The 244,336-nt window shown below is 39.1% G+C and overlaps 5 protein-coding genes and 1 long non-coding RNA gene across 14 annotated transcripts; 4 read left to right on the top strand and 2 right to left on the bottom strand.

Moving 5' to 3' along the window:
• Positions 1 to 1,793: 1,793 nt before the first annotated feature.
• Positions 1,794 to 19,095, bottom strand: tnfaip1 (TNF alpha induced protein 1). Of its 3 annotated transcripts, none has more exons than NM_001016809.2 (7): positions 18,589 to 18,625; positions 11,360 to 11,705; positions 8,019 to 8,188; positions 5,369 to 5,458; positions 4,238 to 4,290; positions 3,937 to 4,132; positions 1,794 to 3,176 (listed from the first exon to the last, which is right to left on the bottom strand). In NM_001016809.2, exons 2-7 carry the CDS (start codon positions 11,571 to 11,573, stop codon positions 2,940 to 2,942), a joined length of 960 nt encoding a protein of 319 aa, NP_001016809.1. In that variant the 5' UTR covers positions 11,574 to 11,705; positions 18,589 to 18,625; the 3' UTR covers positions 1,794 to 2,939. The 3 variants fall into 3 exon arrangements, with proteins under 3 accessions (NP_001016809.1, XP_031751843.1, XP_012812454.1); XM_031895983.1 differs by lacking the exon at positions 18,589 to 18,625 and adding an exon at positions 19,006 to 19,095 and having other exon boundaries at positions 1,816 to 3,176; XM_012957000.3 differs by having other exon boundaries at positions 1,816 to 3,176; positions 18,499 to 18,634.
• On the top strand, positions 18,764 to 27,157 carry ift20 (intraflagellar transport 20). 2 transcript variants are annotated; one of them, NM_001007901.1, is given in 6 exon segments: positions 18,995 to 19,273; positions 22,802 to 22,930; positions 24,244 to 24,329; positions 25,077 to 25,180; positions 25,849 to 26,741; positions 26,776 to 27,157. In NM_001007901.1, coding segments are annotated over 4 exon segments (399 nt in total). In that variant the 5' UTR covers positions 18,995 to 19,273; positions 22,802 to 22,803; the 3' UTR covers positions 25,931 to 26,741; positions 26,776 to 27,157.
• A 2,910-nt stretch (positions 27,158 to 30,067) lies between these two features.
• On the bottom strand, positions 30,068 to 142,787 carry nlk (nemo-like kinase). Its single transcript, NM_001123413.1, is given in 11 exon segments — positions 30,068 to 31,869; positions 33,966 to 34,059; positions 35,388 to 35,586; positions 36,679 to 36,765; positions 44,251 to 44,352; positions 53,635 to 53,844; positions 57,908 to 57,993; positions 64,335 to 64,441; positions 74,881 to 74,936; positions 80,088 to 80,217; positions 142,165 to 142,787. Coding segments are annotated over 11 exon segments (1,605 nt in total). The 5' UTR covers positions 142,644 to 142,787; the 3' UTR covers positions 30,068 to 31,814.
• On the top strand, positions 53,793 to 65,144 carry LOC105946523. Its single transcript, XR_001169958.3, has 2 exons — positions 53,793 to 53,876; positions 64,886 to 65,144. It is a non-coding gene; the product is annotated as an uncharacterized LOC105946523 (long non-coding RNA).
• A 78,414-nt stretch (positions 142,788 to 221,201) lies between the features above and the next one.
• Positions 221,202 to 230,623, top strand: prkrip1 (PRKR interacting protein 1). 3 transcript variants are annotated; one of them, XM_018091279.2, is made up of 7 exons: positions 221,202 to 221,309; positions 223,942 to 224,124; positions 224,997 to 225,075; positions 225,533 to 225,633; positions 227,300 to 227,385; positions 228,730 to 228,797; positions 229,927 to 230,615. In XM_018091279.2, exons 2-7 carry the CDS (start codon positions 224,002 to 224,004, stop codon positions 229,989 to 229,991), a joined length of 522 nt encoding a protein of 173 aa, XP_017946768.1. In that variant the 5' UTR covers positions 221,202 to 221,309; positions 223,942 to 224,001; the 3' UTR covers positions 229,992 to 230,615.
• A 3,075-nt stretch (positions 230,624 to 233,698) lies between these two features.
• lyrm9 (LYR motif containing 9) lies at positions 233,699 to 242,422 on the top strand. 4 transcript variants are annotated; one of them, XM_012956560.3, is made up of 4 exons: positions 233,699 to 233,806; positions 238,565 to 238,703; positions 239,816 to 239,908; positions 240,890 to 242,422. In XM_012956560.3, the coding sequence occupies exons 2-4, from the start codon at positions 238,578 to 238,580 to the stop codon at positions 240,905 to 240,907; spliced, it is 237 nt and encodes a 78-aa protein (XP_012812014.1). In that variant the 5' UTR covers positions 233,699 to 233,806; positions 238,565 to 238,577; the 3' UTR covers positions 240,908 to 242,422. The 4 variants fall into 4 exon arrangements, with proteins under 4 accessions (XP_012812014.1, XP_012812015.1, XP_031751607.1 ...); XM_012956561.3 differs by having other exon boundaries at positions 233,725 to 233,984; XM_031895747.1 differs by lacking the exon at positions 233,699 to 233,806 and adding an exon at positions 235,684 to 237,538.
• The last annotated feature ends 1,914 nt before the right edge of the window (positions 242,423 to 244,336 follow it).

The raw sequence follows: 244,336 nt of genomic DNA, 5'->3' as shown, positions 1-244,336 counted from the left end.
GCTGCACGATAAGTCCAGTTGCTTCAAATTTATTTATACTAGATATCTGGCTCATATCAGAACCTGTGTTTAATTCATCGGCAGGAAGATCCTGTTAGAAAAACAAGCAGATGATGCATTTTCAGGACAAATTCGGCCCGATGTGTGCAGTGACAGCTGCATGCCATTCCTGTGCCTCCTTATAGACATGGGGCAGCACTTGCACTTACTCCATTGAAATGAATGGCCTGACATTAGCCTTAGTCTGTCTGAGGAATATGTTCTGTAGGATGATAAAGGTGCTCTGTTCTGTGATGAACAGCGGCTGTACCCCCTTATTCACATGCCACTGGGACCCGTATTAAAGAGTATGGGGGGCTAACAAAGGCCATTTATAAGTCAGATCTGTATACTCTGGAAGCCCACATGTACACATGTCACAGTACAACCATCATAGGGAAGCTATTTCATTAAAGGGCAACCCTTGCAGCCTCACTGTATAACCAATAACAGACAAGGGACTAAAAGCCATAAATAGCATCTTTGCACAAGCCAGCTGTGAAAGTCACTTACACCCACAAGCAACACAAGATACGTATTGAGTTAGAATTGTCCCAAGACTTATATAACCCCAGCTCCTAAATAAAAAATAAGCAGTTAAAAAAAAAAAAAAAAAGATTAAGACTAGGGAGTTATTGGATTTCCTAACAAGTTCTTATTTGTACATACATCACATAGTCACAATAACTGCAGTTAGCAGGTTGGCAATAAAGCACTCAATAGTATATCATACAGAGTTTGGCTTCCCATTATAAACATGTGAGATCTTTTAGGCGAAAATAGTCATTTCTATAGTTCACATCCTGTTATATGCATTTATACTGTATATTAAAATGCTAAGATAAGTTAAAGTGCTTCATTCTATTGCATGGAAGTATATTTTTATATGTAACTCTTAGTATAGAGGGATAGGTTTTCATCTGGAGAAGTAAACACTTATCACTAAGCATCTACCTGCCTGGAAAAGGACTCCATGGTACCCATATTGATGCCATCTCGGGTTTACTCTCTGGGCTTTGGATGGAACTGCTGTATATAGGACCTATTGTGCTATATAATGTATACATGGAGAGCATTCCACTTTCAAAACAAGAAGCTTTACAGATAATTTTTAGAGCAGCAGAACAGGAGAGCTCAGATGACAACATATACACTATGGAGACTAGGCTGTGGCTGCTGTGGGATCTGAAATTATACATTTTTTTTTTTTTAGATTAAAGGGTTTATATAAACAGTAGTCAACTTACAGCTATTTGCCCTAAAATGGATAGGTCACAGCTGCACGGGGGATTCCTTTGCAGCAGGTTTTTATCACACATAACATTACTCTCTCAGCAGTTACCGCAGCAACATTGTCATAGTCTATCACTGTCTATGGGGAAAGCCTCAGCTCTGCTAAAGAATAACTTGACTCCCTCTCATAGGTATAAATGCAATTTTAGGCCCTTATAGATCACTGCATATTGAAGGGAGTGCAATATTATTTGTCATCATATATAACACACACTCTAACAGTGGAGATCACCCAACCAAATATTCTATCCCAGCACAACAGTGAACACAATACTAGAGGATAAACTCAATAAATATAACAAAACGTCTGTAATAAATCTCTAAATTTTCAAATTATCAATAACAGGATCCATGGGCATAAAGTACACCCCTAAGTGCTAGACAGGATTGTCTGAAACCAACGTCTCCTGAGTGGTCCTACCTATGAGCAACATGCAGTACAATGGCACTTATAGGATTTGTTTTTTTTTTTTTTTAAGAAGGTAAGAAGAGTGCAGAGTAAACCCAGTCTATATAGGGAGCATTTGGCTGTTACTGGTATATAAAGATTTTAACAAAACTAAAAATCAGTATCATTTAATAACATAGTTGCAATGTCTGCTTTGTCACATAAGTTAAAAGTAAAACCTAGAAAGCCCTCTCAGTAGGTTAGAGTAAAGGTTGTGGGAACATCTAATGCTCCCAAAAAACCCCTGGGTTAAAATAATAAAATAAAAAACAAAAACACATACAAAAACATTCTGTAGGTTAAATACAAATTTTGGGGCCAAAAAACAATGCCTATTATCTGCACAGAAAATTCCACGTCAGCATATCTGAACTTATAACAGTTATAATATAAAGCAAGAATAACTGTTGTACTAGTCTGCGATGAATATTTTGTACTGCAATATGGAAGCTCCCCTTTAACCTATAAATTCCAATGTGCAGAAAGGGGTTTCTGTGTGGAGTTCCCTATGCCCCTTCACTTTATGTTACTTTAAGGGAAAATAAAAGCTAAAAACTACTATTTAGAATCCAACTATAAAAATGATTGGTTAAAGGCGGGCTTAGAAGCATAAACATACTGATGCCAAACATTTGTCAATATGTTCAGCAAATGAGCACCCCGGTTTTAAGTCACTTCTTAAAAGCATGATAGAGGCAGAGTGTTTTAGGGGCAGTACTTTTTTGTGAAATGTGCCGTTCTTCTCCCTGAAATGTTATGTCACTTACACATTTCTGTGCATTCCATTCTTGCCTCCAGTGTGTTTCCCCTTCATGACCCTAAACATCCAGCTGAGTTGCACTATCCCAGGCCTAGAAGCAAAACACTGGACACATGTAATGTTACCCTCACATCAGGAAACTGCAGAAATTTACAAAATGATTAAATATATATGCATTTATATATTTTCATTTGATTTGACTGAGAGAGTCTCTTTGTATAGAGAGCAGCACATGGAAATGCTCTACACTTTATTCTGTCGAGTGGTTGAGGTTCAAGAAATCCAAATTTAAGACAATTAAATATGTCAGCTCCCACAAAAAGGGTCAGGCTAAAATAAAAATAGTCTCCAGGCAAAGAACATCTTCACCACATTTCTTAAAAGCTCATCACCGCAGGGTCAGTCTCTGTAAGCTGATTGGTGACCAAGCTGTCGATCATCATAGGTGCTGTATCGCTTTACATGAATACGACGCACTCTGTCACGAAGCTCAAAACCTTCATCATCTTCACTGTGGGACGCTTGGCTGCGGGTGCGGCTAGTGGCTTCTAGCAAGGAGTTGTCAGGGACTCGAGGGGTCTCATACAGCAGAACATTTAGAGTCTCTTCATAGATGCGTGCCTCGGGGAACTCAACCTAAGGGTAAATAGATTTTATCGATAGAGATTCTTGTCCTTCCTGATCATATTTATTAGGTCAAGTTTCATATCCCTGAACTGGACAAAATCATAATCAATTGATTTGTTCAACTGTGAGACCTTTAGCCCAAACCTAGTAAATAAATAATGAACCCGGACACACGTGGCATTTATTAGCACCATTTGGTTATTTTGCATTATACAATATTATAGCATTAGCCATTTCAGATATGACCACCTGTTAGTGTACTGTAGAAAGTACTATTGCGCATATATGTTCCTTGCAATCCAATGCCATCATAATTAACAAGGTTTTGTCTTTGTAGTTTGTTCTTACAGTTAGCTTTAATTTCATTAATTTGTTCTGGGAGCCATGAGACATTGCAAGAATTATAGCCCCGTTTGTATGTATCTAAATGCATACAGGGCAGATGGTTTGTAGAAGTGTTGTTTATGCCTAATACTGTGGTAGACATTACAAATAACCTGCATTGGCAAGTAAAGGTTGGGCAATACAGATCATTTTAGATTATGATAAAGCAGTTGTGGCAGTATTCCACTATCTACAAATGATGCCTTTACTATGCTACTAATTCTGAAATCATGCTGCAACAAGGTGGATAGAATTCTTTCACTAGCATACATTTAAATGTAGAATTCCAAAAATGTATCTTAAAATGATAAGATAATCCACATATTTAAAAATCCAGCATGTACCCTAATAGAACTAAACACCAAATTAATGTAAAATCATATACCTTTGTTTGCTTCTTTTCTGTGGCATAAACAATTGAAGTGCAGCAGACTTCTGCTAACTTTCGACCCTGACCATAGAATGACCAGCAGCAAATTTCATCACCAATCACATCCTTAATAAATAAGACACGACCATTGAAGCGGAGGGAAAGCTTGTCAAATAGTTCAATGTTTTTCAGGAGATTGTCATCTGAATTGCTGGAAGTAAATATATTAATACCTTTACTAAAATATGAATTCATGGAATTAAATGTACACAAAAAAACCCAAATACCCAAACCAATGCAATTAAAAGTATCATACCTGGTGTAAGAGTATTTGTTGTTGCTTCTGTTGTACAGCAGCTTTACCACTGGCTGTTGGGAATTAAACAAAAAGAGAGAACAGTGAAACAATGCTAGCAATCATGAAGGGAAAAAAAACATTGTGCCTTGCAATGTCTGTGCTCAGAATAGCTCAAATTTAAGTGATTCCGTCATGATTTTTATAGTGTACTTTAAGCTTCTCCCATTGATTGCAATCACTTACCCGATACCCTAGGCCAGTGTGCCTGTTAGCAAAAAACTGCACCAGCCCAGGGTATGCTTTAGCAAGCACCACAGAGAATTGCTCCATGGCACTTGCTGAAAAGTACCCTTGGCTGGTGCAGTATTTTGCTAACAGGCACACTGGGCCAAGGTATCGAGTAAAAGATTAAAATCACTAGGGGATACCTAACATTTGGAGATAAAGGAGTTATCCTAAACGTGGCCAACATGCCCACCTTGGGTGGGCGATATACTGCTAATGTGATCGCTTGGCCATAAGGCTTCATTTTTAAGTAAAAAATTAAGCCTGTCCGTTCAACATCTGCCCAATTATTGGCCAGATATCAGTCAGTGAAGGCCTATCGGAGGGCCCCATACACTGCAGATAAGCTGCCGAGTCGGTCTTAAAGACTCGAATCATCAGCTGAAATCTGCCTGTGTATGGCCACCTTAAGACAGTATGCAGTTGTTCTTCATTTTTTTAAGGATTTAATTGCCAGTTCTTTGCCTAAACTGAATCTGATTGCTAAAATCTAGCCTTCTGTCAGTATTTATAATAAGACACTATGGAAGATGAGGTAAACCTAAGCACACAAAAGTTAAAGAATATAGTAATATTAATGTAATAACCCTTTGACTCGCTAAACCCTGTACCTTATGTTTCCAAGAACTGATCAGCCCATCCCTACTTGTGCATATATGCCTCTATATTCACTATACTTGCCTGCAGTACCTACGTTACTTTGCATCATCTGCTGATCTTTTCTCGTATAACCAAATTTTTTTAACATTGCCCTAATCTGTATACCAAAAAATTAAACAAGGTACATTTAATCAATAAGAAAAAACTAATTTTGAATTAACATTTATATACAGACAAACTGATGTTTAATTGTACATTACAAACCTTGGCAGAGGATTCAATAAGCTTCTCTTCTTCTTTGGGAGATGTAATAATAGGAATATTGCAGACTGCCTCATATGTATCATTCTTATCCTAGTAAACAAAAAAAAAATTAAATATCAGTAAGAGACTTAATATAAGAACTTCAAACATTTCACAGCAATGTGAAGAGATGCAAAAAAAAGTTTAAACAAGGATGGGAAACATCAATAGAGCTTACAAAGAAATATCACACAGGCGAAGTGGCACCCATTTGGGATGGAGCCAATTAACCCACCAGTAGATTTATGAACTGAAGGAAGAACCCAGAGAAGAGAAAACATGTGCAAACATGAAAAGAACATAAAAATTCCACAAGGCAGATTTATGAAAAAAAAAAAATCACACTAGAAAATTTGAAAGAATCTCAGCAGTTTCATCTGCTTTTCAATCTATCAAAACTTTTCTGACAGGAACTTACACATTTATCAAAACTGATCAAAAGCTGCAAATTCATGAGAATGTGTTTGGCTGCTAAGTGGTCTAACATATTTATTATCTTTGGAATGTTAGTGCTCGGTCAGAGCAGGTCAGCAGCTGGGCTGTGTACTAATACCTATCCAAATCCTTATTCTCCAATGCAAAGCGCGTGTGGAGAGAAAGGATTCACACAATATTTTTTCCCTCTGGAACAAATCATTCTCGCTCAGAAAGATTAGATTTAACAGGTTAACTGTTACATAGCTGTACGCATTATAAAATACACTTGCAAAAATACTATTGTAACAGTAACTGTTAAATCAGCCCCATGTCTTTAGTTATGTTATGTAACTTGCTGTCTCTTCTTTGATCCTTACATCACAACACAAAGAAGAGAAAAAGAAGAGTTGAGTCCTAAAGTTTACACACACACACACCTACAGTATGCTAAAGACTTTCACACTCAATTTTATACAACTTTACTCTTATCATGTTACCTATGTGGACCTCCACAAATGTGGCTCCTCCTTAGAAACAATTTCCAAAAAGTAGAAGCTCTCACAAGCATCTGCAAAAATGGTTTGGCCCTAAGGCCAAATGATCTAATTAAAACTAGGGGCATATAGGGCGTAGGAGCAAGGACCACATCAATGAGCTTGATCCAACTGGAAAATCAAACCTGTCTGAGCGAAATACTTGTCGGGTAGGCCGGTGGGGGGTGCCCATACACAGGCAGATAAGCTACTGAATCGGTCTGAAGGACCCGAATCGGCACTTGAAATCTGCCTGTGTATGGCCATATCCAACTACCTATAGTGGGATATAGGTTTGACAGACGGGGAGATTAGTTGCCGCATGACAAATCTCCCTTGTCACGAGCAACTACTCTCCCCGAAATGCCATCCCACCGGCGAGAATGTAAATTGATGATTTTCCTCTCAAGGCAACTTCCGCGACTTCTGCAAATTGCTGCGCCACGTTTGCCATCCCACCGGCGATTTACATTCTCGCTGGTGGGATGGCATTTCTGGGAGATTTCTGTCGCCCGTGACAAGGAAGATTTGTCGCGCGGCGAATAATCTCCCCGTCTGTCACAGCCCTAAGGGTGAAGACACACAGAGCTTTTAGTAGCAGCAGCTACTTGTGGTGGCAACTAAAATAGACAATGCTGATCACTTACTGATAACTGTCTTTACGTGTGTTTTAGCAGTGGCAATTCTCAGTATTGTCTATGGCAGAGTATTTTCTAGCTGGTAGCAATGAAAAAGTAGCTGCTACTAGTAGGTCCGTGTGTCTTCGCCATGCGACAAATCTCCCTTGTTGCGGGCGACTAATCTCCCAGAAATGCCATCCCCCGGCGAGAATGTAAATCGCCGGTGGGATGGCATACGTGGCGTGGCAATTTGCAGAAGTCGCAGAAGTTGCCTTGAGAGGAAAATCATCAATTTACATTCTCGCCAGTGGGATGGCATTTTGGGGAGAGTAGTTGCTCACAACAAGGGAGATTTGTCGTGCGGCGACTAATCTCCCGGTCTGTCACAGCCCTTAGAGTCGCCATCACAAAGCCCAAACCTATATCCCACTAAAAAGTTTGAGGATTGAACTTAAAAAAGTCAGAGCAAGGAGGTCCACAAATTTGACTTTTACCAGTTCCAAAAATTCCAACAATATTTGTGAGAAGCTTGTGGAAGGCTACCATGAGCAATTGATTTATAAAGCAAATAAAGGGCAATACCATTAAATTCTAGCAAAGTGCATGTGCATTTAAACCAACTGGTAATCAGATATATTAAATACCCTATTTACTTATTATTATTTACTTAAGACAGGCACTGTATGAAACATGATAAAAGTGAAGTTGTACAGAAAAAAATTGAGTTTGAATATCTTTAGCATAAGTGTTTGTAAACTTTAGGACTCAAATGTATGTCCCCACCCCACCTAATACTGGGTAAGTTTACCCCACTGCAATAACCCATAGCAACCAGAGATTTACTTTCAGTATACTACCTGCAGTAGACTGATAAAGGCTCATTTCTGACTGGATGCTATGGATTACTGCACTAAAAACAAATATGACCAGAGCTGTCAAATGGTCCCTGTAGTATATAGCATTTGTTTAAATGCATAAATTCCACATGTCCACACTAGATTTAGCTGTATATGAAGACTAAAACTAGACTTTTCTATTCACCTGTAGTGCTGCTTGGCACTTATCTACCAAGCCTTGAATGAGGTAATATTTGGCTTCAGCCATTAACTCCTTGACTTCATGTCTGCTTTTAGGAAGAGTAATGGTATCATCTCGAAGATAGTTTAAAATGCTTCCAAAATGCTTTCCACAACGGTCAATAAGAATCCAACCTGTAGAAAAAAAGAATCTCTATATGAAAATCAATGTCAAGCAAGCAATGTGGAAAATAAAGTGTAGGTGTACTTCTCCTTAAATTTATGTCACTTCCACTGCCAACAACACATATAGCACAGTTGTAAGGGGGCAGGCATTTGGCATATTATGTGTATTCTGCACAATGCAGATGGTCAGCTGTTATCTTTTTTTGTGCCTAAGATTTCCCTTTATATTCAATAGATATATAGAGACGCCACCAGCCCCAATCTGCATACTAGGCAATTTTATCTCCCCTAGATCCTCAGATAAATAATTGCCCCAAACAACGCCCTCTACCCACTCGCACAGGGAGTGAACATATGGCTTTAACTAAAATATTGAGATGGAAACATCCCACCACCAAACAGTACTCATGCCACTCTGCCACATACAAAGCTCTTTCCAGAACAGACTTTACCTTAGCCTCAAAAGACTCCTACATTTAGTAATAAAAGCATCTTATTTGCCCAGGGTATTTTTGGACCATTCCCCCCTACTATCCAACAAACTATTACGCTACTCCTTACTGGGAGTCTAAAAGAGATTCTGTCTCTCTAGCAATGTACTGGGAAGCTTCTAAAGTGGTTGCATGGGGATCCCTAATAAAAGCAATTACCATGATAAGAAACAACAAGTCCGAGAGGCTGAAGCAGACCTCCATAAAGCAGAGTCCAATTTTACAATTGCCCCTTTAGATCTTAACCATGAAAAGTACTGTAAATCCCAACGTAATCTTGAACTAGCCTGCACTTCCCCCACAAGGAAAAAATTACTATACACCTCTCAATGTCTATTTCACCAGGGGAAAACACTAGCTTATCTAGCCAACAATATTAAACCTATTACCCTATTAACCTAATCCCTAGAATAATGTCTGATACTGGTACAATTACTACCTCTCCTGATTAAATCACTAAGACTTTTAGGGACTTTTATGCCAACCTATATAAGTCAAGTAAATTGCACACAAAAGTCAATAGTAATACATCACGTCACAAGAAGGAGCTGAGGTAATATATCTACTTCAATAAACTTGTGTAGACACACTAAACTACAAATACAACATGACAAAGGTGGCTCACGCATTATAGTATCTTTAAACTCCACCAAGGCATTTGATAACATGATTCCTTCAGCCCAATAGATTGAGGGGACTGCAAAAGCTGAAACATACTGGTGCTCAGTGGAGCAGAAGGGCTACAATACTGGCTACAATAGCAGGACTCAAGATGAACATTGATAAGTATGCTAATTAATGTCCATATGCTATGTAATCTGATCCAACACACTGGGAAAAGTCTACTTGCCTGATATTTAAAAAAAAAAAAAAAAAAAAAAAGAATCATTGGTGGGATTTGTATATAGAAACTGCACTGGAAATAGTACAGATTTGCACTTTAAATATCTGGGGATAAATACAAATATATCTGATTTTCTAGGTAACAACCTAAACCCTTTACTAACCAAATTCAACTCCACAGTTGCCTCATGGTGGGGACTGACATTGACTATGTGTGTGGAAAATGTATCTCTCAACCAAGACTGTCATGGTAATCTCTTATGGGCCACTTCAGTGTGAAAGTCTTGGTCTCCCTCATCTATGGTTTTATTATCTAGCTGCACAATTAGCATATGTACATGATTGGTTTGTCCCTAATCTAGAAGATCCCAATATGCAACTACATGCATGCCTCCTGGGCTCCATAGAGTCACTCTTTCTCTGCCCCATGCTCAAATTGTGGGACTCCAATCCACTACGTCCAGTACTGCAAACGCCATAAACAGCCTGGCAAATGACACTACGTAAATACGAAGTCTATGTCACCACACACTCTGCTATGTGGGAATTCACACTTCCTTACCTCCACTATCTCTTAGATTTTATCTATTGGCCCAAAATTCAGATAAATAAAATGGCAACCTATTGAAACAAAGAACCTTCCCTACTCGACCACAGCTACAACATAAAATTCCCCACACTCAAATAGACCACTTTAGATACATCCAGTTAAAACATGTGTTTAAGGCCCAATTTAACACTTACTACATTAACTACTATAACTTTGGAACTGAAAATATACTTAGACAGCTGACCCCTTGAAGTTAGTCTCACAACTATACGGGGCCCTCCAGGGTGAAACACCTTTCCCATTTGAGCAGGCATACCACAAACGGTTATCGATTATGTTATCGATCACAGGGGATATTTGGGGAAGAAGCCATAAAATATGCTTTCAACTTCTTCATCTCAACACAGGACAGGGTACTAAACTTTTTACTACCCCCCTTGCCAAACAGCATAGAGTGTTCCCAAACAAATCTCCTGCCTGTCCCCGCTTGTTCACTAGTTGAAAAATGTTGGCGTAAAGTGGTTCAAAGTCTTACTGACTCTACAGACCTACCTCAAGTCATCTCTCTTGCGCTTATTGGGAGTGGTTGATGACCTAATTTCTCAAGCAGATACTAGAATACTCTACTGTACCCTACAACCTAATCCCCCAGCCATTTCCTACCGCCTAAACTTCGTTAATCGTATTTTACCACTAATAAAACCTATATCTGAGGCATGGGGCTCACCAGAAAAATCTGAAAAAGTGTAGGAGAGCTGGCTTGATGTCTACGTGTTAACAACAGATCTGTAATTGTTCCTTTGTAACTCTGTTTTTTTACCCTTATACTGTGTTGTGACACTTTCAACTGATGTGTGTTGAACACTGCTGATTTATAATGAACAACTACCGATATGCCAACTGTTAAATAAAAACCTTAAAAAAAATTAAAAACTGTATTAAATTGGCACCAAAATGAAATACACATATTAGTTAAGCTGTGTTGTTACACTAATGCTACTAGTGCTTTACAGTGACAAGATTGAATTTCAGAACCACTTTTGACAATGTTTTGCTGCAAACCTGGAGACAAATGATGTCCTCCATGCAAGAGCAGACTGCTGGTACTTAAAATGATCTAAATATGCCACGCAAATGCCACAGGCACAGAAGGGGAAGGTTTGACCTTTTCTGTATCTACTATCAGAATGTTTAACCTTCTAACTGTAAGTGGTGTAGTAGCAAGTGTGTGTTAAATATATATTTCAAACTGTACTGAATTATCATACTGCATTAGAGAAAATACAAAGACTTTACCTTCCTTGTCTGTCAGAACCTCCATGCGCCCACTGAACATAGCTTTGAGCATAGTATCGTGTCTTGTGAGCACCTGCACTGTAGTATAATACAAGCAGCCTCCGACATTCAGCCGGATATACTTATTTCCTAAGCATCCTCCTTTGAAGCTGTAGGTTTTTGGTTTGGCTCCAGAGGCCGGGCACACAGCTGTTAAGCAAGTATCTCCTGACATCTCTCTCTGCAAATAGACGACGACTCTGCACACAGTGGGCTTCACGTGTGCCGCCGTGGTTGGATGGTGCGCAACGAGGATGCTTGTAGTTAGCAGGGATCAGCAGCCTGCTAACTTATTCTAACCTGAAATCTGCACAGAAAGTAAACAAAAACAAACACAGATAATGTAAATGTGTAACATTGAAGCAAAAAGCAGTGAGTTATAAAATCTACTATTTTAAGAAATTCTTAGACTGAACTATACATTACTCTGTTCTTTAAGGGCACATACACAAAAGCTTCTGTAGTGCTATTTGGGGCTGCTTGGCAAGTCATTATTCAAAAAACCATGAATTAACATTTTATCTGGCAAATATCACCAGAACAAGCTTTAGCAGGAGGGCAGAAATATAACAGGGATTGTACATCAGGGTGTGACAGCCACTTCTCTCCAGAAGCCAATGCTACAGTGGGGAGCATTAAGTAGCCCATCACTTACAAACATCACTCAAAGACATGAGAATTATGGTATGTAGTCTATTCATCATGGCATTGTATAGCAGCATATCTATAACGTCTAAGGGCTTAACCTTATTGTGTGCTTAGAACTCTGTTTACCCTAGACCTCAAAATAACAGTACAATACTCATCCCCAGGAGGCATAGGACAATGTAACCTATATGCACTAGGGTGCAAGTTTACAGAAGTCTACAAAACTGTTCTCTACTATGGATGACAATATTGTAGCACCCCTCACATCTGTTTAAAATGAAAGCTGAACTGCATAAGACAATAAAAAAAATCAGACTGATAATTCTATATGCACATATATATAACCCCCCCCAACAAACACCAGTGCACATATATAGATATACTTACACAGACCTATCTATACACTCACATATAATACACAGAACAACACTTCTAAGCAACAACTATTCAAAGCAGGTAGTTCACAGCCCATGGAGCCACAAAAAGCACAAAAACTGTCAGTAAACTGACCAAGAGTGAGAGAGTAGATAAATACAGCTTTAGATATACAACACTGCTTTTTAGTGGCAACCCTTGTTCTTTATCATTGTGTTGGTAACACTAGAACTGAAACCAGCTCCATTTCATACTTCTTTAACTGCTCTGTGACCCATGAACAGCTAAGCCATACAATTAACGTGCAAAGCAGCTATTAATGGCCATAATGGATGGCACTGGGATTAAGTCTATGAACACAAGAGAATCTAGATAAACCAGACAAAAAGGTGGCCACACACTGGCTGATTTCAGCTGCAGATATTGGTCCCTGTATGGGCAACACCGACGGGCCTCTCCGACCATCATCTTGCTTGAAATTTTCCAGATCTCGGTTGGGCAGGTTTGAATTTTCTGTCAGATTGGGGACTGCATCAGCTTGTTGATGTGGTACCTGAACCGATGGAGTCTATGCCCGCCTATACCCTAGGGCCAAACGATCAAATTAGTCAAATATTGCCCACTTGTAGGTGGGCATATTGGCAGAAGATCCACTCACTTGGTGACCTTGCCAAATGAGCCGTTCTTACAGTGGCCACCTTAAGTTCACAGACCATACAATCTCAGTGACATTTTTTTTTTCTTTTTTTACAAAGTTTGGCTTGTCCCCAAAACAAAAAAAAAAGTGTTTTGTGTTATAATCTGTGGCTGAAATAAATGGGTGACACACCCTTACATGCCCTTCGTGCATCGCCCCTTTTTTTCAAATAGGTTAGTATCTTGATGCCAATGCCAGATCTTGTTGCACTTCCACTGCAATGCATTATTGTCCTACATAGGATTTGTAACACTCCTGTTGAGTGAAAGACTTCCTTATATGACATCATGTGAATGTAATCCAGCCAACAAGCAACAGCTATTTCAGATAATCAGGCCATTTCACGGAATAATTCAGCAAGTGAGCGTCAGATAGGAAGAACATTCCTGTTACAGTCGTTTTTAATGAAACCACATTTCCTACAAAACCCATGGGAGGCCCCTCATGCTCTAAAATTAAAAGCCGGAAATCACAGTTCACATATAGCAGTCATCTTGCTTCCGACTATTTTATATGCAGAACTCACATGATTTAAAGGAAGCAAAAGCAAGAAGAAATTCTGAAGTCAAACTCCAGACTACAACACTGCGCACTTATTTTTTCATCTTGGGTCCACATATGCTGCTGGACTTCATCATAATTTTTGTCTTAATTTTATGTTAATGAATGCTGGGAGGTACAGTCCAGCAACATCTGGGGACCTGAGGTTAAGAATAAAGTATATATGGCACAGATCTCTGCTGTTAAAGGACATGTTAAGTCTATAATAATAATTTTCTAATATTTTGGAATCCCCCAGTGAAATAGATTGCTAAGTTTTCTCCCCAGGTTGGCGCTCCTGTTAGGAGAGAACTGCACCAGCCTGTGGAAAAAACTATCAGCGCTGCAACAGCATTATATTTACCTTCCGACCAGAGTCTCAGGCGTCACTCCTGTTCACTCAATTGCAGTAGAGTAAACAAAAAAAACAAAAACATTTTGGCATCCCCAGTGAAATAGACTTTACATGTCCTTTAATTAGAGAAGTGTTTTGCCACTTCTGAAGTTGTAATTTGCCCAAACAACAAGTACATTGCAGGCACTATATATTCCTATAAGGAACTCAAAGCTGCCCCTTTCCTGTAATTTGGAACTTTCTGGATAAAGGGTTTCTGAATAATGGATACCATAATGAAATGAATATTTAAACTGCACAGAGAACTACAAAATGTTAATTGTACATAGGGATGCACCAAACCCACTTTTTGGGGCTTGGCCGAACCCCTGCACGCACTTTGAAGGATTTGGGCGATTCCCGAACTGAATCCTAATTAACATATGGTAATTAGGATCAGATGGGGTTAAAAATCGCAGCGCAAATTTTTTTAACCTATTTAACCCTTTCCAAATGCTAATTAGCATGTGCTAATTGGTATTCGGTTCGACCGGGACTGCGGATTTTGCCAAAACTGAATCCTTCAAAAAAAGCCTGGATTCGGCCGAATTCCGAACCGAATCCGGGATTCAGTGCATCCCTAATTGTACATGACACTTGTTATATAATATTTATCAATATTGTTGAAATGAATAGCAAATATTTCTGTAATAAAATATGAAGGAAAAGTTAACAAAAGTCATGTGGAGTAATTACTTTTTCAAGTGACTCTATACACATTACAAGGTCCATCTATGCCTTAAGGATGATAATTAAAAAAATGAAAGAATATAAATATGTTTAAACATCAACATGAATTTGTGCTTGCTTAGTTAACATCATGATTTCATTATTATTTAAGAGAAAAAAAAACAAATCAGTCAAAAACTAAATGAATGAAAATTAATGTTTTGTTTAAATTTTACAGTATTGTGAATTGACATGTTCTGGATAATGGGTTCTGGACAGTGGATCATGTGTGTATTTTAGAATTTGCACTGAGCTGTCCTGTGGCAGGAAACACAGCAATGTTACCAATATCAGATTAAACCATTGTACAGATATCTGATTTATGTGCAGCTGGAACATCTACTCAGATATGCTGTATATTTGGGCACTTATATGCACTACAAATCACATACACTAACTCATAATGAAGTCAGATATAATTTCTGACATCCCCAAAGATACAGAATCCTGAAACCTAAATACGTAACCCATTATTCTTTATTTACATGGCAGCACCAACTGCATCTCTGTAATGGGCTGGAAAGTACACCCAAACTATCACATAAAAGAATCCCTTACTATTACAAAAATAATAATATATTTAACTAGGAAAGGGGTTAAACTTGCATTATAATTATCAGCATTGAGTAAAAGGAAAGACTGGGTTAATAAAGTCTTGCAATGGAAGTGTCTCTGTATACTTTAGGGACCTATATTCAGTCTGTTACTTGCAGTTCTGGCTGCCAGGTGCCTATTAAAGGTATCTATTCATACTCACCCCTTTACCCTTACCCAGAATCCTTCAGCTTCCCCAAGCTGACCTGTAGCCCTCAGTTGCCTGACATTCTGCTGCCCTTAGTGCCAGATTATCCTACTTGGCATCATATCCAAGACAACCTTACTTTGCCATACAACCCCTTCAGCACCCACTCTCTTTACTGCCAATGCCACCCTACTAGTCTTGTTTCTATTACTATAACTATTCCCCTAGGTACTGCTATTGCCACTGCATACCCCCATTACTATGTTTGCCAATGCCCCTTACTTGCATTGCCAGCTACTGTAATTCCCTTCCTGGCCAGGCCTCCCCATACTGTTACTGTAATTCCCTTCCTGGCCAGGCCTCCCCATACTGTTACTGTAATTCCCTTCCTGGCCAGGCCTCCCCATACTGTTACAGTAATTCCCTTCCTGGCCAGGCCTCCCCATACTGTTACTGTAATTCCCTTCCTGGCCAGGCCTCCCCATACTGCTACTGTAATTCCCTTCCTGACCAGGCCTCCCCATACTGTTACTGTAATTCCCTTCCTGGCCAGGCCTCCCCATACTGTTACTGTAATTCCCTTCCTGGCCAGGCCTCCCCATACTGCTACTGTAATTCCCTTCCTGGCCAGGCCTCCCCATACTGCTACTGTAATTCCCTTCCTGGCCAGGCCTCCCCATACTGCTACTGTAATTCCCCTTCCTGGCCAGGCCTCCCCATACTGTTACTTGTAATTCCCTTCCTGGCCAGGCCTCCCCATACTGTTACTGTAATTCCCTTCCTGCCAGGCCTCCCCATACTGCTACTGTAATTCCCTTCCTGACCAGGCCTCCCCATACTGCTACTGTAATTCCCTTCCTGGCCAGGCCTCCCCATACTTGTTACTGTAATTCCCTTCCTGGCCAGGCCTCCCATACTGTTACTGTAATTCCCTTCCTGGCCAGGCCTCCCCATACTGCTACTGTAATTCCCTTCCTGGCCAGGCCTCCCCATACTGTTACTGTAATTCCCTTCCTGGCCTCCCCATACTGTTACTGTAATTCCCTTCCTGGCCAGGCCTCCCCATACTGCTACTGTAATTCCCTTCCTGGCCAGGCCTCCCCATACTGCTACTGTAATTCCCTTCCTGGCCAGGCCTCCCCATACTGTTACTGTAATTCCCTTCCTGGCCAGGCCTCCCCATACTGTTACTGTAATTCCCTTCCTGGCCTCCCCACATTCCCTTCCTGCCTCCCCTACTGCTACTGTAATTCCCTTCCTGGCCAGGCCTCCCCATACTGTTACTGTAATTCCCTTCCTGGCCAGGCCTCCCCCTACTGTAATTCCCTTCCTGGCCAGGCCTCCCCATACTGCTACTGTAATTCCCTTCCTGGCCAGGCCTCCCCATACTGTTACTGTAATTCCCTTCCTGGCCTCCCCTGTCCTGGCCAGGCCTCCCCATACTGCTACTGTAATTCCCTTCCTGGCCAGGCCTCCCCATACTGTTACTGTAATTCCCTTCCTGGCCTCCCATACTGTTACTGTAATTCCCTTCCTGGCCAGGCCTCCCCATACTGTTACTGTAATTCCCTTCCTGGCCAGGCCTCCCCATACTGTTACTGTAATTCCCTTCCTGGCCAGGCCTCCCCATACTGTTACTGTAATTCCCTTCCTGGCCAGGCCTCCCCATACTGTTACTGTAATTCCCTTCCTGGCCAGGCCTCCCCATACTGCTACTGTAATTCCCTTCCTGGCCAGGCCTCCCCATACTGTTACTGTAATTCCCTTCCTGGCCAGGCCTCCCCATACTGTTACTGTAATTCCCTTCCTGGCCAGGCCTCCCCATACTGTTACTGTAATTCCCTTCCTGGCCAGGCTCCCCATACTGTTACTGTAATTCCCTTCCTGGCCAGGCCTCCCCATACTGTTACTGTAATTCCCTTCCTGGCCAGGCCTCCCCATACTGTTACTGTAATTCCCTTCCTGCCAGGCCTCCCCATACTGCTACTGTAATTCCCTTCCTGGCCAGGCCTCCCCATACTGTTACTGTAATTCCCTTCCTGGCCAGGCCTCCCCATACTGTTACTGTAATTCCCTTCCTGGCCAGGCCTCCCCATACTGTTACTGTAATTCCCTTCCTGGCCAGGCCTCCCCATACTGTTACTGTAATTCCCTTCCTGGCCAGGCTCCCCATACTGCTACTGTAATTCCCTTCCTGGCCAGGCCTCCCCATACTGCTACTGTAATTCCCTTCCTGGCCAGGCCTCCCCATTACTGTCTTACTGTAATTCCCTTCCTGGCCAGGCCTCCCCATACTGTTACTGTAATTCCCTTCCTGGCCAGGCCTCCCCATACTGTTACTGTAATTCCCTTCCTGGCCAGGCCTCCCCATACTGTTACTGTAATTCCCTTCCTGGCCAGGCCTCCCCATACTGTTACTGTAATTCCCTTCCTGGCCAGGCCTCCCCATTACTGTTACTGTAATTCCCTTCCTGGCCAGGCCTCCCCATACTGTTACTGTAATTCCCTTCCTGGCCAGGCCTCCCCATACTGCTACTGTAATTCCCTTCCTGGCCAGGGCCTCCCCATACTGCTACTGTAATTCCCTTCCTGGACCAGGCCTCCCCATACTGTTACCTGTAATTCCCTTCCTGGCCAGGCCTCCCCATACTGTTACTGTAATTCCCTTCCTGGCCAGGCCTCCCCATACTGTTACTGTAATTCCCTTCCTGGCCAGGCCTCCCCATACTGTTACTGTAATTCCCTTCCTGGCCAGGCCTCCCCATACTGCTACTGTAATTCCCTTCCTGGCCTCCCCATACTGTTACTGTAATTCCCTTCCTGGCCAGGCCTCCCCATACTGCTACACGCTAATGTGTCGGTCGGTACATGGCCCTGCATGTGAGCCATCCCTCTGTATCATGCTATGGGCGTGTGGCTGATAATAAGCCCCTGTGTGACAGCGCCCCCAGTGGGGCAGTTCCTACAAGCCGTACCTCCGTGCCGCATCCTCTGTCCCACACACACCTGCAGCTACACGGGTTACTACTAACAACACTACATACAGGGCGCTCCGCTTCACTCACTTCCCCACATCTTCCTCCATCTTTTCCACTAGCTGAGGTCACTTCCGCAACTTGTTGCCACAGAAACCGCCCGCACAATCATCTTGGGTCAAGTTAGGCACCGCCCAGCGCCAGGGCATGCTGGGAAATGTAGTAGCAAGCTATACTGACCTACGCCGCAGCTTTACGCATTTTAGGCAATAACAAACTAAACTCCCGGAAACCCATGGCGCTGTCCCTCGGCATTAGTTCCCTGGTCATCGCTTAAACCTCGCTAAAAAGAAGGAATTAATACTAGCGGACATATTTAGTTCTGGATTTACCGGTTAGAAAGTCGTGGGCTTTAACATGACCTTTTTTTATAACTGCAGACTTTTTACTCTCTAAAAATGTGTGTACGCCAGAACAACTATATCTTATGTGAACGCAGTCAGGCACCTGTGGTAATACACCTCCAGTATTAAATATGTTCTCAATTTGCATCATATCGCTTCCAACAGAGATTTAGTCACTTTCCGTGAGGACGATTCGAAGCTCAACTACACAATCAAGTTTCTGGAATAATGTTTTGCCAGTATGCAACATGGCGCCCACATACTCAGCTTCCGCTTTGTCACTATGGAATCTAGATTGTGTCCTAGGAAGTGACGTCTGTAAACAGCAGCGAGTTGTATCCGTGGCAGCTGAAGCCGAAGGGTACCGGGAGGTAAGAGCAGCTGGTGTGGGGCAGTAAATGTGACCGTTCCGGGGACTTTGGGGCTAATGGAATAAAAGGCGATAATTCTGATACTGAGCAAGTTACTCATAGCATCCAGTCTGCAGGTGGCATGTCGTTGTTACAAGCAAACATCTGGTTGCTATGGGTGACAAGCCCTTGGCAAAAATTCCCAAATTCATTGCGCTCCACAGAATTTTCAGCGTTAACAGGGCAGCTTTTGCTGATTGGCAGCTCCACCTTGTGGGACTGGGGTAGGAGACAGTCAGTCAGCAACAGATACAGCGGCATAGTAGCCTGGAACATTCCTACACTAGTATGTGTCTAATAAATAACACAATTATCTTCATTATCAGCTTTATGAGATGTACCTAGTGATTGTATTAGGCTGAGGCTGCTTACAGGGCTAGTGTAGGGCAGGCAGGACAGAGAGGGGCAGTTCTGGGGCACTATGGGGCAAACTGGCCTTTGTGCTCAGAAACCTGCAGCCACTGTGCATAAGGAAATCTCATCCTGTCTGTGCACTTAGTGCATCCATGGCAGGGGAATAAGGTAAGAGTAAGAGGCTTGATGCTATAGGGACACCCATATTTGTGTGAGCATGATGGGATCTCTCTGTTATCCTATTCAGGATAGCCACATAGTGTTCAGGGTCTGAAAGAGATCCATCATCTTTGTCCCTCATCACAAAACCGAAGGCAGCGTTTGTTAATGTTTGTATTTTTTTTTCATGATTCATATTTTCATGTTCTTTTGGTTTTTGTTTTGCATTTTAGTTCTTTCAACAAATGACTAGACACTTGGGGGCACATTTACTTACCCACGAACGGGCCGAATGCGTCCAATTGCGGTTTTTTCGTAATGATCGGTATTTGGCGATTTTTCGGAAAATTATCGCGACTTTTTCGTTGCCATTCCGAATGTTGCGCAAAATCTGGCGATTTTTTCAGAGCGTTAAAACTTAAGCGAAAAGTTGTGCCTTTTTCGTAGCCATTCCGAAAGTTGCGCAAAATGTTGTGATTTTTTCGTAGCGTTCGGATTCATTCAAGCTTCAGTATGGTGACTTTTCTTGGGCCAGGTTGGAGCTGCAGGGTGCCATTGAGTCCTATGGGAGGCTTCCAAAATCTTGCTAAGTCTGAAAGTTTCGCCCGCCGCTTACGAGCGTTCAATACGAAAAAGTCGCGACAAGATACGAGCGAATCTTAATGGCTACAAAAATTCGCGTTTTTCGCGCAAATCGTATTGGTAACGAAAAAGTCGCGACAATTTCCGAAAAGTCGTAAAGGCGCTGAAAAAGTCGCAAAATGTTCATTTTCCAATCTGAATTTTTCCAATTCGAATTCGTGTCTTAGTAAATCAGCCCCTTGGTTTTAGTGGAAATGAGTTTTTTCATGGTTTTTAGAAACCTCTAAAACCATGAATTTTAGAGTAATATAGTAAATTGCAAATGTGCCCCAGCATTTTGTGCCAGTGTGTGGTATTCCCTGTTACATCACACAATCATTACTAAGATGGGGGTTTTTCCATGCTCTGTACTGCTAAAGACATAGTAAAGCAGCCCTCTCAAATTTCTGAACAGACAATAAAAACATGTTTATTTGTACCACTTTTGTAATCAGCCCCTTTGACCTAGAAACATCAGATTTTGGGGCTAACTTTCTGTATAGATGCTTTATAGGCTCAGGTTAAAAGGCTGAAGTTCATTGATAGCAGCATCTCATGTGTAAAAGATGTATTACACTGATAGGTTCTTGAATTTGAAATAAATAAATAGATCTTCTTGATGAGTAAAGCCAAATAGATCTCTCATTTGATGCAGAATAATGGCTTGGGCAGCAGATGCCACTGTTTTTACTGAAATCTATAGATAAGGTGCTTTAATGTATGTGTTACTCCCACTCCTATCAATAAATATCCAGTTAATGAGAATGCCATAGTCCATAACATACTTACAGGTAATTTTCAGGTGGACTACCACTTTAAAGTAAAACGTAACCCCAAATGGCTTCTGTTAATTTCTCTTTTGGCAAAGAGCTACTCTGCAGCTTCCCATAGCCAACAGTTGTTTGTCACATAAATTGAACCCTTCCTCCCTCAATAAGTTACTTTCTAGGTGCTGTCACGACATGAGGATTTTTAAGAGATCTTAAGATGCCCATTTAGTCGCTTGATATATTTTAAGAATACTGTGGTGGGGGTATCTTTTAACATTTGACCAATAAGTCTGCTACCACAACTGTTGTTACTTCTCAGATGTAGAAGGCAACCGCAGGATCGTCATGTGAAAGAACCACAATAATAGCAGGAGTCAGAAGGATAGGTGGTTCTTAAGGGATTTGCCTGGCTGGTGTGAGAGAAGCTGGGGGAAATGAGCAGAATGGGCTGCTCTGATTTCTTGGTGTGGTTGATGACTGCGGGCACCATTCCCTTTATTTATTTATTGGTTTGTGGCAAATCCCTCTGGTGACATCACAGATGACTGGGTTGGGCGTGGTTATATAACTGAAAGCATCATGGCAGGTCCGAATCTGGGCCAGGAGAGAATAGGGTTGGGCACTGGTCTAATATTTGTCCACCTGCACATCACTACTTAGCTCCTTATAGCACATTGCTGAGTTGGCTTCTGTGATCCATCAGTTATCATTGTTGCCTCCATGCATGTATGTATGTATGTATGTCTGTCGGATATCATTAGTTACCCAGTAAGGATCAACTCTAGTTTCATGATATTCTCCAGAAGCCAATACTAAAATGAACTGGGTTTGGACTGTTTTACAGTTCATTTGTAGAGGCTTTGTGGAATCTTACTGCATTACATTCTGTACCCAGAATTAGCTGATCTGTTGTTTTATTAGAAGTATTTAACTAATCCCAAGTATGCTGAACTTTACATAGCCATAGCAACAGTCTTTCCCCTATGTGTTTGCACATTGTTGAATGGGATTTGCTTTCACGCATATGTAAGAGGTTGGGTATCACGCTGAGCATTGGCATTTTAGTTTATCCCACAGTTGTGCAAGATTTATTTTACGGAAAAAAACCCTGCCATTCTTGCCCACTTATTTATCTTTTACAATGTCAGGACAATAATGGGAAGTTAGACTGTGCTACAAAAAATTTATAAAGCCGTAAATGTTGTCAGTAACTTTTTCTCATGATTAAGCAAGGCTACCCTTTTGGCTAAAATGTGTTTAGTTATTCTCAGTTATTTCTGAGTAAAGCCAAGCAGTTACTTGTTTCCTGTGGCTTTGGGTCCTACGGGAGAAAAGCGCTTTACAAATGTTTGTTGTTGTTGTGGCATCCTGGCTACCAAAATGCCCTCTGAAGTCAGAAGAAGGGATTCTCTGCATTCATATACACTGGAGATTACAGAAAAGTACAGCTGATATAAACCCTACTTCAAAACAAAATCTGAATTGTGACCATATTGAGATTTCAGCAAGGCAGCTTCATTGATTTAAGAAAAGTCTTACATTATAAAACATTTAACCAAATATCCTTCCTGCTTTGTACTCACAGCGATGGCCAGGGACTCCTTATCCGATGCGGGGCTTCACTTTGATGAGCTGAACAAATTGCGCATCTTGGATCCAGATGTCGCCCAGCAAACAAACGAATTAAAGGAGGAATGCAGAGATTTTGTAGACAGTAAGTCAGTATAACTTAGTGGGAAATAGCAAATTGCTGCACTGTCTACAGAGAATATAAAACACAGTAATTGTCCATGTTATTATTTGGGACTACTAAATATAAAATATGCCAAATCTATAATTTAGAATGTGATGGGATTTATTTACCCTTACATGCCAGTATGTAGGCTTCCCATACTGTGTCTAGAAGTAAAGTTCAGCTTTGTCCCCATAGGCTACTATCACACGGGGCTGATTCTCAGCCTGAGGATATGCTGAAATGTATACTCATATGTTTTGGTGCACCTAGGCCAATGCAGTGACTGATGCTAGTGCAGCAGTCGCCTTATTTTCTTTCATATGTAGAGTTGCTAGTACAGGTATGGGATCCGTTATCCGCAAGCCTATTATCCATAAAGTTCCGAATTACAGAAAGGCCATCTCCAGTAGACTCTATTATAAGCAAATAATTCTAATTATTGAAAATGATTTCATTTTTATCTGTAATAATAAAACTGCACCTTGTACTTTATCCCAACGAAGATATAATCGATCCTCATTGGAGGCAGAACAAACTATTGGGATTATTTAATGTTTAAATGATTTTTAGCAGACTTAAGGTATGGCGATTCATATTATGGAAATATCCCTTATCCAGAAAAACCCAGGTCCCCGAGCATTATGGATAACAGGTTCCATACTTTGTGAGGCTACAGAAGCCACGTGTATATAGCTTTAACTTTCCAGCTGCTGCATAATTATTGCATGGGCACCAAAAGCTGCTATTTTAAGTACAAATGGAGATGCTGCTCATCCTGGCGTTCCAGATATAAATTAGTCTAGGGCAGTGATTCCCGATCACCCTCTTTGATATTGCTCCCAGTGGCCTCAAAGTAGGCGCCCATTTTTACATTTCTGGCTTGGAGGCAAGTTTTGGAAACACAAAGACACAGGTTTACTTCAAGTAGAGCTATCTGGAGGCAAGGAGTTCACATGGGGCTACCACTTAGCCAATCACAGCTCTTATTTGGCATTCCTAAAGAATTTTTTGTTCATACTTGTGTGGCTCCCCAACACTTGTAAAATTGAGTGTGGCTCACGAGTAGTGTAAAAAAAAAAAAAAAAGTTGGGGATCCCAGGTCTAGAGAATATTTTTACAGCCCTCCAGCTGTTGTCACATGCCTTTTATAGCAAGTCGCTGCTGGAAGCCTGCATATCTGTGATTCATATATAAGTATGAGAGAATTGCAGTGTCAGATCCCAATGTTAATCACTTATATCAATATGTGTTTCTTACTAACAAATGGCGCCTTTTTTTTTTTTTTTCTTTAGAAATAGGCCATTTTCAGAAAGTAGTGGGTGGACTAATTGAACTTGTTGATGAGCTAGCAAAAGAAACCGAAAACGAAAAAATGAAGGTGAGGATATAAATTCTTAATTAATTTAAATGAAGACTATTCACCCTTTGTCTGAAATACCCCCAAGGGTTGGTTAGAGTGATTGATGGACATGCCAACACCACTGTTTTCTATTTTTCCGACTAAAGCAGATATTAATAAGCATGTTTATTGGCATGGTTGTCCTCTGCCTACTGGATGTAACCTCACCAGACACAGAAATAAACATGTAAGAAGCAGAAAGAATCCCATGCAATATTAAAAGCACTCTCTTGCAAACTGTGCCAAACACGTACAGTATTGTCACAGAAAAACCGTAGGCAGGCCGCTATACACTGGTGTTTTCTAGATATTGATGCATGGTTATTCAATCGCTGCTAAACACATCAGCTCATTAATTCCATTATATTCTGTCTGTTTGTACTTATGTGGTCAGAATTTATTTTTAATTGCAGTCGTGTTTTCTTTTCTGCATTGGGGCATTTTTTGCACTTGACACTTGATAATACAATAGAGAGTTTTGTGGTAAACAAAAGCAAGCTTAGTTTTAGTAGCACAATATATGCGTTACGATGCATTCTTAGATGCAATGCTATGCAGCTTTTCATTTGATTTAACTGCTAGTAATACACTTTGGTCACAGAGCACAGCAATCAATCTGCTGTAGAAATACTTTGTCTTGAATAGTGCTTGGTAGTCCCACAGCACAATGATCAGCTGAGTGTATGGCCAAACATTTAAATAATAATGTATTTATTTCATTAATAGGCAATAGGTGCCCGGAACTTATTAAAATCTATAGCAAAGCAAAGAGAAGCCCAGCAGCAGCAACTGTATGCCTTAATAGCAGAGAAGAAAATGCAACTAGAAAGGTATGTATTTACCAATGGGCAAATCCTGTGCCTGTATGTATTCAGTTTAGTCATAAGTTGCATTTATTTGCTTATTTGTGCATAAGGTGGGTGGTGCAGCCTGAGGAACAGTTTGTGCAAATATTAACTCTACCAACTTTGTTATTTGCTCCACCAATTGTCATCAGCAGCAAGACTTCTCTGGATTAGCCTTTTAATTGAAGAAGGATGATGGCGGTGGTCTGTCAGTATATATAAAGCTGGAGGAAGATATTTTCTCCATGAATAATTTATAGACAAACGTTTAGCTTGAATGGAACATAATGAATACAAGGCACAGCCTGGGATAGGTTGAGGATAACTGCAATGTGTCATGTTTTGGAGTAGAGAAAGGGGCACCCTATAAGATATAAAATGCCCCCACAACAAAGGGTGCTTCGGTTACACATTCTTTATATTAGCAGGGTTAAAACTGCTAACATGAAATTAAAAAAAAAAAAAAAAAACGCACATATAATATACACACACACACACACACATATGGTAACTGCAAATGTGCCTATAAGAGCAATATTAAATGAAGTTATATGGGTGTGCAGATGTCCCCTATAAGTAGGACATAATGGGAAATGGCTCTTCTATATCTGGGAGCTTCCTGGATAATGATTTCTATTGTTCCTTTCTTTCAGGTACCGAATAGAATACGAGGCACTGTGTAAAGTGGAAGCTGAACAAAATGAATTTATTGATCAATTTAACCTCCAGAAATAGCACCACTTGCAGGCTGTGATTGCTCTGGCTGACTGCGCGGGTCGCTTTATTTTCCCAGCAAGAATTTCTTCTCAGTACACACATTTCATTGCAATTCCAGTTGGACATTGCAGCACTGTTCAATAAAACATTCCTCAATACTACTTGCTCCTTTTGTCTAAAGCATTCTCGGACACCTGACCAAGCTCTGCTGTTTCAGACATTTCATCGTAAAAGAACAAAACCAGCATTTCTCTCCAGCAAGTAACCGGTCAAGAAGCTTTAAGAGATACAAGCCTATTTTTAAATCATTGTTAAACATTAAAATGTATTATTATACTTTCTATCTGCCCAAGTGCTTTTTAAACCATAGTTTAAGTACAGTTATTAGATGCTGGACACAATGTATTTAATGCAACACATCAGCACATTTAAGAATGTGTATTTCCTGCAATGAACAGTCATGCATCAGTAATAGCCGCTTAGCAGGGATTATGCTGGCATATTTTGGCTCAGCTTACCCCACCTAAGGTTATCTAAACCCTGTTTTCACCGATATCTCACCCACTTGAATCATCACTGTGAAGTTATAGGCAGGGCTTTGCATGTCTGTAAAGATTACGGTTATATATATTTTTGACATTGCCTTTGCAGAAAACGCTGTAAGAAGAGCAACTTTGCTCCATGTATGCTTATGTGCATATGGGGACAACTCACATCTTAAAAATAGCCTCACAGTTTGAGAGAAACAGATTTAAACGCTTTGCAGAGATGGGCGGTTATTATAATTGGAAATGTGAAGAGAATGACAGCAAAATTTGCCTATATATATATATATATATATATATATATATATACACACACACACACACACACACACACACACGTACATCATTGGTACTTTAGCAACAACATTTCTATAGTGTGTTCTTGTTCATCAGGGGAAAATACCCCACAGTTCATCTTAAATCAGAAGTATTGAAAAAGCCGAGCAACGGCGACGGGTAACGTTTTTATTGGTACGTTTCTACATACATGTTGGTCGTGACTGAAACTGGAGTTGGATTTGTTTAGTTTTTAATGTATCTCATTTTATATCATTTATTTGCACATGTTAAATTGCTTGGAGTGCTGTTGATCAGTGGATGGATAAGTATTGTGCTCTCAGTGCATAGAAACAAATGTTTTATATGGATGCTTTTTTGTGTACATTTAATTTGCCTCGATTTATAAAAAAAGAAAAATGTATCACAATGCTTCAACTGTGCTTCTGTTCTTTAGGCAATTGTTAATGCCAGTGTACAAGTGAGCAGAAGGGACAGGGTGCAGATAGCAGCAACAGCAAAAGGTGCCTCACAGCTTGTTACACAATTCCAATATTGGAAACTAGTTACCTTTTGATGCTCGGCTTATGTACTTATTGACAGTAGACATCTTTGGTGAGACCACATTCAACATAAAATGTATCTACTCCCTGCCACTGTTTCTCCATAGCCGCTTAGATTTGGAGAGAACTTTAGGGAATCTGATATAGTTCTTTTTCTCTAAATTATAGTTTGTTCACTCTAATTTTCTGCAAAATTGTGCTGTTAGCAAAAAATAAAAAAAAGCTCCCCCCTCATGGGGCAAGTACTAAAGCACAACTACATTGGTTTGATCTCTGGGTGCTTAGGAATACAGAGTAAACATGTATAAATCAAATACAATAATTCAGTTACCCGGAGAGCACAATGAGCCTTATAGCTTCATCACAGCGACTTTATTGTGGAGACCTCATGCATTTCAAGCACCTGAAGAAGGCTGTTGAGGTAAAACATGTAGTGCATGAAGTCTCCACAATAAAGTCACAAGTCACTGTAATGAAGCTATAAGGCTTATTGTGCTCTCCGGGTAAATTAATTATCATATTTGTAACTATATGCAGCCACCACGGGAGTCTGCAACCTGTTGAGCGGCACTAACTAAGAACAGATACTGCTAAGGACAACTAATTATTTGCGAATGTATAGATCAACCCACATCCCTTCCCCAATGATTATATTTGCCCCAACAAAAAAATGTTTCCCTAAAGATTGTCCCTGCTCATTGTCTTGTCTTGTCTTGTCTTCTCCACAGGGAAACATTCAGAGAGTATCTGCATGTTTCCTCTAACTCCCAAAAGCCCAAGCACCAAGCCCAACTTCAACTTCAAGAAATACATGTGTAAATCAATTTCTTTTTTTGCCTTTGGTTCTCATCATGTATGAACACCATTCAGGTTCCTTTAAGATCACTGTGTGTTCAGCACTTTTATGCAAAATATAATGTGTGCATTGCCCACGCCATGAATCTGCAGAGACATTACCCCTAGCTTCACTGCAGAGATGTCTCGCAAGACAAGGCTGCCAGAGAGGCACTGTACAGTCCATTCTATGGGTGTATCTGTATTAGAGAAGCAGCCTGAGATACAAGGACATTTTTCACCAGATCTCCTCCTTTTCTCGTGCTACTCTCACCACGAACTCAGCTCTTGGAATGTGTTATTACAAGACTCCATTTAAAAGCCCAACAAAACTGCTTGATATTTAAGCACTTACCTGGAATAGGAATTACCAGTTAGTAATTTGTAAATCACAAAACCAAAAATGTAACCTTACTAAAAGCAACTGAGGAACAAGGAGTTCTCTGAACAGTGCAGTCTCAAGCAGTTGCTGAATGACTGAGTAATCTCTGAGGTCCATACCTGGTACCTATGGGAACCCAAACCTTGGCACTAAGTAATTTCAATAAATGGGGTAAGGCCCCTTGCATTTACAACTGTGTGTGGCTTTATTTGATTAGTGCAACTGGTGTAGAATCCCTGGCTAGTGAGAGAGGTGCAGCAACTAAGTGGCAAGTGTTGAGGATACAGGTGGCAAGGATAAAGTAGGACTGATAAATGTCCCAGTCAGCAAAATTTGTCACCTGGGCCCATAAGCCTCGTCTTATGCTCTGATATTTATCTAAAATCACGTAGTTACAGGCATAAATATCTGTGAGTTGCTCATATCTAAATTAAAGGCATAAGAAAGCAAGGCTTAACCCAGCTCTCTCTTCGGAGATGCAAATGGCTAATTACATAGTAAGCTAGGTTGAAAAAAGACACATGTCCAAGTTCAACCTTTTATGCCTATATAAAACCTGCCTAACTGCTAGCTGATCCAGAGGAAGGCAAAAAAAAACCCTTCTGAAACCTCTTGAATTTGCCTCCAAGATGGCAATCGGACCAGTTCCTGGATCAACTTGTACTAAGGGCTATTGTCCATAACCCTATATTCCCTCACTTTCTAAAAAGCCATCATATATAATGTATCTGCCAGTGCAACTGATTTCATCTGGCCAAACACAGCTCTCACTGGAAAAAACCCTTTCCGAATATTTAGACAAAACTTCCTTTATTCTAATCAGAATGGATACTCTTGTATCTGCTAAAAGGACCTACTGGCAAATAAAGCATTTAGAGTGATTATTATATATGATCCCCTTATATATTTATACATAATTATATACGGGGCAAAGTGATCCCTTTATCAAGCATGCTTGAAGAAGGGGTCACTTTGCCCCAAAAAGTCTGCATCTCCGCAATAAAGATTTCTAAAGGGCTTGTCCCATTTGCAGCTCTAAATGCCAGTGCTTTTTTTACTATTTGTAATTTTGGGAGGGTGCCCATCCCTCCAGCATTGTGCACCGAGCGTTTCAAATTTTTAGAGAGCTAAGGGTGTGCGAGGAAGGTCCCCCTGTTTGTCTATAAACCCAACTTGGCCAGCCTTTCTTCATTACTAAGATTTCCATACCCTTTACCAGCTTAGCTGCCCTTCTCTGGACCCTCTCTAACTCAATAATGTCCCGTTTGAGCACTGGAGACCAAAACTGCACAGCATATTCTAGATGGGGCCTTACCAGCTCTACGTTAAGGGGAAGAATTACCCCCTCCTCTCATGAATCTCTGCCCCTTTAAGTACAGCTTAAAACCTTGTTTTCTTTGCATGTACTGACTGGATAACTAGTGGAGATGATGTTATACAAATCTATGGAAAGTGAGACAAGCTTGGAAGAAATAGGAGATACAATTATAACTTAACTCTGGGTATTAAAGGTGCAGATTGGGCGCAGCAGATAAAAGATGCAAAACAAATCACATTTTTTTTAAATGACACATTTAATGTTTTCACCACTTAACTTCAAATCTACATTTTACAAAGTGACCAGCAAGTATCCCAAATCACCACTGCTTTCCTCAGCCAGCTTTGGGCTCCACATTGCTTATCATTTCCTTCGGGTGACACAGGGCTATTCCCTCACACCTGGGGTGAAACACTTCCGCTGGGGTGTCTGTTAAAGGAGCCGCTTCAGAAAAACTAAATAAGGAAAAAAAAAAAAAGATGAAAAAGAAAAAAAGACTCCATGTCTCCGATATTTGGAATTCAAACGCACATCGGTTTCACAGCAACATGACTTCATTGAAGTTAAAAAAACTTCCCATAAAATAAAGCTTAAAACAAACAAGAGCAACTGAAGGAAAAGAAAAGAAATCCAATTGGGTTTTGTTTAGTGTCCTCCTATTGAATCCAGCCTGTTCAGGATAAAAAAAAAAAAATTCTTCTAGAATAAATGACAAGAAGTCTAGCAGTTAAGAGCACGCTACAAATACCACCAAAAAAAGTTGGATCCACAGGAATTCCTTGATAACGGTGAGAGCGATCTTCTGCCTTCTTGGGTTGCGCTAGTGTGATGCGTACATATAAAAACTGGAAGGAACATTCAAGTTTCAAGTCTGCACACTGAAGCTAAAAAAAGAATCATTTGGAGTGAAACAAGCTGAGCTGTATACTCCAGGAGGTAGAGGCCTTAAGTTGTGTCTGTATATACATATGCACAGGAGATCTCAGTGTTGAAACCAAAAAGAAAATGGAAAGTAAAGGATTTGCAGCTGTGCCATTTCCTGGTTGCGCCGCTCTCGTCGCCTACACAACCACAGGTACGGGTACCCCCTCAGTTCTGCTTGCAGCAAGCGCCTTTCCTTGTTTTTCAACTGTCCAGTGCAAGGGGTGGGGGGGGGGAATGGGGTCACAAAAACCTTTTTAGAATCTAAAATGTGCAAGCTAGCTCACCTCTATACAGCGGGACATAGAAAGGACCTTTACAAATGACCAGTGGAATTATTTACACAGATGGATATTATGCATGCCCAGGGCTTCAAGGTAAGAAAAAAAAGAAAGAATTCTAAGAAAAATAGAATATATAATTTATATATTTATATTGGGAAGGAAGAATGTCCATTCCCTCTAGTCACAGATGCACTCCTCCTCTGCAAAAGCCTTCTGGTCTCAGAACATATAAATAACAACATGGTTCTAGTGCAGCACTAGGAAAGAGACATCAAGCTCGATACGTCGTCAGCCCCTGGTCATTCTTCATGATGGGAAGTACTTTGTGATTGGTCTTCAGACACATTTTCTGTTCGCACTTATTGACAGAAAATTCAGGGATTTTTTTTGGAATGGCTCAGTATAAAAATGCTTTGCACACAGCCTCACTTTAATTAAAAAAATAAATAAAATAATATTTAAAAACCTAGAACCAACCTCTACAAAAACCCATTTATTACATCATTTGGTGCAATTTGTTCTGAGCCTTAAAACATCATATAGTTAATAAAATAAGCAATTCTGGGTTAAATTCATTCAGAAGTACAACCACCGAGCCGAAAAAGTCACCAGTACGCCACTTTTGTCTTAAATAGGATATACGTTTTTACACCTAGTGGTTGGTAGATTTAACCTTAATTGGTAAAATTACAGTACAGGCGCAATCGCTCTCCAGAATTGCAATTCCCAGACTCCAGTGGAAAGCTACACAATGGTCGTCAGTAGTAAGTCTTCCACTCTCACTCCCAAACCAGTGGAGATGGCGGCATCTCAGAGGGTTGAGCAACAGTGGAACTGGAAAAGAAACAGCACAGGTCTTAGATACAGTTCTGCTGCCAAGCAGTCAATCCCACACAGGGCCCCTGTACTGGAAACAAAGGGGGCTGCTTGGTTTGGGAAGTGCTACATCAGTCCTAAGGACTGGTCTCTGCCTATGCTTTCAAGGTGGCCGTACATGGACAGATTTAAGCTGCTGGTTCGGGTCCTTTAGACCAATTCAGCATCTATGAGGCCCTCCAACATGCCTGCCTGACCTATCTATTTCTTTTTCCATAGCTTTAAAAAATACCCTCCAACAAGGTGTAAAAGTCATCCAAGAAAACAAATGTGAAAACAATCCAAACTGTATGAATGGCTTTTACTCTCAAAAAGCTTTGGTGAAAGAAATTTGAAAAGAAAAAATGTAAATGTAATTTATCTTTGCCAATTCGTAAGTGATTTCCTACTCACAGTTCAGCTTAAATTTATATTGACATTTATCACCAAAAGACATTTTTGCACCAAAAACTTCCACCATTCAAGCAGGTAGTTGCTATAAGCAATTTCAAGTGTAGCTGTCTAATGAATAATATTATACATTTTTATTACATTCCCCCTTTAGCTATAAACCCATGGATTTTGGCTGGCAGCCAACAAGAGGTCCGCACTGGCTGTAGGTTCAACTAGGAGCAACTTTTGGGTGCATTTTGGTGGGAAGTCGTTTGAACTGCTGATCTAGAATATTATATATATTTAAATCTTGAAAAAAAACCTGCTGTGTGATTCCTTCCCACATGGGCATAATGAATCCTTCTGTATTGTGCTTGGCATGATAGGGCTAATTTACTAACATAGCAGGGCTCATTTATCAACATTGGGCAAATTTGCCCATGGGCAGTAACCCATAGTAACCAATCAGTGATTGGCTTTTTTTCAGCCAGCTGCAGGTAGAACAATAAATGCAACAGTTTGATTGGTTACCCACACGCTATTTTGCCATGTATTGATAAATTACCTACCCCCACTGTCTTCTATGTGTAACTGTCCTGGTGCATTTTAGCACCCATTATTTTGAAACCTGAAGTAGACTCAAATACTGTATTTCCAATAACTTGTATTTGTCAGCCCAAATTCCCTATGCTTACTTGAAAAATTCACGATAGTTTCCAGTTATTTGCTAATTACTTGCCCCGGAGCCTGGACATAACACAGCTACAGCTACATTTTGTTGCCATTGTTTGCATACTTTAATGTTTCCATGTTATTAGATTATTTTATATGAATTTGCTGATAGCGCTGAAATGATTATTATTCACTGATACAGATGGGTGAGAGGCACGGTACTGCTTGCCATGGCTCAGGCATTCTCTGCAGGCCTCAAGAGAGCAGACTCAATTAGCTGCCTATTGACTGCATGCACTGTAGTCTCTCGAGTATGCCTCCCCAGAAACAGCTGTGCCTAATATTTACTAATACAGATATGGAGAGACAGAATTTTCTGTGAATATAAGCTGTTCCCCCTACTGAACATTGGGTTCCACTTAAAGGACAAGTCAACCCAGAATATTTTTTGCCCAATTTAAAAAACAAAAAAAAAAAAAAAAAAAAACATAATTCTAAGCAACTTTGCAATATACATTCATTACCAATTTGCAGTGTTTTTTCACTTATTTGTATATATAATTGCTCTTAGAAGCAGTTTTTGCCAGTCCTTTCTACTCTCTGCCCTGGGGCGGGGTGCTCTGGCACTTGAAACAATGTAACACAAGCTGCAGACTGACAGACCTGTTTTGCAGGAGGAGACTGATCTTTGCAACATTGTTTAAAAGGTAACAACCAGGAGTTCAGAAAATGCTGCTTTTAGCATCAGTTACATTTACAAATAACTTTTAAAAAATTCACATTGGAAAGTTGCTTGGAATTGTGTTTTCTTTTATTAGGCAAAAAATAAATAAATATATTTTTGGGATTGACATGTCCTTTGAGAGATGAAATTAATATGTTATAGCTTATATTTAACTGTATAGGACTACATGTAAAAGTCCATTAGTTCATTAGTAATGCAGAAAAAGATGTGCAGTGCACAAGTGCTCTATAAAGCTGACTAGTATTTACTAGCCAAGGTGACATACCTTATAAAGCTTTTAAAAGCAGCAGACTGAGGATTGATGCACAGAGGAACTCTGTTTCCTTTCTGCTGTTCCAATATAAACTGATGAATTATTTCTGCAGCCAAACAAGGGGTCAGGGAGAGAAAAAAAAAAGATAATGGTTACAAATTCACACAAACAGTAGCATTTATTTCACATAAGGAGTTGCAGTTCTACCCTTAAGCTATATGCAGGACATATGCAAACACAGTGACATATAAATAGGCATAGTGTTTTGCTGACCCATTTTAGGGGATATGGCACATGATTATTTGAGGGTATTTTAAATTATTTTCTAAACATTATTAAATACCGTAATTAACCTAGACTGTGTCCAACTGGGGTGCCAGGGTCCCACCTGAAATCTGTAGACCATAGTCCTGCCTCCAAACTATTTACTTTCTGCTTTTCACTCTACTTCTTTCCAAACTATCATCTATACTTTTCTCCATTGTTTCTATGAAATAGCCATGGGATAGGCATAAAAGGCAATAAGCTGGGTGAGCATAAAGCTTCATTAGCACCTAGGCCCACTGGAAGTTTCTGGTACCTCGATGGACCAGTCCAACATTGCAGGCAAAGTCAGTGTCATCATACTAAGGGGACAGGCATTTACTGGGCAGTCTTTCCTGCTATTCCACCAAACAGCTACTCTGTATAGTGCCCATTTACCCATTGCCCATTTAAAGGAACAGTAACACCAAAAAATGAAAGTGTTTTAAAGCAATTAAAATATAATGTACAGTTGCCCTGCACTGGTAAAACTGGTAAGTTTGCAACAGAAACGCTACTATAGTTTATATAAATGAGCTGCTGTGTCAACACGGGGGCAGCCATTGAAGCTGGGAAAAAGGAGAAAAGGCACAGGCACATAGCAGATAACAGATAAGCTTTGTAGAATATAATGGGGTTTTATCTGTTATCTGCCAAGTAACCTGTGCCTTTTCTCCTGTAAATGGCTGCCCCCATGGCTACACAGAAGCTTTATTTATATAAACTATAGTAGTCTTTCTAAGGAAAACACACCAGTTGTACCAGTACAGGGCAGCATTACATTATATAGTAATTACTTTTATACACTTTCATTTTTTGGTGTTACTGTCCCTTTAAGTCAACACTCTTTCCCTGCCAGTCTATAGAAAGCTCACATGGGAGCCATTTAGTTCTAATGGTTCATATTTGCCTTTCAGGTATTTTGAAAGAAATGTGAACCCCATTGTAATAGCTGTTGCTTTTGGCTGTACTATAGGCGATTTTATTTACTGAACTGATTTTAGCCCAATAAAATGTTTAATTGATAAAGAGTCTGAAAATAATTTACTAGTTGCTGAACACAGTCATTTCTGTTTTGTTATACCACAAACAATATGAGCTCCTTATGTTACAGTTCAACTCAGTACTTGCCTTTCACCTGCCGAACAGAACTGAGGTTCTTTTCAAAAGTGTCATCAAATTTTGGATTTGTGATAGGCTCGAAATCACTGGTGTAGACCCTCCCAGAAGAAGTTGAAAAACAACATTTGCACATGCAAGTGTGATATCGCAAGCGGCCTTCATCCAGGTATGGGTGAGCCAAGGCATCTTTAGCTGATATCCTTTTAGACTGAAAGAAACAAAGAAACCCGTTTGGTTAGAGTTACACTGACTTTAATAGTAAAGGAAACTGAGAATTCTCGAGCGCACATGGGAGCAACAGCTGATTTCCATTCAGACAAATGATAACGTGCCTGTGGTTTTGGTGGATCTCAGCGATTTTGAGCTCCTGACATTTTTATTTGAAAAAACAGAAAATGGTTTTGGTGAGAAGAAAAAAAAATTGCATATGTACCTTTAATAAATCATCACCCTTATATCTTACATTTCATCTTATCCTAATATGCAGTAGTCACACTCTTTACAATAAAATTGAACATTTTAAATCACTGCCTTGTAAGTAAAATGATCACTAGGGGGCAACAGAGCCTTTGATATTATGACAAATCAAGACATAAATTATTTTTGACAAGCATTTATCCCACATATTGTATAGCCCTGGACTAAAAACTATCAATATCATTTCATTGTTATGATTAATACTTACGCAGCATCAGCATTTTGACTTACTATTCATACCCAAATGCAACGGTTTGACTGTTCATGCTCCTGTTTAGAGATGCTGTAAACATTTCCATAAGTACTGTTCATGAGCAGTTGGTTTAGCAATAATATTATAAGCCAGTTGGCAAATAAAACAACAACAAAAATCCTGTAGGTGACCTTTAATCTGAGTGGGTAACAGAGTTAAGCACAAGCTACATGCTGTTATTTATTGAACTTTATTCTGTTTTGGCATAGTCATGCCTATGCACTGAACTCCGTGTACTAACAGGGCTCTCATGCTTTGCTTCAGGCACGAGTAAACACAGAAAATCAGGTTTTATGCTTGAGGAAACAAATGGCATTCAAAGTGCAACTCACAGAGGGATCTGTGCCTCGTGCCTCTGCTAAATCAGAAGGCTTCTATGGATTGGTTAGGTGGCCCAGAATGAACTGGGAATGCTACAGGGCCCTGCAACATGGCAAGCTTCTGGTACTGAATAAGATGTTGACATATTTCTGTTACAGGATCACTGCAAGCCTTTTCATCTTTCCTATTTATAAAGGCAAATGGTAGCACAGGGGAAAATAACCATGGGAATGGGGAAGTCTTACTTACTGGATCAAAGACCAACATCCTGCAGAGTAGATGGACAGCTTCGTGAGTTGCCTGGCTGGACAGTGTGTACAGGACAGGAAGAGATGGCTGAAAGGACAAAAAGAAATAATGAAGAATAAAGCCTGCTGTGGCCCAGATAAAAGGGCTGCTCTGTGTAACCGCTCTAGCTTAATAAGGATATTCCTGGAGTCAGCAAGCACAGCACTGCTGTCATTCTGATTAAGGGAGAAGCAGTGTGCGACTGCAATGAGCATTCCTGATCTCCCATTGTTCCATGTAATCGCCATAATAACCTTTGGCACTCAGGGGGAATCAGCATTGCATGACATACGCTGTAATGTGTTTAAATAATGACAGATGTACATAAGCAAACACTGCCTCACAAACCACCACACGTAAAATGAACATTATAAATTAAAACCAGTGAGATGCCGAGATAGCTACATATCTAGTAGAATAGCACAGTTTCTTTATTATTATTATAAAGCACCAACATATTCAGCAGCATATTACACATATTTCTGCGTATAAATGCCCCCATGCTGCCTATGCAGAGAACTGCCAACACCGCACTGTTCTCCTGTAATGCCAGGCTGGTGGCAGTGCCATCCTTCCACAGGCCAATTTTAAATGAAAGTACTGCTGGAGCCTATGGAAGCATTGCTCCATCTCCTACCTAGCGTGAATGACAGAATTACACAAGACATTCATCTATGTTGGAGTGCTTCCTTGGGTAAGTAATGCTTGGCCGGGGAGGGTGGAACATCTAGTTTATTTTGGGCCAGTGGCAGAGACGACCTGTCTTTCATTATGAAGGGTTCTTTGGCACCCTTTATTTCCGCTCTTCCTAATCTGATATTTATTTTATACTTGCCTGGAAGAACTCACTGCACATTGTCTAATATGATATTTGTGTTGCCACCCTGTCGGTATTTCACTGGCCAAGGCTGGTGTCGGTTTTACAAATTTACAGTAATTCTGTAATACCCTCAAGCTAAGCCCACAATTTTGCCCCAATCTAACTTTTTTCTTCCTTGATCTGCTCCATAACCCGTCCTCCACCCATCCATATGCAATTTGTACTGAGGCTTGTACCCTTCTGTTGCTGTCCCCAACCACTGGGCAGCAACATAAAAAAAAAAGAAAAATAGCAACCCTACATGTAAATTATTTTATGTGATATGTGCATACAAAGTCATATTTGAGCTAACACCAACTTCTGTACAAGCAAGCATGTATATGGCTGTGGGAGAAACTGACCACCTCGGCAGGGGGCTGAGAAGAAAACAATTTTAGCAATAGCAACACCAAGGGCCAAAATAAAGGTTTCCTAGAACCTCAGTACAGGGCAGCTTCTCCAGACAGCAAGGCAACAGACAATGCATAATCCCAAATAGAGCCCTGCCAGCAGGAGTAAGAATATAGCAGCTGGAATGTGGGCAGAGAATTAATCATGTTTCTAATAGTTATCAGCATAGTTAGCTAATTCAACCAACTCCCACAACGTGTTGTCTTCAGACATTGGTCCATGGACCATTGGCCACAGGAAAGATCGTTCCTACCTACTAACATTCAGAGCTGGATCATCAGATATGCAGGCAGAAACAAAAGCTTGCCTTTGCAAGGCCGATAGACAGGACTATAGATATCCATGACCTACATACATGCATCAGTGCGTGTACGGACCACCTTAAAGGTGGTGGGAGACGAGGCATTCGTTATTAGTAAAAGCATTGGCTATCTGTTGTCTAGTCGATTGGGCTAGATGGAAAATTTTAATCGGGCATCTTTGAAGGTGCCGGAACATCATAATGTTAATACTGAATGGTCAGATAGGGTAAAGAATTCCTTTGTTTTACCTGCATGTCTGATGATTCAGCTCTCACAAACTATTGATCTTTCCTACCACCAATGGTCGTGGGAAACATCATAGTTGTAGTGTGTTTGGCCACCTTTACTCTGAACAACCATTTACCAACAAGCCGTAGGCTCACAGTGTAACCGTTTAAATGTAACCCCTCCCTCACCTTGTTCCATTGCGAAGTAATGGATTCTGGAACACAGTGTCCCACTTCTTTCCAAAGCAGGTGGTGCAGAGATTCTCAGTGCCAGAATCCATCACATTACATTGGAACAAGTTTAGGGAGTGGTTGAATCACTCTGTAAAATTAAAGGCCACATGGGAAGGCCACTGGTCCCTGCAGCACAGACAGGCTAGCCTGGTTTCTTGTCAATTTGTGGAATCAGCAATGTCTGTGTAAAAAAAATAAAACTTTTTTTTAGATTTATTTCAGGAAACTCCAAGAGAGAGTTTATGCAACTGAATAGGTTTATGTCAAAAAGGAGAGTATTATCACAATTCTAGTGAATATTTAAAGGGGAACAATCATAAAAAATATTTTTCTAATATTGAAAATATAAAGTTTTGCACCATTACAAAGTTACGGCTAATTATTATAGCAGCCTCCCATCCCCCACCCTCCAGAATCTCTGGTGTGTGTCACTGACGCAGAAATGTGTGAGTGAATGAGCAGAGTGAAAGCTGATTTGCTGTGGCGTCTCATGAGGCCACACCCCCCAGCAACAAACATGCGCAAAGGGAAAGTAAACGAATGGAGTCGGGCTGGCATCGGCTGGGTCCTGATGAAGTTGCATTCGTACATATAACAGTGTTTATATCTACATATACACAGAACTTCAGGCTCTTTTGCATTTGGGTTTTGTGCTGCTTCACCAGCCACTTGTCACCCTCCTGCAATTTACACACGTAGATACAAATCTTACAGTACTTCAGTAGCCAGATACAGAGGTAACAAAAGAGTGTATAAAAGAGACTTCCTTCATGCCAGTGACATCAATTGCAGCAATATTACAGACCTCTGCACAGGCAACTGTGTGTGTACAGGCACATAGATTCCTGTATGTTGGATTTACAGACACCTCCCTATGTCTCTCAGTCAGAGCTCTTCTATAGACTAACCAGCCAGGCTTTCAAGACTCTTGCCGAGTCTAATAAGGCCCACCTGGTCATTCTGTAGCATTTACTCTGCTATAGCCAGTCCATGTATTCTTAAGAAATGGCTATATATTCTGTTATCGATTTGCTTGCTTACTTACAAGTTACTGTTCCTACAACATTTATTTATAAGTTATACAAAAGGCAAATTGTAGTTTTATGGGAATGTACAACTGGATGCCATAAAGTTATTGTTAAACTACAACTCCCACATCACCTGCCAGCTCACTTGGCATGTATGTTTATAACTGCTGAGCCTTTGTGCTAAATAACTTGATTGCTGCTGCTCAAAAAAGCAAGTGATATGTGGCTCCTTTCATGTCTTTCTCATAAATAACCAAGAAATAGGTTATAAGTTCTAGGTGTTTGTTATTGGCTCAGGTGAGTGAGACGGAAAGTGTCAGACAATGTGAGGGGGAACTGGGTTGAATTTTTCCAGGTTTTCTATGAGATAGAAAAGAATGGCAGGTGGGGGTTGAACTTTAGATGTCCGCTCAGAACACAATTCACATTCATGATAGATCCCCTTTAATAAATATGTTTCACAGATAATATGCACTCTTTATTTATTACAGAAATTTATAAATAAGAGTTTGTGAGCTGTTCGACCCAACCATTTTTTCTTTGACTGCTGCAACCAACAGGCTCACGCTGCTTCCAGGTTTCCCCACTTCTAGCTGCTCGAGTCAGTAATTTGCTATGTACTACTGACACACAGCTTGCTTGCATTATTCACAGTTGGAAAAAGGGGTAAGGTTGAATAAACGAATAAAAACTATTGATTCTCAAAAAAAATGAAACCAATTGAGCAAAATAACTTTAGATAGATTTTTTTTAATAACAGCAGCCGTTTCCCTTTATACCCTCACTAGTGCTACATAGTATCTCTGGCAGATCCTTGTAATGCAGACTTTCCTCCATCGTTGCATCTAACACTTCAAGTATCCTCATGTTTAAACCATCAGTTGCAGCTTTTGCTTCTATTTCATTATTGCAAAATGCCACCTGCCAGTTCCCTTTAATAATATATGAAGATTCAGCAATGAAATCAGGTCTGATTGTAACAGATGGCTATTAAATGAAACAAACATTAAAGGGGGCCATACATTCAGATTTTAGTCTTCTTCTGACTAACTTGGATATCGGCTGTACGTTTAAATGCAACCATCTAAAACTAGCATTCAGACTAAAAATGTAGGATAAAGTCCTAAAAATACAAATCAGAGGATGTTCTGAACATGAAATAGTTGGCCCGCACCAATCTTACGAAAGTGACTTCCATTTGTTATAGGTAGATACACAATCCATGTGCAGCTTTTATGGTTATCCAACCAAAATTTTCTAAGCTATCTGATCAACTAAATGACCATTGTATGAAAATTATCGGGATGAAGTTTGATACCCACACACTGTCTTAAAATTGTATGATTTTGTTGGTACGCGTATGGCCAGTGTAAGTCCAAAATGCAAGATGTTGTGCTTGAGTAGTAAATACAGAAAGCAATTCCCTGGTGCAAGATATCACAGTTATGGCATAAAGGCATAGGATCTATTATCAGGAAATCCATTATCCAGAAAGCTCTCAATTATGGGAAAGCCATCTCCCATAGACTCCATTTTTAAAAAATGTGAATTGATTTGCTTTTTTCTCTGTAATAATAAAACAGTACCTTGTACTTGATCCCCAACTAAGCTGTAATGAATCCTTATTGGAAGCAAAACAATCTGACTGGGTTTATTTAAAGTTCAACTTATTTTTTAGTAGACTTAAAGTGTTATGATCCAAGTTACGATAAGACCCCTTATCCAGAAAATCCCAGGACCTGAGCATTCTGAATAACAGGTCCCATATCTGTACATGTACCACCCAAGCCAGAGGGCTTCTACATGTCAGTGATATTTTGCGTCCAAGGTAGACTTCTTTTTAAAGCTTGTATAGCTTTATGGCCCTGTAATAGCTCTGTACAACCATATTATTCTGCTTCAGTTTGAATTGTAATAGACTCAACTGCTTTCACTGGCTTCAATAATCTTCTTAAGTAACAGACAATTTCTGAGCCTGGGTGAATGTAAGGGCTTTATTGAATTTCTCGTTTCTTGTGCTTACTGATGAAATTGTCGACATTGGTCTTGTGGACATTGTGTTTCCTGCTTTAATGGTTTCTATGAACCTATTTTATTTGCTATGGGGCTTTTTTTCAGTACCTCTGTGTTTTGCTGCGGAGCAGATGGGAGCTGAGGCTTAGGGGTTAGTAATCCTCACTGTTTATTTTCCTCCCGGGAAACAGATTTTTCTTTTCCTTCCTAATGTTTTTATTTGTTGAATGACCCAAGTTTCATGTATGACAAGAGTGCTGGTTATGTAGCAGGGATATTGTCATTTAGGCATAAGGCCAAATGGAAGCCCTGCTTTATCTGTCCTGACTGGGTATTAATGGAGTCAGATGACTATAAATGAAAGTGACAGCATGCTGAATTCCGCTGTGCGCAACAACTGGGTCAACTAATAAAAATGACTACAAAACTATTAAAATACCAGCTACACTTAGATGTTGTTTTCCAATAGTTACTGGCAGAAAAAAGTAAATGTTTAACAAGATTATAATCATGTATTTCATAAGCATAATAATAATAGAAAGCACCAAAATGTCATGTCTGTCCACCCTCTCCCTAACAAACTGACTGCATAAAAAGTGCCAGCGGCCCAGGAAATCAGCAAGGAGACGAACAGCGGAACTCAGATGAAGGGGTGGGACTTGAGCAAGTTTTTGGAAGAAAATAGACCTGATATGTAAGGTAATAATTATGTTGCCTTCTTTTTTACCATGTAAGCGGGAGCAGTGGGAGCAAAGTTACAACTGAAGGTATATGATCGCTATAAATAAATGAAATAGCATCTGAGTAGAGCTGCCAGAGAATTATAATGCCCTAAGACATAGGGGCACAGCTTAGGGCAATGGCACATGGTGCAATTCCCAGCATTTTGCCACCTGTGCAATTTTCTGCTAACTGGGCAAGCAATAAAGTACTCAGATTGCCCCTCCATTAGTAATTGTCTGGATCCAATCAGAGCATCAGGTCAGGTTATTATTGCCTGACCTGTGGATGATTTGTTGGGGTCTGGGCTATTACATACATATTCAAATAAAAAAAATGACATTCGCTTTCTCAAGGCTGAAATCACTGTATCGGGTATGGTGGATTTGCAATTAATTCCAGTTAGCACAAAGCCCAGATATTGTGAATACACACACACACACACACACACACACACTTCCCACCAGGAAAAAAGAACAGCATATGTTTTCTACACGACTAAAGCAGTTCATGTATATTTAGAGCTTTCTAAACCGCTACATGATTCTTCTTCTGAGAATCCATCAGGGTACAAAAAAACCCCGTATCATTATTGTAATTTTCCGTTTCCCTGTGATCCAGGTAATATTTAATTAGATTTTTGTGCCATTATTAATAGACTGTTATACAATCCATGACAATGAGTAAATACTTATTTAAAAAAGGTAACCTTGCAGGTAACCTTAAAATATCAGTATTTTTTGTATAATAAACTTTTTGCTCAGCAAATACAATCAGACTCCCTGGGAAAAACTTTCTCCTTGAGGGACTGCAGCTTTCTAAGCGTTTAGCACTGTTAAACATAAAGTATAAAGCAGTCCCGATCTCCCAGTGTGTGTGCCCTCGACTCTGCTCACCATTCCCACATCACCGATTTGCTCCTTCCCTCCCAGTGACTTCTGAAGGGGCGGGTACTGATCATGTTGCTAAGCAACAGACTACTTCAAAAGTCAACCATGGTTCCCAAGTACAAGTCCTTAAATAGCCCAATCAATAAAATGTTAACCCTTTAACAGTATATTAGAAAGAAAATGAATCTACTTTGGAAAGCCTAAAATACAAGATTTACCAAATAAAAAGAAACAGCGGTCGGAATAAAAGAATTGAACACTAAACTGAACTGAAAAAATTTACGCTTTTGTTTTAATTTGGAGAGAAAAAAAAAAAGAAGCACACGTTAAAATCTAGCATATTTTTCCTAATACTGTTACATATTCATGAATCATATCAACCCCTGCAATAATTTAATTGCAAGGGATGTTATGCAAAATGTTCCTGTATATGCAAAATATTCTTGTACTAAGAAAGGCTTTCATCCTACTGGTATATAGGCAGCCATGAGTGACTGTTTTTTTATCAGCACTCAACTAATACTTACTAGTAACTAACAAATACTCACTAATTAGTCATACTAATACCCATTGTATAATTAATAGCGTATCGGTCCCCTAACATGCCATTCAGCGCATAACACTAATAAGGTGCTCCTTTGACAAAGTATGATGCAACATTATTTTCTCTAAAAGACCCTTGGTAACTGATTTAGTAAGAAATGTGATTTCTTTTACAAATATAAACACAGGACATATCTCTCTACATCTGCTTTTATTCTAACACAAACATTTAATAAATACAGCCTCCTGGCATGTTTCATAGCTTCTACTATACAAAATCTGAGCAACACAACTCAATTATTGTACCTGTTTATGAGGACTCCTGAGTATGTGTGCCTTGGCTCCTTCACAAGCCGTTCTCATTGCTTCTAGTGACGGTGTACCCAACAAATCAGTGATTAAGTCCAACTGGAAGGAAACAGAAAAAATTAAGAAAAAATATTACTTCAAACAGTATTTTTAACCATACAATAACAAAAATTAACAGTAAAGCAATTTCAATAGCACTTTTCCATTACTAGTCAGGGGCAAATTACTATAGGCTCAGTTGGAAGAAAAATAATATGCATTAATTTACTGCTATTCCCATAACCAGGTGTAGATGATGCAGATGTAGCAGAACTGCTATCATTCTATATTGCTGATATTAATTTAAAATTATGGCAGGGCTGTGGACTCCTACTAAATTTAAATAGGAATAAAAAAAAAAATAAAGCAAGTTTGAATGTCCCAATTCACAAACAGTCATAATTAATTACTTCTCTGCTATAAGAATAAAGCCCAATGAACGCAGTGCATAAACGAACACGTTGAGTGACCATGAAGCATGCTTTTCATTGACTGTATGAATGTATAAAATACATTAGCATATTAAAAATAGAGGAGTCGGAGTCGTGGAGTCGGAAGTATCAGAAACTGAGGAGTCGGAGAATTTATCTACCGACTCCACAGCCCTGAATTATGGTGAGATTTGGGCTGAAAAACATTTGGAAACTCACCTCATATATAAGTAATCATATTAGTAGACATAGTGGCCGTGGTCAAATACAGAAGCCCACAAACTATGACCATACCCAGTAGCACAATGCTAGACTGGCCATGGTCTTTTCCAGGGGAAGCATCCCTAATAAACAGAGAAAGTATGGAGATATGGTGCTCTGAGTCTATTACACTGCATCAATTTACCAGTCTGTGCATCCCAGAGAAAACAAACTGATTACTGCTACCCACCATAACAAAAGTATACAATGAAAATCCCAAAAGGACAAAAAGTAAAGCTGCAAAAGAAACTACAATTCACTGCAGTTACTAATACCATCCAAGCTGTGCACTGTGGGAATCTAAGCAAACTTTCTGCACAGTCCTTAACTAAATGGGGAGACGTCATTCACAATAGATGAAAAGTGTTTTACAGAAAAGCATGTATCATGGGACCTCTATCAATGCCCTGTTTTGTTTTGTTTTGTATCCTTTTCCTTATGTACAGGAGGACATGTTGGACCTGTAAGCAGGCACACATCACAAAATTAATTTTTCAATAGACTACATGGAAAAGTCTGGACCGGTATTTTAACAACAACTAAAACTATCTGTTGTCTGAAAAATGCTTTGGCAAGGACACTATGCAATAAGAAAGGACAATATAAATATATTTCCCCTTAATACCACTAAAATCATATGCAATAACCAACAATGAACAATATGTATTGTTATATACACTGAAAAGTAGCATAGCAATTTTGTATGCTAAAAAAAAAAACGTACGTATAACAGCATGCAAGAAATGTATAATATTACATTAAGTACTAAGTATTAAGTACTGACAGTAAGAGCGTAATTAAGTGTATAAACATAAGCAGCCTTGGGAGTTTAAATGGACTGTAATCTCACATAAAAAAGCTAAGCTCTTACAGTTCAAAATGTAGTATACTTTTAGAGATGTCTATAAATTCTAGCTGCCACAATATTCATGTAGAGGTTTGCCACTGTAGCCCAACACATTATATTCAACTGAACACTTGTGGGTTGGAAGTGGCCCTCCAAATGAATTTAAATGCCCCCAGTCTGCTCAAAGGCTCCACAGACTTCACTATATGAAATTTCATTCAGACTGTATGACATCTTCATTTTAATATAATCCAGCCCCCACACAGGCTACATAAGAAATAATCGACCCGCTACATGTAATACGTTAGACAGCACTGTCTTAAAGGATAGGTATTACTTCAAGATTTAAAAATGATGAAAACAGCAGCACTCCGGTTGTTTTGAAAAAAAATGTGAAACTTTACTCAAGTGTCAAAACAACCGGAGTGCTGCTGTTTTCATCATTTTTGTACTTGTTTGCCCGGGCAGTAGGTACAGCATGCACCTGAGGCTACAAGGTGCTATTTTCACTGTGCACATGTTAAGCACATGTTAAGATTGCTTACATATGTCTATGTTTCTGAGCTGTGAGATCCCTAGTTGAAAAATGTATTAGGTTTCAAGATGACTTCTGGCGTCACATCATCTGTTGTGATGGGGAAACCCTTGAACACTGCACAAATAGCAATTCTGTTACTTTTACCAACATTTGCCAGTTATTTGCCTACAGAGCTGAGTAACCCCAAATGACCCTGAATGGCAGGTGTGCCACTGTACAGATGATAGAGTTAAAAAAGATCCTCTGGCAAATGTACCTGTCAGGCAAAGAAAAGGATATAATTCACCCTGTGTCATTCGAGGTTTGCGCACCTGGCCCTTAGTGCTTGCCAAAGAATTGTTGTGAATGCTGCAGTGCTAATCGGAACAAAGCCTCCCCCGAGGACAATAATTGCAACAAAACTGCTCAGAGATACTTGTTCGGAACAAGTGTCACCTGGGTATCCATGGCCTTTATATAAGGAATAAAAAGAATAATATGGTAGCTTTGCTTTCTTTCGCTTCTCTCATATCCCCCTATGTAATAAAAGGCAGTAAGTTTGCCCAGTAGCAGTAACCCATAGCAACCAGTAAGATGTTTGCTTTTAAACTGATTACCAGTAAATGTTACCTGCTGATTGGTTGCTACTGGTTACTACACCTCACCAAACTTAGTGCCTTTTATTACATAACCCCAAAAGAATCCCATCTGGAGCTTCCTCCATGGAGCATACAGATTTACACAGTGCAAATGTCTACACACTCACTGATTACACAGGAACTGCACACATGGAACACACAAAGGGGTGTTTTTATTATCACTGGTGATGTTGCCTGTAGCAATCAATTAGATATTTGCTTTTGTTCTCTAACTTGTAGGTGACTGTTCCAATCTTATTGCTGATTGGTTGCTATGGGCAACATCACCAGGTATATTTGTCTCAAATGTTAATAAAAAGACCCCTAAACGTCAAATGCTACAAGCAGGATTCTCAAGCGCAGCCAACGAGGGTGCCTTAAATAAAGGTAAAGGATGGAGGGGGCATGGTGCTTATGGACTGGGAAGATCACTGGAAGGATAATGAGAATCTTGTAAATACAGTGTGACAGGGATTATACCCGAAATGAAATATCTATAAGTCTGACCAAGGCTACAGGTTGTACCATAGTAACTGAGATAGGTACTGTTTCATTACTACAGAGAAGAAGAAATCATTTTTAAAAATTTGAATTATTTGATTAAAATTGAGACTATGGAAGATGGCCTTCTCGTAATTCAGAGCTTTCTGGATAATGTATATACTTGTACTAGCTTTTTGCTACTGACATGGATCGTATTTTCAACAAGCATTTTCTATGAAATGAAAGGTCAAACATTAACAAAAACATTCACAGTTTTGTGAGAATGCTGTGATTTATTTGTGAAATATAAATGGTCTGTTTTCTTTATTAAAAGAAAAAACAAAATACATGTGAAACATATTTTGAATTAGCCAGCATCCAACATTTCCTCATTGGGGGCACTAGTTATGAAGAAGCAAGTGAAGCTGACCTACTGTATATACCAAGCCTAGGGACAAGAGTCAGGGATTGGGAGAAGATTGTTTCCACCCCTGGGGTCTCCCTAAAAGTCAGTTCATGAGAGTGAGAACAACAGCTGCCAGACACACTCTATGAAAATGGATGCTGAAAAATATGTTGCAAAAGGGTCTCTAAGAACAGTGTAAATTGAGATTGATAATGTACAAACTGGCAAGTAGAGAAGCAAGACTAAAATGATACCTTTTCCCACATATGCCGTTTAGTCTAATACAGTACAACAGGTTATAATGAGACATTTTGGTACATTTTTTACAGACATTTACTGACTGACAGATGCAGAGCAGCTGTAATAAAATAATCTTGGATAGTAGTAAGAAACTGCTCAGGGGCTTTTATGCATCTGATGTCATAACATCATTTATATATTAAATGCCCATGAACCATGTACTGTGCTGAGAAAACATCTAGACAGGTCAAAGTCAGATTGGATGAACAAAAGAGCAATATTAAAAATGCTGAAAGTTTCACTGAAACTTGCACCAATCACCATTCTTGAATAAATAATACAGTAGGTATTTTGGCCTCGCCATCAGTTACCTGAGTCTGCTTTTGGTTTTTATAGCCCTCGGAAAACCATCTGGATGCACTATGATTGCAGTCTGAAAAGGTATACCAGTACTGAAAAGTAGGGATGCACTGAATCCAAGATTCGGTTCGGGATTCAGCCAAGATTCTGCCTTTTTCGGACAAATCTTTTACAAGGGATTCGGGGGTTCGGCATCCCTACTGAAAAGTACATCAACCACTTGACACTGGCAGTAAAAAACAGATTTTGGCCAGGAAATTAGCATTTGACAGTAATTTGGGCTAACAATTGAAAATGATGGGGTGCAAGTGGTATCCGCATTCAGTCAGGATAAGTGCTGGTGCCTAATGGTATTTTATTGTTTTCAACCAATGAGATATTCATATTGTCAGTACTAGCACTGTTGGCAAGCCTTCAGCCGATAAATTAATTTGATAACACAAATTTCCATTTAGAAATGCCACAGAGAAGACCAATAAGTTGCAGATCAAAAGTACTTAAGAAATCTTAGAAATGTTGCATGAAACCTTTGATCTAATTTCAAAGCTTGCTATTCAGTATTTCCAAACAAGTGCATAAGGAATCACAGTGACTGAACAAATACTTGACTACTTTGATGTGTAGGTGCAGGAATGCGTGCAGTGGGTCCAACACTAATGATCAGGTTATTCAAATCTAATTACATTTTGTTTTGTCAATATCTGACTTACCACAATCAACAGTATTCATTCATTTTCTGGAATGTTGTATTAAAACGTGGGTGTGAGAATATTTAGCCATATTTTTTGGCTAAACCCTCGGGGGGGGGGGTAGGCAAAGTGAGGACGATGGTCAAAAACACAAGTGTATGTATATTCTGCCAGGAAAAATGTCAGGGCACCTAAAACATTAGTGGGTTTGTTTATACATTTTTGAGTTTCTGAATTTGAGTTTGTTTGTCTAAATTGAATATACTCGCATATCGAATTTTCACTTAATTATTAATGAGGAAAACTTGTTTTAAAAAAACTCAAACACAGCGCTGTACAATTTCTTTTATGGGCAACAATTTAGCTGTTTAAACCCCATAGTTTAGAAAAAAAGGCAAATATACCCACAGTGCATCTCTCCTGCACCTAGACCCAAGCGCATGCACAGCAGCTCGTGTAAGAATTTGGCGCATTAACCACTGTCAGAAGAATGCGTTTGTCTCTATTAACAGCAGCACAGGCACAGATTTGCACTTGGAAAGCCAGTCCTCCCTTCGCATTGCGCCAATGGTAACAGTGACATGGTTACCATGGAGAAGCAAGCCAAAAGCAGCAAGACAGACACTGATCAGGAGATACTTAGTTCTTAGTATTCTTCTGCACCTATCGGCTCTTTTCCCTGCAGTCTTGCCATTTAATAACGCTAGGGGCAGTGGAGAAATTTGGCACATGCGCATAACAGTGATATATGCTTAGCAAACATGGCATAGCAGCAGTTCCATGTATAAGAGGGCACTGCAGGAGAAAATATAGGTATTAATCAAAACAAAGTTAGCGATCAGCTACAGCAAGAGGGGCTTTATCAAATAACAGACATGGGCTAAAGGGTTTCCTTGTCCTTTAATACATCACACTCTAGGTTTGGTTGCTAACTTTGAAGTGAGTCCTTTCAGAATTTAACCCTTGACAGACTACAGTACTGGTATGGGACCTGTTTTTTTTGTTCATTCATTATATCTTAGGATCAAGTACAAGCTACTGTATTATTATTACATAGAAAAAGAAATTCATTTTTAGAGTCAGGATTGATTGATTATTCGATAGGTGGAAATAGGGGAAAGACAGTGGACACCAATGAGGAACCAGTTAATGAATGTGTCATTTTTACATTTTTTAATGTCAAGAGACATTTGAAGGAAAAAAAAAGATCCAGAATCCAGGGTGATATTCTCCCAAGGGCACTAAAAAGAGCATAGTTCTGTGGTTGCCAAATCACTTTACTTGGCCTTACATGATTCTTTGATGCCTGGCATAGTACCAAGAGATTGGAAAATTTCTAAAAGCAACGGCATTATTCAAAAAGTGATCCAGCCCTTAGCCACAGAACTATACAGGCCTACAGTAGCTTCATAGCTCCCAATTGTCCCAATTTTGGCGGGACAGTCCCTCTTTTGACAACTCAACCTGCAGTCCTTGATTCTTACTGAAAAGTCTCTCATTTCATTTGATCTCCTGCACTGAATGCTAAAAAAAAAAAAAGATACAAATGTTTCTTAAACTTAATTAGCTAAAAAAGTAGCTTATGTCAGAGATAAACAAAGTTAACAAGCCACACCTGCACTGAGATACAACTGTAATTAATAAGCTAAACAGGTCTCTTGGGGGAACTGAGACTTGCAGCTTAAAGAATAAGCAAACCTTTTTTTCTATCAGTAAAATTACTCTAAACAGCCTCTAGAATTACCTACCCTTGTCCCAGCATTCTGTCTGACCTGGTTCCTCAGTTAGAAGTTGATCGTTTCCTTTGCTTCCTTGTGCAGAGTGAAGCCCGCCCCCACTTCGTGTTCAGGTCTCTCATCAAAAAAAAAAAAACCCCTGCTAATGCACAGAGTGGCTCCTGCTGCCTCCAGACAGTGTCGGACTGGGACCTCAGAAAACCTGAGGCCATAGGCCCACTCTCCAAACTATTTTTCTTCCTTTACTCTTTATTCTCCCTGTCTCTTTTATTTACATGCTAGCATCTATTCTTCCATCTATTTTTCCTCTTTGTTACCATTCAGAAATAGGGAATGACCATGAAACAGGCCAAATGGTCAGGAGCAGGAGGGCCCACTGACCCCTGGGCCCACCGGGAGTTTTCCTGGTATCCTGGTGGGCCAGTCCGACACTGCCTCCAGGCATGCCCAGAAGGTTCTCCAGGTCGACTACAGTAGTCGAATTGAAGAGAGAACTGAACAGGAAGTGGGGGCGGGGCTTCACTATGCACAAGGAAGCAAAGGAAACGATCAACTTCTAACTGAGGAACCAGGTCAGACAGAATGCTGGGACAAAGGTAGGTAATTCTGGAGGCTGTTTAGAGTAATTTTACGGATAGAAAAAAAAGGTTTCCTTATTCTTTAAAGGGCGATTTCAGCTTTTTAATCAAAACTGTAATAACACATAAAACAACCCCTAGAAATGTGTTGACATTTTAAATACGCTGCCAAATTTAGTCAAATGGGAGTGGTATTTAGGGGGTGTGGTTGCAAAAACGGGCGCAGTCAAACAAATTTTGTGGCATTTCTTTTTGTCCCTCTTTTCAGTTTCAAAATGTTGGGAAGTATGTAGCTTTACATATGTGGTTGGAATATTTTTGGAGAGGGTATTAAGGGATAAGAATCTGAAAGCATTTCAATTCTCAATTATATGATTATGAGCCAACATAGCTGTATGGCCAATAGATCCTGCTAAAAAAATGTAAATATCTTTTAAAAGGAGGTAAGCAAAAAAGCAGACCTAGGTTGAATCAGGTTGCAGCTTATATAATTTAAAGCATTTAATACAGCACCAAACAGAAGGTTATAGATTGAAAAATATTAGGCTTTAAATTATTATTTCTGCTTCGACAGAGTTCAATGGAACATTTTCTAGCGGGACCAACGCTAATGACTGGAGTAACTAAAGGATCTGTCCTTGGCAAACTCGTTTTAAATGTATTCGTAAAAGAGCTTGTTGGACAGCATGCACTGTATCTGTATTTGCTAATAATGCTAATTAAAATACTAATTAACTAATTAAATGAGATTCTATAAAGGATGTGTCCACTTTTTAGAGTAATAAAAATAAACTACTGTACAAGGCAGAAAAATATTTAATGGGGTTTAAAAAACCATACCTAATATTCCTCTCCAAGCCAATCCAACAAACGTGGATCAGTTTAAATGTGTGTGCATTTACCCGAATCTGTCATTCCTCATGGCAAGACATAAACATGTATCATTTCTAAAAAATGCACAGTACATAACAGTGTGCCCACAGTAGCATAATCAGCTTCACAGGAGGAATACAAAGAAAGAAGAACAATACTGTACAAATAATCTATTTGATTTTTGAATCTGTGCCTGTGTCCTGTAAAATTGGCACTTAGTTTAACGCAGGGATGTTCAAGTGTTGACTTACCAGATATTGCTAGGCTATAGTTTTCCATATGCCATATCTGCGGAGAGTTGTAACTATACAGCAATTGAAGAGCTACAGCTCGTAGATCCCAGGTTTAATGTGAGGAATTTAAAAGGTAAGATTATTTTCAGGTCAGGGACTAAGACAGCTTGTCACTACACAAATGTGCAGCTGGATTGGATTCACACAGTAAAGTAAATGCAAATTTAGTGAATCCATGTACTGTAAAGAACATTTCAACTCCTGGAAGACTCCCAATCAAAAAACCTACATACAGACATAGATGAAGGCACATGTGACATAACCTTTGCTCTACACATGACTTCCTTCTCTCCTCCTCACTCATCACCTCCTCTCACTCTTGCATCCAGGACTTCTCACGCGCTGTATGCCCTTCCCCGTCCCATTAGGCACTGCCAGACTCTCCAAGCCTTTAAACGTTCTCTTAAAACTCACCTTTTCACTCAAGCCTATAACCTAAACCCCCAAACATTCACTAACCACTGGTTTTCACCTCTCACTCTGCACTTACTGTCACTTTACACACCTACATGAACTCCAACGCCATGCTAGTAACCCTGACCTTATGTCTCACCCCTCACTTTTAGAATGTAAGCTCTTGCGAGCAGGGCCCTCCCCGTAGTGTCTCCGATCCTCATTCAATGTAACCACCATGAATTGTTTATATGTATATGTTAACGGTTATGTCTTTTGTACCCCTCTATTTTGTAAAGCGCTGCGTAAATTGATGGCACTATATAAATAATAATGAATATTGTTGTGTAGGTGCTGAGGTGTAGTATGATATCATGTGTGTATTACCACTGTTAAGATAAAGTATAGCTATATTTAAAGAACTTTCCTAATAAAAGAATAAGCTGGTGGAGAAATAGTGACAATTCCAGTGAAAAAATTACAATAATAGTTGACTTTTTTTGCCATTCATTTTGGCGAGTACTGTATATTTTTAAAGCAAGCATTTCATGTGGAGGACAGACATAACATTTCTGTCAATGATAAAACCACATTTACCTGTTGGATTGGACTTTGAGCCTGAAACAATATTCTTCGCCCAAGTAACTCTGCAAAAATGCATCCTACAGACCAGACGTCTATAGCGTTGGTATAATGTCGACTCCCCATGAGGATTTCTGGAGCCCGATAATACTGAGTGACAACTTCCTGAGTCATATGCCGAGATTCATCAAGTTCTTCAACCCTTGCCAATCCAAAATCACAGATCTGAAAACAAAAGTATAATTTCTGTTTCAAAGGTAAGCTCTTTAATTCACAGAACAAAGCAATAATTTGTATAATCACCCAATCACAAAATAAAGTAAAACAAATACATAGCTAAATATCTAGAAACAGGTAAATCAAATGAAGTGGTATGAACATTGTCCAGTAGAATACAGAGGTTCCGGCATAAATATACCAGTCATGCTTAATAGGATGGTTAGTAAATCTGTATTATCACTGAACCAGCAGCAGAAAGAGGCATATACTCCTTTCAAATACATCAGCATGCAGACAGATCCCATCAACTGAACTGAGAGCTCAGTAGCCAGTTCACCAAAAATAGAGCATAGTGGGCTAAATGGGCCCTCATGTAATTGTTAGTATCCGCCTGAACACGATAAACACTCATTTGGCCAATAAATACATTCTACCAATGATAAAGTGGCCACAAGGATTTACAAATGTCCACATGGATTCTGAGCAAATTTGACCTCCTAGCACACTAACCCAGTTCAGGCCCCAAAAAAGGATCTTCAGTTCAAGATTACCCCAATGTGTATGAATAAACCATGTAGCATGATATGCAAACTTTGTTATACAAAAATAAAGGTCTTTGCCTAGAGACCAAAATGGAAATTTATGCTACAAAAACATGGAATTTCATTCTCAAAAGGTTTCTGAAGCATAAGGCAAAATTATTTTATAGATACATTTTTATAAATAGCGAACATAACTTATGAGTGTCACTGGCCATTACATGATTTCAACATGGGATACATCAAGTCAATTATAGTCTATAGAATGTAATTTCCTTTGGACCGGATTCCCACCAGGGAATCCACACTGTAATTGAGGTTCCTCTAGCTTCATATGCGAGTTTTATTAGAGGAATTACAGTACAAGGTTAAATCATATCCTTACTTAGTGATCACCAGATCAACTAAAATTCCCAGACTCCCAGAGACATCAGGAGAAATGGCATCACCTGGGACCAAAAATTCAATATAGTAGGGCAAGCTCATGTCATGTGGAAAAAGTTGGCAATGTTTTTCTATATTCCCCACCTGAGGCAGGTATCATCTAGCCTTTTCTTCCTTTTCTGAGCTCCAGGGGCGTTATACCATTGTTAAAAGATCTTATAGCGATGAGGAACAGACTATTCAGCATAATACAGCTATATATATTTTTAGTTGCTTCATCTAAATTGTCTTGATTGAGACAGGGGATGCCAAGGCAGGGAGTCCCATCAATAAACTGTGGTAAAGCCTGAAAACCAGTTTTGCAGGGTTCCCTGCAGAAAGAGCATCTCCACCATTTATAATGTACAAGGTATAAAAGAATGTACAGGTATGGGACCCATTATCCAGAATGCTCGGGACCTGGGGTTTTCCGGATAAGGGGTCTTTCCGTAATTTGGATGTCCTACCTTAAGTCTGCTAAGAAGATTATTTAAAAAATAAATAAACCCAATAGAATTGTTTTGGCTCCAATACGGATTAATTATATCTTAGTTAGGATCAAGTACAAGGTACTGTTTTATTACTACAGAGAAAAAGGAAATAATTTTTAAAAATGTGAATTATTTGATTAAAACGGAGTATATGGGAGATGGCCTTTCCATAATTCAGAACTTTCTGGATAATGGGTTTCCAGATAAGGAGTCCGATAACTGTACTGAAGACATGGCAAATATAAAAGTATATGAACAGAAGCTTGTGTGTCTTAGAGGGCAAAATAATAATTTTAGAGCCCACTGGACCTAGCCGAAGCTGCCTTATTTGGGGTATCTTGCACCTTTATTTAATGAACATGCACAGAACCACTGTTCTGCTCTAAGACTTTGCTGTATTTGAAATTGGTGCTTTTTCCCTTGAAAAAACATTTAACAATAAGAATGCTCTGTTCAGAGGAAAGGTTTGTAATTAGGCTGGAAACTGGCTGATAATAAAGTTTTTTATTGGGCCAGCCATTACCTTTAATACTAATAATGATTCCAAGAAATGTTCAATGCTGTAATCAAAAAAATAACAAGATTTTCTGTATAGAGAATCAACAGCCTTGCTCTGACCCCTTGTCTTTGAAACTCTTCAAGGTCTATAGCTACATAGCAATTCTGAGTTATTTCGTTCACCATGTTTCTCCATGCTTCAGACACTTGGGGGGGGGGGGGGGGGGGGGGTGATTTATTAAAATTCGGATTTTTGTAGTTTTACAGTTTTTTAAAAGCACAACTCAACTCATTTCCATGAATGTCAATCATTTATCAAAAAATCTAAATTGAAAAAGCACAAACGAAATAGAGGTGTGAAAAAAACCAAAACTTTATCTTATCGTTGTACAAAAGCCTTGTTTTAGAGTTACTGCTGTAACCTAAAAACAAAATAGGAGTAAAGGCAATGTCGGCTGTCATGTGTTTGTTTAAGGCAGTCTATATATTATTTATATTGCTATCATTAAATGTAATGTTTTCAACAGATATCACCCATACTGATCCGAAAAGCAGTGTAAAAACGCTAATCTAAATATCAAAATCAAAGAGTCCATGAAATGAAATGATACTTTCAATCTTTTAAAACATAACATGAAAGAAATTCCTACTGTGTACTTTTTGAAGTCAAACATCAAATAAATGGATACAGATGACACAGGGAACAGGGAAACGGAATGAGCTTGGATAGACTTAACAGAAACTAGCAAAATATTCACAGAAGCCTTTTGTGAATGTGGCAGTTCTTTTTACATTCTGTATTAGACAGTAGTACAGTCAGAAGGCTTGACAGCAACCCTTCAATATGCAGCAGGTTCTAAGGTGGACATACACGTTGCAGAAAAGATTAATCATCTACTCCACTAATATTTAGAGCTGAATGGTCAGATATGCAGGTAGAAACAATAGGATTCTACCCTATCTGATGATTCAGAATGAACCTACTGCCAATCAAAATTTTCCACCGATCAACGAGATAACTGATATCCAAAGCTTTTGCCGATATTGGTCGCCTCGTCAAACCCACCATACAGGCACTGAATATGAGACAATGGTGCCCCTCCCACTGACTTTTGTTACTGCAGTATCAACAGTATCTGAATGTGGGGCTGGCTTCAAGCATGCCAAGATGTGAACATCTGTGACTAGAATAGAGGACTAGAATGTTTTATCCTAAAATGAAATATATTGGACTATCCCATTCTGGTATGAAGCGTTTACTGTGGATTCAAATATATAGAAGCAATAAGTCCCCCATTCCTTACCAAAAGTGTCAGGGCTCTGGCACACGGGGAGATTAGTCGCCCACGACAAAACTCCCTGTTCGTGGGTGACTAATCTCCCCGAGTTGCCATCACCTGCCATCCCACCGGCGAAAATGTAAGTCGCCGGTGGGACCGCCGCGTGTGCCATCCCACCAGTGACTTACATTTTTGCCGGTGGGATGGCAGGTTATGGCAACTCGGGGAGATTAGTCGCCCGCGAACAGGGAGCTTTGTCGCGGGCGACTAATCTCCCCGTGTGCCAGAGCCCTCAGAAAGCAAGTTAGTTTTATTATGAGATAAGGGGAGGGGATGCAGTTTAATTATTTAACCACAAGGGCTTTGTAAACATGAAGACCATAGCTTTATTTCAAAACTCACCTTCAGTAGGTATTACTTGCCCTATATTTTCTACTTCCTGCACTGTGTATTGCCTGGTAAAACAATGTGCTCAGTGAACTGGCAGATAATGTCTCATTTGTAAACAGTGAAATGATTAGTGGCAAATGGAAAAATGGATACCTTTACAAAGTTTCCAGTAAAGTACAAATTCAAAACATATTCTCTCCTTTTTCAATGGCTGCAAATTTAGTGAAAATGTTAATCTTCCCACAATAAATGACTAATTTTTGGTTAAGACCTGTGAGTGTTGAATCCTTGGTTGGTATATGTGTATCTATATGTGTGTGTAGATAACACATATACACACATACACACATACACACAATAGATACAAGTTTTCTTTACTTCAATGACTCCAAATAATTAAGCTAATTTTGACTGTCTTTTAAACTTAACTAAAAAAAAATAAAATTACCTTAAGAACGCAGTTGCTGTTCACAAGTAGATTCCCTGGTTTAATATCTCGATGTAAAATGCCAGCTGAATGCAAATACTTCAGACCTTAACATTAATGAGAGAAATGGAAAAAATAAATTGAAACATAATGGATGTCATGCAGGCTAAAATAAAATCGAATAGCTCAAATGTAAAGAACAGTTATTTATGTATGAATATAAGAGGGGTAGCAACAGTACAACTGTAAAGAAATAATAGGGTAAGACAATGTCTTGAGTTTGTTGCAGATATTTCACTAGCCTGATTAAAATGATACCATACCTGTTACAGGCAATGTCACTAAATTCATGATAAATGTCAATAACACATGCAAATTGAATAATGGCGTTTATGAAATGCCTATGTTAGCAGTGACTAGATGCCAGCTGAAGCTGAACACTTAGTAGACAACAAAAATGGTAAAGTGGTTGACGGTGTTGGATTTGAAAGCTAAAATACAGTTTATATCAATGAGCAAATATTCAGCTACAGGAACTCCTCTTCACTTTCCAATAGGTGTATACGAGCACATTTTCCTATTAAATAATATATAGGCTTTTAAGATTATGGCACACTTGAGAGTTCTAACTGCTATCATGTACTCACTGGGAACGGCAATTGTGTATGACTGACATGTTATGTATGTGTAAATACCAGAGCTTTTCCAGCTAACCTGGACTGACTTTGAAGTCATTTTATGATCACATTTGATTATGTAGGATATGTGGGCACCAGATGACATCTCAGACCCACCACATGATTATTCAGTCCAACAGAAAGAGGAACATCAGATGTATGTGCTATTTGGCCCACTATGTATGTAGCCAAACAGGTCATAGATCACCCATTTCATGTCAAACTGGCCTATAAGGTTGTGTGCCAGGATCAAAGTCTTTTGATTTATTTTTTTAATAACAATCATTTACACTTGACCCTCCTTCTTTTAAAACTAAGTTCAATATACACTTCAGGCCTGAACTGGCAGTCTGTGGATTCAGGCAAATGCCAGAGGGGCTGCTGTAAGATGCCATAGTCACTACTTAGTGGGCTGGTGGGGGCTGTTTGAGCCTCTGTTTACTTGAATTGCCAGGGCTTATTCTGATACCAGACCAGGCCCAATACACTTTATTTAATCCCTGCTGCCAAACAAATCCACTATCTCAAGTACATCTGTTTAGCTGGCACTCAATGCTCCAATCGCAGAAATACAAGTAGTACTTCTCTCCACACAACAGGGGCACGGAAAGCACTGAACAGATTGATCTGTAAAAATGACGGCCATGTTCTGATCACTATATGGGCACAGGTAAAGTCTAGGTCTCTTTCTCCTCCATCTAAGCTCACCATTATCTTTCAATTTTGAAAGGTCTTGCATTTTTTTAAAATGATGATTTCCATATCTGTTGATATGCCCAGTTTCTATTAGGGCAGACCAACATAAACTTTAAAAAAATAAATATATATATATATATATATATCTTGCAGTCTCATTTTATCAAACAGCCTTTCACTCTAATGCGTACCACAGGCCAAGCAATATTACAAAGGTGGGGCAAACTGAGTTACCATTTGGCCATCTCTGTCATTAACGAATATTCCTTGTATTCACACCATATTTACAATTTCATTTGTTGGGGACCTGTCACCCTAAGAAATAATTTCAAATCGTATTCTATTGTTCTAGCTGGGCAAAACTAATGAACTTAATTTAACTAAATAAATTTAAATTTTGTATCCTTTATTCTTTTGGAATCCACAATCACATCAAGCAGGCAGGAGCCCATTTGTGCACAGTTATTAAGACAAGCTTTGCATCATCCCAAAATCATCAGCCCTCTTATGTGTTTCAGTGCCAAAATCCATTCTGTGTGCCTTCACCTGGGCCGATGCAGTAGCTCTTTAGGAATAAACACGAGCTAAGAATCAGTCACGTGTGGCATCAGCTTAAGGGTTTAGCTAAACACTGCAAAAAGTGGTGGGATGTGGCCAAACAGAATCCTAGATTATATGCATCTCTAATTTTAACCAAATCCTCACAATTTTATAATTAGCAGGCCCACTTTCAGATCACTAAGAATAAAAGACAGGGCTCAGTACAGCACTGTGGTTTCCACTGCATGGCTAAGATACCTCAATGATCTGTTACTGAAGAAAAATCCTATACTGTACATAACGTGTTTAAGACCACTGTGGTCAGACTAATTACAGATGGTGACTGGGGCTATAACAGCTGATGACCGGGGAAAAATCAGTGTGATCTCTGGAAAATGCAGAGGACATGTAGTAGACATGTCTACTTTTGACTATATTGACCAATAACCCCTGGATAATAATATCTGTATATAACATTGGGGTGCCAAAATATTAGGCAGTAAATGTAGTCACTAACCTTATACCCCAGGTTGGTGCTCCTGTTAGGAGAAAACCGGCACCAGCTTGGGGCAGTTGCGAGAGAGGGATCCTCTTCCTTCTTCTGTCTTAGAAGAATGAAAAGCCAAACTTTAACAAAAGAAATGGCTTTTTCACTCTACTGCGAAGAAAGAAGAAGGAAGAGAAATGCTCTTAACAGCTATCCCAGTCTGGTGTGGTTTTCTCTTAACAGGAAAACCAACCTGGGATATAAGGCAAGTGATAACAATCACTGGTGTAAAAAGTGGTGGAAAATAAGTGGAAAATGTATAAAGTGGTGGATTTCCTTTCATGCCACCCAATGGCATATATATGGTTTATAAATAAGTCATAACCCATTCAAGTCAATGTGGAAAATATAGGAAGCAAGTAGATTACCATTGTAAAAAAAACTGCTACGTCCCTCCTCCACCATGTAAATACAGAAATGGTCAGTGTATAAGAATCTTCGGAAAAGTGCAGGCTTTTATGCATACCCAGACTCTAGTTTCACCGAATAGCAGTCATTAATAGTAATGCTATACAAAGGAATAAGTGCAGTTCAGGTATGTGCAGGAGTGAATAATGTTGCAATATTCTTATAACGTCATATCTGGATAACACTCTATAAATACAAACTCTGAATTTGTCGAATAGGGTTAGAGGTATTATCCTCACAGTTCTTTATCAGTTCTCCTTTTTAATCATGAATCACAATATGAGCACTAAGCTTCAGACACATAAAAACCAAAGCCAGGTCTGGCCTTGAACACAGTGCCCAAGTCATAATGACATTTTTTTCTGTTAAAGGTCTTCAGGTGACGGACGTCAATGCCTTTCTGATGTATCCGATCCTTAATTTACAGTTTTGGTGTGGGTTTCTAGTATGGGATGAACCTGCTAAGTCTCAACCTAACTGAAACTGAGAGATGTTGGCTAATTCTTTTAAAAAACAATGACAAGTAATGAATACATGTAAAAACCAATACAAGAACACAAACTAAATTGCAAACACAATAACTAAAAAGACAGTTGTTATGTATACTTTTTACCTAAAAAAAGTATGTTTGTTATTAATTTCTAAGATATTTGGAAAAAGGTATACATTGTGAAAACCAGACGTTTTTTTCGGCCATCTACATTTTACCTAAACCAAGTTATTTTTTATTAAGCACTACTGATCCTGCTTACAATCATGTTTATTTTATAGCTACTTACTAGCTATAACTATTAGTCTTATGGATAAATTGTTTGCTGAACATACTATTTACCTAGTTTTTCACACATTATATTATCATATATTTAACAACTTTTTAAATACATTTCTTGCACTAAACATTGAAAATTCTGAAATTAAAAGTAAACGCACCCTCTAATTCCTGTCCTTAGGAGCAGAGTCAAAATTAATCAGCATCCACTGAAGCCCTCTGTATAAACAAACCCTCCCTTACCCACCCCCTTACCTATAGCCTGTTAGTCTTAAGGTTTGATTTTTCATTATTGTGCCTTTTATGAATAGAAAAGTAGAATATGCTTTTACTTTCAGTTTCAGAATTTGCCCTGTTTAGTGTTAACAAAAACATATTTCCTAATTTAAACAATAGGTAATAAATATGTTCAGCACAAGCCCTATTCATTGAACTAATGTTGAAAAAAAGAGGTATAATAAGTCAACATCAACAACCCGCTGACCATAGTACAAGGATGCTAAAGTTGACTTTTAAAAGACCTAAACTTATAACTTCTTATGAATATATATATATATATATATATATATATATATATATATATATATATATATATATATATATATATATATATACAGTGGCTTGCAAAAGTATTCGGCCCCCTTGAACTTTTTCACATTTAGTCACATTACAGCCACAAACATGAATCAATTTTATTGGAATTCCACGTGAAAGACCAATACAAAGTGGTGTACACGTGAGAAGTGGAACGAAAATCATACATGATTCCAAACATTTTTTAAAAATAAATAACTGCAAAGTGGGGTGTGTGTAATTATTCAGCCCCCTGAGTCAATACTTTGTAGAACCACCTTTTGCTGCAATTACAGCTGCCAGGCTTTTAGGGTATGTCTCTACCAGCTTTGCACATCTAGAGACTGAAATCCTTGCCCATTCTTCTTTGCAAAACAGCTCCAGCCCAGTCAGATTAGATGGACAGCGTTTGTGAACAGCAGTTTTCAGATCTTGCCACTGATTCTCGATTGGATTTAGATCTGGACTTTGACTGGGCCATTCTAACACATGGATATGTTTTGTTTTAAACCATTCCATTGTTGCCCTGGCTTTATGTTTAGGGTCGTTGTCCTGCTGGAAGGTGAACCTCCGCCCCAGTCTCAAGTCTTTTGCAGACTCCAAGAGGTTTTCTTCCAAGATTGCCCTGTATTTGGCTCCATCCATCTTCCCATCAACTCTGACCAGCTTCCCTGTCCCTGCTGAAGAGAAGCACCCCCAGAGCATGATGCTGCCACCACCATATGTGACAGTGGGGATGGTGTGTTCAGAGTGATGCGCAGTGTTAGTTTTCCGCCACACATAGCATTTTGCATTTTGGCCAAAAAGTTCCATTTTGGTCTCATCTGACCAGAGCACCTTCTTCCACATGTTTGCTGTGTCCCCCACATGGCTTGTGGCAAACTGCAAACGGAACTTCTTATGGTTTTCTGTTAACAATGGCTTTCTTCTTGCCACTCTTCCATAAAGGCCAACTTTGTGCAGTGCACGACTAATAGTTGTCCTATGGACAGATTCCCCCACCTGAGCTGTAGATCTCTGCAGCTCGTCCAGAGTCACCATGGGCCTCTTGGCTGCATTTCTGATCAGCGCTCTCCTGGTTCGGCCTGTGAGTTTAGGTGGACGGCCATGTCTTGGTAGGTTTACAGTTGTGCCATACTCCTTCCATTTCTGAATGATCGCTTGAACAGTGCTCCGTGGGATGTTCAAGGCTTTGGAAATCTTTTTGTAGCCTAAGCCTGCTTTAAATTTCTCAATAACTTTATCCCTGACCTGTCTGGTGTGTTATTTGGACTTCATGGTGTTGTTGCTCCCAATATTCTCTTAGACAACCTCTGAGGCCGTCACAGAGCAGCTGTATTTGTACTGACATTAGATTACACACAGGTGCACTCTATTTAGTCATTAGCACTCATCAGGCAATGTCTATGGGCAACTGACTGCACTCAGACTAAAGGGGGCTGAATAATTACGCACACCCCACTTTGCAGTTATTTATTTGTAAAAAATGTTTGGAATCATGTATGATTTTTATTCCACCTCTCACGTGTACACCACTTTGTATTGGTCTTTCACGTGGAATTCCAATAAAATTGATTCATGTTTGTGGCTGTAATGTGACAAAATGTGGAAAAGTTCAAGGGGGCCGAATACTTTTGCAAGCCACTGTATATATATATATATATATATATATATATATATATATATATATATATATATATATATAGCATAGAAAGGTGTCGGCACTCAAAGGGTTTCCACGATCATATTGAAGAGAATACTCATGGGTAAATGCAAACGGTGAGGTTCATTTAGGACTAAATAAACCTCACCGTTTGCATTTACCCATGAGTATTCTCTTCAATATGATCGTGGAAACCCTTTGAGTGCCGACACCTTTCTATGCTATTTTACAAACGCCGCTCGGGCACCAAGGTAGTGCAAAAAATCCTCTGGTGTGCTCTCCATTTGGCATTTTATATATATATATATATATACATGGCTGAATCTGTGTTTTTTTACAAATAACCTTTAATATTCTACTTTAAGTGAGCAATAGGAAATTCACAAAACGCCATTTCTAAGGATATTCGCCATTTCATAATATTCGTTGCTTGTGACATTTTAAATACAATATATTGAATGGTTGAGGTTAAAAGTCTTATGGCAATAAGAAGACAATTGTTCCAAATACATATATGGGATTGATCCCATACTTGTATTTCCGAAGAGAAAATATGCATGTAAAGCCCAACTTACCTCTTAAAATCTGATACAAAAAAACCTTGACATGATCTGAACTAAGCGGCTGAGGAGAGACAATGATCTTATGGAGGTCACTCTGCATTAATTCTGTGACAACATATCTGAGCCTTGTGTTAAAGAAAGTAGCATGTTTGGGGAAAATGTTATGTCCATCATCATCATCATCATCTTACCATTTCATTTTAAGTCTGTTCTAAGAATTCCATGTGATACAGCATAACTTTAATTTAAAGGAAAGCAAACCTAAAATGCAAATATTTACATGTATAAACAGAAGGTACCCTTACACAACCCATGATATATGATTTTATTTCCGCAAACTGTGGCGAGTGTACCTATTGATTTGAAATTTAATCTTTAAATGATAAAGATGCAAATTTGGCATCATTAATGAATTGTCTGGAAAGGCTCTGTGGTTTCATTTAAGAGTGACTTCAACCATGACCTGAAAGCTGAATGCTTTTTTTCCCTTTATTTACTTAGTGCCATATGACACATTTGTCATTTTTATTAGGAGCCAATTAAATTGCTGGCATGTTTTTCAGGTTTGGGAGGAAATCAGAGTACCAGGAGGAAAACCACACAGACATGCTGAAAACAAAAAACTCCATGCAGATAGTGCACTGGTTGGAATTAAACACAAGAATCCAGCACTCCAAAGCAGCAATGGAGGCTATCTTATAAGCCTATAAGAAAACAGCTGTTGCTAGTAGCTACTCATAAGCTTAATGGCCAGACACTAATGACCCTATATAACATGTTTAACACATGTGTATTTTCAAATAAACAATATTAAATACTGTACATTGTATAAAGTGCTGTTGAATATATATATATATATATATATATATATATATATATATATATATATATATATGTGACAATAAAGACTGGAAAGAACAAGGCTAGCACTGAATTATAAATACTTAAAAATCCCCCAAAAATATATTTATTAAACATTTCAAAGAAACTAAAAGTCATCAAAACAATATAGGCACTGGGGGGGCATGAATCTTTCAAAGCTCAAAATGTTAACTTTTGGGCTTTGATTGAACCAAACTGCAAACTTAATCAATTATTTTCAAGTAAAAATGCAAGCAAAACATTATACACGGCACAATGATTTTGGTTTAGTAGGTCAGACAAATGCCCCGCAGAAAAAGCTTTCACTGCAAAAAAGCAATTTTATAGGAGCAATGCCTGATTTTAAAATAAAGCCAAGTGTTATTTAAATTCACTTCAGGCACTGGCAATTTCACCTAACATTTTTTTTTTCTTTTAAGCTGAACTCAATGCATTCGGGAAAAGCCAAATTCATTACTGTGCACTTTGCAATGAGGCTTCCATTTAGTCGCTTTCAATATCCTCCGAAATCAGTATTTTTTGCATAATGTCTCCCATATGCCTCTATTTGTTGCCAGGCCAACCAAATCAGCTTAAATTAAATGAGGGTCTAAAATGGCACCTGCACCACTCCAGGTCTGTTGTGCATTAAATAGAGCTCACTTGAAAGGGACTCGAAGGTGCTATTAACTTGAAAAGAAGCTTTCTGATTATTGTCTCTGGGTAATTTAATGAGGGCATCAAAATAGGAGTGAATACAGAGCTTGTTTGATGTTCGCATTGCCTGCAAATGTGGCAAGCCTCTACAACAGATGGTGCCCAAGAGGGTTAAAGCTTCTATTCAGGTCCAAAATATGCAGAAGAGAAAATATGTGGTTCTGTACCATCATCGGTGTAAATAGCTTACTCCTTTCCTTACACTGACGGCCACAGGTTATATCTTGCTATTTATAAACATACATACACAAACATACACATTATAGCTTTAGAATATAACAATTTATCATGGTTTTCTGGATAAGGAGGTTTTTCTGCAATTTGCAGCACAATACCTAAACTCTACTACAATACATTTAAACAATGTGAAATGTACAGTTGCTTTGCCATTTATTTACATAATAATAAACAGAAATATCACAACCTACAATTGTGTTTTCATCCCACAACTGAGAATTTCCTATAGAAAGCCTAAGAAAATTTCTCCCGCCAAGATAACATTTCTGTGGCTGTTTTTAAGGTATTTTGGCCATTTGGAGGATCTAGTATGATTACAGCTTTGCCTTGGTAGATTAGGAAGAATGGCTAGTCATTAACAGGACATGACACAAAACCATGCATCAATATAACTTATGTCCTTACTAAATGTATCATATATTAAATAACTAACCCACACATCAGAGCTTGCAGCAAACGGCCAGTGCTAGAGTAGAAAGCTACCGCCACATAATTACATTTTCTAGTAATTCAATTTTTCCACCTGCGCTTTTCATTGTATCAACCTTGATCAAAAACAACTTTATTTCAATATAATACACACATTCTAATTTAGGATGTACTAAAATTGATAATTGATAATATAAGCTAATATAAGATCTTTCCAGTCCCTTGCAGACTGCTACCTGCATTTCACACAGAAGCGCACGGTAGGCCTTTTGTACTTGCCAAATCCTCCCTAAGTGTCAGTATTACCAGTGTCGGACTAGCCCACTGGGATACCAGAACTCCTGGTGTCAAGTGGGCCCTCCTGCTCACCCAACCATTTGCGCCTTGTATGCCTATACCATGGCCATTACTCATTTATATGTGAGAAGAAATGGAGAAAAAGAGATAATAGTATGTAAAAATAATGATTAAGAGATTAAAGTGAGTGAGAAGGAAAGATAGCCTGGAGAGTGGCCCTGTGGTCTAAGGTTTTCTGGTGTGTCCCTGGCACCGAAGTCTGACACAGTGTATTATTATATTTATCTTCCAGCATAAACCAGACACCCGTTCATTAGTAAACTAAAGTTTCTATTTCCATTATAGTTCTACCAAAGCTGCCATTTTAATTTTTTCTCAGAAATGGTGCAGTATGCTCACATCTGAAGTATTGGCTGCACTACCAAATCAAGCCGTGGGGTTGGGCCAGAGCTACACTGTATGGAGTGACAGTCTCATTAACATTCACAATGAGATACCCTATTTCAGACTCCCCTCTAATGCAACGATTAGTGGTGTACGAAAACAAGGAAGCATATCAGGAAGACAAGGATTTGCTTCCTTGTCTGTCATTAGAAGCTTCAGAGTCACAAAAGATATTATTTTCTTTTAAAGGAACAGTAACACTAAAAAATGAAAGAGCTTTAAAGTAATAAATATATAATAACCACCCGCCCCCACCCAACGTCCTCCCCGAGCACGCATAAATGTAACGCATCCGTGGAGGAACAGTCGGGCAGGGGGATTGCTGGGAAGGGTTGGGTCTGAGCTGCCAGGGCCCACCGGGATTTTTCCCGGTGTACCGGCGGCCTAGTCCGACCCTGAACGGTCCCTGCCAAAAGCACAGTAGAAAGAAAATAGCCATTCACATACCTGAAGTCACACAAACAAACACAGGCTTCAGTTCCCCATTAGGTCAGCCTAGCTGCCATCATACAGTGTGCTGAGTGTCCCCCTGCACAGCCTGGGAAGTAGGCCGCAGGAAGCGGCACAGATGGGCAAGACAAGCAGGGTTTTTGAAGAAATTTGCAATAAATTAGCATGAAACACATAATTTTAAGCACATCCCTTCAATTTTTAGAGTATATATGTAATGGTACATTCTTGTTTTTTTTTTTTTTTACACAATATGTCCCCTTTAAAAGCCTGAAGGAAGAGTTGTGCCTGCTGTCTGCATCTCCTCCATACGTAATGTCATTTAGCCCTGCACCTAAGCCTTTGCAACAGGAGACACGTTGCAGTAAAGGACAAGTATTTTTAGCTTATCCACACAAAGAATCCCTATGCCCCCATAACCTTGGCCTCTTCTCTCAGGCCAGTCCTTCTGTTGGTGACTTAATGCTCAGCAAAAGCTTGGTCGAGGAAACCCAAACACATATCAAGTTTTAAACAGGAAAAACGCATCACTAGATATAATGCATAAGAGTGGTGTCTGGGAACTCAAGCTACATGGAACATGGAACTGAATAATTTTTTTTCTATTAAATTGCTATACAGGTATTGGACCCCCTTATCCAGAAACCCATTATCCAGAAAGTTCTGAATTACAGAAACGCTATCCCCCATAGACTCCATTTTAATCAAATAATTCACATTTTTAAAAATGATTTCCTTTTTCTCTGTAATAATAAAACAGTAACTTGTACTTGATCCCAACTAAGATATAATGAATCCTTATCGGTAGCAAAACAATCCTATTGGGTTTATTTAATGTTTAAATGATTTTTTTAGTAGACTTAAGGCAGGAGATCCAAATTACGAAAAGATCCCTTATCTGGAAAACCCCAGGTCCCGAGCATTCTGGATAATGGGTCCCATACCTGTACATGAAAAAGCAGACAGCAGCCCTATATACTTGGAAACACTAGTACACTAGTAACCTTGATCTGCTAGCAGTAATGCTGTCAATGCACAACATTTTATTTTATATAAAATACAATTACTTGCTTTTTTGCCAATACTGTACATGTGTCATAGATTCTGCTTTCTAAGCTAAAAAAGGGAGCCTGTTCATTGAAGTCACTGCTTGTATATTTACAGTGCTTTTATTTTATTTAAACTCTCTGTATTCTTTACCAAAATGTATTTATGGTTAGAACATTACCTCTCACACAGATAACCAGTTCTGCGTAACATTCAAATGCACTGGTGGATATGCGGATAGAAAGATTTGTATAAACAAACAAAAGACTTATTCCAGCACAAAAGATAAACATAGTCATTACATGTCAGCAAAAAAAAGGGACTGTCACATTTATTGAACCAAATATTCTGCTAACAACACATACGCATATTGGGAGGGGGGTTAGGGAAATCACATATGCTTTCCTTGCTAATTTCCTTACCTTTATTTATTCTAGGTTACTGGACTTACAGGATGTTTTTGCTTGATGGTAGGTGACAGCGGGTAAACACAGTGTCAAGCAATGCTGGTTACAATTTTGGGAGTTCTTGGGATGACATTTTAGCATCGAGAACAATGCATGTAAATAACTTGAAAATTGTTATGCAGCATTTTACTAAGTTCCATTTGTTTTCAAAGATAAAGTTGCCAGCTGTCTGGAGCTGGAATATTAACATATGTGGTCATTCAAGCTGAAAAAGGAGAATAGGCACATGTCACACAGCAGATATCCTCAAAATACAATTGGATTAGATTCCTATTTAAGAACTAAACGCATTGTACTTTACAAAGCATATCTGCTATCTAACCAGTGCCATTTAGCCCTATTTTAGCTTGAATGGCTTCCCCTTATGACTAAGCTCATGGTTTATTTATATCAAATATAGGAGTCTCACTGAACTAAACACACCAGCTTTACCAGTGCAGAGCAAGAGTACATTATACTGTAATTATTTTAAAACTTTCATTTATTGATATTACTGTTCCTTTAAGCTATAAGAATCATGTAAAAGTCACCAAGCCTTTCCAAGACAGCAAGGTTAGGTGGAAGTGATTCCTGTTACATTTGCTTTTAGGCTTGGCTTTATGGAAGGCCGTTTTCAACAACTTACTTGTAACTGTACAAAAATTTTTTTGAAATATGTTTTACTGTGAAAACAAGAAAATAATTCTATAAAAAAAAACACGCATGTAAATTATGTTTGAGTTCTCCTATTAAGATACTTTGGCTTAAGATTTGGTGAACTGTCTGACATTCGTGACATTCTAATGCAATGTGGTGCTATGAGCTTAGGAGAAACGCATGGGAAGTTCTGCACAAGGATGGTTGTACTGTTCTACTGCTATGTGCCAGTTTCAGTCAATAGAGCTATGAACCCACGGAAAACAACAGTTGCTACACTGAATTAAGTACAGCTGTACATGTGCTGCCAGGCTGCATAATCTCTACTAAAGCAGATTTATACTTCCACAGGATGGCAAAAACTTTCCAGCAAAGGAAAATAAATGAAAAAAACCTTGGAAAACAAATTTCAGTCATGTTTTGTTGCTAATCATTCTGCTTTGGCATACATGACACTTATGGGGTTGTGTGATTTAAGAAGCAAAGTTTGCCACAGTTATTATCACCTATAGCAAACAATTAGGAGGTAACATTTACTGGTCTAAACCAGTTTAAAAAGCAAACATTTCATTAGTTGCTATGGGTTACTGCACCTGGGCAAACTTAGTGCCATTTATTAAATATGAGGTTAGCTTTAAAGCTAAGACACGCAGCTCTCTCCCCTCTCATCCCCCCCCCCCTTAGGAATGTGGATCTCAGCAAGAAGCTTCCTCATAGTCTTACAAACTGAGCATGTACACAGGTCTGGGTCTCGGTGCAGGAGTGAGGCATTATGGGAACTTTCTTTACACAGCTAAGCGGTTTTTTTTCTTCCTGTTTGGCGTCTTAAGGGCACTACTGAGAGAACTGAAGGTATACCTGCAGCTTGAGATTAACTCTCTATTAGTCTTTCATTCTCCTTTAAGAGATAAATGCATGTAAACTGTGTCTTATTTTATATCAGAGTCATGTACTGGAGCCCTACGAGGTGAACTTGCGCCCATGGGATTTCAGTGTAGGCAGCGCCCTACACCTTCCAGGTCTCTAGCATTCTGGATTACCGGTCCCATATCTGAACAGTGTTCTGGAGGTGACTGCAATGTGTTCATAGAAGGGGAAAAGCTATAAAAATGTTTTTCTTTCACTGACCCTCTTTGACTCCCATGACAAAGTTGAAATTTAACGAAAACTTCACTAAAACCAATTAGGCTTTTGGCCACATATTCCTATATTTTCTTCACTAGTGCTGGCACGTGAAATAAAGGCATTCTTAAGATTTTAATGTTGAATAAAACAGAACAAGGTACTGCCTGGGTTCAAGAATTAATGCTTGGTTAAAATAAAAAGCAATGTACCATTTCAATCACTGGGTGGTTATACTGTATTTTAATCAGGGGAGCACAAGTAATTCAGCTTTTTAACATTAATTTGACATGATATCTTAAATCAACTAAAGTACAGGATGTAAATAATAATTTGTACCAGTCTCAATCCCTCATTTTCTCTCTGTGGACTAAAAACATATGCGCCTCCCTAGACTGGATTATTCTCACTAATTGGCAAACATGCTTCCCCCCCCCCTTCAATACACTGAGAAAAGCATTCCTTTTGATTAAGCATACAATCCAGCATATCCAATGGAATTTTACAGATCATCCTTTCTGAGAATCTCTTCTCTTAAATCAGCAATGACATGTCAATGTCAAACGCTAAACTTTAATTACACAACAAGAGATGGCTGATAGCACTAACTATGTGGCAGAAGAGAAGCAAGGATAAAAATATAGCATAATTGCAACCGAAGAGCAGCAAATCTTTTCCCTTAGCATTTGCTATATCATTTCATAGATATCATAACAGATCTAACAGTGAAGTGCAATAATGTAACATGTCAGAGAATCGAGACATAGCCTAAGGAAAGATTAAATCAATTAGCAGAATATATGCAGTCAATACTGTTAAAAGATTTATAAATGACCTATGCTTTACCTACCATAATAAAGTTATTACAGGGTAACAATGCACATTTAAACTTTTACTAGCTTACTGTATACAGATTCACTATTTATACCAAACCCAAAACCACCACCCTTGCTTAATTCCATGTAAAATATTTTATCATTTATTCTGTAAATAACTAAACACATAATTGATATAAACTTCTCGTCACGAAGGGAAGAGAAGAACAACAATAAAATACCAATTAAGGAACAGTAAAAATGTAATAGGCCAAGAATAAAAACCCCAACATTAGAAAACAGCACACTTTTGGAATTTTCACCACCATTTTTATGAGATTGTACATGTAGTTAACAGTAAAAATGGACAGAGGCAGTGATTTCATGTTATTATTATACAGTCACTGACAACTGGTTGATTTATTATGTTACTGGACGGTTATTTTTTTTTTTAATTTGTAAGTCCTTATAAGCAGGGCTCATTACTCGCTGTAATGGTTTGTAATGGAACCCTTATCCGGCAACCCATTATACAGAAAGTTCCGAATTATGGAAAGGCCATCTGCCATAGACTCCATATTAATTAAATAATTACATTTTTTGAAATGATATCCTTTTTCTCTGTAATAATAAAACAATGCCTTTTACTTGATCCAAACTAAGATATAATTAATTCTTATTGGAGCCAAAACAATCCTATTAGGTTTAATTACTAAGATCCGAATTACAGAAAGACCCCTTATCCGGAGAACCCCAGATCCCAAGCATTCTGGATAATGGGTTCCATACCTGTTCTACTATAAAATAAGATTTCTACCTGGCTTGTAATTGGTAAATCATAAGCGGAGGCCAAGGCTGGTATAAAAATATTTTTACCATCAATACACCAGGAAATTTGTAATCCCCTTTCCCCAGGCCCTCCTTAAATTGCCCTCAAAACACATTCCCGATAAGGCAGCTCTCTACAATCCAGACATTCCTTGCTTCTGTTGTGTCATTACCCCACCCCTGGCCTGACACTGCTGGTACAAGTTTATCACAAAAGTGGCAACTCTGGAAAAGTGTTGGCACTATATAAATGAATGTAATAATGATTTTTAGACACTAACTCAGCTGAATGGGTTCCCTATGGCTAGGTTATTCTATCACAGAGTGATTAGTTATTCTTTTTTGGTGCTTTATAGTATTACAGTTTACTACAGGAACATTTGGAGGCAGATTTACTAAAACTTGAATTTTTCTCAATTGCATTTCTTTTAAAACTACAGATAAACTCATTTCCACGAATATCAGAAATTTATCAAAAAATCTGAACTGAAAAAGCATGTGTGGGGAAAAAGTCAAGGAAAAAGTCAAGGAAAAATCACAAAAACAGCAACTTTTTCAACTTAGCACAAGAAAATCTGAATAGTTAAAATAAATAAATGTTAGTAATTGCCCCCCATGGTAAGAATGTGGGAAATCCCTTTCAAAACTAAGAAGTCAACCAACATCATGAAGTATGGGCTCTTCAAAGAGAAAAACTCTCATTTAAACTGGACCTTGCTATTTGTTATGTTGTGCTTGCTCTGTTATTTTTTAATGAGAGACTGAGAATCAAAAAGAACAAGCGACTAGAACAGTAATCCCCAACCAGTGGCTCAGGAGCAACATGTTGCTCACCAACCCTTTGGATGTTGCTCCATGTGGACTCAAAGCAGCTGCTTATTTTTGAATTTCTGGTTAGGAGGCAAGATTTAATTGGAAAAAAACCCAGAGTAATTGCCAAACAGAGCCTTCTGTAGGCTTCCAGTAAACATAGGGGCCATCAAACAGCCAATTATAGCTCTCATTTGCAATTCCTTAGAGTTTATAAAGTAAGATCAGTAGATATAGGACCTGTTATCCAGAATGCTCCAGACCAAGGGTATTCCGGATAAGGGGTCTTTCCATAATTTGGATCTCCATACCTTAAGTCTACTAAAAATCAATAAAACATTAAACATTAATTAACCCTGATTCAACCCAAAAAAGAACAAAATGTACCTTTTATGCATTTTTTTTACAGTATAACGTTAAAGGAAAGTGTTTGTTGCCCTGAGCAGAAACATATAGGGAATTTATTTTCTTTGACATAATGTACAAGTGTCCTTGCAAAGCAAAAGCCATTTCTTTTATTACACAGATGCTATCAACCCAGAGAGGAGTGTTTTTTAAATATCTCAGTAATTTCACCTGTGGAGGGTGGGGGTGTAGCAGTAGCTTGGGGTGGGGGGTTGCAATCTGAAGGCCAAATAGCTTAGGGTCCAAGAAAAATTTGATTTGCTATTGCTAATTCTTTATAACCAGAGAGAAAGTAAAGCAGAGTAAGCATAGCAAGGCTGATCTTGTGTATGAGAAGTAAAGGAGATCCAGTCATAATTAAAAGAAATACAAATGAATTCTCACTGACTGCTTTAATGTAGGTTGATGCTAAGGACACATTTTTGTAGTCATGGATTACAGGTTTTTCACCTTGCTTTTATTTTCCTCTATAAAACCAAGAGAGATGAGGGTTAGATATTTTCTAGATATTTACAAAAACTCCCCCAAGTAGTCATGCACAATAGAACAGGAATGCCAAAAAATTACTGCAAGGAAAACTGTTAAATGAAAAATAACACACTGGACATATTATTGAGAAATTAATATTACATATATGTAACAGCTCAGCATGATCATGCTCCACATTGTATAAAATACTCCACATTTATTTAAAATATTGCTGAATGGTATTTGCCTTATCGTGAGAGATGTAGGAAATAAAACATTACATTCCTCTTAAAGCTTTTAAATCCTAACATATTATGTCTAGATCATCTATGCATTCAGTAGATTATTCTGTTCTGGGTTGAAAACAAAATAATTCTAAATTTATATTTTAATATGCTTCTTTTTGATGACATGTAACAGATAAAAATAATTATTATTAACACATATATTGAGAAAAAAGACTAAATTGAATGAACTATTCAAATGATCACACCTACCCCAAACCAAACAAAAAGTGTAGGATACATTTCTTCAAAATAATCAATATGAGGTGGCTGGAGAATATCAAGTGCTGAGAGTACCTGCAAAGGAGAGAAAATATAAAGTCGCTCAGCTGTCAGGGGGCTGTAAAACTTACTGGCTGCTACTTTCGTTATGATGCAGTGCATGGTTTATATGTTGCATTAATCATTTATAGAAGGAACATTTGTCCTGCAGTTTTTCATGGAGGAATTCAGCACTCTATGTCCTTACAGAATTAAGTGATCAATGGTGTATGTAGCAGAAATTATATGTGAAGGAAACCTAATGCTGAAATATACAATATGATTACTCTACATTGAAGTGTTTAGTTTTTTAATGCAAAAGAAGGAGAACAAAAAGCAAAGTTTAGCCAGAAGTTCTGCTGCACTGTCCCCCAACAATGCAGGGTTGAGTAGCGGGGTTGGCCTCTGTCATAACCATCATCAGACTAGGTGGTCCGGAACACCTGGGGCTGGTGGCTGCCACCCCAGGGGCCCCTAGCCCCAGTAGTGAGGTCCTCCACAAGGAATACCTAATGCTACATTCCACAGGGGAAGAACAGAGGGAGCGCCTATAATTTAAGGTGGGGAGCGGGTCTGGGTTGATATTTCCCAGGGTGCAAGTGCTAGAGTGCTAAATGGCACAAGAGTGCACCTTTTAGTAGTTGCTCATCATTCATTTTCAATCCTTTAGATGAGCACTATGTTTGATAAACTAGATGGCAGACAACAGAGCAAGGCAACAGCTTCTTGCAGAAATGAAAACATAGACCCAACCTCAATACAGGGATTATCAAAGCATAGCAATCTCCTGTAAAGGACAGCTCAAATTAAATGTGGTAGAAAAAAAATCAGAAGGGTAGTACTAACAGGAGTTTAGTGAAAAAATATAGCAATATTATGGGAAAAAGTCAAAGTTACAGTTTAAATAAATACTGAGCATCGGGTGGGTAAGTCCTTTGATCATTCATAACTGATGTGAAATGTGACTCTTCTTGCAGCATCCTCTGCTTGATGTAACTGATCTTTTAAAGTCTCTTGGGTTTTTCCTTAAACTGGGTTAGTCTGGCTTCTTCTAAGTATTTCATCACAATGTCTTCATCAGGAGTCTCCTGATCCCATGAGAACAGTTAGACCAGGCAGAGCATGCAGCAATGTGAAATGTTTTACACATCAGTTAAAGACCCTTTGGGAAGGGGGGACCTGGAGGACTGCCAAAATGACTGGCTTATTCATGTGTAAAGTGATTATGTAGTAAACAATTCCCTATGCTATGGCAGTTCTTTTATAATGCCCCATTGATATGCGCTTGTTAAACAATATTATTAATAATATTTTTAATCATTGTTATTGGTATTAATTGAACACACGTGTGCCTTTTTAAGTAGCCTTGTATGCAGGTGATATTTTCAGTAACAGCCAAGGATTCCTTAAAAACTGTATTCAAAATAGGCTTAGAAATAAAACCCACTATATGCAATTTTTGGGCAGGAGGAAGTTCTTTAGAAGGCAGGAAAATATTGCACATGCATACACAGGACTTTATGAAGCTCCTCTATTTTGGAAACAGGACTGTCTTGACCCCTTGCCCTTCAAAAGTTTATAATATGCAGCTTTCAGAAGGGAATTGTACTAACAAAAGCTCTTCCTACAGTCAGATACTGTTCTGTACTTTGTAATTGAATAAAGCTGTTGCCATTGTTCATGCACACAGTATCTACATATAGTGCACTGGGAATGGAAATAAAATTGAGCAAAGTTGCAACAACGGTTTATAGAGAAGGGACCAGAGTAAGTCCAACATCTGTCATGCACTCACAGAAAGGGACAAGTGTTACAGGTATGATAAACATGACAAGAAAAACTATGATGCCATTTTTCAAACATCAGTGAAGAAAGAGCAGAAAGGTAGAGAAAGAGTAGGAGTGTGGTCATGCTAGGGATGCCGTGTGAGTGCATTATGAACATAAACAACATAGGAAGATATGTAGGCAGAAGAGATCAAAGTAGGGCTGAACAACAAAGTGCATGCACAGAAGGTACAGCCAGGATATCCAGCAGGAGAATGTAAGCATGTAAGCAAAGGGGGGAAAATAAGTGGTATGTGCCCAACATGAGAACAAAAGGGAAGAGTGAATATGAGGGCAGCAGCATATGCACAGAAGGTACTGCAAGGCAGCAGTAAAAAGCTGGGTGAGTACAATAAGGAGCAGAAAAGCAGGGGTTCATGCCCATCAAATAGAAGAAGTGGAAATAGGTGACATAAGGGAAACAAAGACATAGAAAATGGGGCAATGTGAATAATGTGAATATGGGTACCAAGTGCAGCAATGTGTAATGAGAAGGAGAGATGTGCGGGCTTAATATTATATATATATATATATATATATATATATATATACAGTGGTGTGAAAAACTATTTGCCCCCTTCCTGATTTCTTATTCTTTTGCATGTTTGTCACACAAAATGTTTCTGATCATCAAACACATTTAACTATTAGTCAAAGATAACACGAGTAAACACAAAATGCAGTTTTTAAATGAGGGTTTTTATTATTTAGGGAGAAAAAAAATCCAAACCTACATGGCCCTGTGTGAAAAAGTAATTGCCCCCTGAACCTAATAGCTGGTTGGGCCACCCTTAGCAGCAATAACTTCAATCAAGCGTTTGCGATAACTTGCAACGAGTCTTTTACAGCGCTCTGGAGGAATTTTGGCCCACTCATCTTTGCAGAATTGTTGTAATTCAGCTTTATTTGAGGGTTTTCTAGCATGAACTGCCTTTTTAAGGTCATGCCACAACATCTCAATAGGATTCAGGTCAGGACTTTGACTAGGCCACTCCAAAGTCTTCATTTTGTTTTTCTTCAGCCATTCAGAGGTGGATTTGCTGGTTTGTTTTGGGTCATTGTCCTGCTGCAGCACCCAAGATCGCTTCAGCTTGAGTTGACGAACAGATGGCCGGACATTCTCCTTCAGGATTTTTTGGTAGACAGTAGAATTCATGGTTCCATCTATCACAGCAAGCCTTCCAGGTCCTGAAGCAGCAAAACAACCCCAGACCATCACACTACCACCACCATATTTTACTGTTGGTATGATGTTCTTTTTCTGAAATGCTGTGTTACTTTTACGCCAGATGTAACGGGACACGCACCTTCCAAAAAGTTCAACTTTTGTCTCGTCGGTCCACAAGGTATTTTCCCAAAAGTCTTGGCAATCATTGAGATGTTTTTTAGCAAAATTGAGACGAGCCATAATGTTCTTTTTGCTTAAAAGTGGTTTGCGCCTTGGAAATCTGCCATGCAGGCCGTTTTTGCCCAGTCTCTTTCTTATGGTGGAGTCGTGAACACTGACCTTAATTGAGGCAAGTGAGGCCTGCAGTTCTTTAGATGTTGTCCTGGGGTCTTTTGTGGCCTCTCGGATGAGTTGTCTCTGCGCTCTTGGGGTAATTTTGGTCGGCCGGCCACTCCTGGGAAGGTTCACCACTGTTCCATGTTTTTGCCATTTGTGGATAATGGCTCTCATTGTGGTTCGCTGGAGTCCCAAAGCTTTAGAAATGGCTTTATAACCTTTACCAGACTGATAGATCTCAATTACTTTTGTTCTCATTTGTTCCTGAATTTCTTTGGATCTTGGCATGATGTCTAGCTTTTGAGGTGCTTTTGGTCTACTTCTCTGTGTCAGGTAGCTCCTATTTAAGTGATTTCTTGATTGAAACAGGTGTGGCAGTAATCAGGCCTGGGGGTGACTACAGAAATTGATATTGAAATTGAAAATTGAAATTGATAAACCACAGTTAAGTTATTTTTTAACAAGGGGGGCAATCACTTTTTCACACAGGGCCATGTAGATTTGGAGTTTTTTTTCTCCCTTAATAACGTAAACCTTCATTTTAAAACTGCATTTTGTGTTCAATTATGTTATCTTTGACTAATAGTTAACGGTTTTTGATGAGCAGAAACATTTAAGTGTGACAAACATGCAAAAGAATAAGAAATCAGGAAGGGGGCAAATAGTTTTTCACACCACTGTATATATATACATACATACATACATACATACATACATACAGGGCACTCTCATACTGGGCACACCTACACAACAGCAACCCCAGGACCTACCATCATAAAGCCTTGTTGCACAATGAGACCCAGGGAAAGCCTTGTGCCCTGAAACAACTTATCAGTGCCCTGCCCACCCAAGCCTCCCACCCACTGACTAAAGGCCAAGTAACACAATCAATAAACCAGTCAAAAGAGCAATATATCTGTGATTGGAGGGAAGAGATAGCAAACTCCCAGAAGCTTATGATCTACCAAGCACTAGGGAGGGAATACAGACTGGCCCCATACCTGGAAAGACTACAGAAGCCCAAAGACACACAGATCCTGAGCCAGTACAGACTGAGTGCCCACAGCCTGGAGATTGAACTGGGTTGGCACCGACAGACCTACAGGCCCAGGGAGAGCCGGCTGTGCCAGCGTTGTGACCAGGGGGCAGTAGAGGATGAGACCCACTTCTTGCTACACTGCCCCAAATACTCAGCACTGAGAGACACCCACTGCCAGAGACTCTCCCATCACATCCCAGACTTCCCATCTATAGAAGAAGAGAGAAAACTCTGCATCCTACTGGGAGAAGAGGCACTAACAGTAACAATGGCAGCACAATACATAACTGACTGTCATAGACTGAGAGATAGAGATAGAGATGAGAGAGAGATGAGAGAGATAGATAGAGATGAGAGAGATGAGAGAGATAGATAGAGATAGATAGAGATAGATAGAGATAGATAGAGATAGATAGAGATAGATAGAGATAGATAGAGATAGATAGAGATAGATAGAGATAGATAGAGATGATAGAGATAGAGATGATAGAGATAGAGATGATTAGAGATAGAGATTAGAGATAGAGATAGAGAGAACAAACTGAGTGCAGCACACCCATCACCAAATTAACAGCCCTGGGTGCAGCTCAAAAAATAGACATACTGTATAGAGAAAGAGTACCGCACACTCAGGGAGTTGGTGCAAAAGGGAAAAAATGTGACTAAAAATACAGTAACAACATTTTTAGAGACAGGCATATACAGAATAAGCATAGAAATCATGTTAAAATAATTGTCGAAAAGGGCAGAAATTCTAATAAGGAGGGCAGTATATGAAAAGAAGATCGTATTCCATCCTTAAAATGATCATCACTTACGTTGTCATGTTTAAAAAAACACAACATCTTCAGTTCTCGGAAGACCCTCTTGCAAGAGACTAGATTCTGGAAGACGTTGGGCATCTTTTTTAGAGCAACTCTTTTTCCATCTCTTGGATCTGTTACTGACCTAAAAGATATAAAAGGAATACTTATAAATAAATATATATATTTGTATATAAATTAAAGAAACAGATTATGTCAAGGAAGGAAAACCTTCAGCTACAAGACTACAGTTCTCAGGGATCTTCTCTAAATACAATCTAAGACATCAGGTTGACAGTTTATTGAAAGATCCTAACAGTAGAATGTTGTACTGCGTATTGTGTTATACACAAGTCGATAAAAGCTGCAGACTCTGTCCCTTCAGACCTAGTTGGCAGATTACTGGTCATGTTTTGGGTTTCCTGACAGCTTGCCCGAGCAATATCTGCCAAAAAATCAGCCTGATCTCTATTGCGCTGGGTGAGGACCATATTGGTACATTGATGTGGTCCAAATGAGGCACAGAAACACAAATATAGATAACAGATTAAGTGAAACGTTTTATTAGTTAGATGCAGAGATTACTGCAAACCTTTGGGACACTTAGGTCCCTTTTTCTGGATTGTTTGAATTTAAGATTATAAAATGACTGAAGAAGAGATTTAAGATGGCCTTACATCCGAAAAGCCGCTCATTTGGCAATCTTAATCTTTCTGCTATATGCCCACCTTGACCTGGGTGATATCAAGCTGATTTAATTTTACAGCTCTTGGGCCAACAACTGGATCATAACAAGGATAAATGAAGGCCATTGGGAGAAGGTTATGTGGTCCTCACCCCAACAGGAAAATCAAACCTACCCGGCTCATATTTGAAAATATCAAGTTGACAGCTTGAATCGGTCCGTGTGCCAATAAAAGGTATCAATTTCTTTATATTTTCTTATTGAAAGATGAAATACCATAGAACAGCTACGCCTTAGGATTCTTGGACTCAGACCAACCTACTTCATTTAATACATTTTCTTTCAGCAGCTGCCACAATACACACATTTAAATAGCTCTGGAAGAGCAATATAATGACAAACATAAAATGGGACTATTTGAAAACAAATACCAATATTTGTTAACCTTCCCACTATGTTAGTTAAGAAACCAAAACAGGCAGGCATGTGCACCACAATAAACTCTTGTTTGGATTCCATATGGAAGGCTATACCTGAGATCTTTTGGCAGAAGCAATCAAATAGCTATGTATAATTTTGAAAATAAAACTTGGTTAGAATCTGTTGCTACAACATAAAAAATACTGGGAAGTGTGTATAAAAGCTAAAATCTGTTTTTTGTATACAGAAAATGATGTGCAACACTTGCAATCCACAGAATAACATGAAATACAGAACAGGTTCATACCATTTAACCATTTTGTTTGCCAAGCTGAATATTTAACAGACTTATAAAATTACAATGGAAGGTACCGAAATACAGTTAGAATGATTCACAAATGTAGAATTTACCTGTAGGTGTTGCTATACCAGCGTCCAGTAAATATTTGATTAGCTAAAACTGCATGGTCCCACAACATAACAGAAACTTCTAAATATTTTTACAGCAAAATACTGGAATACTAGAACAATATGTTGGCTCTTCTTAGGAATTCTAGTCACTTTGCAGGCTTCAAGGCGCAAGTATTCAATATCATTGACTTCAGATTTAACTGCAAGTGGTAAGATAGGTAAAGAACAGAATGAAATCTGTTCTTTTTGAAGACAACATTGAAGCTACCTGGTGGTCTCTACAGGCATTAACTACCCTCTGATAGATTTGCATTTCACCTTAGCACAAGACATACGATTTTAAACATGTGGTACGTGCCACAAGGCCATTGTACAGGGCAGCATAGCAGATTTTTTGTCCAATGGTGTAAAGACTGCTCAAAGAACCACTAGAATAATGCTATTATCTTCCACAGAAATTCACATTTGGAATAGTAAAGCCAAAATAAATGGGTGAAACATCATACTGGTATATTAGTGGTGCTACTTGCAACTTGAGTTTGAGTCCAGCCAGGGCACATTCTGAGCAGCATTTTGTATGTTTTCTCTGACTTTGCCTGCATGCTTCTGGTCAGAGTGGTGCGTTGATTGGCTTCCGATTAATCTGACCATTGTTACTGTGGCAGGAAGTTAGACTGCAAGCTCCCGTGGGACAGAGGCTGATGTAATATAATGCACTTTGTAATATATTAGCAATGTATGACTGTAAATGGCAGGTTAATTGTAATCCTTGGAGCGCATGATTTGCATCATACACTTCCCACTTTCTAGATAACCAATACATAAGGCTTACTATATATCTCTGAACTTTAAAGAATAAGTAAACCTTTTTTTTTTCTATCAGTAAAATTACTTTAAACAGCCTCCAGAATTACCTACCTTTGTCCCAGCATTCTCTGACCTGGTTCCTCAGTCAGAAGGTGACTGAGGAACCAGGTCAGAGAGAATGCTGGGACAAAGGTAGGTAATTCTGGAAGCTGTTTAGAGTAATTTTACTGATAGGAAAAAAAAAAAAGGTTTACTTATTTTTTAAGATAAGTTCTATATACAGGTATGGGACCTGTTTTCCAGAATGTTCGAGACCTGGGGTTTTCTAGATAACGGGTCTTTCCATAATTAGGATACCATAAGTCCATACCATAAAAAATAATTTAAACATTATTAAAACCCAATAAGATTGTTTTGCCACCAAAAAGGACTAATTATATCTGAGCTTGGATCAAGTACAAAGCACTGTTTTGTTGTTATAGAGAAAAAGGAAATAATTTTTTAAAATTTGAATTATTTGAATAAAATCGAGTCCAAAGTAGATAGACTTCCTGTAATTTTGAACTGTCTAGATAATGGGTTTACAGATAACAGATCCCATACCTGTAATATAAAAATGGAGTAATGATTGGAGTAATTATTTGCTTTGGAGCTTTTGAATGAATCACTACTCTGTAAAAGTCGAAATCTGCTCTAATACATAGGGCATATTTCCCATTAATTGCACCTACAGCTAAAGTGCATAAAATGTTTTGTAACTGTAGAAAAGCAAGATGCTATAAAAAAAAATTGCTTTATTCTAGTTCTGAACATAATGAAAACATATGCATTTAAAGGGGACCTGTCACCTTAAGAAATAATTCCAAATTGTTTTCTATTGTGTTTGTCAAGCAAAATTTACTTACACTATATAAATTATTTTTATCTTATTTTCTTCAGCCTTGGAATTCACAATTGCAGCAAGCAGGCAGGGGCCATTTTGTGGACACTGTTATCAAAGCTGGCATTGCATCCTGCCAAAATCTTGTTTCTGTGCCAGTATGGGGGGACCTGATACCCATGTCCATGCACTGGTTACACAATTACATGGTGAGGAGGGAGGGGGAATGTGAGGAGTGCAGTGACATCTAAAAAGTTCTGAATTGAAAGTGAAAGTAAGTGTCTGTCCCACCTCTATGCCTAAGGCATAGAGGCGGGGCAGGCAATATATGATTGACAGATTAGATTTTCAAAAGCCTTTATAATGGGTATAGATGTAGTAATAAAAAAATAATTTGGGGTTACACATTTAATTTGAAAAGGACTTTTATTATACAGCTTTTTATGTCTGGGTGACAGGTCCACTTTAATAAAAAAAATAAGCTCATAATTCAGCATAAAACTTTGCTTAGCAGTGCTTAACGGACAGAGAAAATTGGATGGCTCCTACGCTACTAACAGGCAGTGGTGAATCCTTGCAGTGAAGCGAATGCCCAAAAGTACAAATTGTGCCAACTGCCTAAAGAATACAATGTTCTTCTACAGCAATTTGTTAGCTTTCTATGGACTCAGCTTTGCTAAAAATGCCAATTCTTGGTCGGGCTCCATCACAGTGTTTGTAGAAATACATCTGATTCTGCTCTTATCTATGACATGGGGTGTTATGTCTGGATTTGAACTGTGCAGTGGTAAATAAAATAAAGCAAAACAAAGGTCACAGAGCATGGCAAGGGTTTGTATAATCATGTGTTCACTGGAACTTTGTGCTTAAAGGAGAAGGAAAGGTAAAAACTAAGTAAGCTTCATCAGAAAGGTCTGTTTAAATACAACCATAAGCACTCACAGAAACAGAGTCCTCTATCAAAAATTTCTTGTCTCTTTTTTTGTAAACGTGTTCTTCAGCTACCTGACTTCCTCTCTCTGAAAAATCCTTCATTCCGGGGTGCCAGAGTCTGCCTAGTTCTCTCCTCTCTCCTGCTCCCACCTTCCCTTAAGAAGGCCAAGAACTCCTTCCCCCTCCCTTAGGAATGTGTGATCTGCACTAAAACTGCTAGAGCTATACAGCAGGAAGTTATGCAGACCAAGCTAAAATGGCAGCTGCAATCTTAAGCAAACAGGGAAAGCTTCTAGGGCTCTTTACTTAGGTATGATAATGCTTTCTGTAGAATAAATATATAAATATTTCCTTCTCCTTTAAGGGTTCAACTACATGGGGCATATTGGTCCAAGAGACTTGCATCTGACAAAACCCTGTCATGCAACAGCACAAGAGTGTGGGGTGCTACAAAATCTGACCCCCCCATGATCTATTTGGACAGATCTCCCATGCATTTTGTTGCATTCATTCTGCAATTTTTAAACATAAACCACTGCATGTGTGGCTGCACTTGGGCAGGTGAGAAATTGCGCAGTTCTAAGGGCATGAACCTGATTTGCAAACATTAAACAGGTAAATTCTGAGCCACATAGCATTAATCCCTTAACTGTAAAACATATGTTATTTTTTGCACACAAGTTTGACAAGGGCAACTAAACATGTGCAGCTATGAGATAAAAAGGCGATAGAAATACTGTACATAATGAGCAGCAAACAGCACCAACATTTGCTTAAAAATAGATAGAGGATCATTTAGTAACAATGGATCAAAAACATAGGTAGCAGGTGCCTGTTTTGATTTGCCAGCACACTGATCTGGCAGTACACTGACCAAAGCTGAAGGTGGCCATACACATTAACATCTGTTCGCTTGGCAAGGTCGCCAAGCAAGTGGATCTTCTCTTGATATCCCCACCTAGGGGGTGGGGGATATTGGGTGAATTTAGGCTAATTCGGTCGTTTAGCTCTGGGGCCAAAGGATCGAATTAGAATGACGGTAATAGGTGCAGTCAATACAGGGACCACATCAACAAGCCGATGCGTTGCTATGAGATACTGCATAAAGGCAGTGTATCCCCCTTTGTTAGTAAATAAACCCCCCTATGTTGTTCTCTCTGAAACATGCTGTATTTCTATGCATTAGAAGTGAAAATGGAATCGGAATAGTTTGTGGGCTATGGCATATTTTATATACTACCCATCTGGGAGAACAGGATGATAAACTCTTCTAGAGTATACTCCCCCTTAAATTACCAGGACATCATTGATTTAGGTTTTTGATTATTATTATTAATGTAAATATATTAACAAACAGAACCAAATTTCACTGTGGAAAACTTGCAATAAGAACAATGCTATCACAAGGAAGAACAAATCAGTGTTCTACATCTAAATGCTTACAATATAAAGGTACTTTCTGTGTAGCAGTCAGCTAAAATCTCCTTAAGTGCTAGAATAATGTTATGCCGCAAATGCTGATGTTAGAAGAATAGCTTTTATTTCTAAGACCTTTCATCTCTGTTCTCCTCATTTACCTTTAAGACATAATAAAAATAATCCTGTTGGTTCTATAAAAGGAAAGAAGTCTATGTGTGCACTCATATACAAATATATACAGAAATATAAATAAACCTGATGCCATCACTCCTTTAAATATTCTGTTTTATCTTAGAGAATGGCTGGTATTTCCTTTGAAGATATATATTTTTTTAAAAGCTTAATGAAAACAACATTCTATTAATTACCCAAAATAGGAGACAAAGATATTGCAGTGACCTTTGCATGCAGATCCTACCATTAAATAACTGTAAAACTATTTAGTAATGCAGGGAATTCTAATTACAACTTATATTTTGCTGCATTATTTAACAGTTAAGATTTCAAAAATGGCAGTGGTTACATGACAGCAATATATTAGGTCAGGGCAATATAAAACACACACACACAAACACATATACAGCTATGTATACAGATGGACAGGGCCGCTGTCAGTGGGGTACACGGGGAATGTGTTTCCTGGGCCTGGTCAACTACTGAAGGGGGACAACTGAGGAGAGTAAACGTACGTGAACAGCATAATCCCCTTGCGTTAGTCACCGGGCATACATCGATCAAATGGTTATTAAAAAAAAATAAAAAAAAAAAAAAGAGAGAGACCTGTTTAGCTTATTAGTTACAATTGTATCTAAGTGTAGGCATAGCTTGTAAACTTATCTGGGCTCTCTGCCAAAAGCTACTTATTTAATTACATTTTGAGAAATTTTGCATCTTTTTTTTAGCATTCAGGCTGGTGGCTGACTGAATCAACTGCTTTTTCAATTCAACAAAAAAAAGGGATAAGTATTTTTTATTAACTTTATTCAGAATCACTGTGTTTTCTAACTGTTGGGTTTAAATTTTTTCAAAAGTATTTGCTCTTTTTGGGGCCAATTTACAAAGTTTGGTTAACTATAAGGCTTACAGCAGGTTTGCCAGAGTTACATTCCTTTGTAATTACCCTCAGTTTGAGGGGGTGGGGTTTGATTAGTTCACCTTAACAGACTGTATAAATAGAACCACTGGCACTCCAGTGGAGCTTGCTCTGGTGGTAGGTGCTCTATAAGTGATTGCTCTTTAAGTGGGGGCTCTATAAGTGGAGTTATAATCACAGGAGTTAAACACTAAGGGAGTTAAAACAAGGTAAAAAAAAAAAAAAAAAAAAAAAAATTTTTTTTTTTTGTTTATTTAATAGCCTTTTTTCACAAATTTTTGTTTAACTGTTTCTGTAACTGGGAGAATGAGTGGCAGCAACATTGAAGGTATGACACAGTGCACAGCCTGCCGCATGTATGCAGTTGTGGAACAACAGTTCCAAAGTGCATACCTCTGTTGTGGATGTGAGCGAGTTGCCACTTTAGAGGCTCGCGTTAGAGCACTAGAGGAACAAGTTGCAACACTGCGTTCTATTGACAATCTTGAAAGAAGTCTCTTGCTAACTGAACAAGAACTAGCGGGGTCAGATAGTATGGGGGGAGGGGAGCAAGGAAAGGATGATAGGGCAGTAAGCTGGGTGACAGTTAGAAAATCTAGTGTGGGGAAAAGAAAAAGGGAGGCTGCTCCAGGGTTTGCGCATCCCAACAGATTTGCCAGATTGTGTGAAGAAGATGGGAGTGTGAACTCTGGACTAGCGGTTCTAGATGAGGCTGATCTCTCTAACAGCCGGGAGACCAGTTTCTCTAGTAGTGGTGGGGAGGAGAGCAGAGCTAGGCCTAAACAGATGGTGGTTATAGGGGATTCGATCATTAGGAAAGTGGACAGGGTAATCTGTCGAGCGGATCGCTTCAACCGGACAGTTTGCTGTCTTCCTGGTGCCAGGGTTCGGCATGTGGTTGATCGGGTCGACACATTATTGGGAGGGGCTGGGCATGACCCGGCTGTCTTGGTACATATCGGTACTAACGACAAAATGAACGGTAGGAGGGGGACCTTAAAGAGTGAGTTCAGGGATCTAGGCTCTAAAATTAAGCAAAGGTCTTCCAATGTAATATTTTCGGAAATTTTGCCGGTGCCGCGTGCTAGTTTAGGGAGACAGCGGGAGCTTAGGGAGCTAAATGCGTGGCTAAAGTCTTGGTGTAGGAAGGAAGGGTTTGGGTTCCTAGAGCACTGGGCTGACTTTTCTTTGGGGTACAATCTATACAGCCCTGACGGATTGCACCTCAATGGAAGGGGGTCTACTGTGCTGGGGGAGAGAATGGTTAAGAGGCTGGAGGAGTGTTTAAACTAGACAAGGGGGGGGTTGGTAAGCTAGATTCTTATGGGAGAGCTAGTGTAGATGGGGCAGTGGGACCAGTAAAGGGTTGTGGGGGAGGAGTGAGGGGGGCATATAGTTTATCAGATAAGGAGCTTCCATTGTTACAAGGGAAACAGACTAATTTTCACCTTAGCTCTAACTGTCCTTTAGCTAATGTAAGCTGTAGAGGAAGAAGTAGTAATCTCCGCTGCATGCTGGCTAATGCGCGTAGCTTGTCGGGAAAAATAGGGGAGCTGCAGGCTATTGCATGTATTGAAAATTATGACTTAATTGGTATCACTGAGACCTGGTGGGATGAAAAATGCGACTGGGCAGTGAATTTAAATGGGTATACGCTTTTTAGGAGGGACAGAGAGATTAAAAAGGGTGGAGGGGTTTGTCTTTATGTAAAGTCAGATTTAAAGCCATGTAATAAAGACATTACCAATGAAAACGTTGAATCTCTTTGGGTAGAAATTTCAGTAGGGCTGAAGGTCACAAAGAAAATGATCATTGGTGTATGCTATAAACCACCCCGTATAGATGAGGGGGATGAGTCCCAGCTACTTTTGCAAATGGAGGAGGCTTCAAAATTGGGTCAAGTTGTTATTATGGGGGACTTTAATTATCCGGACATTGACTGGAGTAATGGGGTGGCTAAGTCAGAAAAAGCTAGTAGGTTTGTAAATATGCTAAATGACAACTTTTTATTTCAGGTGGTTCAAGAACCTACTCGGAATGAGTCTATTTTGGACCTGGTAATATCTAATAATACTGAACTTATCTCTAACATTTGTGTGGGTGAGCATTTGGGGAACAGTGATCACAACATGGTCTCCTTTGAGATAATGCTGCAGAGACAGCTCTATAAGGGAGTAACTAAAACGCTCAATTTTAGACGTGCAGACTTTGCCAGTATAAGGGCATCTCTGCAATGTGTCAACTGGGAAAGGCTTTTCATGGGGTTAGACACAGAAGGAAAATGGAACATCTTTAAAACATTGCTTTGCAGGTATACACAACAGTATATTCCCCTTGTAAGCAAGGAGAGGCATCGCAAAGCAAAACCCTTATGGCTGAATAAAAGAGTTAAGGTCGAGGTTGGTAATAAAAAACGTGCTTTTAAAGCATTCAAGTTAGCTGGGACAGCGGAAACTTTCATCAGGTACAAGGAAGCAAATAAAGCATGCAAAAAAGCTATCAGGCAAGCTAAATTAGAGATGGAAAGGGATATTGCAGCTAGGAGTAAAAAGAATCCAAAATTATTTTTTAATTATGTGAATAGTAAAAAAATGAAGCAAGAAGGGGTGGGAACTTTATTATCACGGGGAGGTACGTTGGTTGATGAGAACGGGGAAAAAGCTGAAATTTTGAACTCTTATTTTTCATCTGTCTATACATCTGAGGAGCCAGATAATGAAGGCTTCCCTTTTAATATGCCCAGTGCTAGTAATTTAGCTACTGACGCGTGGGTCACTCAGGAGGAAATTCAAAAGAGACTTGAACATGTAAAGGTAAACAAAGGTCCAGGGCCGGATGGGATTCATCCCAGGGTATTAAATGAGCTGAGCGCTGTGATTGCCAAGCCTCTTCACATAATTTTTCAGGATTCGTTGAGGTTTGGCATGGTGCCGAGAGACTGGCGGATTGCTAATGTGGTGCCGTTATTTAAAAAGGGATCTCGTTCTCAGCCTGAAAACTATAGGCCTGTTAGTCTGACATCAGTAGTAGGAAAGCTTCTGGAAGGGGTAATAAGGGATAGGATAGTTGAATACATTGCAGTTCACAATACTATTAGTTTGTGCCAGCATGGTTTTATGCGTAACAGATCTTGCCAGACTAATTTAGTTGTCTTTTATGAGGAGGTGAGCAGGAACCTTGATGCTGGAATGGCAGTTGATGTCATCTACTTAGATTTTGCTAAAGCGTTTGATACAGTACCTCACAGAAGGTTAATGATCAAATTGAGGAATATTGGCCTAGAACATAATATTTGTAATTGGATAGAAAACTGGCTGAAGGATAGAGTACAAAGAGTGGTGGTAAATGGAACATTTTCTAATTGGGCCAGTGTGGTTAGTGGAGTACCGCAGGGGTCAGTCCTTGGTCCTTTGCTTTTTAACTTGTTTATTAATGACCTGGAGGTGGGCATAGAGAGTACTGTTTCTATTTTTGCTGATGACACTAAATTGTGCAAAACTATAAGTTCCATGCAGGATGCTGCCGCTTTGCAGAGCGATTTGACAAAATTGGAAAACTGGGCAGCAAACTGGAAAATGAGGTTCAATGTTGACAAGTGCAAAGTTATGCACTTTGGTAGGAATAATATAAACGCAAACTATCTACTGAATGGTAGTGTGTTGGGGGCATCCTTAATGGAGAAGGATCTAGGGGTTTTTGTAGATCATAAGTTGTCTAATTCCAGGCAGTGTCATTCTGTGGCTACTACAGCAAATAAAGTGCTGTCTTGTATAAAAAAGGGCATTGACTCAAGGGATGAGGACATATTTTTGCCGCTTTATAGGTCCCTGGTAAGGCCTCACCTTGAGTATGCGGTGCAGTTTTGGGCTCCAGTCCTTAAGAAGGATATTAATGAGCTGGAGAGAGTGCAGAGACGTGCAACTAAACTGGTAAAGGGGATGGAAGATTTAAGCTATGAGGTTAGACTGTCGAGGTTGGGGTTGTTTTCTCTGGAAAAGAGGCGCTTGCGAGGGGACATGATTACTCTGTACAAGTACATTAGAGGGGATTATAGGCAGTTGGGGGATGTTCTTTTTTCCCATAAAAACAATCAGCGCACCAGAGGTCACCCCTATAGATTAGAGGAACAGAGCTTCCATTTGAAGCAGCGTAGGTGGTTTTTCACGGTGAGGGCAGTGAGGCTGTGGAATGCCCTTCCTAGTGATGTGGTAATGGCAGACTCTGTTAATGCCTTTAAGAGGGGCCTGGATGAGTTTTTGAACAAGCAGAATATCCAAGGCTATTGTGATACTAATATCTACAGTTAGTATTACTGGTTGTATATATATAGTTTATGTATGTGAGTGTATAGATTGGTTAGTATAGGTTGTGTGCTGGGTTTACTCGGATGGGTTGAACTTGATGGACAATGGTCTTTTTTCAACCCTATGTAACTATGTAACTATGTAAAATTCAGTGCAGGAGATCAAAGAGAAATGAGGGACTTTTCACTAAGAATCCAGGACTGTGGGCTGAGCTGTTAAAAGAGGGACTGTCCCACAAAAATTGGGACAGTTGGGAGGTATGTAAGACTATCCATATCTTTATATTATAAAGGAATAATTTTCCTTTGAGACTGTAACAACGTCAAAGTTTTGATTATGTATTTATTTTGTGGTGACGGGTTTCATTAAACAGGGAGCAGGTTTAATGTATGTCCAGTACTGTGTGTGTATTTTTATTTCATATATCATCATATATAAATATGTATATATAATAATATGTAAGATCCTATCTCTGGTGCAGCAGACATGTGTTCAACTATCTGTAGCACTCTTGCCATTGGATCAGTAGAGTAAGCAGGGCACTTTGCTCCAAATTCACCACAGAAACTACCCCCACCTTTCCTTTTTACATACATTCTAAAATTAAAACAAATCTGCATGGAACACAGCTTTTCAGGCAGTCTCTTGTGGCTTTGTGGGTAAGGGAAATATTTTATTTATTTATTATACCAATCAAAATAAGTGACTTAACTAAATGGGGTCCCAGTTTCATCAAGTTGAATAAATACTAACAAAAGGATTCATTCTGAAAATCTCATGCTCCCTTATACACCACGATAGTTTTTCTTCTAACAAGCCCACATAATATTATATTTATAATACCCACATCCTATTGAGCCTTGTTTATCATATTGTGCTTTCTTCCTTGCTTTATTTTATATATACTGTCCCTAAGCATGAACTGATCCCATGTTAGTATGCACATCGGCAATATTACAATGCAGAATCACAGTACAGGCTAGTAAATTGCCACTTTCATCAAAGCAAAAAAGCTTTGTATCTTATAGCAAAAAGCTGACAGCAAAAAAATATTATATACAAGCCTCGTTAAGCTTAAAAGGGTCTTTAATCAACAAGATATTGTTACTACACTTGAAATAATGTATGCATCTGTGTGCACTGGTTATATATGGTATATGCTACAGCTGAGCATATTCCGAGAGTACAATTATGTACCTTTGCTATACAAAGGTCCCAAAAGAACTGCTGCTGCTCCATAAATCTCACATGTATAGGTGCTGCAAAGGTATACTAAAATTCATAAAAATTGAAACAATGTAAACAGAGGGCTGAGGCAGCACTTTGGAATGTGTCCATCAATGATCTTTTATTAGATAATTATTATCAGCGCATGTTGTTATTAAATTATGAGGTGCTGTGGAAGAAAATAATATGACACGCTTCTGAGGCAGATGAATTACTCTAGAGCCAAAGGAATCAATTACTCCTTCTTCCTTCTGAGAGACTAGCTCTAAGATTTTTTTATTAATTTCCATACACAAACCAAAACACAAAAAAAGGGCTGGTTAACTGGTGTTTTGCCTCAGTCTTAAATCAAGAGGGATGGAAGCAGGAATTATAGGGAGTTTGATGTATCTGGTCTTAAACTTAAACTGTGCTTCACATGTTCTTGTTCTCATGGCCCCACTCAAGTAAACAGCCAGGACTCACCAAAGAGAACCATTAATGTATACATGTAAAAAACACTATTACAGGTATGGAATTCCTTATCTGGAAACCTGTTATTCAGAAAGTTCATAGAATCAATTTTTAAGTAAATAATTCTAATTTTGTGAAAGGATTTCCTCTGTGATAATAAAACAGCACCTTGTACTTGATGGTAACTAAGCTGCACAAATCCATATTGGTGGCAAAGCAATCCTACTGGGTTTATTTCATGTTTAAATGACTTTTAGCAAACTTGAGTTATGGAAATTATGTAAAGACCCCTTACACGATAACCCAGGCATCCTATGCATTTTGGATAATAGAACCTATAGCTGTATATACATTTAAAAGTAGAAGACGACATTCATACTTCAGACTGACCCTATTAAAAATAAATAAATACATATATATATATACATATATTATAAAAATATAATATAAATGTATTTATTTTTAAAAATAAATATATATATATATATATATATATATATTCTGCAACTTCTAACAGTTTTATAATTTATGTTTTTCATCAGTAGACCAACATGCTTTATATGACTACTGACAAAAAGTGTTGCATAGTTTTAAAAAACTTGATGCTTATCTGACAAATGAAGGATAATATGGGATGTTGGTAGATTTAAAACCAAGAAATTGAACTAATATCACATGAAAGGAAAAAGAATAGCAATGTGTTAATTCAGACTCTTCAGGTATTCTGCAGTTCTAAAGGGATTTATTTTAGCTGCTAAGTCTCTGAATTCTATTAATAGAGACATATTCACTGGTCACAACAGTGCCCCCTCTTCCCCCCACCCCCAATGGCGGCCCTGGTGGCAGGTCACTTACCTACCCTATGTCTATCTATCTAATCTTAGATTTGGCCAATTGCAAAGCTTAAAATATCCTGTTACAGCTTAAGAAATCCTTAACATTCAGAACTAAAGGAAAGTTTTCTTTGTCTAACAACAGAACAGCCACATGGCATGGGCACCAGTTTTAGGCTGATGGCCTACAGGGAGATTCTGCAGGAAACGTCATGCAACTGGAAAACAAAGTGACGTGTAAGCCATTGCACGAGCAATCCACTTTATTGCCAGTGAAAAGGCACTTCAGGGAGGTTAGTTGCCTGTGGTAGCTGAGATTAACTGTGGGCCCTTACCTATTAGTGGTTCACACACCATAAGCAGATTCTAAAGGTATGTTATCAAAGAGGAAATACATTTGTGCCTGTCAAACTCACATTACACAAAACCCTAAAGACATAATCCATTAACATACATCATTAATACTTACTAGTCCTCCATGGAATAGTTCGCTACTCATCAGTTGTCACCAATTACCCATTAGTTGTCAACTAACAGTCATCAAACGTCTCAGCATTCCATAGTAATAATAGAACAGATCTTACAGCACAGCAAACAGGGGTCACAGACCTGTGTATGGACTTGGCTAAATGACTTAAAGTACGACTTCCATAGTAACAAGGAAAGTAGGGAAATACAAAAGCATCCAAACTGAAATGAATAATTACTAGTCAATTAGCCAATAATAAAAACAGTTGAAAAGAATAAATACATAATTCTGACATGTGAAAACATACGTACAACTTTCTGAATATTGGGTTTCCAATTAACGGGTCCCATACCTGTATTTGGTAAGGGGAAAATCACATTCTTTCCTTAATGTGCAATTCTCATGTATAACAATGATTACTGTCTGGCTGAAATACAAATCTCTGCTCAGGCTCCCTCTCTTTACTCCCTGTGGGGCAATAGATTGCTGTAATTTGCTGATGCTTAGTTTAAACCATTGTTTCTTCAGGCTTCACAATATCAACCTTACCGCAGGCTTAGACAAAACCTCATAGTATGATAGATTTACCTATTGTTTACCTATACTTCTCATCAGTTAATTCACCCTTTGCTTGCCAAAGGCTCAATTTTACTGAAATCTGTCATATAAAGGTTAAAGGCTAAACCAATGTGAATACCAATGGAACTATGGCAGGGTAGCTATGACATCATGTCAAGGTCTACAAAGCAGGTTTGAACCCCAAACGCCTAAAAACATGTGACGTTACATATGCGCAGTAAGTAGAATTACGGTTTTAAAAATAATACTTACACAAAGTGATTGCTCTATCACAAGGGTATAAAAAAAGTAGCAATCTTCAAATAAGAAATATAAAAGGATGACAATGATAATTATATAGTACTGACACATTTACTCAGCGCTTTACAGAGATTGTTTATTATTCACATCTGTCCCTGCCATAAAGGAGTTAGCAACCTAAAGCTAGGCATACATGGCCATTGGGGAGAGGACCACTTCAACAAGCCAATGTGATCCTCTTCCCAACAGGATTTGCAAACCTGCCTAATCAACATTTGGAAATTTTTGGCCAGATATTAGTCAAAGAGGCAGGTTAGAGCTGCTGACTGGGTCTGAATGGGCCAATCAGCAGCTAAAATCTGCCCAAGTCCCCAGCACATTCACATACATTATGGTCAATATCGTCAATCAGCCAGTTAACGTGATTACAAAAAGAGACATTAAACAATCTGTGTATCTACAAATCACAGTTAAAAGAAAATTCAAACAAACAGAGAAGCAATGAAGTCATGTAAACTAAAGAAAAACTACACAAAATGGTTCAATACAGTATTCAATGAAACATTCCTTTCGAAATGATATTAACATACAGTTCATTCACATCAGTTTGGTGCATTGCTTGCCCTTATTAAACCAAGGATGTTTGGAAGGGATCTCCAACACCAACTTGTTGGTTCTGCGAAAGGCTTTCCTTCGCCTGCTTCATTTGCATTTCATCCATCGGACTGATAATCTTGCCAGCCAATGGTATCAAAAATATACCAATGAAGCAGGAGAGGGAGGCATGCGCAGTGTGAAAGAAGAAGTAAACCTTTTTTTTTTCTGTCTTTGAAATTACTTTAAACAACCCCTAGAATTATATACCTTAGTCCTTGCTTTCAGTTTGATCTGGTTTCTGATTTATAAGTTGAAATCTCCAGCTCCTTTCCTCTTCTTCCTGGTACAGTGTGAAGCCCGACCCCTCTTCCTATTCAGCTCTCCTTATCTCTTCGACTATAGGTTAGTCAAAGAGGAGAGCCTTCTGTGCATAGGTGACAGAGAAGCAGCTTTCTGGGAATGCACAGAGAAGCAGGAGCCAGTGTGCAGCAGCAGCAGATTTTCTTTCTGTGCCCATACATAACTGCCTGACACAATGTGCATTCCCAGAAAGCTTCTTCTCTGTCAGGCATGCATAGAAGACTCTCCTTTTGACTAGTCAGAGAGATAAGGAAAGTTGAACAGGAAGAGGGCGGGGCTTCATGCTGTACCAGGAAAAAGAGGAAAGGAACTGGAGATTTCAACTTATAAATCAGAAACCAGATCAGACTGAATGCAAGGTCTAAGGTATGTTATTCTGGGGGTTGTTTAGAGTAATTTTAAAAATAGAAAACAAAGGTTTACTTCTTTCTGAACTTTTTTTTTTTTTTTCCTTTTTGCCTGCCTGACTCCCTGGTATGGGAACTCCCCTAATGGGAGAGCAAATCAGTGAGTTTTAGCATTGCTGATTCTGGTCTGTTCAAAACTAAACATTGTAAATAAAAATGATATACAAAAAAGTTTTTTCTGACTGGGGCTGTTCAAATTCGGACTTTTGTCTGAAGGAGCACGTCCCCTTTAAATTTTCCAAAATAGTAACTAAGTGCTATTAAGCATGCTATTGAAGTAAACAAAAAAAAGACAGACACACAATAAGCAGCCTTTAAAATACATGTAATCAACTGATAATGCTAGCATTTGGCACATAGTTTAAACAAGGATGCTACACAATGACAAACAATTTGACATAAAGAGCAGCCCCAATGCAGAAAATACATTTATCAGACCATAACAACTGCAAAATCCCTGCATATCTGCCACAAATTGCAACCACTATCTGCATGTTTCTCTCTGATACAGTGGTTACATGAGAAAGCTTATCAGAATTGTAAGCCTCTTTTCTCCATTCTAAGGCATACTCTTCCAAAATGAAGGCAGCTATCAAATTGTTGTTGAAACACCCATAAATATAAATATCTGTGAGGATGCAGAAACGATTTTATCTTCTAGCAGGGGCAGTAATCTATAAACCATCCATTTAAATTGAGAGTTCTGACAGATGGGCAAATACACATTTTACATGAAACTGCAGTTAAAAGCATGGGTGATTAAGTTAAGAAAACAAAAAAGTGAAATTTAGCAAAATAATAAAAAAGCATTCCTTACGCTACATACATACAAGCACCTATTATCTAAAATCAGAGGTCAAGGTCTGTCCGTCATTTAAAGAATCAGGCCGTGTTGTGAGTTCAAGTGTACATGAATGAAGAGCACCTTATGTATAACTGACACCTTACAGTGTTGCAATGGTGTGAAAAGTCATGAACTCAAAGAAACTTTTGCTGTGAGGGTACAATATTATTACTATTGTTACTTTTTCCCTTATCTTTCTATTCATTCCCTCTCCTATTCATATTCCAATGTCTCTTTCCATCCCCTGCTTGATTGCTAAGGTAACCAACATAATAGCAGCCAGATAGTGAAAACCAATTGCAAATTGTTTACAAATAACAATGTCTATGGGGCACATTTACTAACCCACGAATCCGAATTGGAAGAATTCCGATTCGAAAACGAACATTTTGCGACTTTTTCGTATTTTTTGTGATTTTTTCGTCGCCTTTACGACTTTTCCGAAATTGTCGCGACTTTTCCTTACCAATACGATTTGCACGAAAAAACACGAGTTTTTCGTAGCCATTACGATTCGCTCGTATCTTGTCGCGACTTTTTCGTATTGAGCGCTCGTAAGCGGCGGGCGAAACTTTCAGACTTAGCATGATTTTGGAAGCCTCCCATAGGACTCAATGGCACCCTGCAGCTCCAACCTGGCCCAAGAAAAGTCACCATACTGAAGCTTGAATGAATCTGAATCTTTCGTACTCGGCACGAAAGCTGCGAAAAAGTCGCGACTTTTCGTGCAAGTAGTAACGCTCCGAAAAAAATCGCAACATTTTGCGCAACATTCGGAATGGCTACGAAAAAGTCGCGACAATTTTCCGAAAAATCGCCAAATACCGATCATTACGAAAAAAACGCAATCGGACGCATTCGGCCCGTTCGTGAGTAAGTAAATGTGCCCCTATGTATTGGAAGGTGAACAACCCCTTTAAGAAACATTATTTATTTTTTATAGTTTGTAACTAATTTCCAATCCTATATCTTTCCAGTTTTCAAATGGAGGTCACTGACTCCGGAAGCCAAAAATGATTACAATTTTGTTATTATTTTTACTTCTAATCCTTATCTTTCCATTCAATCCCTTTCCTATTCACATTCCAATCTCACATTTAAACCACTGCCAGGTTGCTAAGGTAAACAGAACCAGATAGTTACTGAAGTTCCAAACTGGAAAGGTAATGACCAAAAACTGAAAAACTACAAAAAATAAAAATGAAGACCACTGTTCTACATTATATTAAAAGTTAATTTAAGTATTATAAGGGATAACATGCATATACACCATAATAAACAATATTTTCTTTAATTGCCTCTGTGTGCATAAACAATACATTTATTGCTTAGAAATGATGCATTTAGGAGCTACAGTGTTACAGTCTAATGGATTTTGGTGATTTCCTCAGTTGAGGAAAAAAAGATGGCTACTCCCATGCACACAAACTATACATTTTGTTACGCAGAGAATTACATGCATCTAAAATAATGTGCATAAGAGCAAAATCTAATCTTTCATTGTAGTTTTTTTTCACTAGCATATAGCTAAATCTACATTTTATATTAGAGGCATCACCATGTTATTAGCGATCACACTGTACACTGCCTGGAACAGATGCAAAAACATTCACACCAGCTAACTTTAGAGGTTTAGTGTTATAAACAGCTTTCCATTATTGCTACCTAAAATTACTTTCACATTTTATGTGCTAAAGTACACGCATTTTATTCAGCCCTGTAATTCTATAATGATGTAATTGTCCAAACATTTCCCAGCCTTATCCTATCAAAAAAAGAGCACACATTCTTCTGTATGTAATAAAAGGCACAAAGTTTGGCAGGTACAGCAACACTTAGCAACCTGCTATAGGTGATAAGAACTGTAGCAAACTTTGCACCTTATATTACATAACCCCATTATCCTAGAAACCTTAACATGATGTCAAATACAGAGAATGAGATAAATGGAATGGAAAGCAAAAAACAGACCCATAATAAGGATCAGCTCCAGTTAACGCAGCACCTGGGCAGCTAATATACAAATAATGTAGCTCTGCACTTATCAGGCTTTGTAAAGAATAATTCATTTTCTGATTTGTCTTTACACACCCATTCCAGGACCTAGACAAAGACATGTTTGACAGGTTATCAGGGAGTTCCTGTATGGCAATTAACTAATGAGGGAGGCTGGGGTACCAGCTGAAACGTTAGTTCTCTGCCACTTTTCAATAAACACATAACTTTGTCCTGAGTGTGCAGATCTATATTCCTAGTAAAGAACTGTCGAAAATGTCAGTGCTATATACATAAAAGAATCATATTATGAACCAAGAAAGGAATATATAAGGGGTTCTTGACCTTCTCTAGACTGGCAGGCAAACTGCAACGAATGATAAAAGCAATGGCCACAATTCAAGTCTAATGCTCTTCAAGTCCAGAGTCCACTTAAAACACCAGTACAAACACACAAAAATATATTGTACTGTGGGAACGGCTGTGACATTATACAATATAACAACTGGTTTGATTATTCGCCACGTGATGAGTCTTACCTGTGCTTAGCCACACATAAACATGGCTAAATATAAATGTATCTATTTTCTCCTTGATTTATTGATCAATTCAGGTTTCAGTTTAATGCTAAGTGGCCTACCTACAAAACAAAAACGGTGTTAAAAGCTTTCTAAAATAAATTGCGAATTCATCAAGGATTGTTTTATTCTACCTCGTCCAGATTCTCTGGCAGAAAAAAGTCATGCCATTTTTATGAGGCGAAGCCTGGTGACGTGTGGTGAATTTTGTCGCTGTTTTTTATACCACATAATAAATCTGCCCCTAAACCTTGTTTCATACAATATTTGGTGCGTGTATGGCGGCTCGAACAGGCGACTGATTTCGCACAAGGCTGCAAATATCAATCTCGTCGATCAGCCAGGTTAAAAGATTTTGATGGCGCCCGATCAAATCTACGTTCAGGGCTAATTCGGCAGGTGGAGGTAGAATTTTTCATTGTTTCTGCCTCCATATCAGAAGATTCAGCCCTGAACGTCAGTGGAGGGTGGGAACGAACCTTCGTGTATGGCCACTTTAAATGTTGTAGCTGTTGCTGTTGAAAAACAAAACAGATAGATAAAACACCCTTAACTAATACTGTCAAATGGGAGAACTATAAATGCCGAAAAGGGGGAGAAAAAAGGGGAAAAATCGACTAACTGGATGCAAATGGGAGAATATATGTAAAACATCATCAAATGGGGCAAGAGTGGTGGAAATAATTGGCTTCAAGCTAGTACTAGACATTCACCCAGAGAAAATAGCAAAGGTTTTTGTTAAATATAATTCTCCTCCCCATGTTCTCATAAGAAACAAAGTAAGCAACATAAATAAGGCTTAATTATGCATTCAGTGGCACAACAAGGCTATGTGATTCGTATTTTTCTCTAAGCGAAATGAAACAAGGGAAGTAGAGAGATGTTGTATTTCAAAAAGACTTTACAAGATGCTGAAAACCAGCTCTGTTCAAAGGGCTGCTATAAACTATACAGGTTTATAGTGTTACTATATAGGACATTGAAAAAAGTGAGGAGTTGTTCCTACTGCACCAGTTACAGCTGCATAAAAAAAGGAAACATAACCATCTTTCCAACAGATATTAATTAAAAACACCCAGCAATTTTAAAAGCACATGTAATGAAATTAAAAGCAGTTTTTACAACTCCTTCTTCTTTATCAGACTACGTATTCCATTGCAACACTATATTTAGATGACAGCTCTCCTCCAGCTAGGATTTACACTTTCTTGTCTGGTAATGCTGGCTTTTGGTGGCAGGAAAATGGGCATATGGGACGTAAAAATGGACAAAGCAGAGGCCAGTTCCCTGCTGCAAGCTTATTATTATTAACATGTATATAAAAAGCTCCAAACCATTCCTTATAATAGGTAATGGGGCAGCAGAGGTGGCCAGGAAGGGGAGAAATTCATAGGGTATCACAAATTTACCAGTAAGTATATTGCCTATAAATTTGTTATACCACCTCCAGCCCTAGCTGGTGGTTTACTCCAACCAAGGCTCCCATTTCCGCAGTGCCTTGCATGTGTCGTGATTCACACAACTGCAATGAAGGAAAGTAACAGAAACGTGGCAAGGCATTTGAGAAACAGGAGTAGAGTTGAAAATGTTAGTTTTTCAGGGGCAAAAATTTGCAAAAAAAAAAATCAATCTACACCTTAAGAAAGTGTTACATTTAACATTTCCTCTGCTGGTGTAGAGAAAAAAACTATATAGGACAGCTTATAAGACAAAGGTTTCATTGCTTAAATACAACTGTTTATATAACAGAAAACATAAAGGGAACGATAGACCTGATTAACTCATGGGTACAAATGCTGCCTCAGAACTGCTCTACGGCTTTTATTGTATCTCCTTTGGGTATTCCCATTCAGACTGAACTCTGCAGCTAACTCCCAAATGTCACGTGCACACTACACGGCACACGCAACACCTTTTTAATGCTCTGAGAATGGAAAATATGAAATGAAGTCAGACATGAATACGGTAACAAGTAATATAGAACACTGATTTGTCATTTTACAGTTTGGGTACAAATAACATTGTAAACAGCAAGAGCTGCAAATAAATACTGTGACTGTATCAAGTTTTCTATTTACCTGTAGAAAAGTGTAATGTATTTTGTCATGGAATTAAAAGCTGTAGACTGGTATCAGGCAATGAAAGCTGGTGCATTATAAAAATATAATGAAAACCAAAAGCGTGTATGTGCCAAGCGGAATAAGAAATTCAGCTGGTACATGATCTGTGCACACATTATAATGTGAATCTGTAGCTGTCAGTTTTGTATTTCTCACTGAAATGACAGCCCAAAGAACACTGAATGAGACTACAATGATTCAATTCACTAATTAATAATGAATTGCAGTTATTGACACTGTTGGGTCTGAGGAATTACATGATCACTGATCTGAGCACCAGACAAAATTGTTAAAAAGATGATAATTTGCAAACTCGTAAGATGTGTGGACTTGTTCCGTGTGGTCAGTGTTGGACTGGCCGACAGGCATACCAGAAATTCCCGGTGGACCTCCTACTTCTAACCATTTGGCTTACTTCATAGTCTTTGCCTATTTCTCTATGGGAACAAAGAGACTAAATAGATAGAGGAATAGATTATGGTATGTAAAGTAAAAACTAGAAAAATAGAGGTTGAAGTGAAAAATAGTTTATAGGTTGAGCCCATGGTCTAAAGGTGGGCAAACGTTCAGATTTTAGTCTTCTTCCAGCGAACATTCACATATCGGTCGTACGTTTAAATGCAACGATCTAAAACTAACATTCAGACTGAAATTAAATTGCAAGATAAAGCCCTAAATATACAAATCAGAGTATGTTCTGAATATGAAAAGGTTGGCAGACACTAATCGTGACATTCATTGTAGGCCCCACAAGAATATCGTCTTATACATCTGTGCAGATTTTATCGTTATCTGGCCACAATTTTCTAACCTAGCTGATCAACTAAACGACCAACCGGCATGGTACGAAAATTATTAGGGCGATAATTCGGAGCCCACACACAGTACGAAAATATTTTATCAGCACATGATTCGGTACAGATTTTCATGGGACAGTCTCTCTATTGACAGCTCAACCTGCAGTCCCAGATTCTGAAAAGTCCCTTATTTCCCTATGATCTCCTGCACTGAACGCTAAAAAAAGATACAAATTTAATTAAATAAGTAGTTTATGGCAGAGAGCCTGGAAAGTTAACAAGCCACCCCTGGCATTCTAGTTCAGCACTGCGTGTGGTTTCAACTGATATTTGGAATTTAATATTTGGTGCTAATAGTTAATATAAAAGATACTTTAAAAACCCAGAAGCCAATGAATACGCTTTTTTTCGTGGATTGCTGGATTAATGGCTTTTTGCATTTGCAGATGTTTATCATTTCATATGAAGGCATATACTAATACAACAGGTACAGCATAGAAAAACATGTTACTACCATAATCAGCTTCATGCTAAATGGAGATGTAATACACAAGAAAATGATTTACTAAACTGACAAACGTTTCACCGAAGCGTTTGCAAAGCGGAGCAGCTGAGTCATGTTTCAGCTAATATTCTCCTCCTTGTTCCTAGAATGATGGGGCAGGCGAGGTACAAAAGAAGAGACAGTGAGTGCCAGCAATACATGTTTTCCCCGCAGCCGCCTATAACAGAGCAAATAAATGTCAATTTCTTCTGAAATGCAAGAATGCTAGTGTCACCAAAAGGCTATTAAAAAGACACTACATTTTCTCAAAATAAGTGCAAATAAAGGAATGGTACTGTACTAGTATATTTAAAAAAAAAAAACTGGCTGCTAGCTATATAAAGAAGTCTATTAAATATGTATACATTAAGCAAAAAGCAAGGGTCACATTATTATACATTATTATTCATTAGACACCAAACATTTAAAATAATCATAATTTATTACACTCTACATGTGGTTCAGCTTAAGCAACGGTTAGTGAAAAGTTCACCAACTAATTCCTTAAACTTAAAGGAAAAGTAACAACTAAAAATGAAAGCATTTTAAAGTAAAAATATAATGTACTGTTGCCCTGCACTAGTAAAACTGATCTGTCTGCTTTAGAAAGTCTACTATTGTGTATGTAAACAGGCTCCTGTGTAGCAACAGAGGCAGCTGAAATAAAGCTAAATGGCCCAGGTTAAATAGCAGTTAACAGATGAGCTCTGTAGAACACAATTATATTCTACAGAGATTGTCTGCTATCTCCTATGTTACCTGAGCCTTTTCTCCTTTGACTGGCTGCCCCCATGGCTACACAGCAGCTTTTTTCTATACTACTATATAACTATAGTAGCTTTTCTGAAGAAACAAAGCAATGTTACCAGTGAACAGCATTACAGTTCCTTTAATTTTAATCAAAATCATACTGTTGCATTTTCAGCACTGCTCATTGCAGCTGATGTAAAGCAACCCATGGAATGTCATGAACACAGATACTGAGTAGAGGTTAAATGCCTACTGTAAACAACTGAAAAAGGCCACAAAATGATGCTGCCAGCCACAACGCCAGGAACACTTCAGTGGTTTTGACCTATAAGAATTTGTAGACAATATGGATCCCTACAGGCATGCTCACAAAGATTTTCAACTTGCCACAAAGATAAAGGGAGGGGCAGCAGAATCTTGATGCCATTGCCTGATTAAAAAAAAAAAAAAGTGGAAAAAATGTTGCATTTCAAATTCACACACACAAGGCAGTTAAAATGTGTCTTTGATGATAAGGGTGAGGGAAGTACAAAAAAGCAGCCTAAAAATAATTAAATGCTTTCACATTCACAAGAGAAACACCATCTGTTACACTTTGCCACACTGACCTTTGTGTTACTACGAATAAGCCTACAGATAACTATCCCAGAGTCACTGCTATCATTATCTACTGGGTGCCATAATAAACTTCAATACAAACTTTTGCCAGGGAATTAAAAAAAAAATAAAAATGTGTGGATTAAAAATGCATAAGGCCCCATACATATAGAGTATTTAGCATAGCAGAACCAAGTACACGTATAGGACCCCTTATCCAGAATGCTCAGGACCAAGGTTATTCTGGATAAGGGGTCTTTCCGAAATTTGGATCTCTTTATACCTTAAGTCTACTAAAAAAAAAAATCAATAAAACATTTTTTAAACCCAATAGGATTGTTTTGCATCCTATAAGGATTATTTATATCTTAGTTGGGATCAATTACAAGGTACTGGATTAAAATTCTAAATTATTTGATTAAAATGGATCCATGAGAGACGAGCTTTCCATAATTCAGAGCTTTCTGGATAATGGGTTTCCAGATAAGGGATCCCATACCTGGTACACGGAATGCACTGTACTATAAAGGCCAATGGATTCCCCATTACCCTAAGGGCAGTGGCACATGGGGAGATTAGTCGCTCCACGACAAACCTTTGTTACCGCGGGCGACTAATCAATGCCATCCCACTGGCAAGAGTGTAAATCGCCGGTAGGATGGCATAGGCGTCGCTTCGTTTTCCCAAAGTCGCCTCTCAAGGAAACTTTGGGCTATTTGGATGTTGTTAAAGTTCAAATATTGTCCCAAATCGCATTGGATCCACTAACAGAAAAACAGTCAAATCATTTCATGATGAAGTCAAAATATTCAAGTAACAAGGTTTTACAATGAGTAGAGGAAGAGAGATTTTTACTGTAATAGCAGTTAAGAATTGGAACACTTTGGAGAAAAATTTTTTAGTTGAAAATGCGTTTGAATTTATTTCATGGTATTTGTATGATGAGATGAGTTCTACATTTTAAAAGACCAATGACTTAAAGGATCTGTGATATTTTGAGTGTTATCCATAATTTGATGTTTCAGTCCAGTTGTAGTAAAATGGTACAATCAAGTCAACTGGGTTATTAAAACCTTTAACATAACAGTTTGTAGAACCTTTGACTGTAGAATAATTGACATATAGCTGTAAAGGTATAAATCTTCTCTAATTTAAAGAAATACATAGAGTACCTATAAGTCTTGCTACAACTGATTTATAGTTTGTTCCATAAAAATAACCATGCCCCAGCCTATACTTTACATGAAATAATCATGTGCATCCATAAATCAGTTTAAAATGTATGATTTTTAGGGTGGAATCAATACCCAAAATGTGACCGTATTTTCTGAGATTGCTAAAGGCCTGTGGTCATTGATTTGCAAAGAGACACATGAACCTCAACAGGTTTCACAGCATTTTTAGCAGTATTTCTAGAAATATACTTTCCCTTTTCCTCTCAGGTATCTGCAGCACTTATCTAGACCTGCACCTCCTCTCTGAAATACTATAACTCATTAAATTAATTATTTCTCTAGAGTTTACCCTTTTTACCCAAGCTCCTCGCAGCTCCCTACCCACTTTATCATCTGAAGTGTTTCCAACCAGCCTGCCGGTTACCGAAGCCCATACCTGCCATAATCATAATTTCTTAGTGTTATTTAAGTGCTTGTGTCTACCCACTTCTTATGCAACTACTCTGTTACAGATAAAATGATAGTTCTGCTGCTAGCTCACTGAAGTTAGAATGATCATATAAGTTAAAAAAAAAAAAATGGAGAGAATAACTATTCTATGAATAATTTTGCCTGCCATAGCAGAGATCTATCGCGGGTGACTAATCTTTCAGTGGGACATTACGGGTAGGCAAGATTAGTAAAAGTTGTAATTAACAAAGAAAACAAGTCACAGAATACAGACCAAACCCAGCAAAGGACGTGAAGAGAAAATCCTCACAAAATGTATCTGCTTAAAAAAGGATAGCTGGACAGTAGCCTTCCACATAGCTGTAGAATGAATGGCATTCTGCTAAACATGACACAGGGTGTGGGACACTGGCATTGTTTCAATAGATGCTTTAGTGCAATCCAGCATATGAAAAATATTCCAAATTCTTACATTTTTCTTAGAATAGGTATCAAACTGATATTTTAGATAAAGGCACAACATCATTTGATTAAGGAACGCAGAGCATTGTTGGGGATTCTTGCTGGTCATATTTTTGGGTGGTTTTGCATTATGTGTTGGAATGACCATTATAGTCATTTACCTCTGCAAGTGCAGTGAGCAAAGTGCGATTGAGTGCAATCTCCATGTATTTTCCCACATCTCCAGCATCATTGCAGTTGCAAGGGTGAATAAGCCTTAAACAATTAGGTCCAACTGGCATTAATTATTGCAACTGAGTGAGCATTTAGTTGCAATGTTGCATGGAAGTCCACCTGGCATCATTTCTAGTGTTCGGCTTGTGAATGACGTCTCTGCCCAATTTATTAGGCGCAGGTGGTTTTTAAATGGTTCCTCTTACAGAATCTCATTGATTTGTGAATAGCCGTGTGACTGGGCAATTACAAAGGGCAGCAAGAAAAGAATAAGCATCCAGTGTTCTAGTACAATACAAACCAATGAGCAGGGATACATGTAGATCACTTTTTGGTGCAACAAATCCACCCCTGAACTTACACTCTGGGCTATGCTAGCAGCTTGGGTTAGCATAAGATGGGCACAAATTTCCACTTCATGACGTGAAAGGGGCAATTGTAACAGTGGTACTGCTTTGTGAATGCAGCAACCATAAGACTGTATACTGTCTGAGTGTATGCAGAGATGTGTTGTGCACTATAATAGAGGTACAGTAGGTGGGTTTTTGGTGGTCCATTTAGATAGTAATATGCTGTAGCTTAATGTATGGAGGGAGTGTGTCTGCTTCATATGTAAACTGCAAAATGGTCTCTAAAGCCATAGTATATTTCAGGAGCTGAACCTCTAGTAATAAGAATTGAATCTGATTTGTTGCTAGGGGTTACATTAAAACATGCTTTTGCCCAAATTTTCCGTTATTTCATTTCTTTATCAATATGAACAAATATAATTGTGGCTGTACAACTGCACAAAAAGAAAATTTACATGTTGAATGTATATACAAGTAAAAGAGGGAAAAGAAGTAAAGTGGCTTTACAAAACTATCCCCTATAGACATAAAAATAGAAGTAACCTTCACTAATAAAGTTAAGAATGTGATCAAAATAAACATCAAAGAAATATGCTCTTGGCCCACACATCAGTCTTCTGGAACGTCCCACACTGACATGTGTTTCATGGCAAATTTCACATTCCTCAGAGGTCAAATCTGTGTTTACAGAATTCCATTTATCTCTTTTAGATGTATAGATAAATAATTTTAAATTACTGAGAATGCAAGGAATTTGAAAAAAAAAACCCATTATAAACTCTTTACTGTCAAGTAACAATAACCCAATTCAGGAACCTAAACACCAATAGAATATAGAATCATGTTTGGTATATAAGTACGAATAGCAGCAAAATCAAAGCACATCAGAGAGAGAAGGAGCAGATTTAAATAGGAACACAGCAAGTGCAAAACTATGTAGCAAACTAGCTCTAGGAAATGATAAAAAAGACCAAATGTTAGATGAAAAGCTTCCCTATTATGCATATAACAGGGCAAGGAACTCATATCCAATTTTTTGAGGCTACAGGTAAACAACATGGCTATACACTGTGAAACCTTGTGCACACAATTTATGGGCACAGATTCACCAGGGTTAAACACCGCACCACCATAAATGTACAAGATGCAGATGAAAAGTAAATGGGTCCTTTATGCTTCTGTCGTTCCTGCTTCACCTCTACGCATGGTCCGGCACCTGACAATGGCAAGAGCCCCCCAAACACATAAGACACACATAAAATGCTATGGAACACAAAACTGAACTCTGATTTTATATGGAACTAGAAAGAATAATTTACACCACTTTTCCTGCAAGATATTCCTACTAACTTAATGTATTTAAGTTAGTACGTACAAGTGTTACTGGGTGCCTGTATTAAACACAGAATGATTTATATGTTGATAATATGCTATGTGGTCCACTTTGTATTAAAAGAAAGCTTTAATTTTCTAGAAATATGCCAAGTCACTAGATAAACTGATCTGCTATTAAACAGCCAACATTATAGCCAAATATTAATGTCAGAGTGACATGTACAAGATTCACAAACAAGTTTTGTCACCTAGCAAAGAACTACTAGTGTATTTGGCAATAGGAGGGGGAAAATGCATATCCCCCCATAGCAACTGATTAGTGAGAGAGAGCCTAAACCCTATCATTTATGCAGCTATCTATAGAGCATTTCAGTGGATTTAAGACAGATACAACATAACATAACATGACTAGAAATACAGAAAAGTTGTGTATTCTGTGGATTTAAATTGATATGAGAATTTGTATAAAATATTTATATATTGATTAAATGAATATATACGAATTAAAGATTAAAAATAATATAGTGTTGTCAGCAACATTTGTCAGGAAAAAAGACCATCTTTGGGGCTATGTTCTCTCTCTTTGCATAATGTAATTAGTACAATTCACTGTTCTATAATATATTTAATAATATGCACTTTTTAAAAAGGCTCTTTCTGTTCCACTAGAATAGATGCTGGCCTTTCTGTACACATATATAATATGTCTAATGCTAAAACTGTATATTTTTGAAGGCGCCCATGAATTTTATAACCTAGATATCCGAGCTAAAAACAGATTGTTAAACTGTTATATAAGGTAATGCCATGGAAACATTAAAGGTCTATAATTAAAGGCCTACTATTAGTAGGGCTATTATTGGCCTACAAATGCAACAATAGATAAGTGATTGAAGACTGACTAATTAATAGATAACACTGGTGATAACTATAAAAGTCATGAAAAATCTACTTATAAGTCAAAAAACCTTTACTAACGTGTAGTTAATGATTAAATTAATCCATAACAACAAAATGATCAGTACAAGGTAATATTCCCTACGCATAAAAGCCATAAGGCTTCCTTAGTAAAGGCATAAAGGCACTGGATAGATTATAAAAATTCTGAGGCTGAAAAAATGTAGGTAACAGATGCTGGGAAGCACAGATCACAATCTCAGCTTGATCAGTGTATCCAGCAGAAAATGTTCCTTTAGCTTTACTGATCAAGCTGGGATCACAATAACAGCTCATAAGTGAATTAACTTGTGCTGTGTGACCATCTGTAGGAATATATTTAAAAACGAAATGATGAAACACACTCATTGTATATATACATGTACACTCATATGATTTACACACAGTATACACAAAACAAGCCCGCTTAATGAAAGTATAAGGAACACTGCAGGCCTACTCTTGCATGTCAACATACATACTTTTGGTACAGGCTTGCACATTAGTGATGTGCAGGTCAGGAAAAACTCAACTCGCACCCTACCCTAGCCTGCAAAATCGTAACCTGCACCGAATCAAAACTCTCAAAAATGTGACCTGCGCTCACATCTTACCATTGTGTACGCTACTTTTTGCACACACCTCTGGTTCCAAGAAAGGGAATCTTTGGAAGCAGAGGAGGAGCATACTTCCCCAGTCTTACCTAGATCCAATCTCAACCTGTAATGGTTGCCCAACATGCAACAGCAGCATCTTGAAATCTGGGTGGGGGGTGGGACAGTGATGTCAGGGGGTGGGGTATGTGATGGCCTGTGGGTGGGGCAGTTAAGTCAGGAAGTAGGGCTATGAAGCTGTGATGGATAACTGGCAGTTTCCACTGGGACAGGCCTTCTGAAAACAGAAAGTATAAAGTGATTTAGAATGCTTGAAATATGTTGTTTCATAAAGGAGGTGGGCAAAAGATAAAAAGTATTGCTTAATACTTAATACATTTCAATCACTATTGATATGTTATGCTATAATTCCACCATGCTTCCCAGTTTGTACTTTGTATTTTTTTTTTTAGTCTGACCAAATGTCAGTACAAATGACTGATAGCTGGCAAAGCAGTAAGTAACAGGCTGTCATCACAGCAGACTCTTGAGCAGATGCTTATGACTGAAAAGAGATCCTCTGCCAAGCGGGTCATGAATATTCAAGGAAGAGGGCAGGAATTAAAATGAAGGCGGCAAGGATAGCAGCTGCCATAGAGAAAAGAAATACCCCCCTAATAAATCCGAATATAGAAGAACTCTTGGACATCATTGACAGTTAAACCACTGAACAAAGAAAGACCAACATTTGTAACAACTACAGGAGATAATTTCCGTTTGGCAGTATGAAATGGGCCCACCTGTGAATCACAGATAAGGCCAATTTATTTTGCAATGCTAATGTGCTTCTAACTATTATCTGAAGCTAAGGGGCAATTATGCATGTAATCATCACAAACTTGATCACAATAATAATAATCATTGTAATCACTGTCACAGCAACCTACAATGATTCAAATAAGACAAATCTCCACTTACAGGGAACAATATTTGGCACGCTGTTTTAAAGTCATTTTCTGTGGTGCTTAACAAACTGTTCAGACAGCCAGGGGTGTCCTTCATATTTGAGGGTCCTTGGGCAAAATAGTCACGAGGGCTACCATTACTGCTTATCCAGCTGTTACTGAATTACACCTCCCATCAATCAGCTCTGATGCTAGAAACTGTAGTTCATTAAATGGAGGCTGCATATGTTACAGCACTGGCATTAAGCATTACTGACACCTTCAGAGGTTTATCATACAAGCTATCTGACAGCTACTACAATGAATAAGGGTCTGTTTTACCACTTCTTGAAGACAGTGCAACTAGCAGAGTGCAGGGCGGTATTACCATAAACCACGTTATCTTTCTCCAGATATGCCCACCCCTAAGTTCAAATGATCAAATTACAATGACTGGTACAGGAGCCATAGGAGCAAGGAGCACATCAATGAGCCGATGTGGTCTTCAATTCGCTGGGAAAATCAAACCTGCCCAATCAACACTGGGCCAATTTTTGCCCAGATATTGGTCAGGATGGCCCATCGCCATACATTGGTCTGAAATCTGCCCATGTATGGCCACCTTTATACGAGGACACCGGACTCTCTGAGACACCCAAGGGGCCACCTCCCCATAGTTGCCACCCTAGGCATGGGTCTTTGGGGGTTTATATAAAAACATGGCCATGGCATACAGAAACAAAGACAGATTTACAAAAGAAAAAAAACACAAAAGAAAAGTTTGAACCAGATGTTGTAACCTATTAGCAAGCTGTGTTTACTAGTCAAGCTTGAAAGAAGTTGCTAAGGGATGCAAAGAATATACAGAGCATAGTGCATACTGTTTAAAACCAACCCAGAATTGTTTTGTGCCTAGAATACAGTGACCCATATTTAGTTTGCAAAGACTCCTTTCAGCAAGCTCTTTTTTACCATGGCTTACAAGATGTAAAACTTCTGGCTACTCTGCACAAATGTTCATGTATGTTGCATGGATTACACACTTTCTTCCATAACTTTGTCAAAATAAAAAACAGTAAAACAGTTCATCATTTCTTATTAAAAAATAAGATGAACACCTTGTCTAACCAACAAAATTATTCAGAATAAAAGCATGTCACATAAAACAGGGAAGGTTTTGACTGGGGAATGATACAGGCTTTGTGGAGAGACTGCAGCTGCCTCCACAGAGGCAATAATTATTTAGTACTGTTTAATGAGTACAACATAAAAAAGGCCATACAACCCCCTCATGCATTTGATTGGAAAGAGAAACAGGTCACGATGACAAAAAAATAGTTAATAGAAGCATTACAGTACTTATGTATGAGCAACACAAATAATATTCTCATATTTGGACTCGAGTAAATGGAGCTATACTTTTGCTTATCTGAGTACAGAACATATAGCACATTTCAAGCAGATGGTTCACTGCTACAGTAGGTAATATGCTACTATGGAATGCTTAAAACTTCTCAAACACCCTTAGAATTTAACAATTTATTTTCTCCATATCTGCTCAACCCACATGCAACCCTTACTGAGGTATACTCTGTTTATGGAATGAATTTAAATATTACAAAATACAAAGCCAATCATTTGAAGATATAAAAGGGAGAGTTTTAGAAGACATGAATATTCAAAATCATTAAAGGGGGTTATTCACCCTTGTCTCTTCTATAGAGAATTTCTTCAAGACTCTTAATGAAAATGACGATAGTTTGAAATTCTCTTATAAATACAGCGATAGAAGTATAGAATTGTTAGATTTGGAAATTTTTGTTGAAGATGGGAAAATATGTACTAGAACTTTCTTTAAGGAGGTGGATAGAAACACCTATATACTCAAGAGCAGTCACTATAGAGACATCTGGCTCAACAATATACCAAAAGTCAGTTTACTAGAATACGTAGAAACTGTACTATCGACTGTGATTTTATGGAACAAAGAATTTTTCTTTTTCAGAGATTTGTGGAGAAAATGTACGATAGAAAGCACCTCACATGTGAATTTGTTAGGGTAGCGGGTGATAGTTTCTCCGTCTTTTTGCCTAGATTGGGTAGGTCTTATAGAGCGGACCAAATAGGATTTATACCCTTGAAAAAGGCTCAGGATACCCAATTTAAGGATGCTTTGGATGTTTTTCTTGAAAATGGCTGGGTTGGGGAGGGAGGTATAGGGGATACACCAACCTCTACTCGTTACATCAAAAGAGGTAGGAACCCTAATAGGAAAATGAATGTTATAGAAGATATACATTTAAATAGAAATAAATCGGCAGGGAAGACTAAGCAGAAGAAGTACTTTATTAATAAAATAGAGGAAATGGCGGCGGTACAATCCACTGTCAATGAGCCGTCCAGAGTGTATGGCAAGTTGGCCCTAGTGGTGCGGTACCACTGCGAATTAGGAAAGATATTAGCTTTACTGGAAAAATATTGGCCCATATTGTTGAGTGATCCTGTTTTGAAGAATAATCTACCAGATAGTTTGCCCGTAATTTTTAAGAAAAATAAATCCTTAAGGGATATTCTAGCACCCACTGTTCTAAGACAACATAAAAAGAACCCTGCCATCAATAGGGAGTCTATTGTAAATTATTTTTGTAGTACTACACAAGAAAAGGAAAAAGGGAAGAAATTGGAGTTGGGTGGTTGGCACGTGTGTGGGAGATGTTCCCAATGTAATTTTTGTCCAAAGAAGATTTTGAGTATGGAACTCTATAATACAGATAAGAAATATCGAATTAGGAAACATATTTCTTGCTGGTCTTAATATGTGATATACCGTATATACTCGAGTATAAGCCGATCCGAATATAAGCCGAGGTACCTAATTTTACCTAAGAAAACTGGAAAAACCTATTAACTCAAGTATAAGCCAAGGGTGGGAAATGCAGCCGCTACTGCTAAGTTTCAATAATCAAAATAAATACCAATAAAATGACATTAATTGAGGCATCAGTGGGGTATATGTTTTTAAATATTTATTTTAAAGAAAAACAGTAAACTAGCTCTGTAAGCGGAGAAGAGAGTCAACAAAAACAATAAGAGTACTACCCCACACTCATTGCACATTGGCAAACTGGCAGCAGACCCGGTCCCGAAAGAGATGTAAGGGGAATAAGTATTGCTAGTGGGAGCCTAGGCCAGGGCACTGGAGGGTCTGGTTGCGGGTGGCCTAATTTGCACACAAAGGAGAGAGGGTGCTAGTCTGGAGGGACCCATGGCACCCGACTCGAGTATAAGCCGAGGGTGACTTTCAGCACATTTTGGGTGCTGAAAAACTACGCTTATACTCGAGTATATACAGTATGTGGTTGAATGCAGTTGTAGCAAGAAATATGTGGGAAGAACAATAAGGTCGTTCCGTATGAGGTTGTATGAACATATTCGGAAAATTAGATTGGGTTCTTCCGAAATACAACTTTATAAACATTTTAAAGGACATACATGCCTCAGATGTGAGGCATTTGATAGCATGGGCTATTGAGCAAGTGGAGGTAGACTATCGAGGGGGTGATAGATTGGCGGCTTTGGATAGAAGAGAATCCTTTTGGATGTTCTCTTTAAATACTTTTGAACCAGTGGGGTTTAACGAAAATTGGAACGTCAGATCCTTTATAGTCTAATTATTATGTTCTTGTAGTATTTTGCCCACTTTAGTAGATACTAATACTGCATGAGAGCGAGATTGCAGTTTATTGTAGGTCTCAATATAATGATAGGTCCAGTAACCCCATTTAGCAGGAATAGGGTGTAGGGAACTAATTTCCGAATAAACTTCCCTCCCTCCCTCCCTTTTTTTTTTTTTTATTTGTTATCTGTTTTTGATTTAATTTGGTTAGTTGATTGGGTTTAAAAAGATTAGCGCTATAAGTAGCAATTATCTTTATTACAAGTGAGAATCTGGAGTGATCCTAATGGGTTAAATTAACAATGATGGTTAGCACAGTCGGGTATAAAGAGAGAGATCAGTCCACGGGGGGTTGGTAGTCCATGAGGAAGCGCGGAGCGCGAAACGCGTCGACTAGTAGTTGTGACTGTATTAAGCCTTTCCTGGGCTAGTTCTCTCAATTTATGCCCACTGGGTATTGCAAGATTTATCTGAATACGTGGGTACATGGTGTATACTACGTATTAATACAGTCTCACTTCCCCTGTTGCCCTATTGTTTTATTAATTCATAAGTATTGTCTACTTTGGCTGAGTTGCCTTATCTGGGTAATCGACCACCTGTAGTATGGTTGTTTGCCTATTGCTCTGCTGAAGTGGTAACTAGGGGACCCTTAGGAGTTATATAATCTCCCCTACCTCATTATTTTTCCCCATAAGCTGTAAACTGAGGTTCGATAATTGGTTCCTCTCCTCTTTGCTTTTTTAACTTTTTATACTAGATATTTGGGCTAGGTGAATGAATTCTTGTTTTTCAACTTATATAGACTGATTTTTATCTATAGGATTTCATTAGTGGATTAGGTATCTTAAGGTGTACTATCCGTAGGTATCGTGTGTGGTTTCCTTGACAACCAATAAATTTATGTTTGGTGTATGTTTCTCCTGCATATGGAATCTATTAGACATTATTTCAGAGTGTGCGTGAATTAATCATTGTTTAATTGTGTCACTATTGATAATTGACATTTCTTCATAGTGTGTGCGAACTAATTATGATCTAATTGTATCACTACTGAGTTGTAATTATGTTGTAACACATAAGAATTTTCTTTTAATAAATATAAATTTATTTTGTATTCACTGGGTGGTTATTGAGCACTTAATTCTTGCTGATATAGTTGTTCACCCTTGAGTTAACTTTTCGTATGATGCAGAGAGTAATATTCTGAGACAATCTGCGATTGGTGTTTATTTTTAATTATTTGTAGTAGTTTAGTTATTTCATTTTCAGTTCAGCAGCTCTCCAGTTTGGAGTTTCAGCAGCTATTTGGTTGTTAAGGTACAAGTTACCTTAGCAATAAGGGAGTGGTTTGGATGAAAGACTGGTATATGAATAGGAAAAGGCCTGAACAGAAAAGAAAGTTACAAAAAGTAACAATAAAACTGTAGCCTCACGGAGCAAGAGTTTTCTGGCTGCTGGGGTCAGTGACCCCCCTTTAAAAACTGAAAAGAACAAGGCACATAATTAAAAAACTATAACAAATATATAATGAAGAACATTTGGAAAGTTGCTTAGAACTGGCCATTCTATAACTTATTAGAAGTATGAACCATCCCTTTAAGTACCATTATAAGTAAGGAGTTGCATTGAAATAAAGATTAATGAATAATGAATAATTATGAATAATGCTGAGTAATAAACCACAAGTACAGAAGCAATATCAAACAATACCTCATGTACCTCTGCATGTTGATACCTCCAAATCTGAGGCACTGGCGCACCTACTTTAGCCAGAGAACTGGTTGAAGTTGAGGGAGGAGGCTTGGCAGTTTGCCGCGCTCTTTGTTTTCCCGATTTGTGCGTTGTTTGTTTGTTTATGCTATGTTTATGATATCCCATGTGTTGGTTATAAATATTAAAATATTATTGCTCTTTAATAAATGTTCTTTAGTCTTTCTATCCCACAAGCCTGTATCTGGTGTGTTTATTTGAAAAGGGGCAAGGGGGGCTTGGGGTGGCTTGTTGTATCGAGCAGAACAGTACACACCGCTATCTCTGTCAAGCAAAACAAAGCTGCAACCCCAGGTCATTGGATCACAGGGACTGAACTATAGCATCAGTTAGAATTTTCAACCAGGGTGTCAGTACTTGGCCTTTAATTTCCCAAGAAAACTGAATCCGGTAGTCTTTAAGGTGATCTTAAGACCTCTCAGTTCGCAAGGAGATTTCTTTTTAAATTTTTAGTTTAGTGTAATATAAAGTATCATTCCTGCTCCCCATTTTGTTTGGCAATATTCCACTTAAATATATCACATATGTCTCCTGCAAAAGGTATGTACATGAAGTATCTCTTATCTTTCTACAAAGCCCTGACAAATATCCCTCTGGGAGCTAGCTCAAACTGTGGAAACAATTGCAGTGTTAACACCAATGTTCAGATCAGTGGCATTTCATCTAGCTCTAGGGAGGCTGTGGAGGTATTGCACGGCTGGCTTTATTACTCCTTTTTTTCTTTTCTTTTTAAATGCTAAAAAAAAAAACCCACTGGTCTACTCTAACATCTGAAAACAATATACCCACAATATATCATTATATATCTTAATTATATATTATATATTCTTATATAACTCTTTTACTATTAATCTTACAATTATATGTGTATTGTTATATTAAATATTCCTTTATTTCTCAAGATAAAAAGAGTTCAAAGCCATCAGATTCAAACAGTTAAATACAATATTCTAGCTGCCTCTATGGAATGTATCACTGACACCACAAACACTATATAGGAAATCCTAAAACAACTCCCATCGTTTACCATTATGTGTGCTCAGCTTCTTTGGTTCCCTACAGCCCAGTGCCTGTGGCATTAAAACAGAGAAAGACTAATTTACCGGTGCCGAGCAAATTGCACCAAATGGATGCAAACAGCCTTTTTTTTAGCTGCCTTTATAAGTAGCATCTGCTACAACTTGCACACAATGCACCAATATGCATGCAAAGGATCCATATTTATGGATTGCAGTAAAGTTCTGTGTGCATTGAGTGTGCAATGAGGACCAAACATGGAGTAGTTTCAATTTCCCTGTTTAACATGTTTGGCTCAAGAAGTAACAAAATGAAAAATGTCATAATTAAAACAATAGGAAAAAAGATTGTCCAGAAAAATCATTTAAAAATCACTCATGTTGAATTAACAGACACCCCTCCACAGAACTGCTATACAGTAATCTGCTTTCTGTAAATTGTATGATATGGGCTGTAAAGGTCAAGACATGAACTGTAAATGAACAAAATGTATCAACTACATTCTTTAGCAAAGCACATCCATCATCATACTTCTATACTATAATAAATAATAAAACATCCTGCACCATTATTGACTACTGGGAAAGTGTGTGTTGGTAAATAAAACCTCTGAGCAGGTAACAAGGACAATCCTATATGTCCAGACATCTGAGAGGATTCTGTTGAGGCTCAGACAGCATTTATTAGCTGTATTCTCTCTGACAAGCAAAGCACTGTAGGTATACGGTAGTTATTATTTTATCCTACAAACAAGCTTGTGTTGTAACCATCTCAACAGTGGCTGTGATCCAGTAACAATAGTTCTTGTTCTTCCATTTTTTCTATCTAGGAAAGGTTGATGTGAATAGATAAACATGCTAGAACATTTCAGAGTAATATTATATTTAAGTAAATTAAGTGTCTGAGGAGTTTAAATGATAAGGTGAGACATATACGATTCATGGAATGATTTGGTGAGCTACCAATGTTTCTAGACATTTATAAAATGGTAAATAGGATAGTACTTTAAATGGACTGAATTATTTTATGTCCATTTAAACCATGTTTCACGTTTTAGAAATTTCCATTGGAGAAAAAATGTATTAAAGAAATAATAGCCAGGCAATCAAACGGCTAAAGGTTATACAATTTGCCAGCACAAGGCAGTGTAATGCGAGATTTGAGTGCAAAAAGTTTATACACCTTATTTCCCTTATTAGATTCTTAAATGAGAAGTTTACCTTTAAGATCATTTTTAGTATGCTACAGAATTACTTATAATTTACAAACTGATCTTAATTTTTTTATACCCTGTGACTTATATGCCTACATATTCAGCATCTTTTCAGCCTGCAATTTAAATTCCTATCTGGTTGCCAGGGGCACTAACCCCTGTTATTCTGTGAAGGTACAATATTATGGTTATATTTTATTGCTTATCTTATTACTCTTCTTTGAGTCTTGGATTATCTATGTACTGTATACATCATGCTAAAGGTTTTAAGATGAACTGTGGCTTTTTAACATAAACTCTTTTAAAAAAATATTAAATAGGGTTTGTGATAACTGGTTTGAGAATGTTTTTCCTGCTGCAATAGCTTAATCTGGCATTCTAAAGTGCTGTCTCAAGTTGAAATCAGCTTGTCATTAAAATGATAGTTCCCCTTATACACTTTAATTAAAAAAAAAAATCATGAAAAATTATTTATAGTATACAGTTACATATCAAACTTATAAGTCTATAATTACTCTATAATAAGCCAAGGCCTGGCAACCAGGCTGAATAGGGAACAGCTGCATTTATAGAGTCACACAGAAATAGTCATATTGACTGCATGTGACCCATTGGTCACTGAGACCAATTTTGAGAATTCAAAATGAGTATCCAGCTTTGAAAAGTGGCCTTCCTTTTAGTTCACGCATTGCTGGCATAACAACTATGTACTAAGGAGTCTCCGAATGATGGTTGTAAAGGAATACAGAACGAGCATGTTACCCATTGCTAACAAGGAGAAAGGGTTTGTATTCTGGTTACCATATACCTATTTAACCCTCCTAACAGCTTTACAAAATGCTAAATAAGGGCTTTCTACAGTTACACAGGTTGTACAAGTTCTGCAGTTGCTGAAATGCCATTACATTAGCTTTAATTCTGAACTGTGCAATTGAAGTTATGTGACACTGCGATGTCAGCCGCTACAAACCCAGTATCATGTCCCATTAACCAAAGCTATATAGCGGTTATCAGCATGCAGAAATAGGCGCAATCTGCTCCAAAACTCTACAGATGCACTGTAAAATCATCAAAAGAGGCACCTCCAGTATTTAAACTTGCTCATAATTTAACACTGTGCTTGTCTGGTTTTGGTCACTAATACTCAAAGGGTTTTCTATCCTTTCCAGCCATGTATGAACTATAGCAACTAGCACCCACCTCATGGAGAGCAGGGTAAGTTGGCAGATGGTGGCTAAACAACAAGTCCCACTAGCCTGGCCTCTCTGTCCAACATTAGTCAGACTTTATATTGAAAAATATATACATCTTACCAAAAAGAACCATATATATCAGAACAAGGAGCAGAACTGGCCTTAAAGGAACAGTAACACCAAAAAGTGAAAGAGCTTTAAAGTAATAAAAATATAATGCACTGTTGCCCTGCACTGGTAAAACTGGTGTGTTTGCTACAGTAACACTACTATAATTTATATAATAAGCTGCTGTGTAGCCATGGGGGCAGCCATTCAAGCTGGAAAAAAGGAGAAAAGGCACAGGTTACATAGCAGATAACAGATAAGTTCTGTAGAATACAATAGTGTTTTATCTGTTATCTGCTACGTGCCTGTGCCTTTTCTCCTTTGAATGGCTGCCTCCGTGGCTACATAGCAGCTTATTTATATAAATTATAGTAGACTTTCTGAAGTAAACACACAACTTTTACCAGTGCAGGGCAGCAGCACATTATATTTCAGTTACTTTAATACACTTTCATTTTTTGGTGTTACTGTTCCTTTAACTCATTAGGTCAGTTGTACTGGGTGCAGGTAAACAAGGCACTGCCCTCAAATGAAAAAATTGATTTATTTAGAAATATTTAGTACTACTGTACTGTCTTTGTAGCTTATTCCACACAAGCAGTATTAGACTGGGAGCTTATTAGTGCCGACAGACTAAGGGAGAGACTCAACAAGTAATCTTTCACTATATGATACCTTTAAAAAAGTGAGTGGAATAAAAATATTTTTTGAGTATTTCACTCAAATGACATAGCTTAAAGGAACAGTAACATCAAAAAATTAAAGTGTGTTAAAGTAATTAAAATATAATGTGCTGTTGCACTGCAAAAAACTGGTGTTTTTGCTACAGAAAAGCTACTATATAAATAAGCTGCTGTGTGGCCATGGGGGCAGCCATTCAAGCTGGAAAAAAGGAGAAAAGGCACAGGTTACATAGCAGATAACTAGTAGATAAGCCCCATATAATGGGGGTTTATCTGTTATCTGCTAAGTAACCTGTGCCTTTTCTCCTTTGAATGGCTGCCCCCATGGCTACACAGCAGCTTTCTTATATAAACTATAGTATTCTTTCTGAGGCAAACTCACCAGTTGTAGCAATGCAGGGCAGCAGTACATTATATTGTAATTACTTTTATACACTTTAATTTTTTGGTGTTACTGTTCCTTTAAGCTACTTGTTTCTATAACTACATGAAAAAGTAGCAACCTTAAATAAAATATCATGATAGTCAAATAATTTAAATTAGCTACAATTTTTGCACGTTTTCATACACATAACTATAGTCAGCATAATTTTAACTCCATCCATAAAGAAGTAAAAAAGTCAGAATTCTTTAAAACTACCATACAATCCAGTGATCCCCAACCAGGGATCTGCCAGTCAACATAGGGGCTACCAAATAACCAATCATAGCCCTTATTTTGCACCAACTGAACATTTTTCAATTTTGTGTTGCTCCCCGCTATAAAGAAACACAATGTAAAATGTGATTTCTTCCCTATAAAGTGTCGCCAAACTAAATTCACTGAAGGATCTGCATACCAGAAATTCCTTTACACAAGTGACTTGGCATTGTTTACCCTGAATGTTATACCATGCCAAATGGCTTTAATCAAAATTAATCTAATGACAGTTTGAAGGATGTTCAATGAAACTGTGCCATTTACCTCCTCTAGATCACACATGCATACAGTGCATTTAATTCATTTTTGGTTTTAAGTATTTAGACATTGTTTCTCCTAGATCATGTTCATTTAGTAGCATTACATTACAATTGTCCAGATAATTATAGGGTCTTCTCATTCTTTTATCTTTTTATGAGAAATAACTGCAGCTCTCACATTATTGCACCAGCTCTTAATTTAAAATGAGCTCTTTTTTTGCTGAATTAATGTGAACGCATAGAAACTGTCAGAATCCTAGCTTTTGCCCATTGTTCAGTATTTACATCAGAATTTTTCGTTTTGTTCTTCCAGAACAGAGAAATTATTTTAATGAGAAACAAAGCTGCTTATCAGAAAAGTTGGAATGCCAGATTCATAGAACCAATGAAAGGAGAACTTCACGGTTCTATTTATAACTTGGTCATAGAATGACCTCAGCTATTGTTGCTTTATGTCACAATAGTCTTCTGACAAAGAATTTTAATGTGGGCAAATGACCAAAAAAAAGAAAGAAAAAAGTGAAATTGCCAGTTACTAATCTTACATTCCTGATAAGCACAAACAGCATCTCAACTGGAAGCCAAATACAAATGAAAGCATTTCCATTTAATCTCAAGATCCTTCAGATTGATAAGGCACATTTTTATGGAGGGGATAAATATCATATTTACTAATGAAATTATTAGAAAAACATATTAATACAGATATGGGATCCATTATCTGAAACCCATTATCCAGAAAGTTACAGGAAATATTACAGGAAGGCTCTCTTATATAGACTCCAGTTTTCCACATTAATAAAACAGCGGTACTTGATTCCAACTAAGATATCATTAAAGGGATGGTTCACCTTCACTTTAACATTTAGTATGTTATAAAATATCCTTTTCAGTTGGCCTTCATTATTTATTTTTCAGAGTTTTTTTAATTATTTGCAACCCTCTTCTGCCTCATTCCAGCTTTCAAATGGGGGTCACTGACCTCGGAAGTAAAAAAAACTATAGGTCTCTGGGGCCACAATTTTATTGTTAATTTTTATTACTTATCTTCCTATTTAGACCCTCTCCTATTTATCTTCCAGCCTTCCATCCAAACCCCTGCCTGGTTGCTAGGGTAAATGAGACCCTAGCAACCAGATAGTCACTGAAATTCCAGACGGGAGGACTGCTGAACAAATGCTAAATAACGAAAAAAACATAAAAAATGAAGAACACTTGCAAATTGTCTCAGAATATCAATGTCTACATCATACTAAAAGTTCATTTGAAAGGTGGAGATCCAAATTAAAGGAAGAACCCTTATCTGGAAAACTCCAGGTACCAAGCATTCTTTTTTTTTTTGACAGAAAGAAAAATGGAGAATCTTTGCAAAGATTTTTTTCATGTTAATATCACAGAGGTACCAAGCATTCTTGATAACAGGTCCCATACATGTATAAAAATTGTGCATACACATGCAAGAAGTTAAATAGTAAATATTGAAATCTGGGAGTTAGGCAATATAATGAAAACAGTGCATTAAACAAAGGTCACTTCTACCACAGTGAATTACTCCACAAGGCAATACTGTAAAAAAAGCATGTAGATTTGATCAAGTTTGTTTTTAATTCCCAAATAAGTACCATATACAGTGGTGTGAAAAACTATTTGCCCCCTTCCTGATTTCTTATTCTTTTGCATGTTTGTCACACTTAAATGTTTCTGATCATCAAAAACCGTTAACTATTAGTCAAAGATAACATAATTGAACACAAAATGCAGTTTTTAAATGAAGGTTTACGTTATTAAGGGAGAAAAAAAACTCCAAATCTACATGGCCCTGTGTGAAAAAGTGATTGCCCCCCTTGTTAAAAAATAACTTAACTGTGGTTTATCAATTTCAATTTTCAATTTCAATATCAATTTCTGTAGTCACCCCCAGGCCTGATTACTGCCACACCTGTTTCAATCAAGAAATCACTTAAATAGGAGCTACCTGACACAGAGAAGTAGACCAAAAGCACCTCAAAAGCTAGACATCATGCCAAGATCCAAAGAAATTCAGGAACAAATGAGAACAAAAGTAATTGAGATCTATCAGTCTGGTAAAGGTTATAAAGCCATTTGTAAAGCTTTGGGACTCCAGCGAACCACAGTGAGAGCCATTATCCACAAATGGCAAAAACATGGAACAGTGGTGAACCTTCCCAGGAGTGGCCGGCCGACCAAAATTACCCCAAGAGCGCAGAGACAACTCATCCGAGAGGCCACAAAAGACCCCAGGACAACATCTAAAGAACTGCAGGCCTCACTTGCCTCAATTAAGGTCAGTGTTCACGACTCCACCATAAGAAAGAGACTGGGCAAAAACGGCCTGCATGGCAGATTTCCAAGGCGCAAACCACTTTTAAGCAAAAAGAACATTATGGCTCGTCTCAATTTTGCTAAAAAACATCTCAATGGTTGCCAAGACTTTTGGGAAAATATCTTGTGGACCGACGAGACAAAAGTTGAACTTTTTGGAAGGTGCGTGTCTCGTTACATCTGGTGTAAAAGTAACACAGCATTTCAGAAAAAGAACATCATACCAACAGTAAAATATGGTGGCGGTAGTGTGATGGTCTGGGGTTGTTTTGCTGCTTCAGGACCTGGAAGGCTTGCTGTGATAGATGGAACCATGAATTCTACTGTCTACCAAAAAATCCTGAAGGAGAATGTCCGGCCATCTGTTCGTCAACTCAAGCTGAAGCGATCTTGGGTGCTGCAGCAGGACAATGACCCAAAACAAACCAGCAAATCCACCTCTGAATGGCTGAAGAAAAACAAAATGAAGACTTTGGAGTGGCCTAGTCAAAGTCCTGACCTGAATCCTATTGAGATGTTGTGGCATGACCTTAAAAAGGCGGTTCATGCTAGAAAACCCTCAAATAAAGCTGAATTACAATAATTCTGCAAAGATGAGTGGGCAAAAATTCCTCCAGAGTGCTGTAAAAGACTCGTTGCAAGTTATCGCAACGCTTGATTGCAGTTATTGCTGCTAAGGGTGGCCCAACCAGTTATTAGGTTCAGGGGGCAATTACTTTTTCACACAGGGCCATGTAGGTTTGGATTTTTTTTCTCCCTTAATAATAAAAACCCTCATTTAAAAACTGCATTTTGTGTTTACTTGTGTTATCTTTGACTAATAGTTAAATGTGTTTGATGATCAGAAACATTTTGTGTGACAAACATGCAAAAGAATAAGAAATCAGGAAGGGGGCAAATAGTTTTTCACACCACTGTATACTCGAGTATAAGCCAATCCGAATATAAGCCGAGGTACCTAATTTTACCTAAGAAAACTGGAAAAACGTATTGATTCAAGTATAAGCCTAGGGTGGGAAATGCAGGTGCTATTGCTAAGTTTCGATAATGAAAATAAATACCAATAAAATTACATTGATTGAGGCATCAGTGGGGTATATGTTTTTAAATATTTCAAAGAAAAACAGTAAACTAGCTCTGTAAGTGGAAAAGAGGGTCAACAAAAACAACAAGCACTGGAGGGTCTGGTTGCGGGTGGCCTAATTTGCACACAAAGGAGAGAGGGTGCTAGTCTGGAGGGACCCATGGCACCCGACTCGAGTATAAGCCGAGGGTGACTTTTTCAACACATTTTGGGTGCTGAAAAACTAGGCTTATACTCGAGTATATACAGTATCTAAAGTTCAATGATAATCTCTGGCCTCAAATGACCATATAATTAAAGCACATTAAGGACTGACCTAATAAACAAAATACATTTCTAAAAACTTCCTGTGGAAAATTAGTTCTTACTCAAAGGATTTTAAAGGAAACCAAATCCTCAACTAAACTCCAAATTCATTCCACCAGATTAATACAGGGGCAGTCATTATTTGTATGCATTGTGACTACAGAAGGAAAGGGAAATGACAATAAAAGTTACTATGATCAAAGTAAAGATAATAACATTTCCTTTGAATCAGGGTTTTCATACAACTAAATGGGGCCAAAACGTTCAGATCTAAGTCTTCTTCCAACAAACTTTTGGATATTGGTTGTACGTTTAAATGCAATGATTTGAAACTAACATTCAGACTGAAATTGTAGGATAAAGCCTTTAAAATACAAATCAGAGGATGTTCTGAACATGAAATCAGTTGGCAGGCACCAATCGTATGAAAGTGACTTCCATTGTGGGTCCCCCAAGCATATCGTCCGACACACAACACATATGCAGATTTTATTGTTATGCGACCAAAATTTTCTAACCTGCCAGATCGACTGAACAACTGATCGCCATGCTATGAAAATTATCAGGAATGTAATTTTGAGCCCACAAGATTTTATTAGTACGTGTATGGCCAGCTTTAGAATTGGCTTCCCCTGTAGAGACCGCCTCCAAATAAAGCAGACAGGTTAGTCCAACAAGAACTCATCGACTGTTGAAGTTAGTGGGTCATTTCAAAATATTAATAAAAATCTATTTCATGTTTATTTATTTTTGCTAAGAATCCATTATCAATGGGAAACTGGACACATTGAGACAATGCTCAATAAATAATTATCATTTTAAAAGTTAAGGAAGGTATTTATCATACCAGCAAGTAAAGGATACAGATGTAATGGTCCATCAGAATACCATTACATTTAAAATGTGCTATTACGAGCTTGTCTTAGTAGTATAGCATTGTACCACTTAGACTATAAAGCACGGGTTTTTTAACTTACCCTACCCAGCCTTTAGACTGAGCCCCCCAACCTCCGCAGCCTCGTAGTTTAGGAACCACTGCCATAGATGTTTGAATCTGTGCTATTTCTGGCCAACATATAATAAAGGTTATATAAGAGAAGCTTTGATTAAAGTTCTGTAGAAAGCCATGAATCTGACCCCTGGTTATCTTGCTGTGTAACTAAAAACTAAAATTACTGTATTCACCACAGCGTATCTATTCTGTATAACTGCGCTCTATAGTCTAATTTTAGGTTGGAAATTCCCACATATGTAGCCTGCAGCTTATTTATGTAAAATGCAGTAGCTTTTTACACAAAATGCTATGCAGGGTAACAGTACATGATTTTTATATGCACTAAACCCTTTTAATTTTGCAAGGGATTTAACTTTTTTTTTTCTTTGCTGGCAATGAGACATTAAACTAACTAAAATCATGACAAATCACTGAATGCTTGATGAATTTACAGATTCACAAATTTGGGCAAAGTAAATGCTCAAATGCAGAACAAATCTGCAGATGGAATCATTTATGTTACAATAAAAAGAATAAAGGCGGCCCAAAGTATAATGAGAAAATATCAAGTAGCCAAACAGCAGTATCACCTAAATACAGACAATATCAACCAATTAACAACACATTCAGTATCAATATACCAATTCACAAATAAATGAAGTCCCACCGGTAGCAGCTACAGACATGTGCTGCTAAAAACAGTGGTTTATACCCTCATGCCTGCGATACACAGTTTTCATACCTGGTAAACCTTTTTGGAAAAATCATGCACGAGTAATTAATGCAAGAAAACAATAGGGAAATTAAGATCTCACTTGGGTTTCCTTACTTACTACATACCTAAGAATCAAAGTACAATAAATCTGTCCATAACTGTAATAATGTACTGGTTTGGGACCTATTATTCAGAATGCTCAGGACCTGGGGTTTTCCAGATAAGGGATCTTTCCATAATTTGGATCTCCATATCTTAAGTCTGCTAAACAATCACTTAAATATTGAATATACCCAATAAGATTGTTTTGCCTCCAATAAGGATTGATTCTATCTTAGCTGGGATCAAGTATATTAAGAGAAAAAGGAAATCATTTTCAAAAAATGAATAATCCTTAATATTGACAAATCTTAAGCATCTTTAGAGAGAAGACACACTGGACAATGGCCAAAACAAGGAATCCCTTTCACTAAACAGATGTGCATGAAGGGTTTTAAGTATACAACATATATCTATATGTTGGGCAGATGTGTCAAAGAAACTTACTCACACTGAGAACTACATGATATATTTCTAAGCACTCACACTGATAATAGAGTAGGTTCTAGAATGTAAAATCTCTGATCTGCATGATATTTTCATGTAGTGCCAAAAATGTGCAAAACATTTAAGGCTAAAGTAAATTAAATGAATAATAAAGTACTGTAAATAGCCAGTAGGAGGAAAGATACACATGGTCAACCAACCGCCAACAAGAGCAAACAAAAAAGTACATGTTGTGCTTTGGTATATGACAGAACACAGGGTTACATGAGCATCTGTGGCATGAGGCAACACTTATTATATGCTACTTCATATCAGTCATTAGTGGGGAGGGGGAGGGGTATATGTTTCGGTTCATAAAACTAAAAAATAAACTTTTTTTTATAGGAGAAGGAAAGGCTAAGACCAAGTAAGCTTTATCAGAAAGGTCTATGTAAATACAGCCATAAGCACTCACAGAAACGCTGCACCTCTATCAAAAGAAACATAGGATTTCTTGTCTTCTATTGTGTAAACATGTTTTTTTGGTATCAGACTTCCTCTCTCAGAAAAATCCTTCATTCCCAGGACCGGAGTCTGTGCAGCTCTCTCCTCCTGCTCCCCCCTCCCATAGGAATTCACTCCCCCTCCCATCAGAATGTGTGATCTGAGCTACCAGCAGCTAGAGCTGCAGCACAGAAGCTACTGAGACCAAGCTAAAATGGCAGCTGCTATCTTAAAGGAACTGTAACACCAAAAAATTTATATATTTTAAAGAAATTAAACTATAATGTACAAAAGTTGTTTGTTTGCTTCAGAAACATTACTAGAGTTTATATAAACCCTGGTGTGTAGCCATGGGGGCAGCCATTCTAAAGAAGAAAAGGCACAGGTTATATAGCAGGTTATATAGATAAACCCTGTAGAATACAATAGTGTCTTATCTGTGATCTGCTATGTGCCTGTGCCTTTTCTCCTTTTTTCCAGCTTGAATGGCTGCCCCCATGGCTACACAGCAGCATATTTATATAAACTATAGAAGTGTTCCTGAAGCAAACACCTCAGTTTTACCAGTGCAGGGCAACAGTACATTATATTTAAATTACTTTTGAACACTTTAATTTTTTGGTGTTTTGGTGGTGGAAGCTTCTAGTGCTGTTTACTCAGGTATGGTAAAGATTTCTGCAGAATAAATATAGTGTTCTATATTATTTCTAATCTATTGGCAGTAAAATGCCAAAATGCCTTTCCTTCTCTTTTAAGAACAATTTCTAAAAGTTTACATAAAGCATACAAATATATATCAAAATTTTCATACATTTCCATACAACTGCTCATTCTTTAATGGGACTGCTGAAGTTGAAGCTCCAGTGGATGGATTGTTTTAGTTACCTTTTTGTTTGTTTAGGCTTACCAAAGAGGTGATTGTTTGTGGACTGCCCTTTAACTTAAGGAGGTCACACATGGGTAACTTTAAGATACCAATTCATCCCTTCAGAATGATTTAGCAGCTTATCCGCCTGTGTATGGGGCCCAATCTGATCTGGAGGATAATCAGGCAGATGTCAGACAGGTTTGCTTTTTCCAAGGACTGCATTAGCTCACGGATTCCATCCTTACCCCAACAGCCTTTATCCTCATCGTTGCTATACGTTAACTTGGCCCTAGGGCCAAACAGTGAAATCAGCTATTTATAAGCAAATTTATTCGCAACCTCACCAAACGAGCAGATTTTATAGCGCATGACCAGCTTTTACACCTTTGACAAGTCATGAATTCAGATTCCAGGAGAGACAGAGAATCAACAAAGTTGGGATCCATGAGATCTTGTTATTGAAGCATCTCTCATGATGGCCATATAGAGCTTTAAATAGTAGATGTGCATACATCAGTTTTTATATTGGCTATAAAAATACCCTATAACCTAAGCACAAAGCATTGCTTTGGAGCTAAACTCCCACTGTATTTTTAAGATCTGTAATAATTTATATTTAATACTCACATATCTGTGAAGCCCTTTTGTTTTAGGAGTGTAAAAGTAAACTACTTGAGTATATACTAAAGGGGGAAAGCATTAAAGTCTATACAAATAATTCAGTATTTCATAATGCAGAATGTATCAAAAGAAATAATGTTTTGCTCAGCTGTACTTGTTAAACATCATATAAAAGAACACTGTGTTCATTTAGTCTAACAGCTTCAAAGCCTCTTAAGTAATGACCTTGCAGATAACTCATCTGATTAAGGTACTAGTCTAGAATGCTTATGAAAGCAATAACGTCAGAAAAGGTTATATTGTATTTATGCTTCAATGGTATCTTTTTTTTTATTCACCTAAAATCCAAATGTTTGTTTATTAGGTAGGTAATCTATATCAGAAGTAGCTTTTAATGGATGTCGAAATCAACAAGATGTAGGATACAAGTTAAAATAAGCCTTTATCTTTAATAGTACACTTAATTGCTAAAGCACAACTTAAAGCACAGTTAAAAAATATTTGTTTATGACCTTGTGATCCATCATTTGGAAAACAATAATCCTAGTGTACACCCAATTACTTCACATGGCAACCCTTGAACTGATGGGAATAAATAGAACTGGATGCCCAATTAATATCAAATATATGTTACTGATCTGGCCTGTATTTTAAACATAAAAACAATGTATTTAAATATCTTTGGCCAATTATAAGTAGGCTTTTACAAAACAAGACTAACACAACTATTTGCAAGCAACAAATAAAACATGATATAGTAGTTCAATGATAGTTTGTGTAAGATATAAATGGTATCAGTACTGAGATTAACAGGCCCCCTGCATTGCTCACACGTCAGGCTCAGACTTTAAACCAGCCCATTGTTCTCCTATTCACACCTCAGGCAGACTGTAGGAGCAGTGCCAGCATTGTGTCACTGTGATGCCTGTCCTATGCTGCCTGAGTGTATGGCACACACAGGCAGCATAGGGCAGGCAGAGTATGGCACACACAGGCAGCATAGGTCAGGCAGAGTATGGCACACATTGGCAGCATAGGGCAGGCAGAGTACTGCCCTATGCTGCCTGTGTGTGCCATACTCTCCCTGCCCTGCCAGTGTGTGCCATACTCTGCCCTATGCTGCCAGTGTGTGCCATAGTTTGCCTGTCCTATGCTGCCAGTGTGTGCCAGAGTTTGCCTGTCCTATGCTGCCAGTGTGTGCCATACTCTGCCTGTCCAATGCTGCCTGTGTGCCATACTCTGCCTGCCCTATGCTGCCTGTGTGCCATACTCTGCCTGCCCTATGCTGCCTGTGTGTGCCATACTCTGCCTGCCCTATGCTGCTTGTGTGTGCGCCATACTCTGCCTGCCCTATGCTGCCTGTGTGTGCGCCATACTCTGCCTTATGCTGCCTGTGGGAGGTGAACCTGGCAGCGGTTTGTTCTGAAAGTTTGTTAGAATTTGGAAAGGAGAAGCCATATGGATTTAAGGTTATGTCTTAATATGACATTATATAATTCTTTCACATACAAATGGTGATAATCCCAACAGTGAGCACCAACTATTTTGGTTTTTGCTGCGCTACCACCATTAGTGTGGGTATGGTCTTAAAAGCTCTTCTGATAACATGGGTATGAAGTGGGTATGGTTTAAAAGGGGGAGGGGGTCAAAACAGGCTTCCATTATCAGCCCTCCACCATGTAGGCCACACAAATTCCAGCCCTCTGTAACTCAGAAGTTGGACAGCACTGGTCTAAGGGATTTTACATTGTAGATACAATAGGTAATGGTTAAGTTAACCAATTAGTGTTTGTTGTTGTATTAAGAGGAAACTTCAGCAAATCGCCGCGCCACATATGCCATTCCACCAGCAATTTACATTCTAGCCAGTGGGATGGCATTGCGGGGAGATTAGTCCCCATGTGTCACAGCCCTAAGAGTAGGTAAAATGTCCAAATAATATCAAAGCTACCATCCACCTTTTGTTACAAAACGGAAAAAGCTTAAAATACAAGACAACCTAAAAACTAACCCCATCTCATTTCCAGACAAATGAAGCAGAATGCACTCATTTTGGTCTGCTTTCCTCACAAGCAGGCTTCATATCACTCCCGCAAAACCTCCCCTATGCAAGTACATGGCCTGACGTCACCCCTGGCTTGTGAAAACAGACCTGATCTGACATAGTAATATGTTTCAAGAGATATTTTTTGCTGCATTCATGCTGTGCCCCCTTAATACTTTCAGCTCCCAGTCAGGTTTTATTAAGGCATGCCTTTTGCTGTACATTCATTGTGCGGTGCCCATATACTAGAATACACAGGATGGCAACCACTTACTTAAAGGGGTTGTACACCTTAATCTTAACTTTAAGTATGATGTAGATCCACTTTTTATTTTCTGTAGTTTTTGAATTATTTAGCTTTTTGCAGCTCTCTAGTTTGGAATTTAAGCTGGTTGCTAGGGCTAAAAATACCCTAGCAACCATACAGTGGTTTGAATGAGAAACTACAATATGAATAGGAGAGAAGCTAAATAGAAAGATAAGTAATAAAAAGTAACAATAATGAAATTGTAGTCTCACAGAGCAAACAGGCTGCAGGGGTCAGTGACTCCCTTTTGAAAGCTGGAAAAAGTTAGAAATAAAAGGCAAATAATTAAAAAACCATAAGAAATAAAAAATGAAGACCAACTGAAAAGTTGCTAAGAAAAGGTAATTCTATAACATACTAAAGTGAACGTAAAGGTGAACTGCTCCTTTAAATATATAATATAACCTTACATTTTTGTAAATCTCTATAAGAATATATTACATAATGCATTCAATATTTAAAACACTTTGTTGTATAAAGTTTTATTAAAAGTTTTAGTAAAATTAAAAACACACACACATTTTTCACACACACATGAGCCAATACGCTGGTAAGCTGCTTTTACACCAGCCAATATTTAGAAAGAGGCACTTTTTTTCAAAAATCTTATCAGTATATTTATTATTTGATTCTTGGATTATTTTTCTGTATACTTACTACCCATCTGACATCAGTAGTAGCCAACAGGCAATGATTAAAACACTTCTGTCTCATTTATTTGTTAACTGCATACAAAAGGAAGTAGTACAAGTAAGACTTCTGAGTTATGATACTCTTATCAGTTCTTTACTAAGGGGCCCATTTATCAAAGTCCAAATTTCAGACATTAAAAAGCACAATACAAAAAATTTGGATTAAATCTGATATTTTGTGATGTGCGCAAAGGGCTCTAGTTCGGGGAGATTAGTTGCCCGTGACAAGGGAGATTTGTCGCGAGCGACTAATCTCCCTGTGTGCCAAAGCCCTAAAAGTACAAAGTTGCAACAAATGCGATTTTGTTGCACAAATTGTTGCAAATTTACAAACAAAATCGCATAAAATACACACAGTTTTAAAACTTGGAAAAAATAAAAATTTTTAGTCTTCGGACTCAATCATACATTGATAAATGGGCCCCTAAGTATTATTCAATTCTGTTGCTCTTCAAAAATAAAAGCCTACTTTTGTGATACACTAAATAGAGAATTTGAGGAATCTAGGAACTCTGGTCCTTTATATGGTGAAGTCTGTCTTTAACAATCTGGTAGAGTTACCAGCATTATGGGTTACTAAGCCACTAGGGATTTCTGCAGTCCATATTCATGGTTGTAATGTCTCCTTCATTTATTGGTAGTTTGTCATCATATAGGGTACTGAAAACTTGAACTGTGAGAAACCTCACCCACTTGCATATACTTAATAAAAGCATTATTTATGGCAACAACAGCATAAGGGCTCTGGCACACGGGGAGATTAGTCGCCCGCGACAAATCTCCCTGTTCGCGGGCGACTAATCTCCCCGTGTTGCCATCAGTTGCCATCCCACCGGCGAACATTTAAGTCGCCGGTGGGATGGCACACGCGGCGGCGCGATTTCGGCAAATCGCCGAAAATGTCTTGCGAGGCAACTTCGGCGATTTGCCGAAATCGCCTGCGCAGCATGTACCAGCCCACCGGCGACTTACATGTTCGCGGTTGGGATGGTAGTTTGGGGAGATTAGTCGCCCGTGACAATTGAGATTTGTCGCCGCCGATTTTTAAAAGCGCGATTTGGCAACAAGACGCCAATGCTAAATCAATGGAAATTGCCAGCGTCAAAACATACGAGGCTACTTCAAATCGCACACAGACCATTTTCTGAGCGACTTGAGTAAACATGAGGGAGGGGTAACTGTTGAGTGTACCATGGGTAGCAGATCGCCTGGAGCTCAACTCGCATGAAATCTCTTTGTGGGTATTGTTGTGGCGACTTGTCGCCAAAGCGCCAGGGGGAAAAAACGCAGGCGACAAATCTCCTCGTGTGCCAGAGCCCTAACTGTTCTTTATAAACAAGAAATAGTGGCTTGTGGTAACAGATCAGATAATACATCTTATTCTCTAAACTCTTCTGATCACAACTGAACATTGATAAAATGTTCAGTATTATCAAATTGGAAAAAGACAGTGTAAATACTTCCAAATCCAAAATGCTTTAAAGATATAAATCTTAAATCTCTTTATTATGTGCCAATTCCTAGTGCAAACAAATGGAAGGAAGCCCTGCTGTGTCACAAGAATAACGCTGTTTTACAATTAAGAGTCATTTTGTTCCCTCTGAAGGCTTATTCTTACTACTGCAGAAATGAGTGCTGCTTAAAACATGTCATTGCCTACTTTACACATATGTTGGATCAATAACTTTCTAAGATTTATTGTACTGCAAACATTTACATCAGCAATGGAAAATGTATAAATGAACAGAAGCCAGGCACATAAATATTTGTAAGAACTGTGAGAAATAAAAAGGGAGCCAGCAGGAAAATTCTTTGAAATCATGGATTTTAGTAGATTTCTTCTACTGTATATTTCATGCAATGTGTAAATACAAGCAGGTATTTTTTATGTCAAACAGCATTTATCTGGGCAGGCCCCCAGCCTGTGGCCTGGAAAATCTTGCAGCTAATGTTAAAGATGGGGGGCTGGGACTCAGATACATGGTTGTATTATATCACAATATAAATATTCATAAATTCAAACCTGCTTTAAATGAGGATCTTTGCCCAAATCTGCCCCTCCCCCAAAAATGCTTTCTGTTTTTTTTTGTTCTGCCTCCTGATCCAATGTAGCAGAAGTTAACTAAAGAGTGCTAGTGGCAATAGTAAATCTGCAATACAGCAGGCAACTAATTGCCTGAGGTTTCTTTCCCAACAGAAAAACAGCTGGTCAGAAAACATAGCCGACACCCAGGTCCAGACTGGCAATCTGTGGGTTCTGGCAAATGCTAGAGGGCCCTCTGTAAAACGCCATAGATACACTGTAGTCACTATGTAGTGGGCTGGCATGTACTTGCAATGCCAGGGCCTATATTGAAGTTCTGTCCAGACCTGGCATCACCCGTGCATTCCAAAGTAGCACAAATTTGCTTCAGCTACTGTATGACACAATTTATTTCCACTCTACTGTCTTGAGACTGCAATATATCAAGAAAAATGTCATTCTAAGCTACTTTCCAGTACGCATTAATTAAGTAATTTCAACAGTTTAGGGTACTGGCACATAAGATGTTTTGATGCTTGTTGTATAAATCTGTACTACCACAGGCAGATTTACTGCAGGCATCAAAACATCCCATGTGCCAGTACCTTAAACCATTGAAAATACTTAATTAATCCATATAGGAAAGTAGTTTAGAATTACATTTTCCTTCATATACTGCAAGCGCTAAAGACAAGGGTTGAAATATATTGGTTTGTAACTTACTGAAAGGATTATTTGATGCCATTATATATTCAGGTCTGGATTTGTGGGAAGGCCACAAAGGCCCGGGCCTATGAAGACAAACTTTTAAGGGCAGCACGTTGCTCTGCTGCCTACAAAACGTTGTAGAAGAAGACTGGAGCCACACTGGGCAGGCAGGAGATTTGGAAGGCCACCCGTCCAGTCACCCTCACAGTGCAGCTCGGTTATTCCCTGGTTTCTACAGGTTAGTGGAGTAAGAGCCATGGCCATGCTGTGAAGTGTGTGGTCACAAGAGGGGACAGCTTTCTTAACCGGCCTCGGGACTAATTTTAAAATCTTATCTATATGTTTTACCCTTCTAAAAAGTCAAGAACATACTGTTTTATTTTTTCCAGAAATGCAGTCTCCTTATTTTACTTGCCAAGATGCTATAAGAGTATTTATGTATGTATTTATTGTATGTGGTGTCATTTCAATTCAGTTCACTTAGGTTACTTACCTGATATTTAGTACTAGTACAGAATATATTAAAAAGCTTTGCTAAAATATTATGGGGAAACTAATAGGCACAAATGAATTTTAAGGTTTTATAATACTAGTGATCCATCAGAAAAAACAAACGGAGCAGCCACAACATCGCTGAATAAAATCCACGTTTATTGCATTCCATTAAAAACACATTGTGCGAGTGTCATGCAAGGGTCATGCGCTTGACGCGTTTTGTGGCGTCACGCTACTTTCTCAAAAGCTGCAGCTTTTGAGAAAGTGGCTGCTCCATATATTTTGCTTTTTCTGATGTTTGATATATCTGTCTGGGTATCAGCAATATGTGAGCACATACAGAGCTGACAGGTAAGTTCTCCCGTGAATGTTACTTATTTTATAATACTGGTGTTAAGATATACTTCCCCTTTTAAGCAGGTCCTGAGAAAGTGGCAGTGTGGCCTTTTAGAGTTCGATAAGAAAGCCTAGTAGCATGCCACTATACGGATCTCTGTTAGAGGTAGACTGGAAAACAATATATTTAGTGATACTGGAACTCTTCCCATAAATTGTCAGCATTTTATTTTTCTCGGACAAATTTATGCCCTAGGTGCTTCATCTGGTTTATGCAGTTTGGACTTTGGTGGAGGAATGCAAATTTTTTCCCTCAAAGAAAGGCTATATTTCAGTTATTTCACCTGACATCCAGTGGAGTAAACTGATAAATAAGTCACTTTCCTTCCCTTAATAATAAAATGATTCAGAAATAGGGAGTTCTTAATTTTGATATAAAAGCTTTTTCATTTTTTTCCTGAAAATATTTTTGATATTTAAGATTAAAGTTAATTTTCCTCCCTCATAAGTTTTCCAGGAGCAGCTTATTAAGGAAGGGGGTGCATGAAACTGACCCACAGCAACTATTGGTTCTTGATTAGAAGTGGTACTAGAGTCCTAAGTACCAACTACATTATCACAAGATGTCTGAAGCATTTTCATAGGCTACTGTCTCACTAAGGTCAATGACACAGGGAGCTACTTGCAGCCAGCTACTTGTCGTGACTATAAAATGCCAAAAATTACCCTGCCATAGATGTTACCGCTGTTTGTCTCAGCTAAAACACACTTTGACAATTATCAGCATGGTCTATTTTGTAGCTGTGACAAGAAGCTGGCTAAATGTAGCTCCGTGTGTAATTGCCCTAAAAGTGTTTTTCATCTGATCAAAATACTCTCTTGCTACCACATACTTATATTACTTATACTTATATCACAGAGGAATTTTATCTATAACTTCTTTGGCTGAGATTTAAAACCTAGGCGAGCTATAGCCTATAATGTATTTCATGAAAATGGATATTTAAAAAGTAATACTGTGTTTCCTTCCACTTTGCATGCAAATGGAGAGGGTCTCCTCACCCAATGCTTTCCTAGTCGATAATATTCTAGAATGTTGACTGATAGTGATCAATATCTTTGCTGATGGAGGGTGATGGCTATTAAATAATAATAATAATAATAATAATAATAATGTTTATTGAAGTTACATTTCTATATTTTTTTCTTGAAAGAGTATGCTATAGCTGTACACCTGCTGATTAAAATAAAATAGTTCAGCAATTTATTCAAGATGATTTATTTAATGGTTATAACTCCTTGCTGCAATCAGCTGAAAAAGCAATAATATATGCCTTTAATTTAGTTCTACATAATATATGAACAAACCAATAGATGCTTGCCTGGACACTGGGAAATGCTCTGTTCATTGCATATAGTGTTTTGAGGTCAGAGTTCCTACAAATTGGCTATCAATTTAAGTCCTTGAAAGTAACTGTGTGAGAATTTGTTACCCAGAATTCAAGGTGACTTAAATTATAATATTAATGTAGCAATAACCATAACTCTGCTCAACAATAAATGTAAAATAGTAATGTGTGTGTAGATACACCAAGCAGTGTAAAACACCAAGGAATTAAATGTCAAGAATAAAGAACAATTCATCACTTTTTAAAGGAGAGAGAAGAGGATTTTGGCACTTTACCTACAAGTTTAGTTAGCAAAACTGAACACACTGGTGAGTGTGAATTGGGGGGGGGGGGGGGGGGTGCAGAAAAATTGAGGATAACTTCTTCTTTAAGAAAGACTGTGAAGTAGATATTTGTTCTTGTATTATTAAAAAAATGGCTTTATTAAAGTCTATATAGTAATAGACCATCGGTCCTGGCATTATCAGTTATTGCAATAAAAATTAAAGAAAAAACTGCATTTTACACAGAAAACAGCTTTACATAGTAACAAAATGAAGCTGTCCAATAAAATAAGGATCTGCTCTTTTGTGAGCTCGAGTCCCTGGGTAGGATTGACCTCATTTGCCGAATTAGATGTACTTCACAAAGCAAGATTATTACTTTTACAGCTAGTATCTGTGCAGATAAACCAGACAAAAGCTTGTTTTGTCTCTAATATTTCCATACAAATAAAGCAAAAGAAGAACCATCCTATGCCAGACCATGTTTGCAAAATGAATCTCTCAGCTTTGCAGATAAGCTTACAACACTGTATTTTAATAATTTATTATGTCAAGGTGATTCACAGGGAAAAAAAACGCCTACATGACAATGGGAAGGGAACTAGCTTTCATTCCAGTTAGAAGAAACGAGCTAAGTAGCCTTCCAAAATATGCTGAACGGTTTCATTTAATAGTGATGAAACATTATTCAGTTGAGACCTCAACAACATTGCCTCAATAAGCCATTTGCTCTTTAAGCCTTAGTGCATAAGCTGCATGCACAGACTCCAAAATCAAACCAACGGACTGTTTCTTGTTTATTTCGTTTATAAAACAATGAATTGTACGGAAATATAAAACGTAACTGTATATCTGCTTAGAACCAGAACACAAAAGGAGTACTGCAAATAGGAATAATATTTGCTGAGAAGCAGTAAAAGGGAAAAGGCCATAACAAATGTTAATACTGTATCCAACAAATAGCAACAGTCCAACAATATATGTTGCATATCAAAAATCCAGCTTGAAAGACTGGGGTATTGTATATGGCAGAAAATCTTCCAGAAAAAAAGATGTTTCTCCAGCAATGGAAAAGACATATAAGTTGTCACCAGGGGCTGAGGGGAGATTTGAAATCTTCTAAGGCACAATACAGAATAATCCATTTATCTTCTAAGGTAAATTGCCTTTTAAGTCGGAGCTTTATTCAATCAGGAGTACAGGATGCATCTGCTATGCATTACTACAGGGATTCTCAAGAGAAAATTAAATATGCAATAACCAATAACATGGTGCTGATATTGTTTTATGACATAGTTACACTATTTTTTTCTGTATTTAATAGTATCACAAGCTTACACTTCAGTGTTAAGTGAAATAATATAGCCACCATTACAAGGGACTGTATTTGGAACCACAGGAACTAAAGACCTTTATAAAGATATAAGACCACAAACCACTAAACCACATTCAAAATTAAGTAAGGGTAAACATTCTAAAGTATTTGCCCAAACCTACAGCTTATGAGTTAGATCAGTGCTGTCCAACTTCTACGGTGCCGAGGGCCGGAATTTCTCTAGCATACATACATAGTGGAGGGCCGCTAATGGAAGCCAGTTTTGACCACTCCCCTTTTTTAAACCACACCCACTTCAAACCACACCTATTTTATCACAATGGTGGTAGAACAGCAAAATCCCAAATGCTTGGTCCTTACTGTGGGGATATCAACCATCATTCATATGTGAAAGAATTATGTCATATTAAGATATACCCTTAAATTCCATATGCCCCCTCCTCCCCTGTGGATAGCAGAGCAACCCCCAGTACATAATTACACACCTTAGGGGCCATTTAATGGCTATTTCCAACTGCTAACAAACTCCCACAACAATCCCCTGCCAGGTTCACGTCCCACAAGCAGCATAGGGCAAGCAGAGTATGGCACACACAGGCTTATGCTGTCTGTGTGTGCCATACTCTGCCTGCCCTACCCTGCCTGTGTGTGCCATACTCTGCCTTCCCTATGCTGCCTGTGTGTGCCATACTCTGCCTGCCCTACCCTGCCTGTGTGTGCCATACTCTGCCTGTCCTACCCTGCCTGTGTGTGCCATACTCTGCCTGTGTGTGCCATACCCTCCCTGCCCTATGCTGGCTGTATGTGCCATACTCTTCCTACAGTACCTATGTCTGAGGTGTGAAGAAGTGAACAATGGGAGTGATTACAGTCTGAGCCTGAGGTGTGAACACTGCAGGGGGTGAACAATGCAGGTATTAAAAGGTGTGAAAAACACAGGGGATTACATGTTTAAACAATACAGAGGGATTACAGCCTGAATCTGAGGTGAGAACCATGCAGGGGGCCAGTTAATCTCAGTACTGATACCATTTAATGCTTACTCAAAGGTAAATCATCAAAGCAGCCAGACAGGTGGGGGGCCACACAGAGGGGGGTCGTGGGCCGCATGCAGCCCGCGGGCCGCCAGTTGGACAGCACACCTAAGTGGCATGGGGGATGCGGGTCAAACCCAACTTTAGTTCAACCTACAGTGTACCATCTGTTGCTCAACATCTGGAGGGTTGAGTGTTGGCCACAATGGTCTAAGGTTACCTTGGAGTCCCTTAACATGCATCAGAGAGGCCAACACAAAACTTGGACATAGCAAATATTATGTTTCCTGTGTTGAAAACAATGCTCATGTATTATATAAAACAGTGCATCACCTACTTTAAAAAACAAAGTAACATCAACATGGTGTTTTGTAACTTGTATACAGGCACCCAATCGGCTTCAGTGTGCCTTATATAGTCATTTGTGGTGGAGGGTGAAGTTTGACAACATAAATTCTAAGCAATTAGGTTAAACGTTTCCCCCTTTTCCCCCCAAAATGAGCTGACAAACCACTATAGCATGGCTCAGGTTATCTAGATACCTCTTAGCCATATACTGAATTTTGAAAAGCAATCAAGCAACCCAAGCACATTCTCTTAAAAATTAAAAAAAAAATAAAACATTCAATTTTTCTAAGCGTCAGCAATAATAGGTCACACAGAAGGCTGTTAATATACCATCCATTATTAGATGCAAAGGTAGGGCTCAAGTAGTCTTTTTAAAAGTGCATTATGTTACGATTAGAGAAGCTAAGGTATTATTATATTTTACATCTGGGTACATTAACATGTGGCATGACTCTGCACCATTAAAGGGGTTGTTTTTTTTTAGTTAACTTTTAGTATGATGTAGAGTGGTGATCTCCAACCAGTGGCTTGTGAGCAACATGTTGCTCCCCAACCCCTTGGATGTTGCTCCCAGTGGCCTCAAAGCAGGTGCTTATTTTCCTTAATTCCTGGATTGGAGGAAAGCTTTGGTTGCATAAAAACCAGTTGTACTGTCAAACAGAGCCTCATGTAGGCTGCTAGTCCACATAGGAGCTACCTAATAGCCAAAAACAGCTCTTATTTGGCACCCTCATAAACATTTTTTCATGCTTGTGTTGCTCCTCAACTCTTTTTACATTTAAATGTGGCTCATGAGAAAAAAAAAAAAGGTTGGGGATCCTTGATGTAGAGAGTAATATTCTGATACAATTTGTAATTGGTCGTCAATTTTTATTATTTGTATTTTTCTTAGTTATTTCACTTTTTCTTCAGCAGCTCTCCAGTTTGGAGTTTCAGAAGCTATCTGGATGCTAGGGTCTAAATTACCTTAGCAAGCAGGGAGTGGATTGAATGAGAGGCTGGTATATAAATAGGAGAAAGCCTGAATATAAAAAGAAGTTATAAAAAGTAACAATAACAAAACTGTAGCCTCACAGAGCAATAGTTTTTGGATGCTGGGGTCAGTGGCCCCCATTTCAAAGCTGTCAGAAGAAGAAGGTAAACAGTTCAAAAACTCTTTAAAAAATAATGAAGACCAATTGAAAAGTTGCTTAAATTGGCCATTCTGTAACATACTAACATTTTACTTAAAGGTGAACCACCAATTTAAAAAAAATACATTTTACAGGTTACAATTTTTTTCATATTATATTGTAATTTAAAGCAACTCTACAATACACATTTATTAATATCAATAGTGTTAAAGTTATTTCTTAAAGCAATTGCTATAAAAAGCCCTATGTGTCTGGGTTTGTACATTCACTGCATTCCTGGCTCTTAGTCTTGAAACAGTATTGCAAGTCAGCTGACTAACAGACCTGGAGGACAAGGGACTCCTGTTGCATTGTTTAGAGTCAGACCCAGGGAACAGAAATGAATAAACAAACACTGCTTTCAATTGCAATTACAAATAACTTTAAAACCACTAAATATGTTTCATGCATATTGGAAAGTTGCTTTAAATTATATTTCATTTTATGACACAAACAAAAAAAAAAACAGTTTGGGGGTTTAGGAATGAATATAATTTTTGTATATTACAGATTATTTCTTTAGATTATCTTCAGTTACTTACCAGACAACTCCAAATGCGCCATAACCAATGGGCCGATCAGGTTCAATATCCAGTTGCTGGGCATGATGAGAGTGCTGATGGTGGTGAGCCTTTACAGCAGCAGCCTGAACCTGAGCAGGGGCCACTGCTGCTGCAGGACCTGGAGCTTGGCCTGGAGCTGGAGATGGAAAGTAGGACTGGGCCTGCCCTGGATTTAGCATTGCTGCTGCTGCCGCCGCTGCCGCAGCAGCTGCGGCAGCTGAGGAGGAAGTGGAAGCTGATGAAGAGGAGACATGTTGCTGAACAGGGTGCACAGCTGCTGCTGAGCCTGGGTGCAGATGATGCTGAGGATGGAGGTGATGATGATGGTGTAGGTGGGGAGGGGGCAAATGGGCAAGGTGATGGTGATGATGGTGGTGGTGCCCCCCAGCTGCTGTTGATGTGCCCCCATTATATGCCGCCATCATATTTGCATTGGAAGATGTGCCACAAAGAGACATTCAGAAATGCCCTCCTATGGACTTGACTGATGATCAGCCTGTCACTTGGCCATAAAGTGGATATCAAAAGGCCTCCTATAACAGCCTCAAAAGAGGGGTCATCCTATATCAACTTGCACAACACAGCTGTCGCTAAAACTTTGATTTACTCTATCCAAATACCCAACCCTCCCACCCCCCCCAAAAACCTCAGAGATATAATAAATACTAGAACGCCATGCTTATTTTACTCCGGTTTGTTACAAAAATATGCCACCTTCTCCTTCCACACTTCTGAAACAAGACTCCCCACAATGCAAGATCTAAAAAGTGAATGGAATCCTGGTCCTTCCATCCCACATCCTCCTCCAGCCTGGGAGCAAGACACCCAGTAGAGCAGAGGCAGCTGCAAGGCACCCTGCCAATAAATTCATATACACTCCAGCTGAAGGAAATACAAACAAACAAAGCCCCCTAGTCAGCACACTGGGGGGGGGGGGGGTGAGGGCAGGGGGGTAACTTGCTGTTGCTCTTTTCTGGCAGTAGAGGAGGGGGCAAGTAAAGTGTGAGTGAATAAGAGCAGGGAGGAGAGGGGAAGGGGCAGCCAGAGCAGGAGGAGGAGGTTTTGACAGCTGCCCAGGCCAAGCGCACAGTCCCAAAACTGACAACAAGAGATGAGCAGAGGGGATGGGATATTGAGGGAGGTGAGAGAAGGATGCTGCCTAGTGACAGACGGAGCGGAAGAAGGGCACAGACAGACTCAGAGGGTTACGCTGGCCAGGTCATGCCTATGACAGGCGAGAGGAGAAGGTATCCCGCTTGTTCTTCGGTTCCTCTCTCCCTCCGGCGGCTCCGGCTCTCAGTATCCGTCCCTAAAATCCACCGAACTACCGACAACAGGGAAAGCCAGCGCTGCTTTGCTCGGTGCATACAATCCAAAGGATCCCCCCTCCAGCCGCCTCAGTCCGGCCAGTCCCAGGCTGCCTAAACCGAGCCAAGCAAAGGCTGCTAGACGCGGGCAGCCCAGCCACCTGACGCTGAGTCTGAGCGACAGCGCATTCCAGCCAATCACAATAGCCCCTTCCCTTGACGGCTAGCGAATAGCTTTAGAAGGTGATGGACATTGGAGGCTGGCGCCCCCTGTGGCGACACAAGAAGAGGGAGGGGAATGATTAAAAAAAACCCCAATGAACTCGAGAGGGGCTGTACCTGAAGGGAGATTCCCGTTGAATGACAGCGGCGAGGATCAATGGGAACTGAGTGACTTCTACCCTAGACAAACGCCCCCTATGACCTGCAAGGGAAGGTAAAGCTGTTAACTACTCCAGCGCCGGAAGCTGCATTTTAAAGCGCGCTGATTGGCTTTACTGTCCGCTTGGAACCTTCGGCATCGGGGGAGTTAAAGTTCTTTACATTATTTCTTATGTTATTACCTGCTGCTCGCCAGCTGTTCGACAAGATCCCGAACGATATCTGCGTCAGCAAATGCGCAGTCTCTTTGGAAAAGACTTTGCGTGGCCTCTGCTGCCTGCTCGCTAGGACTAAGTCCCTTTGGCTTTAATATAAGCTCAAATAAAACTTTCCCCAGCACTCCCTAAACCTATCCCAAACAGCAGTGGGCCCAAACTGTGGGAAATCCCCGCACCCCCTCTCTCCCCAGGGCTTGAAACTGCTGGGGGGGGGGGGGAGAGCAGTGTCGGACTGGAACCCCAGGGGAAGGAGGGCCCACTCACACATGGACCCACTTGTCCTGGTATCCTGGTGGGCCAGTCCAACACTGGGTGGGCTCAACCTGAAGGATGAGAAATGGAAAGAATGGCCATGCTCTCATAGATGCACTTGAAAGGCCAACATTCAGGGCATTTAGGTGACATTTGGGGTGAATATGTATTTGCCATCTTGGACATTCTTGAAGTTATGACTAAATAACCACTATATTCCTATATCTCTACTCATTTGATTTAAAGGGGAACTTGACCCAACACAATTTAAGCTTTTTGTAAGATAAACATATTTTCAAGCAAATTTGCAATATGAAGCCTTTTCATGATTCTTAATGTGATAGTATGATTTAGAACAGTTGCCTAAGCATAGCCCCATGTTCTGCTGATCTGGCTGACTACTCCGAGACTCAAAAAAAAGTAACAGTAGTCAACTGTCCAGAGCCTGCATTCTCCAAATCCCACAATCCCCTGCACAGGTGATGTCAATAAGGCAAGGGACATCACAGTGCAATGCATTGTGGGTTATGTAGTTCTTGCATGCTGCCTGTAAGCTGTGGAGAAGTTGTTACAACATCAACATTTTAGTCAGAAAGAGAAGAACTGTTTTGCAGCTGGATTTCAGCATATACTAATGGTATTTTTTAATAATTTTTGAAGGAAGAAATATCTATTGTTTTTGTTATTTCACACACTAAAGAAGAAAATTAAGCCAGTTTAACTTTAGTACATCCTGTCACTTCTGGTCTGACGGAACTTCAAAGGAGTTGATAAAACTAATTACCAATCCACTGAGAAGCCCTTGATAATGAGTTACTCAAAGGCTGCTGCTTAGAGAAGGCAGAGGTTTGTTTGTAGATAGGGAGCTTTAAAAAAATCTCTCTGTTTATAAAGGAGAAAGGGTAACGACTGTAAAAACAGCACAACTTTCAACTTAGTGCTTTATAATGGCAAATAAATAGGGAAACGTGGATTTCTTTTTAATTAAAACAATAGGCAGGATATAATTTCAACACCATATATCGTGTTAATTTTTAGCAAAGTTATTATTTGGATACTCACAGTGGACCAACTGAACTAATATCAGTGCATGAACTATTTGTTGGCTAGAGGAGCGCTAAAGCCTAAAAATTAAGGTGGCTAGAATTGTTGGATTTTATATACCAAACTTATTGTACCAAGCCAGAGGTTTATTATCCATATAGCAGCAATAGTCTGTGCCTTCAAAATTGCCACAGCATTGCCACAAATTGCCATCTTTTGTATGTCTCCAGGCTTTTTTGAAACCTTATTTCATGTTATCATTTAGTGTTAAGAGGAATTCATGCCTAAAAAAACAGGATTAGAACATTATATCCCTTATGACATGGGGTTGTTTTGACAGCTCTGCATGCCATGTGTGTTCTGGGTTGAGAAGCTGCGTTTGGGGCTGTTAGAAAAACATTAAAGGAACAGTAACACCAAAAAATGAACGTGTATAAAAGTAACTAAAATATAATGTGCTGCTGCCCTGCACTGGTAAAAGTTGTGTGTTTACTTCAGAAAGTCTACTATAATTTATATAAATAAGCTGCTATGTAGCCATGGGGGCAGCCATTCAAAGGAGAAAAGGCACAGGCACATAGCAGATAACAGATAAAACACTATTGTATTCTACAGAACTTATCTGTTATCTGCTATGTAACCTGTGCCTTTTCTCCTTTTTTCCAGCTTGAATGGCTGCCCCCCTGGCTACACAGCAGCTTATTATATAAATTATAGTAGTGTTACTGTAGCAAACACACCAGTTTTACCAGTGCAGGGCAACAGTACATTATATTTTTATTACTTTAAAGCTCTTTCATTTTTTGGTGTTACTGTTCCTTTAACACAAAATGTTTATATCTCATGTAGCAGCTGATGCTACAGGGGTTATTACTAATGCAGAACGTGCCAGTGTCTGGTATATTAAAATCTGAATTAATTTAGTTTAAATGTGGCAGGATCTTATGCAATCAAGTAAAGCCAATCAGCTGCACCTATTGCCACTAGCCTAATTAGGGCTCAATACCCACTAACGGCTTTGAGGTGATTGGAGCTAGACAGATTGCATGTTGCGTAATTTCCACTGTTCGTATAAGCTTAGTAGCACTTGCATTCTTTGACCTCTGTTGAAGTCAGATGCAGGTTTTTCAGAGTGTGCTTATACAAAAAACTAAAAACTCTGCATTATTTTATAGTTAAATCATGCAACTTTTTAAGTGCAGTGGCATCTGAAATACCATAGAGCTGATGGGTCAAACTACAATGAAACAGAAGTCTGTAGTACACAGAATCCTTAAAGGAATACTGTCATGGGAAAACATTTTTTTTTAAATGCATCAGTTAATAAAGCTTCTCTAGCAGAATCCTGCATTGAAATCCGTTTTTTAAAAGTGTAAACAGATTTTTTTATATTTAATTATTAACCTTCATTTCCCAGGGTGCCACAACCATGTGATTTGTTCTCTGATAAACTTCAGTCACTCTGTACTGCAAGTTGATGTGATCTTAGGGATCTGGCACACAGGGAGATTAGTTGCCCGCAACAAATCTCCCTGTTCGCGGGTGACTAATCTCCCCGAAATGCCATCCCACCGGCGAAAATGTAAATCGCCGGTGGGATGGCATACGCGGCGGCGTGATTTCAGTGAAATTGCGGAACTTTCCTCTCAAGGCAACTTCCGCGATTTCACTGAAAATGCGCCGCCGCGTATGCCATCCCACCGGCGATTTACATTTTCGCCGGTGGGATGGCATTTCGGGGAGATTAGTCGCCCGCGAACAGGGAGAATTGTTGTGGGCAACTAATCTCCCCGTGTGCCAGAGCCCTTAGGGCTCTGGCACACGGGGAGATTAGTCGCCCGCGACAAAACTCCCTGTTCGCGGGCGACTAATCTCCCCGAGTTGCCTACCCCTGCCATCCCACCGACGAACATGTAAGTCGCCGGTGGGATGGCAGACGCGGTGGAGTCTTTTTCGGCGATTTCCTGAAATCGCCCCGCCGCGTTTGCCATCCCGCCGGCGACTTACATGTTCGCCGGCGGGATGGCGGGTCATGGCAACTCGGGGAGATTAGTCGCCCGGCGAACATGTAAGGATGGCAGACGCGGCGGCGCGATTTCGCGCAAATCGCCGAAAAAGACTCGCGAGGCTTTTTCTGCGATTTCCCGAAATCGCCCCGCCGCGTCTGCCATCTCGCCTGCGACTTACATGTTCGCCGGTGGGATGGCAGGGGGAAGGCAACTCGGGGAGATTAGTCGCCCGCAAGCAGGGAGTTTTGCCGCGGGCGACTAATCTCCCCGTGTACCAGAGCCCTTAGTAGCCACGACAAGTAGCAGCTACTAGCTCCATGTGTCTTCACCCTTAACTTCCCTCCCTTTCCACCCCGCCCCCCCAGCATCCGATCAGCAGAACAATGGGAAGGTAGCAAGATAGCAGCTCCCTGACACCTGTTTTGCTAAAAGTGGTAGATATCAGAATAGCACTCAGTAGTAAAAAAATCAATAGGTTACCTGAAAGCAGTTCTAGTGTAGTAGGACTAGCTCATTCTGAAAGCTCAGACTCAGGCACAATTGGCACCTACACACCAATATTAACACTAAAAAAAATACATTTGTTGGTTCAACAGTAACATTTTAAATAGCAGAGTGAATTATTTGCAATGTAAAGAGTGTAATTTAGAAATAAAAAGTATACCATAAAAAGCATGACTTTAATTGCCATAAACAGTTAAAAGCTAATTGCTAACTGCACAAAAATGTGAAATTGATAATATATGCAAAGGGTTTATCTGAGCATAGGTGCTAGGGGCTATTACTGTATGGAACGAAAACTGTTTATTCTTAATCATTTGTTAAATAAACTCTTGCATTATGGATTTCTGTTTCATAATTGTACCAGTTTCTATTACATTTAATCTGAGATTTTCACTTTTTCAGTGTTTGTTGCACTTAGAAAGCTGGAAGGCAAAGAACATGCTGTATGCTTCCCCCATAATATTAATATGTTGAAGCAAAGAAACTGCTGATCTAGGAGGGCAGTGCTTCTGTGGGATTCCCACAACCTGCACCACCTCTATGTTCATTCAGACTGGGATCTAAACTGTTTATCCCTGGCCCAAGGCAGAAATGTGATGTTATACTCAATTGGGAGCAGAAAATCCAGTTGCAGTGTTTCTCTGTCTGCAGAAAAAACATCTTGTAATTAAACTAATACCTTTACCTCCTGCAAAAGGTTTTGGCTAGGAAGAAGTCCATGCACCACTGCATGTATGCCAACAAAATACATGTGCCCACTAATAAGTGACAACAAATAAAAAATGGGCTGAACTACATGATAGACTTGAAATCAATCTGCTGGTCCCACAAAATCTTTTCATGCTGAGCTGGGATGGTAATGTAATAAAAAAAGTTGCTGTGTTTTATTATACATATATATGTGCCAAATAGACCTGAAATACAGAAAACAGCTGCACCTTATTCCATGTATTCCATGTAAAATCACACGTACTTATAAAGCTGTGTAATAATTTTATGCAAATGTGGAGCTGAAAATGAAATTCTGGCATAAAAGACTGGTTTTAGTGTAAAAAAAACACATAACCAATACTAACTGAAGCTGCTTTGACACAGAATCTTATACAGGTATCGGACCCCTTATCTGGAAACCCGTTATCCAGAAAGCTCCGAATTACGGAATGCCCGTCTCCCATAGACTCCATTTTAATCAAATAATTCAGAATTTTAAAACTGATTTCCTTTTTCTATGTAGAAATAAAACAAAACCCTGTAATTGATTCCAACTAAGATATAATTAATCCTTATTGGATGCAAAACAATCCTATTGGGTTTAATTAATGTTTTATTGATTTTTTAGTAGACTTAAGGTATTGAGATCCAAATTACGGAAAGACCCCTTATCCGGAATACCCTTGGTCCCGAGCATTCTGGATAATGGGTCCTATACCTGTACCACTTTTAATGCTAGTTGTTTTTGATGAAATATCTCTGTTAACTTAAACCTACAAATACCCTTAACCGGCTCCTGTTTATGTAAGAGATACTTTAACAGGTTTGATATATATAAGGGCCACTTTAGTAGGGATAATGTACTAGATTTTTAACAGTGATGCAGTATATCTGATATGCTCTTCCTTTGGTATGCTAGAAACGCCATCCTATACAGAAGAATTGGTAAGGAGTGAGATTAAACATTTCTTATTTTCATCTTCATATATTGCTAATACTGAATATTTTTAGCGGAAACATATTCACAGGTCAAATTTGTGTCCTTCAAAAGTAAAATTTATGCAAATGGTGCCATACTGATAAATTGTCCCAAACATGCACTTTTTAGTGTAAGTATTGCACACATTGCCTGCAAATCCACTACTAGGTCTGTTAGCATTTGTAGCAAATAGTTTAATGCTCTAAAGCAGGGGTTCCCAGACTTTGTCACCATGGGATCTACGCTTTCCACCTGACCTCATGAGATCTACCACAGTTAAAATAGTGTGACGTCTATCATTTGGTGCAATAAGCAAGAAAAAGTATCAATCGTTGTTTAACAAATACACATAGCAATATATTAATGTGTCAAATTCACATTTAATGCCCACATAATATTATTCAAGTGCCAACTTCAAGTTTAATGTGAAAGGATTGTAGTAATTTTTACCTCCCTTCTTCAGGGCCCACTTTGTAGTCTGCATACAGAAACATATATAAAGTGGCAACAATATATACAGCAGCCTGGTGGGGACAACCTTCTATACTGGGATGAAACTGCAAAGACGGATGGCTTGAGCAGCCACACTCAGAAGCTCCAGTATGCTGCATTCCACATTGAGGTCTACCAGAAACTTTTAAGTGATCTACTGCTACACCGTGATCTACATTTTGGGCACCCCTGCTCTAAAGCAGAGATCCTCAACCCCTTGGATGTTGCTCCCAGTGGCCTTAAAGCAGGTGATTATTTTTTAATTCCTGGCTTGGAGTCAAGTTTTGGTTGCATAACAATCAGGTGTACTGACAAGCAGAGCCTCCTGCAGGCTGCCAGTCCATATAGGGGCTACCAAATAGCCAATAACAGCCCTAATTTGGCATCCATCAGAATCTTTTTGCTTGCTTGTGTTGCTCCCCAACTCTTTTTACATTTGAGTGTAGCTGGAAAAGGTTGGGGACCCCTGCTCTAAAGAGCTAGGCCCTGACTGCTTTGTTGGATACTGTTATATGCATGGCTACCATCAGTAATCATCGGTCCCAAGAGGGCCCCAATAATAGCCCACTGGTTTCCTGTTCCTGGGGGGGGGGCTCTGCCAAGTAGGATTGGACCCAAATTTTAAAAATGTGTTATGTGCATATACATCCATGCCCCAGATGTCCAGACTCTAGTACCCATTGTAACCCACTGATAGTGGCCCTGGTTATATGTATTTGCCATTCCCTTATTGCACAGTGATACAAGATACATAATAAATCAGCTCTCTATATGCTAAAAAAATATATTATTACAAATGGAAATGATGGTTGGTAAAGGTGTTTTCTTGTAATGAAATATATTTATAAACATACGTTTTAAGTTTTTTAAATGTATTATTTTTCTTTTCACCTGTAGAATGTTGCTGTTTTTATTTGGCTATTTGCAGAGCTCTCACGTGTCTGGCTTCTATAATTAGTGTTTACACTATATTACAAAAGCTCAATTTAATGATCAGAGGGTTTCAAGGCACACCCTGTGGAAAGAAGATAATAGTGTTCTTACTGCACACTGCCATAAATAGATACAAAGGGCTTATAGGCTCAAGAACCAGGTGCAGTTCCTGCTAAGCAAGTGCAATTAAAGCATATAAATATGTATTTTATCCATGCATACTGTAGTCTTTAGAATTATGTCACAATAATCTTTGCCAGTATAACTAAACCCAGTCTTTGGTTTCTGCAAGTCTAACATCCTTAATGCCCACTCTCTGGAAGCACATATCCCTCCATCATGCTAGACTAAAGTGGTGTTGAGATGCACCAGCCTTCCCCTGTAAAAGAGTTTGTGGCATTTCCATTAAGTGATTGCTAGGAGTTCTAATGTATTGCTGAGCTGGGATGTTAAGGGAACAGTATCAAAAATATTTAAAACAACACTGACTATAGCAATATTGACATGATAATTATCATTGCTAGGAACATGTCAATATCAATTTAAAGGGGATCTGTTACCCAAATGTCATTAGTACCTTTTTCCATTAGCTGAAAAAATGTTATTCAGCCCATGCTTGTGAAACCTAGGTGCATTGGCAGGATCATTGCTGATAACATACAAAAAAGCATTTTATTTTAGTAGTCCTGACATATTATACAGTATGGAGACATGCCACAATAATTTAATAAGGAACCTGGCTTACCCATTGAAACCTTTTGACTCCTTACAGTTAGGGTCTGATTTACTAATCCACGAATCCGAATGAGAAAAATTTGGATTGGGAAACGAACATTTTGCGACTTTTTCGCGTTTTTTTCGCCGGCGTTACGACTTTCCCGTAAATTGTCGCGACTTTTTTATAGCCATAACAAATTTCGTGAATTGTCGCAACTTTTTCATTGCCATTATGCCTTTGGAGAATTTTTGCGACTTTTTCATTGCCATTATGCCTTTGGAGAATTGTCGCGACTTTTTCATTGCCATTACGACTCGCGAATTGTCGAAACTTTCGTATTGAGAGCTCGAAAAAGTCGCGACAATTTGCGAAAAAGTCGCAAAGTACCGATCATTACAAAAAAAACGTATTCGGATGCTTTTCGGACGTTCGTGGATTAGTAAATGTGCCCCGTAGTGTTGTGAAATTTAACTTAAATCCTATATTTCTAAATTACTCTTGCGTTCCTAGCACTGTGAAAGACAAAGCACACAACCGATGGGGTATAGCAGACTTTTAGTGCCTGTCTGATCAAGTCAAACCCTCTTACCATTACCTAATAAAGCAGTAGATGAGGGGATTGTGTTCTAGTTAGTGGAGAACACATGGCCCACCACATACCTGCCCCTTCACTTTCCTTTCAATCACCTCATGTTTAAACACATTAGATATGGCGAACCCTGACAATCTCCCCGAAAAAGTGGAAGTAGGCACTTTTCAGCAATTACCTGGATTCGCCACATGTAATGTGTTTTATATGCAATGATTGAAAGGAAGCTGAAGAGACAGGTATTATCAGGGGCTTCATTTCCTGCAGGAGAGTAGATATCTTGTTGGGTGATGAAGCACCCATTGTGACATTGTCCTGAGAGTCAGATAAATGTATTTATGACATTAACTATGTGAAATGTATTGTGCATGTCATTATTATATACAGTAAATACTTTTGGGCTAGGTAATAATTCTAGTTTTTACATTAGCACGGGACTGGAAAGCCACCCACACAGTTGTATAGCTGGATGTGCCACTTAATACCATTTGCTTTGGAAGCAAAACTGACATTTTGAACAGTTTAAGGATTATTGTTTAATATGTTACTACTTTTAAATTAAACCTCTGTTATTTATGTGTGTTAGAATCTTATTTCATGATCTTGGCATGACTGCAACAAAACCAGTCAGCTTGACCTAGTGAAGGTCAAACACTGTATGCTGTGGGGAAAGCAAAATCTGGCAGGATAGGAGAGAGGAGCAGTATTCTCAAGAATATAAAGCAGCTACATGTTTTTCTGGATAAAATCTTCCTTTTGCTACCCACTTGCCAGAGGGTGGTTATATGCAAACACCAGTTTTAGAACTGTGGACACCCGAATTTAACAATGGGGTGTCTGTAGAATCCTTTTATTTATAGTGCAGAAACATTTTCACGGTGCTTCACAGAGTTTATTCATCATTTACATCAGTCCCTGCCCCAGTGGAGCTTACAATCTAAGTTCCCTACCACACACACAGTAGGGGCAGTTTTATTAGGAGTCAATTAACCTGCCTGTATGGTTTGAAGTGTGGGAGAAAAGTAGAGGAACCCTCAAAGACATCAAGAGAACATACTAATTTCTTGAAGACAGTTCCCTGGTTGGAATAAAGCTCAGGACCCCAGCACTGCAAGTGCTACCCAGCTTGGACTGTGGATTCTGGCAAATGTTAGATAGGCTGTTGTAAGGAGTTGGTTCTGCGCTGTTTGGGTGTACTTGAAAGGCCATGGCTTATTTTGAATCCCAGTACGTACTTAGTAGTACTCACTGGGCCTTCATGCTGTTTATTAATTCAACGTAAACCATTTAATTAAAAAAGAATGTCTGAAATCTGTGTAACTGTTTACATATTAAGTAAGGAACTGCATTGCTTTATACAAGCATAATTCTAGCCTTTTAGTGCTTCACAACAGTAGTAAAATAGTCAGGAAAGTATTCTCCTAAGAGAACCCTTTTTGCCAAGTAGCCAAAAAAGAGTGTTTAGTTTGTGTTGGGTTAATAACTGGAGGAAGCACCCCTGTCAGTTTTCTAGAGGTTGAAGCCTGTAGAAACTAGTAGGGAGTGTCATTCCCTTTATTATTCTTGCATTCCTGTGAAGAGTTTATTTCTTTAAGACCCCTTCACTTTATCAGGTCCCAAAATTATATACATATATATACACACACATGTTTTATGTAAGCTATTTGGGGTAGGGTCAAGACAATGACTACCCTTCCAGATTCTAAGAGGATCTATGTGACTAGGCCTTTTCATACTATCAGTTATCATTAATACAGTGCATTGCTAAGAACCAATAGTAATAGGATATTGCAGAGGAGTTTGATACAATAGATGTGAGTCATCTAACCTAATGATTTGTTTATACTTAACTCAGCATGCGTATTGTGTTTTATTAAACCTTTTGTGAATGTGCTCATGATGGGCCATTTCCACAACTGGTGTTTGCCTGCAGCATACTTGAGCTTGTTTGTATTTGTGGAAGTGAAAATAAATATTAACATATTATGGGATATTTTTAGCACCACACAACAGAATCAGCAGAACTGGAATAAAGATCAAAATCAAAGACAAGCTGCATGGGGTAATGGAATTTTAACCTTTGTAATAAAAGTTTTGTGACTACTTGTAAATGAGTTACCTTTGCTGAATGCAGAACATGTTGAAATATTTGATTGTTATTTTTTAAATCTCTTTACATATTTTATATGTTCCCTGTCTGTACCTCTATTATGTTAAGCTTTTTATATATATGTAGCTTATGTCACAATCCCATTCTCTTCTGCTATCACCCTGTATCCTGCCCCCACTTTGGGGCATATTTATCAGAGAGTAAAAAAAGCACCATATATTTCAGCCTAGGAGATAGGAGGGGAGGAAAGTTAAGGTATGTAAAGGTGGCCATACACGTACGCCTTCAATGGCGCCCGATCAAAATCATTTATCACGCTATGATCGATGAGATGACTGAAAAAGCTTTTGTAAGCTTTTTCGATTTTGGTCATCTGGTCGATCTGCTATACATGCACCAAATACTCAAAACAAGGTTTATGGCTAGTTTAAAATCACCTCTAATGTCATGTTGGTTTTGGTTTCCTTGAGACCAAAGTAGAAGGTGTTGTCGATTCCCATATTCTCACAACTAATGCAAAAAAAAAGCATATGGTGTAAAATAAAGGCTTCCCCTTTTTCCAGATCAGGTAAAAAACACAGTTGTGAAGTTCTTTTACTCCACTTTTGTGAATCCCCCCTTGGTTAGGAACTGCCATCAGAGGTGTATGGCTACAGTTGCTAATTCATACCTTTAATACCAGCTGCATATAAACCCCTAATGCTAAAAAAATTTAATAATCAAAGCTGCAGCAGGTATTTGTACTGATTGCTGATCAAATGTGCAGCACCAGCAAGGAAACATATATTGTATAATTAATCAGTAGTATGACTTTATGTTCATGAGATTTAACTTGAAATATAAAAGTGTTTCAGTACCTTGTTAAGAATGACAGATTCTAGCTATAGCGGGTCTAGCTAGATTGCAACATCTAACTATTTTTTGCTTAAAGCTTGTTTAATTCAGCTTCCTGTTCAGGCCTCTAGCTGATTATTGTGGTTTGCCCGTAAGCCGAGTTCCGGTATGTACTTATTCTTTTTTTCCGTGTACTGTTCCTTACTTGATTCTTAATTAATTTATCTGGCTTTGTGAATTAACCTCTTCCTTTGCCTGCCACTGAAATATTTTACAAAACAATGTGCCTATGACTAGAACCCTGTGTACCAGTTTGTTAAACACATTCTGGTTAATTTACACTTTTCCATGCACTTTTCAATAGCAATAGATTTGTGCCGTATACAGTCATACAGTATATATTGACTCTTACAAAAATTAGCAAAGGACTCTCTCCAAGCAAGACTATACTGCTTACATGTCCCTATTGTCAAAATACTTATTTTTGCAATAGGGACTTTTTGATAACAGGTTAACTGCTTGTCATTAACAAAGTATAGTATTGTAATTGAAAAAAATGACCCATGTTCTACTTTTACTGACTTTAAATTTTCCTAGATTTTCCACCATTTTTTCTGGCCCCCTGAGAAACATTAAATATGGTTTGTACTGTATCTAGATCTATAACAAACGTTTATCACATTTATGAAGCACACCAAGAATAAACCTAAAATAGATAAACTATGTAGTACAAAGAATGGAATCAACAGAAACATTTTCAATACAGCAAATAAATCCTTGGGTCTTATTGACTAGGAATACCCAGAATTATATCATGCTGTAAATCCTTTTAAATCAAAGTTCACTAGAGCTTTGTTGTTCTTAGAAATCTTCTAATAATTCTTCTAACAAACAGAGATGCCTTGTTCCTAGAATTCCTCTCATAATGATTCTCTTATTCTTTTTCTTTCACCACCCCTGTTCTGTGGGTCATCATTATGATTATAGCGGCACAGAGACATGAACCAATCAATATCTTATTTCATGCTGTTAAAGTGGAGCTTTTACAATTCATTAACTCCTGAACCCCTGAACTTTCTGTGGTGCCACTAACAGTAAGAGAAGATGCTGGCCACATGGGTTGTGTTACACTAGCACTTGGTTGGCAAAACCAGAATGAAATGCCTAGAAAGATCTTCAGATGTACAGGTATTGTACCAGTTATCCACAATGCTCAGGACCTGGGGTTTTCTGGATAAGGGTTCTTTCTGTAACAGATCACCATACTTAAAGTTTACTAAAAAATCTATTAAACATGAAAAAACCCAATAGGATTGTTTTCATTCCAAGTAGGATGAATCATATCTTAGTTAGGATCCAGTACAAAGTATTCTATTATTATAAAAGACAAAGGAAATCCTTTTTTAACATTTGAATTATTTTTATTAAAATGGAGATGGCCTTCCAGTAATAAAGGGTTTCCAAAAAGGTATCCCTGTAATGATACATCTATCAAGAAAATAATTATTTTAGTTATCCTTTGTTACAGAAAACTAAATAATATAACATAAAAAAAACTCATCCCTGGACAAATCAAACCTGACTTGTCACTTGAAATGAACAGAATGAAGGTATCTTGTTTGCATATATTTTGTCAGATTCCGTTAAATGAGAAACATATCTCTCCTTATTTAGTTCCAGATTTCCCCATAGATTTCAGATGTGTTACATAAATACCACAATTTTTTTTTAACAAACTGAGTCTGGTCCATAATGAGAAGACTTAGTACTGAAATATGGCAGGTGTTTCCCTATTCAAGTGAATGGGAGCCTGCAGGGACAGTTTCAGGCACTTCACTGCTAGCTGAAATACCCATCAGCCTAACAGAGGAAACTGCACTCTAACTAATGCCAGACACCAATGCATCTCCAAGTACTCAAGTAGCAGCTGGACTTGTCAGCATAGAGAGAAAGGGTTGTTATTATGTTTCCAAGTGAAACAAGACCAATTCATTGTCACTTGGTTCAGCTGTCAGTTCCAGTCTTGCAATTGTGCAATGTATAACCAAGATACAACACTAATGGCTTATAGTCAACCCTTTTGTTGCTCTGGAGGTGGCAGGATTTAGTGCTTAGGAACAAGTAAATCCTTCTTGGATGAGAATTTGGCTGGAATATTGCAAGCAATACAAGGCAGGAACACTATGACAAGACTCACTACAAGCAAAATACTATAACAAAATCTATAACACAGCCAGAAATTCTTTAACTTTTATTAAATAACTTGGCCATGAATTGTGGGCAAGCATAAACCCTGAGTAATAAGAACAACATTTTGGCAACAGGACTATTTGGGCCATTATTGAGACAAACCACTTGGAGTCTGTGGGAAAGATAATGCATGGACACTGGCACGGGCTGAGATTGAAACAAAACTGCAGAACCGTGCAAAGGAAAATCATTGCAGTTTTAGGAAACTGGATTTAAAGTTGCAAGGCAAAATACAAACATGCTTATTTAAGCATAATTGCAGTTTTGGTCATGCAGAGTTTGCCACAAAAGTTTGGTGTTTGGCAACCTTTATTTATAAATCAATGGCAGTGGCGAATTCTGGAGTAAAGGTAGCTCCAGGGTTCCCAACGGGTGCTGCATCAAAACATGCAAAGAATATGCCTCTAAAGAACTGGGAGAGATGTATTTTTGATGCTGACCTTTGGAAATTATGTCAACAGGAAAGATTTCAGCACAACTGTTGAATCACATGAGCAATTGCATCCACTATTATGCTGACTCGTACCCAAAATTGCACTTTGCATTCTTTACTTGCTTTCAAAAATGAGCCCTGAAGCATCAAGACTGGAAGTTTCTGCGTGGAATACAATGTGGAAAGGCTGCAAAGTGCAGTGTGGGATACCACAGTGCAGGATGGAATAAAAGGTGACAAGGCTGGGTACAATGTAAAATACAAAGCAGGGCACAAGGCAGACATGTCAGATATTAAAAGGGACGTGACAATGGGCTTTAAGCCCCAAATCAGATGTTTTCAGACTTTCAGGAAGATCAGGGCCCCTGCATAATTATGATACAAATATTTATAACAATACCAGTGAGCTTGCTATATTTCCATAAGTACTAAAGGAAATAAACATTTACCCAAAATATACTCTAAAAAGACTTTTATGGCTCCCCAAAGGGGTAAGCCCCCTAGTTTGAGGATCACTGGCTCGCATCAATAAGGCAGTGCTACTTTAGTTTGAAGAAGTGGTATGCAATAAGGCAAAATTTATCATGAACAACAATAAATACTACTCACTATATGACATACATTTATTATAAATTAATCACTAATTATATTTTTTCTACATAAAAAGAAAGTGTTGTATGTATACAACAGCCTTGCTAAGAGTCCATACGTTCATAAGTATCTCCATGTCAGCTATGTAAGGGTAAGTTCCTCCCCTTTGACCCCAGGACCTCAGGCAGTGTGGATATTTTTTTTAAGGACCTTGCTGAGAAGGCAGCCTTGATGGTGAATCAGGTTTTAAGGTTTTTTATAGGGCTACTGATTTGTGCAAGTAAGATATTGTGCCAGATAATGGTTCCTGCTTGCTAGTTAAGCAGTATGTGTATGCCCTGGAAATTAAGGCCTCACTGAGAAGGCGGCTGTTCCACAATCCTTCCCCCCCGTTATTTGCTAACAAATCAGCTTACTGAATGGGCGCTGAATGGCGCACATAGGAATACTGGTTGCAGTACGGCAGTCTTATGATTTTTGCAAAGATTATTTTGTTTGTTTTTTGAGAAGCATCTTTGGACTCCGCTATCACATTACGTTGCATATGTATATTGATGTGTATATGCTAAGCATGAAAATGAGAAAAAAAACCCTCTTGCTTGCACAAACCTGCTGATGGCAGTGGCACTATGTCTGCTGTGTTACCATTCGAAGCCTCAGGTAAGAAATGAATTTATCTTCAATGCGGATAATTTAAGGCTTAAGGCTTGTTCCTTATGTAGTTACAAGGTTACAGTGAATAAGCAGGTATCTATATTCATGTGGCTACTGACCTGTTCAGGCTGCAGATCTGATTCCAGATACAGATTGGTTTGAAGAACTGTATCCAGTTCTGGTGCTGTCAGTAGCATGCTCATATTCCTATTAAGCCTCAGCTGAACTACTTAGCCACTTACCTGCAATACCGGCCACACCCTGCTATGGGGGAGCTTTGGTTACAGACTTCTGGCTCTGATTCTGTGTTACTATCACCCAGAGGCAAAGAGCTGAACTTGGTGCAATCAGTCCTACACCAGATGTGTTCTTCAGACGGCAACTGAATATTTTCTGCTAGTGCAGAGTATATGGATTTGAGCCTTGATTGGCTGTATAGCGACTAGTGGAAATCAAATATATCCGGATATTCCAGTTGTTACATATTGCTGCTGATGTTACTCACAGTTTGGGCTGATTTCTGGTTTGTCACTTATTATTTTACTTTATCAGTCTAGTATGTTAATACTAGATGTATTACACTAGTTGCATCATACTGATTATTAAAGGAGAAGGAAAGGCTAAGTCAATTGGGGGTGCCAAAATGTTAGGCACCCCCTAGTGACTTTAAGCTCTTACCTTGTACCCCGGGCTGGTGCCCCTGTTCGGAGAGAACCGAATCAGCCCGGGGTACCTGTAGCGAGTGTTTACTCTTCCGTGTTCACGCTTGCACAGTAGAGTGAAAAGCCAAACAAAAAAGTCAGCTTTTCACTCTACTGCACATGCGCTGGCCCAGGGATTTTGCTGGCAGAGCGAACACGGAAGGAGGAAGCGCTCCCTACAGGTACCCCAGGCTGGTGCTGTTTTCTCCGAACAGGGGCACCAGCCCGGGGCACAAGCTAAGCGCTTAAAGTCACTTGGGGGTGCCTAACATTTTGGCACTCCCAAGTGACTTAGCCTTTCCTTCTCCTTTAACCTTTCTGCTGCCAACGACATATGGCATACGTGATTGCAGAAATATGCGTTATCTGCCAACCACGTATGTCATATGTTGTTTGGCAGATCTAGGTTTCTCTCTGCAGAGGCGGCATGTGCGATGACAGCCCCCTGGGCAACGAGCCAGGGGGGTTGTCATGTCGGTCCTGTGATGCGATCATCGCAGGACCAACCTCCAAGCAGCAGTCTATTTCGGCTCTCCCTGCTTTCCCCCCGCTTCCTCCTCCTCCCTTCAGAGACGCCCACTCACTTCCTGATGTGCAATCTCTGCAGAGAAGGGCCCTGCAGGACCACTGAGGACCCCTCTGGCTCCAGGACAGGTAAGTGACGTTTTTTTACACTATTATACACACTTGCATACACATACAATTACATACATTTACACACACATACAGCACACATATTAGAACAGTTTTTTTTTAAATTTTGCACACTTTAGCACACTTATATACACTCATATACACTCTTACGCACACAACTTTTAGATGTGTACACACATGTATACACAAACACACACAAACACTTTTTTTTATTTACTTATTTATTTTACCCCTTTGTCTTTAGTTTTTTTCTTAAAAACTGTTTATTTTGACAGCGTGACTATTGAATCAGATATTCTGACCACTAATTATGCTGTTGTTTGACTTATTTTGCTGTTTCACTAATTTGCACAATTTTTGTGGTTTTATAGCATTTTTATCCCTGTATTAGTGTTTGTGATCTGTTTTTTAGCTTTGCTTTGCCAGGTGTAACTTTGGTGTAGAAAAATAACTTCACCTATTTTGAATTCATCAGAATGTGTACTTTTCAAAAATATATGGTTTTAAGGGGGCTCTCTGTATAGTTAGGGGGTGTTACGGCACATAATACGCTGACAGGGGGCTCTGTATGCAAAAGCTGAGTTGGCAGGCGAGAAATCCATATGCGCTATTTTCATTTTGGGGTCAGTTCACACCACAGACTTTGGTATATCTATGCATATTGGGCATCAAACTGTTCAGTAGACCTCTGGTGTTCCTATTTGGGGTGACTTGCCTTTGTATGCAAGAATTTGTGTGAGATAAAAGCAGCAAATTGCAACATTTTTGGCAATTTTCTGAAATGTCATAAAAACCACTAACTTTAGGAAAGCTTTGCAGATTGGTACTTTGGTGTAGAAAGGGCTCTTTACCCATGTTGGATTTGTCAGAATGTGTACTTTCCAAAAAATATATGTGTTTCTGGGTTTTTCTGTATAGTCTTACAGCACATAACAAACAGTCATTGGGCTTATTTTGCAGAAACTGAGTTGACAGCTGAGAAAATTCATATGCACTATTTTCATTTGGATGCTTTTGTACACCACATATCTTTGCATATTGGGCATCAAACTGTTCATTAGACCTCTGCAATTCATATTTAGGGTGATGTGTCATTGTATGTGTAGGGATCCCCAGATTTGGGCCCCTTAGGTGGGTTCCCATTTAGACAGGCACTAGAGGGTGGCCTCATGGGATTTGGACACCTAAAGGTGGTCCTACATGTTTATGTGCTAAAGGGGAGTTACCCTGCAAGCTAACAGCAACCACTAGATGGTGCTGTGCTAAAAGTATAAAAAGGGATGACACAGACACTCTGTGTGGTTTTAGTCCTGGGACCTCCCCTCTGTTAAGAGGTGTTCAACAGGATTGTGCTCTAGTTAGGAGATTTTGGTAATAAATCGCTCTAGGAGTGACAGGCAGGCTATTTAGACAGGCAGAGATCGCCCCACCAGGAGCAAGAGGGGTTAAGACCCCCCGGCACTCATGGCTGGAGTCTAGGGCATGTAGTGGATAGTTAGGTGACCATAAGGGGAGATTGCTAATAAAGGGTACTTAGGCATGAGTACCGGGGTGAGTACTTGTGGAAGGTCAGCCTGGCATGAGTACCACCGGGGAGAGCCCTAAGAGAGGGTCTTCTGGCGAGTGTACTGGGGGGAGCTCCAAGATAGGATCACTTGGTGGGAGTACCGTGGGTAGCCCTTTGAGAGAGGTTCTCTGAGAGTGGTTAAACACAGAGGATCCTCAACTGCCTGGTAAGCAGCTGCCCCAAGAGAGGGGCAAGGTACTGGGAGTTGCAGGGAGTCCCTGTCCAAGGTACAGAGTTTCCCAGGGAGGGGAGTTATAGTTCTACCTATATGGTGGAGGCACGCCAGAAATATTGTACCTGTTCCCCCAGGGCTCCTGTTAGCGCCGAACACATACAATTCCGTGTTTTAAGTAGCAGCACCGTCTAAAGTGGGCTACATATGTAAGAAATTTTGTAATAAAAGTTTTAGGTGTTTTTCAGAAAAGTCATGACAGAACTGATATCTAGTATAAATAAATTTAAAGCAACAGTCCAGTTGCTTTAAATTTATTTATACTAGATATACCATGACCTGGATGAATGAAAATCTTCATAGACAGACAGAACTGATAGCTTGCATGGTGTATGTTCACATTGGGGCCCCTACATGCCACATACATGTACATATTGTGTATGAAACTGTTCAGTGGACCCTTGGCATTCAAATTTAGGGTGTTTTATCATGGTACCTAATGCAATGTGGGAGATAAGATGCTGCAAACTAGAAGCTTTGAGCGGATTTTTGGAAATGTCATCAAAATTGACAAATTTAGGAAAGCTTTGCGGCTTGGTACTTTGGAGTAGAAAGACATGGGTACCCATTTTAGATTTGGGGAAATGTGTAATTTCCAAAAATATATGGCTTTCTGGGGTGAGTGTATTTTTTTGTAGCTTTATCCCACATATAATGATGTAAATGTGTTGATTTTGCAGGAGCTGAAATAACAGAAATATAGATAATATGGGGGTATCTGCAGTTTGGGGCCCCTACATGCCACATACTTAGGTAAACCTATACATATTGGGTCTCAAACTGTTCAGTGGACCCCTGGCGCTTAAATTTAGGGTGTTTTATCTGATTACTTTATGACCTGTAGGAGATAAGATACCATAGACTGGAAGCTTTGAAGCGATTTTTCAAAAAATTCACAAATTTTGATAAAAACCAATAACTTTAGGAAAGCATTGCAACTTGGTAAGTTGGAGTAGACAGACAGTTCTGCCTATTCTGGATTCCCCAGAATCTGTTCTTTCTCTGGGATAAATTTCTGTTAGTGGAAATTTTGGCCTTGAAATCTAAAGTATGCAGCTTTCTGGAGCAGTGCTTTGGAAATTTGGTAGTGTACTGCTGGGAGTTTTTGACCTATACAAGTGAGAATTCTCCATAAAACTATATATATTTGGTATTGGCACGATCAGAAGACATAGTACTTTCCAAATCAGTTGTATGTTTGTGCATAACATTATTTGTATATGTGTTTATATTATGGAAAATATGATTTGGAAACAGAATTGGAATTACACAAAAATTCTACCATATTTTGAAAGCTTAGGTTGTCCTGAAAAAAACAATATATAGTTTTCCTGGGTAAACTAAAAGTCCCCCAAGGAAAGGCCCCTGAATTGAAAGAGTGCAAAATGTTCAAAAACTGTTTTGCTTTGACCAAAATGGCTGGCAGTAAAAGGGTTAAAATCCATAATGTTGGCTCATTCTGTGTAATGTTGTCTTAATGCAAAACCTTTACATTTAGGGTCTCTCAGTAATTGAATACTGTGTATAGCATTACAGACCCTTTACACTAAGGATCACTTAGTAATTGGGTACTGTACTGTGTATAGCACTACAAGCCCTTGCAATGAGGACAACTCAGTAAATGGATACTGTGTAAAGCATTATAGGCCCTTACATTTAGGGGCACCCTAACAATTATGGTCAGTCCGTAATTGTATAGTGTGTATAGCACTATGGTCCCTTACAATTATGGCCACTCCGTAATAGTATACTGTGTATAGCACTACAGGTCCTTTACAATAAGGGCCACTTAGTATTGTATATTCTGTATAGTAGTAATGTGCGGGTCGAGAAACCCATACACTATAACACTCATGTCAAACACAAGGCCCGCGGGCCAAATCCAGCCCGCCAGGCCTTGCAATGTGGCCCGCACCGCGCTGTCATAGGAGGCTTGTGATCTCGCCGGCCAATCTATTACGCATGCGCAGTACCGCCGCGCCCTAAGTCTTCGCCAGCGCCAGCGGCTCCTTCTCTCTTATGCCGCGGCAACAGGCCCTTTTATAAGGTTGCGCCCGTGCGTATGACGTCACACGTCAGCGTCGAGGCGCAACCTTATAGTAGTGCCTGTTGCCGCGGCATAAGAGAGAAGGAGCCGCCGACATCACTGGTCTGTTGGGGCTCTGTGTGTGGGGGCTGGCTACTGTCTATGGGGGGTACTGTGTATGATGAGGCAATTGGGGGTACTTATTTTTGGGGGCACTGTTTATGGGGGAAATTGGGGGTACTTTGTATGGGGGCACTGTGTGTGGGGTCTACTGTCTATGGGGGGTACTGTGTATGAGGCAATTGGGGGCACTTTGTGTGGGGGCTACTGTCTATGGAGGGTACTGTTTATGGGGGCAATTGGGGGCACTGTTTATGGGGGCAATTGGGGGTACTTTCTATGGGGGCAATTGGGGGCACTGTGTGTGGGGGGTACTGTCTATGGGGGGTACTGTGTACCCCCCATATGACTGAGTATGACTGAGTTCGACACCCCTGCACTATAAGATCCGCTCGCTTGGCAATGTCGCCAAGCGAGCGGATCTTTACCCGATATCCACACCTACGGGTGGGCAATATCAGGTAGCAAGTTGCATTAAAAAAAAATAATCCGATCGTTTGGCCCTGGGGCCAAACGATCGGATTACATTTGTGGCCATGGGCAGTCGGTTCGGGGACCGCATCAACGAGCCGATGCAGTCCCCAATCCGACTGGATTTTCTAACCTGGCCGATCGATATCTGGCCAATTTCAGGCCATATATCAGTTGGCCAGGCCGCTCGTTTCTGCCCATACACGCGCCGATTAGCTGCAGAATCGGTCCAAGGGACCGATATCGGCAGCTTCTATTGGCCTGTGTATGGGGGCCTTTACCCTATCTGATCCCGCTTCCTCCCTCAATTTATAGACCAGCACCTCACCTGCCCCGCAGTGATGTCACAAAAGGGGGCAGGGCTTGCCGCGCCTATAAATTAGAGAGCCGAAAGGGAACGCCGGCAGTGTAAGCTTGTGGACAGGGAGGGTGAGTGGAAGTGCTCAACCCGAACCTACCCACAGTTGATGTGGTGAGTTAAGCTGGTTAACCCGCGGGTCCCGTCGGGCTGGCCCTCACATCACAACTGTATAGCACTACAGGCACCCAAGCTCCTGACATCACTCATGAGGTCTGCAGCTCAGTGGCAGCAGGGGGTGCAGGCTAATCAAGTAAGTGTGGCATGGCCAGGCCCCCCCTAACACCCAAAAATTGACAAAGGCCTTTTTCCATAGACCCAATTATAATCAAATTCAAATTTAAAAATCAGTTCAATTCTTTTTTCATAGTAGTAATAAAACAATAGCTTGTACTTAATCCCAGGATATAATAAATCCTTACTGAATGGGCAAAATTCCTATTGGGTTTAATTAATGTTTAAATATTTTTTTAGTAGACATAAGTTATCAAGATCTAAATTTATGAAAAGATCCCTTACCTGGAAAACCCTAGATCCAACCATTCTGCATATGCATAAAGAAACAATAAAAAAATCTCTAGGGTGAATGCGGCAAGGAGTTCCCCTATTTGAATGTAGGGGGGAAAGCTTGCCATAGCCTGTTGCTAAGTGTCAGTTCCAATGGAAGCCCACTGTGGGGATCACAGGTTACAGAAATGCATCATAAAAAATTCTGTGGCAGCTTATCAATGAGCAGATCTTGACGCTTCTAACAGTAGAATATAAAAATTAGCACACAAGAGAAACAGTATAAAATGGAAAAATGCCGGTGGTAATTTGAATGTGATGTTGCTCCTCTTGCTGTAGACTAGAGACCCTGAAATTTTCACTTTTTTTAACATTTGGTCTGCAAAACTGCAGATATTCATGTATATTTATTTCACATTGCTCAGTCTGAGTTTCTTCTTTTTGTGCTTTGATTTCTAGATGTTATGTTATCACAGAAAATCACTGAGCTCAGACCCCATTGCCAGGGGAGGAAGCTATAAAGGTACACGCAAGAGAACATTTTGTCCTACAAACCAAGGAAGGATAATTAGGGAAAGATATATAGGCTTTTGTATTCCCTCCAGTGAGAGTGCCTTTGTTTTGTTAGTATAATGCACTTCTGATTGCCAGGGAGAATTTTCTATAGGACACATGTTTAAATGATGTGAATTGTTTTATTTAAAATAGGCAATCCCATTTTTCAATAGGATCATAGGGTTGCAAATTCTTGTTTAATATCTGCTCATCTAGCTGGTTTCTTTCACAAGGACACCTGGGTTCAAATCCTGTTTCGATGGTGATGTAAGACTCAGGGAAAAGGTGGCATACCTATCTACAAGCATAGGCATAAAGCACATATTCTTAAAGAGCAAGGAAAGGCTACTACTGTAGCCCTTAATATAGTGTAGAGCTCCCTTGCCCAAAGCAAATCGGCAAATTTATATTTTAAAATAATGATCACATCTCCCAAAAATTGGCTTGTAACTTAGGTGTATTTGCAGCCTGTCACGGCCGCCATCTTGGATTCCTGGATTCCCCCGCTCGCAAACCCCCCCCCGCCGTGGCGATCGAACACCCTTGCCCGCTCCCCACTTGCCTGCTCTGCGTGCCTGCTCTGTGTGTCAATGAGGCCAGGGGAGGGGAGCGCGCCGGCTTCTCTCACTAAAATCGAGCAATGCGCATGCGCCACCTACAGTGTCCTGGTCACATAGTCAATGCAGGAGCAATGCATTATGGGAATCCTCTTTATCCAGCTCGGCGTTTTTTATTCCTGTTTGGCTTCAGATCTTCTGAACAGGTGAAATATGGGGAGACTTAAGGGCACTATTGAGAGAACTGAAGGTATGCCTGCAGCTTGAGATTAACTCTTTATTAGCCTTTCCTTCTCCTTTAAGCTCCGTACAGGGGCCTGTACCTTTGGCTGCTCAGCCACAGTGCAGGGTGGAAAGTATGGAAGACCTTCGGGTTGTGTCTAAGTTTTGCTCTCTGCACTTTGCTCTGTGAGTGATAAGTTACCCCTATAAAATTAAAGGGGATGTTGACCTTTAGAAACTAATCCAAATTTGTAGTGCCCCTGTGATAAAAAGACATTTTTGTAAATCATCTTTTTATTTAAAATTTTTATTTTTTATTGAAAAATATACTTTATTATATATATATATATATATATATATAATAGCAAATGGAAATGTCCCACACGCACAGGTCTTAGGTGAAGCAAAAGGTGTTTATTGAATCAGCATCTAACGTTTCGGCTGCCTCTGCAGCCTTTCTCAAAGCCTTTGAGACGTTAGATGCTGATTCAATAAACACCTTTTGCTTCACCTAAGACCTGTGAGTGCGGGACATTTCCATTTGCTCTTTTTCCTATACCCTTTGGGACTGCACCCAGGCATTGTTATGATGCTATTACGTGAGTGCCTGTTTACAAGCTGTATATATATATATATAAATATATAATATAAATATACAAAAAACTTTAGTATTCGTTCATTTCTTTTGCATTATACATTTAAACTTTCATAATAAAGCAGTGGAGGAGGAGGGAAATTAATTTTAAATGTTTATTTTTGAAGCTACAGATTATATCAGCAGCGGATCAGCACTGCTAAAATTTTCTCCGTTCTCTCTTTGGAAGGGACAGCGGACATGCCTTTCCTGTGTCATTTGCATATATTTGATACTATTGGCTAACAAGATTCCACCAATCAGATCAATGAAATGCAAATAAAGCAGGAAAGGGAAGGTGAACTGTGTGAACTTCCAGTTTGGGCAGCCTGCAAGTTGGTGTCAGTGATCCCTTCCAAAGAGAGAGCAGAGAGAGTTTTAGCAGCTCTGATCCACAGCTTATATGGTCTGTAGCATCAAAATTACTGTAAACATTTAAAATAATAAAGATGATTTACAAAAATGTTTTTTTTTTTTATCACAGGGGCTCTTCAAATTTGGATTAGTGTTGAAAGGTCAACATCACATTTAATAAATAAAATTAATCTGTTGTAGTAGAAAATAAAAAATCAAAAGTAATTTAATGAGAGCATCCCTTTATAGAATGTTCAAAGCATTAAAGATTGTGTCCTGATAACTCTTACTATTGTGCTTTTTCAGCTTGTTTACTGCTTTGTCTCTAAAGGTAAATATTTTCATTTCTGTTTATTTTATCATTCTGGCTTCTGCTCTAATGACTACTAATGGGCAATCAAAGCTGTGTTTCTCTAGGGACATGTAGATGTTTAATAGATGTTTTCCCTAACATCTATTAAGGTCTTTCCCTGCTTGCAGTGTTTCCATGGAGACATGGTTCTGGTTTTTGGTCCTTTTTATAAAACAGCCATACTTACACTGTAATTATTGCCTTTCCTGAGATTGGCCTCTGTATATTTAGTTTGCCCTCTGCTTTGGGTGACCTTCTTTCTGCTCAGCCAATACTCTCTTGGATCTAATGTTTTAGAGTTTTTCTTTTGTCTTGGTGTTCTGTCGCCCACCAGTGGCATAACTACTATGTATACAACAGACCCTGTGGTTGTGGGTTCTGCTGTACCCTAGCCCTCCCGGCCCCTCTCTTACTAAATATAGCGGTGCAAGAGGGTTGGGAGGGGGTGCGGGGGAGGAGGGACTGTTTGCGCCGGACCTCCTTAGAGAATTTTTATGCATGGGGGCCCAGAATGACCAAGTTACATCCTGACTCCTTCCTATACAGAAGGAAGGCTAGGCTCGATCAATCGATCGCCGCATAGTGGACGCTTCCCCTGAAACTTCACCTGCATAACCGTATTGCTTTTCTTCAAATGACCGGAAGCCAAGTTTTAACAGGTATTTTGTACTACAGCTTTCAAAATAATAAGTGGTTTGCAGGATAGGGCAATTATTGGGGCAGGGTAGAATAGATTTTTTACTTAAAATTTTTTTGTGTTACTTTTCCTTTAACACAGAAAAAAATCGCCAGTGCTCAGTCTAATCCATGCTGTAGCGTTGACCAGCTGCCAGAAACACCCTTGTGCCAGCATTCTGGAGCTGACCAGCTGCCATAAACGATTAAAAGCCATTATTTGTACACAAAAAGAAAGAGAAAAAAAAATTGGCTACAAATTGTGCACGAAACACAGAAAAAATCACCAGCTTTCTGGATAAGTCGAATGTCTCATGGAGCGAGTTCGTTGCCAACAATAGATATTTGCTACCATGGGCAACTAACTGCTCCAAAGTTTCTTTCCACCAGCAATAATTGGAGTCGCCGGTGGAAAGGTGGATTTACATTCTAGCTGGTGGGATGGCATTTCGGGGAGATTAGTTGCCCACGACAAGGGAGATTTGTCGCGCAGAGACTAATCTCATCTGCCACGGCCCTTATCTGGAAAGAGCAAACAAGTTTAAGAATTGTCCAGCCAATTCTCAAGTTGCCATTCCTGATGTAAGTAAAGATTTCCAATAGCTGTGAAATACCTTGGTAAAAGGGCTGGAGGTATAGTGAGACTGAACCACCTCACGGTGAAGGGTATGAATTATGCACAACAGTTGTAGCTGACCAGGTACGTTGTATCCTCAATAGTTTATAGGTGTACTTTGTCCCAATGTGTCTTTTTAGGGGAAACCAGTAGATAAAATGTACCTTTCCCAAAGTGCTAAATCTGTCTTTTAAAAGTAATAGCCAGGAATGAATAAGGAGATGTTAAGCAACCAACTTGATAATTTAATTGTGGCGCATGTGCTCAAGCAATAAGGGGCACAAAATTAAGCCCTGAGGACCCACCATTGTACTGTATAAGCTGTGCTGTGTACCATGCTTCCCCCAGTGTCCCTAGCTAACCTGTTCTGAATGACATGCAAAGTTGGGGCATTCCACTGATTGCCTATGTACCACCAACCTCCCATTCTTTCTGTATGCAGCCCAGAGACATAACTCTGTCTCTCAGGATGCAAGCATCTAGCCAAGGTATAAAGGACAGGGCACTTTGACACATTTTTGTACTGTGCACCTTTTTTTGTAAAATAACTCTTTAAAATGTATCCATTTAATATTTTACTATTATTATAATATCTATTTTTAAACCATAACTATAGTTTGGTTCAATTTGTCTATGCATTCTCGTTAATAGTTAAACCCTACCCTGATAAACTCTGATGGGCAAGCTGAGAACCAACCACAACAAGGCATGTGCTTATAAATGTTTCAGAATCTATATAAAATGGCTGGGTGACTGGGTCAGATGAGACCTGTCACATCAAGGTGTTGATTACATGTTTATAGTGAATGTTATGGTTACATGCCAGAAATGAGCAATATCCAGGGGTATAGTCTGGGTCTTAAATTTCCAGAGTTGCTGATCAAGTTTAGAGACACCAACCAGACTAGAGATGGAATTTGGTGTTTGGTCATGTTATTCAGCTGCAACATTCCTGATCAGCGGAATTTACTTTCTGCTGCAGTTCATTAAGAGAATGAGAAGTGAGGCTATGGGGGTTAAAGGGTCACAAGACTCTTTGGTTCAGCCTATGTTCAGTAACTAAAACACAAAAATGTATTGAGAAGTTATTTTTTTTTCATTAAGCATATAGATCATATAATCTGCACACTTGAATGGGAAGTACGGGTTTCCCATAAAGTATAAGGGCACTGCCATGCAGGGCATATTCTCTGCCTATGTCTATCCACAGGCTGAGAATCCGCCCTAAGCTCTAAAAATCTTACTTATGTACCCACACCCGAACCATTACGTCTTACTTTATAAACCGTAATTATAGTTTGGTTTAATTTATTCATGCATTGTCAGTAATAGTTCAATCCTCATCAGCACAGCCCTAGATACTGGACCTAGAGGTACCACAGTATGCAAACAGATTAACAACCACAACAAGGAATGTGCTTTTAAATGTTTCAGAATCTTTATAAAATTGCTGGGTGATACGGTCAGATGAAACCCACCACACCAAGGTGTTGATTGCATGTTTATACTGAATGTCATGGTTACATGCCAGAAATCATCAATATTCAGGGTCAAAGTCTGGGTCCTAAAGTTACATATTTTCTGGAGGATCAGAGCTGAGGTTGTCTGATGTTGCCATAAAATATAAAAGTTATCTATACAGAAAACTGGGTTCTTTTAAGGGATTCTAACAGAATAATTTTTGAGAAGCTTTTACTTCCCCTTAAAGAAGTTTCCATGCGCAGTGTTCATAGCATTTTCAACATTTAAAGGGAATATATACCATAAATTTTTACAATGTACTAAACCGTGTAAAATAATGTAAAATAGAAGTAAGTGCTTTTATTTTAATACCTTTGGGTTCAAATATGTCCATAACTGCTTGAAAACTGTGCTCTACCCAGACCTTTTGCCAGCTTCCAGTTTAGACTCTTCAGTATGTGGCTCAGAGCTGCAGGCCCTGATAGACTTCAGTGACACAGCAGAGCTACTTAAAGTGCAGTGAATATGCATAGGGTGGGTGGGGCTTAGTGATGTCACAGGCAGTCATTCCTGCTCTACTCGCTCCTCTACCCCCCCCTACTGTTGAGTAAAGCCTGTCAGTCAGTGCTGTGACCACTTCCTGTGGGAGACTGAAGCGACACTCCCACCTTTCATTTTGCTCTGGCTTCTGATTAGAGAGGTTGTGTATGCAGCTCTCATATAATGACTGTTTTAGGAGGTAAAATGCTCTCAAAACATCTTTCTTTCCACATCATGTCACATTTTGAGGGAGGATGAATATTATAACTGAATATGAACTTTATGTAAAATGTCTCCTTTAATATTTATTGTGAATACTGAATTATATACATCACAGACTATCAAGAATTGTTAATTAATCATAAATATCACATACAATCCTTATTCCCCTAAAATTATATATACAGTCTTGCTTTAAGGTAAATTAGAAATACATGTAAAAACGTTCCATGAGTGAAATTTTGGCATGACTTGCATAACTTTTTAGCAATGGACTGCATAAGCATAAGCATTTTCTAAATTGTGGGTGCCAGAAAGCCCAGCTATATAGAACGTTGGGCATCTATTCTGACCCTCTGTTCCTAAGTAAAAACCTCTCCCATATCTGTTCCTTCAGTTATTTTGAATGGGCAGGTACTACCAACTTATTATTAAATGATTAGACAAACAGCATGGACCAGACTATAAATGACAATATTAAGGCAACAGTATATTATAGAACAGTACCACAGTTTAAATCACTATTATATACAGTACTCCTTTACTTAAACTCCCCTGTCACAAACCCAAATGATTTGTGCATGTTGGGGCCCTTTAGTCTCTCCAAATCAGTGGTAATGGTGCGCTACCTTGAGTCTGATAGTTAGCAGAATAACTCTGCCAACTTAGTAAACAAACACTATCCTTGTTGGTGAGAAATCATTTGGTAGAGAATATGGCTCAGCAACAGTTGGGTTAACTCGCACAGGTTAATAGTACACAGTTCCCCCAATAGAGTATTGTGGTGGCAGATTACTCCCAGTCTGTGCTTCTAGTCCTCTGGATCCCTTTGAGCATCCAAGCTGAGATGATACAGACAGCTTTGTTCTCCAACATCTTTAATCACCTGGGCCCCTGTGCAACCCTCCAGCCTGGGACTTTCTCACCAATCAGCCAGACAGCTCCCCCCTGCTCCCTTTCTGGGTAGCACTGATAACAGCTCTTTTAAAGGTGCTAGTCCAAACTGGGATAGCTTCTCTCTAGGCTCCCTCTCTGTAGGAGGCTTTCCTTGGGTCAGGACCTCTGCAGTTGGCTCTCTCTGTCCCTCTGGCAGTTCTTTCACCCTAAGCAGGTACAGCAGGCACACAGTAGGCAGACTGAATCCCTGTCCCATAGATCGCTCCCTTTTTTATAGTAGTCTGGGAGTTCAGTCCTTAACAAACATTTTGTGCACTTCCTGCTCATTAGTTGTTTCAAAGCCCTAGCAAGGCACTCAGCAATGATGCATACTGGTAAATGTAGTCCTGTTAACTGTCCCTACAAACTCTATATAAGGAGATGCAGGTTTCCTGTAGTGATTTGCTGTCCATGTTTCTTGCTTTAAATTATAGGTGTTACACTACAAATCTTGAGTCCTCTCAAGAACAAGATTATAGTATATAACTGGTAATGACACATACATACATACAAGGGAGCAACTCAGATTTGTAAATCCACAAAGTAAGGACATTGCTAATAAACCACCGATCTACACTGGGGTGGGGTGTCACCTCTAGAGTGTGCACCAGAGGGAACATGGCCATAGGCACTTCTAAGGGGCCGCAGTCAGTCTTTTCTCTATCATTGTCCAGAGAATCATAAGAAAGCTTTTAAGGTGGTATGGTTCTTCTGGGTTCTCGAGTGTTAAACACCCATTCTTGAGTGTTAAACACCACATTCTTCATCACAGTCAACTCTGGAACCAATGTTTATATCAGTCTTTAGTGTAGGTGCTGGGTTGTCTGAAAGTTCAGTACAGATTCATTTTTTGGTTGGACAGGAGTGTCAGGGGCATCCTCTGAACCCTGGGTAGGTATATCATCCAGATTTACAATTCATGCAGGACAATCTAGGACAAACTCCGGAGCATTCACATTTAGTTTAGTTGTGAGTTCCTCACTATTAAAAAGAAAAATCTCTCTGAGTCCTAGTTTTAGCCCCATTACTCTTTACTCATCTTTAGTTGAATAAATGTGTCAGTCACCCCTAGGTAATATAGAGGGTTGAAACTGAATTTTCTTTGACCTTCTGGGTCTGATTCTTTTGTGTTATTTGTCATCTACTGACCTGGGCTCTCTTACTGTTGGGCCAATCAGAAGTAGATGATTCCTATGCCATGTTTTAATAGGATAATTCTTCCCTTAAAGGACATGTAATAGTAAGGCTACAGCATCCCCTTTATCACTTAGATTTCCATCTCCTCATGTAACCCACTCAGCCCCCTCCCTCAGGAATTAGTTTTGGCTGTTGGCTTGTGGGCATGCTCAGTTGTACTAAACTCAGATTACTAAACACGCCCTTCAGTCTAGCAGCCAGTGAAGAGATGGAATTGCTGGTTCCCATAAAAACTCAGCTCTAGCTGCCTGCTTTAGTTTTTTTCTCCTAACCTCCTCTCCTGAGCTCAGGTCAAACAAAGCAGAACTTTTATCAGAGACAGTTGTGCCTGTATGAGTCTGTATTCTTGATGAAATGTATGCTGAATAAGGGTCTGTGTGTGTGTGTATGCTGTTTGCAGATTTAAATGTAACTTTGGTGTGATTTAACCGGAGTAACAGGTATCATTCTGGCTTAACACCCAAACATCAAGAGGTAAGGTGAGTAGCCAGTGGCATCATGATGGTTCCTAGAGATCACAATGTTAACTATGTTAACTTTCCTGAACAAAATCCTGTAGCCACCTCTCAGTGAGCTGAAACCCCAAGGAGACCCTGAGCACCAAGCATCAAGTTCTCTTTTTTATACACAAATGTACTGGCACCTAGTGGGCATTCTAAAATTACCAACCAATCACTTTTAATAAATTGGATAAGGAATTCATTGTATAAAGAAAAGTTTCCCACATATAGGATTTAGGACCACCTTAGGAGTCCACTCGTAAATTAAGATGGTAACCCTACATAGAACTGACAAGCTATAAAGGGGGCAGAGAGGCTCCTCTCTTGCTTAATGTTAGCTCTTCTAACCCCCGCTTTTTTAAAGGGGAGCTCCACTCAAACACAACTTAAACTTTTTTAAAAGTAAAGTGATAAGCAAAAACAAAAAAGATGTGGTCGTTTAAAAAAAGGCACGGTCACATCAAAATAGGCATGGTCATGGCGAAAATTTGTGGCTGTGTCAAAATAGGCACGCCCGTGTCAAAATAGGTGCATGCATCTAAAATGACGTGCGGCACACAGGTTTCGCAAATTTTTCGCCGTTTTGCTCATTTTTAATTGAAGCGAAACAGGACAGATTGGCTCATCACTAGTAAACATAATTTCAAGCAATTTTGCATTATACATCAGTTAAAAAAATGCAGCCTTTTCATGATATTTAATGTAATTATATGGTTTGAAACAATCACCTAAGCCTGGAACCCTGTTCTTCTGCTGATCTGTGTGACTACTGGCTAAGACACAAATAAAATGTTAGAGTAGTCGACTGTCCTTAGCCTGCATCCTCCAAATCCAACAATTCCCTGAACATCACAGTGCAATGCATTGTGGGTTATGTAGTTCCAGCATGCTTTCTATAAGCTGTGGAAAAATCAGTACAATTTGTAACGTCAATGTTTTAGTCCCTCCTCCCCTGCCAGGATGTCAAATGATGCAGAATGAGAACTGTTTTCAGCTGGATTTCGGCATAGGTGTATTAGGGTTTCTGTGTTGTGTGGGACTCTTTAACAAATTTTGGCTTGGAAACTGAAGTTCCCCTATAGTACAGCCTGCAATTAAGAATAGGTTCTTTGGAAAAGGTCATGCCAAATAAAGAGAAAAGCAAGTTTGGTCTTTCTCCCCCCAAGTAAAATCAGCTAGTCTTTTTATTATCTGCCTACACACTCCAGTCTTTGCAGCTGATCTTTTCATTTATTTTCAAAATTCCATTTTATTATTCTCTATTCAGCACTGTTAGGAATGTAACTTTTTTTTCAAAATGACAGTGGACTTTTCTAGACAAATGATGATTTTTCTGAATATTACATTGCTTGTTGTGCAAGTACCATGCTTGTGTATAAAGGCAAAAAATGAATACGTTTGTATTAATCTCCATATCTGTATTTTACTTTGGAGCTTATTCCTCTAAGCAGGCTAATATCTATGGCTAAGCTATAAAATGTAATTAAACATCCACGGATACTGAGGACCAGAACATGCATCTGAAATCATCTTGGGGCATATTTATAAATTTTCGTACGACTGCACAAGAGAAAACTTAAATAATGGCAACTAATAAATCTGTTCCATTTTAAAGTGGACTCGTCACCCTAAAAAAATAATTATAAATTCTTTTCTATCAGGTTAGTCAAGTATAATAAACTTCACTTACATTATATAAATGATTTAAATCTTGTTTCCTTCAGTCTTGGAATTACACAACTACAGCAAGCAGGCAGAAGCCATTTTATTAGTAAGGACAGCTATGCATCATGCCAAAATTTTTTTAATGTGCCAGAATGGTGGACCTGATGCCCATGCCCTGGCTACACAGCTGGGATTTTTAAATGCCTTTATAATGGGAATGAATGTTTTTTTAAAAAAAGGAGTTTGGATTTCATGTTTAATTTGAACACGATTTTTATTATACAGCTTTTTATGTCTGGGTAACAGGTCCCTTTTAACTAAAGACCACAGCGACAAAAAATATTGAATTCAATGATGATATGCATACACTGTGCATTACTGGAGATTTGCAAAATAAAAGGGTGATATAAGGACATGTATATTAAAAAAATGATGCTGTACAAAGGAATATCTATGCTTATAAATGGAGGCCTCATTTATTAATAGGACAAAGTACAAAAATAACTACCTGGTTTGGGGACACTTTCTATGGGGTCACTGTGTATGGGGGGGAACTGTCTATGAGGGCACTTTCTATGGGGCACTGTCTATGGGGGGCACTGTCTATGGGGGGGTACTGTCTATGGGGGCACTATCTATAGGGGGTACTGTCTATGGGTGCAATTTGGGGCACTTTCTATGGGGGCATTGTGTATGGGGGTACTTTCTATGGGGGCAATTGGGGGCATTTTCCAGGGGGGTTACTGTCTATGGGGGCACTTTCTACAGGGGGGTACTGTCTATGGGGGCACTTTCTATGGGGGATACTGTCTATGGGGGGCACTTTCTTTGGGTTGGTACTGTCTATGGGGGCAATTGGGGGCACTTTCTATGGGGGCACTGTGTATGGGGGGTACTGTCTATGGGGGCACTGTGTATGGGTGATACTGTCTATTGGGCCATTGGGGCACTGTGTATGGGGGGGCAAAACTGGTACATAGTTATAACTCACTTATAACTGACTCCCTTGCTATATTGTTTTCCTTAGGTAGTACAGTATGAGGGTATAGCACATTTGCGTCTGATCCCACCATTTCAACTATATAAAAGGAGTATTAAAAAAAAATTAAAAATGATGGGGTGTGGTAATTGGGGCGTGGTCAAAAAATTTTGCCGTGTTGCGCGCGCCAAATCTTTTTGTCCCTCTTTTCATTTTTCAAATGTTGGGAGGTATGGGTATGGGATAATTTTCCGGAAAACCCCATTATCTAGAAAGCTCCAAATTAGGGAAAGGCCATTTCACTGCAACTCACTTTTAGCAAAGTCATCATTTTGAGCTCCTTTCCCAACATATTGGAAGAGAACAGATATCATTTACCATCACAGCATAATTATTGACCATTTTTTTAAGATAGTTAGAAGATCTCGGTAGTAACTGAGTGTAACTACAAGAGGAGCAGGGGGTGCCTGTGCCCGCTGAAGGCCACATTGCATCCTCCGGAAGATAGAAAACAAGCATCTGGGGAGGAGTGGGGGGGGCCTAGTTGCACATCCTGTGCCAGGGCATGGTTATCTTCAAGAGACTTTGTCAAAGATCTGTTGGGGATTATATAATGTGGAATATCACAGGCAGCATTCAGCATGGTTATCTTGTGATTTCACTAAGAGGTTTTGATGCAGTGCTACAAAATGATTACTGTATAAACAGAACTCTACTGAGGTCATTTATTAAATGGAAAAGCTAGGTGAAATACTGGGCACACTCCAGAAAGTCAGGAACCAGCACTGAAGGCAATGCAAACAGGGGACAAGCCCCTTGTGTTTATTGAGTCACTCAAGAAAACAACAATGACCCCTGATGAAGGGGCACACCCTGGCAACATTTTATTTCCTTGAGTGATTAAAAAAAAAAAAACAGGAAGCTTGTCGCCTGTTTGCATTGGTTTCTGACTTTCTGTACTGTACTAAGGGAGGGCCATATCCTTGTGGACACCTGCACCAGGCAGTATAGCTCATTAGAGAACTGGGTGTGATTGTGAAATTCCTGGTATGCAATACCGGCCACATAATTGCACATAAAATGTGCACACTGCTTATATTATATCATAGTGGAACCCTATTATGTTTAATCAAAACATGTATGGATAAGACAGGAAACAAAAGGGGCAAATACAATTCATAAGGTGAAAAGAAGATGTCTGAGAAGGCTCTCACTCATCCAGGTCATAGTATATCTGTAGTAATAAGTCAAATCAACTGGACTTGCTGTGTTTTTCACTAGTTTTCCAACTGGCTTTCTAAATTTAGAATAAAATATGTTAAATAGGTTTAGTTACACTTTGGAAAAGGTACTGTCAAATGAACCCTACAATGAAAGCTACAGAAGCCTGCTATCAAATAGATCTTCCTAGGCAACACAAGAAGAGAACTGGAGAGGTGGAGGTAGTGATTGTACAAGAGCCAAGGGGCCCGATTCACTAAAGTCCGAAATAAGGAGTGCTATTTATAGCATGCGTTAAAAATCTTATCACTTCTTATTTTTCGCTCTAATCACTAAAAGGACACTTGTCATAATTAAGAAGCGATGTTCTTGGCGTTATTTATCTTGCGACGACATATTTTCAAGCAATATATTACGCAGCGCACAACATATTACGCAGCGTGCGATATTTTACGCAGAGTGCAATATATTACCCACGTAACCATTACTTTCTGAAGACTACCGTCCTTAAAATTTTGCGCTCTGCGTAAAATATCGCGTGCGGTGTAATATGTTGTTCGCTGCGTAATATATTGCTTGAAAATATGTCATCGTAAGATAAATAACACCAAGAACATCGCTTCTTAATTATGACAAGTGTCCTTTTAGTGAATAGAGCGAAAAATAAGAAGTGATAAGATTTTTAACGCATGCTATATATAGCACTCCTTATTTTGGACTTTAGTGAATCGGGCCCAAGATGTCAAATTAAAGATTTTAAGGTAGGGTAGGAGGGAACCCAAGAATACAACAAATTTCTATGTGCTGAAGCATCTAGACATAGTGTTAAATTGAATATATAGGGTTGCATCCGATAATGTTCAGTGAATTTAAATGTAAGGGTCTGTAATGTTCTTACTATTTACATCCTTAACAGGACAAAGTAGGGATCATTTATCAACACTGGGCAAATTTGCCTGTTGGCAGTAACCCATAGCAACCAATCAGTGATTGGCTTTTTTTTAGCCAGCTGCAGATAAAAGAATAAAAGCAACAATTTGATTAATTGTCATGAGTTATTGCCCATGCACAAAATTTGCCCAAAATGACCCCCACTGAATAGTTATTTATCAACACTGGGCTAATTTTCCTATGGCAGTAACCCGCGGCAACCAATTTAATTGTTCCACCTGCAGCTGGATGAAAAAAAAGCCAATTACTGGTCGGTTGCTATGGGTTAGTCCTTTATTGCTCCTAACAGCTCCTTGCCTGAAGGACTCACCACCCTCCTTTCATTTAATTGGGGATTTCCTCTTAAATGCTTGATAATTATGTTCCATTATATAAATATATATACTTTTTTTTTTTACATATGGTCTTTATACATATCCAGATGAAAATAAAAGCAGCATAAACTTAACTAAAAAGTAGACTGTGGCTCAATTTTTCTTGATCAATGTTATAGGGACATTGGACAGATTACAGGGTTTCTTCAAGAAAATTGCCAGTGATCAAATTGCTGAAACAAGTGATTATGGTCTTTAAGTTATTTTTGGATAATTTTCCTGCCAATCTTTTGCATTGTATGGGAAAAAAAGACCTCTTAGCAATGTTCATGGGCTTGGGTGATTCAGTAGCATTGCACACATGAGCAGTCTCACTGCATTAATGTCATTGTGCTGAGACTGGTACAGACAGTGCCAGTTGGAAAGGAAAGTTAGACATTATTTTCTGAATCTGTAAATTATATATGGTTAAAAGAATCGCTCTGAAAATAGCACAGAGCAATATCCTCCCCTCAGTGATATAATGCATTGCAAAGAACATTTTGTGCACAAGGAACAATTATGGAATAAGGAGAAATTCCACAGCTGTCTTAAACAAGAAACTCAACAAAATATTTCAAGGCAAATAACATGATGGCAATGAAGTTGGATTCAACCAGATAAGATAAATCAATTGCTGTATAGAAACGTAATGCCATATCGAAATGTGCTTTCTCTATCTTCTCACTTCTCTCCTTCTTTCTCCATCTTCTCCCTTTCCTTCTCCTCCTCTTCTCTCATCCTTCTTCCCGAAGCATAGTTTCCAGAGTGCTTGGATTTTCTTTCTCTTTATGTTCTCTTCTTTTTTTCTCTTTCTCTTTCCCCTTTTTTTTTTATTTTTCTTTCTCCATGTAGCAACAAAGGGCAATACATTGCCAATGATGTATTCAGCACGGCACAATGGTTTGCTCTGGGGTCCTTAGGTTCAATCCCAGCCAGGGCACTATCTGCAAAGAGTTTGTATATTCTCTCCATGCCTGTGTGGGTTTCCTCTGGGCACTCTGCTTTCCTCCCACACTCCAAATACATATGGAAAGGTTACTGGTTCCTATTAAGACTGACCATGGAGTGTAAATGTGATAGGGGCAAAGACTGTAAGCTCCTCTGGTTCTATATAAATATAGAGTAATAAAATGAGTAATTGTTGCAATAGTAATTACAATAAAATTAGACATATGAAATGTTAAACTCAATATATAAGGTTAATATCACAAAGGCTGATAGTAAAGGCCCGGATTTGTGGAGAGGCCACAAAGGCCCGGGCCTAGGGCGGCAGAAGTTTAGGGGCGGCATGCCGCCCCGCCGCAACAAAATTTTTAAATTTTGCTCCCATATGGACCTCTCCCCACTGCTCCGTATGGGAGATTAAATGTATGCGCTTGCGCTCGATGCCGTGGGGGGGGGGGTATTCGACCAATGGGGGTAAATAATTTCGGTTTCTGTTTGGTTGATCATAAGGATTCATCTAATTACATTGATCTATTTTTAAATCTAAATGAATAAGTCATTGATACTTTAATAAGACTGTAGAACACTGGATGTATTCTTTTTATTAGTGGGTATCAAGCTTTAGACAAGGCCTGTATTTGTGGTTTTTGCATACATTTACTATTAGTATAGAGGATCTCACACAGACATGGAGCAGAGCAAGGTTTATTTTATACACCTTTATTGTGGGATAACCAATATACTGTAGTTGTTTGAGTCAGTAGCTTGTAGTTTCTTCTTTGGCATAAAAAGTGTTAACGTCCTTAGAATTATGGGTATTTACTATTCTGTTTATTTTTCACTACTGCTTTTCTGCCTGAGCTAAAATATTATGCTCATATAACTTTACACACCTCTTATGATTCCAGTAGCCCAGAGCTGTGTCGTTTGTTTCAGGCACTCAAACATCATGCGTCATTAAAACAGTAAATAGAACATTTCTAGGCAGCAGCTATTTCCTGCTTTCCCCTATAGCTTTGGGCCTTTTTCCAGTAGATGCTTTTATAGTCAGGCCGTGGAACATCCTGGAAACTAAATGGTTAAAGGCTTATTCAATTTCACAGTCACCTTGGGGTTCAGAATTGAAATATTCTCGCGTTCAGTAAGTATTTACATATATTTGGACATGAATAAAATTTAGGAATTGATTAGCTCTAGCTGGAGCATATTTACCAACAAAAATACATGCAATGATTGCATGTAATATTAGATATATATAGAGTTATTTATTATGGGCCAGGCAAACATGAGCAATGTTCCATATGTAGAAAGAGACCTTATTCTGAGTAATGTTCCTCATGTAGAAAGAGACCTCATTCTGAGTAATGTTCCTAATGTAGAAAGAGACCTCATTCTGAGTCTGTTCCGTATGTAGAAAGAGACCTTATTCTGAGTAATGTTCCTCATGTAGAAAGAGACCTCATTCTGAGTAATGTTCCTCATGTAGAAAGAGACCTCATTCTGAGTCTGTTCCGTATGTAGAAAGAGACCTTATTCTGAGTAATGTTCCTCATGTAGAAAGAGACCTCATTCTGAGTCTGTTATGTATGTAGAAAGAGACCTTATTCTGAGTAATGTTCCTCATGTAGAAAGAGACCTCATTCTGAGTAATGTTCCTCATGTAGAAAGAGACCTCATTCTGAGTCTGTTCCGTATATAGAAAGAGACCTTATTCTGAGTAATGTTCCTCATGTAGAAAGAGACCTCATTCTGAGTAATGTTCTTCATGTAGAAAGAGACCTCATTCTGAGTAATGTTCCTCATGTAGAAAGAGACCTCATTCTGAGTAATGTTCCTCATGTAGAAAGAGACCTCATTCTGAGTCTGTTCTGTATGTAGAAAGAGACCTTATTCTGAGTAATGTTCCTCATGTAGAAAGAGACCTCATTCTGAGTAATGTTCCTCATGTAGAAAGAGACCTCATTCTGAGTAATGTTCCGTATGTAGAAAGAGACCTCATTCTGAGTAATGTTCCTCATGTAGAAAGAGACCTCATTCTGAGTCTGTTCTGTATGTAGAAAGAGACCTTATTCTGAGTAATGTTCCTCATGTAGAAAGAGACCTCATTCTGAGTAATGTTCCGTATGTAGAAAGAGACCTCATTCTGAGTAATGTTCCGTATGTAGAAAGAGACCTCATTCTGAGTAATGTTCCGTATGTAGAAAGAGACCTCATTCTGAGTAATGTTCCTCATGTAGAAAGAGACCTTATTCTGAGTAATGTTCCTCATGTAGAAAGAGACCTCATTCTGAGAAATGTTCCGTATGTAGAAAGAGACCTCATTCTGAGTAATGTTCCGTATGTAGAAAGAGACCTCATTCTGAGTAATGTTCCGTATGTAGAAAGAGACCTCATTCTGAGTAATGTTCCGTATGTAGAAAGAGACCTCATTGTGGAAGTGAATACCCAGGATGCAGAACAGATGGTAACAAAGGAAATCCTCGGGAGCCAGGATTAAAAAGCAATTTTGAGCTTCTTTAAAAATGTTCTGTACATTTAGGTCAGGAAGATTAACTCTTCTATTGCCACCTGGAAAAACACAATATTGCAGACTATACAGCATAGTTGCAAGCGCAAATAAAAGCATCAATATTAATGTGTGCTAAACATAGCCTCAGTGGTTACAAGTGCACCATGATTAAACAGGCTGCTGTTTTAAAAAAATTCAGAAATATTCAGTATTTTCTCTCCCCACTATGTTGTGCAGCCCCCAGATTCTCATAAAATCATCTTTATGTGTATTATGTCAATTTATTTTTAACCAAAAACTGCGAACTCCAATGGAAAATACCATTGTGGCCTAAGGTCAAAAGTGTTGCTTATCACTGTTTGAGGTTAGTAATATTAAGCACTAGAAACTTACTGTGTTGTTGCCCTCACTTTTAGCTAAGGGCTTACTGCCATATTGTAAGTCCTGAAGAGACCTAAAATCCTGTCAGTGTCAGTGAACCCTGATATTTTTATAGTTTTGTACATTTTACATGTACAGTATAGTGCCATTTTTTAAAAAAATGGCTGTCTATGGAAAATGTTCATTTTGCCCAATATTTTTTTCTTTCAGTTCGGGTCTGGCAGCAGTTCCACAAAAGATGGAGGGCTTCATGATGTATGTAAAAGTAAAAAAAAACCATACGGTGTAGAAAAAGTATATAACCAAAAACATGTAATAAAAACATTTTAAGCCTATTGGGGAGTGGCTCCATAGAAGTGTTTTGTTAGACCTCACCCTCTGTCAGGGGTGATTCAGAACCCTGTGCTACTCTGAAGTGACTTTTGTGATGCTGCCCCCCCCACCCCCTGCACTTAACTTTGCAGGACCAGGGGGGTCCCATCACAATTGCAGAAAGCGCAATCACAAGAGCCCAATTTCTGGTTTAATAATTGAACATTTGCCTCTTGAACTTACCTTAAGCAGCTTTTTTGCCACCTCTGGTAACTTGTGGGGTGCTCCAGACTGAGGCAATATTCTCACCTTACCTCATGGCAGGGGGAGTCCTGCAGAGGGTCCAATCGAATCCAGAGTAAGAAGCAATTTGAATAAATACTTGGTCTTCTCAATATATAGGGGGGCACTAAAGAGATTTTGTTGCGGGGTCCAGGAACTTCTAGTTAAGTCTCTACTGTAAAATGGACCCAGGCAGTGGATCTAAGCCAAATTTAAAATTTTTACTTCATCTGCAGTTTGCTTGTAATGCTATAAAAAATCAAATATTGTAGAAGTATCCCCTTGGTTTTTTTTAATGGTTGGTTCCTGTACCCTCTAGCTATCCACTTTTCTGCAAGACACATGGCATTAGATCATAGCGGAAAGAAGGAGCTGATTCCAGTATTTGCCAGTGCTCACATTGTGTGTGTGGCATACACTGAGTGTGGGTCCTATTCCATATCATCTCTTCTGCCCAATGCACCATTAGTCTATGCTAGGTTTTATGGCTGATCACTGTGACTTATTATGTATGAAGCAGATTATTTTTCTATTTTTATAGACAAATCTATGGCAGATGAAATCCTATAATTCTTTTGTGCTTTAATAATAGAACTTCCTAAACCCAAATTTTATTTGGTAAAAGACATACAAAGATATTCAACAAAACTCATTATAAATCTGTGGATTAAAATGCTAAGGTGGAGCAATAAGGATTATAAACATCCATGGAAACTGACAATGCTGCATAGGTTCTAGGCCAAATATCTTTGGTCATGGACCAAAGGTTCTATGCCCTTCCAGCATGTTTATCACTTTCATCTTCTAGATAACCTACAATGGGTTGAGGAAAATTTCCTGCATAGACCCATTATGGTCAGAATCAGACCCAAAAGAGTTTATAGGAGGAGAATGGCAGCCCTTAGTTAGAAAGAACTCATGGACTGTTGCATCTTTCTCTAAACAAGAGCATCAGCCTGGGGCAAATAAGTTATTGATTTAGGAGAGTGCCTAATATATTGCCACCCCTCAGTGTATTAGCCTTTCTTTGTATTTTAACAAGCAGCTATGCAAACCCCATGTGTGGTAGCCAAAGAGACCACCAGGGGCAAAAGCTTAACAGGGGTATAGAGAGATATTGCACAGATAGCATATCAACCTTAAGCCCAAGGGCAATGGGCACCATGTAGTGAAACTTCCCATAGTAGTAACTTAAAGGAACAGTAACACCAAAAAATGAAAGAGCTTTCAAACAATAAAAATATAATGCACTGTTGCCCTGCACTGGTAAAACTGGTGTGTTTGCTTCAGTAACACTACTATAATTTATATAATAAGCTGCTGTGTAGCCACGGGGGCAGCCATTCAAGCTGAAAAAAGGAGAAAAGGCACAGGTTACATAGCAGATAACAGATAAGTTCTGTAGAATACAATAGTGTTTTATCTGTTATCTGCTATGTGACTGTGCCTTTTCTCCTTTGAATGGCTGCCTCCATGGCTACATAGCAGCTTATTTATATAAAAAATTATAGTAGACTTTCTGAAGTAAACACACAACTTTTACCAGTGCAGGGCAGCAGCACATTATATTTTAGTTACTTTTATACACTTTCATTTTTTGGTGTTACTGTTCCTTTAATTTCTCTCATAGAAATCTATAAACCTGTTAGTATTAGGTTGTGACAAATAATTGTATAGAAAGTAATACATGAGTCCATTAAAAAGACAACAAACACTCCAGAAATGTAGAAAATCTGATAACATTTGTCTTAAGAGCTTTAAAATGTTGATTTATTTAACAGATTATATTTAGAAATATTCTAAAATAAAAAGAATGCATTTATGTTAATTCTGAGATGATGAAATGGTTTAAAATCTTAACGCTAATATTACATTTACCTTAATTAGGGAATAAATATGTTAGATAATGCTCAAAAAAGTTGAAGAAAATGTAACTTAATCCTATTAATGTATTATACTACATATTAGCAGTCACTTCACTATTCCAAATACGTTCTTGCCAGGATGGTACCTTATAGACAAAGCAGTGATAGTACAAGATGTGAGGGAATATAGGGTTGTGTCACGGCGTAAATAAATAATAGAGTTATTTAGTAACATGGGCAGAGTTACCCATAGCAACCAAACAGTATTCTTCAAACAAGAGTTATTGTTACAGTCTGACTTTCTTGATATACTGTCATATATAACAACAACAAAATATTTAGGTGAGGACAGTAAACATTATTATTATTAAAGGAGAACTATCGCAAAAATGAAAATTTAATATAAGCTTCATCCCACTGAAATAAGAATTTAACATGCAGTACGATTTCTGAAATAATCAAGTTACTCTCATTTTCCCCCTTCTTAGCATGTGTCTCTTCATTATTTATTGATTCAGGAGTTGGAGTCAATTAGGGCTAGTTCACTCTTTCAAAATAATCATAAATACTCTCTCTCTCTCTCTCTCTCTCTATATATATATATATACAGGATTTGTGTCTCTAATACATCTGCTAGGAAAGGGAGCCCCACTAAAAAATGTATTAAACCTATTTGTTAATAAAGTCTAACTCTGACTCCTGCATAAAGGGAGAATTAAAAGAGATAGCTTGCAGGGAGGAAGGTAGTAAGGACAAACTTGAATATTTTCGTAACGGAACAACAATTTTAATATTTAGAAAGATTTTGATTTCTATGAAATAAAGCTTACATTAAAGTTTTATATCTTTGGATAGTTTCCCTTTAATAGATATCGTTATTGATAATAGATTCTGACAGTTACAAATCATAGTAATCACGGAAATGCTGTAACTACCTGTGTGCTTTGTATGTTGGCTCAGAATAGCAAGAGACCCATTATATAACCTATTAAGCCTGTAGATGAAGCTATTATAAGCATTGGTCCTCATTATATCTTTTGTACAGTTTTTCATTAACTAACCATACTGCCTCTTCCGTGGGTGCAGCAGAAAATGCTCTTTGGATGTCTGGAGAACTGACTCCATAAATGAAAAAAAAACAAACACTGTAAGGCTTTCATTGTATTGCTATTTTTATTCTTTTATTTACTGTTTTGATTATCTTTTCTCAGACTCTGTGATTCATCTTTCATTTGCAGTTTTAAACTTCTCCCTGGTTGCTAAGAAAATGACTCTTAGCAACCAGTTTAAAAAATTGAGAATTTTAGAAAAGAAAGGTGTATCATGAAAAAAGTCAGCGTTGCCGTGAGAGGAAACTTTGGGCGACTTAGGCAAAACGCGGCGCCGCGTATGCCATCCCACATTCGAGCCGGTGGGTTGGCATTGTGGGGAGATTAGTCGCCCGCAACAACGAAGATTTGTTGTGTGGCGACTAATCTCTCTGTGTGTTACTGCCCTAAAACTCTTTAGTATGCAAATTTTAAATCCAGTTTGGGACAATCTGCCCTGCTTGATCCTTTGCTAAACTCAGCCTTGTCTTAGCCTTTTTTCCTGATGAGTGTATCTTGTCTCCTGTGGAGACTCTAATGCTGCCAAGTCCCAGATCTTGCTCTGTTTTCCTTTCGGAGATTTGTATTTTGCTTGGCTCCCTTTTACCGTGCATTCCTGAATCCGTATTATCCTCTTATTTGCCATTATGATAGTCCCATTGGAGCTGGTCTGGGGTGCCTGGAGCCCACCACAAAACCTTTGACCACAAGCATACTCTCCAAACTGTTTTTCCTTCCCATACTCACTTTATTTACTCTCTTAATTACTTCTCCTTACATATTATCGTCTATCCTTCCCTCTATTTTTTCTCTTTGTTCTTAAACAGAAATGGGCCCATGGTATAGACATACAAAGCAAATGGCTGGGTGAGCAGGAGGGCCCACTGACACCTGGGCCCACCAGGATTTTCCTGGCATCCTCAATGTCATGTTTTAGCCTCAGGCCTACCATGTGTTTCATACTGAAGACATAGTACTTTCACATTTTCACATCAAATTAGTGATTTCTACTTTCCAGACTTATTTCTGGTTCTCCAGTCCATGTACCTCTCTGTTTATACATATCTAATATCATCCAATATAAAAATCAGTTCTCAAGTGAATTCCTGGCTGGTACTAACAAAGCCAAGTTTAATGCTTCTCATAACACCATCAGGATGCTCCGCACACCATCAATATGTACCATTCCTGTGCAATAAGACCTTGCTGCAGGCAAGCTCAGTTGTACAATACCTGGTAGAAAATAGGGCCTTTAGAAAAGATCACTAAGAACGGTCTGCCATTTGAGCACCCTCTTTTAATTGGAATGTATCATTATTTAATCTTGTGTTGGTGTGTGTGTGTCATTTCACTGTTATAGTACAAGCCCAGCATGTTCAGTTGCTTAAGGCTGTACAGTTGTGGGGATACAATTCTATACCTAACATTAGCACATTTATTTAGGTCATATAAAGTTTCAAACTGCTCCTGGGCCTCTCATGTTGCTATAGTAACTTACCAATTCTGTGTAATTACAAGCCCCTTTTTGATAACTGCTGAATTCATACAAAAAGCATTGTAGGGCAGCTGTAACCCTTAAAAATCATTTTTCCCTGTACTTTTCAGATGCATTAGTGCAGAACACTTTAAATGCCTACCAACTTGTGGTTATTTTACTAGCAAAGGTACAATAATTAATATAAATATATTTAATATCAGTTAGATCATGTAATGAATGTACAGCCACAATCATGTCTGTATATTTGCTTATATACTTTTATTTTACCTGGAGACAATATTAACATTTGTCTCTCTATACACAATAACACTAGTTATATGAGTTTCTATGTTTTTTTGTATATGTCTTTTAACAAATGTATTGAAATAAAAAGTTTTATTGCTATATGTTCTCATATGTGTCATCAAAAGGTTGGTAGTGTGGAATATGGCAGTCTCTGGTGGGTGGTTCATGCATTTTTGTGCGGATATTTTTCTTGTGTTAGTCGAATAATACTATGATCAGCATGCACTTTCCTTTATCAGTCTTTAAGCTTCTTAGGTGGTGCATTACTCCTTTATCCTTAATTACTGATCGAGTTGGACTGCATGATTCCAGGAAGTCAACACGCCCTATAACTCAATCCCATATCATGTTCCGACTACACCCCATTAAGCACCTTCTATCACTCTACCAGGCAGGGCCGGAACTTGGGTTGACTCTTGAAAAAAGCTGGAAGGTGTGTTTGCTAAGAAAACACTATGGGGGAGATTTATCAATCCACGAATGCTCCAATCGTTCGTTTGATCAGACCGTTCGTATTTTCTGCAACTTTTTCGTACCTTGCATTTTTACGTGTCTTTTTCGTACTGTGTGTTAAAAATTATGTGACAAAATCGTATTGTCGCAACGAGTAGGAAAGTTTTGGATTCATTCAAGCTTTGTTATCGTGACTTTCCTTGGGCCAGGTTGGAGCTGCAGAGTGCCATTGAGCCCTATGGGAGACTTTCCTTGGGCCAGGTTGGAGCTGCAGAGTGCCATTGAGTCCTATGGGAGGCTTCCAAAATCATGCACAGAAGGATCAAAGTCGGAAAGCTTTTCCTTCATTTTACGATCATTCGGTACAAAAATTTCGTGACTTTAGGATCGCCAATATGATATTATCATCATAAGCATATTCGTGATATTTGCGATCTTGAGAAATTATCGTATCCAATCCGAATTTTTCCCATTCGGGATTCGAACTCGTGTTTTAATGAATCGGCCCCTATAAGTTGCTGAGGCATATTTTTTACTATTGTAAATGCACAGGAGTGCAAATAATCTCTAGTAGGGTTCAGAATGCAAATATAAGAATTCATTCTGTACTCCTATATACTATTAAAAGTCTTCACTATAACATGATCCGAAACATACAAACACCACAGTCTATAACCTTACGCATTTCATGCCTAAATGGCCTTCGACCCCCCTTCCAACAATTAAAAGATCAAAATCATCATCATTAATGGCTTACAAAATTAGCATTATACGTACATCTTCAGGGGCAAATTCAGCTATCCTGCGGATAGCTACGGGACCACCATCTCCCACAGAGTCCATTCTAATCAAGTAACTAAAATTTTTAAAAATGATTTCCTTTTTTCTATAACAAAAAACAGAACCTTGTACTTGATCCCTACCAAGACATAATTAATCCTTATTGGTGGCAACAATCCTATTGGGTTATTTAATGTTTCAGTGATTTTTAAGTAAACTTAATAATTTAGTACTTTTTAACCCTTTTGCACCAAAGTATGCATTAGTTGAAAAGGAGTTGGGAGATTTAACCCTGCAATATGTATAAGTATGACTGAAATTGCCCTAAAATATGCATGTGGAATGATAAAATTTTAAGTCATTAATGGTGTAATAAGAACTGATTGGTTGATTTTTAAGGACCTGTTATCCATAATGCTCAGGATCTGGGGTTTTCCAGAAAAGGGATCTTTCATTAATTTAGATCACAATACTTTAAGGGGGATTTATCAACATTTGAATTCAAGATTCAACTTTTTTGTAATAAAATTCAAATAATGGTTTAAATACTCAAATATCTGTTAATTAGTAAGTGAAAAAAAATGAAAACTTGAAATTCAGCATCTAAAAGGTTGTGAGTTTATGCAAAAGTCAATAGGAGTTGTCCTAGGCAAAGTGAAGCCATATTTTCATATTTCAAATTTCAATTTGAAATATTATAGTTTTTAGTCAAATTCCAGGTAAGTTTTTTTTTTTATTTGAACTTTTTATTTTTATTTAAAGAGAAAAAGGTTTGCCCTTTTACATCTTGATTACACCCCATTTTGTCTGGCCAAGCCTCATTAACGACCACAGCTACACCCTGACCCGCTCTTATCTTTGACAAGTGCTGTGTGTTTTGTAAAGTAATTTGGGTGTGGGCTGTTACTGCGGGTGATCAGCCGAGGGTAATAAAACAGGGTGACTCAGCTTCATTAAAATGAAAAATACAACTAATGAGGATAACCACTTTATTTACTTTAATAATTAAATGCTACAAAAAATAAAAAAGAAAAAAGTTTGCATAATTAAAGTATAGATCATATTGGGGGTGGACAGTTAGACTTGTGTCACATATTTAGCCCTGCCCGGGCTTGGGTGCAGGATATGTTCAGGATTCTCCCAAACCCCTTCATAGTTTTAAAGATTTGGGTTTTGCAAAATTCACTGTTTTAGTTGAACCAAATCCACAATATCTTTTCTGTTCTGGACAACTGAGATTTTGCTTCATATATGATGATATTTTATGATATTTTGTGAAGGATTGGATATACAATTAAATTTAAAAAACAGGGGTTATAGCCACAAGTACAGTGAGCAAAGTGCACTTTCGAGTGTTATTGCCATGTTTTTTCCAGAATTCCAGCATCACTTTGGTCACAAGGAACCATTGCACCTGATGCAGTTGCCCTGTGTCTAATGCAATTGTGTCCAAAAAATCCAACCAAAATCTTCACGTGCAGTTCATTGAAAATCATAAGCATAAGTCTGTCTGGTATCGTTTCCAGTGTTCTCCATGCAGTGGCGCTCACCATTGTCCCTATACCATAGAACAAAGACAGCTAGCTGAACAGCTTGTGGTCCATTGAGCAACCCAGAGGGCACTGTAGTAGTATAAGGCCACATCTAATTCTTTAAAAATTGTTGTAGGCAGGACCCCTTACTGTGTGCCAACCTGGAACAGGACACCTATTAACCAAGAGGGCCCCTGAGGAAGGACATTTCCAGGAAATGAGCTTGTGGTTAGCATTGTGATTTGTGTTTTGTTTTAAAAGAACTGTCTGGACTGTCAGGCTGCCTAAGGGGTGGTAAGGACGGGGCTAGCTGTGCCTTCTGAAGCTGCGCCCATCACTAACAGCTGGGTTTTTCATCCAGTGCTTATTGCAGAGCGCAGAGGGGCACAAATACTCCTAGAATTAGCAGTAAGGGGTGAGCTCTTGCTACTAGCGCTCCCCGAGGTCAAGAATGACCACTATCATTTAATAACTTTAATAATAATAACTTTAATAATAAAAATGTTATGTATGATTAGAAATCTGCTTTTCTAAAATGCTTTAGTCAGAATTCATTCATTCTGAAACTAATTATTACCTTAAAATACCTTCTGTAAGAGTTTCACTTGTGTGTGCATTGCAGCCAGGTTGACATCTCCCTGCAGCAAGGATAAATAAGAAATGGCTTTGTTATTAAACACAGAAAATACTATGCATTTAATCATCTCTTTTACTCTGCCGTTTAAAGACGTACTTAAGCATACAAGTGGTGATCCAGATTGTGCAATGTTATTATCCGCCATCTGCTGTGTCAGCCAGGGCTCCCATCAGTTCAGTATTAATGGAAACACTCGTTTTCTGGAACTGAATGAAAATGAAAAGAGTTTAATGCCCTAAATGTTATTAATGCTCAGGATGTGAATAAGGTTTATCTTTCCACTGTATTGTGTCCCAAAGGGAAACATTTAAAACTGAAGAAAGCAGTTGTGGGACACACACACACATATATACAGTGTATACATATGCTGAAATGCAACATTTGTTTTTGCACTTTTATTTAAATTTTGGTGCTCCAAAATCTAAAATGAAAATATTATTAAGGAATATGTACTGTTTATTAACCCTTAAAGGAGAACTAAAGGTATAGTCACTGTTGGAGTGCCAAAATGTTAGGCAACCACCTGTGATTATAATCTCGTACCTGATACCCTAGGCCGGTGCTCATATTAGCTGAAAACTGCACTGGCTGGGGATCTTCTGTAGAAGCTTATTTACTGCAATCTTCTTCCTTTCTGTGATTATACCTTTTGTTCTAATTTAATGGCTATTAACATACTGTATGTATTCATAAAGCTGGCCATACACTCACCGATAATATCGTACGAAACCCCGTTTCGTACGATATTCGGTGCGTGTATGGCAATTCGGCGAGTCGACCAATATCGCAGGAAGCTGCTGATATCGGTCGACTCGCCGATCGGCCAGGTTAAAAGATTTTGATCAGGCGCCATAGAAGGCGCCTGATCAAAATCTGCCATCAGGGCTGAATTGGCAGAAGGAGGTAGAAATCCTATTGTTTCTACCTCGTTATCTGCCGTTTCAGCCCTGAACGGTTAGTGGCCGATTGTACGATCTTGAAAGATCGAAAATCACCACATGTGTGGCCACCTTAAGGCATCTGAAAATGGACTCTCAGTACTCATGCACCTGTATGTAACAAAATGCACAAAGTTTGCCCAGGTGTATTAGCCCATAGAAACCAATGAGATTGTTTATTTTTAATAAAGTGACCAGTAAATGCTACCAATATAGTATTAGTAGCTATAGATGACAAGGCCTGTAGAAAACCTTTTACCTTTCAGTGACATAACAGTAGAGCAAGCAGACCTCATGGTCACAGGGGGGGGGGGCAGACTGTGGAGGCTGTTTCCTCTATTGCATATAAATACCTGCTTTGCGCTGGCTCTCATGTAGGAGAGCAGGGATTTATATACATGTGGGCAGAAGGACACATCCTGGCAGGTGTTGGGGGGGGTCAGGTAGAGTTTGCTCTACTCTGCACCGGGTCCTTCCGGAGATTTATTTGTAGTTGGGGGCTTGCACTTTGCACAGAGTTTATGAAATGCGGCTACCACGCGACTTTTTTTTTACATGGCCATGACTTGCTCGGCGAATTTTTGCAGCAGTTTCACAAAGAAAAAAAATCGCGATAGCGAGATGTGGAATTTAGCAGCGAATCCATACCTGGTGAAAAATTTTGCTCTTTGGTACCATTTATTAAATAATACCCATGTAGACATATTCCAAGTCAGTGGTTGAGACACAAATGCCATTATGTGGGTTATCAGTAGGTTTTCTATAAGCTACCTGATGCTTGCATGCAGTGCCCTAGGGATTTACCAGACATTCTAACAGACCGTGAAACATGCTTCACTGAGTCTGAAACCTATAGGTGCCTCAGTCAGTAACCTATATAAGAGAGTAAGGACTGACAGAGACATGTAATCTGAAGGGTAACGGTAGCCATATATTATGAAATTTGATCGTTTTCAGACAGAGGCTCATATTATTTAATATTCTGACTGTTATACTCATAAAGTTTCAATTTTGTCACTGTTTAATTATTATGATCATATGTGTTCTGTTCTGGTGTTCTGGGCACACTTATCTTCAAATGAAACTAAAGCTTGCAATTGAACTAAACCTCATAATCAATAACAAAAGGGATCTAAACCCCCAAAAAATTGATGTAAACGTTTTCTGCTTTTAGTGGTTTTTGATATAATAGCAGATTGTGCATACAGTTTTAGACTGCTTAACTGACTTTCAACTCAACAGCTCTTTTTAAAGGTTCTTCGGTGGACACCAAAACTGATAGATTTGTTTAAAGTCTAAAAAACTGCTTGCTATCTATCCCATGTAAGTTTTTCTTGTCTCTATGTATATATTCAAAAAATAAATCAAGCATGTGGGACCTGTAAAATTTAATTGTCTGAAGGTTGTGTAGTGTTTAGAAAAAACATTTCCTTAACTATTAATTGTTGTTACGTTTCTGCTTTGCATGGGGGTGTAACAGAATGGTTTGATCCCTTTTCTTTAGAACAGCAGTTGTTTTATACTACTAGAATAAGTAAACCTTTATAAAGAAAATCTCTAAAATTACTCTTTACAGCCCCCAGAATAACATACTTTTCTCCCCGCATCCATATTTATTTTGTTTCTCTATTACAGCCAGTTCAACTACAGCTCTTTTGCTTACTACCTGGGGGCTGTTTAGAATGATTTGGGGGGGTTAAAATATAAGGCTTACTTATTCTTTAATGGCTTAGATTTACCTATTAAAGGGCATTCAGACTAGAGCGGTTAAGGTGGCCATACACGGGCCGATTCTACCTGGCAATATTGGTCCCTTAGACCAGTGTGGCCTGCGACCCCCCTCTGTGTGGCCCCTCACTTGTCTGACTGCTTTGAAGACTTTGTGTAAGATTTAAAGGGTATAAGTACTGAGATTAACTGCCCCCCTGCATGGTTCTCACCTCAGATTCAGGCTGTAATTCCCCTGTATTATTTAAACATGTAATCCCCTGTACTGTTCTCATCTTCTAATCTCTGCATTGTTCACCCCCTGTTTTGTTCACACCTCAGGCTCAAGCTTTAATCACACCCATTGTTCACTTCTTCACATTTCAGACAGTCTGTAGGAACAGTGGCAGCATTGTGTCACTGTATGTACTGTGTAAGCTTTCTGGGCTGACAGATAGGAGACATTTTTAAAAGAAGAGGTATCTCTCCTGATGTTACCTTACTTACGAATTGGATCAGATGTTTCACCATGCAAAAAAATAATTATTGGGTAGAGAATTCCTTTAAGTGGCAACAGGTATGACATCACTCTGTTTAAGTTGGGAGTTATTTGCCTTATGTGAATCAATCTGAATTCAGCAGGAACAGCCACCATCAGGGGGTGCAGGGATGCTGCAGTCACGGGTCTGTGGCAGAAAAGGCCCCAAAAGCCATAACAGTGGGGCTCATTTATAAAAACTTGGCAGGTTTGCACCTGAGCAGTAACCCAAGGCAACCAATCCAATTTGTAATTTCATTGTTCAACCTGCAGCAGGCTGAAAAATCCAATCACTGGTTGATTGCTATCAGTTACTGCCCATGGGCATTTGCCCATTGTTTATAAATGACCCCTAATGTATTTTGTGGGTTTCAAGGATTGTGGGGAATAGGCAAAATTTGGTGGAACATGGGTGGAGTTATGCATAATGAGGCATGAATAGGGTGGATCAGAGTGTGGCCATTAATGCACGGCCATTTTTTCTCTTTCACTGGGACCCTATTCTACTTGTTGGCAGGGCCCTGGAGGGCTTTCAGCATTTAGCTGTGTCCCTATTCCCTAATATGTTCAGGATTCACCCAAACCCCTTCAAAGTTTTAAAGATTGGTTTTTGCCAAATTCACTGTTTTAGCTGAACCAAATCCACAATATCTCTTCTGTTCTGGCCAATTCTGATTCTGATCAACTAACACCATCTGATAATTATATCTCTAGCCTGAGAGATATGGGTTTCAGTGCAGAAAGTTGGTCAATAATTGCAATGTCAATAATTTAGCAGCTGGACCTCTGAGACCAGAACAGAAACGGTATCTCATTTCTTACAATTAGTGTGAAGCCCCCAATGGGATACAGACAGGGAAAGGCGTTATTTAATAACACTTTAAACTCATTTAAGAAATGAAACCTTGGAAGTTTAGCCAAATTATTTTGCCAATTAAAGGCGACAACTTACATCAGAAATGTTAACATTTCATAAATCCTTAGATTAGCATAATGTGAGATAAATGTATGCACGCACACGCCGCTCTCCAGGCTGATTAGATAGAAGAACACGGAGGAGACTGGCTAGAAAGTCCTATAGCCTTTGCTAATCAGCCTCATTATTTAAATTCTTTATTTTTTTAAAAAAGTGAAAGTGTAAAAAACATTGTAATGGCTGCAGCTGTTAGGCCAAAGAATGCTGTGAATTCACATTACGTGCCTTAGATTATAATTTCCAGCATACTTGTATCCCTTAGGAAGATGCTTTAGTAATAGTAAAGAGACATTATACAAAATGGAAGGGGTTTGTTAAATATAATGTAGGAAAACGGCTGCTATATACCCTTGAGGGTACTCATGCAGGCGCCAGTAGGGCTAAAGGGCTCATATTTCAATACCAGATAGCAAATAATTTGTACAGAATAGAGGATATAAACACAAATACTCAAGAAGTATATACCTCAGTTAGTTAATTTCAGGGTCAGGTCATTTTGTTCACTGACAGTACCACACTGAACAGCCTATTCAGACAACCATTGACATAAACTGCAAGTGTCACTGCATTCCCAGGACGGATTTCAGCCAGAAAATGCACTTTGTTTATGGCCAAAATCCACCTCATTTGCTCAGTGACAGGAGCTTGCCATTCAATGCACAGGCTGCTCAAAGCATTATTGGCATTTTCTCAACCAAGAAAAATCTGCTAGCCTTAACTCTAGGGTCACTCAGACACTAGCACTGAACTGAACTGCTCAGCTGAAAGCCTAATACAAGAGAAGCTCTAATAGAGCTATGTAATCAGGTACAACGTTTCCTAGAGGTCCTTAGCAATCAATGTACAGGTAGCATTTACTGGCTACCTACTGGCCACTTGTTTTAAAGCAGAAATTATATTAGTTGCTATGCAGAAATTTAGCAATATTTGTGCCTTCTGTCACATATTGGGGTATAACTGCTAATATCTTAGTAACCACATCAAAATCTATGTAAATTGCAAAGGTGGCTAGATATATATATATATATATGTCCAGTCTATAGAAAGCACTCACCGCACTCACTGCTTTCTATAGACTGGATGGATTTTGTGGGTTAGCACCCGGCCGTTGCCCCTTGGACTGGTGAGTGCCGATGTTTGCAAGATATATATATAAAGAGCACATTTATCAAAGTTTTAATTTATAGCTTACTGTGGAAAAACTCATCGACTTTCTATTCGATTTTTACAAGTGTTTTTATCAATACACTTCACCATTTGATAAATACCCTTATAACAATGCCATAGCAATGAATAGAGAGTGGGTGCCCATCAGCTGCTAGAACCACCTATGAAGTTCATTACACAAAGTGCCAGCAAACAGAGATTCTACTTTGCAGTCACTGTGAGCCTGTGCCTGGCAGCATATAGACTTGGTGGGCAAAGGGAAACTATTTTGGGTTTTGTAGGGCTGCCTAACTTGGAGGCCCACGAGTTGCATGTGGCCGTCCAAAGGGTTTTTTGGCCCTCAGTATGTGCAAGAGCTTCATAGAATGCATTTTATGCCATTATTTTAATACAATCCAGCTCTCAAACACAGTGTATAACAAATAATACATCCACATTAAATAAGTTGAAGAGCTGTGGATTCTAGTGCAAGCACTCATCTCATAGGCTGCCACAAGGGAGTTCTGATCGCTGCTGTTTTTGGCCTGATTGCAACAGAGTGCAAAGTAATAAAAAAAATAAACAATAAACTTTACAATGCAAACACAATATAAGCCCTGTACTAGTGAACCTGTGTGGTCTATTTAAATCCAAGCACATTCGCTCAAGTGCCATAGTTTCACACTCTACTCGGAATACGTTCTATCTCAGAAACCGCCTTAAATGAGATTTACATCAATTAATGTTTTGGGTTTAGCTCTCCTTTAACTTAATATACCTTATTACATGTGTGCACTGCTGTTGGGACCAGGCTCGTGCATATGAACATAATGCATCTAAAACGGCAATTAATTTTGTGATTTGTTATTATCCAAGACCTACAGTGAAAAATCTACTTTTCTGGGAGTAGCTAAGGGACCTATTAGAATAATGAATATTTCCACGGCCCCAGCCCTTTTCTAGTTCCCTGAATTCATCATTTTAGGAAGTGGCATTTCTGCTATGGGAAAAGTTGGGAGCTATATATCTCCCCTGTGTGACATAAGCCTTTTCTTCCTCTGATATTACTGGTGGGCAAAATGCTTTAACTATTTCTACTACAGGAAATCAGCAACTAGATACAGTTGCACCACCCTTTAATCTGTTCATAATAGGAAGTGTTAGACTAAAAATGAACCTTAAATTATGACTTTAATGAACTGTCCTTTGTTACAGCTTTGATTTGTACAGAAGACAATAATAATAATAAACTTTCCCTAGGGGAAATATTGGTTGTGTGTTGCCATAGCTTTCAGCCTGACTGTAGAAACAAAAATTGTCAAAGCTGAGCAAAAAACTGGGTGATGCCAGAGTTTCTTCTGGTGTCTCCCTTTGTGCTTTCACTTCATCTTAGCATGTCTTTATCTAAATGCAAATGAGATTTTACTTTCTGATGAGTGCATTGTACATCCAAGCATTTTAAATACGCACAATTATGCCCTTATTTCTGATTCAGATTGGCTTTGTTAAGACTAAAGATGTTTTTTTTTTTTGCTTTGACGTTTTTTCTCTTATCCATTTATTGCTGATGTGACTGTCTTTACTGAACTGAAAAATGACAGAGACTAATGACAGAGAAAGCTGCATATCACTAATAGACTTTAACTAAGTATCAGCTCTGTCATTTACATACAAATGTATAAATTAAGTTTATGGTCTTATACAAAACTTTATACAAAATTAAAAAGTAGGCAGCCATGGGCATGTGCCAGACTGTCTATCCAGATGTGCTGCATAGGATCTCATGCACTTTTCTGAGTATTTTTTTTTAAATATGATTAATATGTTTTTCAAATCAACACCTATAATTAGTGTTGGACTGAGATTCCAGGGGCCCACCAGAAAACCCTGGACCATGGGCCCACTTTCTATACTATTATTCCCCCTTTGCTCATTTAATCTCTTTATTACCTTAGTCTCTTTGTTCTCATACAGGAATAGGGAATGAGCATGAAGCAGGCCACCGGGAGTTTTTCTGGTATCCCGATGAACCAGTCCAACTCCAGCAAATAGTTAGAAGCAATAGGGCCCACTGGGAGTTTTCCTGGTATCCTGGTGGGGCAGTGCGACACTTCCTCTCTATAGACTCTAAAAACCTATCTAAAGACAAGTAGATAATCAGTAGTTGCAGATACTGTAGCTTGAGAATTTACACTCTATCATCTGCGGATAACTACAGCCAATCTTCCAAACATATCTTAAGAGCTTATATACATCCTTCTGTAGATAAGTGAAGAGCACACAGGGCACCTTCTGCAGATAGCTAAAAGATAATTCATCTTATAGGCTACCTTCTGCAGCTAGCTAGAGGACCTGCCGGCTACCAGCTGTGGGTGGCTACAATCTATCCTTTCAGACCTTCTGTAGGTATCTTGACAACCTACTATCTACTTTAGGCAGATAAAAAAAGGCAGAAAAAAACTAAAGTTTGAAATATTCTTTAGGGCTCTTTCACATGGGGAGATTAGTCGCACGCGACAAATCTCCCTTGTCAGGGGTGACTAATCTCCCCAAACTACCATCCCACCGGCGAAAATGTAAGTCGCTGGTGGGATGGCAAATGCCTCGCGAGGCAACTTCGGCGATTTGCCAAATCGCCTGCGCAGCGTGTGCCATCCCACCGGCAACTTACATTTTCGCCGGTGGGATAGTAGTTCAGGGAGATTAGTCGCCCGTGACAAGGCAGATTTGTTGCGGGCGACTAATCTCCCCGTGTGCCAGAGCCCTTAGGCTTGAACAGGGAAATTCCTTATCTGGTTCAAAATACTTATTGTTGCCCTTTAATATTTTTCCAGCAGCATTTAACAGGAAAACTTTTCCCCCACTACTGGAGGTGTGGGTTAATAGAGCCATAATTGGCCTAAAATCGCTCCTAGTGAGTGCTGTGATCAAACATGGCCACCTGCACTGGGTACTCCAGCTGAAGGGTAAGGCTAGAGCAATTATAGGGACTCACTTGGATTTCTACAAACCCAAACCTTGAGGGCTCATATATTTGCTCCTTAGTATAAATTCTCATTCATTAGATGTTGTATTCTACTTCACTTTTTGGTAACTCCATAGCTTACAGGTTCTCAGTGTGACTCCTAGCCAGTTAAGCTTCTTCACAGCAATTCTAGGCATCGCTAGACAGATCTCCACAGTACCAAAACATGGCCCTACAGCTATTGAGGCCCATGGAATTTTCTACGATCTGGCCCCTTCAACACCATCCTTCTGAAAGGCTCTCCACTTCCAGTCTCCTTCTGTTGGCTCCCAGGCAGTCTTGGAATTCCCTGCATGCCTAGCATTTGGGGCTTAGTATGTTGCTAGGCAAGTAAGGAAATACCAGGTTACTGATATTAATACCCAGTTGCAATGTTGTTCAGTCCAGGGACTGGTAAGATTGCCATTTTGGGGTCAGGAAGGATTTTTTTCATTTGGAGATAGCATCAGCTTTTTTTTTGTTGCCTTTCTCCATCTACAGGTGATGTAGGATTTAAGCTGGCCATACACGTGGCGATCCGACGATGTTTCGTACGACCATCGGTCGCACGAAACATCGTCAGATCCGCCACACACCATTCAGGGCTGAATCGGCAGGTAAGGAGGTAGAAACAATAGGATTTCTACCTCCTTCTGCCGATTCAGCTCTGAAGGGAGAATTTTGGTCAGGCGCCTTCTATGGCGCCCGATCAAAATTTTCTAACTTGGCCGATCAGCGAGCCGACCGATTTCAGCAGCTTCCTGCGATATCGGTCGGCTCGCTGACATGCCATACACGCACCGATTATCGTACGAAACGAGGTTTTGTACGATAATATCGGTGCGTGTATGGCCACCTTTACTTGGATAAAAGGGTAACCTGATGAACAGTATGTTTTTTTTTACCTTGAATTACTGCATAATTGTATGTAACAGATAGCACACAACTGAGCTCAAGTTGCATTATAACAAACAGGCATTTTGTAGTTGGGGGTATATACTCAAAACACTGTGTGTGTGTGACTTTGTGGGTGTAAAATAGCATGTGGGGCACAATGCACGAAAAGATGTCCTGTACATAATGCAAAGTTAGAGGTAGGTATAAAGCACAGGGCTTGTGCATCTATGTGCTATACCACACTTCACATGCTGTACCACACTTCATATGAACTGGTGCAACATTTGCATTTGTCCAAGACACAAGAATACTTAGGTGCAACCAATTAATTTTTGGCATTTTAACATATGCAAACTTGTGTGTGATTTTGAGTATAGTGCTGAGCGCACTAATAGTACAAGGTTACCAGATCATCTGTAGAATGAAGTCAGGTCTAATAAACACATAAGAGGGCTGCACCGAGTGCAAAGAATAGTTCACTGATTTTTTTCAAGTCTTCATGATTTTTCAGATAATCTGGTAACATTATAATTGTAAATTAGTCACACAATGTATATTTACAGAGAAAGAGACATTTACAACAATAAATATGATCTTCATTTTTCTTTCCACAATCATAAGGATTTATACAGTATTATATTGTGCATGAAGCAGACAGACTGTACCTAGCCCTGATGTTGTAGGATGTGTAACTACACGCCAGTGTCCCACCCACATGTTGGCTATTTCTTTGGAATCAAGTTGCATCAAAGTAGACACAAGAAAATTGTCTTTACATATTGGGAAATATATTGATATTGTGGTAAAAAAAAACAAGCATTTTTTTCCACTGAACTGTGTTGGACTGCATATTTAATATGATGTGGACAATATTTGCATGCCCATGACAAATTCCTCAGTATGTGCTTGCTTTTCACGTAGAAATGTTTTTGTATTATCTCCCAATATGCCCTATTTATAAGCTAGGGTTTCTTCCCTTTATGCTCACGGAACTGAAACTGAACTGAAATATTCAGTTTGTTCTATACAGGCAGTTTTATTTATCTAGCATTTGTAATTATGAATTAGTATCTGTGAGAGTTATCGCCCCTGCTGAGGTTCAATGAAATATCATTTATGGTCTTTAGTTGTTACATTATGAAAAATGGTAGAATGTTTTGCTGACTTTGCTTACTATATATAATAGCATCTCTCAGAGATTGTTTAACCCTCACGTGAAACAGCAAGAATTCATATACCACTGCTACAGTTTTCACAATCCATGGCTAATTCTTCTAGGTCAATGGTCAATTCTAGGGAATGGACCTCAATTTAGTACTGATCCAAAAGAAAAACAGCTGTGGGGATAATCAATTTGATATATGCCATTTAGAAATCCCCATGTTCCAGCTCATTAATATGCCAATTAAGGACTGGGCTCAAACTGCACTACATTCTAACTAGGGCTCTATAGAAGCCTTATGAGGTCTTACTAGGGATCTATTAAAAGACAAAAACATGTTCTCATATCCATGAACGCTATTTTGTATGCAAGGAAATAGTTTATTAGCTTTACAAAAAATAAAGGTTTAATTTTTTGGGGAAACCTGAGATAACAGATAGGGGGCAAAGTAACACCTTGGGTCCTGTGATTAGGGTGGGAATTCTATAGTATTTTGCTTTGGAAGGGTATTTAATATTTTTTAATACATTTAAAGATGAAATGCTTATTCAATTACTCAGTGATAACTCATTTGACTGTGACTAGAAATAATTATTATTTGACTCGAGTCACTTCACTTTTAAATGCTGACATCTGCTGTAAATGTAAATTGGACAAAACAAGTCTAGTCTAGATCATCCATATACCATGTGACATATCTAGAGTTTGTCCCAAAAAATCTAGAATCTTGTTAGCTTTTGTATGAAACAAAGATAAAGTGCTACACTATTTGGCCAAAAGTATCTGGATTCCTGCCTGTTCAATATCTTATTGCCAAACCAAGGGTGTTAAAATAAGTTGAACCCCTCCTTTTTTTTTGCTTTTAGAATCTCTGGAAATACTTCCCACTAGATTTTAGAATATTATTGGATTTGACCTCCATGCAGCCAGTGAAGTTGGGGATCAGCCTGGCTTGCTACCAACATTCCAATTCACCCCATTTATGGACAGTGTTAGGTGCAATTATCTGGCATCCCTGTTCCAGGTAGGAGCCATCAACAAAATTCACATTTATTTTATTAAGGAACTGCTGTCTGATGTCTTGCAGTGTGTATTTGCTGCTACGAAGAGATGTCAGAAGTGGGAACATGTTACCCATAGGAGAGCAGATTCCTATGATAATCTGATATTCACTTCCCACTGAGGGATAACTCATCTCTCAAAGGCATGGAGGCTATTTACTAAGCTCTTAATAGACTAGAATGCACATATATAATGTGGGATGCATGTGAGATGACTTTTACAAATATTGATTATGTCCATATCACCATTTTTAAGTTTAGGTTCAGGGCATGTAGTGTCTTGGTCTTCAAAAGAAGAACAGAAGTATCAAAATGTATTTTTGTCCATAGCCAATTCCCATTTGATTAAAGGGGAACATGTTGCCTATGGGGGGTCTCGAAGTAGTCCCAGCCTGACAGAGTTTGTAATGGACAGCACTTTATCATACAAATGAATGAAAGACAGCTGCCAATGGGAAATGGAATTATGGCCTCCCTTGTTCTTACAGGGCTCTGTCAATCAATCATGTTTTATGCCATTAATTTTATGTTGGCCTATTCTTCCCATTAGAAAATATCTGCCTGTTTTGTATCTATAACCATATAGAAACCTTTAAAGCTGTTCCAAAATTGCACAATAAAAGCTTTTCCTCTCAGAATAATAAATGAACAATTAAATGTTTATATGCAAATGTATGCGGAACGGTGCATCTCTATTCCTCCGTGTAACACTTTCATGTTTTGCATCTCTTTCATGTACCGGCACATGAGCTTTATTCTCTTTGAAGGTTTAGGTTCTGTTCATATCACATTCCCTATCCTTCATAAGCCATAAGGAACATATGCTGAAAGGGGATGGCCATGTAGAACAAAATCAAATAAATAAATGTATTTAAAAATATATAAATAAAAAGCAGTATTTACTGGGAACAAAACCAAAATGCATAGGGTTATAAAAAAAAAAAAATACAGGAGGGTCAATATGACTCGAATTATTAATAGATGATTTTTGGGGCATAAAACATTGTGATGTATAAATTGATCTGGTGCCTGGTTAGGAAGACATCACAGTTTTATATCAGCTGTAACCCCATTTAGCGTAAGTTCAACATTCATTTTTCTAGTTTAATACATTCTGAATGTGTGTGAAATGCATAAAAATGCAGCATGTTGCATTTAAGAGCAAAAGCATTTAGATGGACTGAACACAGATCTGAATGCTCATGGCTACAGGCAGAATAAATGGAATCAATTAGCTCAAACAGTTAGGTGGGTCCAAACCTGCTTCTCAAATGCAGCTATCTCTGACTGATCTCAAACACCAAATAACATTACATGTTTAAAATCCAGGCTATCAACAGGCTAAGCATGGCAAATGGCAATTATTCCATTAAAGCAATTTAAATAAAAGCATCTAGCCTTACCTAACAGTTGTCAGCTTTGAACCCCCCCCTCCTCCGTTAATAAAGCGTACTAGGCAGGGGAAATGAAGTGTGATAAATACACTGCATTTTACGTTTATGTCAGGGGATGGAGCTTAATAAGCTTTCTATCAATGTGAAAGTGAAATTCATTAAGAGAAAAGAGGGCCTAGCTCGCTATTAAACAGATGGAAATGCTTGTGGCTAAGTGAAATGTCTGCTAGAAGCTGGTTTGTTCCACTTCTGGATTTAAAACAAGTCTAGGGTTGAATTACACATTAGGCTAAAAAACAATAGGCCTCATTTGCAAACCGTAATGCAGCTTGCAAAAAAAGGCAGCCATTTCTGTGCACTTTGCTTGCAAGTTTCCATGTGCACAAATGGAAACAAATCGGATTGCCATCTTTTTTGGAAACATTTCCTGCCTTCCTATGGGGAACTGTTATTAGTTTTAACTTCTGCTTAATGAAACATGCTTAAATGCACTCATGATTTCTTAGCGCTATGAAGGCAGCGCAATGTGCAGAGTACACTATTCAGACACAATTTGCTTTGTTATTTTTTACTATCTACTAAGCTGCCCAGGACTAACATTTTCCTTTGGTCCTCTCCTGTCTTTCTCTGTGCTGCAGTTTTTTCTTCCCTGGGTACCAATTCCTCCCAATAACATTCTTCTGCATATTTCTCTTGCCCCTTTCTCTCTCAATCTACACACACCTTCTCTTTCCTCCAAGCATCCACTACATTTTCCACCAAATCCCATGTGCCCTGCTACCTGTTTCCCCCCTTTTCCATGTGTCATCCCCTGCCCTTATGTGCCATGTTTATTCCCTTTGCCTCTCTTACTACTTGCATTTCTTTATCATATTACCCTGACCTTATGTGCCTTTTCCACCCCTCCCTATATATGCTAGTCTTTCCACCATGTAACCCCTTCTTGACACACTCCTGTAGAATAGGATCACACTGCAGCAGGAGGGGAACCGTTATAGCCTCTACTGGCCCACCCTGTAAATTTAGCTCCAAAATCAGATCTATAGCTCCCAGCCAATCAGATCTCATTTACCTGTACCAAGGCTGGATGATGTCACAGGCAGGACAGGGGGAAGGGTTCTTTGATTCCATACAAACCCTTTCCATTTCCCCTCTTTTTGCATGCCAAACTTTCCTTTCCTATAAGTCCAACATCCAGATTTACCAATGTGGGCATCACCTGAGTTGCTATACTTCATGACACCTTTTGTAGTGTCACAACCAGCATATCCCTGCAGTAAAAGCATATCTAGTGCTTGCACTACACGTGGATATCTGTGTGTAAATCTGCCTGGTTGGGGCCCCTCTGAAATGTGCCATGTGAGCTATGTTATAGTGATAAAACTCCCACTGTTGTGTCTGGCTGCTCTTTCCAATAAAATTGCTAAAAACATTATTGAGCTTAGGACTGACTCCTGTCAGCACCAGGCAAAAAGACTTGTGATGTGCAGGGTGCAATTTATTTGGGAATGCTTGTTTTTTGCTTATTATTCTGCCAATTTGTCTAGCTTCTCACAAATTTGTGCTGAATATATAAATTATAGCCAAGGATTTCTATAAACATTCAGGATTCTAAATATGGTACATTTGAATATGTGTAGGTTTGATCTCACCGCCGTCTATTATTCCACAACTGAAATAATCTTATCCTATTGTAATAATTCTCAGAGTGTTAAGTGATTCTTTATAACATATAACGTATTACATCTTCTACCCAGTAGAAGGCTTCTTTCCTCAATCACTGTACATTACCATAAGTATGCATAAATTACACAACCACGCATTGGGACTAAAAAAATGTTGCAGTTTTTAACTCATTGGCAAAAAAACCCAAGAGGGAATAGAAATGCTTTGTCTTAAAAGGTATTTTACATTTCTAACACAATTTGGCCCCGATTAAAACTTCTATTGACAGAAAATATGGATACATTCAGCTTCAGACAATCCGACAGGCCTTCACAGTTGCACTGATCCATGAATTTTTCAAAGAACTTTAGCTTAATTCAGAAGAAAGCAAAGCTGAACCATTGTATTTAAACAGGTTAAGTGAATGGTTACAGGGTGAAAGCAGGTCTTAAGGGCCCATGCTCCGTATGGACAGCACTTCTATTCCCTGCAGCTGCTTCTGTTACACGCCTGAAAAAGTGTCATCTCTTGCCTCGCACATAGTGAACAGAAACATGTCACTGCTACCTTGGCACATAATACTTAAGAATGGCATTTGCCTTTATTTCCATTAGAATAGCATTATTTTGTGGAATGTTCCACAGTATCCATTTGCTTCTCAGTTCACACATAAGTTGGTCCTAAGTTTGAGCTCTAAGGTCTCATTGCCAAAGTAACTGCAAAGTGCACTAATCAAACACAAATTGCCAGAGGTTTTGCCTACAAAGTAAATATTCCACTGTAACCAAGGGTGCCTGCTAAGTTGTGTCGGCCCCTGCTTGGATGCAATGTGCCAATAGTGGTGAAATCAGGTACAAATTGTGGTGTATATTTTCATAATGGGGATGGTGTCACTTCCAGTGCATCAATGTGCATAGAGCGAGTGAGGCTCATTTGTAAACACTGGGCAACTTTGCACCTGGGAAATAACCCATGGCAACTAACCAAATGTTTGTTTTTATTGCCCAGCCTTCAGCTGGCTAAAAAAAGCAAATCACTAATTGGTTGCTAAGGGTTACTGCCCATGTGTAAGTTCGCCAAGTGTTTATAAATCTGTCCCAATCACAGCAAAACCCCTATATGTAATAAAAGGCACTAAGTTTGCCCAGGAGCAGTAACCAATAGCAACCAACTATATGAATAATAGAAGGCCTGAAAAGAAATATGTTACACAAAATAAAAATGAAAATTATATTGTTGATTCACAGAGCAAAAGTTTTTTTTGGCTGCTGGGTCAGTGACCCCCTGTGTGAAAGCTGAACAGAAAGCTGGAAGAAGGTAAATCAAAAATGAAATGAAATGTTACTAAGACTAGAATGTTAAATGAAGACTAGAATGTTAAATTAAATGTTACTAAGACTAGAACTTGCTTATAACCAGGTGACCAGTATATGCTAACTGCTGATTGGTTGCTATGGGTGATAAGAAATTTAGCAAATTTTGCTACTGATACTACGTATCCCTATTAGGGCAGGTGTACACGGGGAGATTAGTCATCCAGCGACAAATCTTCATTGTCGCGGGAGACTAATCTCCCTGCAATGCCATCTCACCGGCTAGAATGTAAATCGCCAGTGGGATGGCATATATGTCACTGTGATGTCCCGCAGTCACCCGAAGTTGCCTTCAGAGGAAACTTTGGGCGACTGCGGGACATCGCAGTGACACGTATGCCATCCCACCGGCGATTTACATTCTAGCCGGTGGGATGGCATTGCGGGGAGATTAGTTGCTCACGACAACGAAGATTTGTCGCTGGATGACTAATCTCCCTTTGTACCCCTGCCCTTAGTGTCCGAGTAGCTTGAGCCCTGAGGCAAGTTAGTTGCTTTCATTGATGCAAACTGCTGGGGGAATTCTGAAAATACTGTCAGCATTCATATGCATATTTCATTATAGAAAGCTGAATGGGTAGATTGGCGCAGTTTTTTTTAAATTTTGGTGCATATACGGGTGCAAGTAGTTTTGTATATAATATGCTTGGTTCTGCATCAGATTTTACACTTTTGCTTGACAAATTAGCTCTATAGCTTTGTATGTGGAATGGGACTAAGGTTACCACCTGGCCGGTAAAAATAATGCTCAATGCTAATCTTATTAATATTGAAGAAGGTTAAAAATATAGGGAGGCCAGTATTTATTTCTTAAGAAAAGGTGCCAACCCTAAATGGTGAAACTGAAAAAAACTGAGGCTAAGCACATCATACACATGCTCAGTGGTGTATCTGCAAGTTATTGGGCACCCAAAGCAATATTCTTTATAGCTTCACACTTCAAACATTAGGCAAAACAAACACTTTAAAGCACTTATATACTGATAATGAGCAGTCTTGCCCCCCCGCCCCCACCAAACTTTTAATGCCCCTGAGTCTCCACCAGGGCCTTTGCAATTAGTAAGTTACTACACCGATGATTACCCTGCACAAGCTTATAATGTTCTGTACACAGTTTGACATGGAACCAATACTCATTTTCACTAAGTTTGGGAACTGTCTTTTGCAAGGTAAGCAAATATGAGTACCGGGTCCACATCTGATCATGGATAGGACACAATTTGAAGTAGTCACCTTCATGTTAACTTATAATATGTTATAGAACATTCTAGTCTTACATACATTTCATTTAATTTTTGATTTACCTTCTTCCAACTTTCTGTTCAGCTTTCAAACAGGGGGTTACTGACCCAGCAGCCAAAAAAACTTTTGCTCTATGAATCAACAATATAATTTAAATTTTTATTTTGTGTAACATATTTCTTTTCAGGCCTTCTATTATTCATGCTCCACAGCATGTTTTCTAGGATAAAAAGGACCTTAGCAACGAGATAGTTGCTGTTTTTCCAAACTGCAGGGTTGCTGAACAGAACAGTAATGTTCAAAAAATAAAAAAATTATCCAACAAGTATTCTGTGATCTGTTTAATGCTACGATTCTTTGATTATCTGCTCCGTCAACCACAGTCAATTAATGAATCTACGAAAATAAAAGATCATCATAAGAAGAGCTTTAGAAATGCTAGTTAAAGTGAGTTTTATTGGAGAGAGGTGGTGCACAACATGTTTCAGACCCCCGTGAGTCCTTCCTCAGGTGTTCAGGAATAACCCATGAAGGTCCAAAACATGTTGTGCACCACCTCTCTCCAATAAAATTCACTTTACTTGCATTTCTAAAGCTCTTTTCATGGTGAACTACTGATGCATGAACAAAAAACTAGACTTATTGCAAACTGTCTCAGAATATCACCTTCTACCTGTACATAACAGTTAAATTAAAGGTAAATTACCCCATTAAAGTAATTTGCAGATTCATCCCACCAGCTGCCAGCACAGCCACAACATGCTGGGAAAGACTGGTGGATAAGCAAAGTGGTTGCTCAACAGGGAAGCCATCTGCATATTTAATTAGAGGTTAAATAAAGGCTAAATATATTAAAAATATCTTGCATATTTAACTTTATGTTTCTTTTATTTTGCAAGCAAATCAGCAACTGAGTTGGTCCCCTGTATAATTAGATTTTATGGTAACATTACATTATATCTCATACAAGAACTCGAGAGTTAACCCCTCTACCCCACAGGTTAACCAAAAGGGTCAAGTTCCTAAACATGCTAAACTAAGTGGATTACTTGGTAGAGAAATTAGTGACAAGAGCATAAAGAATTATAGCATCACAAAAAAAAACTCTGGAGAAAATGAAAGTCATTTGTCATGCTATCAAAGGAAGAGAATCGGTAAAGGTCACTAGATTGATGTGCCAATGCAAATAAACCATTTCAGAACTACATGTTCTTATTTTACATAATGTTTAACTCCCACTAACTCATAATTGATTACTCTGTACCAGCTTGATTGTTCAGATAACTAATGATTTCCATATGTGCCTCTGGCATTTCCTTCATTTCTGTTTTATCCTATTCTAATTCTCTTGATATGAAACATTTTGCAGTCCATTTATCCAGTCAAAACAGCTCTTCTTCAGCATTATTGCATAGCTGTATTTCCCTATCATTCATATGATATCTATATGTGTGTAACCCCTATTTGGCTGTAAAACAGGCAACACCAGCTAGAATGGCTTTAGAGCATGGGGTACATAGCATACCTCCCAACCATCCCGCTTTTAGCGGGACAGTCCCGATATTTATGGCACTGCCCGCTGTCCCGGATTCATTGTTAGATGTCCCGCTTCTCAGCATTGCCATTTAATTGATTGCTGTGCCTGATCTGCTCTGGGAAAAAAAGCCCGCCCCCTTAACTCTTGAATCTCCCCTGCTACCTTAAGCTCACAGGTTTACCTTGATGTTTAATTGTCCTGGGAGGAGCATTTGTGACAGGCAAGGGTCAACTATTGGCATTGGCGGCATCCCTCTCCTTGCTTCTGCTCACGGGGTCAGGGGCTGAGGGTGCGCTCTGTCTTTTATCAGGCAGAAGAGGCTGTTGTCTCTATTTGTGTGCTGGACAGTTTTACCTTTCCACCCCTAACATATATCTCTCACTCCTGGGAATCTCTGGCAGAGCACAGTATGCACAATAGAAAACAGAGGTATCGCTGATCCGTTCATAAAATATACCAGACATTTAAAAGGGGCCCTTATAAGTTTGGAAACCTTAGGCTGGCCTTGTTAATATGGCTAGAAATTCTAGTGGTACATTAATATTGTCTTGCTTTAAACTGATTAAGAATGGAAGGAAATAACATAGATTTATGTACCACTGGAATTGGCCGTATTTATAACTTTGGAAAATGCACAGAACTTTTGGCATGTCTGAAGTTGATTGGTAATTTTACTGGCATGTCTGGGTTTAATATGCCCTTTATCAATTTAATGTAGTCATACTGGCATGTTTGAAGTTAATATGTCCTTTATTCTTTTTATTTAGCGATTATACTGGCACATCTGGGGCATGTAAAGTGGGTGTGGCATGTGTGGCGTGGTCACAAAGCAGGCGTGGCCCAAAAAAATTTTCCGCAGTGGCCGCGTCACATATTCACATATGAAATATGCCCCTGCGCCCTCCCTACTCATTCCTAAGGGCGGCCTAACCCCCCCATGTTATCTCCAACACACTCCCACAGCTGGTGTGTTTTTGGTACAGAAACCCTACTATTGTTTATATAAATACCCTGCTGTGTAGCCCCGGGGGCAGCCATTCCTGCATTGGTATAGCTGGGGTATTTGCTACAGAAACCCTACTATAGTTTATATAAATACCCTGCTGTGTAGCCCCGGGGGCAGCCATTCCTGCACTGTTACAATTGGGGTGTTTGTTAAAGAAACCCTACTATAGTTTATATAAATACCCTGCTGTGTAGCCCCAGGGGCAGCCATTCCTAGTACCACTAGCACCAATTATAACTGATACATACTCCCAACTGTCCTGACTTTCGCAGGACAGTCCCTCCTTTAACAGCACAGCCTGCAGTCCCAAGCATCCTCCTGCTTCCTCTAGCTCCCCCCCAGCATCCTCCAGCTCCCCTTCCAGCATCCTCCTGGGCCCCCCCAAGCATCCTCCAGCTCCCTCCAGGCTCCCCCCAAGCATCCTCCAGCTCCCTCCAGCCCCCCCCCAAGCATCCTCCAGCTCCCTCCAGGGCCCCCTCCCCCAAGCTTCCTCCAGCTCCCCCAGCATCCTCCTGCTTCCTCCAGATCCCCCAGCATCCTCCAGCTCCCCCCCCAGCATCCTCCTGCTTCCTCCAGGGCTCCCCAAAGCATCCTCCAGCTCCCACCCAGCATCCTCCTGCTTCCTCCAGGGCCCCCCAAGCAACCTCCTGCTTCCTCCAAGGCCCCCAAGCATCCTCATGCTCATGCATGTTTCCCCTCCGGTATTCACATAATTAGGTGACCCAGTGGTAGAACAAGCAGTGAAGGAGGAGCCGCTGCCAGTCTGTAGGTAGCAGAGCTGTTACACACACAACGCCAGATTTGTGTTCTGGGCGCCCCTAGGCCACCCCCCCTCCCCGAGCGTGCATGCACGAACACAAACCCCCCCGCGGTAGCGACGCGCAACTCCCATACGGAGCAGTGGGGAGTGGTCCCCATTGCTCCGTATGGGGGCAAAATTTAAACATTTTTTTGCGGTGGGGCGGCATGCCACCCTAGGCCCGGGCTTTTGTGGCCTCTCCACAAATCCGGACCTGTACACACACTGACTAATGGCATGGGAAAGTCTGATGTGGGACTCAGCTCACAATTATACATCATTTTAAGTACATGCAATAAACTCCAGCTCTTCCATAAGCTCCATGCATTTGCCTGCACATCACCACGTTGCTACCACAGTGAGGCTAAAATTCTGGGGAAAATGCAACATTGCAGGGAGAACAAACATCATGATTGCATTTGATATTGCACTTGTGGATGTACATTATATGACACTGTTGATAACTCTATGCTGATTTCTCTCAGGTTCAGCTGCTATCAATGCCATACTGTCTGCTTACTCCGCCTCTGGGAAACAGGAAATTCAGGCCTGGGAAGGGGAAGTGAGGCAGGTTTCCATGCGTTCAACCTCCAGCAGCTAGAGTACCCCGTATCCCACCTCAGTAAGAGTCAGCACCCTTTCCATTATCATGCTACAGATCCCCCTCTGTCTACACACAACCCACATTCTGGTCTCTGTCTCTCATATCGTTTCCCTACTCATTCTCATGTTCTGTCATTGTCTTTTCACTCTCTTTCCTGGGACTTTTTCTCACAGTGGATGGAAGTGCAGTGTTTGTGATTTGTGGGAGAATCTGGGGCTCAATATGACAGGTGGCGGTGCCATCCTCTATGGAACACGTTACTGTGACGGCAGCGGAGGGAATAACCACGCGTTACAACAGGCTACTCCTTAGCAGTGAAACTGGGCACCATCGCGCCCAATGGAGCCGGTCAGTTCTGCACCAAAGAACTGCTGTCCTTACTCTTACTCTGTCCTGTTTGTAGCATTCTGTTAGTGGGCATGTATGGGTGGAAATGTTGCGCAGCTACACATCACAGGCTGCCGAGAGTTGTATATTATCAGTGAATTCTGAGTGATTGTGGGAGTGTATATATGTCTGTTCCCAGTAGTACAGTAACACAGGATTTGTCTGTTTAAATAGGAAACTGATTGTTTTGGGCACAGTACAAGGCAAGTACAATTAGGCATCAGGATGTAGGTACAGTGTGCTAAGCAATACTTAATAAGGTCCCTAATGGGCATTGTACAAGATCTGTGCCATACATTTTATTTGGGCGCTGTGATAAATGGTACTTACAGTATTTTCTGTCTCATCAGAGCCAAGCTTGGACATGGCCTGTTATCTGGGAATACTCAAAGAGAGTTCTAGAGAAAGATAGTGACACAGCTCCAGAACATGAGGTAACATTTATTTCCTCATGTGCTAAATATGGGAATTTATAAGCAAAATAACTGCCTTTCCACTTCGCCACACCTTTGTATATATCAGTGAGCTGTAGATCAGGCGGCTTGCCATACAGCAGATAGCAGATACAGCAAAATCACAATGTATTGGGTGCAATATGGTTACACGGCTCTCCAGTGGATATTAAGCATTGTGTTATGTACCCTGATGTGTCTGTGCATTGTTTCCCAACCTACATATCTTGATGTTTCAGAATTCTGGATAACTCTGTACTCTTTCCTTGCTGTATACATTAATCATTGAGTACAGGGCATGTCAATATGTCAGGCTCTCCATATGCCCTGTCCCATTTACATTCACTCTCTCTTCTGTATAGGAAGTGCTTGCTTTTGTGCAAGGTCTTTAGGATGGGATCGCTCCGAGAATGTTTAAAGGAGAAGGAAAGGCTAATACATACCTCCCAACATTTCATTAAGAGAAAGAGGGACAAAAATATGTGACGCAGGTAGTGCGGCAAAAATGTTTTGCCCACGTCTGCTTTGTGACCACGCCCCACCCACTTTACATGCCCCAGATGTGCCAGTATAATCGCTAAATAAAAAGAATAAAGGACATATTAACTTCAAACATGCCAGTATGACTACATTAAATTGATAAAGGGCATATTAAACCCAGACATGCCAGTAAACTTACCAATCAACTTCAGACATGCCAAAAGTTCTGTGCATTTTCCAAAGTTATAAATAGGGCCAATTCCAGTGGTACATAAATCTATGTTATTTCCTTTCATTCTTAATCAGTTGAAAGCAAAACAATATTAATGTACCACTAGAATTTCTAGCCATATTAACAAGGCCAGCCTAAGGTTCCCAAACTTATAAGGGCCCCTTTTAAATGTCTTCTATATTTTATGAACTGATCAGCGATACCTCTGTTTTCTATTGTGCATGCTGTGCTCTGCCAGAGATTCCCAGGAGTGAAAGATACATGTTAGGGGTGGAAAGGTAAAACTGTCCAGCACACAAATAAAGACAGCAGCCTCTTCTGCCTGATAAAAGACAGAGCGCACCCTCAGCCCCTGACCCAGTGAGCAGGAGCAGGGAGAGGGATGCCGCCAATGCCGATAGTTGACCCTTGCCTGTCACAAATGCTCCTCCCAGGACAATTAAACATCAAGGTAAACCTGTGAGCTTGAGGTAGCAGGGGAGATTCAAGAGTTAAGGGAGTGGGCTTTTTTCCCAGAGCAGAGCAGGCACAGCAATCAATGAAATGGCAATGCTGAGAAGTGGGACATCTAACAATGAATCCGGGACAGCAGGCAGTGCCATAAATATCGGGACTGTCCTGATGAAAGCGGGACGTTTGGGAGGTATGCATAGGACTCTACACATCAGATGGGCTTTCGCTAAGTGGAAATATCCTTGGGGTGTAGTGCAACTACAACTCACTTAGGCTGTGTGCAAGCAAACAAAAGAATGGGCGCCAGAAGGTTCTTTGTGGTAAACCAGAGCGTAACTTGTTTATTGTCCAAGACAATGATCCACAGGGTTATAGCAATACTCACACAGAGCAGATATCAGGTACTTGCACAGAAGGTAGAAAAATATGGTGTCCACCCGTATAGCCCACCTCAGCCGAGGGTGGGGAAGGTAAGGACCACCAACCAGCACAGCCTCCCTGTGGAGAGTAGCCTGGCCAAGTATCTGTATCCTCAGGGTGTCCCTTAGCAGCCAAGGATCCCTCACAGCCGACTATGGATCAGGGATAGTTACATAGGGTTGAAAAAAGACCAGTGTCCATCAAGTTCAACCCATCCAAGTAAACCCAGCACACCTAACCCACACCTACCAATCTATACACTCACATACATAAACTATAAATACAACCACTAGTACTAACTGTAGATATTAGTATCACAATAGCCTTGGATATTCTGATTGATCAAGAACTCATCCAGGCCCCTCTTAAAGGCATTAACATAATCTGCCATTACCACATCACTAGGAAGGGCATTCCCCAACCTCACTGCCCTCACCGTGAAAAACCACCTACGCTGCTTCAAATGGAAGCTCCTTTCCTCTAATCTGGTGCGTTGATTGTTTTTATGGGAAAAAAGAACATCCCCCATCTGCCTATAATCCCCTCTAATGTACTTGTACAGAGTAATCATGTCCCCTCGCAAGCGCCTCTTTTCCAGAGAAAACAACCCCAACCTCGACAGTCTCACCTCATAGTTTAAATCTTCCATCCCCTTAACCAGTTTAGTTGCACGTCTCTGCACTTTCTCCAGCTCATTAATATCCTTCTTAAGGACTGGAGCCCATAACGGCACTGCATACTCAAGGTGAGGCCTTACCAGGGACCTATAAAGGGGCAAAATTATGTTCTCATCCCTTGAGTCAATGCCCTTTTTTATACAAGACAGCACTTTATTTGCTTTAGTAGCCACAGAATGACACTGCCTGGCATTAGACAACTTGTTATCAACAAAAACCCCTAGATCCTTCTCCATTAAGGATACCCCCAACACACTACCATTCAGTAGATAGTTTGCGTTTATATTATTTCTACCAAAGTGCATAACTTTGCACTTATCAACATTGAACCTCATTTTCCAGTTTGCTGCCCAGTTTTCTAATTTTGTCAAATCGCTCTGCAAAGCGGCAGCATCCTGCATGGAACTTATAGTTTTGCACAATTTAGTGTCATCAGCAAAAATAGAAACAGTACTGTCTATGCCCACCTCCAGGTCATTAATAAACAAGTTAAAAAGCAAAGGCCCAAGAACTGACCCCTGCGGTACTTCACTAACCACACTGGTCCAATTAGAAAATGTTCCATTTACAACCACTCTTTGTACTCTATCCTTCAGCCAGTTCTCTATCCAATTACAAATATTATGTTCTAGGCCAATATTCCTTAATTTGATCATTAACCTTCTGTGAGGTACTGTATCAAACGCTTTAGCAAAGTCCAAGTAGATGACATCAACTGCCATTCCAGCATTAAGGTTCCTGCTCACCTCCTCATAAAAGGCGACTAAATTAGTCTGGCAAGATCTGTTACGCATAAAACCATGCTGGCACAAACTAATAGTATTGTGAACTGCAATGTATTCAAGTACCCTATCCCTTATTACCCCTTCCAAAAGTTTTCCTACTACTGATGTCAGACTAACAGGCCTATAGTTTTCAGGCTGAGAACGGGATCCCTTTTTAAATAACGGCACCACATTAGCAATCCGCCAGTCTCTTGGCACCATGCCAGACCTCAATGAATCCTGAAAAATTAAGTGAAGAGGTTTGGCAATCACAGCGCTCAGCTCATTTAATACCCTGGGATGAATCCCATCCGGCCCTGGACCTTTGTTTACCTTTACATGTTCAAGTCTCTTTTGAATTTCCTCCCGAGTGACCCATGCGCCAGTAGCTAAATTACTAGAACTGGGCATATTACAAGGGAAGCCTTCATTATCTGGCTCCTCAGATGTATAGACAGATGAAAAATAAGAGTTCAAAATTTCAGCTTTTTCCCCGTTCTCATCAACCAACTTACCCCCCCCGTGATAATAAAGTTCCCACCCCTTCTTGCTTCATTTTTTTACTATTCACATAATTAAAAAATAATTTAGGATTCTTTTTACTCCTAGCAGCAATATCCCTTTCCATTTCTATTTTAGCTTGCTTGATAGCTTTTTTGCATGCTTTATTTGCTTCCTTGTACCTGATGAAAGTTTCTGCTGTCCCAGCTAACTTGAATGCCCTAAAAGCACGTTTTTTCTTACCAACCTCGACAATAACACTTTTATTCAGCCATAAAGGTTTTGCTTTGCGATGCCTCTCCTTGCTTACAAGGGGGATATACTGTTGTGTATACCTACAAAGCAATGTTTTAAAGATGTTCCATCTTAACCGTGTCCTGCTCTAAGGCAGCAGTGCCCGTAGGGAAGAATACTTCCAGCTAATTTCCAGGTTGGAGCTGGAAAACTGATCTTTCTAAATATTCTCACTATCTCACTTTCCTAGAAAGTGCTCTTATAAATTATCCTGACACTTACTATTCCTCATTCACGGGGTCCCTGTTCCTGACTTCTCTAGAGTAGATGCAGCCTCTAGGGTACTCACTTTACTGGGGGCCTGTTGATCCCAGGCTTAATGAACACCTGGGTCAGCAGATGCAGCCAAAGAGGAAGACCCACCCTCCTGCTAAGCACTATATCAGAGTGCCAAGGGAGTGGTCTCCCTGTTAACCATTAATACACACATGCAAAACTATAAACTGATACATGGGTCTTTGCCCAGTAACAGCCCAGACTAGGAAGTTGTAGGGTTTAAAGCCATGGGAACATGTTAACCCTATGGGTCCATACTTGTGTATTAGGCTCTTTTCTTGTGATGCCCTTTGCCTACTGTAATATTCCTGAATATTTCTTTCCACTAGCTATAAAATGTACAGATGTGATCGTTTCAGCCTGCACAATGACAGCATTTTACTGGTGATTCATTGGAGCGCTTGGGCTAACTGACCATTTGTCAATCAAAATGTGACTCTCAATGTCAGAAATGGTAGAGAATTTCTCACTGATTATATTTAAGAATTTCCTTATTCCATGACATCTGCTAAATAAAATGTTATTTTTGTGATAGTTCTCCTTTACAGATTTTCAATCAATTCAATTAAAAGTATTTATCATGTGCAATAGGATCTGTTCCGCTGAATGTGATTAGCCAGCTTAACAGCTTTTTTCAGTATTTAAATAATGTAGGCTGCAAAGGCTTTCACCCTTTTTGCTATAACTGTATAAGCATGTGACATCTAAGAAATAAATATTGGGTAAGAAGTAAATCCCTACTAGTGGCATTAGGTCAACTCTGGAGATATACAAGAATCCAGTTGCACTGATAAATCAAAATGTATCTTCCTAAAAGGGAAGTGGCTTCCCAACCCACAATTTGTTAAAGAGCCCCACACAACAGAAACAACCCTAATATACCTATGACGGTAAAATGTTCCTTCAAATAGTATGAATAAATACCATTGTTATTTGTTTATTTAACTGCAAAACACTTCTCTATTTGCAGCTTACAGACAGCATGCAGGAACTACATAACCCACAATGAATTGCACTGTAATGTCCATTTCTTTATTGACATCGTGTGTGCAGGGACTTGTGGGACTTGCAGGATGAGGGCTGAAGGGAGGCTGAGGACAGTCAACTACTGTTACAAAGTTAAAAAGTCACAAAGTAGTCAGCCAGATCAGCAGGTAACTGTTCCAAACAATATTATTACATTAAAAGACATGAAAAGACTGCATATGTTTTAACTTAATGTATATTGCAAAGTTGTTTGAAATTAGGTTTACTTTTCAAAAATCTCAAGTTGTGTGGGGTGAAGTTCACCTTTAACCTATTCCTAACCAGTAACCTTGCTTTGATCCTATCTGCCGACAAGCTCTCTACTAATCTAAAGATGCCCAATGACTGTGCTAAAGTAATAAAGGTTCCTGTGTGACCCTGACATCAGCAGCTTCTCTATAGATAATTCCAGAAAAGTATAACAACATATGTGATTATTGCTTAGTTAATATACAGGGCAAACCCTTTCCCCAAAGCTTCTTTTTGGGGGAGGGCCAGTAATTTATTTACGGCAGGTTTTATTAATAGCTTTACATTTCATTTTTTTTAACCACAGAATCTGTTTTAGTCTTACATAATGACTAAGTGAAAGTAATAGTAAGCAAGCAAAAAATATATAGCGTAATTAACCAACTACTGAAAATCATAAGAAGATGAGAAGTTAAGTGTCCATTAATTAATGCCACATTGTAGTCATGGTTCCCAAAAGAGCATTAGTGATGTTGGACACTGGTTCTAGGTGGCAGTGGTGTAACTAGATGTTCCTGGGCCACACAGCAATTTCAATTTAGGCTGCCAAAACACTGATAAATGAACCTATTCTACCAAGATGTATTGAAGTAGCTTTTTAATTACAGAGCTGCGGAATATGTTGGAACTTTATAAATACATGTTAATGATATTTATCTATTCCAGAGAATGTGCCAACACTACCGGGGCCCTCTATACCCCTGGGCGCCCATGCAATTGCAGGGTCTGTTTCCTCTGTAGTTACCCCCTGCTGGGTGGATCTGGCTCCAAGAAAACATTGGTCCATTATTGTTTTTATAATACACAAATATATATGTATCCTGCATGAATGCATCTTGAATATCACAAGAGTAGATTGTTCTGGGGCTATGGCTCTTAGAGCTCTCGCACACAGGCGTTTTTTTAATGAGTTTGAAAATGCATGCTGAGTGCATAAAAACAAATATATTGTGTTTATATGCATTTTTAAAAATGCAATTAAGTGTGTGTTTAGTTCCAAACACAAGCTTGTATTCTATAGTCTTTTGACTGCAGGTGGAGCACAGGAAACTTCAGCATGTTATGTCTAAAAAGAACTCCAAAACACAAGCGCACTAAAACACAGCTCTGAATACTTAGCAGAATATAATGGAATCAATTAGCTGATGCATTTTGTTATAGTTGCTGCACCAGGTAAAAGAAGCAGATGGGAGGGCATCTTTACCTTAGAAAAACGCAAGTGGAGAGAGGCTGATGATCAGTGTGCTATTAGCCTGACTGAATTTCACAGATATCAAATTCTATGATATAGCTGATTTACTAAATTGCGCCCATACAATCATACCAGCAACAACCAACTAAATATTTGCTTTCATTTTATAAATTAACTGCGAAGCCAAAATTCACCCAGGAGCGCCCTCTGGGCTTAAACGTGACAGCCAGCAGGAGAGCTACACCTCCCCTATCTCTCCTTGTGGCCTGTGTGTGTTTGAATCTGTGCGGGTATTTGTCCACAATCCCTAACTCTAGCCCTCTGGGCCCGCCCTTCTCAGCAATTCAGCCAATCGGTGAAACCTTCCGCCCTCCTACCAACACTTCCTGTGTGGAGGCATTTCCGTGCGTAGCCTGCGGTGCACAGAGACAGAAAATAAACACCAGAAGTGAGAATAGGTGAGAGAATATGTGAGTGTGGTTAGAGTTCATTGTTAGTCGGACAGCCCGGTGCTCATTCGCCCTTTTCTTTATGCTGCATGCGAAGGCCCCCTCAGTATGTAGCTATATGCATGGTCTTCTCAGCTCTCCGTCTTCTGCAGTATCTCTTCCATTCACTATAAATATAGTTCTTGCAATATCTAGCAACGTGTATGGCGCCCAGTGCAGAATGTATATCCTCTGCAGTGTTATCCAACAGCGTCTTTGGTTTCCTTGTTATTTTCTCCTGAAGTTTGTGTGTAACTTTGGCAGTGACTGTCAGTATTGTAATGCACATATTTAGAGTATATTGTAACACTGGGCTTTGCAAAATCCAGTCCCCTGGTAAATTTGCCCTTTAATCCAATTAGAAAAATAACCAAAACAAAACTTTAAAGGGGTTGTTAACCTTTAACTTGTAGTGTGATGTAGAGAGTAGTATTCTGAGACGATTTGCAATTTGTCTTTATTTTTTATTTGTATTTTTTTAATCACTTGCTAGGGTCCAATTTGCCTTAGTAACCAGGGAGTGGTTTGAATGAAAGACTATAGGGCACATTTACTAATCCATGAATGTCCGAAAAGCGTCCGAACGCGTTTTTTTCATAATGATCGGTATTTTGCGACTTCTTCACGAATTGTCGCAAATTTTTTGAGCTCAATACGAAAAAGTCGCGACAATTCGCGAAAGTCAGAATGGCTATGAAAAAGTCGCGACAATTCACAAAAGTCAGAATGGCTATGAAAAAGTCGCGACAATTCACAAAAGTCAGAATGGCTATGAAAAAGTTGCGACAATTCACAAAAGTCAGAATGGCTATGAAAAAGTCGCGACAATTCACGAAAGTCATAATGGCTATGAAAAAGTTGCGACAATTCACGAAATTTGTAATGGCTATGAAAAAGTCGCGACAATTCGCGCAAGTCGTAACGGCGACGAAAAAATCGCAAAAAATATGACAAAGTCGCAAAATGTTCGTTTTCCAATGCGAATTTTTCTCATTCGGATTCAGATTCGTGGATTAGTAAATCAGCCCCTATGTATAGAAGAGGATCTGAATAGGAAAGTAACATTTAAAAAGTAACAATACTAATAAACTTGTAGCCTCACAGAGGAATAGTTTTTTGGCTGCTGGGGTCAGTGACCCCCATTTGAAAGCTCAAAAGAGTTAGGAGATTAAGATAATAATTCAAAAACTATAACAAATAAATAATAAAGACCAGTTGAAAAGTTGCTTAAAACTGGCCATCCTATAACATACTGAAAGTTAACTTTAAAGTGAATTACCCCTTTATTATATCTCCCTCAGTAATATGAAGGATGCAAATTAAATCTTGCAGTGCCAGAGAATGGCAGAATACATTATAGAGACTATGCGTCAGAGATCTTTAGCTTGTGGCTCTCAACATACCTAGATTCATTTTTGACTTACAGATCTTCACTTAGGAGACTGGAGAAATACCAGTGCTGTTAATGTAGAGCAGTGGACCCCAACCAGTGGCTCATGACTAACCTGTTGCTCACCAACCCCTTGGATGTTGCTCTCAGTGCCCCAAAACCCGGTAGTTATTTTTGAATTCCTGACTTGGGGGCAAGTTTTGGTTGAATAAAAGCAAGATTTACTACCAAATAAAGCCTCCTGTAAACTGATAGTGTGCATAGAGGCTGCCTAATAGCCAATTTTAGCCCCTATTTGGCACCTCCATGAACTTATATGATGCTTGTGTTGCTCTCCAAGTCTTTTTACATTTGACTGTGGCTCACTAGCAAAAAAGGTTGGGGATCCCTGATGTAGAGTATATATTAAAAATGTATTTTATAATAAAGCCTCGATGAGTAACCAACTCTTAGCATGATTAACATCCCCTTTCTGTCTGATAGCTCAGGTTAAATTTAATCTCCCAGATTACATGTCTGGTTCACAGTGTTCCATTGTCTCTCTTAGCCCCCTGGAAGACTAAGGCTTTGCATCTCTCAGCCTGGGGTTTTTTATTCTTTTTTTCTTAGGCATGCAGCGGGAAATTGATTCACTCGATTTAGTTCTAGCTTTTGCCAGTGTAGAGTGAAGTGGACATTGGCTTGGTAATACCTGCTTTTGTCTTTTTGGGCTGCACTCACAAACTGTTCCTGTCGGTGCAGCTATAGAGGTCTGTGTAGGAGAGCAGATCTGCTTCTCTCAACCTGCCAAAAAACCCAGTCTTAGAGAAGTGGAGCCATCACTCTGTGTGACTAAGCCCTAAACCTCCATCACTCTGTGTGACTAAGCTCCTTTCAGACTGACTCCCCAGCAGTCACACAGTATTATGTATCTTTCCCTCCCTCAGTTCTGCCTTTGCCACAGTATTTTTGCAGTGTACATTGGGTTTGAGATGATGCTGGACTATGCCAAGGTAAAGAAATATTGGTTTAATGGGACTCTCACGTCTTGCTGGGAGTACTAGTATCTATGAAACATTCTTCTGATATTAATACTACTTAGTCATACAGAGTTGTGCATATGACTTTGTCTAGATTTAAAATGTGTACTTGTCATTCTCAGAGTCAGGAAGGTAGACAGTTGGTGCTCTTTGCAAAGTTAATATCACCTCTAAACTATTTTCTCTCTCTTCTTCCTTCCTATAGTTGTGATATTTTATTGTTGATCAGTGAACACCAATGTAAAAGGGACAGAAAGGAATAAGAATGGCAGCAGAGACTGGGACAGCAAAGCCAGCCCGGGCAAAGAAAGAGCCTCAGCCACTCGTTATCCCAAAAAATGCAACTGATGAACAAAGGCTGAGACTGGAGAGGTTGATGAGGAACCCTGTAAGATGTTACTAATTGTTTAGGAGGCCATTAAGTCAAAGCCAAGTTTTGGTATGTCACCTGTTTCAAAACTACAGCTTCCAGCACCTCCTCTACTGCCTGTTGTAGTTATGCAATGGTTGGAGTACCAAAGTTTGGTAGATTTGGGAGAATGTTTGCAACTGTAATTAAAATGATACAGATTTTATATGCAATATAAGCTGCATTTCTGGGTCCAAGGACCTTCAGCCTCTGGCAGCATAGCCTTTGTTGACCTGCACCCCACCAAAAACATCAGGCTATACTTTACACTAAAAATACCTTGCATTAATGGACGTTTTTGCTCCACAGTCCATAAACCCCATAAAATAAAGAGCTTACCCCATTCTGGGTTAAGTGCAAATGCAGAGATATGAGAGAGAATGTTATTTTTTTAATGCTACTGCGCATGACCGGCCATCGCCATTTACAGTAATCCGGTCCGCTGATAAAGAGGCTGGGCATGAGCAGAAGCGCTTAACCCTCTGCTGAAATTACACTCAGTTGCCAATCTTTGCATGTCTGTAGAGAAGGGAGGGGTGGGCAACCCCTCTCCTTCAGAGCAAGGGCCCTACCAGTCTGGTAGGACTTTGCAAAAAGTGGACATCCTCTTTAAGCACCTCTTCTAAGTGTCCCATTGCTTCATGACTTTCTATGCCTCTTATCAGCTTTTTCAATCTTCTATCAACCTTTTTAGCACTGGTCATGTAATCTTAGTGTAGAAACAATAATAATTATTAACAATAATAAAAAGTTCAGTTTCTTAGTGGATTTATTAGTTGCTAAGTAAAATAGCAGTAACTAAAAATATGAATTTATTTTTCATCCCCCTTAACATGATTCTACTTTTGTAGGATAAACTTGCTGCAATACCTGAGAGGCCCAAGGAATGGTCTCCGAGATCTGCTCCAGAATTTGTCAGAGATGTCATGGGTAATCATTAACCTAAACTGCATTTGTGGCATATTATGTACCTTGCACTCTTAGGGGGACATAATGCCATAACATATACACTGTGTGGGACATTTTTAAGAGAGACCGAGAAAAGAGATTGAGGAACTAATACTGTTTATGATCATGTGAATTTAGTTTTAAAATGCATTTTGTCGTGCTACATACAAATAACTGAGGGCCTAATTTTAGCACAAGATTTTACTTTAGGCATCAATGAACAGCTTCCCTTAATACAAGTACAGTTTAATACTGATTAGTAGGATATGTTACTATTGTAACATAAGTGATAGTGATGTGTTTGGTGTACCCATCAGTCAGAAGTTTCGCAGAAATGCTTTAACAATATTATTCACATTGTCATTACTACTAAGAGACCCAAATATGGTAATAAGTAAATCTGTTAGGTCTTTGCATTAAAATATTCACTTTTTTTAAGGATCAAGTGCTGGGGCTGGCAGTGGAGAGTTCCATGTATATCGACATCTTCGGCGCAGAGAGTACCAAAGGCAAGAGTTCCTGGATAGGGTGTCCGAAAAGGTTACTGATTCATATGTTATAGTGATTTTATTGTATAATACCACAAATATAGAATATAGAATAATATTGTGTCAGTGAATTCTACTTATCTAAATATAGAAGGAATGTGCTTTAAAAAGTAGTGTTTCAGGCTGATTTTATTGAAAATTTCTTTTCAAAAAACCCCTTTAATCCCACCAATCTGTTCCACTTCCTGCTGCCTCCTTCCCCAGGCTGTGCAGGGGGACCTGGGGCACTCAGCACACTGCACTGTAGGATAGGAACCAGTCAGCAGTTAGGCTGATCTGATAGGGAACTGATCCTGTCTTTGCTTGTGCGACTGCAGGGCTGTGATTGGCTATCCCCCTACTACTGTGCTTCTGGCAAGGACTGTTAGGACACACCCACCCCAACCCCCACCCCCATTTAAAACACAGGCAGGGACATAAGAGGATCTATAGGGAACTCCAATAAAGGGACCATTTTTTACAGATAGTATACATTTTTAGACCTAAGTGAAACCAGCACCGTATGTTATTTATAATTGCCTACAAGGTTAGTTTTTCATGTATCCTATATCTCTCCTTTAAAGGGGTAGTTCAGCTTTATGTTATAGAGTATTTTTTATTATTATGGCTACTTTGCATTAGTTATCTTCCTATTTAGGTCTTCTCCGATTTATATTTCCCATCTGTCATTTAAAGCCCTAACATGTTGCTAGGATGAATTGGACCCTAGCAACCAGAGAGCTACTGAAATTCTAAACTAGAGAACTACTGAACAAAAAAAGCAAAAAAGCTAACGATGTCGCCAAGCAAGCGGATCTTCACCCGATATCCCCACCTACGGGTGGGCGATATCGGGTAGCAAGGGACTTAAAAAAAAAATAATCCGATCGTTTGGCCCCTGGGCCAAATGATCGGATTACATTTGAGCTTATGGGGCAGTCGGTTCGGGGACCGCATCAACGAGCCGATGCGGTCCCCGATCCGACCGGATTTTCTAACCTGGCCGATCGAGATCTGGCCAATTTGAGGCCAGATATCGGTCGGCCAGGCAGCTCTGTTCTGCCCATACAGGTGCACTCTATTTAGTCATTAGCACTCATCAGGCAATGTCTATGGGCAACTGCTGCACTCAGACCAAAGGGGGCTGAATAATTACGCACACCCCACTTTGCAGTTATTTATTTGTAAAAAATGTTTGGAATCATGTATGATTTTCATTCCACTTCTCACGTGTACACCACTTTGTATTGGTCTTTCACGTGGAATTCCAATAAAATTGATTCATGTTTGTGGCTGTAATGTGACAAAATGTGGAAAAGTTCAAGGGGGCCGAATACTTTTGCAAGCCACTGTATATATAATACACCTTATATAGTTTTGGTGTACCCTGTTATTTCACTACAGTTCTGCCCCACTAGGCATACAGTACATCCTAGAAACAGGTGTCTGTATGAAAAGCATTCACGTCTCACAGACAGTCCATAGAAGAAACCCTCTGGCTAAATTTTGTGCCTCATCATATATAGTTTCTGTGTTGCTGATTGGGAACCCACAGGACTTTAGAGGTCTTTCATGTGGCCCCTGACTAGTCAAATGGGCTCAATTTCATGTTGGTTGTACAGTGCTTTTTGGTTGAATCACCTATAACTCTTTAACAACAAGTCGTTATACTATTGCAGCATAACTTAGATGACGATTTTCAAAGAAAATTAATGGAGAACAAAAAGTTAGAAGAAGAAAAAACTGCAAAACGCAGATTGAAAAGGTAATTATATTTTTCGTGCTAACTGATTGTACTAAAACTAGTAAAGGTTTTATATGTCCCGGGGAGGAATAAAATTAACATTGTGCCAAGTAGTGTAGTCCTGGCAGTTAAAACTGTCACTGGATTAATTGTACTAATTCCCTCACTTGGTAAAAGCCATTCATTACCTTCTTGAAGTTATCTAATATATCTGCCAGCACAACTGATTCAGGGAGAGAATTCCACAACAATATCAATCACAATAAAATAATCTTTTAAAAATTAATTTTTAGGGGAACTAAAACCTCTTACCAAATGAGACTTACCCTGTTTGTTAGAGGGAATATGCCTTATGTTCTACTTGTTTTGAATCTTAACTCCTGTTTTGTCCTGTTCTTCTGTATCCTTCAGTGTAAATTGTGTGTTCATCTTGCTTTTACTTTAACAGTCCTGTGCTAATATAGATATATGCATGGCACTGCACACCAAACCCTATAGCCTTGGATCTATCAATGGTTCATATATTTATATATGTTTCAGTTCATATGTTAAGAAGTTAATAGAGCTGCTGTACATTAGTTCCATCGCAGCTAACAACTAACAATTTAATAGAATTAAACTGCCTTACCATGGAATAATTAGCACCATCCATTACAGTTCTACCAATGATAACTTTGTCTAAAGCTTTGAATTCTGCATAAAGTAGTGGGGCAAATTACTAAGGTGAGCTGAAGCAAACAAAACTATTTCAGCAGAATTAAGTATAATAGAACACAAAATTAAAGTACAGTTTCGGGATCCCTTATCCGGAAACCCGTTATCCAGAAAGGTCCGAATTACGGAAAGGCCATCTCCCATAGACTCTATTATAAGCAAGTCATTTTAATTTTATAAAATGATTACCTTTTTCTCTGTAATTATAAAACAGAACCTTATACTTGATCCCAACTAAGATATAATTAATCCTTATTGGAGGCAAAACAAGCCTATTGGGTTTATTCAATATTTAAATGATTTTTAGCAGATTTACATTATGGAGATCCAAATTATAGAAAGATCCCTTATCTGCAAAACCCCAGGTCCCGAGCATTCTGGATGACAGGTCCCATACCTGTATTAGAATTTGTTGAGTTGCATAGGAAGTGTTTGATTTACTTGTGAGAAAGGTATAGTATCTATGTACTTGAGAAGGAAGTGTGTATGTGGATATTTATTATTAAAAGGGACCCATTATGTATTGCTTTAAGTTTTGTTGCATCCATAAACGTGGTTGTTTGTTTTATTCATTATTTAGGGCTATAGATGGTAAAATCATGCATACAGAATTTGTTTTCTGCATTGATAAGCTTTATTTCTATTTTGCAGACAAAAGTTAAAAGAAAAGAAAAAAATGGCTAAAATGGCTAAAAAAGAAGAGAAAAAAGAAGAAATAGGTATGTAAAATTACATAACCAGATATGTTTTGTGCTGAAAAATGAATACTATATAACCAGATATGTGTGCCATGTTCCCAAGTGACAATGTGACATGTTGGGACAATGATCGTACTGCTGAACCCAGGTGTCCAGCTTAGTGTGGAAAACTTTAATAAATGAGATAAGCGATGGGATTGTTTATCTCCTCACTTTACCACCAGAACCTAGCAGCAATTGACAAGCAGCACACAGGACCATTTTTATGTAGCTCAAAAAGCAGCATTACAGTCCCATAGATGACCATTACAGCAATTGCTTGAAATGTTCTTATAGTAGCATTAATCGTGTGAAAGTTGCCTGAAAAAACATCCATATGGTTTTTTTAAATAATGTTGCCAATAACCTAAACTCCAGTGAATGCAGCTACAAAAACTGTCTGTGGTGTCCCTTAGATTCCAAAGCCACTATGTTGGTTGCCTTGCTGTATCTGAATACTAGGTAATTTCAACTGGGGGCTTTGCCCATGGGGCAATTGCATAAGATAGTCCAAGCTTTCCTGGTGGAGGTGGGGTGGCACACAGAAATGCAGATTTCTGAGGAAGAAAAAAATACATGTTGCCATTGCTTACGCCTCCCAATACAATTTAATGAGATTATTCTCATGACAAAATCAGTCTTTGTTACTCTCTATATATCACAGTTAGGGATCAAGAGGCTTAATAGAATAAATCTCATTCTAACTGGCCTGACTAAGCTCATGCAGCCGCTTTATTAGGCTTCCCTAAGATCCCAAGCCCCAAAATTTGGAAACCATTTTTGCAGACTAAAATGGAAAAGCATTTTTTGTGTATGACCACAAGATGGTGTAGTTCCATCTGGATCAAGAATGTTTGTGGCGGCCACCCCTCACTATGATGAAGTACATTTCCAGCTTTTTTGGAGGATTTTAACAGCTTGTGAGATTTACATTGGACATTGTGTTGCAATAAATAATATAATGAAATAATTGAGAAAAAAACTTGTATCTTTTGAGGCTGACCTAGATTAGATAAAGATGATATAGGTATGTATGTGTGGTCATTGTTAAAAAAATAAATCCACAGGATCTGATAGAATGATACTAAATTCTGTTCTTTTTACATTTTAGAAAAACACGTGGAACTCGACAATTCTCCAGAATCCAGTGATAAATCAGATTTAGAAGACCAATGACTACAATGTAGAACTATGTTTTCTTTAGCTTCAGCAGCATGTACTTTATCTTTACTAGAATAAAGCTTTATTTTTATATATGTTCATATCTAGTGTCATCAGGGTTATGCTGACTACTTGTTTTAGAATCTGAGCAGAACATGGAACAGTGCATTTGTTTTATTTACTTATGGGGCTTGGTGAGAGCAAAGGATGGATAGAGTCATGAAACTATTGAGTTTACTCTTGACTAAGCTGTGTCTGATTATTCTCAGGAGATGTATACTCTTTCTTAAAATCATTTTTTTTCTTATTAATAAAATCATTTTTTTTAATAAGAAAGACTTACAAGAATTGCATCCTGCATGTTCTTTCCATTAACGTTTTTTTTACGATAAAATGTCAACATTGTAGCCTCACAGCAACAGATTTTTGGTTTCTGGGGTCAGTGACCCCCCATTTAAAAACTGTAAAGAGTTGAAAGAAGATGCCAAATAATTCAAAAACAATAAAAAAAAATGAAGGCTAAGAATTGCTCGTTCTATAACATAGTAAAAGTTAATTTGAATGTGAACTACCCCTTTTATGTATTTTGCAATTTACTGAGTACTATAACCACATGCTATGGAGTAATAAAAAATAATCTTTTTTTATCATCTGCACACGTGCATACAATCTACTATCACTTCATATATTAAAGGACCAGTAATGCCATGAAGTGATTTTTATTTTTTTACATTTAGGGCTGTGACACACGGGGAGATTAGTCGCCACGTGACTAATCTCCCGAAATGCCATCCCACCGGCTAGAATGTAAATCGCCAGTGGGATGGCATACGCGGTGCAGCAATTTGCGGAAGTTGCCTTGTGAGGAAACTTCCGTGCGCTGCGTATGCCATCCCACCGGCGATTTAGATTCTAGCCGGTGGGATGTTATTTCGGGGAGATTTGTAATCTCCCCGTCTGTCACAGCCTTTAAAGTTTGTATATGTTCTGCCAATACCTACAAATAAACTATGTCCTGCCAACTAATGCCATTTTTTTTTTCCTATGGTTTTTCATTTTATAGTTCTGTGAAGAGCCATGAATGCAACTGACTCCTGTTTATCTCTCGTTTTAAGAATGAAACCCATTGTATTCCACCCAATTTATCTGTTATCTTCTGTGTAAAGGTGGCCATACACGTTAAGGGCAAGACCCCATGGAGCAACTTACTCGCCCGCGATAGATCGCTGCTATCGCGGGCGAGTAAGTTGCTCTATAGAAGTCGCCGGTGGAAAGCCCTTTGCCTCACTTTGGTTTCCGAATTTGTGCAAAGTTTCCTCCTGTAGGCAACTTTGCACGACTTCGGAAAAAGAAGCAATGCGAACCTGAGGTTGGCAATATCAGGCTAATTTGGCCAAATGATTGATTACAACTGGTATAGGAGCCATCGGACCGAGGACACAACAGTGAGCCAATGCAGTCCCCGATCTGACCTGCCCGATTGACACCTGACCGATTTTTGGCCAGATATAGATCGGGGAGGCCCGTTAGGGGACCCCATACACAAACAGATAAGCTTCCGAATCAGTCTAAAGGAATCGAATCCGGCGGCTTACGCATTAATAAGTACAGCTTCTGCCTCTGCTCAGCTACACAAAGCAGAGCCTAGCAGGGATTGGGCTGAAAACATGAAAGCAGACATTTCCTGGCTGATGCCTGCTTTGTGTAGCTGAGTGGAAGCACAAGCTGTACTTGTCAGTGCATTTTTAATGAGGTGCGTAAGGGAGCGAATCTGCTTCTCTAAGCCTGCAAAAAAAAGTGAAGAGAAGCCTAAAAATGCTTTCCCATCGACAATAATGTAAATTGCCAGCGGGAAGGCATATGCGTCTTTGTTTTTGCAAAGTTGCCTCATGAGGAGATTTTAAATTACTTAAAAAAAAAACGAAATGACGTGTATGTTTTCTCACCACCATTTACATAAATTACTGGTGGGAAAAACATATTCATCACTTTGTTTTTCAGGAGTTTAGTCACCTGCAATAGAGCAGATTTATCACAGGTGACTAATCTCCATGTGCCATAGTCCTAAAAGAGTGCAACTGACCTGGATCATAAAAGGTGAACTTCCAATGTAATGCAAAAATTTTACCCTAGAATACACTCCCCAGTACATGTACTATACACTTCATAGCACAGTTTATAATCTCTAAATATATGGTGCACAGACAAGGGACCTGCGGGACGCATCACACAGGTCCCTTGCTAGAATCTTTGCTTTCAGTCTCTCTTACTACCTACCAGATATTTTATCCCTCCAGCTCTGATCAACCAAAATACCATAGAAAAAATGGGAAGAGGAAATGAACTCATTTGGGGATTTAGAGAATCATTCTGTTTCCTGGCTGCAATTGAGGTTTGCCAAGTGTCAAGTTTTGAAGTTGACAGACTGCTTTTTATATAGGCTTGCCGGTTATTGTACAGCACTGCAAAATATTTGGCACTTTATAATAACTGCCTATCTGGGTTTCAGAGTTCTGAAATGTTAAAAAACTTACAATAGAGTCCCAAAATGTGCCAATTGCCCACCCCCTTATTTCACTGGTGTGCCCTTAAACTTCATCACCTGCCTGACGTCACTTTCAGGGATGCCTTGAATCCAGGATTCGGTTTGGCATTCAGTCAGGATTCAGCCTTTTTCAGCAGGGTTCGTATTCAGCCAAATCCATGGTCCTGGCCGAACCAAATCCTAATTAACATATGATAATTAGGATCTGGAAGGGTTAATGGCGACGCATAAACACGGAAGTGTAAAACCATTTAACCCGTACAAATCCTAAATGAGCATATGCTAATTTGGGCTCCGTTCGGTCGAATCACTTAACATGGTTTTGGGGGTTCGGTGCATCCCTACTTTTGGGCCAGACAACAGTGCAAAGGCTCTACTACAATTAATTAAAGTAGTCTGTGATTTTAACTAATTTCAGATTTTTCAAAATAAATTCAGATTTTTCGAAATTTGACATGGGTATAGTGATCACCACAAAGGAGGTGAGTAGTATTTATGCATAATAAACGCCCCACAGTTTTGTGCTGTTATGCTTTTTAATATGTTTCTATATAAATAGTTTGCTGTATATTATAAGTTCTTTTGCATAGATTTATAAACAAACTTACCATTACACAGAAGCAGACATGATTTTTTAAAACTTAGAACATGAATGGTTCTATGGACTTGGTGTCGAACCCACCACAACTGCTATTAGCTACTCCACTAGTTTTTAGTTATTTTTGGTGTGGTTGTTATATTGAATGCCTGCAATGCCTCCACTGTACTTCATTATTATTTTTCATATTGCTAAATTATTCCCTTTACTTTACAAGAGTGGTTTCATAGCACAACACCATCAAATAGAGCCAAGCTGTTGCACACTATGGAACATATCACCCCTGATATTGCCCGTAGCAACCAATCAGCAATTACAATTGAACGATTATTTACAAGTTAGAAAACAAAAGCGAAGATCTGATTGGTTGGTATGGCAACATCATTGGTAATGCTTACACACTGTACTGTATATGCCATATGAGAATATTGAGCTATTGCTATGTTCCAGCACATTAGAGCCCAGGTAAGATCACTTGTCCTTAGACAATATAACGCTACAGGCATTTTATTACCGACAGGAAAAGGGGCTGCGCAATAGGGCGGGACGGAGGCTGCAGTAATGGGAGTGGCAGTGATTGGCAGAGCGGCAAAAGGGGCGGGAGTGAATGGGTGCAGAGTTAGGGATTGTCTGCAAATCATCTCGATGTTTGCCGAATAGGCTAATCCGGATATCGTTGGACATATGGTAACTTTGTGCGCACTCCCAATGGTAGATTCCGGGGTGTACGGTAAAGTGGCAGTGGCTGGCGGGCTTGTAACTCTGTGCGGCCGCTGACTGAATATCGCCTGTATGTGTCCCGGGAGGGAAACCTATAAGGCTGGGGTGCCGGGAGTTGTTTAGCAGCACTTGTCAGATCGCTCCCGTATGTACCGGTAGTGTGTAGCTCTGAGAAACTCAGCGTCTCGCATTCTGTGCCACTCGCTATATACAAACCCTGTCATGGCTCTGTGTAGCTTTGCTGTATGGCTACTGGCAATCCCACAGCTCTACCTCTACTCCCACCATCCTCTGTGCCGAATTGTACTCACGGCAGCGCAGTCTGGCCAAAAGCCGAACATCAGGCTCTGCCCCTTACTGAGCTCGCTTGGTGCCATTTTCCTGCCATTACAAGTGTGCTTTAGGCTCAGACAATTGTTTGAAACTGGGGTAGTCAGTATTTTTGTGTGACAGTCACCATACAGTTGCTTCTGGTATGAATGGGGGACAAAGTGTTGGGTGACAAAACTCCCTGATTTTTACTATGTGCCACTGCCCTTAGGCAAAACAGCAATGAGCAGGGAAGGAAACAACTAAGGGCTCACCCCGGCGAAAATGTAAATCGTACCGCCATGTATGCCATCCCACCGGCGATTTACATTTTCGCCGGGGGGTGGCAATCCGGGGAGATTAGTCGCCCGCGAACAGGGAGATTTGTCACTGGCGACTAATCTCCCCGTGTGCCAGAGCCTTAAAGGGCTGTTAAGGTGGCCATACGCTGGCAGATGTAAGCTGCTGATTCAGGCCATTCAGAACAATTAGCCGATTATCTGCCCATGCCAGGGGCCCTCCGACTGGCTTACCTGACGGACATCTAAGCAAAACATGTCCAGGTCGGCTGCTCCCACACCAAAAAGCCAGACTTCTGGTGTTTGATAATATTGACAGTTGGGCTAATGTATCTCTGAAAATATAGCGATCTGATGATATTAGAAAACTAAAGGCTGTGGGAATGGTACCATGTAAATGTAAAAGTTTTCCAGTATTAATTTAACCTTGTTATTTCCATTCATCGCCTATTGTGGCCATTGTAGCTAAAATAGCTGGACAGCTCTGCAGTTACAGGTATGGGACCTATTATCCAGAATGCTCGGGACCTGGGGTTTTCCGGATAAGGGGTCTTTCCGTAATTTGGAACTTTATATTTTAAGTCTATTAAAAAATAATTTAAACATTAAATAAACCCAATAGGATTGTTTTGCTAGAAGAAAGATCAATGATATCATAGTTGGGATCAAGTACAAGGTACAGTTTTATTATTACAGAGAAAAAGGGAATCTTTTTTAAATATGTGAATTATTTGATTAAAATGGAGTCTATGGGAGATGACCTTCCCGTAATTTGGAACTTTCTGGATAACGGGTTTCCGGATAACAGGTCCCATACCTATAGTAGGCAGTATATACCTTTTTTCTTTTAGTTCACTGAATAGGGCTTGTGCTGAACATATCTTTTTGTCTATTGTAGCAAAATCTACTTTCTAAAGGTGGCCATACACGCACCGATAATATCGTACGAAACCTCGTTTCGTACGATATTCGGTGCGTGTATGGTATGTCGGCGAGTCGGCAGGAAGCTGCTGATATCGGCCGACTCGCCGATCGGACCAGTTTGAAAATTTTGATCGGGCGCCATAGAAGGCGCCTGACCAAAATCTCCCTTCAGTGCTGAATCGGCAGAAGGAGGTAGAAATCCTATTGTTTCTACCTCCTTACCTGCCGATTCAGCCCTGAATGGTGTGTGGCGTATCTGACGATGTTTCGTGCGACTGATGGTCACACGAAACATCGTCAGATCGCCACGCGTATGGCCAGCTTTACTCATACGAACACAAAACAAATTAAAAGTCCACTGTCATGCCTCTGTATAAACAAACCCCTCTCCCTTCTTATAGTTTCAGCCTATTGATATGTAAAATAAGAGCAGCTCATTAAACAGTGGACTTTTGATTTATTTTGATGCTTGTACTAGTCCAGAAGTAGAATTTTAGATTTTTTTTCTGTTAAGTGCAGAAAATAACAAAAGCTTAAAATTATTAAGCCAGCACAACTGGGCAATTCAGCAGGGGGAAGTCCTGAGGCAAATCTCACTTGTGTAGTCGAGGGGGTTACGTTCATCAGCCTGCTATGGCAGGTACTTTACTTTCACCAGTAGAAACAGAAACCTTAATAATTTCTGAATCATGATTAATTAGGGTGATGACTTAGATTAACATCACATTAAAAATATGATGGGAGTTAGTTAATTTAAATCTGACAGGAATTAATACCTCAACATTAATTTTATGCTGAAATAGCACCCAGGAATACTGAGGCTCGACTCCTATTAAATGTTAATGAGCATCCCTAATGAGCATATCATTTTAATGGGCAAAGATGTTAAAGGGAAAATGTCATGGCATAATTTCACTCTGCTTTATAATCCCATTTAGTTTTTGCACCAGATTTCTGTTCTAAAATATATGGTTTTCAAAACATTTTCTCTGTGTTTAGTTAGGTTTGATGTATGTCCCAAGCCATTCCCACAGTGGAAGTGAATACTGCAGGCTCTACTGTTTAGCCCATGGCACAAGGAGCACTGCGTTTTTTACCCTTCAAAGAAATGCCCTGAAGCCTTTCCTTTACTTGAATGGAACCTGCCTGACACTAGAAGTACAAATGCTTGTGTGGGGCTTAAAAAAGTTTTAATTGCTGGTGAGAGTCAAAATGTTTGGCATGATACCCTGATACTGATACCCTGAGCCAGTGCTCCTTGTTAGCAGAAAACTGGACAGGCCTGGAGTATTTCTGAAGAATCTTTTTCGGCCCAATCTTTTTCCTCTTCTGTCTTGTTTTCTTTGAGTGTGGGCAGGTGCATGTACAGTAGAGTGAAAAAGCTGGCGTTTTAAGTCCAAGTCAGTGACTAGCCCTTCCTTCTCCTTTAAAGGAGAACTACACCCCCTGCTATAAAAGCCCCCTTAGCTGCAAATTTTTTGTGTCAACAGTGAAATTTGCCCATTGTTGAATTGTTTGCAGGGCCAAGAAGGTAGTTTTCCTAGCTTCACTTGATGATATTGCTTAAAAAGGATGTTTTTGTTGATATATCTTTTAAAAATCTTAACGTGTATGGCCAGCATAAGGCTTATGTATTATAATAAATAATGTACACTGTGTTGTAAAATACGAGAATATTGAAAAGTCACCTTGGAGTTTCATGCCCTATATAAAATCACTTGGCCTTTGGCCTTAAGCTTTTATATGGTCATGTAACTCCTCGTGACTTATAATATCCTTACATTTTCCAATAGGGGGTACTTTATTCACTATATCATCACTTTTGTGAATTCCATCCCGAATCTACGGTGCCGACAGCCAGGTACTAGACAGCCAGCACCATAATAAATGAATCGCAGCGAACAATATATATGTGCTCATTCTGAAACATTCCCAAATCCAGGAGGATTTAATATATCTAAGGCACAAGAAAACCATTTTACAGTGGAGGTGCCAAAATGTTAGGCACCCCCGCAACCAATGACAGAAAATTGCTAAGTTTTTTCCCCAGGAGAAGTCTGCACTGGGCCATGGAAAAACTGTCTAAGCGATGGCGCAGATTCACATTCCTGCTGGCACAGTAGATTTTAATTGCAAAGTCCCAAGACCAAGTGCAGAGGAATAGAAGGTAAGTAAAGGCCAGCACAGCACAGTTTTCCCACAGGCCGGTGCAGTTTTTTTCCCAAAAATGGTGTTATTTATTTCATTGGAAGGAACCTAACAGTTAAGCAGCACCCCAGTGAAATAGAGTTGTCTTGTCTTTTAATAGAAATTGTCTTTTTGATAAATAGCTGGCTAAACTGTAATGGATATTTAATGAATGTTTAGCAAACAGTCTAATTTTTCCTGTTTGTTTGTTGCTATTTTTAAGGTATATAATGGTTTATTTGTAAACTCCTTATACTAATTTTGTTTCGGCTGTAGACTCTCTCATCCCACTCCTCACTAACTGATTTCCCAGTCTAGCAAGCTGATTTCAGTCCTTAATGTGCCATAGCAACTGCCATACACCTAGAAATTATTATAACCAGTGGCACCTGAGACTATTTTGATGCCTTAGGAAGTAGAGCCATCCAAGCAACTCCAGCCTGTCTTCTTTCACGTGGCTGAGATCACTAGTGTATAGTGCACTTGTTGCACTCTTCTACACAAAAACCTACACCAATCAGCTTACTAGTACAGTTGGTATGATTGAATTGTTATTTCTGTGACTGCACTGGGCAGATAATCTGCTAAGTAGTACTTGGGCTGATCAGTCTACCCAGTTGCCATCATTCGTTTCATTCCTTTAGTTTCCCTCCTCCAGAAGTAAGACTTAGATGGGCTTATGTAATGAAACTGGCAGAGTTTGGTAAAGGTCTAGTTACGTATATCATCACTGCATATTGTAAATAAGTACTCTTTTGTAAGGTTGGTGGAGCTGGTGCTGTCAGTGTTGGATTTACATCAGGGCAATTCTGGCAGTGGCCGAGAGGGCAGGAGGTGCTGGGGTTGAGCAGGTGGCAGGGCACCTCTGCTGTCAGGCATTTCCAACTCAGTGAGAGGTGTTGGTGTGATTTTGGATGCACATCTTGCACTTTCATGAATGTCAAAGTTTTTTTCTGCATACATAATAGAACTGTAATTAGTCACTATGCCTTTTCTTTACATTTAGATCCAATGTAAAAATGCCACCTTTGCCTGGTGCTGAGCTGGTACATAACCCTTTGCAACTCTACAGATATCTCCTCCGTTGCTGCAAGCTACTCCCTACTGAAAGCCTTCAGCACTATTACAGACATTCAGTGAAGCAGGTATTGGCCCATACAGATCACATTAATACACACATGTAAGTTGTTACATTATTCCTTTATTATCAAAGCTTATTTTGTGTTTGTTTTCATACACTGTAGAAATGAATATGTTCTCTTTTAAAACAAAACTACATTTAGGTGTAACATATGGCCAATAGGCAGGGCTGATATGCTCTGCCTATCATTTAATTTTAATTTTGTTTAAATGTTTATTTGAAGAGATACTTGGGGAGAAATAAAGTGAACTGCTGACCAGCAGACATTTAAACATTTTTATTTGTTTATTGAACTTCCTTTGCTTCATTGTATAATGTTTATTACAAACAGCTGGGAAGGTTTAATGGGAACGTAAAACTAAACATTTTCTATCTAATTAAATAAAACTTTCTAAGTAACTTTCCCATATATAATAGTAAGCAGTATTCTTCTGTTCCAATTAAGGATCTCCCCAAAACACTGCCATTTAGTGTGTATGTATATATATATATATATATATATATATATATATATATATATACCAAAGTGCATAACTTTGCACTTTTCAACATTGAACCTCATTTTCCAGTTTGCTGCCCAGTTTTCTAACTTTGTCAAATCGCTCTGCAAAGCGGCAGCATCCTGCATGGAACTTATAGTTTTGCACAATTTTATGTAATCAGCAAAAATCAAAACAGTACTCTCTATGCCCACCTCCAGGTCATTAATAAACAAGTTAAAAAGCAAAGGACCAAGGACTGACCCCTGCGGTACTCCACTAACAACACTGGTCCAATTAGAATATGTTCCATTTACCACCACCCTTTGTGATCTACCCTTCAGCCAGTTCTCTATCCAAGTACAAATGTTATGTTCCTGGTCAATAGACCTACATTTTTTGTGCGGTATTGTATCAAATGCTTTAGCAAAGCCCAGATAGATGACTTCCACTGCCATCCCAGAGTTTTAAACAAAAATGCAGAACACAGTTCTTCTCTAGCCAAGGCAGTTCTGTTAAACAGTTGGCTTCTGCTACATTGTATTAAGTCAGAGCTACCGGAACAGAGAAAAGCAAGATAGGCCAAGCTGTAATATTTGCTAAATCATGTCAGTTTAATGTGCTCATGTGCCATTAGAGTTTTCGAGTCCATGCAGATGAAGATGATCCTGAACGGATACAGCAGATTATTAAGAGGGCCATAGAAGATGCTGACTGGGTGCTAAATAAAGTAAGTTTCACATTCACACTAAGTTAATAAGTTTATAAGCTGTAAAATCAAATATTTTCCTTTTCATACAGTAGTGTGATGTGGAGCCCCTTGAGTAATGGATTAAGTTGGACCTCCCTTGTGGTGAAAGTATTCAGAAAATATTAAACCTTTCTATGGTGCTGGGATAAACAAGCTTGAGCATTAGAAGCAACTCTGTGTCAGTCACACTTAAGACAGAGCAGAATGCAGAGAGTGGTGGAAAAATAGAGAGGGATGAATTGGAGAGAGAGATGGAAAGTACAAGAATAATAATCATGTATGCAACATGGGAATAAATAAAATGGAGGACATGGAAGCAATGAGATGGTGTATACACTTCTCCAAACTACTCTATGTCCCATCTGAATATCTGAATATACCTGTACATTAAATAGTGAAATGTAAGAGCTTACAACTGATGTAGTAACCACTGTTAGCACAAGAATACGAAGAACAAATATATTCCCATTTTAATGCACATTAAACCTTGTTTTGACCTAATGTCTGCCATCTCTGTTCAGTGGTGGCATTCTTAAGGTGGCCATTCAAGCCGTCAAATCAGCCACATATAGATCAGACAGATTTAAAAATCCTGTTGGAGCAATAACTCAAGGTGGGCATATCACTAAAATGTCTGCTTATTTGCTGACCTTGTCAAAAGAGCAGATTTTTAAATGTTCTGGCAGCTTTACTGGTTTATTTCAAAAGTGGAAGTGGTTTCAGGCAAATTCACTGGGGAGAGGCAATATCTTAGGCACCCCCTCAGTAAATTTTACCCTGCTGAGCATGCACAAGGTTAAATTTGAACTAAGGATTTCTGAGAAAGGAGTCTAAGGGGGTGGCTAACATACTGCCCCCCCCCCCCCCCGTGAATTCTGATTTCCATGTCATTTAAATCAATTTGTGTATAAATCAACCAATTTAGTATTTTATACACCATTTTCTATCCTTACTGTTTAGTACAAGAAAGAAAGCTGAGCTCCTGGAGTGTGCTACTGAAAGTTATAGGACTTGGTCTTGCTGTGGCGGAGTGTTCCACTGGCATGAAGAGAATTGAACCAGAAGGAGATGGCTGGCTTGTGTAACTTTTTGTGCCATTCTTGCACCTTTTTTTATCACAAATAAAAGAAAAATGGACACTGTGCATTGACAGACCAAACAGAAAAATAACAAATTGTCCATTGCTTTGTTACATGGTCATTCACTCAAGGCTTGTGACCGTTTTACCATCTATTTACGTTGCTTGTACAGCATAAGCATTTGCTGGTCTGTTTGTAGTTTCGAAAAACACAGCAATGATTATACAGTATTTTTAAATAGACACACTTTGTCCTGATGTCATAACCTATACCCAGTTAACTGCTTGCATTCAGCAGCTGGGCATAGTAAGAGAATATTAGAATGTGTGTATCCTATCAGGAGTACAGGATAATGCATGGTAATGTATAAAGTTTCTGATCTACAGTCTGCTCACAACAAAGGCCAAAGCTGTAATAGAGAGAGGAGGTAATAAAAATGGTAGCATATAATGGAATGAATGTAATTTAATGCACATGTATCAAGAACATTTATATTGCAGTAAGTGAAGGTAGGGCTTACAGAATGGGGTGATGTAGGAAGGAATATTATATAGAACACAAACCCACTTGAGAAACTTTTCTATACAAACAGAGTTCCACTAGCATGTTATGATAGATGTAACACTACTGGTTAAAAAGTGACCACAACTTGTGCCCAGTTTGCTAAAAAATCCATCCAATTCATTTACTGCACCAACTATAATGTGCTGCATTTGTAAATGTCCTAGAAAGTTATTCAGTGAAATTATTATTACATTGATTTATAAAGCACCCTCATATTCTGCACTGCTGTACACAAGCAACACAGACATGCTATTCCCAACAGCCCCCTGTCTTCTGCATTGTATAACATATTGTGATTAAAGCCTCTGGGGGTCATTTATAAACACTGGACAAATTTGCTTTTGGGCAGTTGCCCATGGCAACCCAATCAGATGTTTAATTTTATTATTCTACTTGCAGCTGACTCAAAAAAGCTAATAACTGATTGGTTACTATGGGTAACTGCCCAGGTGCAGTTTTGCCTAGTGTTTATAAATAAGCTCACTGTCACTAAAGGTCGCCATACACAGGCAGATTTAAGCTGCCGATTCAAGCTGCCTGATTTTCCCATTGCATTGGGGACTGCATTGGCTCAGTGATGTGGTCCTTGGTCCGACATCGTCTGTGCCTGGGGCCCTAGGGGACCAAACAATTACCCCAATATCGCCCATCTTACCAAACAAGCAAATCTTACCATGGATGGCCCCTTTAATACCCAGAGTTAAACATTCAGTTAGAGCACAGGAGTACAGACTAATTTAAATGACCAGTAGATGGCACTGAGAACATATTGTTCTGCAAATCCTCAGTTATTATTATTACATGTTTATAAATGTTGTATTATGTGTAGAATATTAAATTATCAGCAAAGTGTAAATCTTAAATTATTACTAGGAACTGCAAATTTCATCTCTTTAATGTAAAATGTTATTAGGGCCACACTGACACCCAGTGGCAAAACTTTGCATCTCCAGGTCCCCCACCAAACAATTTTTCTGGGCTCCAGCAACCCTGCAGTGGTGGTGAGCCCATGGGTGTAGTTGGGCAGCGGGGAATGAAAGGTTCCCAATCTAACCAGACCCTCTTGCACTGGACTTCACTGCAGCCAATGGATATATATATATTGTTACACCACTTCTTGGGGAAAGGAAATATCAAGCCAAGGCCGCAAGGGCCTTCAAAATCCTGACCACTGAGCTACAGATGATGGGCTACTTATTTGTGTCACTTTTCCCTGGTACAGGTATGGGACCTGTTATCCAGAATCCATGTGACCAGGGGTTTTCTGGATAACGGGTATTTCCATAATTTGGATCACTGTACCTTAAATAATTTTAACATATAAACCCAATTAAATATTTGGGCTCCAGTCCTTAAGAAGGATATTAATGAGCTGGAGAGAGTGCAGAGACTGCAACTAAACTGGTAAAGGGGATGGAAGATTTAAGCTATGAGGTTAGACTGTCAAGGTTGGGGTTGTTTTCTCTGGAAAAGAGGCGCTTGCGAGGGGACATGATTACCCTGTACAAGTACATTAGAGGGGATTATAGGCAGATGGGGGATGTTCTTTTTTCCCATAAAAACAATCAATGCACCAGAGGTCACCCCTTTAGATTAGAGGAACGGAGCTTCCATTTGAAGCAGCGTAGGTGGTTTTTCACGGTGAGGGCAGTGAGGTTGTGGAATGCCCTTCCTAGAGATGTGGTAATGGCAGATTCTGTTAATGCCTTTAAGAGGGGCCTGGATGAGTTCTTGAACAATCAGAATATCCAAGGCTATTGTGATACTAATATCTACAGTTAGTATTAGTGGTTGTAAATATAGTTTATGTATGTGAGTGTATAGATTGGTAGGTGTGGGTTGTGTGTGCTGGGTTTACTTGGATGGGTTGAACTTGATGTACTCTGGTCTTTTTTCAACCCTATGTAACTAACTATGTAAAAAAATTGTTTTGCCTCCAGATAGGGGCGGTCTGCTCCATAGTAGTTATACTACTGTGTTAAATTTTTTACTGTTAGCCTTTACTGGTAAAAAAAAATGGCATATTTGCGCTAGAAACACTGCCACATTATATAAATAAGGTGTTGTGTAGCCATGGGGGCAGCCATTCAAGCTAAATAGTGCACAAAGGCACAAGTTTACATAGCAAATAACACATAAGCTTAGTAGAATGCAATGGCTTTAGTTTTTACACAGTAAAATAAATTGCCATTCATGGCTCTATAGAAAAAAGAGGACTATTGTTATTAAATATAAATAGTTTATTTGGAGGTGCTGATTACCAAATACAAACTTTATACAGTGGTGTGAAAAACTATTTGCCCCCTTCCTGATTTCTTATTCTTTTGCATGTTTGTCACACTTAAATGTTTCTGCTCATGAAAAACCGTTAACTATTAGTCAAAGATAACATAATTGAACACAAAATGCAGTTTTTAAATGAAGGTTTACGTTATTAAGGGAGAAAAAAAACTCCAAATCTACATGGCCCTGTGTGAAAAAGTGATTGCCCCCCTTGTTAAAATATAACTTAACTGTGGTTTATCACACTTGAGTTCAATTTCTGTAGTCACCCCCAGGCCTGATTACTGCCACACCTGTTTCAATCAAGAAATCACTTAAATAGGAGCTACCTGACACAGAGAAGTAGACCAAAAGCACCTCAAAAGCTAGACATCATGCCAAGATCCAAAGAAATTCAGGAACAAATGAGAACAAAAGTAATTGAGATCTATCAGTCTGGTAAAGGTTATAAAGCCATTTCTAAAGCTTTGGGACTCCAGCG

This window comes from Xenopus tropicalis, chromosome 2 (genome assembly GCF_000004195.4).
Source record: "Xenopus tropicalis strain Nigerian chromosome 2, UCB_Xtro_10.0, whole genome shotgun sequence".
Classification (NCBI taxonomy): domain Eukaryota; kingdom Metazoa; phylum Chordata; class Amphibia; order Anura; family Pipidae; genus Xenopus; species Xenopus tropicalis.
This window is presented reverse-complemented; position numbering and strand designations above follow the sequence as displayed.

Coding starts and splice junctions, on each gene's coding strand:
- tnfaip1 (XM_031895983.1), bottom strand. CDS start 11,573: ATGTCAGGAGATACTTGCTTAACAGCTGTGTGCCCGGCCTCTGGAGCC. Junction 5,459..8,018: donor AGTGCCAAGCAGCACTACAG/GTGAATAGAAAA, acceptor TTTGTTTACTAG/GATAAGAATGATACATATGA. Junction 4,133..4,237: donor AACAAATACTCTTACACCAG/GTATGATACTTT, acceptor ATTTACTTCCAG/CAATTCAGATGACAATCTCC.
- ift20 (XM_031895889.1), top strand. CDS start 22,804: ATGGCCAGGGACTCCTTATCCGATGCGGGGCTTCACTTTGATGAGCTG. Junction 24,330..25,076: donor CCGAAAACGAAAAAATGAAG/GTGAGGATATAA, acceptor TTTCATTAATAG/GCAATAGGTGCCCGGAACTT. Junction 25,181..25,848: donor AAGAAAATGCAACTAGAAAG/GTATGTATTTAC, acceptor CCTTTCTTTCAG/GTACCGAATAGAATACGAGG.
- prkrip1 (XM_018091279.2), top strand. CDS start 224,002: ATGGCAGCAGAGACTGGGACAGCAAAGCCAGCCCGGGCAAAGAAAGAG. Junction 225,076..225,532: donor ATTTGTCAGAGATGTCATGG/GTAATCATTAAC, acceptor ACTTTTTTTAAG/GATCAAGTGCTGGGGCTGGC. Junction 227,386..228,729: donor GCAAAACGCAGATTGAAAAG/GTAATTATATTT, acceptor TCTATTTTGCAG/ACAAAAGTTAAAAGAAAAGA.
- lyrm9 (XM_012956560.3), top strand. CDS start 238,578: ATGCCACCTTTGCCTGGTGCTGAGCTGGTACATAACCCTTTGCAACTC. Junction 238,704..239,815: donor ACAGACATTCAGTGAAGCAG/GTATTGGCCCAT, acceptor ATGTGCCATTAG/AGTTTTCGAGTCCATGCAGA.